This window comes from Thalia democratica, chromosome 1 (genome assembly GCF_965202585.1).
Source record: "Thalia democratica chromosome 1, ktThaDemo2.hap1.1, whole genome shotgun sequence".
In the NCBI taxonomy this organism is placed as follows: Eukaryota; Metazoa; Chordata; class Thaliacea; order Salpida; family Salpidae; genus Thalia; species Thalia democratica.
In genome coordinates, this window is record NC_139165.1 from 10,265,512 (window position 1) to 10,553,869 (window position 288,358).

The 288,358-nt window shown below is 23.3% G+C and overlaps 1 protein-coding gene across 1 annotated transcript; it reads left to right on the forward strand.

The window, feature by feature from the left end:
• Window positions 1–22,714: 22,714 nt before the first annotated feature.
• On the forward strand, window positions 22,715–23,404 carry LOC145849565 (uncharacterized). The gene has a single exon (XM_082954520.1). It carries the CDS (start codon window positions 22,715–22,717, stop codon window positions 23,402–23,404), a length of 690 nt encoding a protein of 229 aa, XP_082810646.1.
• The last annotated feature ends 264,954 nt before the right edge of the window (window positions 23,405–288,358 follow it).

Here is a 288,358-nt window from a genome sequence, read left to right on the forward strand (position 1 = left end):
TTTTGTCGAAACCTAAAATTAAAAAATATATTTATGCGAAGCAAAAAATAAGAAATACTTTTATCGACAATTAAAATTTATCGTAAAAATATTTAAACAACAAAGTTATACTTGTAAGAAAAAAAATGTTTTCAATTAGATTAAACATTATTTAGCTAGAATAATACATGTAATGTTAATATGATACTCAAAAAAACTTCCCAATTTAGAGAAAACTCTTCTAAATGTTTTATTTTAGGCTGCGATGGTTATTAACTACATATTTACTCCTAGAAAGGTACAGATTACAAATTTATTTTGAAACATTGATTTTGTCACAGCTATTTTTTCTTTTAAATTCTTCACTACTTTGCACACTATAATACTTAGTTAACTTTTTTGTTTAAATAGAATATTTATATATTTTCAGAAAGTATAAATTAAATATGTAATAACTAGTTTCAGAGTTTAATACTTCAAAAGTTTATAAATTACCACAATGTTGGTATGGTAAGTCTAAAAACAAACTCTGTTTTATTAAAATAAGTTTGTTAAGGTCCAAAACTGAAAAAGTAATTCATGCTAAGCAAATTCTAGTTAATACTTTATTATAAAATCAAAAATTTTTATCGACTTTAAAGTTTTACCAAAAAAATGAATAAAAGGCTTACTTGACTACAACGATTCAAACAACCTTTTAAAAAAAAAGTTATGTTTATGAATAAAACAAACAGTAACTAATTTTATAAAAAATAGTTTATACATATTGTTCAAACAATCAAACATTATTTGTTTATTTTTTTTTTTTCAATAATTTGATATAACTTTGTAAAAATATTTACGATTTAAAAGGTTCAACTCCCACCAATTTCGTACTTCGATTTTCTTAATTTTTAATTTTTTGATTAATTTGTTATAGAAATAATCTTAAATCTAGCCAATTTAGAAAACAGTTCGTGTAAACATTGATAAAGCTGGTAATAAACTAATTTATTTTAAAAAGCTACAATTTTTACCGTTTTAACATAACTTCATTAATTTGATCTCAGTCTTTTGACCTTTAAAATTTTTATTTTAGGACGTTGCTCGGATTTATTAACAATGCAATACTAAATTACTTAGAATTTAAATCAAAAAACTGTTTATAAAAATAGTGTTGTATAAGAAATAACTTTACAATAAACATCTTAGCATGATATCGGATAGTTGTACTCTGCAAAAACAAAAATCAAAAACAAGAAACTTCTAATAAAAAAATAGCTAAATGAACACTATTTTGTGCTAAAATAGGATCACATAATTTACTCAAATAACTTGTATTAAAAGCAACAGTTTGGTTTTTATTTATAACTTGTTCCAAGTTAAAATAGTACGTCGAGAGAACAACTAAACTTTCATGCAAAACTATTATACTAGGATATACTAAATGATATTAAAAGGTTAAATAAAACTAATTATTTTTTTAAAATAATTAATAAGGTACAACACCCATTCTTACAAGTATTTTTTTGTTTCTTTAGTCACAGTCTTATAACTAAATGAATAAAGTATTAGCAGCGAAGTAAATTAAAAAAAAATTATCAGCTTTAACAAATTTATTATAGATATTTTACACAAAACTAAATTACATTACGTCATAAGTATAAATTTATTGATAATATTTATTTTAGTAAGTTTACATTTGTTAGAGAAACTATAACACTTTTATATTAAAGGAGGATAAAGTTTAACTTTATGTTTATAATCCTAAAATCGGTAAATAACTGTAAAATCTAATGGTTATTTTTTAGCTTTATTTCTGCTATGGAACTAGTTTTTCTCCTTTTAAATGCAGTAAAAGACTTAAGGCATGTCAAGAAGTAAAAAAAAAGATATTCAAATTGTAGTTTTTTTTTTTAATTCGTTAACAAAATCTGTTGTACAAAATCTTTAAAGAATCAAACGTTATTTAGCTCAAGTTTTATTTAAAATATTATAATATTGATAAATATTTAAAATCAAGCCAATTGCTGCTGTTGGAAATTTACATCATTGATTTAGTCACAATTCAGTGACTTACAAATTAAACAATTGCTGGCCAATTTAGCCTTAGATTTTTTACTACATTTAATAGAAAAGTTACATTATTTGCACACGGAAATAAATAAAATTACGTCTTAATATTTTAGTATCTTAAATATCAAACTAAAGTTTATGGTTATTTCAGTTATTTGTGTACATTCTATATCTGAGATATTTGTAAATTGTAAATTTACTATGTTGAAAACAAGTTAGTTATTTAAGTGTAATAACATTTTTGAAACCTAGTGTTTTGAAATGAAACGAAATGCAGTTTTTAATTTAATCAAAGCTTTAAGAAAAATAATCTTTCGCAAAAAACGAAACTTTGAAAAACCTTATTTCCTAAATAACTTAGTTGATGATTGGCTATTCATAAAACTAAACAACTATGTAGTAAGTACCGTATTCAGAAATTATACTCCAACAAATACTATTTTAAAAAATGTAAAAAATAACTTAAAAGACTATAACTTATTAAATTTTAGTTATATATAGACTAACAGGTTATTTCGTAGCAAAGCAGTAGTTATTTTGTTTCAAGGGTTTTTTAACCTTAACCTCATTTTAAATAAACTAAAAAAAAAACTTAAGTTTGCTGTCAGTGGAAATTTATTTTTAAACCGCCCGTGATTATAAATTCCAAAAACTTTTACCATAAAACAAGTATTATGAGCTTTTTAAATATCTTAATCATACAAAAAGATTGATAGTTTCTCTACACGCATAGAAAAAACTTTAATTTTGACTTAAAATTTTACTATAAGAAATCTAAGCCTTAATCTATAGGAGTTGTACAATTCCTGACTCAGATTTTTCCAAGAATGTTTACTGCAATATTAAACTTAGTACGTTTATACAATGCATTAACTGCTGTATATTTACAAAGTTATATTATAGTTATTTTCTTTTTGTAGGTTGCTCCAACTACAATATTGTTTTTACTTAAACTTTAAAAACTATAAACAGTTTTCCTTCTATTTCTTTAGTAACTAAAAAGCTTTTAATTAAGATTACGTAGTAAGTATATACAAAAAGTAAATTTTACCGAAATTTTATCACTCACGTTTTGCAGTTTTAGTCTAGATTTTAATTAATCTATTTTTAAAAGTTAAAAGATATTTATAAATTAAGTTTAAATGCATCAACTAAACTAATTACGTTACAAAAAAATAGCTTCCATTTATTTAAAATGATAATGAATAAATGTGCTTAAACAAAAAGATCCAAAAACAAATTAATTTTACTTAGCTAAAGATAGACATTAACACCTTACTAATTAAACATAAATTACATAAGTAAATATATGACCAATAACTTGATTTGATTATCACATAAAAATGTTAGTTGTTTATCAAAACAGGTAGAAAAAAACTAAGTTAGCAAAACAGTAGAAAAAATAGCCTTTCTTTAAACCTCAAAAGACACAACTTAAATAAAGTAATACTTAGGCTATTTTTTAATTTGTTAAAGTTTAATTGTTTTCTTGTTTTCTTTAACCACAGTTTCGTGGCTTACAAAATATTTATTTTTTGGGTTATCAATATCTGTAATGTTAAGAATTTACTTTACCTAAATCAATACTATTTTTAGTTTTTATACAAAACGGATAACACTACGTCACAATTAAGTTAAGAGGATAAAATATCAAGAATTTGAAAGACAACCAAGTTGCTAATTTTTGAAAGAAATGTACGAAAGTATACTGTTTTATTGAAACAAGTTTATCAAACATTTTATTCTTAAAGCTATGCCTCTTAATACCAGGATTTTGGTTTGTGTTACTTATGATAATTAATAGACTTTAGTAAGAAGAAAATAGTTTAGTAAGTTTTTAAAACTTGGTGAAATTTTTTTAAAAAGTTATGTAAAATATTGTAGTGATGTTCAGCAAATTAGCAAAAATGTTCTGTTTCATTAAATTAAGTCTATCAAATAAACTATATATACTCTTACTATTATATCTTAAGATTTTAGCTGTTTTTATATTAAATAAATCATTTAAAGATACAAATATTTATTGAAAGTAAACTAAGTTACATCAGAAACAAGGCTTATAAAAATTGTTTGCTACATTCGAAAAGGAATTACAATTCGCGAAGCAAAGCCGAAGAAATCGAAGCTTAACTATAAGTAATTTAGCTTTGAATGCTTTGTTTAAAAAACTTCACTAAAAAAATTTTGCAGGGAAATTATTTTTAGAAATAGCTTTGAATGCTCAGACAAGATAGTTTTTTTTTTTCCTAAAACAAAAACAATAACTCTATGTTTTATAATATTTTTGTGAAATTTAAACGGAAAATAAACTACATCAAGATAAACATATTTAAAATATCAAATAAAACAGTAAATATATGAGTATGAATTATTTTTTGAATAATGATACCATATCATTTGCAAAAACATTTATCTAAACAGTTAATTAGGGTGTTGTAAGCTGGTAATTAGCTATCCACAATTAAAATGTTACAATTTACATTAATTTATTTAATCTCTTATTGTTAACAAAATTTCTGATATAATAAGGTATAAATAAATGTTTATCAATTAGTCAAGGAACATAAGTTTACAAAGTTGAAAGATATAGAGAGGTGAGTTAGCTATAAAAAACAAATTAAAAAAAACAATAAACCTAATTTGTGTAATTTAAAAAAAAATTTTTATTTTTAGAAATTTTCAGTATTTTTAAAATGCGTAACTAAACGAGAGTGCGTAACGTCACGAGTGCGTAAACATGCGAGAAGTTAATGTACTTCATAAATTGCATAAGTGTACAAATATTTCAAATATTTCATAATTTAAGAAGATTTTATTGAAAAAATTTATTTTAAAAATTTAGTATATACTTTGTATTTGGATCAAAGGGTATGAGTAGTTATGGTGCCAAAATTTGAAACACCAAATATTCTGGAGTTGATAATAGAGAGCTGAATTTTATTTTTTAAACCTAAGAAGGTCTTAAGCGCATTTAAGGGTAGTTTAAAAGCTAATAACTGATATATTGGGGAAGTCTTAAAAACTTGGAGCCATAAAATGTAAAAGGGGTAGCCACAAAGTTATAATTTGAAACTTAGACTACAAATTCTTGAAACTATGATGAAGAGAAAAAAAAGGTTTTAAGCATGTTTAAAATAAGGGGTTATGGCTCTTTTGATTTCTGTAGGGGATCTTGTGAAAAATTTTAGGGAAACCCTGGTTTAAAAAAGTGTTGTTTATACTTTATTGCCAGAAAACTAAAAAGTAATTCTAGATCGTGTTACACTTATTTATAATTTACAGTAAAACATACTAGAAGAATAAGATAGACCCATTTAAAACATAATACATAACATTCAAGTAGATCATTAAAAATAATTTTTCAAATAATTATATCTTATTTTTTCTACAAAAAGTAAATTGAAAAATCAGTTTACTTCAATATTAAAGAAAAATACGATTAAACTTCTGCTAATAATTTTCAAAGGTCTATAAATTAATTATTTGAGAATTTTAATATAAATTATATATCCAATAGTTTTTAAAAGAAAGAAAACATATAATTTTAAAACAAATAATCGTCAGCAACTAAAATACATGTCATTTATGTCATTAATACTAAACAATTTCTAAAAACTTTAATATAAGTTCTTTTATGACTTAAAATCATCAGCTCTGTAACGCCCTATGCCACATATTTGTTAACAATTACTTTTTCTACAAAAATATCTTTATTTTAAATTAAACTTCATTATATTATTTTAAATAAATTATTTTGCAACTCTTGAGAGCCGCTCAAAATTATAAGATATGAGAAGATAAACTATACCTAGTATTATTAAAAACAGCTTCAACTTTATAATAGTTTTTAATGCTTGTTGTTGCGGGTAAACATAAATGACGTCGGGAGGATGATTAAACTCATATATTTGCAACCGATTTTTATGAGTCGTAGATGTATTAAAAAAAATATTTGGAAAAAAAACATTTCTAATAAAATTATTCATTTAAATTTTTAATTTTTCAAAACTTATCTTAATAGAATTTTGCGTAAAGTGCGTAAGCACTTTTAAGTTTTTGCTTTGATTTTTATTTTTAATAATTCGTTGAATATGATCAAGATGATATTTTCAGTAATGTTAGAGTTTTTTTTAAAGGCGTATAGCACTAATGTTAAGGCTTTTTAATAAGTATTTTGGTTTCTTTTGTAACGGGTTCAAATTTTACATATAAATTTTTTGATAAAGTAGGAAACAACTTATACATATGTTTTTATAATTTAAATTAGGTATTACTTTTTTTTTAAAATTTCTCTTTTATTTTACTAGTATCTATAAATATTGTTAACAAAGTTTGTTAGCTAATTTTTTAAAGATATCTAACTTTCATTTTTATAAATGGTGTTCTATCTCCCGACTTGTTTTGTTAAAAAATTTAATATCATAAATTATAAAAACCTTTAAAACAAATTAGTTTATAAAAGTTTTTAAAACTAAACTAATATGGCCTTTTAGATAGTTAAAGGTAGTAATTTTTAAAGCTGTGTTTTACAACTTGTTAAAATTTCAATCAGTTAAATATCATGCTATCTTGAGAAAAAGTTAAAAATTAGTTATAACACAAAAAAATTCTCATTTTAAAGGTCATTATTATGTTATAAAGGGAAAATTTTTATGGTTAAAATTTTGAATTCTTATTCACCAAAATTTTGTGTGATTACGTCTATACTTTATTATTTAATTTTACACTTATAATAAAACTTATTGGAGTTAAATAACACTATAATATTGTATTACTTTTGTTTAACACAAAATATCAAGTTTAAAGCTACAATAACAATTTTACTTCATAAAAATATTGTTTGTTATAGTGAATTAGTATAAACATTTAATTTTATAATTACAATGTCTAAGTTAGTTAACTTGTTAGAGTTTTTACCCAAAAACTTTTAAAAACAACTATTTAGAATTAAATCCTTACTTCTAATATTGTGACAATAAATATAAATTAACTTAGTCTTCATTTCAATTTATTAGGATTTGAAGAATATATTTTACTAGATAAATTTAGACGCATGACTAAACACATAAGAAGGGTTTATGTATTTAATCAAACGAAATTAATATAACAATTGGATAACAATCATTGTACTTTTTAATAGCTGTTTAGTTTAGTCTACTAAAATATAAAGTAAAGAAATAAGACTGTACTAAAAAATTTACTGAGACAAACTGAATATAATAAAGCAAAACAGTTTCGTACATTTAATACCGTTTTTTTACAATACAAAGGCTCATAGAAATTTTTAATATTGCGTTCTGAAATTGATTGTGACGTAATGCAGTTTCTTTAAACTAAAATTTTATTAAATTTTATTGATAAACTAATGAATTTAAAGTGAACGAAGAATTATTTTTAATGAAATAACTTAACAGTCACAAAGTTGTGACTCTATAAAATTATAATTTATAACAACTGACTATTTAAACTTAATGTTAGTTTGGTTTTCATGATGAACAGAAGTAAAATTTTAAAAAAAAACTTATAAGGCACAATACTTTGATTAAAAACAACCAAAAAATTTAAAGGTAATTCCGCTGAAGCAATATCTTAAAAACATTGTAACACGATATTGCAAATAAATACTATTCTAAAGTTAAATTATTGAATCTAGCAATGTTAAAAAAACACAATAACTAATACAACCATTGCGACAGCTTAATGATGTATTTAAACACTATAAGTTTAATACTAAAAAAAACTTTTATTAAAAAAGGTTAAAAGACCACTGGATAATAAGTAATATTGGAAATATATTGGTTTTGACCAGCTTGTTTTAATAAAACATAACATTTGTCACACTATTTAAACTTAAGTTAACAACATGTAAAGTTCTTTTTTTCTTGTTGTTTAGAAATTTCAAGTTATTAATGACGCATGTAGTTTACTATACGTAATAATTAGAAAATACATTAATTAAATTTATATTGAGTCCATTGTTATGTATTAAAGAACAACTGCAAACACTAGCAACTTTATAAAAACATCATACTTTAGAAAAAGTTTTTATTGTGGTTAAAACTTTTATACAATAATTAAACCAAACCAGAATATACTTTAAGAGTGTATAAAGTAAAATAACATTATACTAATTATAATTTGAATAAAAAAATGCTTATAAAAATAACATAGTTTGAAAATTAACTTAAAAATAAACAACAAATAATAAAAATTTCTAGCTAAATAACATTTTAGCAACAGTAGGATAATGAATACCTCCTCTAACTAAGTAGAGTTTACATATAGCTGTAATATGGGAATGCAAACTAGCATCAGTAAAGCACGTGACCTTGCGATTTTTCTCTTAAACGCTTGGATGAACATTGCTTTAACTCAATATTTTGAAATAAATTTAAATAAATCGCTGTGTAGTTAGATTACAAAAAAGTTATAAGAAATACTTTAGTTTCTAGTGTCGTATAAGCCTAAAAATACAAAGCATTAGTGTGCTAGTTACAAAATAAAAACTTTACGTAGATTTATCTTAATCAAAGTTTTAGTACCAGATTTAGCTAAAAATCGTTTTTAAAATTGGCTATTTGTACAAAATAAATTGTATTGTTATTTTGATATTGTTTCTGTTTATAAATTCAACTATTTTATAACTTATTTTTATATATGTCATATTAATCAGGTTTGTTTATACATTTAAAATTCACAAAATTGTAGAGTTACAGTTTTAATTTATAAAAAATAAAAGAAATAAATTTTAAATGATGCATTCAAAACTAAACTAATTTCTCAAAAAGGTACTATATTAAAGATATATAAAAGAAACTATAAGATACTATTTTAAGAGTATTTTTAATGTACTTTGTAGAGTTGCTTCAATAAGGCAAAACAATTTTGTCTATTTTATATACTACTTTTACGCAATTAAAAAAAAAAGATTTGACTGTGTGAAGTTTTCATAAAATTTGAAACTAATAAAATGAATGGAAACTTAACTTTTTTTATCTTTTTTACACTAAACACTAAAATAAAAAAATTTCTAATTTATGTTGTCAAGTTTGGATCAGTGTCAGATGCTTAAAAAACACATATTTTTACAAATAATCTTGTTTTAAACTTAGATAACAAATTGTATATTGAAACTGTAGCGTTTAAATCAAACAAATTTACAAATTTTAGTAGATAAAACATATTTTTAAACTTTAAGTATTCAAACTATAGCTCTAAATTTAAAAAAATGAAAATATTTACTAAATTATTTAATTTTTATATATTGGTTTAAACAATTTCTTGTAATAAAATAACCAGCTTTGTACGATCTCGATACTAAAATTTTTCAGTAGAAAGCTTATTAAATTTTGAAATTATTGAGAACTACCTAAAATAAAATAAGTAACTAAGAACTTGGTTACATTTTTTAATAAGTATGTATGTAAATAACAATAATAAGTTTAAGCCTGGGCTGTTTACTGATGTCGTAAAGGTCTGTTGTTTTTTGTAGTATGTTGGAAAACAGCAAATAAAAATTTATAAGTGAAAAAACTACATAGTGATTTAAACCATTGAAATACTGGTAAATTATTCCGTATAATATTTACTTTAAAAACATTAATTGATAACATTAAAAATATAATTATTTTTTTAATAAATATTAGTGAAATAAAACTGTTAATAAAATATAATATCTGCTAGAACAGTTTTAAAAACTTGATGCAATTTATTAATATTGTTTAAATACTGCATGAACAGTTTAAAATGCATGACATATTATTAAATTTAATCTATATTTAATTATTAGCTTTAAAATCTCAGTGAGAAATTTTATTTTAAAAAGTTATCTCACTTAACATTAACATTACTAAGATAAAGTTAATATTCGCTTAAGTGTTCAGCCCAAGTTTTAATTAACGGATTCTTCTATTTAAGTTGTAATTTCTGTATAAGAAATAAATTAAGCTTACACTAGCTTTAAACGGTATCATTAGATTTATGTTTAGTTTCGGTAATAGATGGAAAGATAAATTTACCCTTTCTAGTAGTAAAATTATAACAATTATTTCTAATTATTACAACAAATCGTTAATATAAAATCAATTTGACTTTTAACTATGAAATGTTTAAGCTTTTTCTCTAAGTATGTACGTACAAAAAAAAATATAATCAACAAAATTTATATTTTTGTTTTCAAATCTAATTGACTTATTTAAAGTATAAGTGAGATGTAAAGACATTGTTTTCTTTTCAAATATAATAAAATAACTTTTATAAGCAAGGTATAAAACTTTATTTTAATTGAACTTAAGTTATTTTTAGCAAAAATGTATATATTACATATATTTTTTTAATTTGATTAGTTAAAACTAAAATATAAAATCCTAGATAAAATAATAATAACATAATAAGTGTACTTTTCAGTCTTGTTTTAGTGTAACAGAACATTTTTGAACATTATTTAAACTAATGTTTAGCTAGACTTAACTTATAAAGTCTTTTTTAATATGTTAGTTTTGCTAAGTTTTAAATATGTTAAATAAACAGTAAGTAAAAATGGTGTTTATTTTTGTTTTTACTTTTTAACCTTAGCATTTATAGTCAAATAAAGTTGTGCTTATGTTAAACTTTAAGTAGCGTCAGAGACTTGGATAGTACAAATTTACAAAGCGTTCCTTTTTTTAATGTGTTAAAAAATATAATTTATATAAGTTGTTGTGTTTATTTAAAATGAAACTTAGTTTACTTAATAATTTAATTTATTTTTTATAGTTTTCTGCTTGAAATTCTTACAAACTTTTAAACTATTAATTTAAACGAAAAATTATGTTTTTCATTTTAATGTTTTTTACACTAAAGACTAAAAAAGACTTTGCAGCTATTCATGATGTAATGTAGTTTTGCTATCGTGTTAAAAATAATAAGTTTTAAACATAAACAAATAAATTTACACATTTTTTTTATCTAACGTAATGTGAAATTTCAAAGTAATTTATAAGTCACAAGACTGTAACTGAAGTAATATAATAAAATATGAAAATAGTGATTCAAAGTTGTAAATAATTTATTTCTAGGTTTAGCTAACTAATTAAGATTAAATACGTCCTAAAATAGGATTTTTTACAAAATAATTTAATATTATTACAGATGTTCACGTACATTAGTAATTGTGATAACTATTTTGTAGAAAATACAATAGTATATATTTCCAATTAAGCAACATCACATTATTTGTTCATAAAAAGTTATCGCATATGTCTATAATTAAACTTATTTATCTAAAACAACATTACAACTGAAAACGAGTTTTCCATCAAAAACGTTTTGTAGCTAATTTAATACTAGTTGATGATGAAAATCAATAAACTTTTTGTTTTAACTTAAGAATACAAATGATAATCAAAATACTTAAGTTAATAATTTTTTTTGGTTTAAACATCATGGTGATTATAAATAATCAAACAAAAACAAAATGAAGACAGTGCTGCGATTGTTACTATTTAAAAATTTAAAATGATTTCTCCTTGTTCTTTACTTTAGGTTCAATTAAAATTTAAAGGTAATTTTTCGAATATTTGCTGACTTAGCATTTATATCTTTATCCCTAACTCCCCTTACCCAAAAGTGTTAAAAATTTATCAAACAAATAACTTTTGACTAATTGAAAATAGTCAAATATAAAAATTATAAAAAAAAAACTTTTGTAAATTGCTCACTCAGATAATATTAGGGGAATTACCTTTAAATTAAAAAACTAAAGCCTTTACTTTGCAACAATTTTAAAATTTCATTACAAACACGGTTTAATAGGAGGTAACAACTTGTTCTAACATGACTAATAACCATGAAAAACAAAAATAGTTATTTTTTACTGAACAGTTATTTGTTGATCAAAATTGTTAAAACATTACACAAAAAAAACTGAATCCTGAATATTTCATTGTTTTTTCAATCTAAGTCCTCGAGTATTGTTCGGCAAAAGAGGCATCGCCACGATGACAATTATGCTGTGAAGTAAACTAACTAGTTAATTGAATACAATGAATTTAAATTGAATCAACCTAAGCAATTCGATGAATTTTAATTATTTTATTAATCATTCTATGAATATTATTTTTCTAATATTTTATATGTTACCGGTTTAAAATTTTTCTATATGTATTTATTACGGGTTTCGTTTTTGAAACTTTGAGGTTTTCTATAAAGTTATACTGATATGGTATAAAATATTTTCTTAACCTTTATAAAAACATCTGTAAAGTACGTGGTAGTCTTGTTTTAATTAAACTTAAATATTTTACGCATTTGTTAGCTAATTGTTAGCATGTATGTGTGAAAGTTTTATAAAATTTAAAACTAATAAGTTAAACGAAAATTTCACATTTTGACAGCTTTTTTTTTAAATACCTAACAATAGTTGTATTTAACAGAAACTCTTCTAAATTATTCTTATCTATCAAACTTTTATGAGTGTTAGAGTAAGTCAGTTCTCTATTTTGAAATCTAGCCAAGAAATTATGTAAGAAAATCGTTGTGTTTGACCAAAATGGAACTTAAGTTAATTACTGAAATTAAATTTTGTTAACTTTAAATTACGATTGAGAAATAACTTGAATATAGTATTTAGAACAAGTGTGTAAGCTTTAACAAACTTGTTTAAATAAAACAGAGCAATTTCTTATACGCTTTAAACTTAAATATGCAACGTTTTTTAACACGTAAAAATATTTGTATTGTGGAATTTGTGACGTATATAGTTTATTTTCACGTAAAATTTACATATATTTTATTTTTAAGTAATAAGGTTATTAATACTTTATAATATCCGCAAAATAAAAAACTATAAGTCTTTAAACTTTGACTGAATCATTATTAGAAAATTTTAATTGTAGGATGTGAACTTTTCAGCCATATTAAAATAAACTGTCCTTTCAATTGGCTTTTTGTACAAAATATAATATATTCATAATTGATTAACGTAATATTTTGATGTACTTAAATCTTTATATAATAGTTTAAGTAGTGTACCTTATTAATCTACTTGATTTATAGTATAAATTTCAATAAAAAGTTTCAATAACGAAGTATCTAGAAAAAAGTACATAGACTTCGACAAACTATTTTCATAAAAGTAGATCAATTTTTTTACTCTTATTTTACCATTAATTTTCAAAAGAAGAATATATTAAAATTTATCTACAGTTTAATATGAGTATGAAATTTAAATTTGTTTAAAAAAATCATTAATTCTATTTTTAAACTAGTAAGTTAATATAAAATAAATAAGAGTATCTAAAATATTTTTCAAGTCACAACACAGTGGCTGAATGAATCTAATATTATTTATTTTAGCTGAAGTTGTACCTTTTCAACTGTAAAGAACAAACTATAAGATTAGTTTAGCAATATCATGTTTAAAATTTCTGTAACTAAAATCTTTTTGATAATTAAATGTTTTTTTAATATAATATTTTAATAAAAAGTATTGTTTTGTAGTTCAGTTTAAACAAACAATAAAAAACTGTTTAAAAATATCAAAAAGAAAGCTACAGTGCTTTCTCAAATAGATTCCCTTGATTTAGCTTTGCTTCAAAAATGTAGTTGGTTTTCAAATGTAATAAAGCAATAAAGCAGGGGTCGGCAAACTGCGGCCCGTGGGCCAAATGCGGCCCTTTAAGTCAAAATCTGCGGCCCGCGAGCTCCTTTTCAGCAAAAAATATACATTTTAAAAACAATAAAAAATATAATTTTTGTAATATAAGCTTACATTTAGGCTCTTAATTCAATAAATACTCTTATTAATGGTCTAAAATTACTTATATTGTTATATTTATGATCTTAAATAACATAAGTCTACTGATTACTAGAATTTTTTTAGACAAATGCGACCCTAAAAGGTTCTTCTTTTCTTTATAGTGGGGCCCGCGAGAAAGTTTTTCTAAGAAAATTGACCCACGAGTCATATAAGGCTACCTACCCCTGCAATAAAAAATATTTATTATAAAGCAAAGTTTTATATCTAAGATATTATTATTTTTTAAAAGTTTAGTTTAATTTTTTATAAATATATGTATATTCAAACTTAAGATTAATTTGATATAGAAGGAGTTTGAATATAACTAAATATAAAGGAATATAACCAAAAATATATGTAGTGTATTTGATAGACTTGATGAAACAAAACAATTTTTCATTCTAATTTTTAGAAACTAAAAAGTTTATATAACTTTTCTGTAAAACGTTCACAATTAAAACCAATTGAAATAAAACTTTAAATATACTATAAAACTAACAAATTTATTGAAATTTTATGTGGTTACTACTTTTTTTTTAATAATTTTAATTTATATGAAAAACAAAAGCTAATCTTACAATATCAAATGTGAATAAGAGATCAAATAGTTGTATATTTTTGATAGATAAACAACTTTTAATCAAAATATTAAACTTAGAAAAAATCTTTGGCAATGTAGTATCAATTGGTTTTAAGATAAAAATATTTTCACAAATAAAAAAAAGCATTGGTTTAGTTGTCAATACTTAAATACAAAAGTAAAAGTTTTCATTGATTTCAATATGGTATTCTATTAAAGTTCTAGTTTTGATACCCTTTTAATTGAGTAGAAGAGTTAATGCGTGTTAAGAATTTGAAAAAGTATTGTTAGATTAATTAGAAAAAAAAACATCCTTCTTATCAAACATTTATAAAACAAAATTTTGTTAGCTAAAGTATTAGATATAATACTACAATAATAACTTGTAAACACATCTACGATAAAAATATAAAGTTTCTACCGTCTTTTTTTTTTTAATTGATTTGGTCATAATATTGTGACTTATGAAATAGTTAAATTAGTTGAGTGAAGTTAAAATGTTATCTTTACTAGACTAAATAGATATTGTAAAAAAATTTACAACTTTAATAAACTTAATATGTCACAAATACCTTTAGAGCACAAGTGTATCAAAATTTTGTATAAAGTATGAAAAATTTTTCTATTTTATTAAAATATTTTTATTTTCAACAGTCTTTTTAAAAAGACTATATTTAAGTTTTTTTTTTTTAGTTTCAAAGCTTATACTAAACGTTTAAAAATTAAAGTGATTTTGGTTAATTAAAAAGTAAATAAAGCTCCATCTAAAATAATCTTAACTGCTTGTTAAATGATATCTTACCTTTTGTTGAAAATATATTACTCTGTTTATTATACCTCCGACACTAAATAAAGTATAATAGTGTAAAATGAGTTTCTGATAGAATTCAAATAACATTTGATGTTAAAAACAAAAGAAAGTTGTCACAATGCGTAGCTTCCATTTACTTACTAGTTTGAAAACCTGTGAATTTTTTAAATATACATGCTAATTACAAGCATAAAATTGTTCAAGTTGTTCTGTTGTATTTAAAAAGACTATCAAGTAGTTAACATATGTTCTAAGTGCTATATCTTGAGGTTTTAAATAAATTTACAATAAGTAAAGATCGTTTAAAAAGGTTGCTGAAAATAAGTTATATCAGAAACAACTTTACAACAAGCTTATAATTTTTTTTTGGATTAAATTACGTTTTGCGAAGTAAATAAATTCTCAATATCCTTTTTTTTTTCATGCTTTTATGAAACAAATTAGATAAATAAGATAAACTCATTTAAATTTTTAAATAAAACAGTCAAGAATACTTATAAAAATAATATTTTAAGCAAAGATAACATTTTTTTGTAAAACCTTTTTATAAATAGTTAATTTCAATATGTTTAAAGCTTGTAATAAACTATAAAATTCTTACAAATTTATTATACTAATTTAATCATTGTTTGGTGACTTACAAAATTAATGCTTATTTACTTTTAGAAATCATTTAAGTTACTAATTTGTATATATAATTTTATTTGTTTTGTTTGGACGGGAAGTTACTGCATTACGTCACAAAAAGCTTTAAATAATATTCATAAAGCTTAATTTTTAAAAAAATTGTGTAAATTAACTCAAGAAAAGAAGCATTCTTTTGTATTGGTCAATGTTAGTATAAAGTCGTGCAAAAGATTTCTGTTTCATTAAAACAAGTCTACCATATACACTTCACATGTTCTTTAATAAAACTTTAAATTTTTGTCTCGTTTAATATTAATTAAAATTATACATTATCAAATCAGGTTCAGTATCAAAGGTTCTAGTTAGAACTGTGAAAAATATTTTCTTTTGCATTTTAAATAGAATACAATTTGTGAGTTAGTTGCACAGCTAATCTAACTTAATTTACTTTCAGTAAACATGTTTTACTTAAAACTTTAAATTACTTTAGTATAAAAAACCAAAAAAATAAATACAATAGTAATAACATGTGTATTGTATTTTATAAACTTTACTTAATTATTGTCTCAGAACATTTTGTAAATTCTTTATACGAACATTTAGCAACATAAATTTTGTGCGACTTTTATAGTAAATTTTTTTTATCATTTGAACAAGTAAGTTAAACAGAAACGTTTTTTACTTCTAAACTAATCACGCACCCAATTTATGCTTAAACTATTAAAACTTAATTAGTGTCAGAGTATTCGAAAAAATTTCTTTTCAAATACAGATAAGGAATAATGTAGAACTATAGATTTTGCTACAGATAAACGTACAAGTTTAATTTTTTATGTAAAGCTCTAATAACAAAAAAAAATAATAGTGTTTAGGACAAGTATAACCGCTGTGACAAACTTGTTTTAATAAAAGAGAATGATTTCTTACTGTATTTATAAGTACATACACATATTGCAATAATTTTATAACTAAATTTTGAAATATTTGCACTCTGAGTCTATCTATAGACGTGGTATACTATCAAAATCCACCCGCGTTCAAAATCCACCCGATCAAAATCCACCCGCGTTCAAAATCCACCCGATCAAAATCCACCCGGTTCAAAATCCACCCGATCAAAATCCACCCGGGTCAAAATCCACCCGATCAAAATCCACCCGAGTCAAAATCTACCCGATCAAAATCAACCCGAGTCAAAATCCACCCGATCAAAATCAACCCGAGTCAAAATCCATCCGATCAAAATCCACCCGATCAAAATCCACCCGAGTTAAAATCCACCCGATTAAAATCCACCCGGTTCAAAATCCACCCGATCAAAATCAACCCGACTCTAAATCCACCCGTTTCAAAATCCACCCGATCAAAATCCACCCGATCAAAATCTACCCGGTTCAAAATCCACCCGATCGAAATCCACCCGATTCAAAATCCACCCGATCAAAATCAACCCGACTCTAAATCCACCCGTTTCAAAATTTACTCGATCAAAATCCACCCGGTTTAAAATCCACCCGATCAAAATCAACCCGAGTCAAAATCCACCCGATCAAAATCCACCCGAGTCAAAATCCACCCGATCAAAATTCATCCGAGTTAAAATCAACCCGAGTCAAAATCCTACCGACACAAAATCAACCAAAGTCAAAATTCAACCGAATCAAAACAAGCACCTTGTTTATTTATTTCTTTTTAAATCAAGTATCATTTAAACAAATCTCACCACTCTAAAGTACCAATCTTAAACAAGTTTTATTTAAAAAACATTTATAAAATCTTGTATTTCTGTCCCTTATAAATTGACCTAAGAATATAAAAACTGTACTACAGATTGAACTTATTTTGTGAGGTTTTTTGAGTTGTTATTTGGTATTTTTGCTTATTATAAGGAATATTCGACAAAAATATTTTTATTTTTTTGATTACTGAATATAATTTTGAATAGCTACAGCCGGCAAGCAGCTTTTAAAGGAACTGTTGTTTTTGATATAAGTATAACTATAAGAGCTAATAAAAGTTAACAACGTCAGGATAAATAAATTAAAGTTTTACTATACAAATATGACTATGTTAAAACTTTTAGAAAACTAAAGGATGTGCCAGAAAAAATAATCTTGTATTATCTCAATCACAATTACACGACAATCAATTATAATTTACTTTTTCTAGGTATAAAATTTAATAGTTTAGAATTTTTAAGTAATTTTTAAACAAATACGTCACAGGATATAATTTTTATAAAAACTGAGTATTACAAGTGAAAGCTACCATTTATACTACAAATTAATCCATTTAATTTAGGGGTCAGCAAACTGCGGCCCTCGATGTGTAAATATGTGGCCCTCGAGCATGTAAATTTGGTCCGCTAAACAAAACAAAATTTAAATTGAAATTTTCAAAAAAAGAAAAAGAAATTATAATAGTTTGTTTTTAAGTTCCTGAATATCATTTAAAAACCATTTATTATGCTTAAGCCTTAGATGTGAAAAAAGACAGATAGTAAATCTAGAAGTTTTTCTTTTAAGTTTAGACTTTACTTTTCCTTTTAAACAACAAAAATTTACATACTTGGATAAATTACTTATATAATATTGCAAAGTTTTTTTTATTGGCAATTTTACATGTTTTTAACTTTTAAAAACACGGTGACTGGGTTGAAGTAACTGTTGTACTTTTTTTGTTTCAAAAAGTTGCAACCCGAAAAACTTTAGATAGATTATTAAGGTATTTAAGGGGTTTTAAAAGAAAAACTTACACTGTTTAAAATGAAAGTATTAATATTTGTTTATATTTGAATTAGTTTAACAAAATCACTAAAATTTTAAATACGTGATATGCTGTGCATTAAATAAAAAAAGATTTTTTTTAACTACTAAAAAAAAATACAATTAAAATAATAGAAATTGATTATAAAAAGTGTACATAATGATCTACACCTGTTTTTAATGATCTACACCTTGTAAATAATGATAGAAATAATAATATGACACAAGTTTTTTTAAAAAATAGTTTTCGACTTTAGAAAAAATATACATTTTAAATATGCCAGGCCTGATCCCTTTAAGTAGATAAACGTGACTAAAACAGATTAAAAACAAAAATTGAATAAAACAACGCCTGCGGAAAAAATTGAAACATGAAATTTGGCCCGAAATAAACAATTGTCTGCCGACTCTGATTAAATCCAACTGCATCTTCGTTACTTTTAATTACAAAAAAGTAAAAGGCAAACGTTTAAAATTCATTTAGTTTGTGTTTTTTTTAATATAATTTTTTTATGTGAAAGGTCTTAAAAAGATATTTATCTATAATAGTTGTCTTTGTTAAAAAAAGGTCACTAATTTACTTTAGATAGTTACCTTTACTGTATTGCCATTTAAAGATTTTTCAATATTAACTTTAAATTAAATATTTATTAATTTTCGGTTTTATTTGTTAGAAAAAATTTTCACGCTTTTAAAGTTAATTTGTCTACTAAACAATTTGTTATAACAATAGTTGTCTTTACCGTTTAAATTCGTTATAACCAATATAAAATTTTGTTTAATTTTAATATTGTTTCATTTTTAATTAAATTACTTAAAATTTCTTAAGTTTTAACAAATTGACTTTTTTAATATGAAAATTATATTTAAAAAAAATAGTGGTAAATAATAACATTTCCATTTCTATGAATTAAAAAATATCAATTAACAATATAATATTGAACGGTAAATAATAATTTATCTTACTTAATTACAATTTCTATGCAACTTTATATTTATAAAAAAACATAAAACGTTTACAACTAATTAATTAAAAACATGCAGTTATAGCTTTTTACTTAGATATACGGAAATTAATTCAAGAAAATTTATCGCATGTAAATTAAAAGTTTTAGATTAGAAAATTTTAAATTTAAAATTTAAACGTTAACCAAAAGAGATTAAATTTTATTAAACCACTCAATTAATCACTTTCAAAACTTGCCTTAACCTATTAATAAAATTAATAATACGATTGTTTAAGTTGGTACAGTCTGGTACAAAAATTCATAAAAATAACTTATACTTGAATTTAAACTCTCTTGTCTGAAATACTTACTTTTTTTAATGAACATATGTAAAAATAGAACATTTTAATAATAAATTAAAAATGTTATAAGTTTTTTTTCGTAATATTTGTTATAAATATAGTGTCATTTCTAAAAAACTCAACTTATTTGTTTACTACTACAATTCTAAAGTATATAATTTCCCTAGCTCAAGTCTAACTACTAACTTTTTTAGTTGCAATTTACAAGCTATTTGAGCAAACTCAATGAATTGTAGAGTCGATATTTGTTTTATGTAAAGGACTTTAGAATTTATAGAAAAATGTTTAGCTTTATAATTTGTACAATTAGTTAAAAACTAGCAAATTTAAGTTGTTATCTAATTAAAAATAACTTATAACTTTAGTTACTTTAGACGAAACAATTTTTAGTTTTTTAAAAAATAGATGGTTTATAAAAAAAACATTTAATAAAAGAAAATTCAAATAACTTAAACACTTTGAATAAAAGATAATAGCAGCTAAAATTATTGTATAAATTAAAAAAAATAACTAAAAAATATTTGTAACAAAAATTAGATAGAAAACAATAAAATTGTTTTAAAACAGTTATTGGTTTCTTACATATTCCTCATTTATATTTTTAGTAAATTAGTTTTCGTATTTTTATATTAAAATTTATGTTCTGTTTTTAAAAATTACTATAAAAGAAACGTCAATAAATTGTTTACTAAACGACAAATAAAAGCGCTCAAAATATTTGGTCCTAAGTCCTCTTGCACGAACATACCTTAAAGTTATCGAGTCGCACACCAAAAATATCTTTTAACGTCTTTTCCACGTCGAAAACAATAATGTTTAAAATATAATTAATAGGTAATAGTTTTTCCAAATTTAACAAAGGATTTTTATTTTATTATCACGTAGCAATTTTATATAATTATTTATCTATATTTTATTTTTTATAAACACTGTTAGTTGAAATTTTTTATATAATAAAATATTGTATGTAATACTATTTCGAAATGTAAGTAAAGCACAAAACACAAAACTTTTTACATCAAAAAAAAAAGCTCAAAAATTTTAGATTAATATTTTAATTTTCTTTTTGTAACATTTTATTAACATTTTCATAAATTTACATTATTTGGTATTTGATTTTTGTAATTTTCTTTAGTTTAATAAATGTTATTAAAGATTCTTCTAATTTATAAACTTCTATAGTTTTGATATTTTAATTTACTATGAGTTATCCTTAGTAAATATTTTAATTTAATTATGATTGACTTTGGGAAATTAAATTAGAAGGAAGTTTAAATGGATTAAAACTGAGCGTAATTCTTTTTTTATTTTTTTTTAACTTCTTTTTTTAAAAGTAACACCAACACTACTAACATTAATAAATTATAAACATTTTAAATACTTGTAAAGCTACTATGAATTTTTTTTTAATGCTGTTTAATTATATTGTTTAACTTATTTTTTTAATTATTTTATTAAATAAATTAAAATTTCTTTCTTTATAAATACTTACTCTTTTTTATACCAATAGTTGTTTAAACATATAACTTTATTCAATATTACAAAATTCTATTAGAAATTAATTCTTATTTCGAAAAAAAATGAACTCGGGTTGATTTTGATCGGGTGGATTTTGAACCGGGTGGATTTTGAACCAGGTGGACTTTGATCGGGTGGATTTTGACTAGGGTGGATTTTGACTCGGGTTGATTTTGATCGGGTTGATTTTAATCGGGTGGATTTTGAACCGGGTTGATTTTGATCGGGTGGATTTTGAACCGGGTTGATTTTGAACTGGTGGATTTTGACTCGGGTGGATTTTGACTCGGATGGATTTTGATCGGGTGGATTTTGAACCGGGTGGATTTTGATCGGGTGGATTTTGAACCGGGTAGATTTTGATCGGGTGGATTTTGACCCGGGTGGATTTTGATCGGGTGGATTTTGACTCGGGTGGATTTTGATCGGGTGGATTTTGATCGGGTGGATTTTGATCGGGTGGATTTTGATCGCGGGTGGATTTTGATTGCGGGTGGATTTTGAACGTGTCCCCTATGACGTATTTACTTTATTAGTCGTGAAATATTAACACATTGATATATTCAAAGTGATTAGTTCACCCAAATTTATAACTATTTAGCTACTAAAATATTTTGTAAGTCATATAACTGTGACTAAATCATTGTTAGAAAGATTGTACAGGCTGAAGTATAGCTTATCACCTGTTTTATCATTAAAGTTAAAAATCATACTTTGCTAATTTATTGATATAAAGTACCTTTTAAACCGGAAACCTTTATAAAATGTTGTTATAACATTGTGAATATTAACAAAACTAGACAATATTTGATTGATTAAAACTGTTTTTATTTAATTTCCTAAGATAGATTATATTATTAAAAATAATCATTATTTGTCTTGCTATTGAATATAACTAAACTTAATTTTATTTATTTCTTTTAGTCTAAAATAATTTTAATTATAAAATAAAAACTAAAGCTAGTTCTTTAACAAAGTAAAACTATTACATACAAAAAAAAAAAAGAATTGTCTGTATAGAGGGTTAAAGCATCACATTTTACCAAAAAAGATAGATGCAGATAAAATAAAAATATAAATTGAACGGTTAATTAAAAAATGCTTTAATGAAAAAGACAATTTACCACATAAACTAAAATATGAAATTAACGGACTAACAAGAACATTTCTCAATAAAAGTAAACAAATCTGTCAAACAACGAAAAATCAAGAGTTTCACAAAACTTTTTTAAATCTAAGAAATAAAACAAATATTAAAATTGTTAAATATGACAAAGGTAACGGAATTTGCTTAATGTCTAAAGATGATTATCTGAATAAACTCAATTCTATTGTTGAAGATAAAACTAAATTCAAATTAGTAGAAAAGGACAAAAGGAAAAACTCCAGACACCCCCTAATAAGAAGAAAAGAACATATAAGAGAAATGATAAAACAAAACCTTAAACCTTTTATAGACAAAAAGACATATAACAACTTAATTACAGGTGGCAACTCGACGGGCAAGTTATATGGCACTTGTAAAGTCCATAAAACAGATTACCCATTGAGATCTATCGTATCAATGCTAAACACACCGCCATATAAACTAGCTAAATATCTGGATGTAACAATCAAACATCATATCCCAAAACAATATTGTGTGGAAAACAACAAAGAGTTTCTAGAAAAACTTTCTAAATATGAACGTAAAGACGGTGATTATTGCATTAGCTTTGACGTAGTCTCACTATTTACTAATGAACCACTAAATGAAACTCTACAGATGATTGCAAACGGAGTACGTGATAGTACCATACCACAATCAAATATGTTAAATCTTTTAAAGTCTGTTACTGGAGGTTTGATCCAATATAATAAGCAATTATATACACAAATAGATGGTGTATGCATGGGAAACCCACTAGCGCCTACTATAGCAAATTACTTCTCTTTATTTCTCTTTAACACCGAAGATGAAAATAATCCGAAAATAATCGTATAATGATTATACCTTCGATATGTCGACGACATATTCTGTATCTTCCGAAAAGATGTCTCATTCGAAAAATTCCACAAAAAGTTAAATAAACTACATAAGTCTATCAACTTAACATATGAATTAGGTGGAAACGAACTTCCATTTTTGGACATTAATATCAAACAAAGAGAGAAGAAATAACAACAAAGGTACACAAAAAAGAAATTGATACAGATGTCATTTTAAATTTTAGTGCAGTGGCACCAATTAAATGGAAAAGAGCTCTAATACTGTGGTTTGTAAACAGAGCGAGAATTATAGCTTCTACGCATAACATTTACAAACAAGAAATCACAAGCTTAAAAGAAAAATTCTTTAAGAATGGTTATCCAAAGAAATTTGTTGATAACATAATTGAAAGATCTCTTAATATTAATAAAGACTGCACTAAACAAAAACTAAGTAACTCAGACTTCAAAAATGTTGTAAAGGTACCTTATATTGAAAAACCTAGTATCGAGTATAAAAAGAAACTAGAAAAGCTTCTAAACAATTACATCGAAGAATTCAAAGTAATTTTTACCACAACAAAAGTAAGCAAATACTTCAGTAACAAAGATAAGACACCCCATGAATTAAAATCAAACGTGGTCTATGAGTATAAATGCTCTTATGATAAGAGTATCCAATATATTGGATTCACTTCACGACCATTAGTAGAAAGAATTAAAGAACATTTAAAGGGCAAAACATCGGTATCGGACCATATTAGTAATTGTAATGTTTGTAAAAATGAAAAAATAACTGTTAATAGTTTTGGAATTTTGAAAGAATGTAGAAATAAATTTGGGACCCTGATAAGTGAAGCTCTACTAATTAAACGCTATAATCCAATTTTAAATAAACATTTAATTAAACCGGGTATTACCCATACATTAAGAATTTTTGATTAGTTTGATATATATTAGTTTAACAATTTGTTAGTACTTATGTAAAATGTTATTTTATTAGAGTTTATAATCTTAATTTATAAAATTTTTATATAATGTATCACTTAGAATTTTTTTTTTGTATACTTAGTTGTTTATCACTAATTTTATTTATTTTTGCACAGTATTTTGTTAATAATGACTTATTGAAAGTCGAAACGTCGTCATGCGAATAAATTTTAAACGTAGAATGTGTTTCTTATTGAATTGGTATACATACAAGCTTCACATTGTGAATATTTTTGTTTTTGTTGTTATTTTGCAATAAACGTGAAATACTAATTAACATCAAATTACAGATGGTAATATTTATATCCTAAAAATAACTACTTAAAATATATTTCACGTTTTTTTAAATAAAGCCAATTAAACTTCTTCAAGGGTATTATTGTTTTTATGTGATCCAAATATTCTACGGAGATCACTTCAGAAGTTGATAAAAACAATATTTCACTTACAAATAAGCAATCAATTCAAATTTAATTTTACCGACAAAAAACAACAGTAGTGCAGTGTAGTCTTTCACTGTGAGTCAATGCAGTTTGAATTTAATAAACTTATTTACAATTTAAATGTTACATATGAAACAATACTTTAAACATTTTTTCTAAGCTATTTAGCTACTTTTATACAATTTTAAATGAAACAAGTTTTTAAGTTTGCTTAAAGTAAATATGTTTTAGAGTTTTTTTTTTTATATAAATATAAATTTAAATAACAGTGTTGTTTCGAAAAGTCAAATATTTAATGAAAACGAAATTTCAATGTGTAGTACTTATTAGGCAAATTTTTAGAACTATAACAGATAAAATCGGATACTTTTTTAACCTCTTTGTTATACTACATTATATACTTAAAATTCATGCAACTGTTTAATGATGGAAATAACTCCGTTTAAACAGTACAAAAATATTTAAAACATATTTTATAGCAAATGTGTGATAAAAACGAAAGTTTAAACTTTAAACAAAGAATGTTTCAAATCTTATAATTTCATAATACTATTTAAAAATATAAATCTTTAATTTAGTCTCTTTAAAATATACAACTTGTCAAAACATAGCTCAATGTCTAACGTTTATCAAAAATAGTTAATTAAACCTAAAAAATTTAGTATAAAACAATAAGTATAACATGTAAAAGAATTAAAGTATATTGCATCTATAAAACTGTTTTAAAGTTTAACAAAATTTGATCACTTTAAAATTATTTTCTAACAAACTTTCATTGTAATAAATTTGTATAAAGACTTCTGCAGCGAACTGTGAATAAGTATTAATGACGACACTAGAAGAATAAAACTTTTAAAACCTTTATTAGTTATTGTTTCAGTGTTTTTCAACATTGAGTTTTTGCTTCACTTCAACTTTGTTGGTTGCGTTTTTAGTGGTATTAATTTTAGTGGTTGTTGTTATGAAAAACTAGTTTTTTTAACTATATTTGTATTATAAGTTTTTTAACTAAACTAGCATACTCAGTTTTTTGGCTAATGACTCTAGGAGATAAATAATTTTTGTAGTTATCAAATAAAATTTTGGCATTTTGTCAATAATATTAGTTATAATGTAGCCAAAAGTTTATGAAATGCTTTGTTAACCATAAATATGAATAACCTCTCAGTAGTTTTTTTAATTTATTTGTTTAATAACCATAAACTAAATTATATTTTTGGCTATAAGTAGATTGTTACAAACTTTTTCGTATAATAGTGAATACTAATATTTTTTTTTAAATTATTGTTTAGTTTTAAATTGTATTTGAAACAAAAAAAAACATTTTATTAAGATACAACATTAATAAAAAAAAACAATTAGTTTTTCTTACTAATTAAAAACTTTATAAGTTTGTTAAACTAATTAATTTCAATAAATTAAATAAAAAACAGTTAAAATGAAAATTCAACGGTTTTCGACTTTATTTTACTTTACTTAACTTAGAATGAACTTAGAATAGAACTTATAAAACAAGTTTGCAGTTACTTTTTAAACTTTACTTTTACTTTATTGCTGTAATGGAACAGCTTAAAATTACCAAACTGAAAAGAATTTAGACAGGTTTACATTATTATTTAATTTATGTACTTAAAGTTTGGAAAAATTAATTGAACTTTAAATATTACGTCATAAAAAGATTTAATTGCACAAATTTTATTGTTCGAAAAAATTTATTTGAACTTTCTAACTTATTTACTGAAGTTTGTAATACTCTACTTTTTAATATATTACCATTAACTTTTTCCTCTCGTTTTTTCATTAGCAAGCTCATTTGTTCTGAATTTACCTAAGTAGTTACATGTAGATAATCTTTTCATTAGCTTAGCATAAATTTTGCGAAACACAGCTGATAAAAGCAAATTTCCTTGATAAGTTGTTACCTTGTTCAAGCAGAAGTTTGCGAAAACGTTTATAAGTTTTCTAGCAGTAGTAAAAAAAAATTACAAATTATAGAAACTTTTAGTTTTTATGGAACACAGTTTTATAACAAGGTATCGACTTTTCTACCCAATATAGTTATAGTTATTTGAATTAGTGATTAGTTTCTCAAGGTTAAAAAACTTCATTGTTATTAGTAATAAAATAAGTTATAAAGCGTAATAGAAAACTCTTAGACATGTAGAGTTTTAGTTTGACATATAAACTTAATTAACGTTTTAGTGGTTTCAAGTTTGTTCCAAAGCTATAGTTTTGAAATAAACTTAAAATCACTGAATCGTTTATTTGAAGCTTTTTTTTATTGAGAAAAGTTATATTAGGTTATTTTGGTTTTGATTAAAACCATAAATAAAAATATATACGTTAATGTTAAATAAAATTCCATATTAATTAATTAGACTGAAATGTTTTTGTATTTATGACTATGTAAAGTTTTATTTTAAGGACGTTCCCCCCTAGAAGTTCGAAGTTTTTCACTTGAAATTTTATTTAACCAGAGGATTTACATATTTTAAAAGATTTGATTATGCTTTTTTGCAAATTTTTATACGATGTTAAATTTGATGCTGTATATCAAAGTTTTTTTCTAGAACAAAGTTATAAACTGTAAAAGAACTTGTATGATTACGAACGTTTTACGTTTGAGTTAGGTTTCAAACTATTACGTTGGGGCTTCCCTTTTTAGAGTCTGTGTCCCCCAAATTTTCCGAATATTCCTTACTCTATCTGTTATTAGTTTCAAAACTATCCGTAATAGCGCTAAAGAATATTTTTTGTTCTCCATTATTAACTCAAGAATATCTGGTACAAGCTTATGGCCCATTTACTACTTGTGCCTCCCCCCCCCTTTTTGACCCTTTATGTCTCATTTTGTTAAACCTGGTTTAAAACTAAACTACTTTCTAAAAATACTTTTTTTTAGACTGTATAAAGCTCCTTTTTAAACCTTTTTTAAAACTCTATAAGCAGCTATAAAGATTGTTTATAATCGAATTTCGTATACTATAAGAAAGCCGATACATTTTAAATGTTAAAAGAAATAAATTGATATAAAAAAAATAAAAACTCAATATATCAATAAATACATCTGTTGTGTATAAAACAGACTTGTTTTGATGCAGCATTTTTTATCTTATATTTAAAAATACAAAGAAACTAGTACAGTTGTTGTGTGAAAAATTCGCAAACTTAAAACTAGTAAGTTAAATGGAAACTTCGTATTTTTTAAATTTTGCTTTTGTTTTCTAATTTAAAACTGTAAAAATCAACAAAGTATCTGTTATTACAAAATTTGATTTAGTGTATGACGCTTAAGTAAAAAATGTGTAAATTTGTCTTTTTAAAGATTCAACTAAAAAATCATGATGGCAATCTGCTGTCTTTAATTTAAAATTACTTAAAAAAAAACTGTAAGATTTTAATTAAAATTCATGGGATTTTTAGATAAAACTAAAAACTAAATATACTAGAAATTAAAAACTTCAAGTAAAATTAGATCAAAAACTAACATGAAATTTAGAAAAGCTCTAACTATAAACTACTAGCCAGTTTTAGAAGAACATACAAATTTTAATTAGCTTTTGAGATATAAACTTTTTGTAAAAAGTTTTACATACAAACCTATGGACCATTACTTAGAAAGATTATTTATTTTGGGAATTTATATACTTACCAAGAAATATTCTAAACTAAAATGTAATTTTTGTACAATAATAACAATTTGTACATTATTTTTGTTTGGTAAAAGTCTTTTAAGATCAAGTATTTTATCTATTCTTAACCATTGACCGACAAAAACCTATGACAACTGTTTTTGTTTTTAATGGACACACATATATACCTACTTTAGCTTCTATTCTTTCCTTACAGTATCTTTTTTCTTACAATTTCTTTTTTACAGAACTTTTTTTTACAGAGATATAATCTATTAACACACAGACACATATGTCAGTATAATAAAAGAAGTATACTGTATATTTTGTCATTATTATACCGACTAAAATATATCTTCTCCATCGTTTTTCGAGCTAGAGACCTCAAATTTTTAGAAAACATTCATTTTATAGTTAAAAAGACTATTAATGAAATTATTAAATAGTGAAGTCTTACATTTAAAAAAGAACTACGAAAATAGGATTTTTTACTAAAACAATTTGTCTTTTTTAACAAAAAAAAAGTTTTTACCATTATTTGATATAAATATTAATAACAGACTTATTTTTTATAATTTTAAAGAAAGTTTTTGGTAATTTTTTTTTTTCGCATTTTGAGTTTTTTATAAAGAAACTGTTGAGGTCACCAACTTTGATCGATTGTATCTTGAAGGCTAGTTTAAAGTTTGTTAAGCGGTTAAAAATTCCCGGTAGCTTAAATTAACCTATACAAAATTTCATCAAGTTGCAAAAATCAAGTTAAGCTCCCCCTTGCCCTTTACTGTTTATGTCTACAATTAAAATTGCTACCAAAAAAAGTTCAATTCTTTAAGGTAATAAAGCATAACATCTTTGTGTCATATCTTTAAACTTTTTAGTAAATTTGTTTAAACAACAGCTTAGTTTTATGAAATGAGTAATATTTATTTCAATTGAAGTATTCAATTTTGTTAGCAGTTTTACAAACTGCGTTCTATTAGATAATTTTGGAACTTTATTCACAATTTTTTTTCGTTAGTCATGAAAATTAATTTTGATTAAATTCTAAATGTAAAAATTGCTTTTACGAGTATGTTATCTTTTATTAAAACACTATATTATATATTAAAAAATTAAAACATTTCAACTATAAAATGTATGAACATACTGGCGATAATTCACTTATAATTCACAAAAAAAGCTTTGACTATTGAAGCAGGTTCGCTAAAGTGTTTGATTATGAGTATGAACAATTTATATTAATAAAACGGAACAGTTTCTCATATTTTTTTAACTAAAATTCTACAATAAAAAACGTTACTAAATTTTGAACCATTTGTGCTCTAAAGCGTTTTATGACGTATTTGATTTGTTTTGGTGGTAAAATGTATACTTAATCTATTTAATCTAATAAGAGTCTATCTAATCTATAGAAAATTATTAAAAACTAAATTTTACAAGTCACAAAACTGTGACTGAATCAATGTATAAATTAAAGCGGTAGGTATTGTATATATTTTCTTAAAAATTTTTACGAATTGTTACCATTACATTATAAATATAACTTTAGCTAACAAAACTTTTGTTGTTCAAACTTGTTATGAGAAGACGTTTGTTCAAAATTAGTTATTATTCATTTTTCTGATGAATCTAGTATTGCTTTAAATGTTTACTTTAAGTCTTTTCATGCATTAAACTTGTACTGATTTAAAAGGCTATCAAAAATAGTTCTTTAGTAAAACACAACTTTGAAATATATACAAACTTTCACTTTTGTAATTACGTATTTGTTTAAGTTTAGAAAAGTAATAGTTAAAGTTTTTTCAACTTTTAAAATTAAAATATTAATGGTTTTAACAATCCATAATAGATTTATTTCTTTTAACAACGTACAAACATTAATATAACCTGTAGTTTCACTGTACTCTATAATTTGAATATATAACTTTATATAAATATTTTATCATTAAATCAATCACGTGTATTTATTTATTTATTTTAAAACTATTTTTAATTATTTTGCACAGCTTTCAATTTTAAATGACTAATGAAAAGACAAAACCTTGTCACAAGTATTAATATTTATTATGAAATTCACACATAAATTTTATTTTAAAAGTTTAATATTTTATGAACTTATTTTATTAGAATATTATTTTAGAAAATTGCTTAAAATATTTTATTAATTAGTAAAACTATTTTTTGTAAGATTTTAACAAAACGTTAAGTTAACGCACTTTTTGCAATAACTTAAATGCTGCATAAAATGCAACTATTAAATATGTAAGTTAATTTTCTGTAATTTCGGTTTTTAAACACTGCAATTGTTTAAATTGCAAACTAGTTTTATAGTTTTTTGATATTTTATTTTAGATAATTAGAATAGTTATATCATTAGTACAAAAAGATATAAAAATGTCATTTATTAACTAAATTAGCCCTGTGATACTAATAGCTGTTGTTAAAAATCATATGAAATAAAGGATTTGTTTTTTTAGTTTTAGATAATTTTTTACATTTTTAATATTATTTGTATTTTTAAGTACTTATTATACTGAAAATTTTAATATTTAATATTAAACATTTAAATTTTTTCTAGTTAAGTTAATAAAAGTTTTATACGGTATAAATAATGGTTAAATATAACTTTATATGTATAGATAATTAAGATAAATTGAAAACATATATATTGAAATAAACAAATAAACTATTTTTTTTCATATAAAACAACAAACAAACATACTTAATATAAATTTTTTAGGCAGCTCATGTGAGCTGTGTAAAAATTGGTAGCGAAATTACAGGTTTGAAAAAATGAATCAAATTTTATTTATATACAACTTAACGAAGCTTCTTGTTTCAGTTAAGCACTAATGACGTTACCAAGAACATAAAGTTAAGTAATAAACGCTTTACTTTTTTATATTATAAAGCTACTTAACTATTTTTTATTTATTTTGCCTACTTTTCTTATATACATTTTTCATTCAACTTTTACTTTCTTGTAATGTTTATTTAGATAAGCTTAACTTATAATACTTATGTAAAATCTTCGATCAACTTATTTAATATAAACAACAATAAATCATTTTGTAACAAATTTGTATAAACATAAATCAAAAACAACAATTTAAACTAAATTTTAACAACAATTTAAATACACAAGATTAAAAAGCTTTAAGTAAAGTTGTTATCGCAACATTGGTAAAGCAACACTATGAGAAATTATTGTGAATACAACAAATCATTTTAAATTTTGAAAAATTGATCATAAAAGTTTTTGGTAAATCATGATAAAGTTTAGATTACAAAAAAAATAAAATATTTTTTTATATTAGATAAGTTTTGTTACAGCAGGAACCAGCTGTTTTAAATTGAGAAGAAAACTACACTACCGAGGATAATAACTAGCTATTTATATTTTTATATTTATACAAACTTGTGAAGCAATTTGTTACGGGAAAGAAATAGTGACGTAACTAGATGCAAAAATATTTTTTTTTGTTAAATTAATTCGCTTAATTAATAAAAGACTTATAAAGTTAGCTATAATTGCACTAATCATCGTACACTTTTTTTTCGGAATTTTTATTATAATCTAAATTTGTTGATGAAAGCTTTTATAAAAAGTTTTATTGATTTCGTTAAAAGAGAATAAAATGTTATTACATTTTTATAAACATTCTAAATTAAAACTAGTATAAAAACACAATAAAATTCTGTAAAGTTATAACATGTCCAAACATTTAATTACTAAACAAACATTTTTTTGTGTAATCAAATTAATATAAAACAATAAAAACAACAGTTTAAAAGTAATTTATAATAAAATTAAAACAAAACAGTTAATTTTTTCTGTTCTGTAGTTCACAATTATTTATATTAAATTACTGCGAAAGAAAATCTTAACTTCCACAATAACTTTATACAAAAACTTAAAAAACTTAGTATAATAATTTAGAATGAAAATTATTATGTATAATTTTTTACCGGAAAAAGTTTTGCTTATTATAACACTATCAAGTAATAAATATTTAAGATTACAGAAGTTTAATTCTTGGCGCACTAATACAGAGTCATTTTATCAACAAGTTAAAACGTTAATTTTAAACTGGTAGGTATTATTTAAACAACTTATCTTTATAAGAAACACATTTATTTTTTGTGAGCTAAAATTAATATTATATATAATAATTAATAGAAAATAATTACTATTTGATAACAATCTATAACCTTTTGAAGTCAATAAAACTAAAAAATTTAAAAGTATAGTTACATGCAGCTAAAAATTAACGCACTTTTTGCAACAAGTTTAAGCTCTGCATAAGCTTTATGTATAAGTTACTTTGTTTAAACTTTGTTTAAATACTGTAGGTGTTTGCACTTTAAAACTTTTTTTGTTGTTTTTAGAAATAACTAGAGTTGTAAAATTAATAATACAGAAGGTACGAAAATGACATAACATAAGTAAAATATGTTTCTGAGACAGATGGTGTAGTTAAAAACCTTATTAGATAAATCATTAGTTTTTGTAATTTAAAAAATTTATTTAACTTAGTAATATTATATATTTGTATAACAACTTATTTTATTTTAAATTAAAATTCATACTATTAAGCATTTAAATTTTCGTTTTAAGTGTCAAAAAGTCTTAATATCTTTAAAAACTTTTAAATGTTGTGTTCAAAAATGCTAAACGTAGTTTTGTTTATTAAGATGTTTTGTATATTAAGATGACGTTAAAAAAAGTACTTATACTTAAAGTTAAAAATAGATATTAAGCTAGAACTTGATTATAATAAAAACCTTAAATTCTAAGCATACTTAACATAACATTTAAACTTTCCAAAAGTTTTGAAAACAGTTTGTGTGTAAAATATTTTTTTTAAACAATATGTTATAAAAAGCAAACTATAGCGAAGTACTATTTTTAATAGCTCTATTACTAAACTAATTGAGCTTTAAAATAAAATGAAATAATTTATTAATAAACTTTTTATTAGCCTGTAACAGCTGTTTTAAATTCAATCCTTTTTTTTTTCCAATTAAAAATTAATATTTTTTTTTGCTTATATAAAAGTTTATGAATCGTTTATTTGCAACAAAACATTACGTCGCCAGAAGCACAAGTTCACTATTTAAAAATTTTGTTTTATCGACTCTTTTAGTTAGCTAATTGCGCCAACAACATAATATTTCAATGCTATGTTATAATTAAAAATTCCTTCTATGAAATACATTTATTATTAAAAAAAAACTATTTTTACAAAAAGCTTAATAGATTTATAATCTAGTAATGTTGTGTATTCTTGAAAAGTTCAATATGAAAGCATGTATAATTACATATCATGCTACAAAATGATTTTTTAAGCTTCAAATTTAACTTTAATGTTTTATCAAATAACTCTTATAAAAGTAGTCATTCCTAAAAAGAACATCAAGATGTACAGGATATGTGTTTATTTTATTATTTTTTATTGTGTAAATTAAAAAATATTAAACTAAATAATTAAGTTATGTTATAAAATAGTAAATGGTGCTAACTATAAGGCAGCTAAAAGTTTTAAAAATATATTATAAGTTAATATTTATTTATTTATTTTGGAACAATGAACCAGAAAAAGCTTAATTCTGGTAAAAAAAGATTGTATCAATTATATGGTTTAAAAAAAACCACAAATTAATAGTTTAGTAATTTTTCCACACTTTCATTTTCAAATGGTAAACAAACAAAACACACAAGTATTTTCAACAGTTAAAACATCAAAGTAAAATTAAAATACTATTATTAAATAATAGGTTAAAATTCAATTAAAATATTATGAATATAATACATTATGATTTGTCAGTGCTATAAAAAATTGTTGCTTAAATTTCCTTAAGTAACTTAATAATACTTTTCATAAACTAGGCAATACAACCATCTTAGGTTCAATAATAAATAAGAAAAAATATGTGATATAATACTAATTGGAAAAGGGCCATATAACTTTTATATATACACACTTTTATAATTTCTGCCCAAAAGCGTTTATGTCTTTGGAATCCCTATTTAAATTTTATACTCTACTTATTAAAGTATTGTTACTAGCTCATACTGTAATTAAATTTAATATGACTCTATAAGACCAAACAGTTATGCTGAAACTGCAAAAAAAAAAAAACATTTTTTTTGGTATAAAATTAATTATTATTTTCTTTGATCCTGTTCGTAAAAAATGGTATTAAAAAGATTTTTTTGATAAAAAAAAAACTATCAACTTGTTTGTAAAAGTATTTTTTAAATTTTACCTAATCATCTTTAAGAGTATGAAGTTTAAAACCAAACAACTACTATTTAAAGATGTATAAAAGGTGTATTTCATATAATTTATTATTTTTTTAGAGTAAAAATTTAAATAGAATAGTTTTAAACAAAAAAAAAAGTAAAAAAAAAGCAGTCATCTGTGTTTTGGGTTCTGAATAATATCATAAATTTTTAATTGTTTATTTCATAATGACCCATAGTTATAAGTTGTTAAATAAAATGCATGAAATATATAATTAAGGCTTTGCGATATAAGATTTATCTTATAATAAGTTAACTAAACATAACTTTGATATATTAGTTCACAGCTTTTAATAGCTGTTAAAAATAAAGTAAGAGTATGAAGATATAAACTAGTAACATGTTAAAAACAGTTTTTTATTTATAATATTGCTTGAAGCTTGTTTTTGCGGGTAAACCTTAATGACGTCACAAAGATTTTTTTTTTTTGTTAGCGTATATTTTACTTAAAGCGTATATATGTAAGAACTTTTGACATTTTATAATAATATTACAAAGAAGTAATTAAAAAAATGAAACATATCTTTTAAAAGCCATAGATAATGGTTTTAAAATTTAAGTTAAATTCTATAATAACAACTTTAGTTTTAATGATTAAAAATCGATAAATTCAAGAAATTAAGTTTATTATTTTACAACTCTGTGAAATAAAAAAATTTATTTTAGTAAGAGTGTTTTAGGAGAAGTTTTACTTTTGTTTTTGTACTTTTAAATATAACTTATACTAATCGCATAAAATAACTAAAATATATTATATGATGTTTTTTAGTATTTTTAATTATCAGAAAAGGTTAAAATATACAACAGTTAGGTTGTTAAACGATGTTTAAATAAATATTTCACTTGTAAATATTAAAACTTACTAGTTTTAAAGTCGTAAAAACTTAAGTAAAGTAAGTATCAATTTTGTAATAATTATAAGATATTTAAGCAATAATGTTGAAAAACTTTTTGTTGCAAAATTTGTTTAGAACCATTGTTTGTTTTAAAGTTACAGCGAATTTATTTTTTAGATTTATTGAAATAAAATAAAAACTATTACTAACGATTTTACTACCCGTTAATTGAGCATAAAGTAGATGATGAGATAAAACATTGTAATATTTATTATTACGATAATTTCTTACTTTTCAAGTCTTTTTAAAAGAATGTTTTACTTAGCACCAAAACTTGCTAAGTAAAGCTTTGAAATCAATATAGAACTTTGCTTTTTTAATAATGTATTTTCTTAATCTTTACATGAAAAATTGAGTTTTTTATTTGAGGCTATGAAAAAGCTATAAAACAAAACTATTTAAAATCTTAATTCTAGTTTTTGCAATCTGTAAATCCATTAAGTTTTGTAACTTTTGTACTTGTTAAACTTTTTATGACGTGCACAATTTATTTTCGTGTTTAATTAAGGAAATGTTATACTTTAATTATGAAGTTTGCCTAATTTTATTATCTAAAAATACAATTTTTTTAAGTCACTAAATTGTGATTAAAACAATATGATAAGTTCATTTTTATGAAACTATTAGATTTGCTCATTAACTGAAAGTTATGAGATTAGTTTATCAAGATCTTGTTTTCATTTTAGTAACTCAAAAACATCTCACTAGTCGACATTATTTTGTTTAATTAAATCAGAGTAATATAACATTTCATTAATTATTATTAGCATTACTTAGATGGATTACAAACAACTTATTAAAAACACTAAAGTTTGTAGTTGTGTTCAAAATTAAAAGTAATAAAGTGCTTATTCTAAATGTTTCTAAACTAAATTTTATTTAATGTCTAAATGTATTACCGTCAAATTAAAAGTTGCTCTCTTCTTATTTAACCTGTATAACAGCAATTTAAAGCTTTTATTTTCCTAAGTTTTAAAAAAAAAATTTTCAGCTATGTAAGGAAAATATGTAGTCTGTTTGTTTTTTTTTACTGTTGATATATCGCTTTACTTAAAAAAGTTTAAAATTTATACTAGTTTACATATATTAAGATATAAAAATATACTACTAGTTAACCAGTTAATAACTTAAGTTAAGATTTTAACTTAATTTGAATATTTGTTATCAGACATGCCTTTTTTTCTCTAGCTAATTTTAAATAATTGTTGTAATAAAATTAATTAATTATTTTTTTTGTTTAATTTCACATTTAAAAATTTTAATTATTTTAAAATAAACTGAAAAAAAAACAATTAGTTTTTAAACTAGTTTTTAATAACGTTCTTGCTTGTTTTATACACAAGTTTTACAATGGTAAATTTGTAGAGCTAAAAACTTTATCATTCTAATAAAAAGATAACCTTTGTTTTTAAAAACTAATTTTTTTATAGCAATCAAGCCTTGCCAAAAATTTGAGTAAACTTACAAAAGTAATTAGACAACTGTGTTTTATTTCTTGTTTTTATACTCCAAATACTTATAATAAAAATAGATAGCTACAAAGTGATCATAAAACCAACCCTAACTGATTCCTGACAAAAGGCAAGCTTTCTATCAAAAAGAGAACTTTTTCGATAAAATAAATGCTTCACTGTTTTCCAGGTCACAATTAATTAGCCGTGAAATCACAAAACCTCCTAATGGTCTTTCGGGTCATTCAAAGCCGTTGATCAAGTAATAAATTGCTAAAATTAATCTAGCTCGATTAGAAGCTTGCATGGCTTTGTGCTTACCAATAACAAATTTTCAACCATGGTTGTTTAATTATCTTGTTAAATATTTTGACAAATAATTTACTATTCCATATAAGTATTAATTTACTTTATACTTCTTTCGTTTTCTTCGTCTATATAATTTTATAACTTACCCACGCGGTTTTCAGTAACCTGTTGCAAAAAGTTTGTAACAAACTCAATCAAGTTTGTTTTAAAAGTCTTTCCTTGCTTGCACGTATCGCTTAAATATTACAATTCTGCTATATCTCTTATTTCTACAGAGTTTGAAAAGATATAACTAAAAGTATAAACTTTTAGTAAAACTTGTAAAAGTGTTTAATTTTACAGATTGATCAAAATAAAAAGCAACCTAAAACAATAAAGAAATGTTAATAGATGTTCAACAAATGTTAATCTAAAACATTTTTAGTTAAGTTAAAACGTTTCTGCTTAAATTTAATTAAAAAAAAAGATACTTTTATCTAAAAACCTATCGTTTTAAAATTTTAACTGTATTTTTTATCACTAGGTATATTTTTTTTTATTCATCGTACACTAAAGTTAATATGATATTAAATTTTATATATAAAAAATATATAATTGATAATCTAGTATACTGTAAACATACTACTTTTCTTACTTTGGTCAATTTCGTAGAACTCTTTTGTATATTTATAAATAATTGTGCTCACAATGACCTCACTTCTAAAAAGAAAATAGGAAAATTTTAGAATAAGATTCTACTAATAAACGTTTAAAGATTTCGTAACTATGAAATTAAAAACTTTATATAATTATATTATGAAAACAGATTTTAGTTTAAGTGTAAAGCTTAAATGAATTTGCTATATGAAAAAACTCAACAAATTATTTTTATAAAAAAATGCTTATTTGTAATATACTTTTAGTTAGCTAGCTGTACTACTTTAATTAGTTTTGATGTGATTTAACTAATTTAATTTATATTATAATGTACTATTGTAATAATAAAGCTTAAAATAATTATTACTGGTAATTAACTTAGTAAACGTTTGAAAAAACTCTGTGTCTGTTTTTCTATGCAAAAATTAACAAAATTAACTGTTATGTAAAAAAAAGTGTAAACATTTTTTAGATAGTTAATGAAAGTGAAAAGTTTTCAAATTTAAAAACTACAACTTGTTCTAAACTACAACTATATAATTATACAGTAAAGTACGTGCCTCAAAAGCGCTGAAAATAGTTTTAGAAGTTTAATTGCAACAACACTTCATCTACAAACATTATATTTATGTTTTCGATAATATACTTTTTATAGACTTTTAAAAATACTTCATTAATAAACTAGCTAATAAACGTACATAAACACAAATACATACTTTTAAAGTTAAATAAAAGTTCTACCTTCAGAAACTAGCTAGTAAACGTATATAAACACATATATATACTTAAAAAAAGTCGTAAACTAAAAAACAAGCTAATAAGAGTACAAATCATTTTAAAGAACATACTATCTACAGCACGAACTAGCCGTTTTAAGTTATAATTCTTAAATAAAATGCATTGGGATTATGTAGTAAAATTTAGTTTTTACAATGTGTACATTTTGTGATTTAATGTTCTGTTTCACGTTGATGACATAATATGTGCATAAGTTTTTGAAAATTTAGTTTAATTGTTATATCAAATATACTATAATATTTAATAATAATCAATATTTTTAGCTAATAGCAATTTTTTTTGTTACTAATTTTAATTGTCATTTCGTTTGTTTTTAGTTGCATTATTTCTTTTTCCTAACTACCGAAATCAATTATTCTTAAACTAAACAAAACTAAAAAAAAAATAATAGTTAACCAAGGGTAACAAAAGCGAAAAATTCTTATGCACATTAATTAGTTAATTAAACACTACAATAAAATGCATTGTTTTACTTATATGGTAAAAAATATACAAAAATTACGAAACTAAGTTATTGAAAAATTTAAGCTGAGTTTTTGAAAACTAATCGCGATTTCTAAAAAATCAAAAATATAGTTAACATTTTGACAAACTGTAAAAAGTCAAATCACTTAGAAACTTAAATATCATATTTAAGTGAAAAATATAACCATAAATTTGCTTTGAAGTCGAAAATTTATGTAACTTAAGGTTATTATTACGTAATAGCTTGCTTAAAAACGCGGGAAAATGATTTGATGTTCAAAACTTAAAAATACTGTTGCAAAATTTTGTTTAGATTTTTTTTTGCTTAAATTTAAAAGTTTTCTTCTTGTTTATTTTGTGTAAAAGGCTTTATCTATTTTTTATGTTTTATTTGAAATTAATTTATGAGTTTCTTTAAATTATAAACATAATATATTAACAAACAGGCGAACAAGTGTAAAAAAGTGTAAACATAAAAAAATAATTTTCAAAAAAGTATAAAAAGCTCTACATTAAGAAGAAAGTTAATCAACGTAATTAAACACTAAATATATTTCTAAAAACTTTAAAAGGCTCTATACTTAAGAACAAGCTAATAAACGTAAATAAACATAAATGAACACTTTTTAAAAACTTACATAGTTCTACATTAAAAAAAAACCTAAAAAAATAGTATCAAAAGTTTTTAAAAAAATATACATTACTATACTAAAAAACAATTGAATAAAATTTTATAAATTTACTGTAGAACTACATTCTAAATCAAGCTAATAAACGTACTAATAATAGTTGTCAATAAATTGTTATTCTCCAACAGTATGAAACAGCTGTTTTGAACTTCATTTGTTTTGACATAGGAAGCTACGCCTTAATTTTACTTTTTTTTTCAATTATACGTTTGTGTAGTTTCATATTGCTCTTGACTTTTGATGATTTCAATAAGTGCTATAGTTTTTAAGTTTTTTATATTATATCATTTAAATCTAAATAGCTATTTAAACCAAATTTATTTAGAAAATTAAATTGACTGAGTTTTAAATATTGCTTTTAGTTTTTAGTTTTTATTTAAACTTTTTATAATAAGTACGGTTGATATAAAAAGGGATTTAGCTTGTGTTTATATTTAACTATAATAGTTAGCTTTCAATTTTAGATTTTTGAAAAAGAAGAATTTTTAAAAAGCATAAATTAATAACGGTTACTTATATAAACACATATGAATTATCGTTTAATTTTTTTCAATTATAATTAACAACCTTCAATCTTACAATTTTAACTTAAACCACAACTTTATAATTTAAAAAAGTTTGCATAATTCTTGAAGTGACTATGCCTAACCTTAATTTTAATTTACATTATTTGTAGAATAATTAGACTATAGCTCATTTTAGTGTTTATATTTATACTTGTTTTCGTTTCAGATTTTACAATGTCAATAAATTGTTAAACTAAATTTACAAACAGCTATTCTTTATGTAAAATCTTATTCAATATATTTGAAAAAAGTAAAATGGTTGTAGTAAAGTGCCCAATCCGTAGATGTGAGTTCCAGACGCCAGATCTATCCGGTGATGTAGTGAGTAGCCTCAACCTCCACAAAGTGGAGCATCGGCAAGATTCTGGGTTATCCAATAATGGAGTAATGCCAAATGCACCTCAATTGATTCGACCAAGGGTTGACCGGGGGATCAGCCAAGAGACATGGCTTGCTTTCATTCGGAGGTGGGAGACGATCAAGATTGGTTCGAATATAAGCAACCAAAATGCAAGCATACAGCTTTTTCACTGTGCGCTGGACAAGCTTGGCGATCTTATGTTAGCAAGTGATCCTCGACTGGTGGCCAAATCAGAAAGTTACGTTGCTAAACTGATGGAGTCGATTGCAGTCATAAAAATTTCTATTGGTGTTAAGAGAGCTGAACTTATAAACCTACATCAGGACCATGATGAACCGTTTAGAACGTTTGCCACACGTGTACGAAGCAAAGCAGAAACCTGCAATTTCACTACAGACAGTGAGTGTGACTTTGGGAAATGCAATGTGACGAGCTACATAGAAGAAGCAATAAAAGACGTGATGCTCGCTGGCGTTGGGGACGATGACATTAGAAGAGAAGTTCTCAGTACTGAAGATATCTTATCCAGGTCATCATTTGATTTAATTTCGTAAGTAAAGAAATGGAACGCTATGCAACTGAGAATTCGCGGACTATATCTGCAGTCTCTTACTTTCAACGTCAAAAGAAGGGACTTGTCAACATAGGAGATAAGTCCCAACATGTTCATTGCCTGAGCTGTAAAAAGCTTTTCTATCCTTTCAACAAAAAGGTAACCGAAATAAAAAGCCTTTCAGATATTGTGTACCTTGTTGGCGTAGTTGATCAAAAAAGGTCAATGCTGTTCAAATCATAGCTGATCATTCTGATTTTATTCAACATAATACCCAAATAATGTCACTACACGTAAGTAAAACAATCATGTTGGATATCACCATATTCAGCCAGAACTCCTTGCGTAAAGCCAAAGCAACGACTGATCATCCTCGTGCAATAGTCAAGATTGCTAGACATGGCACAAACAAGTTTGCATGGGTAAGTGCTTTAGCTGATACTGGAGCACAGTCGAACCTTTGGGGTGGAAAAACTTTCAGGAGGCTGCTTTTTGTAAGAAGGATTTAATGCCTGTATCACTCACAATTCGGGCTGCCAATAAAATTCCTATGAACATTCTAGGGGCTTTCAAAGCTACTTTTAGCGGAATGTCTCCAAAGAAGGAGGTTATCAGATGTGATGGAATCGTTTATGTAAGCGATTCATTGACTGGATTCTTTCTCTCGTATGAAACCAAGGTTGACCTCCTGATTATTAATAAGCTTTTTCCAACCATTGGATCTCAACTGCCTTATCAGCATTCTGAAGTTGCTGTAAGTTCAAATGAAAATGATCCGAATAGACTGGACTCGCATACAGATGTGACCTGTGATTACCCGTCAAGGAGTAAAGTGCCAGACCGACCAAACAAACTTCCGTTTGAGGCAACAAATACAAACGTGAGCAAAATGCGTGATTGGCTCTTACAAAGGTACGCAGCTACAGCATTTAATGTATGTCCACATAAATTACTCAAGCAAATGAGTGGGCCTCCACTTGAGATACATTTTTAGTATGATGCTAAACCACGTGCTTGTCATACACCAGCTCACGTGCCAATTCATTGGCAGAAACAGGTTGAAGCAGATCTCATTCGAGATGTGAGGTTGGGTGTCTTGGAACGTGTTCTATTTTGTGAACCTGTAAGCTAGTGTCACCGCATGGTGATCACCAGGAAACAGGATGGGTCATCTAGGAGGACAGTAGATCTCTTACCACTTTACAAGTACTGTAAGAGGGAGACGAGCGCTACAGATACTCCGTTAAAAGCTAGCGCACAGAATTCCAAAAGCAACGTCCAAGACTGTAACAGATAAATGGAACGGGTATCATGGAGTTCCACTGAGAGAAAGTGATAAACACCTCACTACATTTATCACTCCGTTTTCGAGGCACCTCAAGGCTTTGTATCATCTGGTGATGGTTACAATCGACGATTTGCAGCTATTTTACCTGATTTTGAAAGAAAGGAGAGATGTGTTGATGACACCAAATTTTTATTCAGAATTAGAGTGACACTGGTGGCAAACAATAGATTTTCTGTCAAAAGTTGGCAATGCAGTCATCATTCTAAATCCCAAGAAGTTCCAGTTTTGTCAAAGGTCCGTTGATTTTGCTGGATTTAGAATTTCTGATGAACGTATAGAACCTTTACTCAAATATCTGGATTCCATTCGCAATTTACCAACCCCAAAGTTTGCCAAGAAAAAGTTAATAATTTTAGCACTGTAAATGAAACACAATAACTAATAGAACCATTGTAACAGCTTATAGCAGTTCAAGTTACTAAAAGTTTAATACTAGAGTAAACTTTTATTAAATAAGGTTTGAAGATTGTTATAATAAAATAGAACATTTATCGTACTCTTTTTAAAAAACATTCGCATTATATGTAAAATTCTCATATTTTTCAACAATTTAAACTCTTAAGCTATTTATGACGCATGTAGTTAACTAAAATTGAATTTACAAAAAATTACTATTTAAAATAGTAAAATTATCTCTTTTGTTATCAGATATGTAGACATAATTTTTAAGTCACGAAAATGCGACTAAACTAATAAAAATTATAACAGTGGATGTTGTACATTTTAATTGTTTTAAGCTTATAACCAGTTTTTTTAGTTAAAACTTGTTTTAAAGATTTTATAAATGCTTAGGTTAGTTACAGTTTTTATTTTTCAAAGAATAATATAAACCAATTTTTGTTTTTTTATTGTAATTTATAACTTAATTTTTTAGTTAAAACTGGTTTTAAAGATTTGAAAATGTTGAGACAGGCATTTAAAGGCACATCAAGTATTTAGAAAATACTTTATTAAAAGTTGTTCTGAAGTGCAGTTAGGTGAGGTTTTTAGTATTATTTCTGAAATTTATCCTTTATTAAATATTAATAAAGTCTGCTAAAGATTGTCTTTTATTTGTAAAAAATTTTGTAACTTCAAGCAAAGAATTCAAATATAAATTAATTTCTGGATTACTGTTACTATCAAATTTCGTTTAGTATATGAGGTTTAAAAATAACAGTTTTACAAAAGGTTTTTTTTACAAATGTAAATATTGCATAATATTTGCATAATGTTTAGATTAAACTATTACTTAATATAATTTTAGTAAGTTTAAATTATAAAAAGTTAATTACTGAATTTAAAAAAAGTGTATCGGCCTTAAAAAGCTTGTTTTAATAAAGCAAAAATATTTCTTATATTCTTTAAATTCTAAGTTGTCCAATAAAATATTTTTTACTTCAAAATATTTCCAATCTGAAGCTATTTGTGATGTAATTTAGTTTATTTAGTGCTAAAAATGCATTTAAAATTTAGTGATTAGTTTTGTAAGTTTAAAAACTGTGACTAAACCACGAAAAACTTTAAATTTAGAAGTTGTACATTTTGAGTTTTAAATATTCTAACGAAACATTAATACAATGTTTAATATAAAACTTAAGCTAAAAAATGGGTCATCGTCAATTTTTCTACGAAATGTTTTATTTACAATAAGTCACAGTTTGTAACTGAAAACAATTATCTTTTAAGTTTTTGTTCAAATTTTAGGTAAACAGTAAAGAATTTTATTCAAGAAGAAGGAAATTAAAATTATCAGAATAAAACTTTGATAGCAATATAAACTTTCGGTTTTTTGATAAATTATTGCCATAAATTTATGTTTTAGGTTCAGGCTTTAACTTGTTTGTTTTAATAAAATATAACAAGATTTAACGCTTATTTTACTAATGTTTTTCAATGCATAAATTTATTAACTTTTTTTTTAACTTTTGTACTCTTTTTATGACGTATGTAATTTATTTTTTGTGAAAATTTTATAAATTTCTATAATGAATTAGGTGAACTTAATGACATTAAGTAATTTTAAACAACAAATTTGTAAGTCACTAAAATGTGACTAAATCTATGTTTTAATACTATAACAGTAAAAGTAAAACTAATTATAGTAAATAGTTCAAGTCCACCTTTAAAAAAGTTGAAATAAACTGCCTTAAGTTAGTTTAAATAAGTTAGTTTTTATTATTAAACCTTAATAAAGCACAATAATACAAAAAATTATAATTCACAAACTTATGTCTAATTAATTTTAAAAACTATAAAAGTTAAAAGTTAATAGAGATGAAAGTTAAAACCTTCTAATCCTAAATATTTAGTTACTTCGAGCTGTATTTAATAAACTGTGATGTTAATAAATGCATTAATGTATTAGAAAACTGTATTGTTTGGTTCAATGAAACTATATTCATTTTGAGTAAACAAAGTTTACTTCAAATTTAATTGTTTAACTTTATTTTCTGATGAAACAAAAATTATAAGAGTAACAATTTCGAAAGATTGTTTTTATATAACATATCTTTTATTTTTTATACCAGAATTTCGCAAACTCATCCAATTAATCTCCCCCTTTTCAGAAATTTAAAAAAAATCGCCCCCACCCATAATTTTAAAAAGTATTTTTTCTTCTTGAGTACGCACTTTTGAGTCAAAAAAATTGTATTAAAAATGTAATTTAGTGTGTTACTTCTTATGCAAGCACTTTTAAGACTGCGTTCATAGTAATTAATAGGGCTTGAAAAAATAATTTAAAGTTATTTTCTTATAAGCCCAGTAAAGTATAGTAAAATACTTAATTATTAAAAAGCCTTGTGTAATCTGTAATCAATTCTGTTTAAATATGAATTGTTTTGAAACTACTGAAACCTTTAAATTAGTTGTGGACAACTTTTGTAGTCACAAGTCATTTTTCTAAAAAATCTTTTCTAGTGTTGACTTAATAAAAAAGTGTATTTGCGGGCTGCATAATTAAAAAAAATATCATATAAAAAAATTAAAAAACCCGAGAAAATTGTAATAAATTGATTTACTATTATTTTGATCTAGGAAGTACTATTGTAAACTAAAAACTAAATTGAAAGCGTAATTCAAAGTATAAAGTATCAAAAAGCTTAATTTTATCTGTTTTTCACAAGTAGTTTTCAAATTGCTTAGCGGGCCGAAATTTGACTATATCTAAATTCTACAATACCAATCTAAAATTTTAACTGAAACCTGACATTATAATAATCTAATATATAACAAATTTCTGACATTTAGAAGTGAATGCTAAGTAGTGATGTACCGTACTCACTATCCGGGTCCGGATCCGGCCGGATATTGCCATTTTTGTCTGATATCCGGATCCGGCCGGATCTTGATATGAAAAAGAAAGTCCGAATCCGGTTCCGGCCTGATTCAAATTTGAAAAAAAAAGTCCGGATCCGGGTCAAGCCGGATCCTAATTTGAAAAAAAAATCCGGATCTTGGTCCGGCCGGACCCGAAATTGTGGGTCCGGTACATCACTAATGCTAAGTAACTTGTTTAAGTCGCACAATATACTTAAATTATTTTATAAATAAGCCTATTTTAAAATTACTCTACCCTAGATTAAAAAATACAATAGAATGAACAGCTTATTTTACACCTAATGAAATAAATATTAAAACATCATTGCTTATCCAATTGTACGAAGTTTGACCGGTTGGTTGATTATCTCAAGTGAAAAGTTGTTTTATTAATAGCTACCGTTATAGCAAAAAAATCATTAAATTTCATTGAAAATATCATTTTTACCACAAAATGGCAAGTTTCGTTATGTTAAAATGCAATAATGTTATGAATAACCGTAAAATCCACTAAAACATGAAATAAACATTCATTAAAAGATATTGATCTATATAAGCTATTAAGTACAATAAAAAATAAATTTGCCCTTTTTTTGGGTAAAAAGTACGAACTCAAGAGGAAATCTAACGTAATTAATATTTTTTGAATTTGATTAATTTTTATTTTATTTGAATGAATAATTTTTAAAGTTGAGGCATGAAGCAAACTTGTTGTAGAATAAATAACTTAATAAAATTTTCGTTATAAAATGACTACTTAAATACAATACAAACCAGCTTAAATAAGAAATTTTAAAAAAATCAACTAAAATTGAAGACCTTACAGAAAATAATGTCTGCAACTGAAGTCTAATCTAATGTGAAGGATGAGCTTTATGACTGCTTGCAGGTTTTTTTTTATATCTGGTTCTAAATCAGTCAAAAAAAACCTCAAGTCGCCTTTTTATAAATATCTAGATTACATCTTTTGCGCAATATGTTGATAACTGAACTAAAAGCTTTCTCAACAAATAGCTAGAAGGGAAAGGTATAAACAACAATCTAACTTCCTCAAAAATGATTGGATACTTTGATCACAAAGTTTAATGAGTCATTTAAACGGACGCTCAAATTTTTTTCAACTAAATGTTGGCGATGTGTATCGCAAAGAATAGTAAATATATCAGGGTTTAACTCTTTGTAATATGTGACTAATTCACGATACTTTCCTATCATAGACGGAGTATCACCAGTTGCAATTTCTACAAGATGTTTTGAAGGTTTTATATTTACTTCAAAATATTTTCTAATTTTTCAAACACAAACCTTCCTGTGCTATGCGTTACAATTAGTTGGGAGAACGATATTTCTTCGTATGTTGTATCATCAACTTTTAAACGCACGCAAACAAGAAGAAGATATTTATTTTCCGGCAAAGTGGACTCGTCAACCTTCATCGAATAAAAATTACTGGACATCATTCGAACTAATTTTTGTTAAACACATTCTTTCACTTCATTGATACGTCTTTTCGAAGTGTTGTTGCTTAAAGGAACAGAACGTAAACCATTACTGGTATTTTTATTTTTCCCCAATTGTGTGAGGCAGTCCTTGTTTAGCAACTATGAGAGACAGAAAATAAGAAGCTAATTTTCCATCTTCAATACTTTGTATAAACTTTTCGAATATTTTTTTGATTTTGCACTGTTTTGTTTTCTCATCTCGACGTTTTCTAAAAAACTCTTTTTCTTATCTACAAGTAATTATGTAGGTAATTATGTACCTATGTTATCGTGTTTAATTTGAATGCTTTAATTGTTTCTTTTAAGATAAAACAGTATGATTTGTAAACAGCTATAATTTTAAATAGTACTGCTATATTTTTTCTAATTGAAAAAAAATGTAGTTAATAGTTTTACAGAGATACATTAAGTTTTTGAATAAAAAAAAAATTAAATATCGTTTTTTAATGAGATTTAAAATTTTTGAAGCTTAGGTGTAAATTAAGTACCCTATTAAAAATATATAGATATAATCTATATATCTGTTATAATAATATAGAGTATATTTAAATGTGTGATATGTTTGATTTAGATTTTTTGTTTGTTTGATTTAAAATAATAGTAAAAATAAAGCATATCATAGATAACTTATGAAATGTGAGACTAATGTTTTATTACAAATGTTATTAATAATTAGTTCTGATTGTTTAAATTTGTTTTTAGAACTTTTTAATTACATTCATATAAAAATAGGTGTTTTACTAAAAGTTAAACTACAATTATTTTAAATTAAAAACTTTTAAAAATCAATAGTAAAAAAAAAATAGAGTTACTAAATTCAATAATGCTAAACGTAATTTTATTTATAATTATTTTTAGATAAATTGAAAAATAAGTTTTGGTAAAAACTAGAATAAACTTTAAACTAAAGTTGAATAAAATATAACCTTGATAATCAAAACATTCAAACTTAAAAAAAGATCCTTTTAATTAAAAGTAATTTTTATAGAAAGTATTCTATAACTAAAGACTATTTTTAATAATTCAACTACTAATGCATCTGAGTTTTAAAACATAATTCAAACACAGAAAAAAAATGCTATTTCAGCTTGTACCAGCTGTCTTAAATTAAATTAGTTATTGGCTCTGGTATACAAATCATATTTTTGTTATGATATATAAAAATTTATAAAGTGTTTATTTGCGGGAAAGCATCATTACGTCACCAGAAGCATAAGTTCACTATAACTACTTTTTAAACTTAATAATTTTGGTTTCATCAATTTCTTTAGTTAGCTAACTGTACTAATTTTATTAGATTATAATGTGGTCTTATTATTTTTAATTTATATTGTAAAATAGAACTCTTGAATAAGAAATAAATATTTACTAATAATAGTTTATTTAGCTATAATTTAGTAGTGTAGTGTACTTTTAAAAGCTTGAAAAGTTCCATATTAGAGCCTGTATTATTATATATCATGTAACAAAGTAAACTATATAAAGGTACAAATCAAGTTCAGGATGTTTTAGTAAACTTTCTTAAAACTAGTCATTTACTAAAAAGAACAAGAACAGCTTACACATTTATCTACTCTTTTTTTAAAAAAAAAATTACAAATAAAATTTAGTTTTATTCATAAAAATATTGGTACTAAAAGTTCAGATTAAAAAGTTTCAAAGGTTTTTGTTAATATATTTTTGATTATCTATTTATAAATCTAAAAACAAGAACAGCTTCCTGTATAAGGATTTATTTCGTTTTAATTATGTTTTGTATTATAGACTTTATCATTCTTGTAATTAGTTTGTGAATAAACTCAACCAAGAAAGATATATTTATTTATGTTAAAGTTAGCTTAACAGAATCAACAATGCCTGTGATTAAATGCCCTCTTGAAAGTTGCACATATGAAACACCAGACGTCGATGCTTCTGTAGTTGACTCTTTGCTCATCATGCACAACAATGTTCCCGTTAATGCAAATTCTTCAAAACCAAAGCTTCCAAAGATGGACCGTCCTCGAATAGGGACAGAGTGCAGTGAAGAGGGTTGGAACATATTTGTACAAAAGTGGACTATTTCAAAGATAGCATAGGGATGACAGATATAGAAAAACATCCCACCGTCAACCGTACCAGTTCTGTGAGAAAGATTTAAGCGATGCTATTCTTAAGGGGACATGAAGATGTAGTAAATTTAAGTGAGCAAGAGCTTTTAAAGATGTTCAAGCAGCTTGCAGTTATTCCTGTTTCAGTTGTTGTACGACGAAATTCTTATGAAGTTAATGAACCTATAAAATTTTTCCTTATGGAGTTTTTCATCAACATGGGTGCGCATTTGCAATTACACACCGAATCAGTATATTGAGTAATAAAATGTACTTTCCTAACTTGTCACTAATTGGTATTCAAAACGGTATTCGTTTAAATTTTTGACTACTAGATAAACATAGGTGAAAAAAGGCAAATTAAGCAGAAAAATAAACTATAAAGGATAAAGATATTACATTCTTTTTTTTTACATTTTTCTTTTTTTGAGTGGCACGCATGCGCCAGTGTCCCTCCCCACGCTACGCCCTTGCTTCATTATGTTTATTACAATTATTTTTAGAATTTTTTGTCATAGTTTCATTTTAGTTGGCAAATTATACTTACTGTATAAATTTATTGCAAATTTATTATTTTAAACAAAAAGATCCAAATATTATTTAAAAAACTTACTAACAATATTTAGCTCAGTTTGAACTATATAAAGATATAATTTAGGAGTTTAAAAGTTTACTATTTAATTTTGAGTTTTTTTTTATAATGCATGTATTGTAAAACAAATCATTTATTAGTTGAAACAACAACATATACATATACTACTATTGTTTTGTATTTTCTATAAAGTAGAAACCATACTATGTACTACATACATACAGAACAAATGAAACAATTTTCGCATTATTTGCACATTTACTTTATTTTGTTTAATGTAAAATTAATATTTCATTTAACAAAATGAGTTGGCAGGTTTAAAAATCTTAGTGGTCATGGTTTAGGTTTCCATATAATATTATTTAAATTCATATGATTAAAATATTTACTTTCATTTAGTTTTTGTAAACATATATAGAAACCTTTACTATTTACGTGATATTCTGCTTGAATGCTTTTTTATAATCTATATTTCTCAGTTAGTAACTTTGTGATTACAGTTTTGCTTAAAACTGTATAAACTTATTACTTTAGAACGAAAAAAATACCAGTTTAATTATTAAACCCCTATTTTATACTAAACCTTAATTCAAATGTTGAGTTTTTATACATTAAAAGGTTTATATCACACTAGGATAAATTCATTAGATTTATGTTACATTTTTTAAAGCTACAAAGACAATTTAACGGTTTTACTATCAAATTTTAAATAACTATTTAGTAATTTGACCACTAAGTTTTACATACCTTTTTTAACTTTGTTCTATTTTAAACCTGAACCTACGAAAATAATAATTTAATAAACATAAATCATGTTTATTATATCAAATCTAACTCATTTTGAGTGATAGATAAAATTAAATATGCTTATATGCAACTTAAATAATATAAATTTTACAAGCAAGTTATAAAACTTTATACTAATGAAACTTAATCTAGTTTAAGTATTTATACATCTTTTAACATTACATGATTTTAAATAACATAACATAAGTTTAAATCTTAAGGTATGAAAAAAAGAATATGTGTAGTGTTATCAATGGACTTGTTTCAATGAATCCTAATAATTTGTGCATTTTTATACTTATATTTACCAATGAAATGTTTTTATCATCTTTGTGTGTAATTTCAAATACTTTTTGATAAGTAATTTAGATTGAAAACACTCTTAAGTTATTTATGACGTATGTAATTTATTCAAGTGTGAAAAATTTATAATTTTTATATTTAATCTAATTAGTTGATAATAAAACATCTAAGAATAAATTAAAAAAATGTTTAAGTTACAAAGCTGTGACTAAATTGATGTAATAAAATTAAACAAGTGAAAACTGAATTTTTAGTCGTAGATATGTTGTTAATTACTAGCTTCGACATTATTAAAATAAAAGTCTTTTTTTTTCTACTTAGTTTGATCTAGGAAATTTTTTTTGTTGATATATTTGACTGTTTTAAAAATTTCTAAATTATCATAAACAAGTAAAAAATAATAGTACAAAAACTTAGTAATGATAAAAAACGTTACAAAAAAAAAAATTAAGCCTAGGAGACTATTAGATTTTGTTACAAATGCTTTTTTTATTAAAAAACATTTTTTATGAATTGATAACATTGTAGACATTTTGCTCTAATATTAATTTGCATAAGTATTCATGATACGTAGATAAAAAACAACATATTAGAAATTTCTATTGAGTTGTTCAGAAGCAGGTGAAAATTTTGAAAGATAACGAATGCCATTTTTCTAAGACGACAATTACGATTTGTTTGCCTTATATATTGAGATGAAGTATAGAAAAATAAAAACCCGAAATTAAGATAAACAATAGTTTAAAGTTTTATTATAAAAGCAACTAATGTAGTAATATAATAAACAACCTAGTTAAACATTATTAACTTTTTTATTTCAATTGAGCTTTTAATCTAAAGTAAATCTTTAATGGTATACAATATTAAGAGAAGAAAATGTTTTCTTCATTTATTACCGGCTGTTTTAAACTCACAACGTCATCATTTATACAGAGCAAATTATCAAATTCATATTTTTATTTGAACAAATTTGTTAAACGTTTAATTGTGGTTAAGCATCAATGACGTCAATAGATGCATGAAATCGCAAAGTTTTAGTTATACAAAATAAACACTTGGTTGTAGTTTCAATATATTTTATTTTATTTTTTTAATTATATCCAAGGTATTTTTTTAGGATTTTTTTAAACATTACTCATTGTATAAGTGATTCAGAACTAAAGATCATAAGATTTTAGTTTAATTAAATTAAGTTGTCGTATTATTATTTGAATTTATTATTATTTTTACTAATCAAAAACTACCGTTTGTTAAATAGAAAAACACATTAAAACATTACTATCATCATCGTTCTTATTTCGTTTATAAAAAAAATATTTCAATAATATATTTAAATTTATAATGTTTTTTAGTTTAACACATTACATTAACTATGCTGTTATGAAAAATCTTAAAAGCAATTAATGTAATTTTATAAGTATTACTTTTTTAATAAACCTAATAATAATAATAATAATAATAATAATAATAATAATAATAATAATAATAATAATAATAATAATAATAATAATAATAATAATAATAATAATAATAATAATAATAATAATAATAATAATAATAATAATAATAATAATAATAATAATAATAATAATAATAATAATAATAATAATAATAATAATAATAATAATAATAATAATAATAATAATAATAATAATAATAATAATAATAATAATAATAATAATAATAATAATAATAATAATAATAATAATAATAATAATAATAATAATAATAATAATAATAATAATAATAATAATAATAATAATAATAATAAACAAAATATGAATAAAACTATTAAAAAAATTTCATTTTAACTCTGCTAAAGCAAAATTTTATAAACATTCTTACAAAATGTTATAAATACTAACCTGTTACTAAATCATTGAATGTAATCTTTTTAATTTAATACAATAATTAGTAGAATCATTGTAACGGTTTAATGCAGTTTTAAAACACTACAAGTTTAATAATACCCTAAACTTTTATTAAATTAAAGCTTGACGACCTGTTTAATAAACGAGTGTATCAACTTTGTCAAGCTTGTTTTAATAAAACAGAACATTTATCACAATCTTTATACTAAAATTTCTAAAAATTTGTTCTTTTTTCTTTATTTTTTCAATATTCTATAAGCAAGTTGTGAAACTTGTTTGTAAGTGATTTTTGTTTATTTTGAAAAAAACGAAGGTTTTACTTTAAAATGACTTTAGTTAAAATAAAATTAATTAAAAACTTTTGATATAACACAAAGAACATGTTTTGTGTTAATGATAGACCTGACTTAGTTATTGAAACAGAGCATTTTTGCACAGTTTTTATATTAAGCAATACAAATTTTGCCATTTTTTTGTGTGAAAATTTCGATAAAAACACGTCAATTAGAATAAAACTTTACATTTATTTATTTTTAATTTATTTATTTTTTTTGCTAAACTTTTAGTGATTAAGAGAAGTAGTTTTTATTTTATTCAAACTTGATTTAGTTTCAAAGCCTTTTATAATAAATAGTTACAAATATTCTCTTTTTTTTAAGGTAAGTAAAAAATTATATTGGCAGTTCAAATTTACTTTCATTAAAAAACTAATCATTTAATAAAAATATCAGGTTTTTATTTGGAAAAAGTTAAACAAAGTAGTTTATAAAAATTTATTGCTTTCTCAAGCTTATTTGAAAAAAACAGAACAAATTCTTATAATCTATATACTAATATTTCGGAGTTTAAAATTTTTAAACTTTAATATTTTGAACTCTTAAACTGCTTATGACGTATTGTAGCTTAATTCTGTGTTAGTAATACAAATAAAATACTTTTAATCTAGTAAGTTAAACAATATTCGTAAACTTTTTTCAATAGTTATTTATAGGTCACAAAAGTGTGACTATTTAAAATTTGTAAATTAATTCCAAGTTTTTTAACTGGTTGTAGTTTAGTAGCAGGATGAAAAATATTAAAAAACTAATTTTTAAGTTGGCTGATTGCACAAAACATAAAATATTGTTGTTCTAGGAACTACTTCAATTGATATATTCATCGTTTTATATAAAGTTACAAATAAGTCTATCATAGAAATCCATTTTGTTTTACATATACATTATACAAAAATGTAATAAGTTGTAGAGTTATTGATATAATTTTGTGATAATAAAGAATAAAAACAGTTCTAATGTTTTTCCGCTGTGCTTTGAATATTTAATTTGTTTTGAATTGTAATAAAGCAAACTTTTATATAAGCAAAGCTTTACAAGTAAGCTGTATATTTTGTTTTGTTAAAATTTAGTTTATTTTAAATTAATATGTATCTTTTAACTTTGATTTAATCTATTATAGAAAGAGTTTAAAACCTTGAATATAAAAGTAAGAACATATGTAGCGTTTTTAGTAGACTTGATTTTTGAAACAGAACAGTCTTGTTAATTTTCCATTCTAACTTTTAGCTACACGAAATTTTGTAAAAAGTTTTTGTAAAACCTTTACCATCTTTAAAACTAACAAAATAAATGGAGTTTTTACATGGTGAAATTTTAATTTGTAAACTAAAATTATATAATTAACAGACGTTAATCCTAATTATCAAGTTTTATAAATTGTCAAAAGTTTAAATAACAAGTATTTACGAAACATCTTTTTCAAATATGGATAAGGGATCAAATAACTGTATTTTTTGCTTTAAATGGAAATTATATTTTCAAGTAATATGTTAATATTCAAGTAATATTCAAGTAAATATAACTTGCGTTCAAGTTTAAACTATGGCTTAAAATTGAAATAAAGCTATAAAATAGTATTTAAAACAAATGTATAGACTTTGACGATTCTAAAAAACCAACTTTATACAACCTTATCACTATAATTTTGCAACATAAAAATTCATTAAATTTTGAAACATTTGTGCTCTCAAGCTATTTATGACTCATGTAGTATATTCTTGGGTTAAAATATCAAACATCTTCTGTTTAAACTGATGAATTAAAATAACATATTTTACCTAACAAAATAAAATATTTTTCAAAGTGACAAGACTGTATGACAAAATAAATATATTAAAATAAAATGGTTGGCTTTGTGCATTAAACCGTAAACATTTATGATTTTATTTTTAATTATTAAAGAGAACCAAAACCAAATAATGATTAATTGTTCAAACTTCTTCTAGGGAATATTTTTAAAAGTAGCTTACTGTTTGTTATTCTAATAAATATTGCTATTTCTATATGGTTGTTTAACTTATTAAAGTGTATTAAGATTTTTATTCATTATTGCTAGTAAAACTTTAAAACCAATATAATTTTTCAATTTATAATGAAGTATTTGCTTTGCATAAATTATTGTTTCAGTTTTAAGCCAAAGTTAAAAAAAATATAAAAAGAAAAAAAAAATACCGACTGAGGGTAAGGGTTAGGGGTAGCAGTGATAGTATAATAAAAATAAAAATATTAAAAAAAAAGTTAATTTTTAATTAATTAATAAACTAAAAGATAAAAGTTAACCCATGCAAAACTTCTTTGTTTAAAATTGTCTGCTCGTGCAGAAGTGACCCTTCGTGCAAAAATGTCTTCTTGAAATCTTGTCTTCGTGCAATTTAGTCGGCTCGTGAAAATTTGACACCTACCCTTAAAATGTAGTTAGTAACAGGGGCGTAGCGTGGGGAAGAACGCTGGCGCATGCGTGCCACCCAAAAAAAAAAAGTAAACAAAAAAAGCAATATCTTTGTCCCTTATTGTTTATTTTTTCTGCTTAATTTGCCTTTTTTCAACTATGTTTTTCTAGTATTCGAAAAGTAAAACCAAATTTCTAATACCAATTAGTGACAAGTTAGGGAAATTACCTAGTATACTGATTCGGTGCGTATTTGCAAATGCGCAACGACGTTGATTAAAAACTCCATAAGGAAAAATTTTATAACATCATTAACTTTATAAAAATTTAGACCCAAACAGTACGCAACTAGTTAGTGCACAACGGCTGACAGTTTATAAGGACAACGGCTGACATTTTGTTAACAAACCATAAAGCTAAACTTGTTTTATAGTGATAATGAATCAAGAATAAACAAATTGTTGTAAAAATTTCAATTAACAACTGATAATAAAATAAAAGTAAATTGATAAAAAAAAATAAAAAAAATTTACAAGATAATTAAAAGAAAAAAAAAAAAAAGAATTAAAATAAATATAAATAAACATTTCATACTGTGATTACAGTTTTAAACTCACTATACAAAAAGTATTGTTTAAATTATCTAAACTTAAAATTTTCATTAAAAGTAGTTTCTTTTCTTAAAAGTAGTTTATTAAGATAACAAACAAATCAAACTTAGTTATTCTATCAGCCATAAAGTTTAAAAAATGTCCAATTTTTGTAGCAAGTTTTTTTACAATTTCTTTAGTCATATCATGAATAAATTTATAGCAACTTGTAAAACAGAAGTTTTACAATCAATTTATAGTCGAAAAGACATAATTTAAAATAAAACATAATAATAATAGAAATCGACAGTAAGAGAATAGACAATATAGAAAATAGAATTACAGAATCACAAAAAAAATTCTTAAAATTTAAGTCTGATTTTTCTGCTAAATTTAACAAGTTTGAAACTAAATTCTCCGAATATGCTGATGTTATGCAGAAAAGTGAACCAACAGAAGTTATCACAAACATTAGTACCAAATTAAATTTAGTAGCAGAAAAAATAGAAGCTGAAAATGAACAAATACTGAAAAAAAAGGCTTTAAATGTAATAATATTTAACATTCCAAAAAGTAAAAATCCTACTCATAGTGCATAAGAAAATTACAAAAATGTTCGAAAAATTATTCAACAAGTATTAGAAGAAAATAAAATGAAAAAAGAAGAGTTTAAGTCACTTTATTGAGTTAGTAAAATTGCAGATAACAAAATCAAACCAGTTATAGTCAAGTTAAGCAATTTAGCATCCAAACACAGACTGTTAAAGCTGAGAGGTTTGAAAATATTTAATGGTGAAATTGAATCAAAAATCTACGTCAACCCTGACAAAACTTTCTTGGAAATTGAAGCTTTCAGAACATTAAGAAAAGAATTTAAAATAAAGCAAGCCATCGCTGATGAGAAAAAATTGAACATAAAATATATTATAAGGACATTTTATACATGTTATCTCACAAATATGTGACTAAATCATTGTCAAAAATTAAAGTTATACCTTACAAAAAGTTTTTGTTCTAGTTTTTTAATAGAAAATTAACGGGGTTATATAAATTGTTTTTCTAGTTAAACATTTTTAAATTAAAACTTTTAAAGCTTTTATACAATAAACAAAAAAGGAAAGTTTTTTTCATACCTTTATAACTTTCTCTAATAATAAATATTCATGATGCCATAAAATAAAATGTAAACTTAAATGTTATGTAAATAATTAAAATAAGATTGTATCTTGTTTTTACAGACATTAAAACGAATTGTAATAACGATTTAAGAAAAAATATTATTAAAAAACAACAAAAACTGTTTGATAAACAACTACAACAAACTTGATAATTGATTATAATAAAAAATAAAATAAAATAAAAATATCTTAAACACTCATTAATTTAGTTTATTTTTTCAATTTAATGAAAAAAGCATGCACTTTATTATCAAAACTAAATTTACAAGATCTTTATAGCAGGGTTGCATAAATTCAAAAAATAAAGAGTCCTGAATACTTAATGAAATTTTTACATAAGTAAAATTTACAATAATAATAAATTTTATTGGCTGAATAATTTTTATAGGCACTTTTAATATAAATCTGGCAACTATGCTTAAGACAAAATAATATTTTTTTATTTTTATACAATAAAATAAAAAAGATTTAAAAGTGTAGCCATCGCTTTATTAAATTACCTAAAGCAATTATAAGAAACACTAGTTTTTAATTCAAAAGTATTTACAAAACTAATTTATTTTTTAAAGTTATATTAGAAATATTCATCTACGAAACTATAATTATACATATTAAAGTTTGTGTATTAATACTTTTTTTAAATTAGTCTAACAAATCTTACAGGTTAGAACCTTAAAAAAAGAACAAAAATTTAAACTTTTACTAACAAAACTTTCGTTAAGTTATATCAATAAAAGCTATATTAAACACTTAAGTCTAAGTATTTTGTAGTTGATATGTTTATTATGTATCTGTACAAATGAATTACACAAAGGACTACATATATCAATCCACAATATTTATAATCTGTTCTTCTGTTGCTTTTCATAACCAAAACATAAAAAATTATGAGCTGTTTTCACATAACAGTGTTTAATAAGTTAATCAATAAGATTAATGAAACCCTTAGTTACATTAAACTTATGATAATCTAACTAAAGTAGAAACTTATTTTCATAGTTTTCTGATATTATATATGGTATAATTAAATTTCTAATACATTCAAACTCTATATGATTTAATTTTCTGTATTTTTCTAGAATGAACTTAGTTTTACAAGGTAAAAACAGTAAATATGCATTTTTCAAAAATCTGAATTTTCTACTGCAATTTCTAGTTCACTTCTTTCTTTTTCTATACTCAGATAACTATAGAGTTTAGTTTGTAAATAATTTTGATTGTAAAGCTGTGTAAAACAGCTGACAAAGTTGAAAGCAACAATTCTGTTGTAATATTAATAACTTAAATTTAATTAAAGTCTTTTTATATTTCTACATGTTATATGAAATTTCTTTTATTGGTTTTGATATATTACATCACAAGAAACTTTAAAACTAAGAAATAAATAAAGTACATAGTGGTTTTATGGTAGACAAAAAAATTATTTAGTTAAAAAGAATATTAAGTTGTGTACTAAAATTAGTTAATCTAGTACTCTTATGTTCTAACTAACTTTAAGCAAACTTTAATTTTATGTTATTGTTGACTGTATTTCTTTTAATAGTTTAACTAAAAGGCAGTATAAAAAACAATACAACGTTAAACATTATTTACTATAAAACAAGAATAGAAAATTCAACCAAAACAATATTCAAGTTGTTAATGTTTAATTAAAAAAAAATATTTAAACCAAAACATTTATGTTTTTACCAATTTAGTATTTTAGGCAACGTTTTACTCTTTAATTAAAACATTGTTATTTGGCTTTAAATTTCAAATTTATCGATAATGTAAACCAAAGGCAATACGCTTTTATAGTATTTTTAAACGCCATTAAAGTTTTATTTAAACTTAATACTTTTAGACAGAAGTAAAAACGTAATCTAGCAAATACTTTGCAATAGGAAATTTTAAGTTTGAAGAACAAACAACTTCTTGTTTTGCATAGCCTGTTGTGACGTAATAGTAACCTTTTAAATGCGAAAACTTTTGCTTAGCTAGTAAAATTGTAAAAAAAGACAATTAAGATAAAGGCCATACAAATATGTATTTATACTAGTTCTTTTATATGTTTTTATATTTTATATTTTGTTAATTATGCAATTTATCATATAACAATTTTGCAAAACTAAAAAATTTTAGACAAATATAAATTTCTAAAGGAAACATTAGTCAAAGAGCATTTTTATAATTTATAGTTTAGTATATATTAAGTTTTTTAAATATTTTTAAAACTTAATTTAAGAAAAACTTTTTTAGATTTATATATGATTATATAAATTTTATAAAATATGAACGAAAAAAAAACTATACGTTTCATAATCTTTCATCTACAGCTGCTTAAGTTCAAATTCGAGTGTTAACATTAATGATTTATTTTAAAAACCAACAAAACAATCAAAAATATTTCAATTGATAATAAACAAAGTCGGCAAAATTTATAAAAACTTTTTAAGTTAACAAATCTTAGTTTAAAGAGTTTTGTAGTTTATTATTTAAAACTTTTAAAAATGTTTAAACTTTAAAGTTAAAATTGGTTACTGAAAAGAGATTAAGATTCATTAAAAACAAGCTTTAAATATGCTTATTAAGTACTTTATTACACTTGAAACTAAAAAATTCTTTGAATGCAAAGCCGATGAAAGCCAAGCTTTTTGAGTAATAATTAGCTTTAGATTCTTTATTTTTCTTTTTTGATATCACAAACAATAATTTTACATCTATTTAATTTTTTGTGAATTTTATATGGGAAAATAACATAAAAACACGCATTCATAAATTTATAATAAACAGTCAAGTATTCCAAAACGTTTTTTTCAAGTAATAATATTTTACACTTTGTACTAATATCAAATTTATTATTGTTCAATTCGTATGAATAAAGGTGGTAATAAATTATTCATAATTAAAAAGTTCAATCAGCATATTTAGATATTTGAGTAATTAACTTAGCCACATACTTGTGGCTTAAAAACAATTTTTATACATCTGTTAAAAACTAAGTAGCTTACTTAAAAATAAACAAAAAATTATATAATTTTTAAGCAAAAAAAGCTTAATACGTCATGAATACCTTTAGACCGCAAATACTTCAAATTAACAAAATACTTTTATTGCGAAATGTTTAGTAAGAAACCGTTTTCTTTTATTGAATTGTTTGTTGAAGTCGCTACACTTACTCAAAAACTATATTTAAGTTATTTTTTACTGTTAAAAAACCAATGCTTAAATTTTTTTATTTTACTCAAAGTAAATTTTTATATCTGTATGTTAAAATGAATATTTATTAATAATTGTTATTAAAACCTCTACTAACCTCTAACTACCTTGAAATTTTCGAACAGAAAAATAAGTTTCGTTAGCTATCAAATGTTTCGAGTAAAATAACCACAACTTGTAGTTAAAATTTAACTTAATATTTTAAAAAGTGTGAAATTCAAACAAAATTGTTATACTAATCTTTGGAGCTTAAAGTAATAGTATAAAAATTTATCTAAAAAACTCTGATTCATTAAATCATGTCAATTGAAAACATTACACTAGTTTTTAGTATTTTATCTTGAGGTTGTAACTTATTTTAAAGTAACTAAAATTATCAAGAATTAATAGATATATTCAAAGTTTTATAAACTTTACTAAAAATAAGGTTATTAATATATATTTAGCTTTTTATTGTTTATTTTTACTAAAATCATTTAGAATTTTAATTAAGAAAGCATACTGAATTAAATTATATTTTTTCAAAAACAAGCTTCACAGCTTGCTTTTAAAAGTCGTATTATCACATAAAAATCATTCTCCAAAAGTTGTTTAACTTTGAATGCGTTACTTCAACGGAAGTTGTTCTTTTATTTCCAAAACACTAAAACAATAAATCTACATGTTGTTCTACTTAGTCAAACTGCATGTAAAAAAAGTAAATTATAAATGCACTTATTTTAATTATCATATCAGATAGTCAATTGTAACAATAAAATGTAATTTATTGTTAATTTAGCCAATTTAAAAAACAGCTCAATATTAAACTTTTCTGAACATGAAAGTATATTTCAAATAAGTTAAGTAAACAAAGCTTTTAAAATGTATTCATACAATATTTTGTATTTTTTCAGCCACCTTAAAATAAAAATTTTTTTGTTAGCATTAACCTGTTATTTTAAAATTTCAATCTCACATTTTTGAATAAAATTATTTTTTTTTTAGCTTTGTGACGTAGTTGGTATTTAAATGCAACATTTAGCTCAGAAATTTTATTTATAAACAAAAAACAATTCAAAGCCTTTATAGTTACAGCATAAGAAGTATGCTTTTATTTTGTAACTATAGTTTAATGTGAAGTAATTTTTTTATTAAGCAATGAATCACTTAAAATATTTTCTAGTAACGTCTAGTAACTATACTAAAACAAATAGCTTTAATCAATATTTTACCGAACTTAGTTTGCAATAAACAAACTAGTAGAAATTTTAACAATAGTCTCTCTTGTTTTTTTTTTCTGTTACTAATTTGCTATCTCGAAATTGCCTTGTTTAGAAAAATTAAATAAGCTTATGAATTAAAATAAAAAATGTTTTAGTTTCATTGAGTAATTGTGTCCAAATGCATTCAAGAATATTATTTTGTTGTTGACATGTAACACTTAATTTTAGCTTTTTTTAAACTAAAAAGTATCTTTACCGTGTGTTGGTTGTATTACATATAAGATAGTTTATCAAATTAGATAGATCTAGTAAGTTTGAAATTATAATAATATGGCAAATTAAGAATGCAGTTAATACGCTAGTAATTTCCGATTAAAACCTTACAAAATGTTAAAAGAAACAAAATTCTTTAAAAATTATACTTGCAGTAATTAAGCGCAACTTTAGATATTTTAACTTCATTAAATAAAATAAAAGTTTAATTGATTGTATTACGTGTAGTATAAATTAATCAGATCATTAGATCTAGTAAGTTTAAAATAAATTCTTAAGTAATATGGTATAATTAAGTATGCAGTTAATTCAGTAATAGTTTTCGATAAAAATGTTAGAAGTAGTTTATAAGGTATTATTCTTCTAAAGTTTGGAAATTTTACCTTTAGTTAATATATGCAGCTTAAATTGTTTAATTTTATTTAATAAAAATAAAAATAGAAGTCTTGTATTTTTTAAAAGCTTTTTTATTTTAGTTTTATTGTAAATTTCTTTCATTTAAGTGATATGTCTTAAATTTTCCGAAAGTAGTTCTCATTATCAGAAACACAAAAACAATTTTATTTTTTGTTTGTTTAAAAACCATATTCAGCTTAAAACTAGTAGAAAAACAATGATTATCTTTTGCTATATTTAAGAAAAATTTTGAAAAAACTAATACGCAAAATACTTAACTATTTAGTTTTAAGTATTATTCCTATAGACAGATATTTTTAAATTACTTTTAATGGTTTTTAAAAACTTTTTACAGCACTTTTAACAATAATGAACATTTTTAAGTAAAAATAAATACAATATTTAAACTTATTTTTATATGTACGAAATTAAAAGTAGTAATACCATCAGTACATGTACACAGTACAATAGTTTATTGAACATACAAAAAAAAACAACAAAATTGCACAATTTTTTTTGTTTAAGGACCTGTAAACACAATAAGACTTCTCATTTTACATGTTGTCCTTTTATAATTAAAATATGATTATTTTTTATTAGATTAAAAAAAAAAAATATTGTTTATATATATTTTTTGTTTCTAATAGGGAGTTTATATGTATTATATTTACAAATTTCCATCTTTTACTCTTATAACTTAAAAAAATTTAACTTTGGTAAATCATAACAAAACTAGTTTTGTTAGTAACTATAAGAACTTTGTAAATTAATCGTACATAACTAAATAAATATAAAATAGTTTCAAATCACGTTAACACCATTCCAAGTAATTTAATTAGCTAACTAAACGTTTGATAACAGAAGAATTCATAGAAACAAAAAAAATAATAATCCATCATAAAACTTAAGTGCAAAGACTATTGGTACTTTAAAACAGCTGTTATGCTGTAACAACTAATTTTAAAACTGATTTATGGTAAACATAAATATTTATTTGATATAGATTTAAAAGAAATGAAAGTTTGCCTTTTTAAACAAAATAAACATTATATGTTTAGATTTTTCATAAAGTAAAAGGGAAAATTTTAGGTTTTACTTAAAATGTTGTTTAAATAAATCTGTTTCCTTAATTTTAGTTTTTCAACCTGAAATTTTAAAACATAATAAATTGTCAGTTGTACTTTTAAGTTCATTAAAAATTAAGCATTTAAAACTGTGTAAAAAACAAAAAGAAATGATTCAATTTATTTAAACAAATCTCAAAGTGTAGCTAGAAACGTTTATTGATAGGATTAATAATAAGTTTTAACTAAGTTTAACTCTTTATAACCGATTGAATTGTAAGTCTATAATTAGAAATATTTGGTAACAAGTATAAATTTTAAGCTTTTTTAAGTACAGCAATATATCGACAGTAAAACAAAGTAAAATAACTACAGTTTATTTTAGTTTACAACGATGAACAATTTAGACGTTTAAGAAACTGTAAAAAGGAAAAGGCTTTAAACTGATATTATACAAACTATATTACGTGTGAAAAACTGTTATCACTTACGGTAAATAAAATGCATCATAACAAATTAACGTTTGATAACATTTACAATTAGCTCTGCATTGCTATATAACTTTAAGTTTACAAAAAACTACAAGCCTAGTTACTTCCAATAGCTATTATGCAATCAAACTAGACAACGATATTTTAAACTATAAATAATTGCGTAAAAAAATGGTTTATACTGTTAAAAGTGCTTTTAGTTCTGAAAAATTAAACAGGGTGTTGCTTAAACCTACCACTTTTAAATTTATAAATATCAACCGTTATAGTTCTTTCATATGGATCTAGTCACATTTTTGTGTTTAATGAAAAGCTGCTGTTCATTAGCAAACTTAATGCTTTATATAGAAACTTTATAAACTTTTTACACCTCAACAAACTACACACGTCATAAAGGGCTTAAAGAGGTAAAAAACTTCTTAATTTAAAATGAATTTGCACATTGCAACATTTAAACAAACGGTCAAAAAAAAACTTTCTGTTCTATTAATTTTCAAAGCCTAAAATTAAAAACTCATTTATGCAAGTTCAAGTTTTATACAATAAATTTGTTCTGAAAGTGCTATTTTTTACTTATTTTAAAGTTTTGTTTAGCAAAGCACTTTTGTTAAACTTTTTCAATTAATGAAAAAACATAACTTATGCCTAGAATTTAATTAAATATTTCAAACATATTTATATGCATTAAGAAAATCAAAAATAACTTATTTTTAATAAAATAAAACATTATCATTTTAAAAACGTGTTTGTTATATTATAACAGTATTTTGTAAATGTTTCAGTTTAGAAAGTATTCTATCTTGATAGGTTATTTCACGCAATTAATACCTTTCACTTTTTTAATTATCTAAAATTATTTGAGCAACAGTTTTGTGACTTATAAAACATTTTGTTTACCATTGTGTAAACTTAAAAAAGAACTATTTACTTAATTAGTTACAGTAATTACTTCAAGTAATTAGTATAAATTAAAATGTTTCCTAGAAAAAGTATAAACGATCAAATAGTATTTATCTTAATTGTTATCAATAAAATTTTAATTATACCGAGTACATTAATTTGTAATTAAAAGATACAACTCCCGGTCTACTCGCTAACATTGATTTAGTCACAGTGTTGTGGCTTACAAAATATTTTTGAAATGCATTTTATATATTGATGTTATGTTATGTATACAAATTATTTTATTTGCTTATAAAACATTACACAAGTCATGAATAGCTTTAGACTGAAATTTTCAACTTTTATAAATTTTTATCCGAAAATTACCAGTTATAAGAAAGTAAAAAAATTCGTTGTTTTTACAAAAACAAGTTTGTTAGAAGTACACGCCTCTTAATATTATATTTACCTTGCTTTCTAAAGAGCTTAAATTAAACGGTTAAAATTTATTTTATAAGTCAAATTTATACAAAAAAGTTATGTTTCTTCTTAAGTAAACTTAACAGTTTCTTAAGTTCTACATCTTATTACATTTTGTGATATTTAAAAGCAAAAAAAAAAAACAGAAGTAGAATAAGATTGTCACATTTAAACTATTTTATACAACTGTCAACTATTTTAACAAAAATAATATCTTAGATTATAATAAATAGAAAAAATTGAATTTTAAAGCACTTTCTTTTAATAATGCCAAGGCTATTGATTAAAATATATATGATTAAAAAGGTCAGTTATTGCTTATTTGTTTTTTACATTAATTTAGTCACAGTATTGTGACTTAGAATATTTCAAAATTTTTGTTTGTTGTTACACTAAACACTAATAGTATTAAATATAAAAATTATAAACTTTTCACACTAAAATAAACTACATACGTCATAAATAACCTAGGCGTGGTTTAAATTTATATTAATTATCGAAAAGGTTGTAAAGTTTCACACAAAATGATAATTTCTTTTTATTAGTAAATATTTGTGTGAAAATCAAAAATTATTCTGATTCATTGAAACAATTCTATTGAATACACTACACATATTCTTCTTTTTATACCTAAAGATTTTATTGTTTTATCTCAACTAATAGTATTTAATATTAAAAGATTTACATATTTACTTAAAGTTAATTGAGTTTCATTTGAAAAATACTTTATAACTTGCTTGTAAAATTTTATTTATTTAAATTGCAAATGAGCATATTTTCTGTTATGTATCATTTAAAATTAGCTAAATTTGACAATATAAACATAGTTTATGTTTATTATATTATTAATTTCGTATGCTCAAATTTACAATAGAACACAATTAAATTAGGTATAAAATAAAACTTTGTGCTCCTATTAGTAAAAAATTGTTTAAAATTTGCTAGTAGAAGCATAAACTTGTCTTTGTAGCTTTTGAAAAAAATAACATAAATCTTTTAGAATTTTAAAATTTTAGAAGATACAAAACAATAGTAGCATCTGTACATGTTGTTGTTTCAACTAATAAATGATTTGTTTTACTATAGATATATAATAAAAAAAACTTAAAATTAAATGATTTAAACTGCTAAACTGTATCTTTATTTAGTTTAAACTGAGCTAAATATTATTAGTATTTTTTTAAATTATAGTTGGACCTTTATATCTAAAATAATGAAATTGCAATAAATCGATACAGTAAGTAAAATTTGCCAACTATAATGAAACTATGACAAAAAATCAAAAAAGTAATTGTAATAAATATTATGAAGTATAAGATATTAAAAATTTTTCTATATTTTGTGCATTTAGTAACGTCTTTGATGCTTTACCGCAACATTCATATATTTTATTCTATATAAAAATAACTCAAAATTTAGTTACCATTGATACTTTTTTTTATATCTAAAACAGCTGGTTCATGCTCTAATAAAACTAGTTTTCTTAATAAATAATGGTTTTTTGTTTTAAGCTCAGATGTTGATAAAATTTTTGGAAATTCATTAAACAGTATTTATTAAAAGATTACTGTTCATATCTTTCAAACATTTCAAATATTTTGAACAACAGAATTTAAAAAATATACGATTAATGATAAATTTTTGTATAAAAACTACTTTTTAAAATTAGTATTATATTAAAGTGTTTATAATTTTAAAATTACAAAAAATATTTCTACATTCAATAACATTTATTTCAACAGCTTCACAGGCTTAAATTACTTCTAGTATGTTCCACTTGGACTTTCTTATTTTTTACATTATTATAATGTATTTTTTAATAAATAATCCAAATGTTGTAAAGTTAGTTTGTAAATGCAAACAGTTATAATATTTAAAAACTAAAATGTACACAAAAATGATTTAATTTTGTCGCAAGTTTAAGAAATACTTAAGTTTTTTTTTTAAATGCCATAATTTTTGTATGTAATTAACTATTCTAAAGATAAAAAATAGTTACAATTACTACGTAAAGCCTTTAAAATACTTATTATTGTATCAATTGTTATAAAAATTTGTTAATTTCGGTTCTTGATAAGTTATATCTAAATTATAAAGAGTTTTATTTTTACCAAGTGCACAAAACATTTAAAAACATTTCTATACAGTAGTTTAAACTCATTTTATCTGAGTCAGCATAAAATGAATAATGTTTCTAAATAAAACAAGTTGTCATAATCATTAACTATTAGTTTAAAGTTTGAATTTGAATTTTTTAATAACTTGAATTTATTACTTTTCTCTTTGTGAAGAAGTTCTTACTTAACAACACTAACTACAAAATTTATAAATAAAATTTAACTTACTTTATTTGAACTTTACAAATACAGTAAGTATAATTGTGCTTTCTTTTTTCAAAGCCTAAAAATCTGTTAAGCTATGTTAACGTTATAATTTTCAAAGTAACTTTATCACTATTATGCAATAACTTTAAATAAAACTTTAGGAACAACTATTTACTATATCAAAATAAAAGTTTAAGCTCTTTTCTAAATTTAACAATCTAAATTTTATAACTAGCATCATGGAAAAATTTTTTAAAGCAATCGCTTAATCATTTTACTACTTAATCATATCATTTTTCGAATGGTTATTAGCTTCCTAGAAAACCTTGATTTAGTTGCTAGGTAAAAAAATCTACATTTAAGTTGCATTAAGTTGTTTAATATATTACGCCATTACCTTCTTTTTAATAAATTCTTATGCTATAAATTAATCTTAATTATTTTCAGAAATTCAAATTATAGTCCTTATTTTTATAAAGTTTTAAAAGTTTACTCAAAAACAATAAATAGGTAATTTAGTATTTATATTATAATTGTTTAAAATTAAATTTTGTACGATTTTTCAATACACCAATAATCATATATAAAATAGAACGTTTATATTGATTTTAAAATTTCACTCTTATAAAGAACTAACTTTAGTCCTTTTTAATTGCATTGCAAGGTTAATGCAAGTCAAGAGGTTAAATAAATATTTGAAACGTAGGTATTTTCATAAATGAAAATTTTTTTAACAACATCTTTTCTAAGAAATATTTTTTAAAGAATCAAACATTATTTGTTTTAAACTTGTATATGTACATTGTTATAATAATGTATCGTATAAATATTTACCTTTAAAAAGGTACAACATACACCTTTTTAGTTTTTTTATTATAAGTTTAGTCACAGTGTTGTGACTTATAAAATAAACTATTTCAACATTTAATATACTTTTGTTATACATACTGGTTTAAATATATAACTTAGGATATCATAGTATGAAAATAAATTACATTACGTCATAACTAGTCTAAAAGTGCTTAAAAATTTATGAGTTTACATATTTTAAATTAACGATATAATACAAACTGATTTTTAAAATTTTTGACAGCAGTAAATCTTATTATATATATATATTTACATATACTAAACAACTTATGAAATGTAGTGGTCGACAAATTGAATTGGAGCTAAATACTTATTTGGTTATATAAAAAAAATCAGTTTAGACAAACATTTCGTATATGAAATATAAAACTCCATATACTCCTCAATTAGCTTTCATTCAAGCTACATAATGAGACACCGTATAATTCTCAATTAGCTTACATTCTAGCTACATTATGAGACACCATATTATCCTCAATTAGCTTTCATTCAAGCTACATAATGAGACACCATCTAGCTGTTCAGGGTTGTTTTTCAGGTAAATTCTACGTTGATAAATTTTGAATGCAAGTACAAATTGCAATTATTATTCATTACAATAAGTTCAAGTCGTAATAAGTGTATTAATCTATTTAACAAAATATTTGAAAACATTAGTGAAACTTGAAGCATTAATAAAATTTAAGTTTTTTTGATGTTACGAAAGAAATCATAGTTTATTCAGAGTCGTTTAAGCTTTAAAAAATTAGAATTTTACTTAAAAACAGCTATAAAAAATCAAAAGCTGATTAGCTTAGTTAATGTTCATTTTTTACAAATTTATTTTGAAAAACTAGCCAAATTATAAAGCAGTTTATGTAGACATTGCTTAAGCTGATAATAAACTAGTTACAGTTAAAAGGCTATAACTTTCACTATTTTAAATACACATATTTTAAACACTGTATTTACCTTTTTTCTATTAAAAGTTACAGTTTAAAATTAAAGGTAAGTTTTATTTACAAAAAGGATACTAAGCTTTAGTTTAATATGCCAATTTGATTCGCTATCTACATTTGTATAGTGACTTTTTGTAAAACTGTCTTAATTAAACCTCATATACTAACCAAAACTTGATAATAAAAGTAAATAAGAAAGTAGTTTAGTTTTTAATTTCTTGCTTGAAGTTACACGTATATTTGTAGCTTAAAATAAAAACTATGCATAGATCTAACAATATTATCATTAAGTTATCTACGCTTTTTATTATACAATTATCAAGTTTTTAAATTAAAAGTTAAGTGTATAAAACAGGTTGAACCATTAAACAGAAGAAAACTTAGTGGTGTGGGATAACCGAAAATCAGTGAGTAAAGAAAAACTTTTCTAAAATCAATTATGACGTAATGTAGTTTATTTCCTGTAAAAAATTCATAAATTTTTTTTTTAAGTTAATTGTTCACAAAGATTATTAATCGCTCTAAAATGGTTAGAATTTTGTAAGTCACGAAACTGTGACTAAATCTTTGTTTTATGTTTAAAAAACTAAGTTATAACAACACTGCAATTAGCGTTGAGCTTAAAAATAAAATGTAAACCATTTTACTTTTTATGTTATAAACAGGCCACAATCAACAGAAGGTTTTCTTAAAAGGTTTAAAAGCATTTGAGAAAAACTGATAACATATAGCAAATAAAACTTTTTAATAAGTGTCCTTAGTTATGGAACTCAAGAAAATAAATTTTTTAGGAAACTGTGTTTTGAGGTCCATTTTATATCTTACCCCATGTAAATTAAATGTTAAATTTTAGGTGTTATTAACACATTTATTTATCCCGCTGGTTCACTAATTTCAACAAATATCAGGCTAGATTGTAAATATTTCCATTAATCTCAAGCTATCTTTTTTAATTTTTTTTTTTCTGTTTTAAGCTAAAAACTAAGTTTTAACTAGATACCTATTTTAATATCTTGGTAAACTTGATTAACAGCAGTTTTTCAGTTTTTGGCTCAAATTAATACTTTTTCTACTTTTTAATAAATTTGTGCTAATTCAGGCTGACTTTTTTGCTTTGAAACTTTGTGTAAACAATATTTTCTTAAAGGAATCTAGCCACTAAATTAAGCAATTATTGAGCGAATACTCGTAGAAACATGAAAATCAAAAGTATTTATAATACAGTTTAACTGCTCGTTTTGATTGGAAGTAGCTTAGTTGGCAAATTATCTAGAAGTTAATAAGTTCAACAACTAATAATAGTTCTTTCATTTACTTTTATGATTATTTTTGTTTACAAATAACATCATAACACCATTTTCAAAGTGTTCTGCTTTAAAGTGTGTAACAGACTGAGTTCATACTTCAAAATTGTTTAATAATATTTTAACTTTATTCTACTGACTGTTTATAAATTAGAAAAAATCAAAAGACTGTTTTCAAAAATCTACAAATTTATTGCATATCACATAAGTTCAAAACAATATGCAATAAGTTTGTATATTGTTTTATTGTAATTATTGTATATTTTTCAAAACTATCTTTTGATTTTATCTAAGAGAAGAAAAATCAAAAGATAAAAAATTGACAGAGTCCTGGAATGATTTAAGTTTTTTAAATATTATAAATCTTGATTGTAAATTAAAAAACAACAATATTAAATGAATCAGATGATTTGTTATTAAATTTTCACAGCTTGTTCGGATTCATTATAATAATGTAAACATGAGTTACAATATCCAAAATGTAAAATTGTAAATATTTGATTAATAAAATTTTTATGAACGCCATGGCGCTCCAACTTCATTAATAAATAAGATATAAATCAAAATACTCTCAGATCTTGATTTTATTAAAAAATATAATAAATATCTTTAATTCAACATTTCTACAGCTTGTTCGAACTCCAAGGTTTTTCTAGTTGTTAAGATACCAAGAAATAGACAGGGAACTACTAACAGTACTTTCCTCTACTTTTTTAATGTAATGAATATTTTTAATATTATTTATCGTTATTTTCAGCTTGTTCGGATTCAAGGTCCACCCGATGGCGCTGCAACTTCAGTACCAGTCGAGCAACCAGAGGCAGGGAAAAAGCAAGAGGCACTAGAAAACAGTTTCGTTGAAGGGAAAACCCCCAAACAAGCACAAGTCCCAATTAGTGTGTGTGTGTGTTCAATACATATATATAGTTTGTTATTATTCGTCTATTCTTTCTATTTTTCGAATTACCCCTACTTTTGAATCTTTTTGCTGTTAACAATTTTTTCTTTTCCTGTTTATTTGAGGGACATTTTCTCGTTTAAAAAAAGTTGAATTTTTACATGAATTTAATTCGGTGCGCTTTTTCCTAAAAAAAAAAATCTAAAAAATCCGAGGAAAATTTTCGCATTTTCGTGTGAAGATTCAAAAAAATTTTCGAGAGATTTTTCTTGTGTATTTATTTCTCTCCTTTTGTTCTCTTCTCTCCTATTTCTCTCTCGTTTAGTTGAGGTGTGTCTTTTGTTTCTTGCTTGTTGTTGAGACATCCAGTTAAAATTGAATTTTTTTTTGAAACGCGAGTTAATGTTGTTTGAGTTGAAAGAAAAAATAAGAAAACACACATTACACTAAAACTTGTATTTTTGTACAAATATATTAGCAGGGTTGCCAAAAAACCTTAAATTTGAGAAATTTTAAATAAAAATCTAAAATTTTGAACTAAAACCACTAAAAACATGAAATTCTAAAGAGTTATCAGATATTAAGTAGTAAATCTTCGATTTGACACAAAAAATCTATCACATAAACAAAATTATTTTGTAATCATCTAAATTTTTTAATCGGAAAACGCATTAAAGTAGGTTTACAATAGCTTTTTATTGTTGTTATGCTATTTAAAACAGTTTTCAGCTTTGAGCTTGTTTTAAAACTAGAAATAGACCACAAAATGGATACTTTCTGAGGTCTGGAAGAAATTCACAGAACCTGGAGCAAGTTTGCAAAAAAAAAAAGGCAAACTTGTAAAAGTTGTTAAATATGGTAATAAATAATAATTATTAAGCACTGCAGTATTTATTGGCGTTTCTGGTTTCTAATTATACCGTTGAGGGTTATCCACTTGAAGTTTAAGGTAACTGATGTAGGAGACTTACTCCAAAGTTACAAAAAAGTTTTTACTATAAGGATCTGCCTTCTAAAATAATGATACATTTTACAGTTAGTATTGTTGCCACAGCTAGAGTTAGTTTTTGATTAGAGCCAATTAATATTTAATAGTATTTATTTATATTTTTAGATTTGAAATTTTTCATGAATTGTTTCAACTTGAAGTTTGAGGTAATTAATGTGCCAGATTAATTTCATATGTTATTTCTACAGATGAAATCTGTTTTCTAAGATAAGGGAACTTTTTTAATAGCGTCATGGTTACCAAAACTAAGTTTTTGTAAATGCTATTGGTTCTTACACCTATCTGATGTTGAAATATTAAGAGTAATACTTATAAGTTTTACAATCACTAGAAGAAGCTTAATTAGCAAAGACCTTCCTTAAAAACTATCTAGTGTTGGAAGCTATTTTAAATAACTTTCATTTAAGTTACATTCAGTGTATCGGTGTTAAAATTATATTTTACTGTAGTGATATAAATACTGTACAAATTTTTACAGTAATGTTTGGGTGGAGTTTTTAAAACAAAACATTTGAGATCGGGCGAAAATAAAAAAGGCAACTATTTCTAACTAGTGAGTTTGGAAAAAATTAGTCTACAAATTTTGAACATTAAAAAGTTAATGAACTCTTTTTAAAAACTCATTTCATGTGATTTCTGAATTTATGTTCAAAATGTACTTAATCCTTACAATACGCAGTTCATATGAATTATTCATTCAAATAGTATACGAGTTAATTATTAAATTATTGAGTAGAGCTAAACTAAAACATAATTTAGTTTTAAAGTATGATTTCAAAATATTTACCAATTGTTATCTTTTAGATATTAACTTTTATTTGAAACAGCTTTGACTAAAAATCATTATTTATCTACTAAATTAACTGCTGATAAGATACAGTAAAATAATAATAAAACATTTGTTTTTCTGCTGCATTTTTGCCATTAAAAGCATAACACACAGCTCAATTAAAATCTGATTTTTTTATGCTGGAAGATAATTTGATTAGATCAAAATTAAGTCTTTATAAATGCAACAACCAAGTATTAGAAAAAGGTTTTTCAGTTAGTGAAAAACTTTGATTTAGTAAAAAAAAATTTGTCAAAATAAAATGCTAAAAAATGTTTCAAACGAGACTAAATGGTCATTAAAGCTTAAAATGAACTAATTAAAGTAAACATTTTTTATTTAATTAATGAGAAACCTCTTATGATAATAATTAAGTAGCTCTGAAATATTTCGATTAAAAACTATGTTAGATAGTTAGGATAGTTATATAACTTGCTAGTTAAGGCAGTTGATTTTTGATAATTTCTCATAATTATAAAATAAGTTGTACAATTATTTAATACACCATGTTACAGTTTGTTTTAAATGTCAGTTTATAAAATGTGTATAAGTATTCTTCTGTAACACAATACGAATTTTAATAAAATCAGTTTTTAAGGTAGCAAGGAAGGTATTATATTTTAACTGATGTTTAAAACAAGTTGAACAAAACTTGTTCAGTAAAATAAAACTATTTCAAAAACATTATCAATAAATGGATCCTTTTAGTTTAGTTTTAATAAATTAAATTTGATATATATTGATTTCCTCATTTAGTTTGGGTAAAAGTATAAAATAGTTGAAGTTGTGATCTTTATAAACAGTGTTTATGCTCTTCAATGTAAAGTAAATTTTAGAATTGAAAACTACTTCAGTAGTTAATGATCTAGCCTTTACTTCATATGATTTTTAACAGTGTTTTAGATATTAGTACAATATACAAACGACCTAAAGTAGTAAATAAATGTGATTTATATAGTAAGTAAAAACTTTAATGTTAGTAAAGTTTAGAACAAAATAACACAAATGTTAAACAAGCATAAAAAAATCCTTGAAAAATGACTTTTGTGCTAAAGTGTTACTTTGTATTAAAGTGATACCATGCTTTTTTATCCGTTCCCAAAAATACATGGTAACAAGATCTTATTAATACTTCTTAATTGACTAATCAATGTATGAAAAGACCTTTTAAGTACAATAATTTCTTATAAAGCAGCTTCATCATAAAGTTATAAATTTTGTTTTTGTAGACTACTTGTTAGTTTGATTACAGTTTTTTAAACTTCCAATTCGTTGTTGTGCCTTTTAATATTTAAGTTGTACATTAAATTCTAAACTCTGCCCTCACAGTAATTAAATATTTAAACATTACTACTTTTAAATTTTATAACACTTTAAGTTCTTTTTAATTTTATTTTATTAATGATTTTTGTTTACTCATACTATGGAAGAACTTTATTGAAATTTTAAACCACACTTCATAGCTGCAGAAATCTTCATATGAGTTTATTACTTTTTGCTCTTTTATGTTTAAGGTTGTTTCTTTAAATGTTATTTGTCTTCTAAGTAGTAAAATTACACTAAGTTTTATACATTTTGAATTTTTCATTTCTTTTTCGTTTTATAACAACGTTCTTATATTGAAAAAGTTTAAAATAACAAAAAATAATAAGAATAAATAAAACAGCTAGTTGCCGAAATACAAAGCTTGGATATTTGTTACACATTATAAACAGCGTTACTTTAACAGCAACCAAGCTTTCAAGATATTCTATTAATGTAAACTACTAAACTTTTAAATACCGACTTATTTGTAAATGTTTAGATGAAATTATCTGAATTAGTTGAAAAAGCTGATTTTAAACAAAAACTGTTTTATTAAATCCAATATTAAGAATTCCACATTAATCTTTACTAAAAGTTTAAGTTAACCATCAAAACTTTTATTTCTTTTCTGTCATGTCTCGAAGTTTTTATGAGTTTTGTGACCAACAAGTACCGCAATTAATGTTTTGTTGTTTTGTAAGTAGTTTAAAAAAATTATTTTGTCACTTTATTTTAAATTTATTCTTCATCATAACTTAACCAAAGCAAAAACTCTACAATTTATTGTTTATTTGTGAAATTTCTACAAAATTAAGCTCGATAATAAAAAAACCAAATTATTAAATTTTTAAATACATCGAAAAGTAAAGTCTTGCAAAATGCAGTGAACAAGTTAGAAAATTTTTCTCAAATTTTGCAAACAAAAATCAAATGTAATCAGAAGCTTGTTGTGACGTATAAAATAAAAACTGTTCCAATTTGTTGAAATTTAATGTATGATTTAAATTCTATATTTTGTTTGATGAGGATGTGTTTAAATATATAAATAGTTTTAAATAATAACATACTTATATTTCATATTTTGTGTGATAATTTCTTAATTCTAATAAAACATTTTTTCCAAAAAAAAAACTTGGTCACCGAAACAGATTTAGAGTTTATTAAATTTCCATGAACTGTTTTCCTGTAACTATTCTTTTTTAACTATTACCACAAATTCAAAATAAAACTATGTCTTGTTACTTTCGTTTTGAAAGTTATCTACTTGTGTAATATAAAAAAAAAACCTTACGAAAACACTAGAAAAAAAATACTATTTGAAATATTTCTAAAAAAAAAGTTTAAAAAGATAAACAGTAAACAAACTCAAAAACTCTTAAAAAAAAACTTAATTTGAAGCTCGTAGTGACGTAATGACTACAATGAGTTCAAGTTTTTTGAAAATTCATGGATATAATGTATTGTAAATAAACGTAATTATCTTTAGCATAATACTTTATACAATTTGCAAGCTGTACAGATACAGCTATAAATAAATACTAAATAAAGTAAAGTAGTTATGCAGTTTCTGTATGCTGATGAAAAGGTAAATATTTTTTAAGATTTCTTGAAAGTTCAAACTTGGCTTTAAACTTTGTCGTAAAGGTCTTATACTGTTTGTAATTTTTTAGATAAAAAATTGCATTCTTAATTGATAGTTTATTTATATAGTAACTGTAATCTATACTAGTAGTAAATACATGTGTATATATATCATATCAAGTTATCTTTAGAACTATCCATTTAAAGCTAATTAACTTTCTAAAAAAAGATTTTTTTTTTGCAATTTTCTAGTATTTCTTCATTTATTTATCTTTATTTAACCCTTTTTTTTTTCAAACAACCGTTACTTATTTTTCACAGCTTAATGTAGCTGTATTTAAGTAACTAAAGCGATAAGTTTAGACTAGCAGGTTAAAAGTTACAAAAAAGAAGCTTTAAAATTAATAATTAAAAATATAATAAACTGTAGCTCTAGTTGGATTTTTATTTACAATTTAAAGTTCTTAAAGGACGCAACTTTTTTTTCACAAATTTAAAAGCTTTAGAAAGCTAAATTTAGCTCTAAAATTTAAAATTAAGAATGGATATAATAAGGCATACAGAAAATATATAAATAAAGATAAAATGAATTGAATGATAATTTTTGAGCATCAAAAATTTGAATAATTTTATAATTAATACACATATTAATGTTTTTTTAACTTAGACATTTTTCGTAATTCATTAAACCACTACTTTTTTTAAAATTTTCATTTTAAAGCTTCTTGTGACGTAATAAATCAAAACCCATAAAAAAATTTTCATGTAGAATGTATAAACACATAAGCATTTCAATGTGGTTTAAGTTATATTAACATAAATATATTTGTTGCCTTCAATTTTGTCAGCTGTTTTAAACAGCTTTACAATCAATTATTTGTAATCTAAACTATATAACTACTTTTTACTAAATTGTTTTGCACTGGTTGAATTTTTTTTTTATTTATTTACTATTTTTTATTAGTTTTCTTTTTTCTATTAATCTTACTCCTAACCCTTGATCGTTAACTGCTTTTCTTCTATTTTGTTTTGTAACAAAATAGAAGATTTTTTTTTCATTGAATTTTGTTCAGCTTTACAATCAAAGCTACTTGTAAAAATAACTCTATAACTATTTAATTAAAGTAAATAGATTAAAAAGTTTGAAATTGCAGTTGTAACTGTTTAATTAACTTAAATATTATTTAGACTTTTGAAAAACAAATTTTTAACGGTTTTTACCCTGTAAAACAAAATTTATTCTAGAAAAATAGAGATTTTTTTTCTAAATTTTACCCTGAAGTAGAATTTAGATCCATTATAACTTTTATTTAATCATGTAATATATTAGAAAACTGTGAACATAAATTTATATTTTATTTAGACTTCATAAGACTATTGTAACGGAAGATCTCATTAATCTTTTTGATTAACATTGTTTTGTGAAAACAACTCATAAATAAATATGTTTTGGTTATGAAACACAACGGATTGTAAATATTATGGATTAATATATGTAGTCCTTGTGAAGTCATTCATATAACTACATAATAAATTATTCAAGTACAAAAAACTCATACTTATGTGCTTAACATAACTTTTTTTTGATATAATTTACTGAAAGTTTGAATAGTACAAGTTTGATTTTTTTTTTAAGAGGTTAACCTTTTAAATTTATTACACTAATTTTAAATTTTATTTCACTAAGCTTCTAAGAAAGAAAATATCTATCAACATACACACATTTTTATGTATAAATATAGTTTTGTAAATAAAAATTTTGATCAATAACTTAAAGCGTTTTTTATTTTGTATTTGTTTATGAATTTAAATTAAGGTTTTTTACAATTGTATTTATTATTTAAAAAAAAAAGCATTATAATTTTTAATCTTTTACATGTTATTGCACAAAATTAAGAAAGATTATTATTTAAAGCATGGTTTTCAGATTGATATTAAAACTGCCCATAAAATTACTAGACGATTGTAATTTTGACTTTAAATATAAAAAAAAACTTTTAATAAGTACTAATAATTCCTTGTTTTTTCAATTTATGCAATCCTGCTCTAGAGAGTTTATTTAATTAAAAAATAAGAAGATACTAAATCAAAGAGAGTTTAAGGTATTTCTCATTTGTTATTTTAATTCTTTTCAAATATTTAGTTTATACAGGTGTACAGATTAAAAATTGTATGAACAAAACATTTACAACTTTTCACTCTGAATATGTTATTAATACATCTAATAAAAGTTTACTTGTTTTTGCGACTTAGGTAATTTTGGTTACAGTAGTAAATTTAAATATTATAAAACTTTGTTTATGTCAGATATGTATTTAGAATTTAGTGTATTGATATAGTTTAGTACTTATTTTATGTATGCAGTTTTTTTTTCTAAGTAGTAATTTGTTTACAGAGAATTTTTTTAAAATGTAAATATTCTATACTAATTCTAATGATTTTAAAGTTTCAATAGTAAACATGTTCTAAATATAGCTAGGCGAAACCACTAGAAACATTTTTTTGAAAGTATTGTTGTTAACGAGCTTATACTTAGCTTGACAGAGTTTTTAGGAATTTAAAAACATGTCCAAACTTTAGACCCAATTATTTACCTTATCTTAATAGCTAGTTAAAAACATTTTTTGTTCTAGAGAACAGTCCTTTGTCTTTAATTAAAAAAAAATCCATTGAATTGGGATTTGACTTTTTTAACCCCTTTAAAAATTTTGAATTTGTTTTTTTATTCTTTTATTTATATAAGCTTTTCTCCGAAAATAATAATAACTTTCTTTAAAACATACTTAATAAAATTAGTTAAAAGATGCTGTTATTTTTTTTCCCAGTTTTTTTTTATACCACAAGCATAAACCTATTTTTCAGAAAAACTCCAATTTTGCAAAATTATTTTTAGGTATACAGCTCTTTATGCAAAAGGAAAATATATTTTTAAGAATTTTTAAGTTATAAATTTATTAATTAAGCTTTTTTATTTTTTTTTCCAAAATTAATATTTTTTTTATATAAAATCTATACAAGTTTTTGCTAAACTCTAACCACTGTAGCAAGAAATCCCTCAAATAGCGTTGCTAGTTTAGGTAAAACTTGTACGGGTCATATATTTTAAAAACAATAATTAATTGGGAAAAAATATAATAACATCATAAAACTTAACTGTAGAAGTCTGTTAAAAGTAAAAATTCTTGAAATAATATTTTTTATTTGCATTAAAAGCTGTACACCTTAAAACCAAAAATCGTGCAAAATTTGAATTTTTCTAAAAATTATATTTGGGCTTATGGTATAAAAATTAGATAAATAAATAGAAAAAAACTCAAAAATTTTAAAGGGCCCCACTCAACAAGTCAGACCCTAATCCAATGGATTTAAAATAAATTAAAAACAAAGGATCGTTCTCTAGTACAAAAAAATAACTAGCTATTAAGATAGGGAAAATAGTTGTGTCTAAGGTTCTGAAATTTTTATAAAGTTCCTAAAAGATCTGTCAAGTTAAGTTCACGCTCGTTTGTTGTTAATGTTGTTGTTAACTTTATTATATTATTATATATAGTTAAATTGATTTTTTTGAAAAAATTTTTGTGAAGTGGAAGATAGAATGAAAGTTAGATTTGAAATATTTAAATTAAATTTTAAAAAAATTAAGAAATAATCATAAAGAATAAAATCTATTAATAATATAGCTGAATAAAAATTAGAACAATTTAAGTTTTAAAAAATAATAATTTAGACTGGAAATGAGTATGTTATAAAGCATTTTTTTTTCAGTGTTTACTCCCTGTGTTTATTATAAACATTTTTACATTATAAATTAATGATAGATACAGTGTGTTTAATATTAATTTAAAACTCTATTGTTTCTAACTCTGTAAAGTTTTGTTTTTAAATCCATTAGGTATCAATACCCCACTATATACCATGGTTCAGTTATTTTTGTTTATGGATATATATTTAATATTTATTAAATTAACTGTATTTTCAACAATAATCTAAGTCTAAATTATTTTTTAACAACAAAAAACTTATTCAAATTATTTTTTCTAAAATTTGTCACTTTTACCATTATTATTTTATACAGATACAATTTATAAATCCGCTCTGCAGTAAAACTTAGTAATCGTTTTTTCGAAAGTAATGAATTATTAGTTGTCAAAAACCGTTAAATCCTTACAAGCAGAACTTGTTATTACCTTAATTTAATTTAAAGTATCTTTTAACTCCGATTCAAACATTTGAAGCTATGGTACTACTTCATGTTTACTGTAAAGTTGACCAAAATTTAAATTGATATAAGAAGTATAAATAAAAAGAGTTGTTAAGGCTTAATTTTATTTTGTAGAATTTTAACTAAACTTTAACTTGTTATAACTGGTCTTTTGAATTTAAACTTTGAGTTGTATGTAAGTTAATGGAAAAGAAAATATTAGATGTTAAAAATATGTTTAAGTGTGAGGTAGGAGTTTTTATGCACAAATTTAAAAAAGATACTTTGCCAGTTAACTTTAAGCCTTACTTTACAAACGTTAATAAAATGCATAATCATCGAACAAGATTTGCCGAAACAAACTATTTTTTCCCAGAGTAAATAGTCTCTTTGGTCTTAAAACATTATCTTACCTTGGTTCTAAACTATGGGAAGAATTACCTAGAAACTTAATAGATCAAATATATCTTGGAGCATTTCAATATGGAATGAGAGAAAACTTACTTAAAAGACAATCAGAAAAATATCAAGCATAATCTTTACCAATAGTTAAATTTATATCTTTGTATTGGTGTTTGTCTTAAACCTTCTTTTTGGGCTGATTGCTGTTGGTCTTATAAACTGGGTGAAGGTAGAGCTGTATTGGTATAGGTTGGTTTTATTATTTTTATTTTTTTATTTATACTTTTTTTATTTGTTTCTTGTACATAAAATTTAATAGTATTGCTTTGTCCTCATTGACAGTGTGATTAAACAAGTAGATGTTTAATTTTTCATTTTTAATTCTATTTTGTACCTTTTTGTTTACTATATATTAATTGTCAATTTGTTTCAGAAGATAGAGATTTTAAATCTAGAAGTAAAAACTTGATATTTTTTAGACATTCTGGTTATTTAATTTTATTTGTTAAAAATTAGTTTTAGGTTAACAAACAGTTTATTTAACTTAATTAAATACTTTTATTATTACTTTTTTTTTTTCAGAGTATTTGTTAAGTTCTATTATTTTGTTTTTTAAATTTAGCTGTTTATTGTTAGGAGTAATTTTATTTTAAGTAGTTTAAACAAATTCTATCAATTATTAGTGCTAGATTTTATTGTTTAAAACTGAATTGTTTACAAATCTTTAAAACAGTTAAACAATCTTTTTTTTTTTTTTTTGCTCTATTTTTATTAACTTACAAACACATATACTAGAAATTTAAAGACACTGTTTTAAAATACATGGTGCTCTATCAGTTTTATGACATTACTAAATATTTTATGTATACTGACATTACTAACTCTCCTTATTTATTCAATTTTGAGATATCTGTTGCATTTTTTGTGGTTGCTCTTGTAGAAAGGGCAACAAGAAAAATGTGAATGTACATGATCGTAAAAATAGAAATCTAGGGGAGGAGACGGTGTGGAGCCCATGGTAGACTATGGTTTCCATGGTCAATATTGGCAGTAATGGGTTAAAAAAGGGTGCTTACCATTTTTAAACTTAAAAAAAAAATGTATATACAGTTACTTTTTAAGTTTTTGTTTTTATTTTTTTCATTATTGTTTTAAAGTTAGCTCAAAGAATTAGTTACAAGTAAATGGTGTGCAGCTCGATGACCGAAAGGTCTTTCTCCACACCAATCCATTGACCTTAGTTGTGAGCGTTCACATTTTTCTTTCTTTCTTTCTTAAAGTTAAAGAGCACACAAACTTTATCATATGAGTAAAGTTAATAATGACCAACTAAAAAAATATTTTATTAATTTCCAATTTCATTTTTTAAAGAAAAAAATTTAAGCTTTATGAAAACCTTAATTACACAACAAATTAAAAGTATACTTAAAAATTTAAAAAAATGTTGTGAGAATAAATAACATAATAGATAATTCTCATACTCCAACTTATATAAACCTAGATGTTAACTCATAAGTTTCATGAATTTATTTTAATTGAAGAATTTTGTTTAATAAGAAGTATATAGAAAAGTTTTTAAACTGTTTTTACTGTTGTTTTATAATATATATTTTTTAAATCGTTACTAAAATTTACTTTTTTATGTCTTTAAATACAAGATACAGTATGATTCTAATTATTTTTATAACATTTAAGTTTACACTTTATCTTATGGCATCACACATTTTAAGTTTTAAAAAAGGTTCTTAAAGTTTGAAAGAATTTTATCTTTTTTTTTTGTCTTTGTTTTAAACTTTTTACTCAGAAAATTTTAACTTAGTAGAAATGATTTTTATAACATCGTTATTTCTCTATCAAAATACTTGAACAATTGTTTTTTTAATAATTTTTCTTAATACTAGTTTGTTAATTGTTATTTATAGTTGTGCAAATATAGAAAAAATATTGGGTTATAATTTTTGTTTAATTATCTATAATTACAAGAAAGAATGATGAAACAAAATGGTATGAGATATTTTTAAATATATATACTTTTTTATTTATTCAAGTTTTAATTAAAAGAATATGTTACATTCATTTTGAAAATTTACTCGGTTTCTTTACATTACCCCTTGATGATTTTATCCTCCTAACAAAAAGACCACGCGACGCATTTCTCACAACAAACAGTTACATTGACCATTTATTAATAAGGTTAATTCTTGACACCATTAAGATTACCAGTCTCACATCGTCAATGAGAAAATTGAAAGCTAAGCAAACTGTCACTTGTATTGAAATTACTTTCGATACGGAAAAAAATATAAAAATATTTTATTATTTTAACCATTATGAATGTGTATGTTTTTGTTTTATTTTATAGTAAGCAACCATATGACTTATTTAAAATTTATGTTTCAATGATTTTTAGCAACAGCAATATAAGTAAGGCAGATTTTTTTAATTTCAGAACTCCTAAAAACATTAAAAAAAGCTATAATTTTTACTTAATGCAGTAAGAAAAATAAGTAAATTTTAATTAAAAAAATTCAATGTTTTTAAAAAGTTAAGCAACAAATAAGTTCCTTTATGAAATATAAATATTTAAATAAAAATTGTTGAACTCTTAGTGACGTCAGCAACATTTTCCTACAACATCAAGCTTTATGCGACTAATTTAAATAATGAACATTTTAAAATTGTAAGCATACTTCTGCTACCACTCTAACAACATTCATATATTTTTAACACGGCTATAATCAGCTGTTCTAAGTTTTAAATTATGCAATTAAAATTATTGTTAAGTTAGTTAATTTCTGCATAAAAGCAGATTTTTTTTCTAATTCTTGATAATTGTTTTTATTCCTAAAACTAAAAAGCTATTTACTTTTAGTTGACAAAACTTGAACTTTTATTCAAACTTCGTTAATTAGTAAACTTAAGTATTTTTGAATCTAATTTGATATTAAAATTGCTGATACATTTCATTAATTAGTTTTAGTGATGATATGCAACTATACTAAGTTGTATTAGAAGTAAAAAAAAAAAATATTTTTTAAACCATTTTTCCAATACAATTTTTAAAATTTTTGCAATCTTAAATAAATGTTTAGTTAACATTTTTTTTTTTTTGTATTAAAGTTGTTGATTTAGCTTGAAACATCAGATTTTAAACAATTTAGAATAAAAGATATGCGTGATTAAAATATTTTCCTACTCTCAAAGTTTTATTAAAACTACTAAATTTTGAATTGACAAATAAAAAAAGGTAATGTCACAAAACTTGCAAAAAAGAGTTTGTCTTCTATTTTAAATATCATATTTCAAAATATTATTCTACGTTTTTAAGCGTGTAGTGAAGTGATAACCTTTAATATGCAATAACTTTTTGATTTATTTAGATGTATTTTTGTTTCACACAAGAACATTATATTTTATTTAAACCAAATTTAAAGTTTTTGCTGATTAAATTATTTTAAACTGATTATATAACTTAATGAAAAAAAAAGTTTAAAGTAGACATATAAAAGACTTAAAATAAATAACAAAGTATTTGTTTATAATATATATAAGTTAAAAATACATTATTTATGTAAGCTATAAACCTGGCTAATTATTTTTAATATCAGATACTTTTAAATACGTTGTAGAAAATATATCACTTTAAAATTATTTTTATTAAAAAGGAAAAACTGTAACAACTGAAAAATTTTTTACATGAATCAGAAACGTTATCTTACAAAATTTTGCCCAATAACTTTCAACCTTGTGAAACAAACTCTTTTCTTATCTTATTTTACCTTTGTGACGTAATTTTGTGACAAAAATTTTCATCAAACTTTTTTCTCATTCGATTATTTGTTTTTTGATGCATTTTTGCGACGAAATCTTTCAACGGTTCTACTATAATCTTATTATTTGCTTTGTTTATTAATTGTGCGACGAAAACTTTTAGCAGTTCTTTTATCGTCTCAAAACTTTCGTTATGTTGTAATACATGCAATAACTCCTTAAAATCGTTATAAACGAAATAAAAGTTTTGACCATAATAAATGTTCAACAAGTTTTGACTGTTTATTTTTGCAAAAAAAAATTTAGTATGTTTCAAGTTCAAGGACTTTGTACAAAAAATTCTATTTTTGTGTTTATAATAAAGATTATGAAGCTGTGTATCACAGAGTGGAATTTTAAACTTAATTTAAATTCCAGTTTTCGTAGATAAAATTATTTTTTTATGTTTTTAAGCGTTTTATGACTTTGCGATGACCTTCAAAATGTGTCTGAATTTAGAATATAAATAAAAGCGTTGCTGGTCTAGTGTGCTACATAATGGTACATACTTAACTGGTCTGGAAATTTCAAGCTACTTACACAGCTATAAAATTAAAAAATATTTAAACTTTTTATAAACTGCAATTGTTTAGTTTTAATTAGTCTAAAACAGGGGTCGGCAGGCAGTTGGTGGTTGCGGGCCAAATTTCAAGCTTACAAAGTCTTCGCGGGCCGCAGTTTTAGTTTTAGTGACATTTGAATAAACTTTTAGTTTAGTCAAACTAGAGAAAAGTTTTTCTTTTATTCACCTTATCATTTTAAATGACTTTTAGCTATACATAGAATGGCTATTTAAATCATAAATATTTATTAGAATAAAACTTTAGCTATACATAGAATGCTTATTTAAATAAATATTTATTAGAATCAACTTTTCTTTGACTAATATACTTAAGTGTTAATAAACTATGTATTTTCATAAGCACTTAATAAGTTAAACTTAATACTTTTCTAATTTTACTTACAACCTAACTCTCTATAAAAACCAAACTAGAAAGACATTTTATGAGTTAATTTTAAATATTTGTTATATTATCAACCCTTTTTTTCATATTTCTAAAATTATTTACTTCAAAAAAAAGTTTTTGCGTGTTAAATAGTTTACATTCATTTTAAAATTTAGTTATTAGTTAACTTAATAAAGTTAATACCTGTTTGTATTCCAGAAAGCTAGAACAAATTCTTTAACAAAATTAATTCTCGAATACTTAAATAAAATATCTTATTAGTAACTAGTCTTTTACATGGTTGCTACTTAAAGCAAAAATTTCTGAGTTGTATCAAACCAGCCTAAATTTATTAAAAGTTGAAAAAGCTAATAAATCGTTTTAATCAAGCTTAAATACCTAGTAAAGATATCATCATCATCAAAAAGTACACTAAGTGTAAGAAAACAAGAAAATAATACAGTAGTGAACTACACTACAGTCATAAAAACTATTCTTGAAATTAAAAGATTTCTTTGAAGTGTTTGAAATAAAATTTTCACACACACCTGAGTTTTCCAGCTTTTAAAATAGCCTGTTTGTGTAGCAACCCAGTTAAAACAAAGTTCACAACATAAAGAAATAACGAAACTTATTAACAGTAAATAAATTACATGCCAAAAAAAGATTGGTCAGCTGGAATGGACAATTAAGTTCCTAAACAATTTTAACAAAAGCATAAAACTTTATTGAGTCATTAGCGAAATATAAAAACTTATTTTTTATTTAGCATTATAGCAATTTTTTATCTGCAATAAGAATATTGCATTTAAAAATAGTAATTGTAAAATATAAGACGAGCTACAAAAATAAAAAAAACGTTAATTAAGACTTATTGCGAGAAACGATAAAAAAACAAATCACCAAAGACAGTTCCAACAAAGCACATGATTATCTTCAGTAACTACAGAATTATCAGAAAAAATTGTTAAGGCAAGTTATAAATTAGCAAAATTTATTATTTAAATGAGATACATTTTTTAAAGAATTTATGTTGTCAGTAATGAAAAACTTTTGTTTATTTCTTCAATGACAACAAAAAGTCATATTTAGGAAATGCATTAAGGTTATAAAGTCGCATAAATCAAATTAGGACTTTAATCAATAAGTTAACATTAAAGCACTGATAGAAAAACTATTGCTTATCTGAGAATTTTTATTAGAGATGTTTTTACTAAGTTTGACATTTTAGTAGAATTTCTTGGTTTAGTTCCAACACGAAGCACACGAAACGGTGAAATTTCACAAGTAAAGGTGCAATGCACCAATACAAAGTTTTTAGAAGTACAATTCTTTCTTTTATTTTTAGTATAAAGTTTAATTAAAGTTTAAAAAGTGTCTTAAAAAATATATCAATATTAAAATACACTGTTAAGCTACTATAATATATTTTTTGATAAAGAAATGTTTATTTGCTAGATTTTTTGTGTCAAATAGAGATTTTATTAATTTACATGTAAACATTGCTTGAAATTTTAGGTTTTTTCAAAAATTCTCAAATTCAAGTTTTTTTACAGAATTTTTAAGCATAAATTTTCAAGTTCAAAGCTTTTCCGGGATTCAATTTTTTTGGCAACACTGGTTGTTCACACTTAAATGTACACAATAATATAAATAATATTTTGAATTATATCTGCTGCAAGACTTAAAATTTTACATATATTATAACTCAAACTAACACTGTGGATTGAGCAAAACTTACATCATAAGTTTAATTTGCCACTCTTTCAAGCAAAAAAGCTAGCCTGAGTCAACAAAAACACTCCTGATATTTTTGTATACAAAATACAATTCTAGCATAAAAATTATAAAAAGACTTAATTGGCCTGAGATTTGAAGTCTTCAAATAGTGATAGTCTGAGTGTGTATCAATTTTTAGTTGTTTATTTGCTTGAATTTGAACTATTTGGATTAACAATGTACAAACTTGATAAATTTACAATCTCTAAACCTAGTTTATATTAAATAGGTAGCTCCAAAAAACAGCAAATGTGTGTATTGATATGCAAGGCATAAAAGTTAACTTAGTTTGACTAGACAATGTTTGAAAAATGAAAATGTATACCTAAAAAATTTCATTAATTTATGTCATATATACTGTTTTAAATGTGTCTGTACAAATTTAGATAATACATGTAAAAACAACAATGTCAGAAAATTATGCATAAACTATACTTAAATTAACTAAAGTATTAAATAAAATGTGGTTTAAAATATGAGCATCTTTTTAAGTTGGTGTGCATATAAATTACTTTAAGTGCAAAGAAAACTTCTATATAATTAAAATGTGTAAAAACAAAAATTAAATAAACCTTATTTCTTTTTACTATATTATTTTATATGCTTTTACACTAAAATATAACATTTACAAATAAAAAATATATAAAAGAAACTTTGGTTTAAAAATGTTGAAAAACAATATCTAGCTATAAAGAAATGACACTTTAGTTAATTACTGTGCATTACTTTTGTAAAAAATGGAAACCATTTTCAATTAGTTTATTTAATAAATAGGTATTATATAACTAACTTATTAAATTCAAGCACTCTTTACACTCTTTTTTCAGATAATTACTTAACTAAAGCAGTAATTTCTTCTAATTATTTTTAAATGTTATACAGAGACTTAAAATGAAACTAATCAAATTAAATCGAATTACGGAAAAAAAATTAACTTGAAATATAAGTTTGCTCAGCGGGCCACATTTACATGCTCGCGGGCCACAAAATTTTCTCTCGCGGGCCACATTCCATTCAAAAAAATAATGTGCTCGCGGGCCGCAGATTTACCCTTCGCGGGCCGTAATTGACCCGCGGGCCGCAGTTTGCCGACCCCTGGTCTAAAAGGTACTTTAACCACACTAATTTTTGTTATTCTATGCTTTTTTTTGGTTTAATAAACTGTGTTTTGATAAATCAAGGATAAAGTATAAACGAAGAAAGTTACTTATACAAATTAATGTTGCACTTTTATATTTTATCTAAAATTTTTTAATTAATAACTCTTATATACACTAGTAAAATATATTTTACTAGCAAATACAGTTAAAAAAATAAAAACTTAAACTTTAACCTAAAACTAATAAACAAAATTATAACTCCAAACAAAAAAACTAAGAAAACCTAGAAAAATAAGAAAAGCTAAAATATAATTATAAACATCTACTTTTGTTAAATATTTATAAAATTACTACTAAATTTACTTGTTCATCTACTGACGTCATTAATGCTTAGCCGCAACAAAGCGCTTCACAAAATTGTATATGAACAAAACAAAAAACTCCATTTCAGTGCAACTACACCAAAATACTGCTTTCCGCAATTTAAAACAGCCGGAACATGCTGTAATGAAACTAATTTTTACGCATAGTTGATTTTTGTTATTAACTCAGATTTTTAACTAAAAATCTATAAAAATAGTACTAAGCTAAAAAACATACTTTTAAAAAATTTTTCTTTATAAAGGATTTAACTAAAATAATATTACACAGAACTTTTTTAAACTTCAAACGTTTCAAATATATAAGCTTAATGGTTAAAGTTTTCTTATATTATTTATTTAACATTAAGTTTAATATTCTTATTTAATTCATAGTGTTACTTTTTCAAAGTTTATCTTAATATTCTGGACATATAAAATAATCGTTTGCATTTCTTAACTATTATTTTTTCTAAGGTTTTAAATTTTTGTTACTGAACTTAAATAGTTTAAATGCTTCAAAATTATATTTTGATTTTTCTTCAAACAAGTACTTTATATAATAACATAAGTACAAAATAAGTATTGGACATGACATTAAACTATTCTGGTTTACTACCCAATAACTAAAATTTTTTTTGTACATAAAGTCTTGGACCTAACTTTTTCAGCGTTGGTACATGCTGTAATGAAACTAAATTTTACGCAAACTTGATTTTTATTACTAACTCAGATGTCTAATTAAAAAACTTTAAAAATAGTACTAATCTAAAAAACATACTTAACTTTAAAAAAACTTTTCATTGTAAAGGATTTGGCTAAAATGATATTACACAGAACTTTTTTTAACTTCAAACGTTTCAAATATTAAAGTTCAATGGTTAAAATTTTATTCTTTAATTTATTTAATTTTCAGTTTAATATTCTTATTTAGTATATAGTATTTCTTTTTTTTTTAATTTATCTTAAAATTCTGTACATATAAAATAACCTTCTGCATTTCTTAACTATTATTTTTTCTAAGGTTTGAAATCTTTTGGTAACTGAACTTAAATAGTTAAATGCTTCAAAATTAATATTTTGATCTACCTTAAAACAAGTGCTTTGTATAACAAAATAAGTACGGTCCTGGATATGACATTAAACTGTTCTGGTTTACGACCGGATAACTAAAAGGTTTTTTCGTACATAAAGTTCTTGGATCTAACTTTTTGAGCATATTTATGTCGTTTAACAAACATTTCTTATACAATAGATACTGTTAAAATTATTTGAAATACTTTAAAATCAAAAAAATTAATCCTTTATTTAATAAAATTTTTACTAAAAATCATCAGTCTCAAAGACTTAATTTACTTCTGGTATATCATTTTTATATTCTGTATTGATTGATTCTATCTTGCATTGTATTACTATTCTATTTAGAGAAAAAAATGTGGAATTGATTTGTTAATGCAACAGTTACAGTGTTTCACAACCGAAACAGAATCAAAGTTAACTTAATTATAAGATAGTCGCATTTTTATGCGGAAATTAAAATCTTGTTGCAACTATGCATTGAATTTTGCTTGCATTAAACTATACTAACATAAAAAAGGTGGTCTAAAAAAGTACATTAGAATTTTTGACACTTTTAATATTAATATTAAATTATTTTTTTTTTTCATTTAACATCGAATAAAAATTTTTCTACAAAAACTAAGTTCTTTAAAATTTAACCATAAGACAAAAATATTTAGTTCTAACTTTCTTTATTTTTTAAGATATCTTAATTAAAAAAGTAAACAAAAACTATTTTTTTAAAAATTGAAGTTAATAGAATAAGTTTAAAGTTTTATTTGAATTGACTTTAAAAATTTGTATATATCTTCATAAAGTTAATAGAAATTATCAAATATAAACTTTCTGATGGTGAATGAAAATGAAAAGACATACTGCAATTAAATAACATAAAGTCATATATTGAACAAAAAAGCACTCAAAAATTTGGTCCAAGGACCTGGTGTACGAAAAAGTCTTTCGGTTATCGAGTCATACACCAGGATACAGTTTAATTTATGCCCAGGAAATATAACTAAAACATGAAAATGTATACTGCGCAGTTTCTTTTTAGGAAAATCTTACCTTACTCTTTAAAAACAAAAAAATTAAAAATTAAATGTTAAGTTTAAACTTATAGTTTAACCTTTTCAAACATTAAATTTTATAGAAAAAATACTTTTTTTAACAATAACTATAACAGAAGTATTTAATTAACTTTTAGTGTCAAAAACATAGCGTAAAAACTTACTTATTATTGCTTTAATTTAAGCAATTATAGCATCAAAACGAATATTATTATTTATTTTGATATATATTGATAACTTGAAACTGAAGTAATAAAAAAACAATTAAATTTAACTTTAAGGACATAATTTATTTTAAGTTCTTTAAGGAATATAAAAGTTACATTAAATTTTTGAAAACGTCACATTACCTACAAGAAACTATCATTAATGTTATGACTACAAACAAAACAGTTTTTCAAAGATCTCGTATAAATAAATTCGTGCTCATCTTTATGTTATATATATATACATATATTTACAAACTAATCATATAAAAAGAAACATCTTTTTGAGTTTTATTTTATGTTTTTGATATATACTTTTATAATAAAATGTAAAATTAGGTTTACGTTAAAAGTTTGTACTTTTAAATTTTAAACAGCATCAAACAGTCTAGTTTGCAAGTTGTCTGATTCTTTATTTTAATACAAAATTTCTTGCAAATGCAACAATTTTTGTTTTAGTCAAAATACTTATGCAATGAATGCTGAGCTAAAGCTCTTAAAAATAATGTGTAAAGTTTTTTGAAACATGTTGTGATTTATTACAAATGTTTTTTTTTAATATACCTTCAACTTATAAAAAAAACTGTTGCACTTATATGCGCATAGTATGTCAACGAAACAAAACCAAAACTAAAAAATCCTTTTATGCGCTTTGTGACGTCATTTATGTTAACCCCCAACAACAAGCTTAAAAAATATTATAATAACAAAACAGTTTTTCAATAATTATTCATCTTTGTCAATAACTAATGTCATGGTATTTTTAACAGCTTTAAATAGCTGTCAATTAAATTATCAGCAATACACTATCACTGAGTTTAACTGTGTAATTGTATGAAAATATTTTTTGTCGCAAAATAAAATTTATAAAAATCTATTGCATTTATACGCGTAAAGTATGTAAACAATTCACAAATAAAAGTGTATAAAACTAAAAATATTTTCATGCGTTTTGTGACGTAATTTATATTAACCTGCAACAACAAGCTTAAAAAATATTATAGTTATAAAACAGTTTTTCATTAAATTATACATTTTGGTCCATTCATTTCATCATGGTATTTTTTAACAGCTTCATCAAGTTGCAATTAAATTATCAGCAACACACTATCCCTGAGATTAACTGATTGTAAAAAAAATAATCTTTGACGAAAAACAGAGTTTTATTACAGCTGATGTTATTACAGAACTAATGCTTATACGTCGTGAACAAATATGCTTGTAAAATTTTAAAAGATTGTTAAGAAAAAAGGTTAAAAACTATGTTCAAAAAGTTAAACAAATTACATAGATACACAAATCTTTGAAAATGATACATTATTTTAATTACAAAATTTAAATACAAGTTCAAACTTTCCTCTTAGACTTTTACTTTTTTTTAAAGAGTTTAGTATACAATCGCGAAAATTAAAAAAAAAACAATTTAAACAAATTATTTTTTTTAATGCGTTTTTATAGATACCATTAACTAATCTGTTAACATTAAAATGTCTACTTTTTTTCGCATTTAAAATGAATTACACAAAAATTTTGGCTTTAGTAAAGTCAATCAATCAAGTTGCAAAAAATGTTTGTAGGAACTAGTAACAATAATTAATTATCAGCTTTATTTAAGGATTTTCGAACAACATTTTAATAATCTTAACTGGGCAGATATCAAATAAATATTAAAAAGTAGTATTGTATTTAGAACAATATTAAAAGTGCTCAAAAAAATTAGTCCTATGACATTTTAGTTATTGAGTCTAACTTAACTTTTTTACACTAACTACACAAAAGTTCTTCAACTAAAGATTTAAACTAGTTTTATATTATTTTATATTCTAATAATTATAAATTAATTTATTTTTGTTTAACAATGTTTATCTTATCTTTTTATTAATTAATAATTGTTTACGACTAAGTGAGCCAAAAAAAATTTTTATTCAAATGGTTTGCATATTAATTAAATAAAAATTAAGGTGATAGTAAAATTAAACTACAAAACGTTATTCTGCAAAAATTAAGAACATTAGTTAATATGCGCAGCGCAAAGTATTCTTTAAGTATTAGAAGAAGTTTTTTAAATTGTATTTAGTCGAAAAACATTAAAAAATTAATTTTCTAAATAAGTTTAATTTACGTTGTTTTATGACATAAAAGTAGAATATTAATTTTAAGTACCGTTTATAACTTAAACTATGTAAAAAAGTGTTTTTTTTTTATTATAAAGAAATTTTTTAAACAATCTTTTTATAGCTGAAATAATTTGTATTTAGCTTGTGGTTAAAAACAAAATAAATTACTAGTGTTTCGTTCATCTTTGTAACTGATCATGCCTTTCGAAAAAGTTCAAAATTATTATTAGCAAATTACGAAAATTTTATAAAATAACTAAAAAATCAATTTTTCTTTCATAGTAAGTAAATCGCAAAAAATGATTGTTGATTTAACACGTAGTATTAAAAATTAAAAGTTTTACATGTAAGAATTTCCAAATTTTTTATCAAGTGTAAATATCATTATAAAAATAATTATTTTTGTATATTTATACTTAGTGAATCCTACCTGCACATCATAATGAATATGTATTAACAATTTATTTAGGTTGTTATGATCAAAATTAAAAATATTTCTTCAGAAAGCAGACAAATTAGAATTATTTTTGTATAACTCAAAAGTCTTAAACTACATATCATATAAAACATTTCCAAATAATAGCCTTTTTAGAACAAAAAAGTCTAACCATTATTTATGAAGATACAGACTATACATTATAAATACTTAAAAATTAAAAACAAATGAATATCAGTACAAAAAAAAAAGAAAGTCTTAGTGACGTCATAATTGTTTGACAACAACAATAAGCTTTATGTAGTTGTTTTTAACAATAAAACTTTAGTTATTCTAATGGTTTTTAAGCACAAACCTGTTTCTGTAGTTTTTAAACAAAACAGTTATTAGTGCGTTTGCACTGGTCGCTAATAGCAACTAGCTTCATCCAACAATTTATAAACATGAAATATTTAGTCTAAAAAAAAAGACTAACTTTTTTGGCCAAGCTCCTCATTATTTTAAACAGTTAGAGAAAGTTGCAACTTTTACAATACAGATGTATGGTAGAGTCAGGTGTTTGGTTTTACTTCGTAAAAAGGTTGTTTAAAGTTTTAATTGTTTTAACGAATTAAGTTTTTTAGTTTTACTTGATTAAAATGATAATTTAAGTAAATTTATACAGTCCATAAAATGTATTTTATAAAATTAAGTTGTTATAGTCAATAAATAAAGAAAATGTAATTGTTAATAAAAAAAAAAATAATAAATGTAAAGTAGGCAGCGTTATCACTTACAAGTAGAAAAAAAAACATAATTTAAATGTAAAATAAAAAGAACTTAAACTTGCTTATTTAGTACTTTAAAAAGGTTTATTAAATAGATGTGATATGAAAACTTACAAATAAAAAATGTACACACATGTACATTTTTTATACCAAAAGCATAGTGCAGTTTCCTAGATGAATTCTATATTGATAGCCGAAAATCTGTTTAGTCATTTTTGCAAACATAATTTTTTACATAAAACATAAACTGCATTAGCTATATTTATTAATAAAATTTATTTTTAGTCATCAGTGAAACTAAAATTCCGAATCAAATATAAGTTTAAGTTACGTTAAGAAATAAATCATCAGTATTAAAACCATTTAACTGTTTTAAACAGTTTAAAGTTTATGCGGAAATATTTTAATATGCTTTCTAATTTGACAATGATCGCACATAATTAAGAACTTGTTTTGATACTAGAATGTTTAAAATCAAATAATATGTTGATTCTTCTACTAACGACTATCAAATAATTGTTTATATCTATAAAAGTTTAAAAAATTCTTTACCTTTTGTTTTATGTTTATTGGATTATTCAAATTGAAGTTGTATCTGCAGTCTAAAATTTTAGACTTTTATCAAAAGCAACAACATTTAAAAACATTTTAATCCCATATCAAAAGCAATTGAAAATAGGAATGTAAGCAATAACTAATGTAATTGAAATTTTCAGAAAAATTTGAGAAATCTTAATATAGAGCAATTAAATGCATTTGTATTTTAAGTTTTAACAAAATTTTTAAACATAAGCAAAACAATAAATGTTATTTTCAACTCAAAAAAATATTGAATAAAACCAGAAAAAAAATCTAACGCAAAACAAAATCTAACAAATTTATTTACGATAAAAACTAAGAACTTTAAATTTGAAGCAAATTATATGCTTCTGGTGACGTCACTTATACTTACTCACAACAGCTAGTTGCACACGTTTTTATAAAATTTTATTTCAATAACCACATAACTGAACGACAAACCTAGTGTTACCAGGTTACGAAAATTTAAAACAGCTTAACAAGCTGTAGAATACTGAAATATTAAAACATCAATTTACATTGTTTAAGCTGGTATAAAAAATGTTGATATTCACTATGTTTAATGGTATAGTTCTTGTCTTACAATACATAAACATAGTTGATTTAATTTTATAGAGTAACATATTATTTTCTAATCTATAACAATCATTTAATCGATATTTTGTAGAAAATAAGCTTGAGTTTTAAGTATAATAATGTTATAAAACATTAAATGGTTAACAACATATATTCGATCACATGAAATAAAGTAATGCTCAAGTTTTATTGAATAAACATATTTAATCACTTTTTTTAATCTGTATAAACATTATCTTTTAAAATGAAAAGACTAACTTAAGACATTTACTTTTAAAATATTTTACTTTTTTAAATAAAAGACTCGGAATTGTACCGTAAGTTTGATATTACAATAACCTTTGAACAATTAAATAGATTTAATTAACTACATTAAACGGAATGTCAAATAAAAGATAAACATGAGAAATATTGATATTAAAATAAATGTTGCCAGCCATACTTTAGTGCTATTGAATAACTTTTAGAAAATATTTATGTAAAAATTATACCATGTGTTTTGAAAACTTTAAATAGTAAAATAAACAATAGTTAAAATTCTTAAATTACAAAAAATACATAAAGTAATATTAGATTTAAAAACTTTTGGCATATTGGTTTTTATATTACAAAATGGAGAAGTGTTAAAGTCTCAATTAAAGTCTTGTTATTTTGTTTAAGTAGTTGTTTTACTAAAAACGTTATTTAAGTATGTATGACCTTTATTATAAACGAGCAAGTAGTTTTTTTTATGTAAATCATTAGAAACTTATTTTAGTTAAAGCAAAATAACAGTTAATATAAGTTTCAGTTTTTTGTTATTTGTATAAACACGTACTTACTTATTAAAACGATAGTAGGTGTACTGGTATAGTCTTTAAAGCACACGATTGTTGTTAAAACATCATAACTTTTTATTATAATAAACATATTAAAGTACAATGATTGTCGTGACGTCAACAATTTTAAATCACAAAGACTAGCTTCACATAATGTTTTATTAACAAAACTAATTTGTTCAAAATCACACATGTAAATAAAAAAACATAGAATGTTAATTTTTTCATGCAGCTAACTAAGTATTACAAACTTCGAATTTCTAAAAGCTATTACAATAAATGCTGAACAAGTTTTTGTTATGTTGTCAATACTTTCATTGCCTACTTACAAAAAATAAACATTTACAGTAATTTATACAATAATAATTAACAAAATTTATTTAGTTAAAGAAATTTTTTAGTTTATTTTCTCGGTTTTTATACCTTACCAACTTTTAGGAGATTTGATTAATTTTACTCAATTAAATTATTGGTTAAATCAACAAGTTTAACACAGTATTTTTTTGAGTTTTTTTGTTTCAATTTTTTATTACAAATTATTTAAAGTGGCTGGTAATATAAACAAATCAAAAAATTTTTTAACTTTTTAAATTTTACTTTAAGTAAATACTTTTACTTGTACTACTCTTCATTTTCATACAAAACACATTATAACAGATACAGATAGACATTTATAGAATGTATTTAGATTTGTGTTATAATATCCTACTTGGTTGCAAAACACAAAACTTTTTCAATTATATTAACAGTTTAAGCGCTTTTGGAAATCACAAATTCCCTCGCTAAAAATATATGTTTTTGATTTTAGAAGAAAATATATTTTTAGAGATGAAACTTTAATCTTTTGTTGTATGCATTTTTTGCAAGCAGTTCAACGCAGCTATAAAGTTTTTTATTTTTCCTTGATAGCAGTTGGGATTAGTCTTAATTTAAGTAGTCAAGCTTAAATTACTTGATTTTAAATATTTCTTTAAATTGTTGACAAAAGTTTTTACCTAATTTTTTAGAGCTTTTAACACTATAATGTGTTTTTTAGGTGCTTTGATTACTTTATTACTGCCTAGCTTTATAGAGCTATATCTACTAGTTAATTATTATGCAGTTTTCTAAATAACTATATAACATTTTGTAAGTAAAGAGAAAAAGATGTTTCATAAGAGTAACTTCATTTAGATTAATTAGTTAGTATTTTGTTCATAAATTAATGATTTACTCATCAATTAATAAAGTTATACACAACAGTTTTTTATAAGTTGTAAATAAATTGAAAGAGAAGTATTTGATAATATCAAAGTACATCCTAAAAAAACGACTTTAAAACATAACTAAAAATGTTTGTGCTTTGTTATTATAAATAAAACTAAAATCATTGCATTTACAAAGTAGTTTTCAAAAAAAAAGTAAACTAGCTAGAAAAATAAGTTTATATAACTTTCAAAACTATGTCAACAAGTTGCTTGATGTATCAAGTTGCTTGTATGTAAATCAGTAAGATATTTTGATCTAGTATATATTATCAAATTATATAACAATAATAAATTTAAAACCGAGAAACTGACGCGTTTTCACTTCACAAAGGTCTTGGTGAGATAAGAAAAGATAAAAAAAAACTGTTAGATAACTATTTTTCTTTTTTCTTTCTAAATATGTTTTGTTGATTGAAACTAGCTTCAAACAGTAATGCTTTTGTATAACAATTTATAACTATTTGATTAAATGCTCAGTAACCATTTTTTTGTAACTTACAAAAGTTTCTTTAAAATAGTTTTAGTCATTAGAATATTAAAAACTCTGAATAACATTTTTACAAATGTTTATCACTAGTTTAACTAGAAGTTTGTCAGTGTTTCATGATTTCAAACTATAACGGCAAAAAACTTTTGGATATCGACTTGCATTTTATTAATAAAAAATACAAAAACAGCGTTTTTAATTTTTTAATACACATTTTAATAAGTACTGTTAATACTTATTATCTAGGAGTCAGAATTAGGTTTTTAAATACTGAAAAAAAAACTTTATTTTAATTATAAGTAGAACAGCTAACTACAAGGTTGATAACTTTAGGTAATATTTTCAATAAACAATCTGAAATCAAGTTCTTGAACAAAATTAACTAGAAAATCACAAAATATTGAAAACTGGATCAGCTCAAACTCATTCAAAATCTAAAAGAAAACTAGCCTGAATTTTTCAAAAAATCTTAAAACAAGCCTGAGGCAGCCTAAGAATTTCAAAAATTCCCAAAAATTTTCAAACTAGCAGTGTTGACACTGTTCAAGTCAAAATAAAATATCTAGCTAGAGTAAGTCAGAATAAAGTCTTTAAAAACTGAAAAAGTTACTTTAATTTAATAATCAGTAGAACAGCTTGCCATAAGCTTGACAATTTGTTAGTAAAGTTTTTGATTTTACAACATAGTTAAAGAGTTGCATTTCTGAAATGTTTATATCATAGTTTAAATAAATGTAAATAAATTGTAAACAAATGTAAATTAGTTAATGTACAAAATGAGCTAATCACGGTAGGTGTTTAATTTTAACTGACGAAAATGACTCTTTTTAATTTACACAGGGTTTGTTTTTGAAAAAATACTTTTCTGTATGCTCTTTTTTTGCTAACTAGATCCAAATTAGCCGGATTTTTGTTAGGATCCGGATCTTTTTTTCATAACAAGATCAGGTCGAAACCGGATATCAGACAGTTTAGTGATGGTTAAAGTTTCTTTTTATGAATTACAAAAGTTTATTTAAATAGTTATACTTACTTAAAATCGTATAAAATCTGAAAAACATTTTTCGAATGTTTATGACTAGTTTAACTAGAAGTTTATCACGTGAATCATGATTTCAAACTATAACGGCAAAAAATTTTTATATATCGACTTGCATTTTAGCAATACAAAATTCAAAAACAGCGTTTTTACCTTTTTATTAATGCTTAAAAAAATTGTTATTAATATTTAATGTCTTGGACAATGGTATTAAACTATATCTAATTAATGTAAGACTCGATAACTGGAATATTCCTTCGTAAAATATTTCTCGTTCTTTTAAATTTATTGTATCAAAGTAAACATTTTGGTGTATTATGTTTAACTACAAGTGTTGTTTAGTTCTAAATTAACTATTTTATATTGATGCTAGAAATTGTCAACAGTGTAAAGTTAGCTTGATTTATTTTCATTATAATAAAGTTGATATTAAGTACTTTGATATTCAAATTAAAATTTTTTTTTCTAATAAAAGTTTTTAAACATCAGGCATTATTTAGCTTAAGTAAGACTTATTATAACTTTCACTTTAATCTTCTACAATAGTGTTTGCTGTTTAATTTGTAGAAACTAAAACCTTAAAACTACATAACACTAATTCAGTCACAACGTTATGACTTACAAACTTGTTGCTTTTATAGTCAATTAAATTTAGTTTAAATAGAAAGTTTGTTAGTTTTTTACACGAAATAAACTACCGTCATAAATAGCTTTAAAGTTAAAACAATTCACATATTGCAAAACATTAGTATAAAGATGGAGTATTGCTGTGTTCGATTAAATCAAGTGTGTTAAAACTGATAACTTGTTCTTAACATAAAATAAAACTCACTTTTTTAATTCTAAATCTTAGATTAAAGTAAAACACTCGAATTAAAAAGTAATTTTCACTTACTAAATTAAATTAAGTTCCCGTTGAAGCAAAAAAATATACGATATCTTATCTACAATTACAAGGACACTGTTTGTAATTTTTTTTTGTTTAAATCTCTGGCACTAAATGAATATTTATTATACAAAAACAACTTTTAATAATAATATTAAAAATCATTTACGTAAAAAAAAGAAACTTTATTGTTTCCATTTTATATAGTGACTTGATATTTTAAAGTTTTCAAAATGAATAAAAGTACATGGAGTTTGCAAGTAAATGTAGTGGTTGTTTAGTGATAATTTCATCATAATTTATCAATTACATTTATGATCAAATTTTGTAAGCTCGATATTGTTTTTATATTTTCACCATTAGATACAATTTTTTTTTGTCGCTTTACTTGTATGGTAAGACAATTTTGTTTTCAGTGAAACTAATTTTAAAACTTAATTTCAGCTTTTTTTTTGATAATATTTATCTTAAGTTATTTATAGAAAGTTATTATTTATCTACTTCTTTAATTTTATATGTTAATTTAAAACTAAAATTATCTATAATATTTTATTTTGTTAGAAATATAAAACTTAAAAACTGTATAAACAAGTAAAGATAAACGCTTGAAATTGACAATCAAATAAAAATGAAGCTAAAATTGGAAAAAAATATATTCTACTAAATTTATAATATAAAAAAAATCAAGTAGTGTATTTTACATATCAAAAAAAATTTTGAAATTTGCTTTTGTGCGTTATGACGTCATTAGTGCTTAGACGCAACAATAAGCTTCATGCAATTGTATATAGTTAAAAGTTAGATTGTACCAGGTGCTTGCAGGTACCATTGGTGCTTGCAGGTCATTGAATGACGGTTTTCATTTTTTTACAGCTCATACGAGTTGCTTAGATATTCACTAAATAATTTCTTATTATCTATCATTTTATTTATTTCGGAGTAAAGTATTTTTTCTAAAAATATAACTTTTTACTTTCTTTCGTATCAAGAATATTGTAGGTTTTATATAATTAACCATTTTGACACTTAAGCTTTAGTTGAAAGTAGCTACTATATTTTGTTAAATAAAATAGACTAATCAAATTTGTGATAGTTTTATAAGTTTTATTTTTGCAAGTAACCTTTTAAGAAAAATGTTGCAGTATTAGTGCATTTAGAAAATTTAATTTAATAAATATAAATAAATTAAAACTACAAAAAATAACTAAAAATGTGTAAAAAAAACTGCTTAGATACATAATAAGATATTTTTCACTTTTAATACAATATTATTAATATATTAATGTTCATAAAATATGTCAAAGCAGTAAGATTTTCAAAGATAGCTAGCTGTAAAACCTACACTAAAACTTTATAGTTTTTTTTTCAATAAAACTCTAATTAAAATATCTTAAAAAAGCTAGTTAAAAAAAAAAAAATTTGAAAATTTTACTAGACTTCTTTATTAGGTGGTAAAGTTTAGAAATTCATAAACAATCACAACACTTTATTACATTAACAAAAATTTACATGTAACTAGTGTGCTTGTTAATCAAAAACTTGAAAATTTTAATCGTAAAAATAAAACAAGTTTAATGTTTGTATTCAAAAATGAAATCGTACTTTTGGTTTTGAAAATCTTTAAAAACGTCACTAATTTTCTTGCTGTATATATTGTATGTTGTCTTATACATTTAATGAATAATTTTTTAAAAACCGAAAAAACACAAAAACATTATAAGAACATTATAAACAGCAATATTAAAAGAAAATTATTCCTTTTTTTAGTAACTTAATAAAAGAATTTGAAATATAGAAAAATTTCAAAATAGTGGAAATTTTAATAGAAAACATAACTTAAAATATAAAATATTAGTCTTTACTTTTATATATTACTACGTAAAAAAACTATGCCAATATAATATTAAAGATATAGTTAAAACTTCTATTAAGATTAGAAAAGATTTACGTTGAATTTTTCATAAGAGCTTATATTTATAAATAGCAACATAAAACTTCACAAACTTAGATATTATAAAACTAAAGTTATATAATTTTAATATAGTACTAATTTTAGTCAAAATGTAAAACAGCTGATTAAGGATGTGATTAATAAAATTAATAATGATTAATTCGTATACACTATTGAGCAAAAGTGTTTAAGAATATATTTCAATTATACTTAAAAGTTGATAAAAAAACTTCTTTTAAACTAAAATAAAATTATTTAGAATTGCACAAAACAAATGAATTTTCTATAGTACTACGTACAAAAAGTTTAATATTATAATTGAACAAATTATAAAATTAAATAATTTATTTAGATTTAAACAGTTTTGCGTTAAACATTTCAGATTGTATACATTTATTGACGTAATCAACTGCAACTAGAATTATAAAACTTCTCAAAAGCAGATATAGTAAAAACCAAATTGCATGATTTAATAACAACTGATAAAATCTAGTATTAAAAAATAATTTATAACAGCTGGTTTACGCTGTAAAATCATATAACGTTTATGTCAATTCTAAATTTAGTACTTATATGGATTTTAAGAAGTATAAAACAAACTTTTAGTAAAGGTATAAGACCGCAATAACTTTTTACTCTTATCATTAGTCAAACAGTCGGCATGTTTTTAATTTAAGCTAAAACTTAATCTAAAAAAAAGTTGCGAAAAGAATTTTTTTAGTTGTCAGCTATAAAATAACTCATTTAAATTATTAAAAAATATAACTTAACATAACTAGTTTGATATTTAAAAACAAATAAACTTTTTAATGTCAGCATAAGTTGATATTGTAAAACTACAAGTAATATTTTTTAAATTCTATGATTTCAAGGTGAGTTATAATAAGTATAGTTAGAAACGTTTTTAAGTCATAATATAAAACTTACATAGAAACTAGTATGCAAACTTAAACTTTGTAAGCAACAATAAAAACGTATTACATTTAACTTTGCATAACGATTTAAAAAGTTAATAATATAGTGCTTGTTGTTTCTGTATTAGACAAGTATTTTTAATATATTTAACGACATTATTTATATCTAATGAGTAAATTGTTATTTCTTTTCATTTATTTTCTAAAAAATCTAAGAATTTCATTTAAGTGTATAAAAAATCAACTGCTTAGTATAGGTTTGTGTTTATACTTTATACTGAAAGAAACTATATTTAAAAGATTTTTTCGTTTTTAATTTAATATTTTTACTTAAACAAGCTTTTAGTATTGTGTACAAAAATGTTTAGACTTAAAAATATAAAACAAAACTAACATTAAAACTAAACTATTTAAACTTTTAAAATTAGAAAACTGTTATTACTGATTTTTCAAATAAAATTTAAAAACTTTCACTATGTATGTTTTATAATGTTATAATTAAAACAAATTTATGATACCTACTTTAAAATATTTATATATTGTTTTATATACAAAGTTGAAGTATAGCTAACCTTTTTTAATAGTTTACAAAAATATAGTAAAGTAATTAATTCAAGTTTCGTGTTTTACAACAAAAAAGTGTTAATTTTATTGAAAAGTCTAACGCGTTTAAAAGTTATTATTATGTAACAGGGCTACAATAGCAGGAAATAGTTTTATTTTCAAAACTGATAGAAATTTTTATCGCAAAAGTTTTGTTACTTTACGTTTTTGCTTAAGTTTGAAAGTTTGCTGTTTGATTTTGTTTATAACTTAAAGTTACATGATTTAGCTGTCTTAGATGTTTAATTGTAATTTTTTTTTTTGAAATTTATAAAACTACTAAATCAATAAACAACCTTATAAACGTATTAATTTAGTTTATGCTTAAAATAGTAGTTTTGAAACAGCATGCATTAGCTGTTTTAAATTTTAATTCTCGTTTTAGTATAAAAATTAAGAATTTTGTTTTTATTATATTAACGTTTTTGCAGTTTTATATCACTGTTTACAATTGATGACGTCAAAAATTGCTTATGATTCGAAATATTTAACGGAAATAGTTACATATATACAGATACATACATACTTTACTATAGACTTTTTTTATGTAGTTGCTGGGAAATAACTTAAATTTTACTTTTTGGTTAACTTAAAACCATTCTATAAAAAATAAAAGTACTCATTTTTTTTTTATCTTTATTTTCTATTGGTTTATTAGATATAGTTACTTTTTTTAAAACTTATAAACAAAAGTTTGTTTTCACATATAATATAATTATAATATATTAAGTTTTATATATATTATTATTTTAATTCATACTGAATAAGGTTTTGAAATATAAAAAAGTAAATATCTGTTGTAGCTGAAATCAAAGCATTAGTTGAGTTCTCCAAAATTGGAAAACTTCACATTAAAAACGAAATTCACAACAAAATCTAAAGCGAATATAGTATTTGCTTTGATAAGATTAGTAATGACAGCTATTTTAAGCTGGTTTAAAAATTGAAGTCAATATCATATTGAATGTGTTTCTTCTAAAATTTAACTTTATTTATAAAGTTTTTTTGTATTTATCCTTTTGCGAGTAATTCTTTATGACGTCACATGAGTATAAAGCATATAATGCGACAGAAATTTGTAATAATTAATTCAACTTATATTTTTGTTTGTTAATAACATTACATCTGTTTTCGTTACTTATTATTTTTAAATAGATGTTGTTTAAATACCAGTAGTTAAAAAGCTTCAAAAAGTTTATATCAACAAGTCTTGTTTTGAACTAAAAAAGAAGGTATAACAGTTTTAATTTAATTTTATTTTTTGTCTTCACAGGTGTATAAAGCAGAAAATGCGATATATATTTGTTTACTTTTGATGTTTCTTGCTTTATCAGTTTTAATGTATCTGAAAACTTGAAATTTAATTGCATAAAAACTTTAAAATATTTTAACTATGAAACTTTTTTAGTTAATTAGACAACCTCCATTATGATTTGATTTGACTATACGAATTTGCAAATAACAAGAGTTATTTTTGGGAGAAGTTTGCAGGAATTCATTTGAGTATAAAGAAATTTATGCGATAAAACTTTGCATAATGCGACAAAATTTTGTTATGTTTAGTTTTAAACAGTTTTTTTACATTTAAGTTATTATTAAATAAATGTTTAAATCCAGTTCTAAGAGCAAATGTATCAGCTTTGACAAGCTTGTTTAAAAAAACAAATTTATTTATTAAACTTTTGATACTTATATTTGCAGTTTAGATTTTAAAATAAATAATTAAATATTTGCACTCTCAAGCTAATTATTACGTGTGTGCTTATCTTTAATGTAAAACTACATAAATTTATATATATATATAAACAAGTAAGTTATCAAAAATATAGATATGTTATAAAAAAAATATTTTGTATGTGACTGAAGTTTAACTAATAAACATGTTAAAACTAAAAAGGTGTAGGTTATATCTTTTAAATAGTAAATTTTTTAACGATATTTATTACAATACTTAATATAAATAACATTTAATTTTTTTACTTTATCTATGAAGTCTTTTGTTTAAAAATAGTTACAGCCTTTATTTCTAATGAGTTTAGCTATATTTTGAATACTTATCTAAATTTTTGACCTGCATTATTTTTATTTAATTATAAAAGAACAGAAGGTAAACAATATTTTTTTAATCATTATGAAAAGCTGACAAATTAAATTGTAACAAGAATATAAAGTCTTTATAAAAACTTTTTTATAAAGAAATATTTATTATCGTGCATAACAAATTACTACTTAATTTAGCCGAAAATCAAACTTTTTGTATTATTTTACCAAAACTGACTAAAGTATAGTTTCCATTAGTAGGCGACATTGTCATCTTAAGAATGACTGTGGTTTTTAGGAGACTATTAATGTAACGAAAGAATAGATTATTATCTACTAAAGTGCTATTATTCTTAAAAATTTCGTCCAACTTGCTAATTATAATAAGAAATTTGGAAATGATAAAGCCTAAACCTTTTCTTGATAGGTATTACTTACTAGTTGATACTAAAACTTTATATATTGTTACTAGTTAATACTGATAAGGCCACTATTAGAGTTTCTTCGTAAAATAAAGTAAAATAGATTATTACTGTTATACTGATGTTTGTTACTGAAAAATCATTAAATAAAGCATTAGTTTTTTTTTTTATTATAATATTCATAGTAAAAGTACTTAGTTTAATAAAAATTATAATATAACTATCAACATTCAGATTAAGATTATTTGAGTTTAGTCACCAAAAAAATATAAACCATATGATTAAGTATTCTTGTTTAATATTGCTAATTAATCGTAATATGTTGAGGATATTAAGATTAATCGAAAAAATAAGTAACACTAAAAATTATAATAAAATATTAAACTAAAGATTGAATATAACAAATAATGAAATTTTAACCATCTAAACATAAAACAAATCCTGTATAATAATATTTTTACCAAACTGGTTACAAAGAAACAAGCTTATAAAAAGTTTGTTTTTTTAATAGCTAAGTACTATTTTTATAGCTTTCTAATTAGACATCTGAGTTTGAAAAAAAAAGTTAATTTTGTGTAAAAATAGTTTTTTTAAAGCATGTACCAGCTGTTTTAAATTACGGAAAGCAGTATTATGGAGTTGTTCAACTGATATTGTCTTTTCTGTTTTGTTTATATACAGTTTTGTGAAGCGCTTTGTTGCGTAAAAGCATTTATGACGTCAGTAGATGCATAAGCTATCTTTTTAGTAATTTTAAAAAAATTTTATAAAAGTAGGAGTATAAAATTACTTTTTTAACTCTTGTTGTTTTTAACCTTTTTGTAAACTTTTTTCTTCCGAGTTTAAAATTGTGTTTTAGAGTTTTAAAGCTAATAAAAATCTTTCTGACAATTCAGTAACCTTTAGCTAGTTTAAATATACATTTTATGTTTTTAATTTTGATTAATAGTTTTTAACAGTTTTATAAAATTTACTAGTGTATATAAAAATTAATAATTTAAAGTTTTTAAATGCAATTAAACTAAAATATGTAACTTTCTTAGTTTTTACTTTTGTTATAGTTTATCATAATAACATTTCAAAACCAATATAAAAAGCACAGAATTACAAAATTCAATAGGTTAAAGTACTATTTTGACAACCTAAAACAAAAAGATTTTACTTTTTGTAAAATTGAAATTTTTTAAAATTAATAGCTGTGTTAAACAGCTGATCAGTTAATTAAGTACTATAACGTGGCACAAGACATCGCTTTTATTTATATAATCAAAAATTAGAAGCGGCTTAAAGGTCATTGCTACATCATGACAATTTTAAAAACATAAGAAAAGAGTGCGCTGTATACAAAGCTTGAATAAAATAATTATTAAAAAATGTAGCTGTGGTAAGCAGCTTGAAAAAATTTTAACTTGTTGTTAGTTTATTCTAAACAATTGAATTAAGGTTTTGTTTATAATAGAAATTTGTTGTATTTTACCAGTTATTGCAAGCAGTATATGTCACAATGAGCTTTTTAAATAAGAAAAGAGTTTGTTGCTCAAAGTTAAAAATCGTTATCGCAAAGTTTTTCTAAGATTACATTTTTGCTTTATTTCAAAAATTTTCTTATTTACATATTTGTTATTTACTACTAAAATATCATTTAAAGGTCATTGCATTTTGACAATATAGTATAAAACTATCTGTTATCAAAATAAAAAATAGTTTTCCTCGATTTAGAAAGAAAATTTAAAATAAAGAAAATGAGTTTATTAAATTTTATCTAGCTTATTGTATAAAACTTATTTACCTTTTAGTTAAATCATTCTATATAGTATTTCACAACCCCTTTTTGAACTTAAATAGAAAATGTACACTTATTTATTATAGTATATTTTAAAATCGATACTCGATATATAACTTATGATAATAATTAAGTGAGAAACTATTGATATTTATCTTATAATAATCATGAGAAAGGAACAAGAAACAGATAAGTACAGAAAATAAAATTATAATTAAATAAGCTCACTATATTTCATAACTCTAAATATGAGCTAAACTTAATTGAATTGACTCGTTCAAACTTTTAAAGTCATAAAAAATTATACAAGGATAACAGTTTTATTGAATAATTGCCAAGCTTTGTTAAATGTATTAATAACTAAAACTATAACTTTAAAACTTAAAAACAATAATTTGCAACTAAAACTTTCGTAAGGCATATGATTACCTACTGTAAATAAAATTCATTTAATGTTTTATGATATTTAAAACTAAAGCTGGGTCAACTACAAATACAAAGAAAACTTTTTTTTTTAATTTTTATTATTAAGAAAATTAGTTTACTACAAGAAAATTAAGTTATAAAATTAATAATTTTCAAATTTTTTTGCATGTGAATAAACTATTGTTTATATGAAAATTTCATTTTAATTTGCTTTTTTACGAACAAAGTTTTTGATTTAAACAACTCAAATCGGACTAAGTACAAAACTGAATCTCAAACAGATGTAGCTAGTTGTTTTTATTTTAGCTAAACAACTAAAAATCATACTAACCATAAACATTAGCAGAATTAAGTGTAAAACGAGTTAAAAAACTGTACAAACAAAATTTGAATATTAATTCAGGCAACACTAGTTAGAAAATACATGTATGAAAATGCATTTTACTGATAAACATTATAATTGAGGCATTTAAATCCGATTTAAACAAAAAATATACAATGTTTATTTCATTAATTTACCTAGTTTTATTTTTGTGCCACAAAATATCACATTATTCCAAAATAGCAAGTTTATATAAACTGCATAACCGGTAATTAAATTTAAACCAGTTATTCTTTTCATGCAAGTAAGTAGTTTATATTATGATTTGTTGTTTTTTTGTGTATTTTCATTTACCTTAAATAATTAAGACTTATTAATTACAAATATTATACAGTTGTATAAGGGAACGGGTCACTTATGCATGAGGGGACACTTTTGCACGAGCGTCATTTTTGCACGAGGGGACACTTTGCACGGCGACTCTTTGCACGAGCGTCACTTTAGCACGAGGGGACACTTTTGCACGAGCGTCACTTTAGCACGATGGGACACTTTTGCACGGAGGGTCACTTTTGCACGAGGGGACACTTTTGCACGGCGACTCTTTTGCACGAGGGGAATCTTTTGCACTCAGGGTCATTTTTGAACAGCGTCACTTTTGAACGGCGACATTTTTACACGTCAAAACTTCTGCTTGACGTTACATTTTCATTGCGACATTTTTGCAAAGCGTCACTTTTGCACGGTGTTATATTTTCACGGATATACTTATGATCTGCGAAAGTTTTGAAAAATCGTCATTTTTGAAAGGAACTTTACTTTTGCACGCTTCTAACTTTTATTATCGCAATTTGAATTAAATAAGTTATTATTTTTTATTTTCAAATTAAATAATATTCGCTTTTAAACGCAAGTCGTTTTGAATGAATAAAATGTGGTAGTTTTTTAATATAATTTTAATGTAAAGTTTTTATGAATTTATTTTTTATAGAATTTATTTTACAAACTAAACTTCAGTCAAAGACCTCGTCATTGTTTAAATAAAGCTCTTAAGTAAAAGGTTTTATTTGAAGTTTTACGTAGAACAATAAATTAACGTACCACAATTCACTAATTCATATTTATAATCTTAATTTAAATAAACTAGATGAATACTCATTTTTAATAAAAAAAAATCAATTTTGAAAATTTTAATTAAAATAATCTGAATCTTGTTAATTTTTAAACATAAAGATAAACTTAATTTAGTAAGGCTTTAAACCATGAATCTTGAGTATTATTTTTACTTATTATCTCTTGGTGTTAAAACTAGCATTATATAGTAGTTAAACAAGTATTCTAATTTTTTTAGATTTTAAATAATTGTTAAATAAAAAAAAATTAGTTAGTTTATATAGTGTAAAGGTAATTCTGATATTACTTGATGCTTATTTTTAGTTTATTGTTTTTAGCGTAATAATAAAAAGAGCAATGAAATAGCGCATTTTTCATGATTTAAACTCGGATTATTTTATTACTATAATGTTGCATGATTATGATAAGCAAATGAGAGAGTAACATTTTTAAGTTTGTACTTATGTTCAAAGAAAATATATTATATTAGTCTTTAACTGTTGCAATACTTCAATAATGAGGCTTGGCAGAATTCTTTTCTTGTTAGTCAGTTGAAATACGGAACAATATTTCATAAGTATTATTTTTTTGTAAAAGTTTTAAAGAACTTCGATTAAAGTTAAAACAGTTTTATCTGAATTACATTTGTGTAAGTAAAAGTAATAAATGTATTTTATCAACCGTTGCTTTAATTTTAAGATTTAGCAAAGTTTGTAGTTCAATTTTATTAGCAGCAGCATTACTCTATTAATAATGAGTTATTTTTCAATGTATTTAATGATTATTCATCTAGCCAGTCTATTGTTATTGCCCTTAGAGGGATAGGTTTATATTTTTGTTCTTAGTCAAAGTATTTAAATATTTGATGTTGATTGTTATACATTAAAGCGTAAATAAGTATAAGTTTGTGGTTAAATTTTGCTTTTCATGTTAAGTTATAAATTTTATATCAAACTATGTTTTTGTCTTTGTTTTAATATATTAAAAATTTGTAGTTTTTTTCTTTATGTGCCTTTTAGTTTAAGTGGTCTAGGTTTTGATGCTTAAGTTCATCATTAGTACAATAAACTTGTTAAAGTAAAGTAAAATATATAAAACGGTTTAGTTGTTGTTTGTTATAAAAAAATTAAAATTAAACTTTAAACAATTTACTTACTTTTAAAGTATTTTTTTATCCTAATTTCTAAATAAATTAAAAACTTTTTGTCCCTAGTATAAATCTTTAATAAATAACTTAATTTTATATTTTCGTTAGTTTGTTTTTATCATTAACTTTAATAGTTTAAATTTTAAACCGTTCATTTTTTGCATTTAATATAGGTGTGTTATAAAATTTTAGTTTTAATTTATTTTAATGTTACAGATTTGGTACTAGCTAAAAAAATTTTAATCTGCCTGCATGCAAAATTGATGTTTCCTGCGAAAAAATCGTAGTGCCAAAGTTTCGCTGTACAAAACTTTCATTGTAAAAATGTGTGTTGTGCAAAATTACTTCGAGAAGGACAATGGAACGTTTTTAGTGACACAATGACAATTTAAACAAAAACTTTAGTTATATGTAAAGTCTAGATTCTATTTTTTTAGTTAATAATTAGTTTATGTTTAAGCGTATTAGAAAAGTTATTTCTATTTATAATCGTACTATTGTAGCATTTAAGTTATCTTAAGTATGACTGTTTTGATAGTTTTATATTTTTTGTGCTGAAACAGTTGTCAAAAGTAAAAGTTTGTTCTACTAAACTGTACTTATAACATTATGTATGTTTAAATTGTTTTATTGAACTAAACATAATCCTCATCAAGGTTTGATTACAAACCATAAATATATAGAACTACTTCTGGTGACTTTTTGTAGTAAATAAATACAGTAAAACATACTATCTACAGTTATTAACATTTTAAATCTAAAATATTTTTTTTTACTTAATAATATTACATGTTACAAACTTTTTTCAAAGTTAATTAATAACTCATCATTCATTCTTGATAAAGTTTTTAAAAATAAGACGAAAAGTTCGAATTAATAGTGGGTAAAACTACGTTACTTTTTAGTTGCAAATGGTATTTATAATGATATAGATATTAAAAATCAAATAAAATCAACACCAAAGAAGTTTTAGTTTGTAAATTTCAAATAGAATATTACTGAAAAGATGTTACAGAAACATAGTTTTAAACAATTATAAATTTACTACTTTTGGTTTCTTTTATGACATCATCTTATATTTGTAAACTCTTTATTTTATTTTAGTTTTGTTATCCGAGACATTATACATTACACTCAAGAGTTATTAGTATACTTTATTGATGTTTTTATAAAATTAACAAAAATATATGCAGTACTGAAAATATATACCTCAAAAATAAAATCACAAACTCACAGTTTATAAAAATCAATAGATAAAATTTTAATGCTGTTTAAACAGGTAGCTGTCAAATTCGCATTAGCGGACAAAATTACACGAAGACACTTTTACTAGAGGGGTTAATTTTGCATGACGACATTTTTGAACGAAGAGTCATTTTTGAACAAGTGACAATTTTGCACGGGTTGAAAGTTAAAAAGAAAAATAAAATCTAATTTAAGTTTTTTTTTTATTAATTTGAATTACACGTTTGTTTTTTTTGAACTATCACTAGTACACTTACCTTCGATCGGTAACATTTTTTTTCTATAACTGTTCAAACTAAGGTTCATACTAGCAGCGAAAATATAGACTAAAGAAAGGAAAGTTTTGTCAATATAAATATAAAAAAGTCATATACTACGAAGTTTTTATTAATATATGTATTAGTTGTTATTAATTTATTATTTTTTTTTATTCTGTATATTCTTTTTATTACTGACATTATCATTTTTAAAATTTTCTCTATATTTTAAACAAATTAATTTCTGATAAAACCTTTGTCACTGAAATTTGTTGTGCAGTTTATTTATATTTGCATTTATAAAGATGATTATAGTTCTTTTCAACCTTTTCTAAAGTACTAGAAAAAATATGTTCTAAACCTTTCTAATTCAAATATGATTTTTTTTGTATAAAAACACCATGTTGAAAAAAAAAACAATAATTGTTCATCTTTATATAATTTAAACTAAAGTATTACAAAAATCAGACAATAAAGTAGAAAATTTGTTCAACAAATTTCTCACAAAAAAAAACGATAATTAGAACCTTGTGTTGACGTAACACATTCAAACTTATCATTTTTGTTGAACTTCAAATAAATATATTAGATTTAGATACTCACTCATTATTTACAACAAGTTAGGAATTTTTTTTTTAAACAACTATAAATCAAAACCATTACAAGTAAAATCACTAGTAATTTTCTTTACACTGGATAGCTAAAAGTTGTTGAAAACCTTAAACTAACTTAGGCTTCTAAGTAATGTTGTAAATGTTTTATGATTTTTGTGAATTGTTATAGAAAATATTTGTTAGGAAAGAATTTATATTCGAAACTAGTGTTCCTTGTATATACGGATTTGTAATTTTAGCTAGTAAAGGATACTTAAGTATTCTTTTCTTTTTCAGTAAAGCAGCATGTTTTGTTATAAAAGTGTTCATATTTATTATATATACTATGTACAACACTTAAAGTTTAAAACTGTAAAACAGCTTATTGTAAATTTAATTACAACGTTTTGTAGCTTATTTTAGTATTTATACATTTCACATTAAGATTTTTACACAGATTAAATTAACAGTGAGAAAAAGTTCTACTAATTTTGTTGTAAGTTTTCAACATCTACTAAAAACATACGAAATTCTTAAATTTAAGTTTAAGCAAAAATTTAAACAAAATTAGTTTCTCAGATAGCTACTTTTTCATGTAAAATTTTAAGATGTTAATTTTAAACAAGGCATTGAAATGTTATTTATTTCTAGGTTAGCCAGTTTTCTTCAGTTTTTCTTTGCAGAACGTGTAAAAAAACTAAAAAAAGTTAAAATTTTTAAAACAGATTTATAATTATTATATATAATATTATTGTTATAAATTATAAACTTATAAACTACTTATTAATATGTTACTAAACCTACAGTAAATCACTAATTTTGCTTTTACTTATCGAAAATAATAAAAACGATTTTGTTTGATAATTAAACAAAAAACACTAATGCATGAATCTGCTAAGATAATTCTAAAACATTAATGTAGATAATGTTTTCAGAAATTTTTTGTTTTTGTAGATAATTAGTTTTTTACTACCTCAAAAAGTAATAAAAATATGTTGCAACTTTATGCTTATAGTATCTAAATAACACAAAAAAGAATAAGTTCACTAATTTAAAAAATAGTTTAATTCTCCTTGTGACATAGTTCATGTTTACCCGAAGCAACAAGCTTTAAAAATTATTATAATAAAAATCAACTAACTAAATTAAAAAGATTAAATTAAAATAAAACTAACTAAATGTCTTTTATTTTCTCTGTTTCTTTTTATTTTGAGCAGCTCTCAAATACAATATTTATAACAATATAATGATATTAAATTAAATTAAAGGAGTTTTGTGGTAAAACTAATTATTTACAAATATGGGAATCAGTTTTAGAATTAATTTGAAATGCAAGCACTTAAAGTGTTTCAAACTAAGATTACAATAAATTTAGCTTAAGTTTAAAGTAGTCGCAGTTTTATGCGGCATTTAATTTTGTTGCAAAAATGCATTAAATTTTGCTTCGAAAAATTTTACAAAACATAAATTTTAGAAGTAAATATTAAATTTACGCATCTAGTGACGTCATTGATGTTTTACCGCATCAAAAAACTTTACGGGAATAAATATAAAAGAAACAAATTTTCATACTGCATCAACTTTTTCCACATCATTGATCTTAATTTAAAACAGCTGTTTCATGCTCTTAAAAAGTTTTTTTTCACTGATTTTTAATTCAAAACTGAAAGCTTAGGTTATCGAACTTGATAACGTACCATTGAGCTTTTTTATTCTAAATAAAGTAATCTGTATTTTAAAATGAACTGTATAAAGAAATATTACATAAAACGAAAAAAAGATAATTCTTGTTACTTGTATTGATATAGAACAAAAGGATTCATTTTGTCTTGTTTATTAACCTGAAAATTTAGCTGCTTAAACTTTTATAATATCTGTTAAAATATAATTTAAAAAGGGCAGTATTTTTGAAACTTTTGCCATTCACAAAAATAAATAACATATTAACTTTTAAGCTATATATTTGTTTGTACTACAAGTTGTTTTCTCTTACAAAAATAAAAAAAAATACATTTAACGTATACTAGTGATTCATAACCTGGGTTAATTTATATCTTACGGTGAATTGCCTAGTTTTAGGGTTTTTTTATTGCTTATTATTTTATTAAAATTTAAGTAACTTAATGTTTATTAGTTGTTTTTTACCTATTAAGTTTACCTAAAGATAAACAAACTCTTTAAGTTTTACAATTTTATATATTTGACAAGCTTAAAGTTCGATTTTTTTTTTCTTAAAATTAATTACTATTTTTTAAGTTTAAAGTAAATTCTTAAATTACCTTCAAAACTAAAGTAACTTTTGTAAAAAACTTGCAAAAAGGGGCAAAACAAGAAAAAAGGTAAATAACTGCTGCTTTAAAATGTTTAAAAAGTATTAAAAATATTTAAATACTATATCAAATTCAAGTTAATAGTTAAAGATAGTACATTAAGCCTATATGATAAAACAAATTCGTAAGAATAAGCTCTTAATGACAGAAAAACTATAATTTAAAGAAAAATAAGTTTTGTGAAAAAAAATTAAGTCATCTTGTAATTTAATTAGTTTATTAAAAAAAAATCATTCAACTTCCAAGACAGCTTAATTAGGTTGTTTTTATTATTTATAATTAAAATAATATGTTGTTACTAAACATTTGGTATTTTGTTAGTGCATCATATTTATTATTTAAATACTTTTAGTTTGTATAATTCTAATAAAACAAATAGTAGTAAGTGTTTTCCTAATCGATTTGTTTTGTAACTCTATTTGTAATTCGAATCGTACAAATATATTTTTGTTGTTCAACAACTCGCTAAAATACTATTTCATACTTTAAGTTATCTAAAGATTAGTTTTAACATAAAAAATATACACCATCTTAAGCATACAATATTAAGCTCAGAAATTACGTAAGAAAACAATATTATTAATTGTTGTTGACTTTTGTGCTTGGAAAGTAAGTTCAAAAATTACCTAAATTTAATTAAAAAAGTTATTGATAGAACTGATACTATAAAAGAGTTCCATAGCTACAAAACCCATATAAAACATAACAAGTAACATGTTTAAATACAAAAGCACTTAAATATTGTTAATGTAATAAAAATCACAGTATAATTTTTACTTTCAATTTAGTCAGCTGTTTCAAACAGCTTTATTTTCAAAATTATTTAACCTAAACTCTATAATTGTCTAAGTATAGACTAGTTTAACGTCACAATAACGTAACTAAATAAATGTCAAAAATTGAAGTTATGCCTTTTAAATCGTAAGTGTTTTATTGTCAGCTTAGTCCATAATGAAAAAAGCTATTTTGTGAATTGGCTATTTGTTCAAAATATAAGACATCATTATTATAGAACTAACTTTTATTGACACACTTGTCTGTTATAAACAATGATTTAAATAGCTGTTTTTAGTTTGTTTTTACTTATAGATCTCACATATATGTAATAAAGCTCAAACTTATCGCTTTAGTTTTGTGGTAACAAAAAAAATATGTCTGATTATAGTATTGAAACTTAACTTTTATAGAAAAATTCGCTTTCTTCGGCTTTATTTCGCAATTTTTTTTTCCAACGCAATGAAAATAATCAAATGAGCAAGTTATAAAGCTTGTTTACTATTTTCATACTACTTTTTTCGAGTAAGCATGTGTATCTTTTAACTTAGAGTGATTCCTATTTAGTATAAAAATAGTTTATAACTTAAGATATATTACTTAGAATATGTGTAAAATACTTGATGCTATTGTATTATTAAAACAAAATAAATTTTAATATTTTTATGATAATACTTACCATGAAAGCTTCACACTGTGAGGATTTTCGTTTTTTAATCATTATACGTAATTTTTAATTTTTTAAACAAATCTTTCTCACATTATTAAATTTTATTTAGTGTCAGAGGCATAGGTAGGAAATATTGATGAAAGTTTCATTTCGGATGTAGATTAGGAATCATATAAGCAATTTGTAATCTTTTAATCAAAATTACTTACAGCATAAAAAAGAAATAACTTTAAGCTATTATTTTATTTTAAAATACATGTAAAGTATAGTTAATGAGAGAAGTGAATCAAGTTTTACAAACTTTTTATACTAAAAATTTGCAATAAAAATTTTTAAAGTTTTCAAATATTAGCACTATGAACTTTTTTTTTACACTCTGAAGCTACTTATGACGTATATAGTTTTTTTTTTTTTTCTTTTAAAAATTTTACAAATTTTTTATTTAAATTTTTAGTTTTCTATACTTTCGCCATTAGAAACGAAAAAGTTTTAATTTCACTATATCGTGACTATATCATTATAAAAAAAAATAAAATTATACTTTTTAAAGCTTAAATATTATATTACAAGCTTTAGCCATAATGATGTAAACTTTTTAAGTTGGCTATTCGTACAAAATATAATACATCATTATAAGAATCGTAATATTTATTGACATACTTGTGTGTTTTATACACTCATTTAAACAGCTGTATATAGTTTGCATTTACTTTTTCACAATTTTAACCAAAACGAAAGAAAATATAAAATTATAAATATAGTTTTGTGAAAAAAAGCAACTTTTGTTCAAACATAGCATTTAAATCTTATTTACTTTTTTGGAAACCTTTGCTTTCCCTAGCTTAGCTTCGAAAAATCTTAAAATTTTACAACGCAAAAAAAAAGAGTTAAATAAACAAATTGTAAACGTTGTTTCTTATAGAACTTTACTTTTTTCAGTAAGTGTGTATCTTTGAACTTCAAGTGATTTTTGTTTAGTGTAAAATGAGTTAATAATTTAAAATGGGACACCTTTGAAACCCACTCGATCAAATACTACTCGTAGAATTCGAAAAACGCTTACCGATTTAGTGTAATGATTAAGGGTAACAATGATATTAAAAAATAAACAAAAAATAAATAACTAAAATTCGAAAATATATAAAACTGGTTAATAAATAAAAAAATAAATAAGAAATTGAGTGGATTTTGAATGCAGGTAAATTTTGATCAGGTAAATTTTGAACGCAGGTGGATTTTGATAGTATACCTTTAAGATATTATACTAGGAACATGTGTAATATATTTGAAAGTCTTTGTCAATGGAAGAGAACTATTTTAACATTTCTATACTAATATTTAGCATGTATGTTAAAAGATTTTACAAATTTTCAAATTAGTAAGTTAAATGAAACTTAACATTGTGAAGACTTTCGTATTTTTAAACACTATATATTATTTTGAGTTTTTGAAATATTTTTTTTTTATTATAAAAATTTACTTAGTATCAGAGTTTAAATAAGACATATTTACAAAAATTCTGTTTTTAAATGTCGATAAGGAACCATGTAGAAAAACTGTAATGTTTTTTTTTATAGAATTTAATTTAATTCTCTTGAAAAAAAATTACTTTGTAGACCTTGAAGCATCAAATTATTAAAAAAAAAAAATAAATAAAAAGTTTTCAAAAAGATTTTAGTTTGGAAAAAATTCGTAAAACACTCTGAAATTTTTTTAAAAATCTTTATACTTAACGTCTGCAAAAAATATGCAACTAAGTTTTGAAACATTCGTGGTTTATCGCTACTTATCACGTATATAAATTGTTCTTGTGATATTAAATCAAAGTTAATTTAATATAACAAGGATAGCAATGTGTATGAAACTAGATTAAAAATTTATTTTATAAGTCACAAAAATTTGATTAAATCATTTTATAAAAATATAGTGGTTGATATTGTATACTTTGATCGTAAATGTTTTTACGAGTTATCGTTATAACATTATAAATAATACTCAAGCTAACAAATATTAGTTGTTTGAAAATATTAATTTAGAGTTAATACTTTTTTATTTTTAAAACGAATCTTACAATATTTTAGTCGTTATTTAAATTCTTTATATGTATTAAGTCTTGTATTTATTTATAAGGATATTAAAATTAGTTCTTTAGCAAACACTACTTTGTAATCATTGAAAGCTTTCAATTTTACAACTTATTTTTGGCCTAAATATTATGAATACACACATTTAAACTTTACTTAATTTTTAAATGATAATAATAAAAAAATATGTTTTAGTATCAATTCTAGTTTAGTAACAAAAATTTTAATGAGATACATGGACAAATACATTCATTTAAAGTTTAAAAAATTCATATTGAGTTCAAGTTGTAACGGTACTTTCTAATGAAATTTAGTTTAAATTAACATGTATATCTTTAAAATATAAGTTATTTTAGTATATATTTAAACAGTTAAAAAGATATATATAATTCTAGTAACATTTGTAGTGCATTTAATAGTCTTAACCTATAATTAGAAACGGAAAGTTTTTGCACATTTTGCAGTGACATTTTAAATTACATAAACTAGTAAAATTCATGTCTTAAAATTTCACAATCTTTTAAACTAGTAGGTTAAATGGAGACTTCACATTGTAATTATTTTTGATTTCGTTTTTACACTTAATGTTTAATAATTAAAAAAGTTATTTTTATACTATCAAATTTCGTTTAGTTTTAGAGGCTTGACAATAAGTATATTGATAAAAACTTAGTTGTAGATAAAAAGTTATAAGGGAGAACTTATATGTCTGATAAAACTTGACTTTCAGTAAAAATCAAAATCATTTGATCTAAAGATCAGGTTTAAAAAAAAAACATTAAACTTAGTACTTTGAAAAAGTGTATCGGTTTCTCAAGCCTATTAAGAAAAAACAGAACACTTTCTTATAATGTATATACTTATATTTCGGATTAAAAAAATTTTAGATTTAATTTTGTGAACTCTTAAACTGCTTTTGACGTAATGTAGTTTATTTTTGTGAAAAGATACAAACAAAATATGTATCAATTTGTAAATTAATCAAGCATGGCAAATTTGTTTCCATGTTTATTTATAGGTCACAAAATTGTGACCATTTTGCATTTAAATAAATTTTGCAAAATAGTTCCAAGTTTAACCATTTAAATATAATTTAATAGCAGGTTTGACAATATTAAAAAACTACACTGTAAGTTGGCTGTTTGTACAAAATAAAAAACATCGTTGTTCTAGAAAATGCTACTATTAATATACTTATTGTGTTATATAAAAAGTTACAAATTTTTGTATCATAATAATCCAGTATGTTTTACATATACATTTCACAAAAACTTTAAAAGTTGTAGAATTATTGATTTAATTTTATGATATTAAAGAAAAAAATTGTTTAAAAAGACCATTAAAATTTCATTATTTTTTCAAACAGATTTGCTTTATTCGGATTAGCTTCAAAAACGTAGTTTGTCATCAAATGCAATAATGTTAACTTTAATATAAATCTAAGCTTTATAATTTGTTATTTTTAATGTTTAGTTTACTTTCTACATATATATGTATTTTAAACTTCAATTTAATTTACTATAGAAAGAGATTAAAAGTTTAAAGATAACAATAACAACTTGAGTAAAATTTAATAAAACAGAGCATTCAACTGTTTAAAAATAATACTTAAAACAAGTGTACTTAACAGAATTGACTAAACAATACATAGCAGCTTTGCTTATTTCAACTACTAACGCTAAGCTAAGCAATATTTTGTATAAAATTGTGTAAAACCTTCACAAATTTTTCTTACACTAAAATATTTTTAAAAAACAGAAGTTATTCTTATATTATTAAGTTTTAACACTGTCAAAAGTTTAAATAAGGATTAATTACAAAACGCCTCTATTCAAATAAAGATAAAAACCAAATAACCTTTTTTTTATAAATGTAACTTAACTTACTTAAATAAACAGAAATTACTTTCAATTTTACGCCTTTTACTTTAAACTCCAACTTTAAATTGAAATAATTTTAAACTCAATATTTAGAACAAGTGTTTAGAACAACAATACTTTGACAAGCTCTATAGAAGTCTTTTACAATCTATTATAAACTGATTTAATGGTAAAATAATTTTTTATTAACTAGTAAAATTTCGAAAGTCCGTTAATAGTTTTTATAATTCAAACATATAACATTTAAAAAAAAAACGATTTGAGTTTTTTAACAAATATAAGCAATGTTATAAGATAAACTTTTTTAAGAATTATCATTTAAAGAGCTAATACTTAAAAATAAAATTATAAGTAAAAGTAAAGAGAGTTGAAAAAAAACGTTATGCAGCTTGTGACGTCATAAAATTTTATTCGCAACGACTAGGTTCACATTTTAGTATATAAACAAAACACAATATATATTACTGTAGATGTGTTCACGCACTCCTGATAAAATTTGGTAAATTTTATAGCAGTTTATAAAACTGTAAACAAATTTAAATTTTAGTTAAATTAAACTTATAACAGCAAAATCCTTTATAAAATTTCATTAGTTTTATACAATGATTATAACTAAAAGCTGACAAAAACAACTAATTGTAACTTTCTAAAAGTAAAAAGAATGTTTATAATATTTTTAAACTAGATATTCTAAACTAATATTAACAAAAAACTTTATGAACAGTTTAGTTATTTTTACATAAAAATTATAAGTTTTCAAAAATAAAAGTATATTAAGTTTTTTTTACTGTCAGAATATAAACTAACACATAAAATAAAGTTGTAGTTTTTAATTGCATTAATTTTGATATAAATCATTAAATATATCAACATAAAACAACAAAAATTATTTTTTAGTTTTTTTAATATCAATATGACTATAACAACTGCGGTTTTTATTATTTCATACTAAAATGCCTTAATCATCTTGCAAAATGTTTTGTAACGTAACAACAACTTTAAAATGCTTTAAGTTTTAGCTTATATCAAAACAAAACTTTTTAAAAACTGGCATAAATTCAGTTGATTAGCATTATTCCAAGCTGTTTAAACAGCTATAACAATTAATGATTTTATTCATTTGCTACAAGGCTCAATTACTTTGGTTGAAAATAGTATGATTTTAAGAATGTTTAGCTTTCACAGTTTAACTGATTTTAAAACCATATCATACATGAATAACATAATCTCACAACCTATTTTACAGGTTATATAAGCAAACTAACAAATTTCACTAAAATAACTATTACTTGTGGTTATAAAACAGTTTAAAATTTTTTTTTGTAAAATTTGTGTACTTTCTGTATTACTTTAGATTGAAAAAAAAAAATTTTAAATATAATGAAAAAATTACTTTTATAATTATTTTTAACGTTCTTCAACATGATATTTATAATAAACTAAAAATGCATACTCAAAACTTAAAGATAAAAAATAATTTTTTTTATTTGCATTTGATTGTTTTATTTTCGTGTGAGTAATCAAATGACAAAAAAATCTTAAAAACAATACGGTAAACAACTAGCTGTAAACATTACTTATTTTCATAAAAAAATCCTCATACTAAAAATTCAGTTTAATGTAATTTATATTAAGAAAAAAAGAATATACTTTATAAATAATGATTTTAATTACTAATTAAAAACTTGTAAAAATCATAAACATACATGCTAAGTATTACTATATAAATGTTTAAAATTTTTCTGTTTTATTTAAACAAGATCATTAAGTGTTATACACATGTTCTTAGTAATACATCTCTAATTATTAACCTTTTTCATACTAAATATAAAACACTTTAAGTTCAAAAATACACATGCTTACTGAAAGAAGTTAAGTTTTATAAGAAATAAGCTCTAAAACTTGCTTATCTAGTTTCTTTTTATGCGTTGGAAATTAAATTAAATTTTGAAAAGCAAAGCCGAGGAAAGCAAAGATTTCTAAAAATGTAAGTTAGATTTCAATTCTATGGTCAAACAGATTTGTTTTATATTCATAATACTTAATCATTGATTTTGAACTTTACTGCATCTTAATATATTTGTCAGGTTTGTATGTAAAATAAACTATTTAAAATATTTTAAATAACAAAATTATCTCAAAAACTATTTAAAACTGTCTACTATATCATTACAAAAAATACTTTTTTTATTATATTTATTACAAATAGCTAATTCATGAAGCAGTCTTTTTCTATATGGCTAAACGAATTAGAGATACATCTTTAACCTTTTCAATCTTTCTCACGTTGATTTAGTCACGGTTTATGACTTACAAAATATTTTGCTTGGAACTCAGTTAGTAAACTTTAGTTAATTTACCCTTTAGAATATAAAAGTATTTTAGTATTTCACAGTGAAAAAAGTACAAACGTCATAGATAGATTCAGATTGCAAATACTTTTAAGTTTAGTGAAAAATTAATGCAAAATATTAGTATGTACATACAAGGACAGTGATAAATCTTTCTGTTTTATTAAGACGAGTTTGTCAAAGCTGTTACATTTTTTCTAAATACTATAAATATTTTTTTGTTTTTGAGCTCAAAATTGAAAGTAAATTTAGATTACTGAACATTTTCATCTGAAGCAAAGATTACAGTTCTACAAGGTCTTTATCTATATTCGAAAATATTTTGTTTCTGATACTAAATAAAAAGTTTACTTTCTGTTTTAAATTTATAGCGGAAAAAAGTTATAGAAAAATGAGAACAATATTTAGTTTTTATTAACTTACTTGTTTGAATAATTTTGCAATTTTCACAAAAAAATGTGCAAACTCTGTGTTGCTTAGTATAATATAGAACTTTTTTTTTAACTACAATTGTTCTTAGTATTATATTTAAAGTATTTGAACTTTTAGTACTATAGTCATTTTAAACTTAAAGAGACATATTTTTACTAAAAAATAAATTTTAGACAATCTGTAGAACTAACTCATAAATTGTCTTTTATTTCTATTAAAATCTAAATGTTTTGCGTTGCATCTGTCTTAAACTTCTTATAATTAACTAAACTTGATAGTATATATTTTATTTCTGTTCATTATGTCTTACTTTGTCTGTTCATTTTTGATGATAATTATAAAACTTGTTATTTTATAGTCGGATAAGTGTAGGTGTGTATTTTTATAAACTGAAACCAACAATAAATTTTGATTTAAAAGTTGCAATACGCTAAAGAACTAAGCTACCTTTATAATTAGTTCTTTATGCCACTAAGAGTTTAAAAAAATGTTTCATACATAGGCTTACTTAATTTTAACAATCACAGACTATTTAGCTTAAGTATTATTTGTTTTAATATTTTGTAAAAAACTTAACGATTAAAATATTTCCAGGTCTAAAATAAATGTTTCATAATATTAATTTAGTTGCAGTCTTGTGACTTAGAAAATATTTCGCTTGAATAGCAAGTAAAACTTATTTAATTAAAAATTTAATTTCTTTTAAATTTCTAATTAAATAAACTACATGCATCATAAAGCAATACAGAGTGCAATCATTTCAAAGCTTTATAAAATACTCTATCAAAGTTATTGTATAAAGTTTGTAAGAAATTGCATTTTATTAAAAAAAAATGTTAAAGCCGATAAACTTTTTCAAAACATCATGTTTAGTAATTTTAAACTAGAATTTTAAATTAACGATTTAAATTAAAAGTAATTCTTATTTACTTAACTTAATTTAAGTTCCATTTTTATCAAAAAATAACAGTTTGGCTGTATAATACATTATCTACATTTGAAAAAAGACTATATACAGTACATTGAACAACAAAAAAGCTCAAAATACTTGTTTTTAGGACTTGGTGTACAGTAAAACTTTTCGGTTATCGAGTCGTACACCTTGTTGGATACCTTTTAACGTCTATAAGCAAATATTTATTTTTAAAACCTCTAAATTTAAATAAAATTTATATGACAATACTTTCGTGACTATAAATTTCAAAACTAAAATACAAAATAATAACAATGAAAAGTCTAAATATAAATTCGGAGTTCAAATGCTTATGATTTTTTTTTTTACAATAGAGTTATATAATTTTTTCAATGGTCGAAAGTTAGTTTACCAATAAAATATTTACAATTAAAAAGATATACCGTTTTAACTTTAAACATTAGTTAAATCACAGTATTGTGACTTCAAAAATGTATTGATTTTGAATTTCTGTTATAAGTATAAACTGACTTAATATTTAGAACAATAAATCAACAACAATCTTAATTATTTCCAATAATTTGTCTGTAATCAAACTACAAAGCGGTCGTTTTAAACATATCATATTCTCTTAACAAACTATCAAAATGCTTTTTAGATACAGAAAATTTAATCATGTCCTTGCTAGACTAGTCTCATAACATTAATTTTACTATTAAAATAGAGAGCTATTTATGTTATAAATTTATATCATTGACGTAGTTACCGTAATGTAATCTATAAGTTTATGTAAAAGATTTTATAACAAGTTATGCTTCTACTTTTCTGCAAACTCAAGAGATAGATATGAAAATTTTAAAGGTTTTAATTTATAAGATCGTGTTAAATCTATTTTATATATAACAAATTAAAAGATAAAACACCTACTAACACAATAATAAATATGTATAACTATAAAAGTTTGTAAATAAACATACTACTGTCTAAAATACTTATTTCAGGTCGAAAATTTAAATAAATGTTTAAATTGAAATTATACACATCACAAAATAAATTAGCAACTGTATTAATTAAGCAATCAAATATCACCTAGCATAGGTGTTGTTATGATTATTTTAGTTATATATTGTAAAATACTTGAGATAAAATGGTAAGGCTTTCATCCTTTCAGATAAAATATACTAATTTGTCACAGGAATGCGACTTAAAAAATATGCTTCTTGTTACAGTTTATGTTGGTAATTTACTTGTTTAAGAATAAAAGTGTATGTATTTTATACACGGAAAAGACTACATACGTCATAAGTTGTTTAAAAGTTTGAATATTTCAAAGTTTTATTAATCTACATAGTGGCAAACTAAACTATAAAAAGTAAAAGTAAATGTTTTCTTTTATTTAAAAGTCGATAATCTTGTTGTAAAATTAATCATCTTATTTTTAATCAGAGCTTAAAACTAAACTTTTTTTTCATAAGTTAAGCAATATGAATACCACCTGGCATAAACATAACAGTTTTCCTGAATAATTCCTTAACTAATTTTAAAAAGAGACTAAATTGTATGTATACCTTATTTAAACATCTGGTTTCAACAAAATGTAATCATAAAAAAACAACTTCTGTTAGTTAAAAACCTTGGTATAAAGAAAAGTATTGCAATGTTTAGTTTTCACTTAATTTAGTGAATCAAAAAATTTGTGAGTTTATTGCTGAAAACTTGTATAGAAATGTGCACCAGTGTTAAGTTTTAATAAAATAAGTCTATCAAATACACTTCGCAAGTTCTTTGTATTATATCTTAAGTTTATATCTATGTTTATAGTAACTAAGTACATGAAAAATTTAAAGATACACAAGCTTAGTGAAGTAAATGAAGTTTTACTTTTAAATTTTTTTATTACCGTTGATAAGAAGTAATGCAGAAGAAAGTGAATCTTTTTGAAAAAAAAAACTTTTAAAGCTCTGAGGTAATGTTTTTTTTTATTGTCACAAAAAAGAAACAATAATTTTAAGTTTTTTTTACTTTAAAAAAGTAAATTATATGTCTAACAAACTAAAATAACAAAATAACCTATTTTAAACATTATATCAAACACTTCAATATATCAATAAAATAAATTTTAAATAATGATATCTTAGATTATGTACAGCTTGTCAATTTAAAAAGCAATTTGTTTCAATATTACTAAAGCTGGTAGTGAACTAATAACGATTAAATTAGTTTTAACTTCCACTGTAAGAATTTAATCACATTAATTTAGTCAACATTTTTAACGATTATTTTAACATATTTAACGATAGCATATATTTTAATTCTAGTATAACAGTTATCAAACGAAAAAAAGACTACATGACGTAATAAGTAGCTTCAGATTGCAAATAATTCAAAAAGTTTAATAAACTTTCATACTGTGATTTAAAAAATTTAAAACAATGTTCTGTTTTATTTATCTTTCAAAGCCTGAAATTGAAAATAAAATTTATGCGAATAATAACTTTAGGCAATACTTCAATACAAAATCTAAAGTTTATATCGAACAGACTCTGCTAGTTTTCGTACCCTTTCAAATGACAACATTTAAATATATATATAAAATACATTTATACTTATTAGAAAAACTAACATTAACTATTTTTGACTAAAATACTTCCAGATTAAATTAAAAAAAAAACAGTTTTTAATTAGCTATTGTATTTTTATTAATATTGTAAGTATATTTTGCTAAAAAATTTAAAATTAAAATTTAAAACTTCTACCCTTTAAGTTTTTATTTATTGATTAGTCACAGTTTTGTGACTTAAAAAATAGTATTGTCATTGCAATAGTATGTTACTGAAAACTTTCTTATTTATGTGTACAAGTTCATGTATTTTTTGAACTTTAAAAATCTACATACGTCATAAATAACTGAAAAATGCAAACATTTTATAATTTATTTAAGTTTTATATTTTAAAGTAATAGTTTAAAGAGTGTAAGATATCGTTCTGTTCTAATACAACAAGATTGTCAAAGCCAATACACTTGTTCCTGATAGAATATTCTTTATAAAACATTACTATTAACATTAATATATTTAACATAATTATCTAAACATTAAACACTTGAATTACTTGAATTTGAAAGTAAGTTAATTTTTATTCATTTAAACGTTACAGCTTACCTAAACAAAACCTTATGTACAATCGAAAAATGTTATATTGAAGTTTGTGTTTCTTAGTATTCAGGTATTAAGTAAAACTTGATAATATGGCCAAGAAGTTAAAAGGTATCCGTATTGTGCAAACTAATTACCGAAAAGTACTTTGCTAACCAGGTCCTATTACGAGCTATTTTGAGCGCTTTTTTTGTCGATCAATAAAATATGTTGATATAAGCATAACTTAAATTGATTGATAAACGTTAAATGAAAAAAAAGACAAAAATAAAGATTAACAAGTAAAAGTATTTCCTTAGCCGACCTTTTAAAAAGCTATCTTATCATAAACATAAGAAGTTATACCATAAGTAATTGAGAAAACACTCAAAAACAACCATTCAATGAAATGGTGACTTAACGAGCACTTGTTTGTTTTTAAAATGTAATTAACGTCGAAATTTAAATTATTTTTTTGTAAAAGAGCACAGTTAGGTTTGTCTGATACTTCTTCGTTTTTCTGCAAAATTGAAAAATACATCGAGAGTAAGCAAAAATTTTTCTGTAAACTTTTAGTTACTAATGAGAACAAATGTAAAAATTTTTATACTTATGTTTAAAACTGAATTATTTTCTAACATGGCTTAAGCTAGTAAAGAAAAAAATTTTAACAAATTTACGTTTGATGACATTTACAAAAAGCATAACAATGCTGCATACTTTTAGGTTTAGACTAAACTACAAATTTAGTACTTTAAATTGACTATGACTATAAGTTTATTAAGTTAACTTTACAATATAAAGATGTACTTAACAAAAGAATGTTAACTATCTAGATGTTAAAATAAATTATTAGATATTAGTTAAAGAAAATTAAAATAAAATTTTGTACAAGTAATCCCATAGTAATTTGTTCTAGAGATAAAAGCTATAACTTAAACTATTATCAATTTTATCATACTTATTTTTTCACAGTTATATAACTTCAAATTTTATTAAATCAAAAGTTTAAACTTATTTTAAAGTTTTACGCTGCTAGTTTATTGCCTTTCTCTTTAAACATAAAACATATTACATATCGAGAATTTTAGAAAGAACACCTAATGTAAAGTTATATGTATTAGAAAATCAAACGGTAGCTAGTTATAATATAATAAAATCTAGAAAAGGTTTACACAATTAAATGGTATTAAGCTTAAATAATGCTTTTGTAATTGTAGTTGAATTAAGTAAAAATATTTACGACTAACATATATAATTTTCGCTCTCTTAAGTTTATAAAATTGGTTCAGTCACAGTGTTGTAACTTTAAAAATAGTTTTCCAATATATTGAATGTTGTTAACTAACTTGTTTATGTTTATAAACTTGACTATTTTGTAAACAAGCAAACAAAAAACTTAATACGCCATAAAAAGCTTTGAAGTGCAAATATTTCTCATTGCTCAAACTTCTAATAGTTCAAAAAATTGTTTAGGAATTTAAAAACTATTTATGTTTTATTGAAAAATAATTTTGTCAAATCATTGATATTTCAGTTTATGATTTTAAGGTTTTTAAATTAGAGTTAATGAAAGAAAATAACATGCTTGTTCAAACTTAAAGATTTAAATTTATACAAAATCAAAAATATTGTATTAAAAAGTATAGTTTTATTTTAAGAACGCAATTGTTCAATAAAATTGCTTTAATAAAACTTAAAAGTTTCGTCAATTTCTTACAATAAATTCTTGATATATTTTCTTTACAACTGAATTGTGACGTAGTGTAGATTATTTTGCATGAAAATTAAAAATATCATTGTATTTAGTTTCAGCATTTTTAATAAAGCTTTATAAATTGCACAACAAAATCATATTTTATAAGCCACAAAACTGTGGTTAAACGAGAAAAAAATAAAGCTCATTAAATTAAAAGTAGCTAAAGTATTACTTTGTTACAGTTGTCTCGTATAAGTGATAAAGATGGGCAACTTTCGTTTTTATTTTAGATCTATTAATATAAACTAATACATTTTCTGTGACTTATAAGATTAGGTTCTTAGTCATATAGATAACTTAAGCGATTAATTGCTGATTGGTAAGATATTTATATCCAACTGTAACTGAACAGAACTAATAGATTTGGGTTTTTTGTGAATGCATTTTTATTAGTTACTTTTTTATAAATATGGAGGCTAACTTTTATAACTTAGTAAGTTTTTTTACGCGTTTAGACTTACTTTGATCATTATCAAAAAACTTGAAATTTAACAAAAAAAATTAAATAATATCAAGACTAAAACTGCAAAACATTTAAAATAAAATTTTAGTAATCATTTTTCGTTAGTAAATATAAAAAGAAAGCTTGTTAACTACCGAAGAAACAGAATCTATACTTTTAAAAGTTTTTAATAGTTTAAGTAAACTGATATTATAGTTGGAGCGCCCTTCTCAAAGATAAAATCCATCTTATTGACTCCATAGATGTAGAGCAGTTAATGCATTGTATAAACGTATTAAGGTTAATATTGCAGTAGACTTTCTTAAAAAAACTGAGTCAGAAGTTTTACAACTCCTATAGATTATTACTTAGAATTCCTAATAGTGTAATTTTAAGTTAAAATAAAAGTTTATTTCATTCTATGCGTGTAAAGATACTATCAATCTCTTTGTATGATTAAAATTCATACAAAATTCTGTCTGATAAAAACTGTTTTATAGAAAAACCATTCATAAGAAAATTATGCACTTTATCACGGGCGGTTTAAAAAAAAAATCACCAAAGTTTTTTTTTTAGTTTAAAATTTGGTTAAGGTTAAAAAGTCCTTGAAACTAAATATTTACTGCTTTGATACGAAACAACTTGTTAATATATATATATATAACTATATTAAAAAATAGTCAACTCATAAATTCTTTTAGCAAAATAGGTTTTACACAGTCCCGTTTTTAACGTAAAAATATTTTTCTTACAGCATGAATTAAATTAAAAACTACTTAGACTTTCATTTTAAAGCAGTGGATATGAAAAAAATTGTTTATAGGAAAATTTTAAACACATATCTAAAATCATGATCAACAAAATTGTTAGGTATAGAATGCACAGAAAAAATTGTAATAACTAAAAACCTTAGTTTTATATTTATTTTCAAGAGAACTGTTAAATTTAGCGTACAGAACTTTAATATTAAAAACAAAGATATTGCGTTGTAAACAAACTTTAAACTTAAGTAACTAAACAGATAAAACGGAACAACACTTTTACAATATAATTTTTAGCAATACTAAAGTTGTTTCATTACTGCGTGCAATTTTACAAATTTGTTACTTGTAAGTTAAATGTAAGCTTCTCTAAAGCTTTTGATGACGTATGTAGCTTATTTCGTGTAATAAATTCATCAATTATCTACTTATATAAGTTACCTCAACAACTTTATTAGTTATGCTAACTGATAACAGTTTTATAAGTTACAAAACTGTGGCTGAATAATTTCTATTATAAATTTCCGTTTAATGTAGAAACCAACTAATTTCAATAGCAACAAAAAGTAATACAAAAAAGCTACACTGATAGCCCTTAAATAGCTGTCAAATGAAACAATAACCAGAACACTTTAGTTGCAAAGCTTTCGTCCTTTATTAGACATTTTCAATGCAAAAATACGGCTGTAAAAACAAAAATTAAAACACAAAATATATATATAAAAAAATGTTTTTAATTGAAAAAATGACATCTATTAACAGCAAACAAAACACTTTATATAAAAAAAGTTCTATTTAAATAAAAAACACATTTACTTTATTCCGATAACATTAAAAAGAGTTTTGCTCCACAAAATTACATATGCAATTAATATATAAATGTATGTTATGAACTACTAAATAACACAAAGAAATACAAAAAAATATACAAAACAGATGCATCTAGCAATATGTACTTTAGCTACTCTACCCCTATAAATCACTGTATTGTATTTTAGCTAAATTAATATTTGATTTGAGTTTGTTTATCCAAAAATATTCTTTAAAGTCAAGGTTCTTAAAATTTGGTTCTTCCAAAAAAAATAAATTACAAGGTTATATTTCATTAATTACAAAAGCCCTAGATGAAAACTACGTGGAACTGCCTTACAATGAGAAAGAAATTTTAATAAAAATGACAAAATTAAAAGAAAATATTAGTCAAATTTTAGTTTATATGTGGAAAAAGAATTATTTAGACGATAACCTGCCATTTATCACAACTGGTATGAAAAAAACTAAAACTGGTATTTTAAGAAAAGTCGCTGGACCATCTGCGAAATACTTTACTAATAATAACTGCGGGTATATATACCCTTTATGGAAAACCCATAAGTTAAATCCAGATATTCTTAAAACTTGCAGTATTAAAAATATACCAACTAGAATAGTCCAAGCCGCTGGTAATACATATCTAAGTAGGTTGACAGCTGTACTCAACCTAATATTGGAACCGATTAAAGTTATTTATTGCGAAAAGGGAATAAATGAATATTGTAAAGATTCAAAAAGTTATTTAGAAGACTTGGAAACTTGGAAAAAGTCATATGATGATAAAAATCGTATTATAAGTACAATTGATGTCGTATATTTGTACCCATCATTATCAATAGATTTAGTGAACAAAGCTCTTGTGGAAGCATTAGAATTGTGCTCAGATTTTGAGACACCGATGATCAAATACTTAGTAATGCTATCAGAAATAGCTTTACGCAACAACTTTATAGTATTCCAGGAAAAAAATTTTAAACAGAAGAAAGGTATTATTACAGGTGACAACAACTCCGTTGTCATAGCTAATATTTCTTTACATTATATAATGACGAAAGCTTCTAAATTAAATAAATCACTATTTGTTAGACGTTACATTGACGATATATTTTTAATATCAGAGAATATTTCAGTATCAAAAGAAATAATAAAAGATCTCAGGAAAACATTTAAAGAGTACGATCTAGATTTGACATTAACAATAATGTCGGGAGAAAATGAGGTAGATAAGTTACCTTTCCTAGATATTGAGCACATTCTTACTAGAGTAAACGAAAAAAGTTTTTTCTATACCAGAAATTTTACAAAAACTACCGCTGTAAATTCTACTATTTTGAACGGAAAATCTTTCCACCCACTGAACATCTTTAAGGGTATAATTACAGGCGAAAAAGAAAATGAAAGAAAAGAAGATTATTATGAAAGTTTGAAAAAACTTAAAACTAAATGTTTAGCATCCAATTTCAATCCCAAACTAGTAGAAGACCAATTTAAGAAAATTTATTGCAAAAATGAGAATAAGAACGTTCCAATTGAACAAAAAGACATAACTAAAAACGAAAATGTATATTGGTCTACTCAATTTAAGAAGCTTCTAAGTTTCACTAAAGATCAAACTAAACTTTTTCCTTCAGGTAAAATATCCTTTACAAAACCAGCGAGCCTGAGAAAACTTTTAAACAGTTTTAGTCAAATTGCAAAACAAAAACAAACGAGTACTAAACTAAGCAAAAAATGTGAAAAATGCGCACTATGTGGTAATCATGGCAAACATAAAAACATGGTATTTGATAAAGAAATTTTAAACATTCAGGGTAAGACAATAAAATTGAAACCGAATCTGAACTGCAAGAGTTATGGAATTTACGCAGCTATATGCACAAAATGTTATAGCAACTATGTAGGACAAACTAAAAACAGCTTCAGTACAAGATGGACAGAACATATATATAGTTGGAAAAGATCAAAATCAAGTTTTAACCCAAACGATATAACAGATGAAAATAACTTATATAGACACTACTATGTTAAACACAAGAACGATCTACAGAAAGAGTGTTGTTTTGATGACGCGTATGAAGTTGTTTTTTGGAAGAACCAAATTTCAAGAACCTTGACTATAAAGAATATTTTTGGATAAATAAACTCAAATCAAATATTAATTTAGCTAAAACACAATACAGTGATTTATAGGGGTAGAGTAGTTAAAGTACATATTGTTAGATGCATCTGTTTTGTATATTTTTTTGTATTTCTTTGTGTTATTTAGTAGTTCTTAACATACATTTATATATTAATTGCATATGTAATTTTGTGGAGCAAAACTCTTTTTAATGTTATAGGAATAAAGTAAATGTGCTTTTTATTTAAATAGAATTTTTTTTGAATAAAGTGTTTTGTTTGCTGTTAATAGATGTCATTTTTTCAATTAAAAACATTTTTATATATATATATACTTTATGTTTTAATTTTTGTTTTTACAGCCGTATTTTTGCATTGAAAATGTCTAATAAAGGACGAAAGCTTTACAAAAAAAGTGTTCTGGTTATTGTTTCATTAGACAGCTATTTAAGGGCTATTAGTTTAGCTTTTTCGTATTTGAATTTAAGTATAGCTTTGTCTGAAACAATAATTAATTGGAGTTGTTTTTTGACCCCGGATTACGGCTTACCTGTTTTCTCAATATAAAGTAAAGTATAAACAAATCAAATTACCAAACCGTAACTAAATGTACATAATAAAAGGTATTATAACTGAAGTTTAATCGTAGATAGTTTTGAAATATTGAAATAAACTGCTTTTTTAATTGACTTTTTGTACAAAATGAAAGATATAATTATTTGAGATATTATTTTTATTGAACTACTAGACTGTTGTATAAATTGTTTTTATATGTGTATCTTATCATTATAGTTTGTTTTTCAAAAAAAAACCACTAAAATATAACATAATGTAGATTTTTTTTAGTTTCTGGTAATAAAGTAGAATAAAGCCTCTGTTTATAGCAGGAATTTAATTTTTTTTTCGTATGGTCCCTTTAGGATATAGAAAAAGCTGTAGTCCCCTAACTTTAAATATGCTTAAAACTGTTTTTATCTTCATTGTCAGTTCCAGTTAATCTAGCGTAAGATTTCAATTATTGCTTTTTGGATCTCCCTTTAACAGTTTAACGCCCCAAATTTTCAAAAATTTTCCCATCATAACTATAACAAGTTTCAAACTACCCTTAAATGCACTTAATCACAGTTTCTTACAATCTTTATATTTGTATTTTGCAAAATGAAAACTATTTAAATTTTGAAGTTGTTTTAAACTCAAAAGCTATTTATGACATATGTAGTATATTTTGGAACAAAACTAATATAAACTTCTATACATAAATAAATAGGTTAGCTAACACAGTCATATAAACCAAAGTCATATTAAAGCGTATAAGTCACAAGACTGTGACTAAGTTAGTTTTTAGAGATATGACAGAAGTTGTATCTTTATAATTGTGATTACACTCAACTCACAGAAACTCGAAACTTACACTAAATGTTTTTGGGTGTGTTAGTAAAGAATGAAGCTGTGGCCGGCCAATATCTTTGTTATTGAAATTAAGCCCGCAAGCATCAAGTTTCTGCCGACCTCTGGCTTTTATCATTGTTTAGTTTTTGCATAAGCTAATAATATTTAGTATTTAATATATGTATGTTTTAACAAACAAACATTTTCAAAGCTGTTCGTTTTCGCTTCAGAATTGTTTCTATAAAAAAAAATATTTCATCTTCACCTCAATAAATTAATGCTAGGATTTGATTTGTTTTAGTTTTACAGAAAACTTAAAGCAAAAGACTAAAAAACAATCAAAAAATAACTTATCTATACAATCAAAACTAATTGAGATAACAACGACAAAGCAACTGTACCTCTTTTTAAAGTACACAAAATCAAAAGTAATTGTTAAACTTTTTTTAAATAAACAATTACGATATGGCGTTTTTAATAAAATATAACTTTGGTATACTTAATTGATCTATAAATTTAAGATAATTTTAGTTATTAAAAGAAAAGTTTAACGCATAAGTACATTAATAGTAATTGTAGAAAACTATATTTTATATATTTTATATTTCTTGATTTAATTAAAATTGTACTGTTGTTTAGTTCCACCATCGCAAGCAACAAAAAAACTAATCTACTTATGTATGACTAATTTTCTAATACTTTTTTTAAACCTTTTTTGAAGATAAAACAGTTTGAAATATATGAAACTAAGTTGAAAAATGTAAAATATAGTATTTAAATCGAGTGTAACAAATTTGAATAATTGTTTTAATAAATTATAGCAGTTTTTCACACTCTTTATATTAATATTTTGCAATGTTTAAATTTTGTTAAATTTTGAATCATTTTGAACTCATAAGCTATTTATAAAGTTTGTAGTTTTTTTGTAAGAAAGTTTTATACATATTTATTCAAATAAGTAAACTATTCAAATCTTTTAACCAATAAAAACTTATATTAACAAGTCCCAAAAATTTTATTGAATCAATGAAATATGACTTAAAGAGTAGAGTTTTTACCTTTATAATTAGAAATAAATAGATATGAGATAAGTTAAGAAAAATCTTGTTTTAACAATCTGTAACTGAAAAACTTCTTAACAGTTTGCATCATTCTTTAAGTACATATTTGTTAATTAGAACTTATCGTTGTATCGTTTGATTACAGACAAATTGTTAGAGTTACTTAATTTTGTAAATGTGTGTAAATTGAAAGTTAATAGCAATGATGTGCTATTTGTAAAAATTACTTAAGCTAAATTTATTTTAGTGCCAACATTTTATAACCAGCTTTAACTATATTGAAATAAACTGCTTATGAGAAAAAACATAAAGTATTAAAGTATTTGATGAAATATTGATATTGATACACTTTACTGTTTTATAAATTTTTTTAAATAGGTATTTTTTTGTTAGTTTAGTTCGTTTTAAATATAAGATTCTCAAAAATTTACTAAGGTAAACAACTATTGTTTAAGTTTTATGATGAAAAAGGAAAAGATAAACTTTTCAGTAAATTAAGCATCTTAAGCTAAACTACTTTTGCAAAACATTATTTCTTTCCAAATGCAACATAACAAACTTCATAAGCAAGCTGTAAAGTAAGTTTTTAGTAAAATATAATTTACTTTCAGTAAGCATGTATACCATTAAAACTTCAATGGTTTTGTTTACTATACAAAGAGTTTAAAATTAAATACTTCAGATTTTAATTACTATGAGCTTGTGTAATGTATTTGATAATCTTGTTGTAAGAAAACAGTTTGGAATATTTTATACGAGTATTTAGCAATTTACTTAATAAACTTTTGAGCTAGTAAGTTGAATGGAAAGCCAACAATGTTATTATTATTGGTCTAGTTATTTGATACTAAACGCTAGTAATTAACTGGATTAATATCGTTTTTAGTTAGTATCAGATATTTTTTAAACATTACAACAAACAATCCTTTTTCTAATGTATATAACGATAAGTTTAGTAAAACTATAGTGTTATCTTCATATGGAAGTTAACTTATTCGTACTTAATATAATTTTTTAAACTTGAGCTTTAAATTAACTTTAAGTCTATTTAAAAACAAATGTACCGGCTTTAAAAAACTTGTTTTAATAACACAGAACAACTTCAACACTTATTATACTAAAATTTTGCAATATGCAAGTTACTTAATTCTTTTAAGTTTTTTGCACTCAAATTACTTTTGACGTATTCAATTAATTTTTAGAGAAACTACATAATGTTTTCATTTAAATTAGTAAGCTAACTATCTTTCAATGATTGTAGAATAACCAAATAACTTTTAAGTCACGAAATCGTGACTAAATCAATGTAATAAATTTTAAAAGCAATGGGTTTACCATTTTAACCCTAAAAATGTAATTAATTTTAGCTATATAAAAAATAAACTGTAACGTTAGTTAATGTATAAACATAAATGTATAAACAATTCGTCTTGATTGATTCAGACAGGAGCTCATTTACTTTAAGTAAATAAAGTTTTACTTTCAACTTTATTGTTTAACTTTAAGCTCAGTTAAAATAAAAGTAAAATGTTGTATAGAGAATAAGTCTAACGGCTCAGACAATTTTTTTAATAAAACACAGAACAGTTTCTTTCACAATTTATATTGTTACTTTGCAACTAATATTTATTAAAATTTTAAGTATTTTCACTCTGAATCTATCTATGACGTATGTAGTTTATTCGTCTTTTAAAAATTAAAACGAATTCATACTTAATTTGGTAATTTAATTAAATTAGTAATAATGCCAAGTAATAAATAATTTTATAAGTCATAAAAGTGTGACTAAGCCAACGTGAGAAATATAAAAGTGTTGTAGTTCTAACTTTTTATTCTCGAATTTTTTAAGACGTATTTAAATAATATGCTTTTTATATTGACTATTTCTACAAAGTATAAGATAGAAATATTGAGAAACCTTTAAATATAGATTAATTTGTATCAAGACTAAAACTGCAAAACGTAGTGAATAAATTTTGGTGAAATTTAAAGTTTGTTGTTATTTACTCAGAAACTTAAACAAAAGCTTGTTAGTTACTAAAGAAATAAAATGATAATGTTTATAGTTTCTAAATATTAAGTAAAAATAATATTGTAGTTGCAGCAATCTATTTTAAAATAAATACTAAACTATTAACTATGTACATATAGAGCAGTTAAACAAACTAAGGTTAATATTGCACCAAACTTTCTTAGAAAAAACTGAGTCAGTAGTTTTACAACTCCTATAGATTATGCCTTGGATTTCCTAATTGTATAATTTTGAGCTAAAATAAAAGTTTTTTTGTTCTATGCGTGTAAAGATACAATTAATTTTCTTGTATGACTAATGATCATACAAAGTTCTGCCTGATAATATCTGTAACATATATAAAATGTTCAAAATAAATTTAAATAAAATAAATCACGGACGGTTTTAAAAAATAAATTTGCACTGAAAGTAAACTGAAGATTTTTTTTAGTCTAAAATGTGGTTTAAGTTACAACATCCTTGAAACAAAATAACTACTACTTCGCTACGAAACAACCTGGTAGTCTATATATAATTATAATTTAGTACGTAATAGTCGTTTGAATTGGTTCTTTAAACTTTTTGAATATAAACACTTCATATTGTACTATTTAAATAGTTTACTATGTTTAGTTGTTTGAACAGCTAATTACCAACTACGTTTAATAGCAAATAAAATTTTTCAAGATTGCGTTTTTTGCGAATCGTTCTTAATGAAAGCTTTAACCAAATTAAAACTGCATTTAACTTTAATTTCAAAGCACTGGGTTTAAAAATATTGTTAGATTAAAATGAACAACTTGTTTTCGACATAAATAACGTTACAATTAACTAAAATTTCAGGTAAATAATGTACACAAAAAACTAAAATAACCAGAAACGTTAGTTATATATTTATTCAAACAAAACTGTTTAACTTAGCGCATAGAATTTAAAACAGTAAAAAGTAAATATATTGGGTTGTAAACAAATTTTAAATTCAACAAGGTAAAACAGATAAAAGCAGAAGAAAACTCGTACACTTTTATATTAAGCAATACTTAAATTGTTTCATTTCTGCGTGTAGTTTTTACAAATTTGTTAAACGTAAGTTAATCATAAACTTCTCAGAAGTTACTTATGACGTATATAGTTAATTTCGCGTAAAATATTAATAAATTCTAAATTAATAAATTAAATCAAAATAGTTATTTTATGTTTTTCTCAAGAGTACAACTATTTCTTAAAAACTTATTTTAACTATCCAAGTATTATACTATTGATAACTAAAATGGCACCAAAATTAGCAGAGTATAAATATATAAGTCTTTGAAATCATAATAAAACATTTCATAAAGGTATTAGTCGCATAAAGTGTTTTTTTTTATTTTAGGCTTTAAAAATACATTAAAGCAAATCTTTTTTTACTTTCATTTTACTAAAATTTCGCTATGTTTAAACGTATTAAGTTTTAAAATATAATAATTCTTAAGCTATTTATGATGTAAGTAGTATTTTTCGTTAAGAAGTTTCATAATCTTTTTATTTGTTCAAATAATATAACTAAATAATGATATATTATATTAAAGTTGCTACTCTTTAAAACACTTTTTTTATTTAACTAAACATTGAACGTAGAAATTGTTAATAAAGTTTGACAGAGTTGTAACCTTTTTAGTCAAAACTTTTCTGATTGATTATAAACTATCTTGAATAATTTTGAACTGTAGTCATCGAAGATTTTTTGAATACTTTGTTTTTTAATCTAAATTTTTTAAAGGCAAGAAAAACCAAGCTCTTAATTAACCAAGTTTATAAATCTAAATTAGGTAAAATGTTTGTTTTTATATTCATTTTTTTTGGATCTACTTTTACATACAATATACATTATTTTTTAATTATATTCAGCAAAATGCTTTAAACCTTTGGATTAGTCAGTTAAAGTAAAGCTTAACATTGTGATTGTTTTGGTTTTTATTTTTTAACACTAAGATAAAAAAAAAGCTTGATATAGTATCATTATTTTAAATAAGACATATTTACAAATAGTCCCTTTTGAAATGCTCATACAGAATTAAATCACAGCTATGTTTAATTCTATTGGATACTAGTTTAGATTCAATAAAAGGAAAAACTTTTTATTTTAAGCTCTGTTTCTAATAAAAAGTAAACAAATATAGTATTTAGAACAAAAGTATCGGTTATGCAATATTTTTTTTATAAAACTGAGTAATTTCGAACACTCTTAACACCATTATTTCACAACATAACCATTTGTTAATAGTTATTTATAATATTTGAAATTTTTAAGCTATTTATGATGTATTTAATTTATAGTTTTATAAAAATTTCATTAATTCTCTAATTAAACTAGTGTATCACAAAATTTAACAACAGTGAAAATAATATCATTTTATTGACCACAACATAGTGATTAAATCAATCTAATAAATTTATTATAGGACGAATTTTATCTTTTTAATTGTAGATAGTAAACTATGAGATCTAATTAGTAAGATCTTGCTTTAATGTTTATGTGAATTAAAAATATTTTGATAATTTTAATAAACTTTGAGCATAATGAACTCTACCAATATTTAAACATGACGTGACGAAGCGTGTTTCAATAAAACAGCTGTTTTTGTTTGCAAAAACAGCTTTTGCTTTGCTTTGGCTTTGAAACTTATTTTATTAAACAATACATTTTTCCATACTGTTTATACTAAATTTTCGAAAAATTATATCTTACTAATTTTGAAACATTTTAGCTTTAAACTTGTTTATGACGTATTAAATTTATTACGGTGGTAAAAATTAACATGATATCTTCAAAAACTAATAAGGATAACATATGTAGCAACTTTTAACCAGTAAATTATTTTAAAGTCACTGACTGATGACTAAATCAATGTATAAAAACTATAACGGAAGAAATTGTATAGTTTGATGGTTAAAGTTTTACAAACTATTATTCTAACATTATAGATAGTACTAAATGTAAAAAAATAAAAGTTTAAGTTCTTAGCATTCTTTAACTTTTCTACTCAATTAAAAGGGTATTAAAACTAGGTTTTAGCAGAATGCCAGTTTGAAATCGATGCAAACTTTCACTTTTGTAATTAAGTACTGGCTTAAATTCATACATATACACAACTAATTTATTAAAATTTCATAAAAAAATCTTCTAAAAATAGAAAGTACAAAAAGAGACATAATCGACAGAAACTGTGTTTATATTGTTGATTCTATTTCAGTATCAAAAACTTTTGTAAGAAAAAATAAGAAATTTTTTCATTTCAAATTCAATAAATGGTTATTGTTTTCAAGTTGTAGAGGCTGATTCTAATATATTTTGGTTTATTCTAGTTGACATGTATATCTACAAAATAAAATAACTTTGGCTTATATAAAAACAATATCAAAATTTTGGATATACTACTAAAAATATTTGTAGTGTAATCAAACACTTGAATTTTAAAACAGTATAATTTTTTACAAATTTCTTCTAATATTTTAAATACAAAAATTTGTATAATTTCTGTGTTACAGTTTTATAATGTTTGAACTATTAAGTTAAATGGAAATGTAACATTGTAATTGTTTTCGATTTCTTTTAAATCACTAAGTGTTGAATAATTAGTAGAATTTATTTTTATTTTATCAAAGTTAATTTATTGTTAGAGGCTTAATTAGGTACATTTACAAACAGTCTTATTTAAGATGTAGGTAAAGAATTATATAGCAAATTGTAATATATGTTTAAAATTTACTTTTATTGAAAAAGTACTTTTATTGATAATTATTTAACTTTATTTGAATAATTATACTTTTAGCGGTAAATTTCAATTGAAAAAATAATGTAGTTAGAATACGTATATCAGCTTTGACAAGCTTATTTTAAAAAACAAAGCAATTTTTAATACTTATTAAACTCGTATATTGCAGTTTGTAAATTTTAAAATATTTAAAATCCGAAGCTATTCATGACAAGAACGGGTCTAAATTGGTCGAATGCCAGATTTATAAATGGGATAAAATTACACGAAGACAAACATGCACCAAAGGGTAAATTTTGCACGAGTTACAATTTTGAACGAGAGTGAAAAAAAAGTAAAAAAATAAAAAACACTAAAAGATAAATTGATAAAAAAACAAAAAGAAAACAAGCTATCCTGCAATTTTATCCTTTCGTGCAAAAGTATCTTCATGCAGTTTTGTGCCCTCGTGCGATTTTGTATGCTCGTTCATATTTGTCAGCTACCCGTTCATAACGTATGTATTCAATATTTCTTTAGAGATGCACAAATAATTGTTTATTCATATCAGTAAATTATTAAAATATTAACACTAAGGGCATTCAAATTTTAAAATAGATAAATCTGTGAGTAAACGATTTTAACTAAATTGATGCTTGAAGTGGTAGTTTTTTTTCGTAAATATCTTTATACCAGCTTAAACCGAAATTAAATAAAATATATCTAAAATAGGTATTTCATAAAACGTAAAATATGATTTTCTAAGATATTGTTTATATTAGTATCCTTGACTATTTTATATACAACCTTTTAAATGGGTGTATTAAATTGACCTAGTTTCTTTGAGAAATAAATTACACAAAACTGTTACTAGATGTATAATTTTCGTTTTAGTTTTGTAAAAATAAATAAAAAAAAACTTTTAAACTAAGCATCAAAGGCTAAACTACTCTCGCTAATGTATATCTTTTTAACTGTAATAAAAAAAATTTTAAATGTATTCAATATACATTTACTTATAGTAAAAATTAGTATCTTTAAACTTCAAAGATTTTTTAGATTTTTTTACGTAGTTGAAATCTCAATATACAACTATAAAAACATGTGATGTGTAATTCATAGACTTGTTTCAATGAAACAAAACATTTAGTACATTTCCCACTAACTTTTAGTACTTTACAAATTACATAAGTTTGCATCTTTATTGTTTGAAGTTAAATTTCTAAACTCTAAACTTCTCTTTTCATGACGTATTGCAGTTTATTCTCGAAAAAAAAAACATTAATGTTTTATTTAAACTAATTAGTTTTAAAAATGTTGGTAGTAATATTAAAAAGCTATTTATAAGTCACAAGTATGTGACTAAATTAATATAAACATATTTTTATAAATGTACTGTTTAAATCGTAAGTAGTTTATTACCATACATGTTGAATTAAACTACTTAGTAAACTCACGAGATATAAATATCTCTTTTGACAAATTATTTTCTAGTTTGTTCTACATATAAGTTTCAGAAAATTGTTTTAAGATGTAAAACTGATATTTGAGTTTAGATGTAATTAAGAAATAAGAATTTCTGTTGAGACTAAATATAAATTGTTTTCTTATAAATCTTCGTTTTCTTCGCATTGCTTCCAAAATATATCTTATTACCAAATCAACCAAAACAAATTTTGTAAGAATGTTGTTTCTATTGAATCTTAACTAACTTTTAGTAACATGTTTATACGTCTTATAACTTTAAACTATTTTAATTAAAGTATATAAAAATAAAATACTTAATACACGTTACTAAAAATGTGTTGTGTAATCTATTTGATAGACTTAAATTTATAAAACTGAAAAATTATTTTATACCTATGTTTAGCAAAACTCTTCAAACTTTTGGATTAGTAAACTAAACTAAAACTTAACATTGTGGTTATTTTGTTTTCCTTTGTTACGCTAAAGTTAAAAAATCAACAAAGTTTGGGATGGTATTAGCAAGGTTGATAACTTTTTATGACTTATGTAGTATATATTTGTATAAAAATTACATTAATTATCATTTTAATTAGTAGATGACAAAATAAACAGCACGGCATTTTTTTATTTCACGACATAATCAAGTGACTAAATCAATCTAATAATACAATTAAGGCACAAGTCATATCTTTATAATCGTATAAAAAAAAATTATAAGATTAGTTAAGTAAGTTCTTGTTTTAAAGTATGTGTATTTAAAAAAAAAGGAAAATTTTTTTAAAACTTGTAATTTAATAAGTTTAAAGCGATTTAAACACACATCCTGACAGAGCGTGTTGCTATAAAAATGCTGGTAAAATATTTTCATGACGTATGTGATTATTTCCTTTTATAAGATACATATAAATTTTACTAATAGTTTTAAGAATCTTAGTCATTTACATTGAAAGCAATTAAACTATTTTAATGTCACAAATCTGTAACCAAATCAACGTTTAAAAATTTTTATGTTGAAAAATGTATTTTTTATTGTAAATACTCTAATATCAGCTCCAGACGTATTGAAAAACATGTGTGTTTCTAGAAAATATAGCATGCATTTTTTTAGATATTATTAATATTGTTGTACATGACTATTTAATATATCATTTTAAATGGTATATCTCATTTATTTAAAATTATCTACTTATAAAACTCACAAAAATGTTTCTAGTCGTATAAATATTGTTTTAGTTTTATCTTAATGGACTAAAAAACATTTATTAAATTATTCAATGCTTAACTACTTTCGGAAAAATCAAAAATTAAATAAAAAATCAGTAGGCTACTATCCAATAATATTTTTTTCTTTATTAAAAAAATTGCAAGTTGATATTTTTAAAAAGTTAAACTGTTTATTATGATTTTTAAAACAAGCTTTCATCGTTATATACATATATACAAATATGTAGAATCAATATTGTTATTTTTACAATAATTTTGTTGTTACGAATTGTAGTACACAGACAAATCATATATAAAAAATACAAGTTTTATATTTACGTAAATAAGCTGCGCCCAAATACTCACTTCAGTATAAAAAGTTAAAATGTTACTTGGTTATTGGTTATTGGTATTCTACTGATAAATTGGCTGCTTTATTATTTCTACTTCCTAATTTTCACATTAACATCACGTTTTCAACAAACTCATTTCATTAAAGAAATTATAAATATTAAGTTTATTACATACTTATTAATTACTAAGTTAAACCTAATGAGTAAGGTAAATTCAGTAAAAACCTTAAAAGCTAAATGCGCTAAGCGTTTAGCACAAAAAAAGGGGACTTCCCCCAATTAAAGGTAGTTCCTACCTCAGGCCGCGGAGGACTACACCAGCTGTTTTAGATTGCGGGAAACAATATTTCAGTGTTGTTGCACTGATGTAGATTTTTTTGTTTTGTTCATATATAGTTTTGTGAAGCGCTTTGTTGCGGGTAGGCATTAATGACGTCAGTAGATGCACAAGTTTATTTTTTAGTAATTTTTATATAAACTATATAAAAGTAGATGTTTAAAATTTTATTTAAGCTTTTCTTATTTTTCCAGGTTTTCTGAATTTTTTTTTGGAGTTATAATTTTGTTTATTAGTTTTAGGTTCAAGTTAAATTTTTTTATTTTTTTAAACTGTTTTTGCTAGTAAATTATATTTTACTATTGCATATAAGAGTTATTAATTAAAAATTTTAATTAAAATATAATGTGTAACATGAATTTGTATATGTAATTTTCTTCGTTTATACTTTATCCGTAAATTATCATAATAAAATTTATTAAACCAAAAAAAAAAGCATATAATTGCAAAAATTAGTGTGGTTGAAATATCTTTTAGACTAACTAAAACGTAACAATTGCAGTTTCTAAAAATTTTAATAACTTTTTAAATTTTATAGCTGTGTAAATAGCTGGAAATATCCAGACAAGTTAAGTATGTACCATTATGTAGCACATATTCACGCTTTTATTTATGTTCTAAAATCAGACGCATTTTGAAGGTCATCGCAACGTCTTAATACGCTTAAAAGCATAAGAAAATAAACTTATCAATGAAAAAACAGAAATTCAAATAATGTTTAAAATTCGTAGTTTAATACACAGCTTGATAAACTTTAGTATAAACACAAAAATTGATTTGTTGTGCAAAGTCCTTGAATTTAAGTCATATTATTTTTTTTTTACAAATATAAACAGTCAAAACTTGTTGAACGTTTATTATGGTCAAAACTATAATTTTGTTATAACGAGCTTTTGAAGTTATTGTATTTATCACAACATAAATAACGTTTTGAGACGCTAAAAGAATTGTTGAAAGTTTTTTTGTCGCAGAATTACTACACAAAGCGAATAATAAGATGATAATAGAACCGTTGAAATATTTCGTCTCAAAAATACATCAAAAAACAAATAAAAAAATGAGAAAAAATTTTAATGAAAATCTTGTCGCAAAATTACGTCACAGAGCAAAAAAAAAAGATAAGAAAACAGTTTGTTTCACAAGGTTGAAAGTTATTACGCAAAATTTTGTAAGGTTACGTTTCTGCTTTGCTAGAAATTTTTCAGTTGTCATACTTTTTCATTTTTGAAAAAAATAGTTTTAAAGTGATATATTTTCTTCAAAGTATTTTATATCTGATATTAAAAATAATTAGCCAGGTTTATAGCTTACACATAAAAAATATATTTTAACTTATATATATTATAAACAAATACTTCGTTATTTATTATAATTCTTTTATATGTCTACTTTAAACTTATTTGTTTTTCATTAAGCTTAGTAAACATTTTATAATAATATTAATCGGTAAAAACTTTAAATTTCGTTTGAATAAAATAAAAAATTTTCGTGTGAAACAAAAAATTATCTTTTTGAATCAAAAAGTTATTGTATATTAAAGGTTATCGCTTCACTACACGCTTAAAAACATAGAACAAAATTTTGAAGTATGATATTTAAAACAGAAAACAAATTCTTATCGCAAATTTGATGACATAACCTTTTTTACAATTTGTCAATTCAAAATTTAGCAGTTTTAATAAAACTTTGTGAGTAGGAAATACTTTAACCACGCACATCTTTTATTTTAAATTGTTTAAGTCTGATATTTAAAGCTGCAACAATAACTTTAATACAAATTAAAATAACTAAATGTTAACTAAACATTTATTTAAGATAACGAAAATTTTAAAAATTGATTTTGAAAAAGGGTTTTAAAAAATTATAAACTTTTTTTTACTTCTAATACAACTTAGAATAGTAGCATATCATAATTTAAATTATTCAATGAAATGTATCAGCATTTATATTATCAAACAATTATTAGGTTAAAACAAACTTTAGTTCAGGAAATAAATGAAGTTTAAATTAAAGTTTAAGTTTTGAGAACTAAAAGTAAACAGCTTTTAAGTCGTAAAAATTAATAAGTTATATTTTCTGCTATTTATACAGAAATTAACTATTTTTACAATAATTTTAATCATATAATTTAAAAAGAACAACTGGTTATAGCCGAGTTAAAAATACCTGAATGATGTGAGAGTAGTAGTAGAAGTATGCTTGAAATTTAAAAATCTTTATTATTTATAAATAGTCGCATCAAGCTAGTTGTTGTGAATAAATGTTGCTGACGTCATTAAAATGTTTTACATTTATTTTTCTTAAAGAATTTAAGACTCTACATTTATTTTGCTTATTTTTAAAAGAATCATTAAATATTTAAGTTATTATTTAATTTTTCTTACTCTATTAAGTTAAAACTAAAACTATTCTAACTTTTTTTAGATAAAAATAAATTGACTTACTTATATTGGTGTTGCAAAAATTCATTGAAACTTAAATTTTAGCTAAGTTGCTTGCTATAACATAAAACAAAAACATACATATTCTTTTTGCTTAAAATCTCAAAATTTTATTGTATTTTTATTGTATTCAAAAGTAATTTTGATAGAAGCAATAGTTTGCTCAGCTACTTTAAACTTACATATTCTTTTTGCTAAAAATCTCAAAATTTTATTGTATTTTTATTGTATTCAAAAGTAATTTTGATAGAAGCGATAGTTTGCTCAGCTACTTTAAACTTTCTTATTGACGATGTACGAATGGTAACGTTGACGTCACTAAGTACTTAAAAATTTTCTAAACTAAAATAAAGTTTAAAAGTAAAGTATTTTTAATACTCTATGAAAGTGAAATAAATGCAATTTGTATGTATTAAGAATGTTTGAATAAAATTACTTGATTATTGTTATTATTAGTTTTACAAAACGCCAATTAAACGAAAGTAAATTATTTAAGTCATTGGTTGCTTGACATAGCTATGACTAAAAATTTGTATACAAACATAACTTCTAATAGTAAAACCTAATTCATTTTTTCTTAACTTTTCTAAAAATAGTTAAAATATTTTTTACAGCTTGTTTAACTGTTTTAAAGTATTTATTGACGATAACATAGTTATTACACAATAAAAAATGTTGCTTTTAGTTAATTTTCGGCACACACTGATTGCTGACGTCACCTTATCATTTGTTTTATTAATTGACTGACTCTATAGGTTTAGATTCATTTTTAATAAGACATGTAATATGAAGTTAATATTTTATACCCTTAATGTGCAAAGTCTTAGTTGATAAATTAACTTGATAGCTAAACTATACTCTTTTAAGTTTGCTTACAAATTATTCAGCTGTTGTTTAGTCGCAAATATCTTTGATATTATTAAGAAAATAAAGTTTAATATTAAAAAATGTTCAAGCATATGTTTTTCAAATACAAATATCTATCTATTTAAATATGAATACAAAATTGTAATAAAGTGTTAGTTTTGTAATACTATAAAAAAAGTCTAAATATTTATAGTAAATAATGAAAAGAAGAAACAAAATTAAATACTTTGTTTTATAAAATGTCTCTTAATAAGTTTAAAGTTATTGTCTAGTACACAATTAACCAGTAACATGTTTTAATTTTTCACATTGCTGTTTAATGTTAAATTTTTAACATGGCTGTTTAATGCTAAATGCAGTATGTTGTTAATACTACTTATAAAATTTAGGCTTGTATAAAAGTTTCTCTGTAAGCTTTATGCTATCACTTAAAAGTTTATCTATCAAAACTTATTCTTATTCAACTTGAAAATCCGGAATTGAAAAATTTAACTAGTTTAATTTTTACAGTATCAACTTTTTAAGACATAAAAAAACGATATAAGTACAATATAATGAATAATATACTAGAAAAAAAATTAATTTGTGCTAAGATCTGACATTTTTAGTTTTAAGGACACACGACTAAATACTTACAATATCTTATGTATAGAGTCAAAAAGAATTAAGATAATATATCAAATATTCTACTTTAAAACTAAAATAATTATAAAGATTAGTTTTATATTTGTTAAACAAACCTGTTTAGTTTAGCGTTGTGGTATTAAAGATAAAGAATAAAGGTATGGTGTAAGAAAGAAAAAAATAAAGTATAATCAAATTAAACAAGTTAAAGCACAAAAAGTTTTGTACATTTTTATACTAATTTTTTAGAATAAATAAAACTATTACATTTTTTTATCATTTCGTTCGAAATATTTTTATGACGTAATGTAGTTTGTTTTAACTATAAGTTTGTAAACATTTTATTTATAAACTATTGAATTGAAAGTAAACCACCACTTCTAGAAATTAAACAATTTAACATTCATTTTTATCCTGCTATATTAAAGATTTTTAAAGTCATGAAAACGCTACCAAACCAAAATTTAAAAAAAAATTACAGTGTAAGTTGTACATTTTAATCATAAATAGCTTATTACCAGTTTTAGCCATAACAAATTCGAATGAATTTTAAATAAATATTATTGCAAAAAATATGGTACCATTAATCAAAAATAGTTACACTTTAACATTTGATTGTTTTATTTAATAATTTAAATAAGTTTATCTTGAATGATTTGATTTTAATTAAAATTTCGAATAAATTTATAAGATAGAAAATTATATCTTTAGTTCTGTGCTAATAAAATGAAAAAGTGCTTAAATAGTGCATAAACATCTTTTTTTTTTAAATATTTCTTTGCAAAACTTCTGTAATGATTTTTTTTTAATAAAGCACTCAAAGCTAAATTACTATCGATTTTATTCTACAGTATTGCCAAAATTATTCATTCGCAAAACTAGTTTTATAGTTTGATGCTTAAAAACAGAAACTTTTTTACACTTTCTTTACTAAAATTTCATAATGTAAAAGTTTTTATTTTTTACACCTTGAAGCTACTTATGACGTAATGTTGTCTTCTTTTCGTTTGCAAATTTAATAATTTTCTATTTAAACTAGTAAGTTTATTATATAGTATTATTATGCTTGAATGTAAAACATTTTTCAGTCACATGAATATGACAAAATTAAAGATTTAATACTGCAATACTGGTAGTTATTAAAGCGTAAAAAATTAATTACAAGTTTTTGCAAGGTATAAAGTAATTTTAAAACTGGAAATTTTTATAAAACAATGTTGTAAAACCATAAATTCAACTACGCTAGAGAGTTTCTAATTATTTAAATTGTTTTAAAGTTTTTGTGATAACAATAATACTAAAATTAATTTTACTTGTTTTTCTACTGAATATAAGTAATTCTAAATATGAAGTTAAGTTTGAACTTTAAGTTTTATATTTAAAAGACCACTAAAAATTTTTATTTTACAAAGTAAACTATTTAACAAAAATTTCACATTGTAATTTTATTTTTATGTTTTTATTTACTAAACGTTTAATAACCGGTTCGTACTCATAGTATCAAACTGATTAAATTGTCAGAATCAAAATATATATATACGGCTAGTCTCTATTTAATCATTTTCTCCTATAGGCAACTTCAAATGTAACATATTTAGTATCAGTTAATAATACTAATTTTAACTTATACGTTTAAATTCAAGCTCTGACTGAAAAAACGTAAACAAAAAGTAAATACAGTAATTAGAACAAATGCACTTTTTTCAAAATTTTATTGACATTTTTCACTACCTATATTAACATTTCTAAACATGTAAATTTGTCAAGTTTTGGAATATTTTCATTACAAAGCCATATTAGACGTAATGTAGTTTATGTCGATAAAAACTACACAATATTTTAATTCAAATTAGTAAGTTAACTATGTTGTAATATCTAAAGCAGTACGAAATAGTTTTTGAGTCACAAAAGTATGACTATGTAAATAAATGTAATAAATTACAACATAATTGGTTTAACCTTGTTAATCGTAAATATGTAGTTTTGTAGAAAATATTAATTATGTTGAAATAAACTGAATTTAATATGCATAAACTTTAATGTATAAATAAGCAAAGTGTATTGTTTGATTTAAATAAAACTTAATAAAGATGATATTTAATTTTGTTTTGAAATGTTAAACTTCAAGCTCTGATTAAAAAAAGTAACTAAATTATTAAAAACAAAGGTATCGGTTTGAAGAAGTTGTTTCAGTAAATTATAACAATTTCTTACACTCTACATAGTTATTTTTTGAAATATGTTAATTAATAAAATTTATAAGTATTTACACTTTTAAGTTTTACATGTACTATGTATTTAATGTTATGTTGAAATTTGACACAGACTTAAAATAAAAATAATAATTTAGCTTACGTTTATTAATTATGTACAGAACTAAATTATTTAGTAAGTCATAAAATAATGACTAAATCAAAGTAAAAAAAGTTAAAAGATGTTGTATATTTGTTTTAATCGTAAATAATTCTGTCATAGCAAAGTTAACTGTTTTTGTATTCTTATTGCCAAAAATTTTGTTTTATTTCATTTTTGCTTTATTTCAAAATTTTGCAGCTTTAACAAAACTTTATTGGAGTTGAAAAATACTATAAAACCGTATTGCTTTTATTAAACATAAAATATGATGTTTAAAGCCACAATAATAATTTGAATACTAAAAATCAACGTTGCCTAAAAATATAAATATGTATAAACATTAAACTCAATCATCAAGTTTTGTTTAAATTACTTTACTGATTTTTAGCAAATAAGCTTTAACAAACACGTTGTTTTTGTGGTGAAACCTTTCTTCACAAAATGAGATAATTAAATTTAGTATTCTTTTCACTTTAAACCTAGGTTCTTAAATAGTTTATTTTTACGGAAAAATTTAGACGAACGACTAACAACATAAAATTTGAACAGTTTACAGTCAAAAGTAAATAAGATAACAATGGTATAGCGAATATTCTACTTAAATAATTAAATAATTAATAAGATCCCTTTTATAATTGTTTAAACAAAGCTGTTTAGTTAAGCGGACTTAATTTATAGATAAAATTAAAGGTATGGTGTTAGAAAAAAAACTACAAACTAAACAAAATTAAGCTAAACAATTTCGTAAATTTTAATAACTATTTATTACAAAACAAAAGTTTATTAATTGTTTGAAATTTGCTCTCTAAAAGTTCTTTGCGACGTATAGTAGTTTAATTTAGTTAAATTAATACAAAAATTTATTTATAATTTATTGTATTGTAATTAACCAAGATTTTTTTGAGAAAATAGTTTAACTGTCATTAACTTGTGACTTTAAAACATTTTCAATATTAAAAACGACTGTTACAACATAATATTAGTTTGACTTTCATGATGAACACAAAGTAGTAAAGTTGTAATAAAAGTTATAAGTTACATATCTTTGACTAAAACTAATAAAAGTTTTTTGATATTTGAAACTCATAAATATTTTTAGAATATTTAAGATTGTTTTTTAAATCCGTTTAAATTTCAACTCAAGTATAACTTAAAACTAACTTAAAAAAAATAAGGTTTTTGAAACTTTCGTTTTGTTATTGTTTTGTTAATACTTGGTTTAAAATTCGAATTTCAGATAGCTCTTAATTCCATTTACATAAATTTCAAAGTATAAGTAACAAAAATATTTATGCTCAAGGTATAAATGTAATACGGTCTTAATTAAGAAAATTTTTTTGACTTGTTTTATTAATTAAAACAGTTTGTTATATAACTAGTACTATGTTTACCTAATTATTCACTGATAAGCTTGAATTTATGAATATGTAACATTTTATTTTTTGTTTGACTTTTAATGTATGAATAATTTTAAAAATAACAGTGTGGATAACCAACAATGTTATGTGCAGTTTACTATTTATTTTACTTGAAGTGGCTGCAATTTTGTGTCAACGTAACCTGGATGTAAGTGAAATATTTAATTTGCACATCTTTATTTAAGTTTATTCCACTAAATTAGAGTAATTTTCTATAAATATTGTTTAATATATTATAAATAAATACTAATCTGTAATTAAATTTTTAAATCTAATGCTGTTAGTTTAACACAATAACTATTGTAACAGCTTAATGTAGTTTGTAAACACTAAAAGTTAAAACCTAAAGTAAACGTCTATATAATAAATCTTGAAGACCAATAGTAAAATTAACAAGTATAATGGCTTTGACGAGCTTGTAATAACAAAACAGAACATTTATCACACTTTTTATAAGAAATTTTGCAAAATGTAAAATTCTTAATTTTTTCAGTATTATGAACTCTTAAGCTACTTATGACGCATGTTGTTTACTTCGTGTAACAATTTCATAAGTTTACTATTTAAACTATTGATTTAGGCCTTTTTGTTATCTTCTGTTTTCATCATACATTTTTAAGTCACGAAAACGCGAAAAAATCACTTCTTAAAAATTATAACAATGTAAGTTGTTCATTTTAAATCGTTGTTAGCCTATCACCTGTTTAAGCCAAAATGAAATCAACTGCTTTTTAAAATACTATTTTGGCAAAATATATGGTATCTATCTTGAAAAAAAAAAAGTTATACTAAAATACTTGACTGTTTTTTTTTTTTGATATTTTAAATAATTTTATCTTGATCTAGTTCTAACTTAAATTTCACAAAAGTTTTTAAATATATATATAGAGTTATTGTTTTATTTTTGTTTTAATAAAAATAAAAGAATAACTGTTTAAATCGAGTATTTAAAGCAATTTCTTAATAAAATACATATTTGCAAAACTTTTGGTGTGAATTTTTATATAAAGCCTTTAAAGTTGAATTACTATCACTTTTAAATCTTTGCTTTCGTTAGCCTATTTTAGAGTTTGTTTCTGGTGTAATTTAATCTATTTTCTATAAACATGCGTATGTTTAAACTTTAAATGGTTTAGCTAGTGTAAAATAATTAAAAACTTAATTAATAACTTAATAATAATAATAGTTAATTAAGTTTTTATAAATTTTTGTGAAAAATTAATAACTTTTAAACAACTTGTTTTATTTTTATACTCTAAACATTGTATACTTTTTGATGGTATAAATTGAAAAAGTTCCTATGGCATAGATTTTGTAAGATTATATTTTAGCTGAAGTTCAAAAAATGCTGATTTTTTAGTTGAATATTGACAGTAAAAAGCTTTAGATATTTTTTTATGTTTAACACATATTAATTACATCCTTAACCAACTGTTTTAAAGTCAGGTTAGTTGGATGTTGGTACTGATTTTGGTTATAAGTTATTTTTATTATATATACATATGTGAAATTTTATGTTGCTGTTAGCTTTAAATGACGTTAAATTACTTATAAGTTTTGCTTATATAGGTGCCTATAACTTTTGAATTTTTTTTAGTCGCAATATTATATCAACTATATAATAGTTTTGTTTGCTAATTAACATTGTTTTTTTTTAATACAGATACAAATTATGCATATCATTTGTTGTGATATACTTTTAACTTTAATGCGTTACATAATATATTGTATTTCCTAATTTATTAAACCCAAGTTTATAAAAACGTAACAAAATTGTTTTATTTTGCGATTGATTTTTTTTTTTGATATTAATAAACTAGTACTTTTATTTTATTTATCTTAATTATTAAGTCGTTATGTTGGTCAATAAAACCTTATACAAACAAATAATATCGGAAACATTTATTTGTCAACAAACGAAATTGCTTTAAAAAGCTATTAATAGCTTCAGTTTAGACTACAAACGAGAATTTTTAAAAAATCTAAAATTTGAATTTTTGAACTTATATTACCGTTTAATTTTTTTTTATTAACATCGAATAATACAATAAAACTATTAAGTCTTTATATTGGCCAATAAAACCATATACAAACAAATGATATCGCAAACAACTGTTTATTAACAAACAAAGTTGTAAAAAAAAGCTATCAAAAGCTTCACTTTAGACTACAAACGATAGTTTTTAATAAATATAAAACTTGAATTTTTGAACTTATATTACCATTTAATTTAGTTTTGAATATAAAGTAGCTTAAAATTAGTTTAAAAGTAAGTAATATTCATCTTTATATCTGCAAGCTTTGTTTTTATATTTATTTCGTTACCTACTTATAGTATTTAATTATAAAGTGTGATAAAAAGTTAAGTTTTAACAAAACATAATTAATTTTAGATTTTTTTTTAATTTTTAATCGTCAAAAAGTAAAAGTTAAAACTTTAAATTTGTTTTTATATAGAAAAATAATAAACTGAAAAAGTATCAGGCGATGCACAGTTGGACAAAAAAGTTATTTTTCAAAACTTGTAAGGAGAAAGCCAAAATATTGTTTCAAGCTAAACTAAAAAAAATAATGTTTAAAGTGTATACTTTTAAAATTTTAGTATGAAGGGTTCTGAAGTATTTTAAATTTTTATGTTATCAAAAAACTGGAAACCAAGGGTTAAATTTAAAACAAAATTAAAAACTTCTTTGTCATTAAACAATTTTATTACATTCAGAAAACTTGAAGATGTTTTATAAAGAAAAAATCATTTATTTTAAAATATATTCTTTTTTTAAATAAAATTAACTTTATACTGAATTTTTAGTATAAGGGTTTTATAATAAAAAAAAGTAATGTTCACAGCTAGTTGTTTATCGTATTTTTTTCAAGATTTAACATTTTTTTTTATTTGCCAATTCATTACTCACCCAAAAATAAAACTAGCAAATGCAAATAATGAATATTAGTTTTTATCTTTAAGTTTTGAGTATGCAAAAAAGTGTATTATAAATATTATGTTGAAGAACGTTAAAATAATTATAAAAGTACTTTTTTTCATTAGATTTTAAGATTTTTTTATATCTAAAGTAATACAGAAAGTATACAACTCTATCAATGAAGAACATTGTAAACTGTTTAAAAACCACAAGTAATAGTTATTTAAGTGAAATTTGATAGTTTGCTTATATAACCTGTAAAATAGGTTGTGAGGCTATATTGTTCATGGTTCTAAAAACAGTTAAGCTATAAAAACTAAATATTGCTAAAATCATACTACTTTTAACCAGAGTAATTTAGCCTGGTAGCAAATTAATAAAATCATTAAATATTTTAGCTGTTTTAACAGCTTGGAATAATACTAATCAAGTGAATTTATACCTGTTTTTTAAAAGTTTTCTTTTAATATGTATGTAGTATTTTTAAGTTGTTATTACGTTACAAAGAGTTTTGCAAGATGATTAAGGCATTTCAGTATAATATAAAAAAATTCGCAGTTTTTTTTTGTCATATTAAAATTAAAAAACTAAAAAATAATTTTTGTTGTTTTATGTTGATATATTTAATGATTAAAATCAAAATTATTTCAGTTAAAAACTATAACTTTAGTTTATATTCTTACAGTAAAAACAATATAACATATGTCTTCTTTCTTAAAACTTATAATTTTTGTGTAAAAATAACTAAACTGTACATAAAGTTTTTTGTTAATATTAGTTTAGAATATCTAGTCTGAAAATACTATTAACATTCTTTTTACTTTTAGAAAATTACAATTAGCCAAATTTTTGTCAGTTTTTAGTTATAATCATTGTATAAAATAAATAAATTATATAATAGATTAATTTTTATTTTGTCTTTCCACAAGTTATATACTTTTTTGCTGTTATAACAACTAAAATTTAAGTTTTGTTTACAATTTTATAAACTGCTTTAAAGTTTACCAAATTTTATCAAGAGTGTGTGAACTCATCTACAGTAATAAATATTGTGTTTTGTTTATCTACTAAATTGTGAACCTAGATGTTGCGAGTAAAATTTTATGACGTCACAAGCTGCATAATACTTATTTTTTCAACTCTTTTTACCACTACTTATACTTTTATCTTAAAGTACTAGCTCTTTAAATGATAATTCTTAACAAAGTTTATCTTATAACATTGCTTATATTTGTTAAAAAACTTAAATCTTTTTTTTAAATATTATATGCTTGAAATATAAAAATTATGAACGGACTTTCGAATTTTTACTAATTAATAAAAAATTATTTTACCATTAAATTACTTTATAATAGATTGCATAAGACTTGTATAGACTGGCGATACAAGTTTAATGTTCGAAATTATCAGATGCCACAAAATACTAATAATAAGTTAGTTAGTTTTATAGTGGTTTTATAAAATTAACTCAATTAATAAAATGTTTTTTCCTACTTTGAACTAAAAAGGCTTATGTAAAATATTTGTTTAAAATATTAATATTATTTTTTTTAATATATTAGATACTTATCTTTTAATAACAGCTTCATTTTTGTAAAACGAGTTAACTACTATTTGCTTATAATAGCAACTTAAACTTAATTTGTTGTTCGCAGTTTTAAAAAGTGTGTTAAAATTAAAACACGTACAGTTAGATGCAAGAAATATTACACAGTTAATGGAAACATATTTGTTTATAAACATAGTTAAAAATTTCGTTGTTGCGAGTAAAAATTCATGACTTTACTGGCTGTATTAAAATCGAAACAAATTAATTGCATAAATTTTGTACTTCTTATCCTGATATGTATTTTCAATACTTTTAATCTTATGGTTTATTCTTTTTAAACTAGTTACTTTTATCAGCAATAACTTTTATCAAAGAAATTTGATTCTGTATTCCAACATCTTTTAAGAATCAATTGATATAATATCAAATACTATTAGTTAATATGAAAAAAAAAACATTTAATGTAGGTTTATAGAGGTTTAATATAACAATTCTGAATACACTTAAAATATTAAAAAAAAAATACTATCTTCAACTAGCTTATTGCTACTACATATAATACAAACAACTAATTTTTTTTTCGTTAGTTTACCTTACTGATAATGATAGCTGATACTCTATAGAATATATTAGTGAACTTTTTGAACAAAACCATTAATACATACAATTTTTACTTTAGAAAAAAAATTAAACTGTTCTTTATTACAAAATAAAAACTATTTTTTTTATAAAACCATTTTAAGACATAGTAATGTATATTACGCAGCAATTTAAGCAGTGCAAAATTTTGAAAAAAGTTTTAAGGAAAATCTTAAAAAAACATAAAAGTATAAATAAAGCCACACAAAGTTTCTGGATTAGGTGAAGCCCTAATGACGTCATTATATCGTTTATTGAACGACAAAAGAAAAGCTCTCAAAAAATTTGGTCCTAGGAACATGTGTATGAAAAACCACTCAGTCATTAAGTCGTACACCACTATTGGTACAATTTATAGTACAATTGCTCAACTTATTACCAACGACAACAATGATTCAAAGCCTTATTTTTCTACCCGTGAGTATTTAAAATTACGGACAAACGTGTTAAAATATTTTTATTTTGAAACATAATTTAGTAAAAAATATCACTAAACTACTTAAATTTCCTAAAAAATAGTTCTAGACGCCTTAAAAAATACTTGTTTTAAATATTTTGCTGACATATTTTACTCCCTGATAAATTCATTAAAAACCTATCGTTGGCAATAAAATGTCACTTTAAAATTAATATTAAACTTTATCAGTTACATAGCGTAAACTAACTTTAAAACGATAGAAAAAGGTATTACCAAATTTGATTTAGTGTCAGAAGCTTAAATAAGTGTTATTTCGAGTGTAGATAATGAATCATATAGGTAAACTGTTGTGTTTAGTTCTAATAAAACTTAATTTATTTTCGGTAAAAAATAATATTTAATTTGAAGCATATGACTTTTAGCTCTTATTAAAAAAAATCAAATATAGTATTTAAAGAAATGTATATACTTTGACAATTGGTTTTTACAAAACAAAACTATTTCTAGTATACCTTATACTAGTAATTCTGAGTATAAAAATCTTTCATTAAATATTAACATTTTGAATTTGGAATCTGTTTATGACGTAATGTAGTTTCTTTCTGTGTTAAAGTACATAAAATTTATTTTAAATTAGTAAGTTATATAATACTGGTGAATTATTAAATTAGTAGTTACAGTTTACAAAAACGTGACTAAATAAGTTTAAAAACTTATATCAAAGTTCTATCTTTTTGTCTGTATATAGTTGAGTACCAGCTTTAGCAATATTAAAATAAACTGCTAACTAAATTGACTGTTTTCAAAAAATATAAAGTATTTTTGTCTTAGAAACTATTTATATTTTTATACTTTGCCAATTTATATAACGTTAAATATGGGTTTTTGTTAATAAAATAGTTTATTTTTCATAAAAATTTTTGAAAAATATATATAAGAATGTGATGAGATTAGTTTAGCAAGATCTTAGTTTATTTTTTTGTAACTGAAAAACGTCTTAATAGTTTGTTTGCTTTTTTGAAGTACATATTTTATTTGAAAATTGTAGCTGTGTAGAGAGAAATTATTAGAAATAATTAAAATTGTAGTTTAATGAAAATTTAAAACTAAATAGTTGTGTCAACTATAAATGTACCTTAACGTAAAATTATTAAGATGTCCAAGTATTTATACAATTTTCAGTCAAATATAAATAAAATTCTTTATAAATTTGCTTTTATTACAAAATATAAAATATCCTTATTTAAGAAATTGTATGTTAAAGTACTAAACTGTTTTATGAAATACTTAAAATTGATTTAACTTATTCTATTTTTTCTGACATATATTTGTACAATTGTTTATTAAAGTACAATTATTTTTTAGTGTTTTTTTTTTTGTAATAAAAGAAAAAGAAAATTATGCAATTAAAACTAAACTACTTTCTTCGACTTTGCTTCACACAATGTAACTTTTTTTTCAAATAATACTTAAATAATTTCATTAAATTAATAAAACATACTAAATAAGTTACATCCGTTCAATTTTAAATAAAATGTTATATAATTGCTTAACAAGATCATATTTTGACTTTTAGTGACTGAAAAACTTCTTTATACTTCGCATCCTTTTGTTATGCACATATTTTTGTTTTAAAGTTATCGCTGTATGGTTTGATTATAGACAAGTTAAATAGAAGTAAATAAGTTTGTAGTTGCATATATCATCGAAGTGCTAATTTTAAATATTACTAAAGCCTTTTATTTTGATGCTAAGATATGAGAAAGTTATATGAGTAAATAACTAAGTTTCCGACTCTTTATTTAAAAAGAAGTTTTCAGAAGTTAATAATTTTTTTTACAATATTAATAAAATTTTAAAGTATACACTTAATTTATTTTCATCTTGGAACACTTTTTTAAATTATTAAAACTGATTTTATTACAAAAACTATTTTAGATGGCTATAATTTTAGGATTTTCGGCACAAACTAGTGTTTTTAAATCATTGTTTCTTTCAAAGCTTGCATTTTGTTTTTTTTAATATTTACGGTATAAGTTTCCAATATGATGCTGAGACATTTTTAAACATTCTTGATCCGCAAATTTTATAAATATTTTATTAAATACAAATTTTATTAAATAATTTTTATAAAATTAATGAGATGCTAATTCATGATGAAGACAAATTCATGTATTAATGTATAATTTCTATGTGCTAACTATAAAATTAATATCAACTTTTTAAATTTTAACTAGTAAAAAATCAGCATAAAATGCAGTAAAAAAAATATATTTTTTTTTTAAGAAAAACATTAACGTTTTAGAGATATTTAATTCAGCAGCTAAAACTAAATTGTAATAAAAATATATTCAATGCAATAAAACTATATAAAGTTACAGAAAAAAAAAATGTTGTAGACAAGTTTACCATCTTAACCAAAAATTAATTTATTAAACTTGATAAACACCTTTACAAGTTGCTTTGTACAAAAACAAATGTCTACGTAACTTTTAAACAAAAAAAAAACAGCTTAGAATTTAACACAAAATAAAACTAACGGCATATCAACTGAATTACAGAACTTTAATTTATACTTAATTACCAAAAAAAAACAAATTTAAAAGTCCGATTTAAAAAACCGTAAATATTGATAATTAATAAAAAAAACTATGATTTTTATTTTCTATTACTTGTGTATTGACATCACTACAAATTCTTTGATCAAGTAAAAATTATTAGATTACCTTATATAATTTGTAACAGCTAGTTGGCTACTTAAGAGTTCTTATATCATTATTTACATTTATGATGTTAGCATTTGTTTTCTATTTAAGAAAATAAAAAAAAGCTAGTTGTTGTGGTTAAGAACTACTGACGTCGCAAAAGACATTATACTGATATTTATATTATGGTTACATGACAATTCTAATTCAGAAAACTCAAATTCTTACAATTCAAATTCTTAAAAAAATATTTAAAATACTATACCTCAATAATTATTATAAATTTAAGAAAAATAGAAAAAAAAACATATAAAGATCTTATTAATATAAACAAACCACTGTTTCATTTTTCAAAATCTAAAGTTCTTTTAAGGATATTTTAAAATTACTAAAAATAACTATGTTTTTTTACTTTATTCAAGCTATATCTTAGGAAAAATTTAACTTTTCGCAAAAAGAAAAAAATGGCTTGTAGTTATAAATATGACCTACATACGTAATTTTTATATTACTTTTGACAAACATATACTACTTTTTTATTTGTTGCTGTTTTAATTTTTTTTGAGAAATTTAAATTGTCGGAACTTTAATTGTCCGAATTTGAGTAGTCGTGCACTCATACTGATTTATTAATTATAAATTAAAAATGGAAAGTTGTTTCAACAATCATATATAATGTTTATCGAACGATAAGAAAAGGTCGTAAAAAGTTTGGTCTAAGACATGGTGAACGAAAAACCTTTCTGTTATCGAGTCGTACACTACATGCTTTTACAATTTCTTACGACCTAAAAATTCAAGTATTTAAAACTAAAGTTTTAAACCTTTCAAGTTAAAACTTTCAATAAAATGAAAGAATAAATAAGAGATTCAAACGAAAGTTAACTAAGTTATGTGTTTCCGTAAGAAAGTTTTATTCATAATGTAGTCATAAGCTTGACTAGTAACATAAACTTGAAATTACATCATTTTATTTTAAGCAAAATGTTCAATTTCTAACTTTAACTTTAGAGACGAAAAGTAGTAAAACCAATATATTATGTTTTAAATTATACTACACTGTACTAAATCAAAAAAAAAAATTAAAGAAACCAACAACTAATTATAAACTTACAAGTTATATATTTCACTGAATTTAAAATAAACATAATATATTTAATTTATAAAAAGTAAACAAAATTTTATCCTTTACTGCTGTGTTTTCTGTAAAGAAAACCAATAAAAAATCAAAATTTACAAAATAAAAGCAAAGTTGTATAACATTGAAATAGCTTTCAAAGTTTCGGATGTTATTTTTTTAATGGTCATGAATTAGTTTTAGTGGCTTTAAACATCTCTTTAATGTAGGTGATTAAAAAACGAAGTTTTCTAGGTACGCACTCCTGATTGGGTACGTTTTTTTCGTCAATTTCAATGTGTGTACCAGGTTACTGTATAACAAGTTTATCGATTTTTACAACCAACTTTATAAAACAAACAACTTTTTGCCTTCTTTATACCAATATTTCGCAAATAAACAATTTATTAAGTCTAAAAATTTAGTTTTTAGGGTATATATGACGTATGTAGTTCATTTTTTTATGAAAAGTGAATAAATTTTATATATAAATAAGTAAGCTGATAAATTTTTGGTATATTTGTGATCAATTCTTTAGTTAATTGATAGTGGTTGGCTGGATGCGGGCAAAGATGGCTTGGTTTTTTTAAATTTTTGATTTAGTCTTACTGTTTTGTCTCAATTTACTATGTGGCTAAAAATAGTTTTTCTTAGTTTTTATTTTATTTAACTACATTCAAATATCAATTCATGAGTTAGATGAATAGATTTTTATTTACTTGTTAAATTCAATATTGTATATAGCTTTCTCTAATAATTTGAAATTTATTTACTTATTATATTATAAATATTTTTATTTAGAAAAAAAACAGCCGATTTGTCCACTATACAGTTAATAAAAGTTTTCAAGTATCTACAATATTATTTGATAGCGTATTCAGTTTTTTTTTATTGTGATTTATTATTTTGTTTTTTTAACTTTACAAAATAAATATTTTACTTGATCTATGATCAAATTTACTATATAATTAGTTTTATTGTAACTTGTTTTAAATCAAACAATTCAAAGTTCTCGACTTAAATGTATTTAAAGAGAATTTTATAATATGTTTGATTTAACGGTTTGTTGCTAACAAGTCAATGCTTAACTCTTGTGTGCAAATGTGGGAGTGAGGCATTTTTTTAAAATAAAAGTGAGGATCTCCTATATGCAAATATGGGAGTGAAAGATTGTTTTGTTAGTGATGAAATGTTGTAAAGGGCGGTGTATATAATTTAGATTCTACTTTTAAACTTAGTTTTACATAAAGTTTATTAGATATTCGTTAAGTTTTCTTCAGAGTATATTTGTAAATTAAAAAAGTATAATTTCTTTCTAGGTGGATATTTACATTGGTTTTTATAACAATTATAGTTGTGAAAATAAAGAATCATGATTGAGCAATAACATATGTTAAAAGTACTTATATTTTATTCATTTTTATTTTTTAAATAAATTTAAGCACAAACTAAGAAAATTTTAAGCTACTATTAAAGTAAGGTATGGTTTACAGTTTTTGCTTTAGACTTTTTTTTTTTATAATTTTATATTTAAAGATGAGATATATGTTTTTTTTTTCTAGTCATTACTAAAACTTCTCCCTTTTTATGTTATTATGAAAATTTATATTGCATTTTTCGTGGTTGTTCTTGTAAAGAGAGCAACAAGAAAAAAGTTAACGTACATGATCGCAAAAATTTGAGAAGAGATGCTGTGATGCCAATGGTAGACTATGGTTTCCATAGTCATTATTGGCAAAATTAACTATAAAAAAAAATGCACACCAATTTCTTCATTTAAAAAAAATTTTGTTTAGAGTTGATTTAATTTTGTTAAAATTAAGTTTATTTTATAAAATTTTAATTAAAACTGTTGAAAAAATAGTTATAAGATGTTTTGTACGAGGCTTGATAACCGAAAGGTCTTTCTCAACACCAATTACTAATTGACCGTAGTTGTGAGCGTTCACGTGTTTCTTTCTTTCTAAATAACTTTTTACGAAAAATATTAAAAACTTTAAGTGCAAGAAATTATTGTTTCAACAAAAACTAGTAGCTTGTTTTTTTTGTCGATCTTTTACAGTAAACTAAAATTGTAAGTAAACTCGGTAACAATACACATAAAGCAAAATGTGATAGCCTATAATTAATCATAGGCATTGCAGACATTAAATTACAGGCTGTTGTATTGTCTTGTTACCTAGAGCTTTTCTACATCGTAAGAATTTCTTCACTAAGAAAACTTATAACATTAATAATTTTCTTAGTACTTATTATACAGTATCTTACCTACAATGAAGTATTTCTTAATCACTATAATTAAAAAAAAATCGTTTTCAACTTAAGACTTTTATTAGAACGCAAACTTCGACAAAATATAATCAAAGGTGTTACAAAATATAATCAAAACAAATTGGGTTGTCAACAAAATTGTAATAATTTGATTCACAAAGAGTTTTTGAATTTTTATTGATACATAAACAAATGTAAATTTATATTTTGGGTACTTTTTGTAATGTGGAATCAGAACGGAGCGTCAAGTAATCTTTGCACAAAACATCACCTTTTGTGACCCATTCGTTTCTAATAACGTCGTATACTACGGTTTTTTGTGTCAATTTGCACCCTGTATTAGTGAAAACAACTAACTTATCACCAATAGTTAATGCTCTTGTGTCAAGTTTGTTAAATATTTTCATTCGTAGTTTTGCAGTCAAAAGCACAAATCTTCTAGAAATGTTGTCATATACCTCAGCACTACAATATTGACGTATTGTACCAATTACAAACATTTTATTTCCCATACTAACTGCAGAAATGTTTTCTTTTGCTTCTGTAATTACAGATAAAATGTTCCATTTGTTCTCATGATGATCAAAAGACTCTACTGACTTTAGCATTTTTCCAGAATAACCTCCAATAACAAAAATTTTGCCTTCAAGTATGGTACAAGCTGACGAACGTCTTTCTGTGTTCAATTTAGCTACTTTAACCCAGGTGTTTAGTGATTTGTTATACTTGTAACAGTTGTTTTCAAAACTGTCACTCTTTTCGGAACCACCAATTATATAAACACTTTTCATGAATGAACACACACTAAAGTATTTTAATGGTTTAGGGAGTTTTAATTCTTTCCAGCCTTTGGTCTTTGCAGAATAAACTTCAAAAGAACAAGTATCGTCAGTGTCACCACCAAATACATACAAATCTGAACCAACTACGGCTGTATTAATGAATACATCTCTTGGTTTTACCATTGGAGTCATCTCAGAAAATTTTTGAAAATCAGGACCTTTAATTTCTCTAACCTCATTTGTAACATCCCAATTTTCATCTTTTCCTCCGCATACGACAATATTGAACTCATCCTGACTGCAGTAACGATTTTCATACAATACTGGAGATCTTACTTTGTGAAAAGGAGAACTCATTTCTGCTTTTAACATTGAGTGTTTTATTTAAAGCCTCTTAATTATTTTAAATTTAGAACAAACTTAATTAGTTAAACTTAATATATGAATTAGTTAAGAAATTTATTTTTATAGTTTAATTTGAAAATAACTTATATTTAAACATAACTAAATAATATTTTTACGTAAAATGTATCACATTTGTATTACAAGTTTTAAGCTTACCAACAATATAAACAAGACTTTGCTAAAGCTTTAAGTAAAAACACTTTACTAATCGATAAATATAATTAATAGTTTATCATTTTTCAACATTAAAGAACTTTGTTGTAAATTAATCAACAATAATTACAAACCTAAATTAGTTTTTTTAATTGATTTAGAGTCGTATAAATGTCTTACATAATATTAAAACGAAAATTAACTTTTAGTAAAGAAATAAAAAGTCTGAGTTTAATGAGTTAAAAAAGCTAAAATGTATGAACTTTTAAATAAAGAGATTTATAAATAACCAATAAATAAAACTAGAAATTAACGTTGTCATCTTACTGAAGTATGTGAAATATAGTTTTGTTTTTTAACTCTAGGATATAAGAAAACACCATATATATAAAGTTAATTAATCTGTTAAAAAGCAAGATATTTTTTTGTTTATTTTCTAAATTTTTACAAATAAGTTAGCTTTAATTTGGTTTTTATAAAACCAAAATAAAAGAAAGCTACTATCTTTTAGTTTAACAGTAAATTTGGCAATGTACTAAAGTTTATAGATAGGAAAAATATAAACTAATTTTTATTTATTTGTATAATTTATATAACTAAACTTTTTTGATACTTTATTTATTTAGTTAGCTAGTACTTTACGGTTAAAAAGTTTTAGTCATTAACAGATCTTATTATATGTCACTTGCTTAAATGTATTTTAAACAGATATTTAATACATTTTAACTAGAATAACCTAAAACGAAAAAAGATTGTTTAACGTTTTATTGTTTTTGTTTTATTAAGACAGTTACAATATTATTAATATTATGTTATTATATATTTACAACTAAAAATTTAATTATTATTTTTTATGTGAATATCTTTAATATTACTTTTTTGTTTTTATTTCACAAATACTTAAACTTTAAAAAGGATATTTATTTGAAAGTCTATCCTAATCATGTACGAATTAAGCTAATAGTTTATTTAAAATTTTACCGTAGCAACTAACCTTATAGTTCTTAAAAATATTCAATAGCCTGAAATTTTTGAATATTTATAAAAACCAAGTTTGTTAATTTCGTTTAGTAAAACTATAAGACACAAGTTTTTAAAACAAAGTAAACTAATAATTTAACTTTAATAACCGTTAGCTTAAAAAGTACAAGTCATTTATTTTGTTATTTTTTAACTTCTTTAAGTAAGTTTCTATATCAAAATTAATATTACTTATAATCATCAGTTCTGTAACTCCCATACCATCTTAGTGATAAAATTTATTTTTTCTGCATATATCTATTTATTAATAATTTAATCATATATATATATTTTATGATAATTTAGTAGACAACTGTCCATAGCCGAATAATAAAGAAACAAAGGAGATAAAAATCGAATTTATAATATTAAACAGTTTTGTATTTATAATGTTTTTTGAAGCTTGTTTTTGCGAATAAAAACAAAACTATTATTTAAACAATTTTTATTATTTTATTATTGCTTTGCAAGATGAGAAAAACGATTTTTTCTAGAAACCTAAATATTTTAATGCGAAGTTTGTGTTAGTTTATTGCTTTAATTAAAAAGTTTGCGAAGTTTTGTAAAATTTCCTACTGAGTTGAAGAACATCTTCAAAAGTTTTAAGCTTTTGTTTAACATAAATAAAATTCAAGTTTAATGTACAGTAACAGTTTTAATTCAATAAAAAAATTTATTCGAGAAGTAAACTAAGACAACTTTTCTTTTTAATAGTAAAACTTAGTAAATTTGGACTTATCTTAGTCTTAGTTTAATTATTACATGTTTCTTTATTTGTTCTTTAAAACTCTGTCTTAAAATGTGTCTTTAAAAATAAAACAACAATTTTATTCATTTAAATAAAAATTGTCAATCAAGTTTTTCAGACTATTTATAATTATAATTTATACCATAAACAATAATTTTTTTAAGACTTATACAAGTTTCAGTTAAGTTGTTGTAAATAATATTTTACTTGCCACTTTTTAGTTTCAATACAAAATATACATTTTGGTATCTTTTTATTATATTAATATATATTATTGGAAAATCGGAAATATCACTTTCTGATAATAATACTCAACCAAAAATTATGTGACATCGAACAAAAGTGCACTGAAACTTGCTAAGTAATCCTTTGAAATCATTACAAACATCCGATTTTATATTAATGTATCACCTTAAGCTTTTACTTGCACAATAAGTTTTTAAGTTCAGGTTTTGAAAAGACATAAAAAAATTAACTTCAAATCTCTTCATCTTGATGTATTGCATTATGTAAAACTATTAAATTTTGCAATTATTGAATTTTTAAAGCTATTTATGACGTGTGTAGTTTATTTTGGTGTGAATAATTTTTCTTTTTAAACTATTAAGTTAGCTAAGATTAACAACAGTACAGTTGATCAAGTTTTGTAAGTCAGAAAACTGTGACTATACAAATATAATAAATCTAAATACAAAAAGTTTAGTTTTTGTTCGTAAATTGAATATTAAAAGAATAGTTTTGCAAGTTCATGTATTAACATTTTTTACTGAAAATAAAACTTGATAGTTTGAACCTTCTTGTTAAGTAAGTATTTCTAATTAAAAATATCGCTGTATAGTTTGTTTAGAGAAAAGTTATTGCAAGTAATTAAGTTATTAATTAACTGTAAGCTAAAACGTATATGACATTAAAGTGCAAATCGTATATGTTACTAACCTAAAACTAATGTCTAACGTTACTAACGTAAACTCGATTCGAAAAAAAATTACCGTAAGATATAAAAGTTGATCAATACAAATTAACCTGTATATGTTAAGTATAGTATTTTGAAATAATATATCGGTTTTTCAAGCTTATATAAACAAAACAGGATAATTTCTTACAATCTATATACTAATATTTCAAAGTTTAAATTTTTGATTAATTTTAACATTTTAAACTCTTAAACTGTTTATGACGTGATGTAGATTGCTTTTGTGTTACATAAAATTTATTTTTAAGCTAGGAAATTACTCAATAATGGTTAGTTTTGTTTTTGAAACTATTTATAGGTCACAAAACTGTGACTAAATTAATTTATTAATCATTAAGTCAAATTGTGTCCTAAACAATTATATATAATTTTATACCACCTTTAGCAATAATTGATTAAACTACATTATAAGTTGGTTATTGTACAAAATATTTAATACCATTGTTTTAGAAACTACTTCTATTGATGTATTTTACTGTTTTATATAATGTTACAAACGGAACTAGCATACTAACCTAGTTTATTTTTTATAGAAATTTTACAAAAATGTATTAAGTTGTAGAAAAAGTTTTTTCAATTTTATAAAAGTAAAAAAAACGGATTAAACAAAGCAATAAAATCTACATTTAATCTCAAACAGATTCGTTTTATTCGACTTTATTTCAAAAATGAAGTGTAATAAAGGGTTGATCATACGATCATCAGACCACAAATTTCGATATACCGGTCACGTCCTTCCTTCAAGGCTTGTGGTCTGATGGTTGAATTAGTATGATTAACCCTTTTGTTAAACCTTAGCTTTGTCTCAGAGCAAACAAAATTACAGCCTTCTGCTTTGCATACTTTCGCTGATTTTTTCGTTGAAAATGTAGTTTGTTTTTAAATGAAATAAAGTAAACTTAATGTAATACAAAAAAATTTATCCAAGCTGTTTTTTTATTTAATTTCTAGTTTAGTTTCTATAAATGAATGTATCTTTAAACTTCCTTTTTATTTAATTCACAAATATTTAAAAAAATTAAGTATAATGATAGGAACATGTGTAGTGTATCTAATAGACTTGAGTAAATGAAACAGAACAAGTTAACTAATTTTCTTTCTTTTATTCAGCAACTAAAAAGTTTGAGTATTTTTTGTTGTAAAACATTCACAGACTTTAAAACAATTAAAATAATAGAAAATTATACGTGGTTATTATTTTTTCATTTATCTTAAACTAAAATATATATAAATAAGAATGATAATCTTACACTATTAATTTTAAATCAGTGTCAAAAGTTTATATAACAATTACTTATAAAACGTCTCTTATCAAGTGTGATTAAGAAATCAAATAACTGTATATTTTTGCTTTATTGGAACTTAACTTACTTCAGTAAATAAAACTCAATTTTAACTTCAATCAACTTTAAGCGTTTAACTTTAAATTCCGATTTAAAATTAAAAAAACTTAAATATAGTATATAAAACAACTGTATAAATTTTTACGAGCTTGTTTTCATAAAAGAAAACAACTTCTTATAATCTATCACTAACATCTTGAAACATATTAAAAATATTAAATTTTGAAGTATTTGTACTCTGAAGCTTTTTATGATGTATGTATTTTATTTTAGAGTGGGATGAAAAAAAAAAAAAAACTAGTAAATTAATTTAACATGTAGGAGAAAATTAAAGCGAAATATTTGTTAAGTCACAGGACTGTGTGAATAAATTAAAGTAGCAAAACTAAAACAGTGGAAGTTGACGGGAGAATTATAAATATCTTAATAAATATTATAAACTTAAAAAAAAAGTAGTCTAAATAACGTTTAGTTGTTTAAGTTATTTCTAGGAAACTTTTTTTTTTTGAAATTAATTACTGTTTGTATTTCTAAGGAATATAACTATCTTTAAATGGTTTTTTAATATCTTTAAGTCTTTTACTCTTTTGTTAGTAAAGCTTTGAAATCAACCTCGACTCTATAACAAAATATTGTTTTAAAATTTGCTTCCCATAAAGTTGTTTTTAGTTTTAGAATTTTTTAAACTTCTTTTAGTTAAATGGATCGCAGTTGTATACTCTTTTTTTTTTGTAATGTATTAACTTAAAATTTTCAGAAATATTTGAACGCTTAAACTAGTTATGACATATGTAGTTTGTTTTTTGTGTGAAAAATTTTTAAATTAGCGATTGATACTAAGACGTTAAGTAAGTATTATAACATTTAAAGTAATAAAGTATTACAAAAAAACTGTGATAAAATCAATGTTTTAAAATAATAAGTAAAAGGTTGTAACTTTTTAATTGTAAATATATAGCTAATAATCAGCGCAGCCTAAGATAAAATAATGAGATAAAATAATTTCTAAACTAAATGTGATAAATAACTATTAAGATAAAATTTCAAGTAATAATCTACCTAAATAGTCTTTGATAAAAATTTTAATTTGTTATCGTTTGTTTTTCTAATGTGTAGGGTTATATTTTTAATGTACACCTTAATTCTTTAAATAAATAAATCTTTTATTCAAGTTTTAGGACACTAAAACTTTTGAAGTAAAACTAGGCAAGTATTACAAACTTTTGATTTTAAAATAAAGTATTGACTAAATTTTTTTCCGAAAAAATATCTTTTGAGTGAACATGCTCTTAAAATTTCCTATAACTAAACATGACAGTTTTTTTACGCTCTTTATACAAATTTTTCCGAATAAGTAAATTAACTAATTTTTAAAAACATTAAATCTATTTAAGTTTTGACTCCATAAGCTATTTATGATGTATGAAGTTTATTTGATCGTAAAAATTTAATAACTTATATTTTAAATTATTAAGTTTGCAAATTTTGTTAACTTAAACGTTTACATTATTTTCTAAGTCACAATACGTTTACTTGGTCGTAATATAATGTTGATAGTGAAAGCGGTACATTTAAATGTAAATATTATTTTATTATCACATTAACCGACATTATGTTAAGCTACTTTCTAAATTACTATATTTTACAAACTAATAAGATTGCAGCATAAGTAATGAAAAAAGTAAATAATTTTTGATTTTAACGTTATTTGTAGCTACTTGATGTGTAATTTTATTTAAAAATATCTGTTATTTGTTTTTATAATAGTTAAAATTTTGTTTAAAAACTTTTTTTAATTAATAACAGGTTTTCTGTACCATATTATTAAACATTAAAAATAGTTCTTTATCAGAAAGAAACTCAGAAATTAATTTTGGAAAAGTAAGCATTACAATAACTTGTGTAATTTTGCGTAAAAATTATAAAAAAAAGAAAACTTTGAACTAGTAAACCTAAAGAAAACATCACATTTCGACTGTTATTGTATTCTTTTTTTTTCTAGACTTCAAATAATTAACAAAAGTTGTTTTTAGATTATTAAGTTTTATTTAGTTTCACAGCTTTAAATAAATAAAATGTAAAAAATAAGCGTTTTCTATCTGTTGATAAGTAATCATGTAATTTAGTTTTGCTAAAAATGGAGCTTATTATACAGCAACTTACTGGAGTAAATAAAACTTACTTGTACATTGAGCGTTTATCTCTGAATACAGATTTATAAATGTAAAAGGTAAAATATAGAACTTAAACCGAGTGTAACAATATTGACATAGCGATTTCTCAAACTCTTTAAACCTATATTTTGCAATTTGTAAGTTTTGTTAGAATTTGAAACAGAAGCTATCTATGAAGTATGTAGCTTACTTTTGCGAGAAAGTTTTATACAGATTTATATAAATTACTAAATTAGTTAATTCTTTTCTATTTTTAATTAATGTGGCATTGCAACGCGAAGTGTTACTTCGTTTTAAGAGTAATAAAAAACTAAAGTAAAAGCTGTAGAACTAGTACTAATGAAGTGTAAATTACTTCCAGTAAGCATGTGTAAGTAATTTAAACGATTTTAATAATTATAAAAAAATATATAAAGATATAGTACTATGAACTTGTGTAATGTGTTCGATAACATTGTTGTAAGAGAAAAATTTTAAATGTTTTTTTACACTCAATTCACCAATTAACATAACAAACATTTGAACTAGATAGTTAAATAGAAAGTCATTTTTATATTTTAAAATAAAATGTTAGTAATTAAGTGAAGTTGTATTTTTATTTTTAAATTTAGTTAGTATAAAGGTTTTATTAAAACGGTTTAACAAATAGTCTTTTTTCTAATGCATAAGAAAACTCATTAGGTCAAAGTATATTGTTTGCTTAAAAGGGAGGAAAACTTAGTTTTACTTAATATAACTTATGTTTAACTCTAAATATTAAAACTAACTTTAAATGTATTAAAAACAAATGTATCGGCTTTGACAAAGACATTTTGATAATAAAGAAGAATTTTTAAAACTCTTTTTACTAAAGTTTGTAATATGCAAAATAATAAAACTTTTGAAGTTTTTGCACTTAGAAGTATTTTTGACGTATTTATTTAGTTTTTAGAGAAACTACATAATGTTTTCATTTAAATTAGTAAAATTTAAATTTAACTTTATTTCAATAATTACTGAAGAACCAAATAATTTTATAAGTCACGAGACTGTGACTAAATCTATGTAACAAATTTAAATGAACTGTAATGTTATTTATTGTTTAAATATTAATGTATAAGCAAACTGTATTGTTTAATTTGAATATAACTTTGTTTACTTGTAGTAAATAAAATTTACTTTAACTTTACTATTAGTTTAAAGCAATGCAAAAAAAAGGATTTAGTTCAAGTCTAAGGGGTTTGACAAGTTTGTTTTAATAAAACACTGACAACTTCTTTCACATTTCTTATTTATATTTTGAAAAAAGTTTTTAATTAAGTTTTGAAATATTTGAACTCTAAATCAATTTATGAAGTATGTAGTTCATTTTTCGTGTATAATTATAACAATCTTATGCTAAGATTGGTAAGTTGACCAAAACTTATTATCTACATGATGTTCCTGAATATTTTACAAGTCATAAAACTGTGACTAAATCAACATGGATTATAAAAAACTATAATTGTAATATCTTCATCGTAAATTTGTTTAGCCATACGAATTAAACTGCTTTTTTAGACGGCTATTTGTACAAAATAAAACATAAAAATAATTGAACAATATTTCTATTGGTGTAATTGACTATCTTATATATTATTAAAAATAGATGTATATTATTTGTTTAGTTTTTTCTACATAAAACTCCAAAAAATTAAAATAACATCAAATATCATTATATTAGCTTTGTGGTAATAGAGGAATAAAAACGCCGTTTGAACAAAGTATTCAAAGCTTAATTACTTTTGTAAAATTTATTTCTTTCGGAATAAAATTAAATAACATAATAATGTTTTACTTTTAAACTTTATCTTGCTTAAATGAGTTTTTTAATTACAAGATGTGAAAAAGTAATATTATAAAACTATTCGAACTCTTTATTCTAATGTTTTGCAATGTTTAAATTTATTAAGTTTTGTACTTGTTGAACGCTTCAAGTTATATATGACGTGTGTTGTTTTTTTCATGTGAAAATAAAAAATATATATATTTAAATTTTTAAGTTAACCTAAGGTTACTAACTGATATATCTAAAATATTTTTATAGGTCATAAAACTGTGACCAAAAGAATAAGATTAAATTATAAAAGCAGAAGTTGTAGGTTTTTATTCGTAAATTGAGTTTTATGAGATTAATTTAGCAAGGTCATGTTTTAACTTTTTTTACTGGAAAATATCTTGATAGTTTAAAACCTTTTGTTATGTAAATGTTTATAATTAAAAACATCGCTTTCTAGTTTTTTTAATTAAAACTTATTGGTTAGGCTTTAAGTTAGTAGTTTTGTGTAAACTTAAATTTATAGAGCATTGTAGTTTTACTGCTAATGATATTACCGAAATGATATTTACTTGAAATACCTATTTACTTACTTTAACATTTTTCAAGTTTGAAAAATTTTAGTATCCACTAAATTCCACTAGATATTATTAAAGAACATCCGAATGACATTTTCTTAACAATATAATCAAAACTTTTTGTTTAGCCCATAAATACTTGCTAAAACTACAGTAAAGCACTAAAAATAATTAAAACAGTTACAAACTATTTCAGATACTTATATCAAATTTAAAGTTATATAATTAAAAGTTTTGCCGACAAAATGGACAGGTATTGTTGTAAGGGAACTTGCATAAAATAAAATGCTTCCATAACAATGAAGACATCTAATATTTTTATATAGATAACTATTTTAATTTTCTACACTTAATATGGTACTAACTTAATTAGAAAGTAAATTAAACTTTTTGAATCGTGCAAATACTTTTTCCTAGAAATCATGAAGCTGCGAATTAATCAATTTTTAAAATTGATTAAGTCAAAATTTATAGAGGTGTTCGTTGTACCTTTTTTATCGTAAATAGTGGAACATCAGCTTTAGACTTAAATAATAACTGCCTTTAAAGTTAGCTATTTAAAAAAGTATAGGAAATCATCCTTTTGAAAATTTATTTTATTGATATTTTGATAAACTGACTTTTTTATATTATTTTTGAACGGATGTTTTATACTAGTTTGTTTTTAATTTAAATTTCAAAGAAATGTATTCAGATGTAGAATTACTGTTTTAGTTTTGTGAGAATAAAGATAAAACATACTGTTTAAACATTGCATTAAAATACAAACTATTTTTTATAAAATGTAGTCAAACATTAAATTTTTAACATTTTGAAATATTTGCATTTTAAAATTATTTATGACGTATGAAACTTATTTTTGTAGCAAAATTTTTACTTAAACAAACAAAGAATTTGAATTTTTGTAGTTACAACTGACAAAGTATTTTTAAGTTACAAAAGTGTGACTAAGCCTATGTGAAAAAAAAATCTAAAAGTTCAAGTTGTACCTTATTAATAAATGAAAATTAGCTATGAAATTAGTTTAGCAAGATCGTGTTTTAATTTTCTATTACTGAAAAAAAAACTTAATATTTCCTAATGATACGTACTTCTTTTAATCTAAGTTTTTGCTGTATAGTGTTATTGCAAAAAGTTATGGAAGTAGTTACGTTTGCTGTTAAGTGTAAACATAAGAGTATTTAACATAAGTTTGATAACTGTAAATTTCGTAAAACATAAATTTATTTCGAATGCCACAATTTATTTCATTACAGTCAGCTATACAAGTTGCTCAGTTGTAGTTTAACCTGTATGACTAACTAGAGTTTAAAATCGAAATTCTTAGATGTTTTTACTTGTTCAGCTATGTGAAGAAATTGCGCAGTAAATTTTTGACTTAAAGTAGCTTTAAACTTTAATAGCTTATAGTTTTGACATGTAGAATTTTACAGTTTAATTAATTTAATATAATGCAACTTAATTGAACATTTATATTAGACACATCATTAAACTTTTACATTTAAATACTTGTTTGATTAAACTTAGAATATTTCTTTCTTTTTTCTTACACATTTTAATTTTTTATTTTTGAATAAATTGTAAAACATAACAACAATTTTTTTTAAAGCTAATATCAAATTTAAACAAAGTATGATTTTATTATTAAGCTTGCTTGGTTTCTATACAAAGTTTACAATGCACAATACTTACTAAAAATAGTCTTTTAATTTCGTAAAATTGAAGAGATAAAAGCTTATAAGCTTTTATCTCTTTAATTTTACGAACTTATAAGACTCTTTTATACTGATTAATTAATATTAATCAACACGTAACTAAAAGACTTATATTATAAGCGAATAGTTTCTTAGCTTGTTATTTAACAGTATTAGTGAGAACTAACTTAAAATTTTTATTATATTTACTTTATTTTAATTGGTCAAATTTAAACAATTTGAAACTACAAATTTAGAATTTTCTTGATCTATACGTAATAAGGTAATTTATTATTAGTAAAAGCAAATGTTTATATAGTAAATAAGCCTTACTATAACTACAGCAAACTATTGAAAAATTGTTGTTGTAACAAAAATATTTGATATAAATATAAACTTTCTGTGAATCTTATGTTTAGTTAACAACATTCAGAATACATTTCTGCACAGAGGGCATGTGTAGTGGTCATCAAATCTTCTTTTAATACAGTTCTGACAAAAAGCATGTTGACCATTGCAAATGAGGTGTCTCATTCTTCTACTGAAATCATTCACACAAGTGCTGTTTTATTAAATGTGATCGATCAGCTGTGAAAATACAAGATTTCCTTGAAGATACTACTTCAGGGTCAATCTTCGATGTTGATCTACTTGATATTTTAAATTGCTTAAAAATAATCTAGTTCACTTAGAGACTTGTTTAGCTTTTGTGATCAACTTTACAAGCTTCGAACCACGGTTTCTTTCTCTCGTGAAATATTTTCACAAATGATTGTCTCATCCATAGCATTATCTTTAACTCTTTGTGATTTTTTTTTTTTTTTTCTTATTTCGACGTAACAATTTTTCCACAATATTATTATTTTCAGTTATATTTTTTTAAAGTTAGTTTCAAGTTCTACAAATAAATATAATTTGTTATTTGATTCATCCCTTCGCTGTACTACGCTTTCTTGCATTTGCTGCTTAAAAACTACGAATTCTACTGCATCTTTGATATTTTTTAGGTCTTTTGCTCAATAATGAAATAGTTTGAGAAGATCTCTTTTTATTTATAAGATATTCTTCTAAATATATTATTATGTGTTTACAAAAGTAGTAAGCAAGCTGTGGTGTCAAACAAAAACAAATAAAAATTGCAAATAAACATTTATAAAACCTTTTGACTATGTTAAATTTTTTTTATTAAGTTTTATGACAAAAGATGTTTAACTAAAAACATATCGTTTTGAAAACTAAACTGTATTGTTTTTAACTTGACATAACGTTTTAAAAGAAAAAGTTAGAAAATACTCAATTTAACAAACTAACTGTAAACATACTACAAGTCTACCTACTTCTTATAACTATTTTATTTAATAACATTTGTTGTGCTTACAAAAGCTTTACTTGTGAAATATACTGATGAAAAAAACTTAATAATTTTTTTCAATAACTGTTAAGAGATGTCTTAAGCATGTTTTTGAACACCATAAAATAAAAATAATAAGTTTAAAAACAATTATAAACAAATAAGACCGCAAGAGCTGTATGGTAAACATAAACTTTGTAGTAAAGTTTCCAAATGAGCTAAATAATACTAAAACCGCTGGTTTTAGTAGCAAAAACTTTTTAGTGAGATAAGATAAATCCACGTAAACTTTCAGATAAAACAATCAAGAATATTTATAAAAACAATATCTTATGCAAAGATAATTTATATTTTGTAAAAATACTTTAAAGGTAGTTTATTTCACTATGTTCAAAGCTGGTAAAAAACTACTAAAAAGCTACAGCCTCAACCCTTACAAACTTTATATACTGGTTTAGTCACTGTTTAGTGACTTAAAAAATTTGACACTTTCTTATTTACAGAAATCATTTAAGTTACTAATTTATAAATAGAAGTTTATTTGTATTTTTAAGCGGTAAGATACTACAATACGTCACAAAAAGCTTAAAAGAAATATCAATTTAACTTACTACTTAAAAAAATGCTTTTTCAACTTAAAATAGATGCAAACTTTTGCATTAGGTAAATATTAGTATAAAGTCGTGCAATTATTTTCTGATTCATTTAAACAAGTCTACCACAAAAACTACACATATTCTTAAAATAATCTTAAGATTTTAACTCGTTTATATTAATTAAAATCAAATCAGGTTCAGCATCAGAAGATTTAGTTAGAACTGTTACAAAAAAATTATTTTGTATTTTAAATAAAATATAGTTTCAGAATTTTAGTTCTCTACTATTTAAACACTAAACTAATACCGAACACAATTTGTGCTAAAATTATTTAAACTTAATTATTATCAGAGTATTCAAAAAAATAATTTTTTAAATGCACATAAGAAATTATGTAGACCTGTAGTTTCTGCTACAGACAAACGTACACATTTAATTTCGTACTTTCACCTTATTTACTTAAAAAATTAAAGTTTTTAGGACAAGTACAACCGCTTTGACAAACTTTTTTTAATAAAACAGAAGGATTTCTTACTCATCTTATAAGTACATACACATATTTCGCAATAATTTTTAACTAGATTATAAAATATCTGCACTCAGAGTCTAACTATGACGTATTTACTTTATTCGTCGTGAAATATTAGAACAATTTTATATTCAAAAAGGTTAGTTCATTAAAATTGTAACTAGCTAGCTACTAAAATATTTTGTAGGTTATATAACTGTGACTAAATCATTGTTAGAAAGGTTGTACAGGCTGTAGTACAGCTTATTGCCTGTTTATTCGTTAAAGTTAAAAACCATATTTTGCTAATTTATTGGTATAAAGTACATTTTAAACCAGAAACCTTTTTAAAATTTTGTTATAAGATCGTGAATATTAACTAAACTAGTCAATATTTGATTGATTAAAACTGTTTTAAAAATTTCCCAAGAAGAATAAGTTGAAAATTAATCATTATTTGTTTTGCTATTGAATACAACTATAACTTAATATTATTTATTTTTATTTAGTCTAACAAAATTTGAACTAATAATATGGAATCTAAAACTACTTCTTTAACAAAGTAAAATTATAACATACAAGCTTCACATTGTGAATATTTTTGTTTTTGTTGTTATTTTGCAATAAACGTGAAATACTAATTAACATCAAACTACAGTTGGTAATATTTATATCCTAAAAATAACTACCTAAAATATATAGCACGTTTTTTAATGAAGTCAATTAAACCTGTTTAAGAGTATCATTGTTTTTATGTGATCCAAATATTCTACAGAGATCACTTCTGAAGTTGATAAAAATAAGATTTCACTTACACATCAGCAATTAGTTAAAATTTAATGTTACCGACAAAAAGCAACAGTAGTGCAGTGTAGTCGTTGCACTGTGAGTCAATGCATTTTGAATTAAATAAACTTGTTTACAATTTTAATGTTACAAATGCAACAATACTTAAAACATTTTTTCTAAGCTATTTAGCTACTTGTTTACATTTTTAAATCAAAAAAGTTTTTAAGCTTGCTTAAAGTAAATATGTTTTAGAGCTTTTTTTAAGTATAAATGTAAATTTAAAAGACAGTATTAGTTCGAAAAGTCAAATATTTAACCAAAACAAAATTTCAACGTGGTGTACTTATAAGGCAAATTTTTAGAACTATAACAGATAAAATCGGATACTTTTTTAACCTCTATGTTATACTACATTATATACTTAAAATCCATGCAACTGCTAAAGATGGAAATAACTCCGTTTAAACAGTACAAAAATATTTAAAACATATTTTATAGCAAATGTGTGATCGAAACGAAAGTTTAAACTTTAAACAAATAATGTTTCAAATATTATAATTTCATAATACTATTTAAAAATACGAATCTTTAATTTAGTCTCTTTAAAACATATTACTAGTCAAAACATAGCTCAATGTCTAACGTTTATTAAAAATAGTTAATTAAACCTAAAATATTTAGTATAAAACAATAAGTATAACATGTAAAAATGTTAAAGTATATTGCATCTATAAAGCTGTTTTAAAGTTTAACAAAATTTGATCACTTTAAAATTATTTTTTAACAAACTTTCATTGTAATAAATTTTTATAAAGACTTCTGCAGCGAACTACTGTGAATCAGTATTAATGACATCACTAGCAGAATAAAACTTTTAAAACCTTTATTAGTTATTGTTTCATTGTTTTTCAACATTGAGTTTTTGCTTCACTTCAATTTTGTTTGTTGCGTTTTTAGTGGTATTAATTTTAGTGGTTGTTGTTATGAAAAGCTAGTTTTTTTAACTATATTTGTATTATAAGTTTTTTAACTAAACTAGCATACTCAGTTTTTTGGCTAATGACTCTAGGAGATAAATAATTTTTGTAGTTATCAAATAAAATTTTGGCATTTTGTAAATAATATTAGTTTTAATGAAGCCAAAAGTTTATGAAATGCTTTGTTAACCATAAATATGAATAACCTCTCAGTGGTTTTTTTAATTTATTTGTTTAATAACCATAAACTAAATTATATTTTTGGCTATAAGTAGATTGTTACAAACTTTTTCGTATAATAGTGAATACTAATAATTTTTTTTCTTTTTTTAATTATTGTTTAGTTTTAAATTGTATTTGAAACAAAAAAACATTTTATTAAGATACAACATTAATAAAAAAAACAATTAGTTTTTCATACTAATTAAAAACTTTATAAGTTTATTAAACTAATTATTTTAAATAAATTAAATAAAAAACCTTAAAATGAAAATTCAACAGTTTTTGACTTTATTTTACTTTACTTAACTTAGAATGAACTTAGAATAGAACTTATAAAACAAGTTTGCAGTTACTTTTTAAACTTTACTTTTACTTTATTGCTGTAATGGAACAGCTTAAAATTACCAAACTGAAAAGAATTTAGACAGGTTTACATTATTTTTAATTTATGTACTTAAAGTTTGGAAAAATTAATTGGACGTTAAATATTACGTCATAAAAAGATTTAATTGCACAAATTTAATTGTTCGAAAAAAATTATTTGAACTTTCTAACTTATTTACTAAAGTTTGTAATACTCTACTTTTTAATATATTACCATTAACTTTTTCCTCTCGTTTTTTCATTAGCAAGCTTATTTGTTCTGAATTTACACCAATAAGTAAATTTCACATAAGTAGTTACATGTAGATAATCTTTTCATTAGCTTAGCATAAATTTTGCGAAACACAGCTGATAAAAGCAAATTTCCTGGATAATTTGTTACCTTGTTCAAGCAGAAGTTTGCGAAAACGTTTATAAGTTTTCTAGCAGTAGTAAAAATAAAAATTAGAACTTATAGAAACTTTTAATTTTTATGGAACACAGTTTTATAACAAGGTATCGACTTTTCTACCCAATATAGTTATAGTTATTTGCATTAGTGATTAGTTTCTCAAGGTTAAAAAACTTCATTGTTATTTAAGTAAGTAATAAAATAAGTTATAAAGCGTAATAGAAAACTCTTAGACATGTAGAGTTTTAGTTTGACATATAAACTTAATTAACGTTTTAGTGGTTTCAAGTTTGTTCCAAAGCTATAATTTTGAAATAAACTTAAAATCACTGAATCGTTTATTTGAAGCTCTTTTTTATTGAGAAAAGTTATATTAGGTTATTTTGGTTTTTATTATAACCATAAATAAAAATATATACGTTAATGTTAAATAAAACATTCCATATTACTTAATTAGACTGAAATGTTTTTGTATTTATGACTATGTAAAGTTTTAATTTAAGGACGTTCCCCCCCTAGAAGTTCGAAGTTTTTCACTTGAAACTTTATTTAATCAGAGGATTTACATATTTTAAAAGATTTGATTATGCTTTTTTGCAAATTTTTATACGATGTTAAATTTGATGCCGTATATCAAAGTTTTTTTCTAGAACAAAGTTATAAACTGTAAAAAAACTTATATGATTACGAACGTTTTACTTTTGAGTTAGGTTTCAAACTATTACATTGGGGCTTCCCTTTTTAGAGTCTGTGTCCCCCAAATTTTCCGAATATACCTTACTCTATCTGTTATTAGTTTCAAAACTATCCGTAATAGCGCTAAAGAATATTTTTTGTTCTCCATTATTAACTCAAGAATATCTGGTACAAGCTTATGGCCCCTTTACTCTTTGTGCCTCCCCCCCCCCTTTTGACCCTTTATGTCTCATTTTGTTAAACCTGGTTTAAAACTAAACTACTTTCTAAGAATAATTTTTTTTAGACTGTATAAAGCTCCTTTTTAAATCTTTTTTAAAACTCTATAAGCAGCTATAAAGATTGTTTATAATCGAATTTCGTATACTATAAGAAAGCCGACACATTTTAAATGTTAAAAGAAATAAATTAATATAAAAAAAATAAAAAACTCAACATATCAATAAATACATCTGTTGTGTATTAAACAGACTTGTTTTGATGTAGCATTTTTTATCTTATATTTACAAATACAAAGAAACTAGTACAGTTGTTGTGTGAAAAATTCGCAAACTTAAAACTAGTAAGTTAAATGGAAACTTCGTATTTTTTAAATTTTGCTTTTGTTTTTTAATTTAAAACTGTAAAAATCAACAAAGTATCTGTTATTACAAAATTTGATTTAGTGTATGACGCTTAAGTAAAAAATGTGTATATTTGTCTTTTTAAAGATCAACTAAAAATTCATGATGGCAATCTGCTGTTTTTAATTTAAAATTACTTAAAAAAAAACTGTAAGATTTTAATTACAATTCATGGGATTTTTAGATAAAACTAAAAACTAAATATACTAGAAATTAAAAACTTCAAGTAAAATTAGATCAAAAACTAACATGAAATTTAGAAAAGCTCTAACTATAAACTACTAGCCAGTTTTAGAAGAACATACAAATTTTAATTAGCTTTTGAGATATAAACTTTTTGTAAAAAATTTTTCATACAAACCTATGGACCATTACTTAGAAAGATTATTTATTTCGGGAATTTATATACTCACCAAGAAATATTCTAAACTAAAATGTAATTTTTGTACAATAATAACAATTTGTACAGTATTTTTGTTTGGTAAAAGTCTTTTAAGATCAATATTTTATGTATTCTTAACCCCTGACCGACAAAAACCTATGACAACTGTTTTTGTTTTTAATGGACACACATATATACCTACTTTAGCTTCTATTCTTTCCTTACAGTATTTATTTTTATTTTACAGAACTTTTTTTTAAAAGATTTAATCTATTAACACACAGACACATATGTCAGTATAATAAAAGAAGTATACTGTATATTTTGTCATTATTATACCGACTAAAATATATCTTCTCCATCGTTTTTCGAGCTAGAGACCTCAAATTTTTAGAAAAAATTCATTTTATAGTTAAAGAGACTATTTATGAAATTATTAAATAATGAAGTCTTACATTTAAAAAAGAACTACGAAAGTTAGGATTTTTTACTAAAACAAGTTTTCTTTTTTAACAAAAAAAGCTTTTGCAATTATTTGATATAAATATTAATAACAGACTTATTTTGTAATTTTAAAGAAAGTTTTTGGTAATTTTTTTTTTTTTGAACTTTGAGTTTTTTATAAAGAAACTGTTGAGGTCACTAACTTTGATCGGTTGTATCTTGAAGGCTAGTTTAAATTTTGTTAAGCGGTTAAAAATTCCCGATAGCTTAAATTAACCTATACAAAATTTCATCAAGTTGCAAAACTCAAGTTAAGCTCCCCCTTGCCCTTTACTGTTTATGTCTACAATTAAAATTGCAATTGAACTATCAATAAAAGTTCAATTCTTTAAGGTAATAAAGCATAACATTTTTGTGTCATATCTTTAAACTTTTTAGTAAATTTGTTTAAACAACAACTTAGTTTTATGAAATGAGTAATATTTATTTCAATTGAAGTATTCAATTTTGTTAGCAGTTTTACAAACTGCGTTCTATTAGATAATTTTGGAACTTTATTCACAAATTTTTTTTCGTTAGTCATGAAAATTAATTTTGATTAAATTCTAAATGTAAACATTGCTTTTACGAGTATGTTATCTTTTATTAAAACACTATATTATATATTAAAAAATTAAAACATTTCAACTATAAAATGTATGAAAATACTGGCGATAATTCACTTATAATTCACAAAAAAAGCTTTGACTATTGAAGCAGGTTCGCTAAAGTGTTTGATTATGAGTATGAACAATTTATATTAATAAAACGGAACAGTTTCTCATATTTTTTTAACTAAAATTCTGCAATAAAAAACGTTACTAAATTTTGAACCATTTGTGCTCTAAAGCGTTTTATGACGTATTTGATTTGTTTTGGTGGTAAAATGTATACTTAATCTATTTAATCTAATAAGAGTCTATCTAATCTATAGAAAATTATTAAAAACTAAATTTTACAAGTCACAAAACTGTGACTTAATCAATGTATAAATTAAAGCGGTAGGTATTGTATATATTTTCTTAAACATTTTTACGAATTGTTACAATTACATTATAAATATAACTTTAGCTAACAAAACTTTTGTTGTTCAAACTTGTTATGAGAAGACGTTTGTTCAAAATTAGTTATTATTCATTTTTCTGATGAATCTAGTATTGCTTTAAATGTTTACATTAAGTCTTTTCATGCATTAAACTTGTACTGATTTAAAAGGCTATCAAAAATAGTTTTTTAGTAAAACACAACTTTGAAATATATACAAACTTTCACTTTTGTAATTACGTATTTGTTTAAGTTTAGAAAAGTAATAGTTAAAGTTTTTTCAACTTTTAAAATTAAAATATTAATGGTTTTAAGAATCCATAATAAATTTATTTCTTTTAACAACGTATAAACATTAATATAACCTATAGTTTTACTCTACTCTATAATTTGAATATATAACTTTATATAAATATTTTATCATTTAATCAATCACGTGTATTTATTTATCTATTTTAAAACTATTTTTAATTATTTTGCACAGCTTTCAATTTAAAATGACTAATGAAAAGTCGAAACCTTGTCACAAGTATTAATACTTATTAAGAAATTCACACAAAAACTTTATTTTAAAAGTTTAATATTTTATGAACTTATTTTTTTAGAATGTTATTTTAGAAAATTGCTTAAAATATTATATTAATTAGTAAAACTATTTTTTGTAAGATTTTAACAAAACGAAAGTTAACGCACTTTTTGCAATAACTTAAATGCTGCATAAAATGCAACTATTAAATATGTAAGTTAATTTTCTGTAATTTCGGTTTTTAAACACTGCAATTGTTTAAATTGCAAACTAGTTTTATAATTTTTTGATATTTTATTTTAGATAAATAGAATAGTTATATCATTAGTACAAAAAGATATAAAAATGTCAATTATGAACTAAATTAGCCCTGTGATACTAATAGCTGTTATTAAAAATCATATGAAATAAAGGATTTGTTTTTTTAGTTTTAGATAATTTTTTACATTTTTAATAATATTTGTATTTCTAAGTACTTATTATACTGAAAATTTTAATATTTTATATTAAACATTTAAAACTTTTCTAGTTAAGTTAATAAAAGTTTTATACGGTATAAATAATGGTTAAATATAACTTTATATGTATAGATAATTAAGATAAATTGAAAACATATATATTGATATAAACAAATAAACTAATTTTTTTCATATAGAACAACAAACAAACATACTTAATATAAATTTTTTAGGCAGCTCATGTTAGCTGTGTAAAAATTGGTAGCATTATTGCGAAAACTACCGGTTTGAAATAATGAATCAAATTTTAGTTATATAAAACTTAACGAAGCTTCTTGTTTCAGTTAAGCACTAATGACGTTACCAAGAACATAAAGTTAAGTAATAAACGCTTTACTTTTTTATATTACAAAGCTACTTAACTATTTTTTATTTATTTTGCCTACTTTTCTTATATACATTTTTCATTCAACTTTTACTTTCTTGTATTGTTTATTTAGATAAGCTTAACTTATAATACTTATGTAAAATCTTCGTTCATTTTATATAATATAAACAACATTAAATCATTTTGTAATAAATTTGTATAAACACAAATCAAAAACAACAATTTAAACTAAATTTTAACAACAATTTAAGTACACAAGATTAATAAGCTTTAAGTAAAGTTGTTATCGCAACATTGGTAAAGCAACAATATGGGAACTTATTGTGAATACAACAAATCATTTTAAATTTTGAAAAATTCATCATAAAAGTTTTTGGTAAACCATGATAAAGTTTAGATTACAAAAAAATAAAATATTTTTTTATATTAGATAAGTTATGTTACAGCAGGAACCAGCTGTTTTAAATTGAGAAGAAAACTACACTACCGAGGATAATAACTAGCTATTTATAGTTTTATATTCATACAAACTTGTGAAGCGATTTGTTACGGGTAAGAAATAGTTACGTAACTAGATGCAAAAATAGTTTTTTTTGTTAAATTAATTCGCTTAACTAATAAAAGACTTATAAAGTTAGCTATAATTGCACTAATCATCGTAAACTTTTTTTTTTTGGAATTTTTATTATAATCTAAATTTGTTGATGAAAGCTTTTATAAATAGTTTTATTGATTTCGTTAAAAGAGAATAAAATGTTATTACATTTTTATATTCATTCTAAATTAAAACTAGTATAAAAACACAAAAAAAATCTGTAAAGTTATAACATGTCCAAACATTTAATTACTAAACAAACATTTTTTTGTGATATGAAATAAATATAAAACAATAAAAACAACAGTTTAAAAGTAACTTATAATAAAATCAAAACAAAACAGTTTTTAAATAGTGTTTTTAATTTTTTCTGTTCTGTAGTTCACAATTATTTATATTAAATTACTGCGAAAGAAAATCTTAACTTCCACAATAACTTTATACAAAAACTTAAAAAACTTAGTATAATAATTTACAATGAAAATTATTATGTATAATTTTTTACCGGAAAAAGTTTTGCTTATTATATCACTATCAAGTAATAAATATTTGTGATTACAGAAGTTTAATTCTTGGCGCACTTATACAGAGTCATTTTATCAACAAGTTAAAACGTTAATTTTAAACTGGTAGGTATTATTTAAACAACTTATCTTTATAAGAAACACATTTATTTTTTGTGAGCTAAAATTAATATTATATATACTAATTAATAGAAAAAAATTACTATATGATAACAAACCTTTTGAAGTTAATAAAACTAAAGAATTTAAAAGTATAGTTACATGCAGCTAAAAATTAACGCATTTTTTGTAACAATTTTAAGCTCTGCATAAGCTTTATGTATAAGTTACTTTGTTTAAACTTTGTTTAAACTTTAAAACTTTTTTTGTTGTTTTTAGAAATAACTAGAGTTGTAAAATTAATAATACAGAAGGTACGAAAATGACATAACATAAGTAAAATATGTTTCTGAGACAGACGGTGTAGTTGAAAACCTTATTAGATAAATGATTAGTTTTTGTAAATTAAAAAAATTATTTAACTTTGTAATATTATATATTTGTATAATAACTTTTTTTATTTTAAATTAAAATTCATACTATTAAGCATTTAAATTTTCTTTTTCAGTGTCAAAAAGTATTAATATCTTTAAAAACTTTTAAATGTTGTGTTCAAAAATGGTAAACGTAGTTTTGTTTGTATAGGATATTAAGATGACGTTAAAAAAAGTACTTATACTTAAAGTTAAAAATAGATATTAAGCTAGAACTTGATTATAATAAAAACCTAAAATTCTAAGCATACTTAACATAATATTTAAACTTTCCAAAAGTTTTGAAAACAGTTTGTGTGTAAAATATTTTATTTAAACAATATGTTATAAAAAGCAAACTATAGCGAAGTGATATTTTTAATAGCTCTATTACTAAACTATCTGAGCTTTAAAATAAAATGAAATAATTTATTATTAAACTTTATATCAGCCTGTAACAGCTGTTTTAAATTAAATCCTTTTTTTCCTATTAAAAATTAACATTTTTTTTGCTTATATAAAAGTTTATGAATCGTTTATTTGCAATAAAACGTTACGTCACCAGAAGCACAAGTTCACTATTTAAAAATTTTGTTTTATCGACTCTTTTAGTTAGCTAATTGCGCCACCAACATAATATTTCAATGCTATGTTATAATTTAAAATTCCTAAATGAAATACATTTATTAAAAAAAAAAAACTATTTTTACAAAAAGCTTAATAGATTATTATCTAGTAATGTTGTGTATTCTTGAAAAGTTCTATAAAAGCATGTATAATTACATATCATGCTACAAAATGATTTGTTAAGCTTCAAATTTAACTTTAATGTTTTATCAAATATCTCTTATAAAAGTAGTCATTCCTAAAAATAACATCAAGATGTACAGGATATGTGTTTATTTTATTATTTTTTATTGTGTAAATTAAAAAATATTAAACTAAATAATTAAGTTATGTTATAGAATAGTAAATGGTGCTAACTATAAGGCAGCCAAAAGTTTTTAAAATATATTATAAGTCAATATTTATTTATTTTTGAACAATGAACCAGAAAAAGCTTAATTTTGGTAAAAAAAGATTGTATCAATTATACGGTTTAAAAATAACCACAAATTAATAGTTTAGTAATTTTTCCACACTTTCATTTTCAAATGGTAAACAAACAAAACACACAAGTATTTTCAACAGATAAAACATCAAAGTAAGATTAAAATACTATAAGTAAATATTAAGTTAAAATTAAATTAAAATATTATGAATATAATACATTATGATTTGTCAGTGCTTAAAAAATTGTTGCTTAAATTTCCTAAAGTAACTTAATAATACTTTTCATAAACTAGGCAATACAACCATCTTAGGTTCAATAATAAATAAGAAAAAATATGTAATATAATATTAATTGGAAAAGGGCCATATAACTTTTATATATACACACTATGGTCGTTTTTTCGCTGGACAAAATCCGACTGGACAAAATTTTCAGCTTGATATTCGGCTAAAAACACAGTGAGTTCAAACAAACTAAACTGGACAATTTTGAGGAGGACAAAAAACTCACTGGACAATTTTGAAAAGGACGAAAAATCTCACTGGACAATTTTAAAATAAAAAAGATAAATAAAGAAACATTATAAAAATTAAATAATTTTTTTTTACATCGTAAATTAATAAAAATAAGAAAAAAAAAAAGAGTTTTTTTACTTCATAAATTAATATAACTGAAATAAAAGTATTATATTTTTTACTTCGTAAATTAATAAATATGAAATAAAAATAATATTTTTTTTTTCTATTTATTTAATTAATAAAAATAAAACAAAACAAAAATAACTAATGAAAATAAAAGAGAAATAAATTACAAACAAAAAAGAAGTTCTAAATCAAAAACAAATTAAGACCTTATAAAGTTTATAATTCTGTAAACAAAAAATACAAATAAATAAAAATAGTAAAAACAGATTATTAAATTTGTATGAACGCGATAACGCAATAACATAAAAGTGTTCTAAAAAAATACTAAACCATTGAATAAAATATAATAAAAAAAAAAAACAGTAAAAATTTTTACATAATTTTTGTAAAAATTTTATAATATAGAAATTAATAAAAGTACACAATAGTGCTTAAATGTTATAAAACAATATTAAAGTTTTTCTTAATAAAAAATAAATCTTTTTATACTTCGTGATTGTGATTTTAACATACAAGAACTCGGAATATTACACTATAACACTAGGATAATCGCTTTTTGGTATAAAAGCATTTCCTAAAGCAGTTCTTAAATGAAAAATACTCAACTAAACTTTTTCAAACTTTGTATTTGTGTTTCTTAAGTGTTTGTCAATGCTTGATTTTTATTAAATTAACTCAAACTTATTTATTTTTTAAAATACAAACACTTACATTATTACACAATAAAACTAGCATAGTCGCTTTTCGGTTTAAAAGCATTTCCTAATACACTTCTTAAATAAAAAGTACTCAACTAAAAGTTTTTAAACTTTGTATTTGTGTTGTCCAAGTGTTTGTTTATGCTTAATTTTTATTAAATTAACTCAAACTTGTTTATTTTTTTAATTACAATTACTTACATTATTACACAATAAAACTAGCATAGTCGCTTTTTGGTATAAAAGCATTTCCTAAAGCAGTTCTTAAATGAATAATACTCAACTAAACTTTTTCAAACTTTGTATTTGTGTTTCTTAAGTGTTTGTCTATGCTTGATTTTTATTAAATTAACTCAAACTTATTTATTTTTAAAAATACAAACACTTACATTATTACACAATAAAACTAGCATAGTCGCTTTTTGGTATAAAAGCATTTTCTAAAGCAGTTCTTAAATGAAAAATACTCAACTAAACTTTTTCAAACTTTGTATTTGTGTTTCTTAAGTGTTTGTCAATGCTTGATTTTTATTAAATTAACTAAAACTTATTTATTTTTTAAAATTACAAACACTTACATTATTACACAATAAAACAAGCATAGTCACTTTTTGGTATAAAAGCATTTCCTAAAGCAGTTCTTAAATGAAAAATTCTCAACTAAACTTTTTCAAACTTTGTATTTGTGTTTCTTAAGTGTTTGTCTATGCTTGATTTTTATTAAATAAACTCAAACTTGTTTATTTTTTTAATTACAATTACTTACATTATTACACAATAAAACAAGTATAGTCGCTTTTCGGTTTAAAAGCATTTCCTAATACACTTCTTGAATAAAAAGTATTCAACTAAAAGTTTTTAAACTTTGTATTTGTGTTTTCCAAGTGTTTGTCAATGCTTGATTTTTATTAAATTAACTCAAACTTGTTTATTTTTTAAAATACAAACACTTACATTATTGCACAATAAAGCTAGCATAGTCGCTTTTTGGTATAAAAGCATTTCCTAAAGCAGTTCTTAAATGAAAAATACTCAACTAAACTTTTTCAAACTTTGTATTTGTGTTTCTTAAGTGTTTGTCAATGCTTGATTTTTATTAAATTAACTCAAACTTATTTATTTTTTAAAATACAAACACTTACATTATTACACAATAAAACTAGCATAGTCGCTTTTTGGTATAAAAGCATTTCCTAAAGCAGTTCTTAAATGAAAAATACTCAACTAAACTTTTTCAAACTTTGTATTTGTGTTTCTAAAGTGTTTGTCAATGCTTGATTTTTATTAAATTAACTCAAACTTATTTATTTTTTAAAATACAAACACTTACATTATTACACAATAAAGCTAGCATAGTCGCTTTTTGGTATAAAAGCATTTCCTAAAGCAGTTCTTAAATGAAAAATACTCAACTAAACTTTTTCAAACTTTGTATTTGTGTTTCTTAAGTGTTTGTCTATGCTTGATTTTTATTAAATTAACTCAAACTTATTTATTTTTAAAAATACAAACACTTACATTATTACACAATAAAGCTAGCATAGTCGTTTTTTGGTATAAAAGCATTTCCTAAAGCAGTTCTTAAATGAAAAATACTCAACTAAAAGTTTTCAAACTTTGTATTTGTGTTTCTTAAGTGTTTGTCTATGCCTAATTTTTATTAAATTAACTCAAACTTGTTTATTTTTAAAAATACAAACACTTACATTATTGCACAATAAAGCTAGCATAGTCGCTTTTTGGTATAAAAACATTACCTAAAGCAGTTCTTAAATGAAAAATACTCAACTAAACTTTTTCAAACTTTGTATTTGTGTTTCTTAAGTGTTTGTCTATGCTTGATTTTCATTAAATTAACTCAAACTTTTTTTTTTTTAAATACAAACACTTACATTATTACACAATAAAACAAGCTTAGTCGCTTTTCGGTTTAAAAGCATTTCCTAATACACTTCTTTAATAAGAAGTACTCAACTAAAAGTTTTTAAACTTTGTATTTGTGTTGTCCAAGTGTTTGTTTATGCTTAATTTTTATTAAATTAACTCAAACTTGTTTAATTTTTAAATTACAATTACTTACATTATTACACAATAAAACTAGCATAGTCGCTTTTTGGTATAAAAGCATTTCCTAAAGCAGTTCTTAAATGAATAATACTCAACTAAACTTTTTCAAACTTTGTATTTGTGTTTCTTAAGTGTTTGTCTATGCTTGATTTTTATTAAATTAACTCAAACTTATTTATTTTTTAAAATACAAACACTTACATTATTACACAATAAAACTAGCATAGTCGCTTTTCGGTTTAAAAGCATTTCCTAAAGCAGTTCTTAAATGAAAAATTCTCAACTAAACTTTTTCAAACTTTGTATTTGTGTTTCTTAAGTGTTTGTCTATGCTTGATTTTTATTAAATAAACTCAAACTTGTTTATTTTTTTAATTACAATTACTTACATTATTACACAATAAAACAAGCATAGTCGCTTTTCGGTTTAAAAGCATTTCCTAATACACTTCTTGAATAAAAAGTATTTAACTAAAAGTTTTTAAACTTTGTATTTGTGTTTTCCAAGTGTTTGTCAATGCTTGATTTTTATTAAATTAACTCAAACTTGTTTATTTTTTAAAATACAAACACTTACATTATTGCACAATAAAGCTAGCATAGTCGCTTTTTGGTATAAAAGCATTTCCTAAAGCAGTTCTTAAATGAAAAATACTCAACTAAACTTTTTCAAACTTTGTATTTGTGTTTCTTAAGTGTTTGTCAATGCTTGATTTTTATTAAATTAACTCAAACTTATTTATTTTTTAAAATACAAACACTTACATTATTACACAATAAAACTAGCATAGTCGCTTTTTGGTATAAAAGCATTTCCTAAAGCAGTTCTTAAATGAAAAATACTCAACTAAACTTTTTCAAACTTTGTATTTGTGTTTCTTAAGTGTTTGTCAATGCTTGATTTTTATTAAATTAACTCAAACTTATTTATGTTTTTAAATACAAACACTTACATTATTACACTATAAAGCTAGCATAGTCGCTTTTTGGTATAAAAGCATTTCCTAAAGCAGTTCTTAAATGAAAAATAATCAACTAAAAGTTTTCAAATTTTGTATTTGTGTTTCTTAAGTGTTTGTCAATGCTTGATTTTTATTAAATTAACTCAAACTTATTTATTTTTTAAAATTACAAACACTTACATTATTACACAATAAAACAAGCATAGTCACTTTTTGGTATAAAAGCATTTCCTAAAGCAGTTCTTAAATGAAAAATTCTCATCTAAACTTTTTCAAACTTTGTATTTGTGTTTCTTAAGTGTTTGTCTATGCTTGATTTTTATTAAATTAACTCAAACTTGATTATTTTTTTTAATTACAATTACTTACATTATTACACAATAAAACAAGCATAGTCGCTTTTCGGTTTAAAAGCATTTACTAATACACTTCTTGAATAAAAAGTATTCAACTAAAAGTTTTTAAACTTTGTATTTGTGTTTTCCAAGTGTTTGTCAATGCTTGATTTTTATTAAATTAACTCAAACTTATTTATTTTTTAAGTTAAAAACATTTACAATGCTACAAAATAAAACTAGCATTGTCGCTTTTTGGTATAATAGCATTTCCTAATACACTTCTTAAATGAAAAATACTCAACTAAAAGTTTTTAAACTTTGTATTTGTGTTTTCCAAGTGTTTGTCCGTGCTTGATTTTTATTAAATTAACTCAAACTTATTTATTTTTTTAATTACAAACACTTACATTATTAAACAAATTAAAAAAAGAATTGGTTTTACTTGGAAACGAAGATGACGAAACAACTAGAAAAAAAAATTAGAAACCAAGATTTGTAAGTTTTCTGAGAAGAGAGGAATCTAAGAAAAACGGTACAAGTGTCACAGTCTAAAAAATGATGAAGAATCTTTTTTAAACGTAATTAAGGTATTTTTTGTTTATAAATATTTAAGAATATACTAAGTTTCACAAAGTTTACCAAAGAGTTTAGTATACATTAAAAGTTATTGAAAACATATTTTCAGTATGCAATTGACTACTTTACAAAAGAAAATGATGAATTCACGAAAGTTAATAAAGAAGATTACAATAACTTGAAACTTCAAATGGCTGAAGATATTTTAAAAAAAGGAGGTAAGCGAAGTTACACAATGTAAGATTTTTATAAAATAATTTAACTATTATTGTATACTTATTGGACCTAGGGATTATAGTGCAAATGAATCAAAACTATCAGACTTTTGTTTCTCGTGTGGCACGGATGAATATGATATTTCAAAGTCAATAAACTCAACAGTAGAAATCGAATGGGTAAGTATAATATATGTTTTTACAGAATTTTAACTTAATTTTATAAAAAAACAATAATTTTTTAGCATGGTTGTGGAAAATGCGAAAGATATTTTCATCTTCCCTGCTTGAAGAATTACACTCAAGGTGAAAATTATGATTGTGGATTATGTACTTAAACGTGTACAAGTGGATTATAGGACTTATATTACTATAAGTGACACTCCACTATAAAAAAAAGTCAACCCAGTACAAGATGCTGGCCTCAACGTGGCGTACTGGTCGAGTAGCCGTACTAACGGTGAAACCAACAGCATCAGATTAAGCAATTATTAAAGGGCATAGGGAGGGGTAGAATCACCTTTTTCACATTTTGGACATATCTAATTCAGTTTTAACTAAACTACAAGTTGCTTGTAACAAATATTAAAATAACAAATATAATTTTGAAAACGTTTAGTTAAGTTTTTGTTTGTTTTTTTTTCAAATGTTTGTATTTTAAGAAATAAATGAGTTTAAGTTTATTTAATAAAAATCAAGCATTGACAAACACTTGGAAAACACAAATACTAAGTATGAAAACGTTTAGTTGAATACTTTTTATTCAAGAAGTGTATTAGGAAATGCTTTTAAACCGAAAAGCGACTATGCTTGTTTTATTGTGTAATAATGTAAGTGTTTGTATTTTAAAAAATAAACAAGTTTGAGTTTATTTAATAAAAATCAAGCATAAACAAACACTTGGACAACACAAATACAAAGTTTGAAAAAGTTTAGATGAGAATTTTTTATTTAAGAACTGCTTTAGGAAATGCTTTTATACCAAAAAGTGACTATGCTTGTTTTATTGTGTAATAATGTAAGTGTTTGTAATTTAAGAAATAAAAAAGTTTGAGTTAATTTAATAAAAATCAAGCATTGACAAACACTTGGACAACACAAATACAAAGTTTAAAAACTTTTAGTTGAGTATTTTTCATTTAAGAACTGCTTTAGGAAATGCTTTTATACCAAAAAGCGATTATCCTAGTGTTATAGTGTAATATAGTGCTTGTATGTTAAAATCACAATCACGAAGTATAAAAAGATTTATTTTTTATTAAGAAAAACTTTAATATTGTTTTATAACATTTAAGCACTATTGTGTACTTTTATTAATTTCTATATTATAAAATTTTAACAAAAATTTTGTAAAAATTTTTACTGTTTTTTTTTATTATATTTTACTCAATGGTTTAGTATTTTTTTAGAACACTTTTATGTTATTGCATTATCGCGTTCATACAAATTTAATAATCTGTTTTTACTATTTTTATTTATTTGTATTTTTTGTTTACAGAATTATAAACTTTACAAGGTCTTAATTTTTTTTTGATTTAGAACTTCTTTTTTGTTTGTAATTTATTTCTCTTTCATTTTCATTAGTTGTTTTTGTTTTGTTTTATTTTTATTAATTAAAGAAATAGAAAAAAAAATTATTATTTTTATTTCATATTTATTAATTTACGAAGTAAAAAATATAATACTTTTATTTCAGTTATATTAATTTATGAAGTAAAAAAACTCTTTTTTTTTTCTTATTTTTATTAATTTACGATGTAAAATAAAATTATTTAATTTTTATAATATTTCTTTATTTATCTTTTTTATTTTAAAATTGTCCAGTTAGATTTTTCGTCCTTTTCAAAATTGTCCAGTGAGTTTTTTGTCCTCCTCAAAATTGTCCAGTTTAGTTTGTTTGAACTCACTGTGTTTTTAGCCGAATATCAAGCTGAAAATTTTGTCCAGTCGGATTTTGTCCAGCGAAAAAACGACCATTATACACACTTTTCTAATTTCTGCCCAAAAGCGATAATGTCTTTGGAATCCCTATTTAAATGTTATACTCTACTTATTAAAGTATTGTTACTAGCTCATACTGTAATTAGATTTAATATGACTTCTTGAGACCAAACAGTTTTGCTGAAACTGCAAAAAAAAAATCATTTAAATTAACATAAAATTAAATATAATTTTCTTTGATACTGTTCATAAAAAAATGGTATTAAATAGATTTTTTTGATAAGAAAAAACTATAAACTTGTTTGTAAAAGTATTTGTAAATTTTACCTGATTATCTTTAAGAGTATTAAGTTTAAAACCAAACAACTACTATTTAAAGATGTATAAAAGGTGTATTTCATATGATTTATTTATTTTTCAGAGAAAAATTTAAATACAATAGTTTTTAAACAAAAAAAAAGTCAAAAAAAGCATTTATCTGTGTTTTGAGTTCTAAATAATATTATACATTTTTAAATTGTTTATCACATAATGACCCATAATTATAAGTTGTTAAATAACATGCATAAAATATATAACTAAGGCTTTGCGATATAAGATTTATCTTATAATAAGTTAAACTAAACATAACTTTGATATAATAGTTCACAGCTTTTAATAGCTGTTTAAAAATTAAGAAAGAGTATGAAGATATAAACTAGTAACATGTTAAAAACAGTTTTGTATTTATAATATTGCTTGAAGCTTGTTTTTGCGGGTAAACTTTAATGACGTCACAAAGATTTTTTTTTGTTGTTAGCGTAAATTTAACTCAGAGCGTATATCTGTAACAACTTTTTACAATATATTACAAAGAAGTAATTAAAAAATGAAACATATCTTTCAAAGCCATAGATAATGGTTTAAAATTTAAGTTAAAATTTATAATAACAACTTTAGTTCTAATGATTAAAAATCGATAAATTCAAGAAATTAAGTTTATTATTTTACACTACTGTGAAATAAAAAACTATTTTTTAGTAAGAGTGTTTAGGAGAAATTTTACTTTTGTTTTTGTACTTTTTAAAAGAATTATACTAGTCGCATAAAATAACTAAAATATATTATATGATGTTTTTTTGTATTTTTAACCATAGAAAAGGTTAAAATGTACAACAGTTAGGTTGTTAAGTGATTTTTAAATAAATATTTCACTTATATATATTAAAACTTATCAGCTTTAAAGTCGTAAAAACTTAACTAAAATAAGTATTAATTTTGTAATAATTATAGATATTTAAGCAATAATTTTGAGAAACTTTTTGTTACAAAAATTGTTTAGAACCATTGTTTGTTTTAATGTTAGAGTTATAAATATAAAATATAAAAGTAGCTCTCTTTAATTTAACCTGTATAACATCAATTTAAAGCTTTTATTCCCCACAGTTTCTAATCTTTTTTTGTTCAGCAATGTAAGGAAAATATGTAGTCTCTTTATTTTGTTTTACTGTTGATATATCGCTTTACTGAAAAAGTTTTAAAATTTATACTAGTTTACAAATGTTAAGATATAAAAATATACAACTAGTTAATTAGTTAATAAGATTTTAACTTAAGTTGAATATTTGTAATCAGACATGCCATTATTTTTTTTTCTAGCTACTTTTAAATACTTTATTTTATTAAATTAATTAATTTTTGTTTTGTTTATATTCATAGCTTAAAATTTTTATTAATTTAGAAAATAAACTGAAAAAAAAAAAAACAATTTTATTACAAACTAGTTTTGATAACGTTCTTGCTTGTTTTATACACAAATTTCACTATGGTAAATTTGTAGAGCTAAAAACTTCATCAATCTAATAAAACGATAACCTTTGTTTTTTAAAAGCTAAATTTTTCATAGCAATCAAGCCTTGCCAAAAATTTGAGTAAACTTACAAAAGTAACTTAGACAACTGTAATTTATCTCTTGTTTTTATACTTTATATACTTATAATTAAAATAGATAGCTGCAAAGTGGTCAACAAACCAACTTTAACACATTACTGACAAAAGGCAGGCTTTCTATCAAAAAGAGAACTTATTCGATAAAATAAATGCTTCACTGTTCTCCAGGTCACAATTAATCAGCCGTGAAATTACGAAACCTCCTAATGGTCGTTCGGGTCATTCCAAGCCGTTGATCAAGTAATAAATTGCTAAAATTAATCTTGCTCGATAAGAAGCTTTCATGGCTTTGTGCTTACCAATAACAAATTTTCAACCACGGGTGTTTAATTATCTTTTTAAACATTTTAACAAATAATTTTCTATTCCTTATCAGTATTAACTTACTTTATATTTCTTTCGTTTTCTTCGTCTATATAATTTTATAACTTACTTACGTGGCTTTCAGTAATCTCTTGTAAAAAGTTTGTTACAAACTCAATCAAGTTTGTTTTAAAAGTCTTCCCTTGCTTGCACGTATCGCTTAAATATTACAATTCTGCTATATCTCTTATTTCTATAGTTCTATAGTATTTTCTATATTTCTTTTAGTAAAACTTGTGAGAGTGTTTAATTTTACAAATTCATCAAAATAAAAAGCCAGCTAAATCAATAAAGAAATGTTTATAGATGTTCAACAAATGTTAATCTTAAACATTTTTGGTTGAGTTAAAACGTTTTCGCTTAAATTTAATAAAAAAAAGATACTTTTTACTAAAAACCTATCATTTTAAAATTTTAACTGTCTTTTTTATCACTTTAGATATCTTTTATATTCATCGTACACTAAAGTTAATATGATATCCAATTTTATATAAAAAAAATTAACATGAACATAAAATGACAATTTAAAATTATCTAAAAAGTGATAATAGTTTTTTTTTGGTAAAAAAAGATAAACTGAACACTAAAAGTTTATCTACATAATAAGCAATTCTGTATAATTTCTTTTTTTTTTCAAAATCTGAGAAAAATTAGTAATTAACTAAATTATTTTTTTTTAATCACTATTCTTTTTCAAAGCTAAAGCAATTTTAGTAACTAAACATAACAAACAACAAAGTAAAGTTGATTTAATACTCAATAAAACTTATTTTGTAAACTTCACGAAGTTTTTTACATTTACATTATTGGATTCACATGGTGATATTTGGTACAAAATGTTATAGTTATATTTAACATACCATTTAAACAAGGTTGAAAAACTTTAAACTAAATGAAACAAGAATATCAATTTTTATTTTTATTTTGTATTACAATCAATTCAAAGTTATACAGATTTAATTTGTTTTGCAATTTTTTATTTCACTTTGTACACTAATCATAAGTCAAGTGAACAAATACAATTTATTATTTCATAACTTATATATAACTGATTCTTGAACTGACGAAAGCAAATAGACTAAACAAACTAAATCATAATAAAAAAATTACAGAAAAGTAAATATATACTCATTTTATGTGAAATAAATTATTAATATTTAATATTAATATTAGTTACTATTAATAACGTCATATATATAAATAAGTATCAAGTTAAGTTATTATTATCAGTAAAGTTATAAATTAAGTGAAGTTATTTACTATAAATAAAATCAATAGGAAATATATTGTTTTACTTTAATTTATTTACTAAAAATACAAAGATAATTCTAATTATTTTCATAGAAAAAAATTTATACAGTCTTATTTTAAGAATGTCAGCATTGATATATGAACTTTTTAAAAGATAATAGATGATATTAGTCTTTATGAGGAGACACTTGTTCATAATTTTAAACCTTAGTCTAAAAAATCAAAAATATTGAAACGTTGAACAATTTTTACTTGTGATAGCTTATTGTAATTCAAATGTAATAAATGTAAGTTTAAATACATTTTAGCAATGATATATAAAAAGACTTATTTATAAATAAAATTTTAAGACCGTTTAGTAGTAGCTAAATAAAGAATTAAAGTATTATAAAAAGTTTAGCTTTTTTCAAACTTATACAATATATTTTAAAAAAAGTATAAACTTTTTATTGTTTTATAAACTTTAGAACATTGTCAAATTTAATTTAAAACTAGAAGATAAAAGTTTTATTTTATTTTTTTATAGAAAAAAAATCAAACTTAGGAGTAAAAACTCAGAAAATAAACAAAAATAATAACTTTTTTCCAAGATACATTTATATATTAATATTAGATAGTTGTATTTTTTACATATAAGGTCATTTCTTATATCCTACAGTTAAAAAAAAACTATAATACATACTATTACTTTAGTGAAATAGAAAAATTATTTTTTGATTTTAATTATTAAATCTTTTTATTGCATCTTGTTGTGACATCTTATTTTTTAAAGTCATTAAAAACTATTTATTTATTCATTTATTTATAATTAGTGTAAAAAATTATATTATAAACCACATGTAAACAACTCTAAAGCAAATAAAATTGAAAGCTAAAGTTTAAATATATTCTTAATTAGCATACAACAAATTTTTGTAAATTGAAAAATACTAAGTTATTAACTAGATATTTTAATTAGTAAAATGTTGTTATGTTAAATCTTCACATAAGTCTTATTAATATTGCTGATTAGTTTAAGACTTGTACTATCAATGTAATACATTTTTTGTAAAGATCTTATTGAGTTGTATTTTAATATAAGTTATTTATAAATCAACTTAAAAAACTAAAGTAATTAACTATTGAGTCTTATTTTGAATGAAACTAATTAAGTTAGTTTTTGTTATATATACTAATTAAACAGGCTTAAAATTAAACGCTTAATGTTAAAAGCAGAAATGAGTTCTCCTTTTTACAAAGTAAGATCTTCAGTTTTGTATGAAAATCGTTACTGCAGTCAGGATGAATTCAATATTGTCGTTTGCGGAGGAAAAGATAAAAATTGGGATGTTACAAATGAAATTATTGAAATTAAAGGTCCTGATTTTCAAAAATTTTCTGAGATTACTCCAATGGTAAAACCAAGAAATATATTCATTAATACAGCCGTAGTTGCTTCAGATTTGTCTGTATTTAGTGGTGACCATTACGATACTTGTTCATTTGAAATTTATTCTGCAAAGACTAAAGGCTGGAAGAAAAATAAACCCCCTAAACTATCAAAATACTATAGTGTATGTTCATTCATAAAAAGTGTTTATATAATTGGTGGTTCCGAAAAAGATAATAGTTTTGAAAACAACTGTTACAAATATAACAAATCACTAAACACCTGGGTTAAAGTAGCTAAATTGAACATAAAAAGACAATCGTCGGCTTGCACCGTATTTGAAGGCAAAATTATCGTATTGGAGGTTATTCTAGAAAAACTCTCAAGTCAGTAGAGTCATTTGATCATCATGAGAACAAATAGAATACTTTATCTGGCATTACAGAAGCAAAACAAAAAATTTCTGCAGTTAGTATGGGAAATAAAATGTTTGTAATTGGTACAATAGCTCAAGAATGTAGTGCTGAGGTGTATGACAAAATTTCTAGAAAATTTGTTCTTTTGACTGCACGACTACGAATGAAAATTTATTACGGTCATTACACAAGAACTCTAACTATTGGTGACAAGTTGGATGTGTTCACTAATACAGGGAACAGATACACACAAAAACCCGTAGTATACGACGTAATTAGAAATTAATCGGTCAAAAAAGGTGATGCTTTGTGCAAAGATTACTTGATTATCCGTTATGATTCCACATTACAAAAAGTACCCAAAACTTAAATCTAATTTTCTATATGTTTAAATAAAGTCTCTAAAACTCTTTCTTAAACTAACTATCACTATTTTGTTGACAACCCGATTTGTTTCGTTTATATTTTGCAAAAACTTTGATTTTTTTGTCAAAATTTGCTTTCTAATAAAACTGTTAAGTTGAGATTGATATATATAGAATATTAATTATTAAAAGATAATACTTCATTGTTTGTCAAAGTATTGTAATATAATTACTAAAGTAACTAGTAATATAATTTTTTCGGTGAAAAATTTATAACGATATAGAAAAGCTCTAGGTATAAAGAAAATGCAGCAGCCTGTAATTTCATGTTTGCAATGCTCTTGAATAATTATACGCTGTACTATTTTGCTTAACATGTACTTTTACCCAGTTTACTTACAAAGTTAGTTTTTTGTGTGAATTTGACTTTGTAAAAATGTTTATATGAATAGTATTTTTTTTAAAATAATAACACGCAATATTTAACATATAAAACTTTTATAGTTCAGCAGTCTTTTTTAATTTCTTACATTAAAGTACTAAATATTGCTGTTCGAAAATACCAAGCTTTTAAGATATTAATGAGGTTAGAAAATTAAATTAATTATAAATAGAACAAAAAACTAAACTAAAGTTCGAGTTTAATACAACTTTAATATTCTAAGCAAACAAAAGATGTTACAAAAAACGTATCAAGTAATAAAATTTTTTTTTGTATTAAAACAAATCTTTAAAAAATGTGTTATAGAACTAAATACTTTTTTTTAAAGCTCCATTACTAAATCATCAGAGCTAAAACAAAAGGCAATAAGGTAAAAATGTAGCTTCATTAAAGCATGTACCAGCTGTTTTAAATTGAATTTTATGTTGGTGAAATCTTTAAAATAAAATTTATGTTTTAAATGCATAAAAATTTAAGAAACACTTGTTTCCTGGAAAGCATCCGTTACGTCATTAAACGCATAAGTTTACTATAACTAATATTAAAACATTTAGAAAAATGAATGTAGTAAAAGTTTATACTGTTCTACAACTCTTCAAAGCTGCTTTAAAATCGTACAGGTTAGAATATTTTAACATATGTTAATATTTTAGATTTTAATTTATTTACATAATATTTTTTTGGAGCTAGATATTGCAGGTAAGCCCTTATGACAACATGACGGTCTTTTATATTATATGATATTATATCTCATCAATTACTAAATAAAAATAAAACAACTCTTTGGTATTTTATGATTAATGTTAATACAGGAGTTTTTCTTTCTGTTTTTATGTGCTTTTCTTAAATAACTTTTATAAAGTCAAACATATACATAACAAATAATTGTTACACCAATAAAAAAAATTCAAAAGTTTTTAGACCTCGAAAACCGTTTAGAATATCAACAATATGATTTTAACCCAAGTTTGTTAATTACTACAAAGAAAAGTTCAAAGTCATAAAAAAATATTTCAACTATTACTAAACCTATCAATTAGTTTATTAGGTTATTCGAAGTAACAATTAAAAGTATGTACACTAAAATATCTTTAGATACTCTTTATTTTAAAACAAACTTATAAGCTCATAATTTTGACGACTTACCTTATACACTTTCACAGGGGTTGACAACTCCTCGTGGGAAAAGCATTAAGTTTTAAACTGCAGCAGTTCAATATTAGTCGTTTTATGTTTTTACTTAAATTTAATTTAGTAACTTACAGTTACACGTAAATGGCATCTTTAAAATGTACATAACATTTATAGTCTAAAACTATCTTGTCCCCATAAACCCTCTACTATTATATTGTACCTTTTTTTAAATAAAACAAAAACTATTTTTATGTTAATTACTTAACTTTGAAAAACAAAAATGATAAATTCATCTATCATTCTAAATATACTTTTTTATTTTAAAAATATGTACAAGATACTCAAAAGTAACAAATAGAAACACAGTGATGCTACAAAATACTTTACAAAATTAAAATTTGATTTTTTTATCTTCTTCTACCTCTAGGTTCATTGAGTTTTTTTTTTCTTTCAGTTTTTTGCATATTATAAATCACCAATTTACGTTGTAAATTCAAAACGACTCCGACTTATCATTGATAGTTTGCAAAAACAACTTAACTATTTAAAACGTTTTTTTCGTCATTTTTAACATTTTTATTTAATCAATTTTTTTTTTAATATTCATATTAAAAAAATAATCTAAAATTTCTTATAAGAATATTAGTTTTGTATCTTTACTGTTCCGTTTTATATCACTTTTTGACATTACAAAATCTTATTGATTTTTTTTAGCATTGCGTTCTGAAGTTATTTGTGACGTAATGTAATTTAATTTCACTAAAAGTATTTCAATGTTATTTATAAATTATTGAGTTGCAATTGGTACTAGGTATTTGATAGATTTTACTTTTTTTTACAGAATATGTTTTAACTTTTATTAAGAACATTAAAAAAAAAAGCAATAGCAACATAAAAGTATATTTTTGCATAAGATGTTATCTACACACGTTTAAAAGTTTTATCTAGTAAAAGAATTATAAAAAAGGTTAAACTAATTCAAACTGTTTCTTGTAGTTTCTTAAGATGCATTGTTTTTATGGATTATATTTTAAAAAAGTAATTAACTAATTAATCCGTTAGCTTTTAAAAATTCTATAAATAACTATATGACCTTAAGTCTTTAATAAAAGTAATTAAACTTTGAGAGTTAAAAACTATTTTACATAATTATAAAAAAGTAAACTTTTACTATTTAGTAAATAAAAACATTACATATTTAAATTAATTTATGCTCTTATACAATGGCTTACAAATTTATAATTTAGTCATGTCATTAGTTATACTTCAAAAAAATTTAAAACCTAATAATTTTAAACGTTTAAAGATGTAATGAAATTTATAACGTTGAAATCGTGCTTGTTTTATTCTTTGCTTTATATTGTAACAGCTTTTTAATAATTTTTAAATATTACACGTTTTTTGCATTATTTACTTATAAATTAGCTGAAATTTATGTATTCACACTTTAAATTAGTTGCTGCGACTAAAAAAATTGGAATTTTAAAGACTTTACTAATAGCATAGTTTTATTTGCTTAGAAATTACGTATTTAGCGTATTAAAAGAAAAAAAAAACTATATCACCTTTGTTGTTAATACTTAACATAGTTTATAAGTCAGTTCCAATTCAATTTAACTAGAAAAAAATTCATTTTGCAAATGATTTTAAAAGCAATATGTACTACATTTTTAAATTGATATGTAGCTGTTTGAAACTCAAAAAAAAATTTAGATAGATTTAAAATTTTTAATAAGTCATTTTTTTTTACTTTACTTAATTTATTTTTATTAATTTTTTTAGAGCAGATAGCTATTTTAAAGTTTTATGAAATAATAAAATGTTAATTTGTTAAAAACTAATTAATTAACATAAAAAGTTTAAAGTTAGTATTTATAAGGCGTGTATGTCAAAATTGTAAGACACTTAGTTGTTATCACATTTGTAATTAAGTATAAAAAAACATTTTTAATAACTCGATAATATTATAGACAATTTGTATAAACATTAATTTGCATAAGTACTTTTTATACACAAATTAAATACCAAATTAAATTTAAACTATTATAAATGAGTTGTTCAGAAACAAAAAAAAAATTTTAATGTTAACAAAACAATAGTTATATTTTGTTTTTTTTTATATTATATTTTTCTATTATATTTTTTTAAGTAAAAAAGTTACGTGAAATTTAAACAAACAATAATAAAAAACAGCTAATGTAGTAACATATTAAACAACTTAATTTAAAATTACTATTTTTATATTCATTTGAGAAACTTGTTTAAAGCTTCTTCTTATTGCAAAACAATATTTTAAACAAAAATTCCGTAAAATATTTTATTTTCGTTACAGCATGTACCGGCTGTTTTAAATTCAGAAAGCGATTATCTATACGGAGCAGGTATTATCATTCGTAATATTTTTCTTAAAATGCAAGTTTGTGAAATGTTTTGTTGTGGTAAAGCATAAATGTCATCATTAGGTTCATTAATACGCAAATATTAACTAATATGAAAGTTGCTTGTAGTTTCAAAACATTTTTTGTTATTTAGTATTTAACACAAATGAAACGGCATTGACAAAACTATTTAAATGAAACACAACAACTTATTACATACTTTATGCTTGTATTTTGCAAAATAAAAGTTTATTAAGTTTAATAATTATTTTTAACTTAAATCTATCTATGACGTATGTAGTTTATTTCAGAGTAAAACTATCACAAATTTCTATTCATAAACAAGTAACTAGGCCAACCATTATCAGGCACAGCATAAAATTATTTCATATGTCACAACACTGTTAATAATTTAGTCTTGTAAATTGTGACATTGGAAATTGTAACTTTCTAATTGTGAATAGATAATTACCAGCTTTCAACATATTACAATAAAAATAACCCTTGCAAAATGGCTACCGTAATATAGTTGAACTGTAGCTCATTTTTCTATATATCAATGTTTATATTAAATACGTTAATTCATATTGATTTGAAAGAAGGATAATGGTAAAAAAATATTCAACTCATGTATGCGACTAAGAAGATTAACGATGCGATATAGTCTAACCTGCACCAATTGGAAGAATTCTGGGTCATCAAATGTTGTGATAGTGCCACCTTAACTGATAGTTTAGTCGACAGCTCCTAAAGGCTGAACAAAATATAAAAAGAACACAAACATAAGAAACAAACAATAATAAAAAATGCTGTGTATTTATAATATTATTTGAAGCTTTGTTGTTGCGGGTATGTATGAATGACGTCAAAAAGCGTATAAAGTACGTATTTAGCTTTATATATTGTTTTTATAGTTATGTTTATATACTGTAAGCATAAAATTTTGATAGGTTTGTGGGATATCAAGATATATTAAAAAGAAAAGTATTAAACAAAAACATGTCGTCGAATAAACCATACATATAAGTTTTATAAACTAAATTCAAAATTTTATGCATTTGAGTTAAAAATAAATCCATTGCATTTGCAAAATATTTTGCTAAATAATGGATAAAACGACCTAAAAACTAGCTTGCAAAATTATAAAATTTAACATACTTGTAAGGTAAAGTTATTTTTATGCATCAACAAAAAAAATGTATGTTTTATAAATATAAAACTTAACATAGCTGTTTTGTGCTTAAATGATGAATATAACAACATAATAAAGGTTATGACGAATTTTTGTAAGCATTATGTTAAATAATGTATTCTTAAATATACGACATTAATGAATTTAAAAAGTAAAGTTTATTAATATTATTTTAATGTTAAAGTTAACATATCATGAACATTGTAATCATATTCAAAGTTATGTTTGCTTTGAAATTCAAATATCATAAGTAGTAGATATTTTTATTTTCTAAAAATACAACACAATGCACTGTACAATGACATGATAAAAGAATTTATTTTATTTACTTTTATTATTGAGTAAAAATGTCTTTGCTAATTTCAAAAAATTATATGTAATTAATAAACAGTTAAAGTCGTACATACATAACATGACACATATACAAAATTGTGTGTGAAAAAATTATGTCTGAAAAGCTGTGTTAAACTATCATTATAATAAAGGATTTGCTTATTTCTTAAAATAACAGTTTAAAAACTTACTATTCAAACTAGGATAAATGTTACCTGAAATAAAACTATTTTTTATGTTTTTTATTATTTTAAATTTTTTATGAACCATAATCATTAGTTTTTAAATAACGTAAATGAGAAATTAACAAAAAAGTATTTGGCAATCGAAACTTTATTTTATAAACTTAGCTGACGCATTAAATAATTTAGTAACTAAAAAAATATTGGTTAACGAGTTTGGTACTACAATACTGCTTGAACGTTATTTGCAGGTATTACGAATGACGTCAAGAGAATAATTAAAAATGTTTTAAATTTATGTTTTTTTCTGTTTTGTTGACATAATATAAGCGCATAACTGCGATAGTGTTTTGTGAATCGTAAATAGGTTAAAAATAAAGATAATTTACAATCCAATAAGTTAGTTATATAAGTAAAAAATTTTAAATTGCTTACATAAAATGTAATTTAGGATATGTGTAAAGTTTACACGTTTAGTATATAAGATGGCTTTAAAAGCATAGTATTGCGAAAACTAAACATGGTAAAAGTCCGACTACTTTATACCAATATGATCGAGCCGAGACAAGATAAATGATAATTTTAGTTTTTTTTTTCCACTTTATGATTAGAAATAAACAAAAGCTGTTTTAATATTTTGGAACTTTATTAAGTATCGTAAGTTTAAGTAAGACATATTTACAAAAAGTCTTTTTTGTATTCTATTGGAACTAAAAAATACCACTTCAATATTTGATTCAAATAAAATTTAATTTAATTTCAGTAAATACAATTAAATTTTTTCCAGTGATCTTTAAAATTAAAGAGAATATTTTTGTTAAAATATAGTATTTAGAACAAGTGTATTGGCTTTAATAATCTTGTGAAAATAAAATAAAACTAATTCTTTCTTTAATTACACTTGTATTTTGCAGTAAAAAAAATTAATAGTTTATTAAATATTTACACTATGAAGCTATTTATAAAGTGTTTAGGTTTTTTGGGCAAAAATACATAAATTTATATACAAACAATTTAATTACTAACGTTAAACACATCCTACAAAGATATTATTTTGGAAATCTCGAAACTGTGACTAATAGAAATTTAAATATAAACTTAAAAGGTAGGAGTTGTATATTTTACGCATATATATTTTTATAAAGCATAATTAAAATATTACAAACAATACAAAACTAAATGAAAATTAATTATCTAAACTTTTCTTAGGAAATATTTCTAGAGTAGTTAATGTTTGTTTTTCAAATGAGTACAGCTACATTTTAAAAGTTTTTTTTTTAAATTTTTGACATTCACTAGTCTTTTATTAAATTGAAAGTGCACCAAAACTAGCAAAGTGAAGTTTTGAAATTGACAAAAATATAAATTAAAAGTTAAGTATTGCCTTAAGGTTTTCTCCCCATAAATAATCTTTTTAATTTCAGGTTTTGACAAAAATAAAACAGAACATCTTTTACACTCTCTTTATCGAAAGTTAGCGATGTGTAGATTTTTAAATATTTTAATACTTGAACTGTGAAACTACTTATGACGTATGTAGTTTATTCCCGTTTAAAGTTTCATAAGTTTTTTATATGAATTAGTAAGTCTACTAAAAATTAATAATTGTTAATTGAAGTAAAATATTCTTAAGTTTCAAGACTGTGACTAAATTAGTACTTTGATTTATAATATTGAAAGTATTTAAATGTAAATTTTTAATTACCAGATTTCGCTAAATACTTTTTAAACTAGTAATTTTGATAGATACTACTATAACGTTCTAAATAAATTTATTTATTTATACTCTTAACACAAGTTTGCTAAAATAGATAAATTTTTCCTAGTGATAGTAAAAATTTTAAGCATACTCCTATTGTACTTACCTTATAACACATTGCTAAAACAAATAAAACTATACTTTTTAACATCAATTATTTTAATTAGGTTTCCAGCACACATAAGTGCTAGTTATATTATTATTTTATTGAAACCTTATTTCTTCGTTCTTCTTGAACACTTACGATCTAACCTTCTAAAATCATGCTAAGAAATTTTTTAACATGCTCGATCCGCAAACTAATTGCTCTAATAAACAACTGTAAAAGTTTCTGTAACTTTAACCAAGAAATTAAAAACTAAAATTATTTATTAATTACTGTTATTATCAATTTTTGTTAAGTAGATAAGATTTATGTAAACAATTTTACATACTTTTTTATTTATTATAACCTTATATCATTTTAGTAAATAAAACTTACTTTTAACTTTAAGCTTTACTTAAATAGAAAAAGGTAAAAATACTATTTAGAACAAGTATATCGGCTTTGAATAGCTTGTTTTAATAAAAAAAAAATGTTTCTTTAATTTTTTAGACCAAAATTTGTCTATAAGAAATTGTTAATATTTTTAAAATTTTTCCATTCTAACGCTATTTATGACGTAATGTAATTTATTCGGTGCTAAAACTACTTACATTTTCTATTTAAATAAGTAAAAGACTTAAATATTATTTAAACAACTAAATAAAAAATTTATAGGTTTTAAGACTGTGACCAAATCGATATAGTTATAACAAAACATTGAAAGCTGAAGCTTTTTAACAGTAATAACTTTATAAACATGTTTAGTTATGTTTACATAAACTCTTTCTAAATTAGCTACTTTTACAAAATATTTTTATATCATTATAAACAATAACTAAGCTAAACAGTGTTTGATTGTTGATAAATATTTTTAAGTTTTCTTTTAAAAGATTTTATTTAAAACACTAAACGTTATTTGCTTTTTCATTTGGTAAGTATGCTTTAGTATTTGTTAAAATTCTTAACATGCATTAAATATTTTATTCTAAAGAATATCTAACAATTTTTATAGTTATATTTTGTTTATATTGCTTGCTTACAAAAATTATTTCAAAAATTAAGCAAACTTATAAAACTATCAATTATAGTTTTGCAGTATTGAAGAATTAAACTGTATAACTAAAAAATTTAACACAAAATTAATTTGTCAAAAATATTTGGCTTTTCGTCGCAAAATAAAGTTTATTTTAAAACATAATTTAAAAAATATATTAGTAAACATAAACGAAAACTATGAGAGTGCAACTTTTGAAGCAATATAAACCTTATATTTAAAATTTAAGTATTGCATAAAATTTGCCTCGCATATATGAGCTTTTTAGTTTTATGCTTTGAAAAAAAAAACTGAACTTTTTTTACACTTTTACTTTCCACTGATTTAAGTTATTAAATTTTTAGATAACTTACACTTGTAGTCATATTTGACGTAGTTCGTTTATTTTGGTGTTAAAATCACAAAAAATTCCTATTTAAAGCTGGTAAAGTAATAACATATTACAACGTGTTATACTAAATAAGTTTTTAAGTTACTAAACAGTGACTAAATCAATGTTATGTATAGGTATTACGACAGGCTTTGTAAATTGGCTACTTTTACAAAATGTTGTCATAACATAGTACTGATTAATACAATTAAATAAAGTTAATTAGTACGTTAACTCAAATGATTTAATACTAATAACTTATAATTTAAAATTGTTAGTTATAAGTTCCAAGAATGTTCTTTAAGAACTTTACAAATAACATAACATTGGAAGTTGTATCATTCAAAAAAAGTTTGATTATAGATTAGTTTAACAAGATCGTACTTTATTGTAGTTATATGTAAACTTAGTATCAACGTGAATTTATGTCAATACCAAAATTTTATAACTAGCTTTAGCTGTATCAATATAAACAGCTTTCTAAATTAGATGTTTTCAAAAAAACATAAGATGTCATTATTTGAGAAAACATTTTACTTTTATTGATAATTGTTATACTTTAAAGAAAAATAGTTATTATTGTCTTAACAAATGTAGGAACAGAATTTTGTTAAATTTTATTATATTTCGTTAAAATAAAGTTTAAGTTTATTTAAGTGAACAAAATTTACTTTTAGCCTTAACCGTTTTACTGAAAATTAAAATTAAAAAACTATAGATAACAATTGTATCGGCTTTGACAAACTTGTTTTAATAAAACATAACAAATTCTTATACTCTTTTTACAGTATTAATTCGCAATATTTATATTTATTAAACTTTATTTACCAGCTATTAATGACGTATGTAGTTTATTTAAACTAAAATCATTGATATTTTATATTTCAATAAGTAAGTTTAACAATCTTAACTAACTACTTGGTCAAAAAATTTATAAGTCACAAAACTATGACTAAATCAATAAGATAAATTAATTTCAATTAAAAGTTCATAGAAGTGGAAATTGTAACCTTTTATTCGTAAATATGTACTTAATTTATGCTATATTCAAATAAATTGTAACTTATTGTAAATGCATCTTTGATAATGTGGATTTTTTCTTAATATAAAAATGAAACTGAATCTACAATAACTAACCAACAAACGTACTCATTGCAAGTCATATTAAATTATATACAAAAATTATTTTTGTTGATATAATTTTAGTTGAAGTAACTCATTGATAACTGATTTTCAGCCAAACTTAATAATTTTGTGCCATAAGTTTGGATAATTGATTTTGAGAAGTTGTTTTTCAATCAATTCATTAATAACGATTTTCAGCCAAACTTACTGTTTGTTTATTTAAAAGTTTGCATAATCGGTTTTGAGTAGTGACTTTGGAATTCAATTCATTGATAACTTTTTTGCAGCCAAGAATTTGTTTTGTCGTCCCTTAAATTGGACTATAGCAAAATATTTTAACTGTTTTTAACTAAATTTAACAAACTAATTTTAGTTGTTGCACTGCTAAGTTTAATGTTTGATTAATTGCCAATTTTCAAAAGTTTGTATTAACTTATAATTATTTTTTTAACCGAATAAAAACATTGCTTGCTTGTCTTGATTTAATTCAAGTAGTTGAATTTACTTTAAACTTCAAGCGAAATTTAAAATATAAACCCTAACTATAAACTCCACTCCAACCTAAATTAAAGCCTTCACCCCGTTTTTAATTAAAACTTATGTGACTACCAATCCGGGACATCCCCAAATAATTTCAATGTCAATAAAAAAATTAACATTAATGTACAAGCAAACTGTTTTGTTTGATAATAATAGAATGTTTACTTTCAGCCTTAATTGCTTAGTTTAGGGTTTTTTTTTACAAAAAAAAAATTAAAATAAAGTATTTAGAACATTTTTAATGGTTTTGACAAGCTTGTTTTAAAAAATCACAGAACAATTTCTTTTTTTTTATTAATACTTTGCAACAATTTTTTATTATGTTTATTAAGTTTCATAATTTATGCACTTTTTTTATTTTTTTATGATGTATGTACTCTATCTGTAGTTATATATTTTAAAAATTTTATGTTCAAATTAGTAAGTTAAAAAAAGTTTATTAACCTTATACAGTGCTAAATTACTGTGTAATTTATAAAACTGAGGCTAAATCAGTATGAGAAATTTTTTAAAGGTTAGATTTAATGTTGTATCTAAAATTTGTTTAGCTATATAGAAATAAGCTGCTTTAAGAATTAGTTAATTGTACAAAAAACAATAATTCAAGAAAAAAAAAAGAAATAGTAGACAGTTTTTTAAAATGTTTAAAATAGTTTTGTCATTTTAAAGTAATTAGTTTTACAAAAAAATTTTAAAAAATATATTAATATGTAGAATAAATATTTTACTTTTGGAGTTAAAATTAATTTCAATTTTCTATTTTTCTTTCTATTTTAAATTACTCTCCTAATTTGGAAAAGCATTCAAAGTTAAATAGCTTAACAATAATAAATAGCTTTAAAGTCTGGTTTTTAATGCATTATAGTTTATTTTCAGTGAACATAACCATCTGTAATGAATACGTGCATTATTCATTATTCAAAGTTGAGCTCAGAGAATATTTTGAGTTTGACACGCTTCATTGCACTAGCCAATGAGAATCATCTGACGTGTTTCAAACTAATTCTGATGCAACTAAATATCAGAAAATGACAGTCAGTGTATTTGTAAGCAGTTGGTGAGTTGGTGTGCAGCGGGAACTACCTTGTATTGATTTATGATTGTGTATTGTAAGTATTGTTTTGTGTTAAAAGTAAATATTTTAACTGGTATTTAATTGTTTTAATATTTAAGCCAGGTTTAAAGTTAATAGTTTATTCTTTTACAGTTTCTTCTTTACTAAAAGTTTTATTAAATTTTTAGTTTATTGTTTAAAGTCTTTTAAAGAGATTTAAATAGATTGTAGTTTCTAAAAAGTTTGTCATAGTAATTTATAGTTTTGTATATGCTATTATTTCTTGTTTTGTTTTATATAAAGAGTCATCACTTAAAACTGTCTGTCTGATTTATATAAAATAGTCTAGAGTAGCTTTAAGTGTTTTATATATATTTTCCACTGATAATTACAAATTAGCACTTATAAATAAGTTATAGTACTATGTCCCACTTAGAGAATATCAATGATAAGTTGCCTGCAGCGGGTCCTGAAAATAAGCCTGTTAGAAAGTCACCCCGCTTGCAGGAAAAGTCTGAACAAAAAGGTCAGGTTGACTATCTGCCCACAGTAAGTCACCCTGACCAAACTGAGGCTTTAGATGTTGGGCCACCAACATCGGTAGCCCACAATGGCGTCCTTTTTAGTAGTGAGAACTACCAATCTTTGAGCCAACAGTTAAATAAGTCAGAATTTGAAAAAAATAATCAACATTCTTATATGGGTAATTACAGTCAGCACACTATACATGAAAATGTGCAGGCCAATAGACAGAACCGGTCTTTAGATTATGAAAGTTCACTAGAGGTGGAAAACTTGGATATAGAGGAGCTTACAAAACTAGCAGCCCAAGCTAGAATTTTAGAAAAAAAGGCCACTTTAAAAAGGGAATTGATTTCAATTTACAATAGATTAGATAAAGGTCAAAATAAATCACAAAGTAAGATAAGCTACAGTGGTAATAGTCCTGTATATAATTCTTCCCACACTGTAGGGGCTACATATAACAGCAGTTTGAAACAAAGGACTTTAGAAAATTGCAAACTTTTTTCCCAGATTGAGGCCATAGGGGACCCTGTCATTGAATTAAGATTTTTTGAGGATAGGTGTAGTACTTATGGCATTACTGATGATACTGAGAAGTTTGAAATACTTCAAAGAATCTGGCCACGTCCTGATATAATAGATTTTTTTGAAGCTTATGATGAGGACAGAACATACTTTAATCTTTTCAAATTTTTAGAAGGCAAAGGCAGTAAATTGCCAAAAATCTTAGGAGCCTATCCAACATGGAAAGGGCCAGTAAAATTCCAAAATTTATACTTGTCAGCAAAAAAGTGGGCAAAATCAAATGAGCAAGATAGAATAAAGTATTTCATGTATGTTCATGCTCCTGATAAATTAAAAAAGAAAATTAAGGAAAATTTTGGGTTAAGGTATGAGGAATTTTTAAGGCACACAGAATCAATATGTGAGATAGAAGAACAGAGAGTTGTAAAGCAAGCCAAACATGTTTCATATGAACCTCACAAACCATACTATGGTACGAACAGAAGCAAAAGACACAATAATGTAGGTTGGCAGGAAAACCAAAATCTGTTTCATAATAACCACAGTAGTAACCAGCCTAATCAAAATTACTGTAGGCTAGAAGGTACAAATAATGGCAGAGTCCACTATAACTACAAAACCCAAGACAATAACCGTAATGTAAATGATTATCATCCAAACCATAATATTTCTAAAGTAAATGGAGAAAATGATAGAACAGTAAAACACTGTAATTTTGCAACCACAAAAACTCCTTCAGTTCATTCAACCAGAAAGGCACAAAAATTGAAACCTAAAGCTCCAAGAAAAATTATAACATATGGAGTAACAGGCCGAGTTGTGTGGTTTAATGTTAAAAAGGGCTATGGATTCATTCATTGTGATAATAAGGACAGTGATGTTTTTGTTCATCACACTGAAATTACCAAAAACAACCCTAATAAGTTTTTAAGGTCACTTGCTGAAGGTGAGGCTGTTCAGTTTGATGTTTTAATGAGTGAAAGAAATTTATCACAGGCTGTGAACGTAACAGGTCCTAATAAAAAACCAGTTAAAGGTTCCAAATATGCTTGAGACAGGTGGCTAAGCTATAACCAGAGGGTTAACAGGCAACAGAGGCCTCATCAAAAATGTTATTTTGTCAATGACTATTATAAAGTGAGTGAGAAACAGCAAAGAGAAGAGCAAAACTGTTATGAGATAAAACACAACCATCAATTAACCCACCAGGGTCAAGCAACTGATGATAGACAATTTGCAAAAGAAAGCACCCACACTAATTCTCCAAATGATTCATTAAAAATTAGCTCAACAGGCTATCAACCTATTAGCAATGAACAAGAACAGGTTGAACCTCAGAGTGAAATTCTAAAATTAATTTCAGAAAAAGATGAGTTAATTAAAGAAGGCTTAAAAATTGAAGAAAATGTTGAAAGTATTAAACTTAAAATTGACAAATTAAGAAATAAAGTATTAGATAGGTTGACTTTAAATTCTTTGTATTCTAGGGTTAACTTAGGCATGACAGTTAAGTGATGTATCTGTATGACTAAACAAATGTTTTATTTTTTTTTGTGAACATATTTTGATCTTAAAACCCATTAATACTATATTGCCAAAGTCTTTTTTCTGAGTTTAAAATTTTAATCAAAAGTTGCTTATCATTAAAAAGCAATAATAGTATTTGGAAATGTAACCAGAATTGTATTGATATTTCATTTTATTTATTATGCAATTACTATAATGTTAAAACCAATTTCTTTTACCATGTTGTCTAAGATTTTTGCTAAGTTAATTATTTTGATAAAACTTATGTTCTTATATAAATATTAATAAATTTTGTTTGATATGTGAAAGCCAAATACTTAATTTTTTCTCTCTCTTATTAATATTCTACTTCAATTTGATTTTTAAATTAGTTCATGACTATTTTTAATTTATTTGTTCTTTACTTTGTTCCTTTTATTTTGTTTTTTGCTGTTTACCAATTAGATTTAGGTGAACATCACCTTAGAATTCTTCTAGCAGGAGGCAAGCAGAGGATAGAGTGATAATCCTCTTCAAAAAAAGGACTACAGAAGATAGTGTAATGAATACGTGCATTATTCATTATTCAAAGTTGAGCTCAGAGAATATTTTGAGTTTGACACGCTTCATTGCACTAGCCAATGAGAATCATCTGACGTGTTTCAAACTAATTCTGATGCAACTAAATATCAGAAAATGACAGTCAGTGTATTTGTAAGCAGTTGGTGAGTTGGTGTGCAGCGGGAACTACCTTGTATTGATTTGTGATTGTGTATTGTAAGTATTGTTTTGTGTTAAAAGTAAATATTTTAACTGGTATTTAATTGTTTTAATATTTAAGCCAGGTTTAAAGTTAATAGTTTATTCTTTTACAGTTTCTTCTTTACTAAAAGTTTTATTAAATTTTTAGTTTATTGTTTAAAGTCTTTTAAAGAGATTTAAATAGATTGTAGTTTCTAAAAAGTTTGTCATAGTAATTTATAGTTTTGTATATGCTATTATTTCTTGTTTTGTTTTATATAAAGAGTCATCACTTAAAACTGTCTGTCTGATTTATATAAAATAGTCTAGAGTAGCTTTAAGTGTTTTATATATATTTTCCACTGATAATTACAAATTAGCACTTATAAATAAGTTATAGTACTATGCCCCACTTAGAGAATATCAATGATAAGTTGCCTGCAGCGGGTCCTGAAAATAAGCCTGTTAGAAGGTCACCCCGCTTGCAGGAAAAGTCTGAACAAAAAGGTCAGGTTGACTATCTGCCCACAGTAAGTCACCCTGACCAAACTGAGGCTTTAGATGTTGGGCCACCAACATCGGTAGCCCACACATCTTTAAACTTTAAATGATTTTACTTACTTTAAATTTAGTTAAAACCTAAAATACCATGCTGAAAATTTTAGATGAAAATTATATAAATTGTTTTTTTTGTATTTGTTAGTTTACACTGAATGTTTAACAACCAACAAAAATTGGTTTTAGACTATAAAATTTTGATTCAGTTTTGTAAGTTTGAATTAGACATACTTACAAAAAGTCTCTTTTCTATCATAGATAAGAAATTGTTTAATTCAAATGAAACATGATTTATTTTTAGTAAACATCACTTTATTTTAACTTTAAGTTGTGGCTTAAGATAGAATTAAAAAATATTAATATTAAGATTCAGTACTTAGAACAAGTTTATTGGCATCGATAAACTTTATTAAATAAAACAATACAATTTTGTACACTCTTTACTCTTGTATTTCGGAATATAAAATTTATCATTAGTTATCAAATATTTGCACTCTTGAGCTAATTATGACGTATTTTATTTTTATAAAAATACATAAGTTTATATGCTTAAAAATTTGGTGAACAACCGTATACATAATTCTATAACAAAATTATTTCGTTTGTTACAAGACTGTGACTAAATCGATATATTAAAATTTAATGGGTAGGTGTTTCACTAAATTTTTGTAAATATTATTACAACAATTTTTACAATTAAAAACAACACTTAAGCTTAACAATAATTGATTGTTTAAAGACTTTTTAGAAAGAGCTTTTTTTAAACTACTTACTGTTTATTTTTCAAAATACTATAACTATCTTTCAATTGTTAACTTATTTCTTTGAACTTTATTATTTTTATTTAATTTATAGAAAACCAAAACTTGCAAAGTAAAACTTTGAAGTCAACATAAACTTTCAATACTTCAAATGAGTATTGCCTCTTTGTACTAAAATTTCAGAATATTTAAATTAGTTTAGTCTTAAAACATAAGTATTCTAAAACTATTTTATTTTTGTTATGTGTCATAAAACTAAATCAACATAACAAAGTTATGACACTAATGATCTTGTACCTTTTAAATGTAAATGTTTTATCCCCAGTTATAGCCATGTTGAGTTAAACTGCTTTCTTAATTACTTTTTTTACAAAATTTTATCATAACATTATAAATAATAAATGTGTTAAACAATAGTTTATTATTTTTAATTCTATTAAAAACATTTTAGAAAATGTTTTATTTGAAACAAATTAAAATTTGTTTATCTAATCCAAATGAATTTAACAATGTTTTAAATATTCTTACAAAAAAAATTTGTTTAAAACTAACGATTCTTATTTGCTTAAAACGGCACAAAAACTAGTTTAGTATATAAATTGACGTTATGAAATATTTTTTCGTACATTTTTTCAACTAGAAATTAACTTTTATATTAAAATTATTTAAGAAATTTTAGTAATAAAAAATTAAACCTATTTAAGTGAAAATTTAGCAAATTTTGAAACTAGTAAATTATATGGAAACTTCATAATTTGATTATTTTTGTTTTAGTTTATTTTGACTAAACCGTTTTTGATTAACATATTTTTTTTTTTTTTAATTTTATTATTAAGTTTGATTAAGTGTCAGATGTTTAAAAAAACATATTTAAAGTTCATTTTAAAATATAGATAAAAATCATAAAACTCTAACGTTTAATTAAATTTAAACGTAGTTTAAGTTCAGTTAACAAAGGTTAATATTAGTTTTATACTCTTTATAATAAAACTATAAGTTTCCACTAAATTTTAAATAGTTGTGCTCTGAACCTATTTATGACTTATGTTGTTTATTAATGTTAATTAGTTTTTTAACGTTTATAAATTTAATAACTTTTTTTAATGTTTGTTAAAAAATAGAAATTTAAAAACCTCAATAAACTGAAACTTGTATGCAAACTGTTTGATATTTGATACGGTTTCAGTTCAGTTCTTAAAAATAAATTTATTCAAAGAAATTATGTTATTATTTATTATTATTGTTATTGTTTTAAAATGCTAAATATAAACTTACTTTAAAAGAATTTTTATAGGTAATTGAACAAAAAAAAATTGTATAAAATATAATTTAACAAACTAAAGTCTTGATATTTTAAGCAAAGGAAAAAAGATAATTAAAACATTTAAAATATAAATTTTTTTTTGTGTAATATTAATTTAGTAAAGTCTAATCTAAAGACAATTTTTTTTAGAATTATATCTTAACTACTTAGTTTTTTTATGTAATAAATAAGTTTAGTTACAGCAGGAACTGAGAAGTTGAATTGAGAAGAAAGTCACACTACCGAGGAAGACAACACGTTATCTTTAAATTTTACTATGTACATACTTTCGAAGCAACTTGTTACGGGAAAGCATTGATGACGTCACTAGATGCAAAAATAAATATTGTATTCTATAAAACAAATTAGCTTAATAAGTAAAAGATTTATTTAGTTAGCTATAACTGCACTGTTCATTGTATATTTGATTTTAATATTATTTTTGTGTTGAACTCTACATTTATTGATGAAAGTTTATAATAATTACTAGTATTAATTCTATTAAAAAATATATAAACATACTATATTTCTATACTCTCTCTTAATTAAAAGTAGTGAAAAAAAAAACTCTGTTAAGCTATAACAAGTACAAAAAATTAGTTTTTAAACCTGTTGTTCTGATTAAAAGATTATAAAAAACTATATAAACAACAAATCAAAATTAACTTATAATAAAATTAAAACAAAACAGTTTTCAAATATAGATAGTAAGTTTTACTGTTCAGTGGTTTACAATATTTGAAATTATGTTTATTAACTGCAAAAGAAGTTTTTAACTTTCGGAATAACATTACACAGAAACTTGAAAAACTTGGTGTAATAATTATAATGAAATTTATTATGTTCCTAGCTTTTGATAACTTTTGCTAACTAATTTTCTGACTTATTTATTTTTCCATTTTTAGTACTTAATTATTATAAAAAGCAGTAGAATATACTACAAAGAAGAGACTATATATTCAGTTAAGTTTAAAAAGTTGAGTTAATGGATGTTTTCATACGTCTAAATAAAAACATGCAATGCAAAAATTGTCTAAAAACAAGATAATTTATTTACATCATGAGTTTTATGCTGCCAATAAGGCAGAAAAAGTTTAATATTTTAAAAAATGTTAATGATCATTTAATTATAAAATGATAGAAATAAAACTTAGAAATAAAACGCGAAGTTGAAGGTTAAGTTTGTGGATTAAAACAAATTTAGCTTTTATATTGTTACTTGAAGCTTGTTGTTGCAACAAATGACGTCACATAGAGAATATAAATATTTTTTAAATCAGAAACTATTTTTGTTGTGTTGTGAGCGTGTAACTGCAATAGGTTTTTGTGAGTTGAATATACGTTAAAACATAGTCTTTAGAATTTTTTTATACTCATTTATATTAGTTGGTAGAATAAAATATTACAAATTGCTTATACAAACTGTAATATAAGATATGTGTAAAGTTTCGACTTTTTTATATTTAAAATGGCTTTAAAAAGCAAAGTTTTGCAAAAACATACTTTGTTAAAGTCCGACTACTTTAAACCAGAATAGTCGAAGTTTGTAGAAATTTAAAATCTAGTTAACTTATTTTAAATAAAACTAGTAACAACAGTTGTTTAAACAGTTTAAAAAATGCAAATCACTGTTATTGAAAAAAAATTCACTATTTCTATAAAAATGTCAGATTGACAAAGTTTAACAATATTGTTGTTGGTTTATGTCAATAAGTAATACAATTTAAATGTAAATTAATGCCGTTTTAAACTATAACTTTATTTTATATTTTAGTTTATATTTCTACAGTAAAAAATATGAAATACTTCTTCTTATTTTATTACTTATAGTTTTAATATACAACTTTTATCAAAATCAATACAATAAATTAAATTATTTTTTATCAACAACGTTTTCTGTTAATAAAATGTTTATGATTTTGGTATTTTAAAATTGATAGTTGTTTCAAAGGCGATTCCGATCATTTTCGAATAAAGTTATTAATTTACATATTATTTTACAGTATTCACATATTTCAAAAATCTTTAAAAACATAACTATAAAAAATTTCAAGATTTGTAAAAGCAAAATTCTAAATATTTTAATATTATTTTAATATTACGTATTTAAACCAAATGAAACTTAAAATTTTAATTAAGAGTTCGTCAGCTATTAAATTGCATTTAATTTATGCTATTAGTTCTAAACAGTATCTTAAAACTTTAGTAGTTTATTTCTTTGTGACATGACACTATGACAAATTACTTTTGACATTACAGTTGTTTAATATCAGCTAATAAACTATAACAAGTATCTTTATAATCAGTCAAACTAAGCAATTGCCTTTTCTTGAGTCGACAGCTTCTAAAATCTGCTATGAATTGTAAAAAAACCAGGCGTTAAAAAGAATTCAAAACGTAAAAAAAATATATATTTATTAATAAAATATAGTTTTATTAATTTATATTCTTGATGACTTAGTTCACAGCTTTTAATAGCTGTTTAAAAGTTAAAAAGGTAAAAAAGGAAAACCTAGAGTTAAAAGTTTGATATTTGCATCAAAACAAGTTTAGCTTTTATATTGTTGCTTGAAGCTAGTTGTTGCAGTTAATACAAATGACGTCACGAAAAGAATATAAATATTTTATAAATCAGAAACTTTTATTTGTTGTGATATGAGCGTGTAACTGCAATAGGTTTTTTTGTGTTGAAAATACATTAAAATTGGTATTTAGATTTTTTTATATTTCATTTATAATAGTTGGTAAAGTAAAATATTACAAATTGCTCATACAAACTGTAATATAAGATATGTGTAAAGATTTGACTTTTTTATATATAACATGGTTTTAAAAAACATATTATTGCATAAACTTAACATAGTTATAGTCCGACTACTTCAAGCCAGAAAAATCGAGAATTGTAGATAATTAAAAATAGTTAATAACTATTGCTGTTTAAAGAGTTAAAAAAAGGTAAACTATTTAATACTCACTATTTCTTAAATATGTGGTTTTATTTTTAATAAAACAATTATCAAATTTTTAAAGTTATTTAATATTATTTTTTAAAACTCTTCACAATATGAGAAAATGCTTTTCATTAAAAAAATTAAAAACATTTTGTCAGATTAACATTACTAAAAGTTTAACAACATTTCTGTTGGTTTATATTGATAAATTTTAAGATTTAAATGTAAAATAATGCCGTTGAAAACTACAACTTTATTTAATGTTTTAGTTTATATTTTTACAGTGAAATATATGAAATACTTCTTCTTTTTTATTACTTGTAGTTTTAATATATAACTTTTATAAAAATACATACAAAAAACTAAATTTAATTTGATATATTAATTAAACTTAGTTTATAATAACTAGTTAAAATTTCTCTTAACTAAAATTTTAATTTTACAAAGTTAAACTTTGCTAATTTTTAAACAATTTCTTATTATAAAGACTGTAAAAAATCAATAAAAAATGTTAATCTCTTCGTAAGTTATTTAGTATTAGAATGTTTTAAGAAAAATAATTTAAAGTTTTGTTTACAGTTTTATAAACTTTAAAATATAGTAAATTTTGTCAAACGTGGTGTGTAAACACTTCTATGGTAATCTTATTTGTGTTTTTGTTATAAAGTAGATTGTTAAGCTAGTAGATTTTCTTACGTCTCTAGTTGCACAACGTTTGTAATTTTTATTTTCTGTTAACACTTCATACACACTGTTTTAAATACTACCATAACTAAGTGATATTTTTTTAAACGTTTCTTATAGCATTGCTTGTATTTATTAAAAAACTTAAAAAAAAATTAAAATATTGAGATTTTTATTTATTAAAAAGTTAACGGTCTTTAAAAAATTTACTACTTAATTAAAAATATTTTACGACGAAAATAGTTATGACGTATGTTGTTTGTTTTGTGTATAAACTCAATAATTTTTCTATATAAACTTGTAAGTTATCAATATTTCAGCCATTCACTAGGGTAAAAATTTAAATGTCACAATAGCGTGACTAAATCAATTTAAAAACTGAAGTTATAACTTTTTAAATCGTAAATAGTTAATTATCAGCTTTAGGCATTTCGAAATAAACTAATTTAAAAATCGGCTATTTGTTCAACATTTAAGATATTATTACTATAGAAGTATTTTTTATTAACATACTTGTCTATTTTATACTACGATTTAAATAGCTGTAATTACTTTGTTTTTACTTCAAAATTTCGCAAAAATGTAATGAAATGTAAAACTATTGCTCTTGTTTTGTGGTAGTACAAAACTTTTTTGTTCAAATATAGCATTGAAACATTATTTATATTTTTAGATATCTTCGCTTTCCTTGACTTCGCTTCAAATTTTTTTTTTTTTCAACGCAATAAAAAGAATTAAATAACCAAGTTTGAAAGCTTGTTTATTACAGCACCCATCATTTTTTTAGTAAGCAACTGTGTCTTTAAACTTAAATAGAATTTTATTTAGTATTAAAATATTTATTACTTAAGATATATTACTAAAACCATGTGTTAAATACTTGATAGTTTTGTTTTGATATAACAGGACATTTTTAAATACTTTTCTCTTTTTAAGAAAATTAAATTTTAACATAGTATTAAAACCTTATAAAACATATTGTTATTATATAAAAAACGTCTCTTTTTAAATATGGATACGGGATCAAATAACTGTATATTTTGCTTTCAATGAAACTTAATTTAATGAAGTAAATAAAAATTACATTCAACTTTAAACGTTTTAAATTGAAACAAAGTTAAATTCAATATTTCTAACAAGTGACAAGCTTGTTTTAATAAAAGAAAACTTCTTACAATCTTATCATTAACATTTCGCAACATGAAAAATATACATTTCAGAAATATTTGTGCTTTTAAGCTATATGTAACGTATATAGATTATTTTAGTGGGAAAATAACATAAATTCATTATTTAAGCTAGTAAATTGTATCAACACCTAAGTGTCAACAGCGAGAAAAACTTTATAAGTCACAAGACTGTGTGGCTAAATTATTTTTCAATATATTATAGCCCAAATGGTTGGAGTTGTGTCTTTCAACCGTAATATTTTCACAAAATTTTATCGAAGTATTTTAAAAAAACTCAAACTAAATAGTGTTTAACAATATCTTATAACTAATTTATTTAAAACTAGTTACTCTTTGTTTTACTCATGAATATAACATTTTTAAATGGTTGTTTAAATTGTTATAGTGAATTAAGTATTTAATTCATTAATGTTATTTAAACTTAAACATCAAATTAAACTTTAAATTTTATGACGATTTATTGCCTAACATTTGCACGAATTTACTTTTGGTTTTAGTCTTTGACAAACTTTCAATAATATGAATTCTGAAACATTCGAATTTTGAAATAAGTCATGAAATATGTAGTTTATTCTCGTGTGAAAAATTTATAAATTAGCACAAAAACTAAAACAAAAACTAATTACTATAGTATGTTGAGTAGTAAAGTATTAAAAAAAACAAAACTGTGATAAAATAAATGTTTTGAAATAAAAACAGTGAAAATTGTAACTTTTTTAATTCTAAGTGTATAGTTAATAGCCAGCACACCCTAAGATAAAAATTTTAGATAAAATGCTTTTTAAAATAGTAATTATAAAGACTATTATAATTACTATACAAGTAAAATTCTACCTAAATAATATTTTATCGATTTTAAAAGTTTGTTTGTATTTCTAACGAGTATAATTAAATTTTTACATTTACTTCAATTCTTACTTTAATCAAATCTTTAAATCAATTATTAGGAAAAGGGTTGATCATGCCAATTCGATCATCAGACCACAAGTTTCGTGGTCTGATGATCACGAAACTTGTGGTCTGATGATCGAATTGGCATGATCAACCCTTTTGTTAAATTTGAGCTTGTCTCACGGCAAACGAAAGTCCGGACTTGTTCTGCAGACTTTCGCCGATTTTGTCAATTATTAGGACATTGAAACCTTTAAAAAAAAACTTTGAAATGAGTGCAAACTTTTGATTTTGAAAATAAGTATTGTGTAAAGTTTGTTTTGCAAAAACTGTTTTTTAGTTTTAGGTTCTGAAAAACTATTTTTCAAACAAAACGTTATTTACCCTCTTTATAAAAATATTTCACAAAAAGTATATCAACAAAACTTTTTAAACATTGAACTTTTAAAGCTATTTATGACGTATGTAGGTTATTTACGTGTGAAATATTGATGGTATTTTATTTTAATCATTAAGTTAGCAAAAAGTGATAGCTAAAAAGTTCACTATATTTTAGGATTCACAGGACCTTAACTGAATCGACGTAAGATAGTATTAATAGTTGAAGTTTTACTTTTAAATGTTAATATTCTTAAAAAACTATGTAGGGTGCTTAATAGACTTGATCTAATGAAAATGAAAAGTTTTGCTAATTTCCCATTTTAATATTTAGCAAGACAAAAATTTATTTAAATTTTTTCAAAACCTTCAAAAACTTTTAAAATAACAAAATAAATTGAAATTTTACATTGTGACTATTTACATGGTGACTATAACTAAAAGTTATACAATTAACAGAAGTTTGTATTATTATTGATTGTCAAAATTTTAAATTACTTATACTTACAAAACGTTTCTTTTCAAATATGAATAAATTAACTGTATTTTATGCTTTAAATGGAAGCTAACTTACTTAGATAATTCTAAATTACTTTTAACTTAAAGCGTTTACTTTTAAACCTCGAATTAAAATTGAAGTAGAGTAAAATATATAATATAGAACAAGTTTAGAGACTTTGACAAGCTTGTTTATTAAATTGTCTTTTAAAAATATTATTGCTAAATTTTACCAACATGAAAAAAATGCTAAACTTTGAAATATTTGTGTTTAGAAGCTATTTATTTCAGTGTGAAAATATCATAGTTTTTCTATTTAAAATAGTAAATCAAAATAACACTTAAATGTCATTAAAGTGAAATAGTTTGTAAGTCACTAGACTATGTGACTAAGTTGATGTATACAAACTAAAAGGGTTGAGGTTGTATCTAAAAGCTTAGTTTAGACTTAGTAAATATAGTTTATAAATTATGTGCCATAAATTTTACCCTCTAGTACTGAAGTAAAAATAACTTGAGTCTGTTTTTTTTAATTTTTTTTCAAAAATTATAATTGTTCTAGTTTATCTAGCTTCTATAAAATAGTTACTTTTAGGAGCTAAAACATGTTTTTTCACTTCATGAAAAAATGTATAAGATTTAGTCACTATGCGTTTAAATAAACTGATAGAAAGTTAAAATATTTATGTTAGTATTGTTGTGTTGATTAACTTACTTAGATTCATAAATACAAAACAAACAAATATATTGAGTATCTAAATGTTTTTTTGACAAGCTTTTTTAGTTCGAGTTTTTTAGCTGTCATAAAGTTGGTATAAAGCACACTTTTAGATAATAAAATTTCAAATAAACCTATTTTTACTATTTAACTACAGATAATTTAAACTAGAATTTGCTATTGATTTAAAACTTTATAAAAATTGCTTAACTATGGTACAAAGATTCAGCAACCTTTTTTTATTAAACTTAAAGTAGGTGTTTTATGTTTAGTAAACTATGAATTTTAAGATAGTTATTCTTATCTTAACCTATAAAACACTTGATAGGTAGCTACAAATTATCCAACATCTATTGGTAGCTGATTTCGTTATAAGAGCAAAAAAATTACTAATTTCAAAGTTATTAGAAAATCAACTGATTGTATATCAATGAAAAACAACTTAAGTTTTATATTACTTGGTTTTTTGATCTTAAAGTAAGTTATAGATTTGTTTTTTGTAATCAACTTTTCTTATTTTAGATTTAATTAATTTTTGTAAGTATACTGTTGTGTACAACTAGTTTATCATTTATCTTATGTTATTATCATGAAAACAGCTTACTTAACTGAGTCAAAACTCTTAAATGATTGTATGACTAAAATGTATAAGAAATATATTATTTGTTTTACATAAAATTATTGTAAATTTAGGTCTTTTGTTTAGCACTTAAACACTAACAACTTATTTGACTTTTATCGAGTCAAAAACATAATCAATTTAAGATGAAATAAAAGTTATAAGTTGTAATCCATACACTATCTTTCTTTTACTCATAAACTTGTAATCACATTCGCCAAACTGTTTTAATAATCAGAATACTTTTTAGGAAATAAATTAATGCAAGGTATGTTTATGAATAAATAAAGAGTTTTATAAAGTTTCCGTTGCTTTTAAAATTTAATGATGTCACGAAGAGTACAAAAATATAATTAAAGTTTGTATTGAAATGTTATGTAAATATACTCAGAACTACAATTTATTTTGATAAACTTTAATAAAATACAATAACAGTTATGCTAAATTTCTTACCAGAATATTTATAGTTAGTTATGTTAAATCTAGTTTTTTTAACTCAATATTGTTAAATATTTATACTTTACAGTAACCTCTCGGATCTTTACGCACTCGTGACGTTACGCACTCTCGTTTAGTTACGCATTTCAGAATTCTATAAAATTCAGAAAATAAAAATTTTATTTTTTTTGATATTGCACAAATTAGGTTTAATGTATATTTTTTAATTGAAATGTGTTTTTGAATGCTAAAACACCTCTCTATATCTTTAGACTTTGTAAATTTATGTTTCTTGACTAATTGATAAATATTTAGTTATACCTCTGTATATCAGAAATTTTGTTAACAATAAGAGATTAAATCAAAATTCTGAAATAAACATGACTGTGTTTAATAATGAAAGTGTAATAAAATAATGAGAGTTTAAAACACAAAGAATAAATACAGCAGTCTTGCCCTATATATTAATAAACACCATTATGTAATTTTAAAAAAATGCTTAATTGTAAATTGAATTTGCTAAGTAGAATAGAATATAAATGTCACATATATATAAAGATAATTTCTACTTGTTGTTAAAATAGTAAAATTATTTCTACTCGTATTATTATTATTTTATAGAAATTCAAATCCTTTTTTCAATATATGTATAGCTTTATCTGTTGTTTTCATATTTATAAAAGAAGTAAAAAAATAGTTAAAAGTTGGAAAGTGCCCAGTCTGCTTTTAACTAGAAGCAATATTAAAAAAACAGCCATTATAGTGAGTATATTTGGTACCTCTCGTTTTTTTACGATCTCTCATATCTTTACGCACTTTTTCTGTGGACACAATGTGCGTAAATAAGCGAAAGGTTACTGTACTCTAATAAATTGAAACTAATTTTTTTATAAAAAAACATTGTTTTAGTCTTAATAACTGATCATCAGTTCTACCATGTTTACTAAACATTTTTGAACTAAATTGTCTAGTCATAAAATTTTAGTAAAACAAATAAAATACTTTGCTAAGAATAGAATCTAATGTTTGATAAGTTAATGACTACTACTTCAACATTATTTTTGTTTTCAAAGTCAAAATATCTCAGATCATTATGTGTCCTAATTAGAATAACATTACTTTAAATTCTAAATGAAAAACATAATGGTAGTAATATATCAAACAGCTAAAGTTTAATTTTTATAGTCAGTGTTTTATTATAAAATACTCCTTATGCTAATTAATAATAAAGTACAATTCAAACTTATTTATATAAATTTATTAACAATAATTTATATTACAGCATAACCAGCTGTTTTAAATTCAGAAGGATGCGATCAAAAGACCGTTGTTGACAATACATCAGAAATTTTTTTGTTTATATACAAGTTTGTCAAACGTATTGTTGTGGTAAAGCATTAATGACGTCAATAGATGCATTAAATTGGAATTTTTTAGTTTTATTATATAAGTACTTGCTTTTAAACTCAAAAAAAAATGTTCTAGTTATAGTAGTTATTATTGAGTTTGTTTTTATATTAATTTACCATTTATTTAAATTTCACTCACTAAATAAGGTTTTCAGAACTAAAAACTACTGTTGTTATAGTTTAATAAACTACATTTTAATAACTTCAAAACAATCTGTGTTTGAAACTTGAACTAATAGTATTTAAATCAAAAGAAAAACAACAGTTTGTTAATTAAAACAATAAGTAGACACACTATTGTTACTATTTTTAGTTTCGTACAAAAAAAATATTTAAATGTTATAATTAAACTAATTATTTCAATCAAAGCTGTTTAATTTAGCGCGCACAATTTTACAACAAAGAACTAAGATAAAGCGTTATAAAGAAATTTTGAATTCGACAAGCTAAACAGAAAAATTGCAGAACAAAACTCGTACTTTTAATTTAGCAAAACAAATTAGCAAGCAAAATTTGTTTAATTTATGCGTTAAATTTTTACAAAATATTGAATTGTTTATTTTTAATAATGTCTTAAGATTTTGTGCTAAGAAAATATTTGTAACGTTTTTAATCTATTTTTGGCAAGAAAGGTAAAAACTTTTGTTAACACAAAACATTCAAAGAAAAATTAATTTCTCAGAAAACTTCTTTTATTTTTTTGTTCTCAAAATGCAATTTATTTTTAAATGTAGCAAAAAAACTTTCTAAGCAAGCTTTAAAGCATTTTTTTAGAGAACTTAATTTAATTTCACTAAACAAGTGTATCTTTAAATTTTAAACAAATTTAAGTTAATTCTAAAATAATTTAAAACTTAATGTATAATACTAAAAAAATGTTTAGTATGTATTGTATTTGGTAGACTTTTTAATGAATCAGGTCAGTTTTGCATGTTATTATACTAAGATTTATTTTAGCGCGCACAATCTTACAACAAAGAACTAAGATAAGCAAAATTTTATAAATTTTTGGACTAGTAAGTTAAATTGAAGCTTCACAATATTGCTACTTATTTTTTCCCTTTACTTAAAAAGTTAAAAAAATTGTGTTTATATTAAGAAATTTGATATGGCATCAGAGGCTTAAATAAGGTGTATTTAGAAACAGTTTTCTTTTTAATGGATTTATATAGAACTATACAACTGTTTGATTCTATTGAAACTTAATTTACTTTCAGTAAATAAAACTACTTTTAATAGAAAGCTCTGCTTCTAATAATAGAAAATAGTAACCTAATATAATATTTAAAACAAGTGTATCGGTTATGACAAACTTTATTAAATAAACCAAATTAATTTTATCACTATTTTTCCCATTATTTCGCAAAATAAAAATTTGACAACTTGTTTCCGAATATTTGAATTAAGCAGCTATTAATGACGTATGTAATTAAAGTTCGTATAAAAAGTTTATTAATTCTATATTTAAACTATTAAGTTTTCAACGATAATTAAAAGTTTTGATTTGATTTAGTTTATAAGTCACACACAGTGACGAAGTCAATTAAATAACAATATAATGGAGGTGATTATACCATTATAATTGTAAATCAAAATTATAAGATTAGTTTAACAAGATCTTGTTTTGACTTTCAGTAACTAAATAATGTATAAACAAATTACATCCCTTCGTTAAGTTTTTAAATCAATATTGGCACTGTACAGTTTGATTGCAGACATATTATTAGAAATGATATGATTGTAAAAAGGACAAACAAATACTCAAGTGATAAAGAATTATTCGATTTATCAAAGTACGTATACAGTAGCAATAAAAAAAAATGGACACAGCAAAGAGATTAAATACATCGATAAAAATAATATTGATATCATAACAGGTAAAAATATAAAACGAAAATGATTGTAGTTAAACCCTCTATATCAGTGGTCGGCACGCTACTTCGAATCCGTGAACCCTAAATCACAAAATATAAATTCTGTGCACCCAAATTTGCATAAAGTTTATTTTTTTTACAATCAGTTAATCTCAGGAATAGTGTGTTGCTGATTATTTAATTGACAGCTTTATGAAGCTGTTAAAAAATACCATGATGAAATAAATGGACCAAAATGTATAATTAAATGAAAAACTGTTTTATAACTATAGGATTTTTTAAGCTTGTTGTTGCAGGTTAATATAAATGACGTCACATAGCGCATGAAAATATTCTTAGTTTTATACGCTTTTATTTTTGAATTGTTTACATACTTTGCGCGTATAAATGCAACAGATTTTTATAAATTTTGTTTGGCGACAAAAAATATTTTCATACAATTACACAGTTAAACTCAGTGATAGTGTATTGCTGATAATTTAGTTGACAGCTATTTAAAGCTGTTAAAAATACCATGACATTTGTTATTGACAAATATGTATAATTAATTATAAAACTGTTTTGTTATTATAATATTTTTTAAGCTTGTTGTTTCGGGTCAACATAAATGACGTCACAAGGCGCATAAAAATATTTTTTAGTTTTGTTTTTGTTTCGTTGACATACTGTGCGCGTATAAGTGCAACGGTTTTTTATAAGTTGTAGGTATATTAAAAAATAAACTTTTGTAATAAATCACAAAATATTTCAAAAAACTTTACACATTGTTTTTAATAACTTTAGCTCAACATTCATTGCATAAGTATTTTGACTAAAACAAAAATTGTCGCATTTGCAAGAAATTTTGCATTAAAATAAAGAATCAGACAACTTGCAAACTAAACTGTTTGATGCTGTGTAAAATTTAATAGTACAAACTTTTAACGTAAACCTAATTTTAAATTTTATTTTAAAAGTATATATCAAAAACATAAAATAAAACTCAAAAAGGTGTTTCTTTTTATATGATTAGTTTCTAAATATATGTATATAACATAAAGATGAGCACGAATTTATTTAGACGAGATCTTTGAAAACTTGTTTTGTTTGTAGTCATAACATTTGTCGATATATTCTCGTAGGTAATGTGACGTTCTCAAAAATTTAATGTAACGTTTATACTTTTTAAAGAATTTAAAATAAATTATGACCTTAAAGTTAAATTTAATTGTTTTTTTTTACTTCAGTTTAAAGCTATCATTATATATCAAAATAAATAATCAGATTTGTTTTAATGCCATAATTGCTTAAATTAAACGTTACATAACCTTTTTTTAACAATTTTGTTACTTAAAGCAATAATAAGTAAGTTTTTACGCTAAGTTTTTGACACTAAAAGTTATTTAAGTACTTCTGTTATTGTTAAACAAAAGTATTTTTTCTATAAATTTTAATGCTTGAAAAGATTAAACTACAAGTTTTAACTTAACAAAATATTTTTAATATTTTTGTTTTTCAAGAGTAAGGTAAGATTTTCGTAAAAAGAAACTGCACAGTATACATTTTTATGCTTTAGTTATATTTCCTGAACATAAATTAAACTGTATCCTGGTGTATGACTCGATAACCGAAAGACTTTTTCGTACACCAGGTCCTTGGACCAAATATTTTAGTGCTTTTTTGTTCAATATTTGACTTTATGTTATCTAATAACAGTATGTCTTTTCATTTTTGTTCACCATCAAAAAGATTATATTTGATAATTTCTATTAACTTTATGAAGAATTATACAAATTTTTAAAGTCAATTAAAATCAAACTTCAAACTTATTCTATTAACTTTAATTATTTTAAAAATAGTTTATGAATACTGTTTTAATTAAGATATCTTAAAAAATGAAGAAAGTCGGGAATTAAATATTTTTGTAGTATGGTTAAATTTTTTAAGAACTTGGCTTTTGTAGAAATTTTTTTTTCAATTTTGATTGAAAAAAAAAGATTTATTTAATATAAATATTAAAAAATGTTAAAAATTCTTATGTACTTAATTAGACCAACTTTTTTTTATGTTAATATAGTTTAATGCAGGAAAAATTCAACGCATAGTTGCAACAAGTGTTTAATTTCCACATAAAAATGCGACTATTTTGTATTTCAGTTATTTTTGAGTATAATTTGATTTTGAAACACTGTAACTGTTGCATTTTTAAATCAATTCTACATTCTGTTTTTAAAGTAGAACGATAATACAATCAATACAAAAAAGTATAAAAAATTATATATCAGAAGTAAATTAAGTCTGTGAGACTGATGATTTTTAGCAAAAATTTTATTGAATAAAGATATAACTTTTATGATTTTACAGTAATTTAAAGATTTTTTAATAGTATCTATTGTATAAAAAGTGTTTGTTGAACAGCTAAAAATACACTCAAAAAGTTAGGTCAAAGGATTCTATGTACGAACAAACTTTTAAGTTATTGGGTCGTAAGCCAGTACAGTTTAATGTCATATTCAGGACAGTACTTATTGTTGATATATAAGTACTTGTCTTAAAGAAATTCAAAATATAAATTTTGACGCATCTAAACTATTTAAGTTCAGTTACAAAACATTTAAAACCTTAGAATAAATAATAGTTAAGAAAATCTAAAGAATATTTTATATGTACAAAATTTTTAAAAGTATGTTTTTTAGCTTAGTACTATTTTTATAGATTTTTAATTAAACATCTGAGTTAATAACAATAATCATGTTTCTATAAAAATTAGTTTCATTACAGCATGTACCAGCTGTTTTAAATTGCGGGAAACAATTCTTTAGTGCAACTGATAATGAGTTTTTTGTTTTGATCATATACAGTTTTGTGAAGCGCTTTGTTGCGGGTAAGCAACAATGACGTCAGTAGATGCACAAGTTCATTTTTAGTAATTTTATAAAGATTATATAAAAGTAGATGTTAAAAAATTATATTTTAGTTTTTCTTGTACTTCCCGATTTTCTTAAAAATCTTTATTTGGAGTTTTAATTGCTTTTATTAACTTTAAAGCTAAGTTTAAATTTTAACCGTTGAAAGTTTTTGTCGCAAAATTGCGTCACAAAGCAAATAGCAAGAAGAGAAAAGAGTTTATTCACAAAGTTGAAAGTTCTTGCACAAATATTTTGTAAGGTTAAGTTTCTGCTTCAATTGAAGATATTTTAAGTTATCATAGTTTTTTGTTTTTAATAAAAATAGTTTTAAAGATTATATCTTTTCTTCTACGTATTCTAATAGTTATTGATGTCAAAAATACTCAGCCAGGTTTATAATTTGCATATATAAAATATCTTTCAACTTATACATATTTTAAACAAATACTTCGTTATATATTTATAGTTTTATAAATACTTACTTCAAACTTTAAATTAAATTCTGGGCTGGAAATAATTAAAATACTAATTTTTAGCTGATTTAAAATTAATCTGTAAAAAAAAAAATTAACAAAAATATTTTATTGATTTTTTTGTACATGGTCAAAGTTATGTTTTTAAGTTTGAAAACTAATAAACAAATTTTCTGATATAGCAGTTACATATAGCTTACTCAATTTGTTTTGCAATTTTTAAAGGTGTTATTGAATTACTGTTTTAGTTATTATGTACTTTTATAATGTATAAAGAAATATTTTTAGGTTTTTTTCTTTGAGTAGAACTTAAAACTTTATTTTTTTCTATCTATTAGTTTTCATTGTTAAAATAGTATGTTTATCAATGTTAAGTGAATTATATTTGATCCATTATTTTGAAAAAAAATAAAGTTTTACTTATAAAAACATTTGAATGCTATTATAAAACTAATATGAAAAAGTTGAAACTGTAAAAGTTGATTACTGTTTTATTTATTTCAGTTTAAGAAACTCAACATATGAAAACTTTTAAATAATAAACATAAAACAAGTTTGAACATGAAAACATTTAAGTAAGTACAATATAGTTTTTGTGAAACCAAATTTATAGTTTTAATCAAAATTTTAGTTTCGTTTAAATAAACGTTTTGACTAACGTGTTTTTATTATATTAAAACTCTCATTTTTTGTTTTTTTTTTAACTTGTATTTTGTGTTGTTCTTTTCCAAGTATTTAACAATGTACCATTTATAGAAACAAAACAACATATAATTATCAACTACTCTAAGAATAAGTTTTATCTAGTTTTAGAAAAAAAATCCCAGTTTTGAATAAAAAAATAATACATCTTACATACAAAAGTGTCAAATGCTAATGAAAAAAGTAGTTTAACTTGTTTATATACGGTTAGAAAAACTTAACTAAAATTAAAAATATACAATTATATTAAATTTATCAACATTTTATTTAGTAAATATCAAATAAATGATAAAGCAACTTTTTAAATTCGAAACATAAGAGCATATTAACTATTGAAACTTTGAAAACATATTTATATTTTATAAAAATTCTCTGTAAATAAATTACTACTTAGAGAAAAAACTGCACAAATAAAATAAGTACTAAACTCTATCAACACATTAAATTCTAAATACATATCTGAAATATACAAAATTTTATAATATTTCAATTCACTACTGTAAACCAAAACTACCTAAGTCGCAAAAACAAGTAAATATTTATTACATGTATTAATAACATATTCAGAGTTAAAAAATTGTAAATGTTTTGTTTATACAATTTTTAATCTATATACCTGTATAAACTAAATATTTGAAAAGAATTGAAATAACGAATGAGAAATATCTTAAACTCTCATTGATTTAGTATGTTCTTATTTTTTAATTTTTCATTTAAATAAACTCTTTAGAGCAGGGTCGCATAAAATCCAAAAATAAAGAATTCTGAGTACTTATTAAAAGTTTTTTTTTTCTATTTAAGTCAAAATTATAATAGTCGAGTAATTTTATGGACAGTTTTAATTTAAATCTGAAAACTATGCTTTAAAACAGGGTTTCCGAAAGTGGGCAATATCGCCCCCCTGGGGGCGATTTTAGTAAGTCGGGGGGCGATAATTAGTAAGGGGGCGAAAGGGTGGACGATAACTAGTAAGGGGGCGAAAAGGGGGCGATTTTAAAATTTTGGGCTGTCATAAAATGTTTACTTTTTATCTTGCTATAAAACTTATTTTAGCTTGCTATCAAATATTTGATCCTGAGATAAAACTTAAACAAAAAAATTTATTTTGTTCATGTAAAATATAGAGAAAAAAATTAAGTATACTTATGACTTCTACTTTCAAGTAAATTACATGTTTTCATTTATATGTTTTCTTATTTAACAATTACATAGATCATAGACGATCGGTGTCGCTCACCCAGGATTTTACTTATACACTTTTATTGGCCTGGTTTATAACGCAACGTGCGATCTAACTTGTATAGTAGATGCCCCCAAGATAACGGTTAAATTATAGTTGACTTAAATAAACTAATATGACTTACTTACTATTTACTAAAGGTTTAATAAATCAGTTACTTATACTAAGTTAAACTTAGTTCGAATCTGTGATAATGATTATACTTACAATGAATTTGCAAAACGAAAAGATGATATAATACTGCTCAACATTACACTAATTAATCAAGTTATCAGTTCTTTTAAAAGACAACAATACTCGAATCAAAGAAACTAAAAACTAATTGTTTAAACCAAACTCAAAAAGTGTTCTAAAATCGAAATCAACTCGACAACAAGATTGAAACCATTAAAACTTAAGTGCAGCGAAAAGCTGCACTGACTTCAGTCTGCTGCCACGCAGTAGAAACTAAAAGTCTAAATCACGCGCGATATTCTTAATTTATACTCGCTTGAGAGAAAAGAAGAAAATAAAAAAGAGACAATTACCGCGTAAGCGGCACATCGGAATCCCTCTCACCATTTTATAACCTGAAATGTATGTTATTTGGGATCATAAATGGTATGTAAAAATCTATGTTATCTAATATCAATTATCACCTCATAATATTTTTAATTGTTTTTTGAAAAGTCACTAAGTTAGACTAAAAAATAAAACTATACAGAGTTGCCAATCTTAGAAACCTGGAAAAACCTGGAATTTGAAAATTTAGGTAAAAAAAAAACTAAAAAACCTGGAATTTTTAACAATTTCAACATATTATATAGTAACATTTTGATTTGACACAAAAAAGCTATCATATAGATAAAAATATAGACCCCTTCGAGGCAGATCTTTTTGAAGTAAACGACTTACAGGAAACTTTCTCAGACTTACAAACTGACCTTGAACTTAAAGTAAATTTTTTCAAAGAACGATTTGAAAGCTATTTGACTCAACAAAAAATAAAGCAAAAGTATCCAATCATTTGAGAGGAATTTAGATTGTTGTTTATAGTTTTTCCTTCTAGCTATGTTGTTGAAAAAACTTTCAATTCATTATTAACATCTTGGGCAAAAGATCTAATCTAGATACTTGTAAAGGAGGCTTTATTTTACTGATTAAGAATCAGATTAGAAAACTTGCAAGCAGTCATGAACCTCATCCTTAACATTATATTAGACTTCAGTAGCAGACATTATTTTATGAAAGTTTTTTTTATATTAATTGATCTTTTAAAATACCTCTTATTTAACTTGGTTTGTATTGTATTTAAGTAGTCTTTTGATAATAATAAATGTATTAAGTTATTTAATCTACAACAGGTTTGCATAATGCCTAATAAATATTAATTACGGTAGACTTCCTCTTGAGTTCGCACTTTTTACCCAAAAAAAGTGCAAATTTATATTTTTTTAACTTTAAATTAAATAAAGTCTTTTACTAACTTAGTATTAATAATAAAAAATACATATTATTTAATATTTTATATAAATATATATTTTTTAATGAATATTTGTTTTATGTTTTAGTTGATTTCATGTTTATTCATAACGTTATTGCATATAACATATTTGAATTTATCATTTTGTAAAAAAAATTGTAATAATTTTTGAGTTTGCACTTTTTGAATTTGTTCAAAGTGCGATTTCAAGCGGAAGTCTACTGTATTTATTAAATGGTTTATGTTTTAAATCTGTTAATAGTCTTATTTTAACCTGGTAAATTTTGTAGTTTATATTTGTCGTTTTACATTACACTAAAAGTTTATATAGCGTAGTGATTAAAGTATTTGTTTGAATGAAATTTATTTGACATATTTTTGTTATTACTTGTTTAATCAGTATAAATGAAAAAGTCTTTATAACCATTAAATTTTTTATTTCAATTTTTTTTTTGTTTTAAAAGAGTATAGATTTGAAGCCTCTATTTGAAATGACTTCAAATTTTTCATTTAAAAGATTCAAAAACTCAATTTTATTTTCTAACTTGATTTATTATTGTTAAAAATCTATATATTAAGGAATTTTAAACTATTGATACAACTGTTTTTTGTTTTATCTAAATAAATTGTTTTATTAAAACTTAATTTTCAATATATTAAGAAATTAAAATGTGTTGTTTAATTTAATAGTTCAACACTAGCTTTTAGTTTTTCACCACTCTGGTAAATTATTTTAGGCTAATAACTAATAGCTTAATTAAGCTACTTACTATTAACTTCTAAATGTCCAAATTCGTTATATAAGAGATTATTAAAATGTCAGGTTTAGTTAAGATTTCGAATGGATAACGTACCGTTAAGATCCAGTCTAATTTAGACCTGCTATAAAACTTGAAAACTACTTGTGCAAATTAAACAAAATTTAGTTTTTTGACACTTAATCTTTTAAAATGCACTTCCAATTTGGTTTTCAGTTCACAATAGTATTTCGTAGATCACAATGTAACTAAATCATTATATTACAAATTTGCTCGAGTGTTTTAATTTTCTTATATGTTATTTTATTAAATTATGCAGCCCGCAATTACATTTTTTTACGAGTTAAAACTATAAAAGATTTTTTAGTAAATATGAACTGCTGATTACAAAAGTTGTTTACCACTACCCTAAAAGTTATATTAGTTTCAAAACACTTCATATTTAAACAGGATTGATTACAGATTACACAAGATTAAGTATTTCAATACACTTAACTGGGCTTATAAGAAAACAACTGTAACTTATTTTCTCAAGCCCTGTAAACTACTTTGAACACATCCCAAAAGTGCGTGCATAAGAAATACCAGACTAAATTACATTTCAAACATTTCAATTAACACTTTTTTGTCTCAAAAGTTTGTACTCAAGAGAAAAACTACTATGTAAAATCGTAGGGGGGCGATTATTTTTAAAATTTCTGAAAAGGGGGCAATTTAGTAAATGAGTTTGGGAAACCCTGCTTTAAAATAATAATCTTTCTTATTTTTGTACAAAAAAATGTAAAAGATTAAAAATTGTAATGCTTGTTTAATGAAATAATAACAACTATTGTAAGAAACACTAGTTTTTTATTCATAAACAAATACAGAATAAAAACCGTTTCAAGTTTTTGATCAAAATATTAATTTACAAAACTATAATTATACATACAAATATGTTTGTGTTGATAGATGTTTCTTTTTAAAAGCTTAGTTAAATAAAATTTAAAACTAACGTAATAAATTTTACAGGTTAAAACCTTAAAAAACAACAAAAGTTCAAACTTGTACTTTTAAAACTTTCAGTTAATTATATCAAAAAAATAATGTTAAGCTCATAAGTATGAATCTTTTGTACTCGAATAATTTTTTATGCAGTTATATAAATAAATACATAAAAGACTTTATATATTAATCCATAATAATTACAATCCGTTGTGTTTCATAACCAAAGCATATTTATTTATGAATTGTTTTCACAAAATAATCTTAATCAATATGATTAATGAGATCTTCCGTTACAATAGTCTGATGAAGTTTAAATAAATTCTAAATTTATTTTCACAGCTTTCTTATAGATTATATGGTAAAATTAAAGTTATAATGGATCTAAATTTTATGTCATTTAAGTTTCTGTTCTAGAATAAACTTTGTTTTATAGGGTAAAAAACGTTAAATATGTATTTTTCAAAAGTCTGAATAATATTTAAGTTAATTAAACAGTGACAACTGCAATTTCAAATTTTTTAATCTTTTTTCTATACATTGATAATTACAAGTCTTACAATTCGTTGGATTACATAAAAAAAACTCATTTGTTCATGTATTGTTTTCACAAACAAATATTTTATTAGTTAATCAATATAATCAATGAGATCCTCAGTTACAATAAACTCATGAAAATATAAAAAAAAAATAGAAACTTATATTTATAATTTTCTTATACTATATGTGGTAACATTAAAGTTCTAAAACGGTAAATATGTATTTTTAAACGATCTTAATTTTATTTAACAATTTATGTTTATATATAAATTATATTTAATTTTAACAGTTACAACTGCAATTTAAAGTTCACTTTTTTATTTTCCAATACATAGAAAATCGTAGAGTTTAGTTTATAGATAGTCTTCATTGTGAAGCTGTTTAAAACAGCTGGCAAAATTGAAGTAAACAAATATATAAATGTATATATAACTTATAACATATTGAAATGCTTTTGTATATATACATAATTCTTGACACGTTTTACATGAGTTTTGATATATTACGTCACAAAAAGCTTTAAAATTAAAATAAAAAAAAGTGGTATAATGAATTACCAAAAATCTTTTATGTTAAAAAAACATTAAGTTGTGTATGAATTTTAAAATTGTTTAATTTTTTTATGCTTTAAATAACCTTTACCTAATATCATCTTATCTTTATTTAATTACTATATGTATAGCTCTATTATATCCATTCTTAAATTTAAATTTTAGAGCTAAATTATATATTTCAAATTTGCTTTCGAAAGCTATTAAATTTGAAAAAACCAAATGTTGCCTCCTTTAAAAAAATTAAAATCTAAACAAAAATCCAACTAAAGCTACAGTTTATTATTTTTTAAGTGTTTAATTTTTATTTTTTTCCTTTTGTAACTTTATACCTACTTATCTAATCTTATCCTTTTAGTTTAAGTTAGTTAATTACAGCGATATTGAGCAATAAAGATAAAAAAATGAAGAACTACTAAAAGTTTGCAAAAAAAAATCACTTTCTTAGAAAGTTATTTAGCTTTAAATGGATAGTTCTAAAGATAACTTAATCTGATATAAATACACATATACTTACTACAAGCTAAGGTTACAGTTACTATATACAGCAACTTCCAATTACGACTGTAAATTTTTCACTACTAGATACTTATGTATAATAAATTACAAATGGTATAAGACCTTTACGACATAAATTTAAAGCCAAATTTAAATTTTAAAAAGATATTAAAAAATGTTAATCTTTTCGTCAGCAAAAAGAAATTATATAATTACTTTATTTAGTATATGTTCATGGCTGTATCTGTACAGCTTACAAATTATATAAAATACTATGCTGAAGATAATTACGTTAATTTACGATACATAATATTCATTAATTTTGAAATAATTTGAAGCTTTTTTGTAGTCATACGTCACTACGACCTTCTAATTAAGTTAAGAATTTTTTCAAAGAATTTTCGAGCTTGTTACTTAAATTTACTGTTTAGTTTTATTTTATTTTTCAGAAATATTTTAAATAGATTATTTTTCAATATATTTTCTTATAAAAACTCTTTTTAACTTTTAAAATTTTTCACAAATAGATAACTTTCACAGTAAAAGTAACGAAAAATAATTTGTGGTAATAGTAAAAAAAGCATAAATACAGGAAAACAATTCTTAAAAATTTTCATTGACGAAAGTATAAAAATAAACTGCAAGACCGTTTCGATGACAAAGTTTTTTTTTAATATGTTTTATTAGAACTATGGAATTATCACACAAAATATGATATATAAGAATATTATTATTAAAAATTAACTTTTATAAAGCCTTTATTATTTCAATTGACCGTTTAGTTTACTCGAAAGCATAATTATCATTTTGGCGATGTATGTATTGCCAAAATCATATTTATGCTGTATTGAATACATTATACATTATGTATAATGTATATAATACATTGTATTGGTTAGGTTGGTTCTAACTAAATTCATTCCATTCAATTGAATGGTTAGTTTATTCCACAGTATTATTTAGTATTGTGGCGATGTATGTATTGCCAAAAACTACTCGAGCACATAAATTTATAAAACGATGAAACATATAGGATTCAGTTTTTATTGCTAATAATGTTTTAACTATTCTGATCAACATATAACTGTTCAGTTAATAAAAATTAATTTTGTTTTTCATCGTTGTTATTCATATTTGCTTTTGTTGTTACCTTCAAACCGTGTTTGTAATAAAGTTTTTTTTGTAAGTTGTAAAGCTGTATTTCAACGTAAAGAACAACAATAAATCAATTTTATTTTAAAACAGCAGCATTGACTTCCTTTTGTTTTCGTTTGGTTATTTATAATCACCATTACGTTTAAACCGAATGTTTTCATTAGTTAAAGTATTTTGATTAGTAACTGTATTCTTAAGTTAAAATAAAAAGTTTACTATTGTTTAATATAATTGAGTATCAAGTTTAGCTACAAAACGTTCTGGATGGAAAAGTATTTTATAATTATAAAGCTTATTTTCGATATATAAGTTCAATTATAAATACATACGACAACTTTTTATAATTAAGTCATGCTATATTGCTTAGTTAAAAATAAATTCTTACGTATTTACTAAAAAAATAATATCACAATCACTAATATACATAAACTATTAATTTCAACTGTAAATATTTTTCTAAGAATATTTTATGCGCAATAAATTACAAAAAAAAATTTGCGATTTTCTTAGTGATAACTTAAAACTGTATCTTTTTTTGCATTTTAACAAAATCAATGTTTATGTTTAAAGCATTTGGTGGGTGTCAGAATAACACAGCGTAACTTTAGCACGGTGCGTCAATATTGCATGGCGTCTTTTGAGCACAAAAAGCAAAATAAAATGTTTAAAAAAAACGCTCCAAGCAACTACAAAAGAAAAAAATGGTGCAAAAGTGACCCACTGTGCTAAAGTGACCCACTGTGCTAAAGTGACCCTATGTGCTAAAGTGACCTGCCGAGTAAAAGTGACCCTCCGTACAATACTGACGTCATGCGATTCTGGCCCGCTCCCTAAAATATCACCCGAATTTTTTAAATAATTTTTTTTTTACTTAAAATCAATTTTTATGACATAATGCTGATTAATACGGTTCTAACCATAACAACTAAAATTGTATCAATATATGTTAAATTTGTTTGTATGTAATATAATTTCCATAACTTTTAATTAAACTTCATTCATATACTTGTATTTCTATACAATAACCTAATTAATTAACCGTTGTACAATGTTTGAATTTATACAAAATGTTTTTTCCTATAATCTAACTACAATTCTACCAATATTTCATTAATTTATCTTCCCTACCCTATTTTGAACTTTAAGGTTATTAAAAACGTATACTTAAGTCTTAAAAGATGAAGTTAATAGACTTTGCAGTAACTTTGTTTTAGTTTTGATTTTTATCTGTATTAAAACAGCTTAAAATTGATGATTTAATCAACTTAAACACTTCCTCATAAGACTGGATTTAAGATTTAATTTATACATTAAATTTCAACAAACTTAAATAATTCTTATTATACACGTCATAACAAGCTTTTAATTACATTTGATCGTTTGAAACATTTTAGAAGAAAATTCTAACTTTTGCTTTTTAGTAAGGCTTTACTTTTCGATATTTTTGAAAAAAAGTATTAATTTTCTTGTTATCGAGCTATACTTGTATAAATTTCACCAAAAACAACAAGAGTCGTTGCTTTGTTGAAGTTATAATAAAGAAAAAAAAATAAAATACAGCCACAAAATAAAATTTTTGAACTATTTACAAAACAAAATAAAGCATAAATAAATTGCGGTAATTGTTAGTTGTGTCACAAATTTCAGTAAAAATTTTTCATAAAAACTTTGAGACATGACAGGAAAAATATAAGTTTTAATTTTCTAATTTTTTAGTAAAGATTAATGTAAAATTGTTAAACTTTAATTTAACATAACAGATTTTATTTCAAATCAGCTTTTTGAACTAATTCAGACAGTCTTATCCAAACAAAGCTTTACTAAATCACAAGCAGTTGGTATTAAAGCTTTAAGTAGTTTACATTAATAGAATATCTTAAAAGCTTGGTAGCTGTAAAATTAAGACTGATTATAATGTTTAATAAACATCCAAGCTGTTATATTGCTTGATTGGTTTGTTATTTGCTGTTTTTTTTGTCATATTTTATTATTCCAAACCTGTGCAAATCAAAAACGTTGTTATAAAACAATAATAAAATAAAAACCCAAAAAATATAAAACCTAATGTAATTATACTACTTAGAAGTCAAAAAACATTTTAAAAAACAAACTTAAACATAAAACAGCTAGAAATAAATAAACTTGGTGAAGATTTCTGCAGCTATAATTTCAATAAATTTTTTCCGTTGTATGAGGAGACAAAATTTATTAATAAAATTAAATTTATGACTACTTAAAGTATCATAAAATTATAAAGAGTACTGTCTAAATGTTGAATTACTTTGAGGCCAGAGTTTTGCATTTAATGTACAACTTAAGTATTTAAAGGCACAACAGCAAATTGGAAGTTTGAAAACTGCAGTCAAGCTAACAAGTAATCTACAAAAACAAAATTTATAACTTAATAATGAAGCTGCTTTATAAAAAATTATTGTACTTGATAAGTCTTTTCATACATTCATTATTCAATAAAGAAGTATTCATAAGATTTTCACTTTCTAAAGATGTTGTTTCTATGTATTTTTGGGAGCGGTAAGAAAAGCACGGTATCACTTAAATACTAACTAACACTTTATCACAGAAGTCTTTTTGCAAGGATTTTTTTATGCTTGTTTAACATTTGTGCGATTTTGTTCCAGACTTAACTAATATTTAAGTGTTTTTACTGACACATTAACTTACTACTTTAGTTCGTTTGTATATTGTACTAATATCTAAAAACTGTTTAAACTTTATGAAGTTGAAGCTACATCATTAACTACCTAAGTTAGTTTTCAATTCTGGAATTTACTTTACATTAAAGAGCATAAACACTGTCTATAAAAATCACAACTTTAATTATTTTATACTTTTACCCAAACTAAATGAGGAAATCAATATATATCAAATTTAATTTATTAAAACTAAATTAAAAGGATCCAATTTATTGATAATGTTTTTGAAGTAGTTTTATTCTACTGAACAAGTTTTGTTCAACTTGTTTTAAACATCAGTTGAATATAATAGCTTCTATATTATCTTAAAAACTGATTTTATTGAAGTTCGGATTGTGTGACAGAAGAATACTTCTATACATATTATAAACTGACATTTAAAACAAACTGCAGCATGGTGTATTAAATAATTGAACAACTTATATTATAATTATGAGAAATTATCAAAAATCAACTGACTCAACTAGCAAGTTATATAAAAATCCTAATTATCTAACATAGTTTTTAATCGAAATACTTCAGTGCTACTTAATTATTATCATAAGAGGTTTCTCATTTATAAAATAAAAAAATATTTACTTCAAATAATTCATTTTAAGCTTTAGTGACCATTTAGTCTCATTTAAAACATTTTTTAGCATTTTATTTTGACAAATTTTGTTACTAAATCAAAGTTTTTCACAAACTGAAATACCTTTTTCTAATAATTGGTTGTTGCATTTATAAAGACTTAATTTTGATCTAATCAAATTATCTAATTAGCATAAAAAATCAGATTTTAATTGAGTTGTGTGTTATGCTTTTTAATAGCAAAAATTCAGCAGAAAAACAAGTGTTTTATTATTATTATTTTACTGTATCTTATCAGCAGCTAATTTAATAGGTAATTAATGATTTTTAGTAAAAGCTGTTTTAAATAAAATTTAATATCTAAAAGACAACAATTGGTAAATATTTTATGTATTTTGAAATCATACTTTGAAACTAAATTATTGTTTAGTTTAGCTCTACTCAATAATTTAATTATTAACTCGTTTACTACTTAAATGAATAATTTATATGAACATGCGTATTGTAAGGATTAAGTACATTTTGAACATAAATTCAGAAAATCACATGAAATGAGTTTTTAAAAAGAGTTTCTCAACTTTTCAATGTTCAAAATATTGTAGACAAATTTTCTTTCAAACTCACTAGTTAGAAATAGTTGCCTTTTTTATTCTCACCCGATCTTAAATGTTTTATTTCAAAAACTCCACCCAAACATTACTGTAAAAATTTGTATAATAGTATTTATATCACTACAGTAAAATATAATTATAACACCAATACACTGAATGTAACTTAAATAAAAGTTATTTAAAATAGCTTCCAACAATAGATAGTTTTTAAGGAGGGTCTTTGTTAATTAAGCTTCTTCTAGTGATTGTAAAACTTATTAATATTAGTCTTAATATTTTAACATCAGATAGGTATTATAACCAATAGCATTTACAAAAACCAAGTTTTGGCAACCATGACGCTAACAAAAAAAGTTTCCTTATCTTGGAAAACAGAACAAAAATAATTTTATTACAAAGTTTAATAGGTCATTTAAACGGACAGTCAATTTTTTTGCAGTTAACTGTTGGCGATGTATAAGGCAATGATTTTTACATACATCAGGGTTTGACTTTTCGCAATATGTGATTAATCCACGTTACTTTCCTATCATAGATTGAGCACCATCTGTTGCAATCCCTATAATATATTTTGAAGGTATTTTATTCACTTCAAAATATTTTCTTATTTTTTCAAACACAAGCCTTCCTGTGCTATGCGTTACCATTAGTTGGGAGAACGCTAGTTCTTCGTATGTTGTATCATCAACTATAAAACGCACTCAAACATGAAAAAGACACTTGTTTTCTGGCAAAGTGGACTCGTCAACCTACGTCGAAAAAGAATTATTGTAATTCGTTCGAACTAACTTTTGTTCAACACATTCTGAAATTCATCTACACGTCTTTTCACAGTGTTGTTGCTTAAAGGAATAGAACGTAAAACATTACTGGTGTTTTTATAATAAATTCATTTTTCCAGAACTTTTTTAAGGCAAGAAAAAAAAAATTTCCCCAATGGTGTAAGGCAGTCCTTGTTTAGGAACTAAGAGAGACAGATAATAAGAAGCTAATTGTCAACCTTCAATACTCTGTGTAGATTTCTCAAAAATGTTTGAGATTTTACACTGTTTTGTTTTCTCATCTCGACGTTTTCTGAAAAACTCTACATTCTTATCTACATGTTCTTAATTAAATCTATATTTTACGTAAACAAAATATACTTTTTTTGTTTCAGTTTTACCTAAGGGTCAAACAATTTAAGGCAGGCTAAAAATAATAAAATAGTAAGATAGAAAGTTAAAATTTTATCACTATCCTAAATTCTAAAATTCCCCCCATTCGCCCTCTTACTAGTTATCGCAACCCTTTCGCCCCTTTTCTAAAATTCGCCCCGACTTACTAAAAATTTCCCAAAGTGGGAGTTATCGCCCACTTTGGGAAACCCTGCTTTAGACTTTACTGTAACGTATATACTTCATTAATATTAAAAGTAATTTTTATTTTCAAGATAGAAAACTAAAAAAGTTAGTTAATTTATAATATTCAATAATTTTTCGGTATAATTTCTTTTAGAAGAAATTGGTTTTAGATAAAATACGTAACCTAGCTTCTAAATTTAATATTAACTAAATTTATAAGTAAACAATAAGTCTAGTAGTGAATTATGATATAACTATTTCTGTTACTCATAATAATACCACAATATTAAGTTCTCAAATCGTCTTCTTTACTCAACGTGAGCACTCTACAACTAATAGTCATCTAATGAGTGCTCAGAAAGAAAACTACAGTAAAGCGTTTAATATATCTGAGGCAACTCTAAATTATATGGTACTTATAATTTATCTTTTTAATTAATAATAATTAAAAAAAATCCTGCATATACGGCTTGTGTTGTGGTTAGCAAACCATTCTTCAAAACAGTTCTGACGTAATAGCTGGTTTCCATCAAAACTAACCCTCAGACGTTTGCATCTTCCTTGTAATTGAAAGTTGCTTCTTAGCTCTCCTGATTAATTAGCCGTGGAAACGCATCGTTGTGATGATCGTCAATCATTGCTGTTGATCTAGTTAAAAATTATCAAAACAAATCTAGCTCGATTATAGACTTTAATATTACTTTAATAGCTTTCGTTCTCAACATTAACAAATTTAACAAATGATTTGTTTTGTGAAATACTTTAAATTTAACACTGTCGACGTGTGATTTATTTAATAATTAAATGTTAAAAATGCTAGTTATAAATATTACTAAACGTATTTCATTGCAAAGCCTTAGTACCAGATTTATTTATATTGAAAAAAAAAAACAGTTTTTAAGTCGGCTGTTTGTACAAAGTTTCATATGCTATCTTTTAAGAATTTATTTTTATTATTATACTTGACTGTTTTAATAATATTTCAAATGAATGTATCTTATTACTCAATCTTGTTTATACATTTATATTTCTCAAAAATGTAAAAAATGTACAGTTTAAGTTTTAGTATATTAATAAAAGAAAGGAAAAAAAAAAGTTAAACAATGAATTTAAAACTAAACTATTTTCCCAAAAAACTTTACTTTTTGTTTCGCATAATGTAAATTGTTTTCAATTTCAATAAAACATACAGTAAATATAAAAATACTCAATAAAAAAACTGTACAATGAATTTTATAAGAAAGCTTTACAGCTTGTTTTTTATATACTACAGTTTAATTTATAAGCATGTTTATCTTTAAATTTTAAATGATTTTAATTAGAATGAGTTAAAGTCTAAATGTATAATAATAAGATAAGTGTACTTTATATATTTGTTTTAATAAACAGAACATTTTTAAAGGTTTTTAACACTAACATATTTTAGTATAGTTTTATTGTGAAAACTTTATAATATGAGCATCTTCAATTTTATTTTAAGCATTACACTTTATTTATTTTTTCCAAGTATTTACAACTTAATATTTAGTAATTATTGATACTTATCTTATAAAGTTAGTTTTTATTTAGAACTAGAAGCTTAAATAAAACATATTTACAGCCTTTTTTCAAAAGTAGATAAAGAATCATAAGGCAAACTGTAATGTTTGATTCAAAGTTACTTTCAATAAAAAGAATAATTTTAAGCTCTAATTTTAATTTGTTAAAAAAGTTAAGTATAGTTAATAAAAGAAGTTAGTAAGGTTTAACAAACTTTTTATACTAAAAATACGCAAAATAAAAAACTTAACATTTTGAAATATTTGCACTTTGAAACTATAGATGACGTATTGTAGTTTTTTATTGTGTAAAAATTTTATAAATTTTATATTTAAACTTGTAATTTATTTATGTTTCAGCTGTACACTTAAGAAAATATTTTAATGTCACAATAACGTGACCAAATAATTCTCAAAAAAATTAAGTTACATCTTTTAGATCGTAAATATTACCTGCTTTAGCCATAATAAAATAAACTACTTTATAAATAAGCTATTTGTAAAAAAAAACCGTACCATTATTAGAGAATAAAATTTTATTGACATACTTGTCTCTTTGATACAATAATCTTAATACCTGTATTTAGTTTGTTATTACTCATAAATTTCACAAAAATATAATAAAAAGTAAAATTTTTACTTTAGGTTTGAAAAAGTAAAAAAGAAAAAAAAAAACTTCTGTTTAAACTTAAAATTGAAATCTAATTTGTTTTTTAGAAATATTTGTTCTTTTCGGCTTTGCTTTAGAAAACATAATTTATTCTACAACGCAGTAAAACGAATTAAATAAGCAAGTTGTAAAGCTTATTTCTTATGGAACTTATTTTTCTTTTATTAAGGATGTGTATCTATGAACCTAAGGTGGTTTTTAGTCAGTATAAAATGAGTTAATAACTTTAGATATATTACTAAGAACATGTTTAATATATTTGAAGGTTTTGTTCAAACAAAGCAGAACTATTTTAACTATTTTTATACTAGTACTTAGCATGTATATTTTTAATTTTACAAACTTTTAAATTAGTAAGTTGAATGAAAGCTTCACATTGTGAAGATCTTTATTTTTTCAAACATTAAACGTTAATAAAAACTTTAAGAGAAATTTGCTTTACATTATTTAGTGTCAGTCTCTTAAACAAGACATTTTTACAAAAAGTTTCTTTTCAAGTGTAAATATAAATCATATATGCAAACTGTATTGTTTGTTTCAGATGGAACCTAGTTTCATAATTTTAACCAAGTTTTCTTTGACCTTTAAGCGTTTAATTCAACTTTAAAGTTTACATAAGATAATACATAGTTTATAAAGAATTTATCGACTTTAAAAAACTTATTTTAATAAAACAATGCATTTTTCATACTCTTTATCCAATATTCCCGTGTTAAAAAAAATATTTTTTTTTACAAAAAAATCTACAAATTTATAATTACTCGTTATACTGCCTAAATTACTTTTAAAATTTCTTCTTCAGTAGGCAATAGAACTAAACTCAGTTATATTGCCTACTGAAGAAGAAATTTTGAAAGTACTTTAGGAAATATAACGAGTAATTATAAATTTGTAGATTTTTTTATGAAATAAAAAAGACTTTTTTGTTTAAAACAATTTTGATAATGACAAAAAAATCACGAAGAACAACTCACAACCAAGAAAAGATTTGAGATACTTAAAACTATAATATTCTTATTGTACTAATTTCCCGAAAAATTATGTTACTTATTTAATTTTTTTTTTGCTTTAAACCTATTTATGACATTTTTTAATTTTTCCCGGTTGTAAAGTTAAACACATTATCTTGTAGAATTATAAAGGATAACATATTTAATAACTTTATGAGTAAGATTATTTAAGGTCACTGAATGATGACTAATTAAATATATTAAAAATTATAACAGAAGAAATTGTATGTTTTAATGATAAAAGCTTTCAAAAATTACTATTCTAACATTATAAAAAGTACTTACTAAAAAAAAATAAAAGTTTTAGTTCTGACATTCTTTAATTTTTCTACTTAGTTAAAAAGGTACCAAAACTAGATTTTAAACATAATGAAAGTCTGAACAAACTTTCACTTTTGTAATTAAATGTTTGCTTAAACTCATACTTATACACAATTAATTTATTCGAATTAAAAAATAAAAAGTTTTTTTTCTCAATATGAACGTACGAAAAGCGACATAATCAACAGAAATTGTGTATATATTATTAAATATATTTTAATATTAAAATCTTACGTGAAAAAATAAAAAATGTCTTCTTTATAAACTCAATAAACTATTCTTGTTTTTAAGTTGTAGAGGCCATTTCTAATTGATTTTAGTTTACTTTAAATTGACATATGTATCTACTAAACTTTTGTAAAAATTCATTCGTAAAAAGTTCGATACATTCTCTATTTAAACTAGTATATGAAGAAAATAAACAACCGTAAAACTAGATTTTATTTTATAAGTCACACCATAGTGACTAAATCAATCTAAAAGTATATTAAAAAAATGAGGTTGAGTCGACTTATTAATTTCATTAATATAAATTTGATAAAATGATTATAGATTTCTTTATATACTGGTTTTAAAGATTGCCGACAAGAGGTTTTTAACCTATATAAAATTTTATATAACAAATTAAAAAGTTTTTTTAATCTTAAAATTTTCGGTATGCTTATCATTTATTAAAGCCCTCTTTTGTAAGTTAACTTAGTATGTAGTTACTATGGTTTAAGTTTATGCTAGTCTCAAACTTAAAACTAAAGTTTGTTTTCAAGATGGTTATATGTCTATCACAGCGTTTTTATTTTATCTTCTTAAAGTAGTTTACATTAAACAAAACTGCAATGACTAAAATGAACGTCATTTTTAAGTTCTTAAAATATAAGATGTTTAGTGAATGTATAGCTAGTAGCTGTTTTATCATTAACATCTCGCAACATAAAAAATATTAAATTTAGAAATATTTGTGCTCCAAAGCTATTTATGACGTATATACATATGTACCTAAGTGTCATCAGTGAGAAAAATTTTATAAGTCACAAGATGGCGTGGCTAAATTATTTTTCAATATATTAAAACCCAAATGGTTTGAGTTGTTTCTTTTAAAATAATACTTTTACAAAATTTTATCGAAGTATTTAAAAAATAACTTAAACTAAATAGTGTTTGAGCAATATCTTGGAACTAATTTATTTAAAATAAGTTACTGTTTGTTTTACTAATGGATATAACATTTTTAAATGGTTGCTTAAATTCTTAAAGTGAATTAAGTCTTTAACTAACTATTCTTATTTAAACCTAAATATCAAATAAAAATTTTGATTTATTGCCTAAAATTTGCTTTGCACAAATCTACTTTTAGTTTCAGTCTTTTACAAACTTCTATATTATAGTATGTAAAGTAGAAAAGTATTAAAAAATCAAAGCTGTGATAAAATTAATGTTTTTAAAAACGAACAGTGAAAATTTTAATTTTTAATTGTAATTATGTAGTTAATAATCAGCACAGCCTAAAATAAAATGTTTAGGTAGAATAATTTTTAAACTAGTAATTATAAAAACTATTAAAATAACACTACAAGTAATACTCTATCTAAATAATGCTTTATCTATTTTAGAAGTTATTAAAGTTTTTTTTTCTAACGAGTATAATTAAGTTTTTAATTTTTACTTCAATTCTTACTTTAATCAGATCTGTAATTCAATTATAAGGACTAAGGACATTAAAACCTTATGAGAAAAAAATTCGAAATAAGTACAAATTTTTGATTTTAAAAATAAGTATTATCAAAAATTTGCGTCGCAAAATTTTTTTTTTAGTTTCAGGTTCTGAAAAACTTTTTTTTTTCAAACAAAACGTTTTTTTACACTCTTTATACAAATATTTGACAATCAGTAAATCAACAAAACTTTTTAAACATTGAACTTTTTAAGCTATTTATGACGTATGTAGATTATTTACTTGTTAAATATTGATAGTTTTTTATTTTAATTATTATGTTTGCAAAACGTGATAACTTATAAATTCACATTTTATTAGAAGTCGCATGACCTTAACTGAATTAACGTAAAATTGTATTAATAATAGAAGTTTTACTTTTAAATGTAAATATTCTTAAAGAACTATGTAGTGTACTTAATAGACTGGATTTAATGGAAAAGAAAAGTTTTGCTAATTTCCCATTCTTATATTTAGCAACACAAAAGTTTATTTATTTTTGTGCAAAACTTTCACAATCTTTTAGAATAACACAATAAACTGCAATTTTACGTTATGATTATTTAAATGATGAGTATAACTAAAAGTTTTACAATTTATAGAAGTTAGTATTATATTATCAAACTTTATTCGTTGTCAAAAGTTTAAATTACTTATACTTACAAAACATCTCTTTTTAAACATGAGTCAAATAACTGTTTATTTTGCTTGAAATGGAAATAACTTACATAGATAAATCTAAATAACTTTTAACTTAAGCGTTTACTTTTATACCTCGATTTAAAATTGAAGTAAAGCAGAATATATAATTTAGAGCAAGTTTATAAACTTTAACAAGCTTGTTTATTACAAAATCTCCTAAAAATCTTTTTGCTAAAAACATTTATAATAAAAGGACATACTAAAAGTAGATTAAGCCTAATTTAATTTTTGTACGAAAATTTAAAAATCTTAACATATGTTAAACTATTTAGTTTATTCATTCAAAAAAAGTAAAACATTAAAAAATAATAATGTTGTTGTTGAAAAACTATAAACAAAAAATTTTTCTACATAATATAGTACGATGAATTTTTATAAAAAAAAATTAAAATAAGTTCTTTGAACTATAAAATGAATAAACTATAACCTATCAATTTAAACAAAGCTTAGCAACCTAAATAATTTATAAGAAGTTAATTAATACTAAAGTGGTATTACTTTAACCAAATCCTTATTAAAAAAAAAGTGTTAAAGAAAAGCGAAATATAACTAAATGACAAGTTTTTAAGTTACATAATAATAAAAACCCCAGCTTAAAAATGGAGGAACAAAAAATTTTTTATAGCATGAACCAGCTGTTTTAAATAAAAATGACAAGATTGCTGTAGTGATGTATGGTTCATATTTCCTTTTGTTTATAAAAAAGTTCCTTAAGCGTTTTTTGTTGCGGTAAAGCATCAATTACATCACTAGGTGAATAAACGTAGATGCGAGCATTTTAAAAGTTATTTTTTCATAGTTTAATTGAAGTTTTTATTTAGCCAATTGCACTGATTGTACTAGATATTAATGTAATTTGTTTGTTTTAAATATTGAGGTCTAATTATTTTTAACAAATAAATACTAATAATTTATATTTTAGTTAATTTTAATATAACTATATTTTAACAAATTTAAGAAATTTTCTTTTAAACTTAACTTAGTTATTTTATATCTTTCACAATACTACTTTCAATTAAAACAACAGAATTTGCAGATATCAATGATACTTTTTTTTATTTAAAGAAAATTATTATACAATTTTATTTAATTAATTCTTTTTTTAAATGGAACGCTTTCAAAATGCTTTCAAAAAAAGTAAAACAAAAATTCAATTATTAAGTTTGTACTAATACTTAGCATATAAATTATGTACTTTTTAAGTTATTTAGCAAAAACACTTATTCTTAGTTGCTGATACTTTAAAAAAAAACATTCAAAGTTCACTTCTTATACTTAGTGCTATCGAAAAATGTAAAATGTTTTCTATAACGTCGAAGTACTTGGATATAAATAAAAATACTTACAGTAAATTTGTTATATAGCTGCATTCATGCCTACAAATTATATTGACTAATTGCAGTTTAGAAACTTTTTTATACTAGTTTTTAAGAATAAAAGACTTGATAATTTTTTTTTATACTTGCGCTCTGAAGTTATTCGTGACGTAATGTAATTTTTTTATTTAAATTATCTTAAACTTTATTTATAAACTAGTGAATTGATGGCAACAAAACTAGTTATTCAACAAAAGATAATTTTATAGTTTGCAGGACTGTGACTTTTGATATCCATTTGTATAACCTATGTCTTATTAAACTCAAACGTTGCTTAATTTAGCGATGGGCATGTAGTAAAACTATAAAAAAGATTGAAAAACACAAAATTTTTGTTCAAAGTAGTTTAGTGTTTGCAATTAAACCGCATTATATCTTAACTTATAATACTTGTTGGATAAATAAACGCAACGTTAATATTATTATTTAAAGTTACACTACAACTCCAAAACGAGCTGTTGTAATGGCTATAACTGTTTATAAATAGTAATAGTTTAATACTAAGGTATTTTTGTGTATTAAAGAAGCTAAAATTAATTATTAATTTCTTATCTCTGTGACTCTAGTTTTTTTTTAATTTTTACTAAACTTTAGAATCAGACCAGTACCTGCTCAGTTATTTAATTCCCATTTCATACACTAGATAAATTTATGATGTAAATACTGACTCGATATATAGGAAAAATAGTTTCTATTATATAAAGCTTGTATCATAATATGAAGAAAGTTTGTAGCTTGTATGTTATAAAAGCAACAAAAATAATTTTAAGTATTTTAGTAACATATCTTAAAAAATAATTTCCTAATTACACGTTAGTTTTTGTTGTTGAAATAATTTTTTTTTTTTACTTTTTTTTATTAAATATTATAGATTTTCTTTTAAACTATAACGATATTTTCTTTAAAATTAATCACAAAATCATTTATTATCAACTCTAATTCAGTATCAAAAGTTCAATTAAGATAGAGTGACAAATATTTTTATTTCAAGTATAATAAAATTATATCAAAAGCAAGTTGTAAAGTTTTTATTTTACGAAAACTTCCAGCAAACATGTGTACTTTTAAACTACATATAACTTCAGTAAATATAAAAAGAATTGAAAACCTTAGATATGATAAAAAAGATAATTAAAATACTTAATAGTTTCGTTTCAATAAATCACAGATTAGTTTTGAACATTGTATGTTAGTTTTTAGCTTAAATTTATTTTTATAGTAATATAGTACACAACTTTTTTTTAATATTTTTTATTTAGATGTTTAAATATTTATAGAAGTTATTCTTGTTCTATAAAATTTGTATATACAAAAAGTATTTTTCATGGTAGATTAGGAACTATATAGGCAAACTGGTGTGCTTTATTCTAATTTACTTAATTAGCTTTTTTAACTTTAAGCTGTAGGTGAAAAAATCTAATATAAACCTTAAATAAAGTATGTATACTATGTGTACTGGATTTGATAAGGCACTTTGACAATCTTGATTAAAAAAACGGAATTATTTCGCACATTTTATATACTTTATTTTGTTTATACAACTTTTTTTTTCAATTTCAAAATATTTGCATTTTGAAGCGACTTATGACGTTTTTATTTTATTTATGTTATAAAATAACAAATGTTTTCTATTTAATCTAGTAACTTTTTTACTATGAAACAAATGTTATAGCAAAGAAAATTTTAAGTCACAAACATGTGACTAAATCAATGTGATATAAATTAGAAAAGTGGAAGTTGTACCTTTATTATTTTAAGTAGTTTAAAATCAGTTTTAGCAGTAATGAAATAAGCTAACTTTTAAATTTGCTAAATACTATTGTTTGAAAAAATAATTTTATTGGTATAAATAAAGAGAAATAAATTTACAAAAAAAATAATTTCAATTTAAATATAATAAATTCTTTAAGCAAGTTGTAAAGCACTTATCTAATGGAACTTTTTTTAGTATTAGTAAACATGCGTATTTTTAAAGATTAATTCTTGATTATTATGTCCCTTTTTGTATGTTCATATTTAGAAAAGAATTTATAATACGTTTTATAGAAAAGTCGAATAAATTAGTTGTTTATGTTTATAAATTTATCTCAATACCTTATTACAAAAGAAAAAAGCTTTTATATATTTCAAAGTTGCTTTCTGCTAAAGAACTAGATTTGACAACTTTTTAGTTAATTAAAAGAGTTAATGCACAGTAAAAAATTTAAAAACTCTAGCATAAAGCATTATTAGAATCATTACAATAAAAAGTTAAATAAAGTTTATCTCATAAAATTTCAACAACTTAAATTTTCTTAGCCTAAGTATTTCCTATAAGATTATATTTATAATATGTAAAAACATTTACGATCAAAATATAAAAATTCTACCGCTTTATTTTTTCATACTTATTCAGTCACTTTTGTGTGATTTATAAAACAGTTTAAATTTTTAAGTTACATTAAAGTTGTAATCTTTATTAAATTAAACTGATAATGTATAAAAATGTACCACTACCACCGAAATAAGCTAAATATTTGATAAACAGCTTTATAGCACAAAAGTTTTGTAATTTTTTGGCGGAAATTTAGTATAAAAAGTATTAAATATAGTTCTGTTCTATTAAAATTAATTTTATAAAGCCAATAGTAGTTTTGTAAAAATACTATATTTAACTTTCCTTTTATAGTCTCAGACTTATACTAAACAATTAAAGCTTAGTATAAATTTTATATATTTAAATTAAATTCAGCTCCATCTGAAATAAACTTAAGTGTTTGTTATTTGATATCTTACGTGTATTTGAAGAAAAAAACTCTCTTTATTATACTTCTGCCATTAAACTAAGTTTTGCAATATAATAACCATTTCTGTTAAAAATTAAAACAACATTTAATGTTAAAAAAACGAAAATTATCGCAATGAAAAGCTTACATTTATTTACTAGTTTTTTAATTTTCCAATATCTTAATTTAAATGCCAATTACTAGTTTACTTATTGTTCTCTGTTATTGACACAAGACTATCAAGTACTTTACACATGTTTTTAGTATGAAATATTTAGCTACTAAAAACTTTTATATATTACTTAAATCTTTTAAGACTTAAAGATGCAAATATTTACTGAAAAAGTTATGTTAAAATAAAATTTAAAACTTGCTTATAAAATTATTTTGTAAACTTCTATAAGAATACTCATGACGTATTTTAGTTTATGGTACATTTATAATTTACCAAGTTAATAAAATATGAAGTAATACTGTTTATAGGGCACAAAGCTATGACTATATAAAAACTAATTTACAAATCGTAACTTAATTTTCTTTTATTAAAAAAAATATACTTTCAAACAAGCCCTGTTTGAATAAAAAAACTAAATATATTTTTTACTTCTACAAGCTTGTTTTAATAAAATAGATCTATTTCTTTTTATTAAAACATTAATGATATATATAACATTTTTTTTATTTTATATAATACTTTATAACTCTGAAGCTACACATGACGTAATGTAGATTATTTTTATCTAAGAAAATTTTAAGTTTTCTATTTAAACTAGTAACTTATAAAAATTTAGCTTATTTACAGCGTTAAGTATTCAAGCCACAGTAATATGACTAATTCAATTAAAAAAATTTAAGTAAAATCTTTCAAATTGTATATATTTTATTCCCAGCTATAGCCATAATTAAATACACTTCTTTGTTAATTGGCTGTTTGTACAAAATATAAAATATCATTATGAGTGAAATAATTTTTGTTAACATACTTGTCTGTTTTATACAATGATTTAAATATCTGTATATAGTTTGTTTTAACCTAAAAACAAATGGAGTAAAGTGTCAAGTTATTGCTTTAGTTTTGAGATAATAAAGAAAAACCTCATCTTAAACAAATTACTAATCTATCTAAATTAGAATTTTAGAAATCTTCGCTTTCCTCGGCTTTGCTTCGCCAATTAATTCTCAAACACAATAAAAATAAATAAATAAACAAGTTGTAAAGCTAATGAGTTTTACTTTTCTTCAGTAAACATTTGTACCTATAAAATTAAAAACGCTTTTATTTAGTATAAAAAGAGTTAATAACTTGAGATGTATTATAAAGAACATAGGTCAAATACTTAACTGTCTTGTTTCAATAAAACATAACAATTTTAGACATGTATTATACTAATATTAACCATATATATTTTAAGACTTTGGTCTTATTTATTAGTTGTTAAACTTAATTTACTTTCGACAAACATGTATTTCTTTAAATTTTAAAATATTTTAGTCAATATGAAAAGAATTAAAAACACTAATAACATGTGTAGTCTAATTGACAAATTTTAAATGAACTAAACAATTTTGTAAATTTATATTTGAAATTTGGCAAGATAAAATTTTGTATTTTATTACGTGATTTAAAATTTGAATAAATTAGTGAAATTGAAACTTCTCTGACTTATTTATGAGTTATTGTAGTTTATTTAGACGTAACTTACTCATAAACTTTCTATATAGAATAGAAAGCCATGAATTGTATATGGTCTTAAAACATACAAGTTTTTGTAAATCACAAAACTGTGGCTAAATCAATGATAAAATTAAAACTTTGGAAGTTGTACCTTTTTAATTTTAGATAATTTATTACAAATCTAGTTCAATAGTACTGTTTAAATACACTTTTTTGATTTAAAACTATAGCTGACTGTCTAATATTATTACGTAAAAGTTATTGGATATATTAAAATTGCAGTTATCCGTTGAAGTATAAACTCAAAAGGATATGTGATTTACCTTCTAACTGTAAATATATCTTAACGTAAACCTTATTTTAATTTTAAAATTTTTATACCATGTTTAGCCATATTTTAAAACGTTTTTTAAATTGTCTATATAAAGAAAATCAAAAATATCATTAATTAATTTTTGTTTTCAATAAAATATTATTTACCTTTAGTAAAAAACAAATCTAAAAACATTAAACGATTTTAATTAAAGTAAAAAAAAACTTTAGTTAAAATACCAATAACATGTATAGTGTATTCGACAGTTATGTTTTAATAAACCAAAATAATAAATTTTTGAACTATAAAATTAAATAGAAACTTCAAACTGTGATTAGTTTTGTTTTCGTTTAGGTACACCAAACAGTTAATTATTAACGTTAGGTGTTTTTATTTTATCAAGTTCTGTTTAGTATCAGAGGCTTAAGGTAAGACATACTTAAAGAAATTGTATTTTTTGTAAGAGATCACAATACTGTATGGTTTAATTCAAATGGAACTAAGTTTACTCTTAGCTATTTTTACTTTTAGCGTTTAACTTTATGTGTTACTTAAAATATATAAATATATATAGTTTTTAAAATAAGTACATCAATTTCGATTAACTTTTTTCAATAAACCCAAGCAATTTTTACGATCTTTATACTTTAGTTTTAAAATATTTTTGTTATTAATGCTGCTAATAATATTGTTATTATTAATGTATGTAATATGTAAACAAGTTAAATGTTTGCACTATTTGTGACGCTTGTCTTTGCTTTTAGTGTAATAAACAACATAAACTTTCAATAACTACTAGTAAGTTTAATAAAAACTTACTAGTTGGTAAAAAATAATATTTTTAAGTCATAAGCTATGAATAAACATTGATTAAAAATAATTATAATAGTGGAAGTTGTATTATTTTAATTGAGAAATGTTTGATACCAGCAGTATCCATATTGAAATTAAGTGTTTCTAAACTGGCGATTTTTACAAAATTTAAGATACAAATGTTTTAAAACCTATTTCAATTAATATATTTAACTTAATTTATATTATGTTTAAAATGGACATGTCTCGATATTTTAGTTTATTTTACATAAAAGTTTCATAAAAACATAACATAATGCATATTCATTCTTTTATTTTTAAAGGAAAAAGAAGTTCCGTTTTATGAAAGCATTCAAAGCTTAAGTACTTTGACAATTTTTTTTTGAATGTAATAATTTATACACTCAGTGCAAACCTCATAGCTTGTTTTTAATAAAACACATTTTGATTTCAGTAAGCATGTATATCTTTGAACTTAAATGATTTGAGTCAATTTAAAATAAATTAAAATCTTAAGGTACATAGTTAAATTCATGTTTAAGAGTTAGTGATAGACTTGTTTCAATAAAAAAGAAGATTTTTGCACATGTAAAAAACAAACACTTATCACTACAAATTGTGTGTAATTTTTTGTTAAGATTTAAAAAACTTAAGTAGTTATTAAAATTCATATTGGAATTATTTGATTTTCTGTTTTTTATAATAAACCTTTAAAAATCAACAGAAGTTGTTCTATTATTAGAAAATTTACTAATGTAATAGATGATAAGTACTAAGATGATATCTAACATATTTAAATTCTCATTTAAAGGTAGATAAGAAACCATCAATATGTTTTGTTAAATAAAATACATTTTACTAATATAAATTTACTTTAACCTTTAGAGGTTAGCTTAAGCTCTGTGAGCTGCTGTATCTGCCCTGGTATCCATTTTCTTCTTATTGGAGCGCGTGGTGATTTGTTGTAAAGACAACGGTTTATAATTATCCTTATTCTTATTATGATGTTTCGACATATACGATTTTAATAAAGTAGGTTTAAGCTAAAATATATTTCTTTTTTAGTTGTGAAATTTATTTACAAAATTATAAGAGAAATAAGTGCATGCAAAAACTACAACACGATTAAAAAATAATACAATAGTTACAAGACTAACAGTTTCTTCGAATGTATACTAACTATCACCCAACAATCGTAGTGAATTTCCGAACTCTTAGTCCCTTATGCGTCGATAGCAACTATTGATTTAATATCTTGAGTGAATAGATTCTCTACGACGTTACTTCCCACAGTTTAACAATGTTTAGTGACCGATGGTTTTTAGAACTCATTCTTTTAAGAAAACGCGCTGATTTTATATTCATTCAAAGGAAGTTTTTCTCCTTATATAAAAAATGTTTGTTTTTTTATAAAAATATGTTTGTTTTTTTAATACTGGGAGCACGTCACAAAGTCTGCGTAAAACAGTTTACAACCTCCACTTTAAAATACGAAAATGAGATGTTAATATCATTACATTGTCTTTATTTTACTAAAAAAAAATGACGTTTTTGGTGTAACTTTTTAATAAATACAGATCAGTTCTTTTCCCACCTAGTTAAACAAAAAAAAAATTTTTCACTACGGTTTTTTACAAAATAATCAGTACTTATTCGAGAAACTGTAAAATTAAAACAATATACAATTAACAAAAACAAAAAAAACACACTACTGTAATAATTCACACACCCTATTTACAAAAAAAAAGTGTTCAGTCTACTTCCAAAACTTTTTACAGATGTCAATTATTCCTGACAAAAAAAGGAACGCTGTGTACGTCCGTGATATGACCTGGTAAGCTGCCTCGGCGCCATCAATCAATGTTCTGTAGTCCACTCTTCTTCTTCTATAATCCGGAAAATCGTCAACAGAAGTATGATGTCTTCTAATGTGTCTGGAACCTCTCGGACTTCTAGAGCGAGTCCTCGGTTCACGTGTGGGTGTAAGTCCGTTGTACATTTTGAAATATCAATACAATAAATTTCCAATGGCTGCTCGCATTATATAACGGAAAGGAAAAAATTTGGAGTCGTTTTTTATGCAAGATAAATACCAATAAAAATTAACGATGTCAAAAACGAAATAAAACTGTCGTAAAATTCATTTTAAAAAAAATAAAATTTTTATTATTGCATTTAAAAATTCGTTTGAACAAACCGTTGTGAAAACAAAATCAAGGAGTTATTTGTCAAAACGTTCCATTTAAGTTATTGTTTAAAATTATATTGAAATTCGACAAAAATAATACTCGCATAGACAACTTTCAAAACCGTTTTAAGATCATTTATATAGTTCGAAAAATATACAAACAATCTCGAGAACAATTTAGAAATCGGTATAGTTTGTTATTATAAGGTATATTCGTTGAAAAATTAAATGAATTTAAAATTTGAAAGTTTTGTTAAATAAAACGACATCTACATAAATTTGGTTAATATTACAACTGTAATTTTAAAATCTAATTCTAATTACAATTCAGTAAAAATTTGTATAATATTTGATATTGAAGAATTCAATTAAAATACTGTAGCAATAGAATTTTAGATTATATATCTAGTATAAATTATTAAAAATACTTCTACATACACAAGTTCAACTTATTGTTCAATGTTTTTGGTCTAAGTTTCTGGTTGAACCATTCTTTCCTTTCTACAAGCTTTTGAAACACATTCTCTGACGGTTTGGATTATTACGATCACTAATAACAAGGTTATACCAATTGTGTACACTTTAGTCAGAAAATCTAGAACGTTCTCAGTTTTTCCCCAAATTCCGGAACTAATTGATTTGAAAATATCTGTAATAAACGATGAATCGAACTTCCGACCTTTAACTAAATAAGGTTCTATATCAATGCCATTGGCCTCATATGTCTTTTTTGTGAGGTAGATTAGGTTGTTTAACTGCTGCTTTGTATTTTCTTCTTCGGAATTCGCTATACGTTCGAAGTCGTCCGCCATTTCTGCTTCGTCTAAGCTGAACAATTTTTCGTTCAAGTTTAGGTCTTTGATGGTTATGCGATGAATTGAAGGTTGTTCATCTACTAAAGTTTCATTTTCGAAAAACAGGACATTTTCTCCGAATTCATAAGATTTTTTGTTTGTAGTAAATACAGTATTAGTAATACGTTTTGATAAGAATCGGCCTTGGCGTAAACTAGCGGTAATTGTTTCCAAGCCAACATAAACCTTAAATAAGGGTCGATCAGAAATACGACCCTTATGTTTCAAGGTAGGCTGCAAGTATGCTTCCACCATAGTGCACTTCAACTTTTTAAGGATTCCAGCTGAATACACAGCGTTTACATTGTCATTCAGTAGGAAACTCAGAGATTTGGAAGGATTTAGTTGTTGAGACCCCATTAGGGAAATCAAGCTGGCGCGTGCGTTTTCACATAATGCGTTTTCGAAAACACGTTGGAGTAATTGAATATTTAAGAGATTTGCATTCGCTACAGTCGTTATTGCAGCGTAGATTTGTTTAAACTTTGCAGAAGTGTTCATGAGCCCTGAAGCTTTTGTTAAAGAAACATTCGCATTTTCTTTAACCTTCAACACATGCCCACTCAGGGTACAAAGGAATTTCTCCCCCTCTTTTTTTGAAATGCACTTCGTAGCTTTTTCCTCACATTTAGCCAGAACAGTGCTTATTAAATTCGTCCCTTTTACTTGATAAATAACTCCATTTGCAGTCGTATGCAAAATAAGGCTAGCGTTTGATTTCTTAGGAATATTGTGACAAGTTTTCACTTTCTCCTCCTCATAAAAGATAGACCAATTATCAGATGAGCATATATTTTCTTTGGAATCGCACTGAAGGTCACCCAAGGTAACATGAGAAAATTTATTTGTGAATAAATCTTTTTTGATCGAGAGATATGCTAAAACAAAATTCTCATTTTTGATTGTGTTAGTATACCACCAATTAAACACTGGTTAAAGGATATTCCTAGTAGAAAGTTTGTGTACATCCTCCGGAAATAAAATTCCTTGTTGTGTATATCTATTTCTATGGGCTCTTTTGCACGAGTCAGTATCCACTGACTTATAGATAACATTCGACAGTATGCAACTTTCAGCAAAAAAGAAAGACAACTTGCATTTGTGAACTTCAATCTTAATTCGACATGCTGTAGCTTTGATATCTATCGTGTTGTCCATTGGCTTATACACATCAATTGGGAATATAGTCCTTGTTGAGTTTTCTGATTTGCACGGGCCTGGGTCTCTCAGCATATACAATTTCACTGGAACGTTTTCGCACAATGGCAAAACATGTTTGCGGATAACTTCGTCCGCTTCAACGAAATTTAAAGCGAATAGAGCAGTTAATACTGTCAGCATTTTTAGGTGAATGCGTTGCTTCTAAACGATTCTAATTATATACCGAAACGGTAAAACAAAAAGAAAAAAAAATTGCCATAAACTCATTAATATTTATTTTGTCTTATGACAAAAGGAGTTTGCTTTAAACTAGACTAAACATTAAATTTTAAAGTTAGTTAATTCTTATTACTGCAGGTGTTTCCGCTGTTTCATTTAATAAAAAAAAACGTAAATCGAATAGCAGTTTAAGTTTTAAAAGTCGTTATTGTTTTACAACACATGTGAACTTCATAAAAGAAGTTTATAACTAAAGAATTGTAAAAAACCATTTATTTATAATGTGTCGTAAAATAAATTTTGACTAAAATTTAACATGCACTCAAAAAAAAAACTTATCAAAGTGTAACAGAAAAAGAGAAAAATAAGCTGTTGTCATGTGCACGTGGCGAAAGCAATTACTTAAGGGAGTAATAAGTGCTTTATTTTTATCCGTAATAAAACGTCAAGTATAAACTTGAACTTGAATTTGAATACGTGAATAGAGTTTGATAACTGTATTATTATAAGAGAAAAATTTAAATAATAATAAAAAATGAAATTTAATTGAAACCTGTCACAACAAAACTCTGTTTAAGACATTAACTTTGTTTCAATAAGCGTCATTATTTAAAATATTTCAATATGTATTGATAAGTTGCTACATAACAACAGTATTTATAGAAAAATTTAGAAAGAAAAAAAGTATTTCACAACCAAAAAAGTTATTGAACCTGTGTTCACTGATAAGTAATTCTTTTAAAGTTTAAAATTTGTGTTTCCCAAAAAATTGAAGTTCATAATTAAAATTACTTTTATTTGCAATTTTAGCCTAGACATTATGTTTCGTCATCGGACGAACTTTCTGCATAATTAATTTTGTTTTTGCGTTCCCTTAAGTTATATGCCATGCTTTTACCTACTTTTTCGCCTTTTTCGTTAAGGTTTTCCCTGGGAATATAAGCTTTAATGTTTCTTATGCTTACTTTCAAAAGTTTTGAATTTTTATCAATAATCGCCGAGTGTTCGCTAAACGAATGCACGGGGTAAGGTCCTTGGTACAAAGAACTGAGCTTTTTTCTACTTTTCCGTTTTAACCAAACCTGTTCGCTGTTAAACAGTCCCGGTTCATAATAAACGGATTTCTGTTTGTAATTTTTTTGTACTTTCTTAACCTTTGACATTGTATGTAGAAAAATTCTAGATTCAAAAACATCATTTTCCGATGCGATATCGCTTACTTCGTTTAACATCACACGACCACTGACATTCACACACGTTCCCAACGCATATTGTGATGGTGTAAAAGGTGAACCTTCCATGAAAGAGTTGTTTATGCTTATAGTAATCAATGGCAAATGTAGGGGCCAGTTTGTTTTGTCAGGAAGTGCTCGAAGTGCTACATTTATTGGATTATGTACCCTCTCGATGAATCCATTAGTTTGAGGACTGTAAGGAGGTGAAAATCTATGATCAATACCAAGTTCCTCGAAAGTGCGAGTTAGAATCGAGTTTGAAAATTCACGTCCATTATCAGTCATTATGACTTGCGGAATGCCATAGTGACCACACCAGTTTTGTATAAAAGCTTCTCTGACTGTTTCTGCTTTCTTATCCACAATCGGAACAGTGGCTAGAAAGCCAGTTGATCTGTCTCTCATTGTAAGAATATAGTTATAATTTTCCGATTCCTTTTCAATCGGACCTACGAGGTCTAGGTGTACGAATTGAAAACGCTCGATATTGGCGGGGTATAGCCCAATTTTTGGGCGGTTATGCCTAGTTGTTCTCGTGGCTTGACAGGTATAGCATGACTGAACCCAGTACTCTACATCTTTTCTTAAAGTTGGCCACCAATAGTCTTTTGCAGTTGCTAACACTGATTTCTCTTTCCCTAGATGTAAATAACCATGTGCTATTTCGTAAGCAGATAATCTTAAAGCAAAATGTAGGATGATTCTTTGCTGTTCATTTTCAACTATTACTGCCAGATTTTCTGGTTTTAAATATTTGACTGTTTTTTTTTTGCTCATATGCTGTTTTTATCAAATCAGGCTCTTTACTTTGTAGCTTAGCTATTTCTTCCTTGTTTAAAGATTCTGAAGTAATAACTTCTTCTTCGCTTTCAGATGACTGATAGTCAGACAAACTATCTTCGGTATCTTCTTCAGATGTATAAATGTAATCCGAATCATCATGTGACGCTTTTACGTACATAGCTGTTACTAAAGGTGGTCGACTTAATGTATCGGCTACTTTATTTTCATCTCCTGTAATATGCATAACTGTTGGATTAAATTCTTTTATTGCGGCAATGTAGCGCTGTTCTATTGGAGATTGGTTCCCAATAGGATTATTAATAGCTTTTGCCACGGACAGACTGTCAGTCTTAACAAACAGTTGTCGTCCTATAATACGACTTTGAAAATGTTTTAAACTTAAGTATAATGCACGCAATTCTTTAAAAAATGTCGATTTGACAGCTTTCAAGGCTGGCAGTTTTTTAGAAAAAAATGCGAGGGGACGTTTTTCACCATTCTTACCCTCTTGTTCCAGCACTGCTCCGACATGACTGTCGGATGCATCTGAATAAACAATTAATGGTTTTTCATGGTCTTCAGAAGCGAGAATCGCTGCTTTTGATAAGGTAGCCAACGTGTCGTTGTAGGATTTAAATTGAGTTTCGTTTAGATGTAAAGGTCTCCTATTTGTAGATTTAGGGCCCCCTGATATTTCGTTAAGTGGAGCAGTTGTTTCGGCTAGCTTTGGGATGTGCCTATGGTAATAGTTACATAACCCAAGAAATCGTTTTAGCTCTTTGCGGTTCGTAGGTTTGGGAAGTTCCCTAATTGCTTTTATTTTGGTTTGTAAAACATCAACCCCGTCAATCCCTACCGAGTGACCGAGGAAGTCAAGTCTATGTTGAGCAAAAACGCATTTCTTCATATTAAGGTATAACCCATTTTTGTGTAAAGTTTGAAAAATTTTTCTGAGGTGATTTAAATGGTCCATTTTGGACTTACTAAAAATTAGAATATCATCTAGATAAATAAACGTAAATTCATAACAACCCGCTAATATGCTTTGCATCATGGACTGAAACGCCATAGGGGCATTTTTCAGCCCGAATGACGTGCGTTTGGGTATGAATACCCCGTGGTGAGCAATGATTGCGGCATATTTTTGAGAGCTGGGTTTTATAGGTAATGAGTAGTAAGCTTCTTTAAGGTCTAGACAAGAAAAATACTGTGTTCCTTCAGGTATAATTTCTGCAAGTTCATCAATCCTAGGCAAGGGGTAAGACATTGGGCGTGTGTGTGCATTAAGAACTGTATAATCTATACATACCCTAATACTATTGTCTTTTTTTGGAACAATAGTAATGGGTGAAGCACACATGTCTGACGTACCACGTGACATTGCTCCCCTATTTATAAGATCATCGAACGTTTGTTCAACCATTTTGCGTCTTATACCATTACATCTACGCGCTTTAACTAATTTAGGATTAAAATTTTCAACTATGATTTCTAAAGAATGCCCGTGTTTTACCGGTCGAGTATAATCAGGTGTTTCTGTAAGCTCTGGAAATTCATTAAGTAGATCCCTACATTTATTTTGAAAGTCTGAAGTAATTTCACTATTAACTATTTCTAGATTGTGCGAAGAAACTACTACCGATTTAGGCAATTCGTCAGCTGTATATAATTTGACTACACGTTTGGTTTTGTATTGATACAACCTCAGTTCTTCTAAAGAAATAGAGAGTTTATGAGTTTTTAAGAAATCTAACCCAATTATTCCATAATCCCTATATTCTTGTGTGACCCAAAAATTATGTTTAACAGCTTTTAAATTACCAAACTCTAATATAACATCAACACTCCCTATAGGATGTATAGGAGTGTTACCTATTCCTTTAATTGTTTTACTTTGTGGTTTAAAATAGTGATTAATGCCATTTGTAAGATTTTTGGGAAGGATGGAAATCTCACATCCGGTATCCACCAAAAATAAAACATTAGAATTATTATCTATGGTGAATAGTAAGTTTTGTGGTAGTTTATAAAAATTAACAGGTGAAGCCTTTTTAATTTTGAAGTTCCAGATATTATTACATTTTGAACTATTAGTATTAAGGTTATTGTTAGTTATTAGTTTAGTATTTGAGAGTGAATTTTTTGGACTATTTAGAGTTAATTCAGGTTTGTTATTGGAATTTTTAAAATAATTTAATTTAGGATTTCGCATATCGTTGGTTTTATTATTTGTAAGTTGGTTATGGTTTGTACGATGGGATATATTAACTCTTCTAACAGCGTTACTAAGATATCTATTAAGAGGCTTATTTCTGCACCCATCGTCTCTTCCTCTTATTGTCGGGACGACGGGGAATCGTTTCCCTGTTGTCGATTTTGATTGTTTGTATGAGCATAAGGACGTGAATATGAATTTGAATAATTGTAGTCTCTCCTTTCATTATCTCGGTATCTTTGAAAAGATTGGTTCGAGTTGTAGTTGTTTCTATTTTGTTGTTGATGACCAAGGTTGTTGTTTGTATTATTATTTCTAGGATAAGACTCTTGTTGAGGGTTAGAACGCATCCTTCTTTGATAATTATTTTTTTTGGTATAATGATCAGGTCTGTGATATCTATTGTAATTCACTTGATTCGACTGTAATGCGCTTTCCTTATGAGCGTTCCATATAGCTTGACTTTTACGTCTAAAGACGTCCAGTTCCGCATCGTAATACTCTTTAATTTTACTTTTTATTGAGGATGGCATTAAATACGCTAGAAAAAACTTTATTCTGTCTTCTTCCGGGCACTTCGCCCATTTCGTGGCGGTGGAAAAGATTTGATTAAAAGTTGTTTTAGTTTCCCAGATAGGAATTTTATCTAAAATTTCAGTTAATTCGTTGTCGCGGTTTAAACAAAAATTTTTTAGTGAACTATAATTTCTTTTATTTCTTTCAGACATCTTATAGTAATCAGAAATGTCGACCCTTGGCCAAAACCCTATTAAATAATTGTATTTTTCTAAATCGTTTACAATACCTTCACCATGTAGTTCTTCTTCAAAGTAGTTAATAGTATCTCGAGGATTTTTTACAACGTCTAATCTCTTAAACTTTTTACTTAATCTTTGTGCTCTGAATGTATCGTTAAAATTATTATTTATATAACTTTGATTTTCGTAATTTTCAAAAAAAGGGTCGCGTTTTAGTGGCATTTCGCGCTCGTAAGGCTCTGGTATTTGTTCTACCTTATTATAGCCTAATCTAATATCTAACTTACTAATTTCGTTTCGCAATTTAACTAGTTCTTCCTGCTCTTCTAATTTTTGGACCGCTGCTAGCTTTTAGTTGTACATTTCTCGTGCTAGCGTAAGATCGTCTAGGCCGCGGTTTTGAGAAGCTAAATTAATATTTCCCTGACTTTCTTGGGGGTTAATTGACGGAAAAGAATTTTCCCCCTCGCGTATAACGTTATCTAAATCGGGAGCATTTGGATTAAAGGTAGACTTTGCGCGATTTTCTTCTGTTATTTTTTTTGTAACCGTATGTTTCGAAGATTCCGGGTTATTATCGGACGCTGTGTGATCTCCACTGTGAGCTGCTGTATCTGCCCTGGTATCCATTTTCTTCTTATTGGAGCGCGTGGTGATTTGTTGTAAAGACAACGGTTTATAATTATCCTTATTCTTATTATGATGTTTCGACATATACGATTTTAATAAAGTAGGTTTAAGCTAAAATATATTTCTTTTTTAGTTGTGAAATTTATTTACAAAATTATAAGAGAAATAAGTGCATGCAAAAACTACAACACGATTAAAAAATAATACAATAGTTACAAGACTAACAGTTTCTTCGAATGTATACTAACTATCACCCAACAATCGTAGTGAATTTCCGAACTCTTAGTCCCTTATGCGTCGATAGCAACTATTGATTTAATATCTTGAGTGAATAGATTCTCTACGACGTTACTTCCCACAGTTTAACAATGTTTAGTGACCGATGGTTTTTAGAACTAATTCTTTTAAGAAAACGCGCTGATTTTATATTCATTCAAAGGAAGTTTTTCTCCTTATATAAAAAAATGTTTGTTTTTTTATAAAAATATGTTTGTTCTTTTAATACTGGAAGCACGTCACAAAGTCTGCGTAAAACAGTTTACAACCTCCACTTTAAAATACGAAAATGAGATGTTAATATCATTACAGCTCTTATACTTTCAAAAGTTGTTAATAATAGTATTTAAAGAACCTAGATTTTGAAAACCTTTTTTTAATAAAACATAGGAGTTTCTAACATTATTTATACTAAAGTTGTAACATAAAAATTTTTGTCAAATTATCTGAGAACTAGTTTTAGTACTAAGTTACAAAAGGATAAGTTATAGATTAGGGTTTCAGAAAATTATTTTTTTTTAATGTTTTCCAGACAGGAATATAAAAAGTAACTATTACTCTAGTAATTATTGCCCTAATTCGATTTAATTTTCTTGTTTGGTTTTCATTCCCTTTATCACTGCAATCTGGGTGGCAAAAATGCCTAGTTTATAAAAAAGTTGTTTAGTTTTTTATATTTTTGTTATAAAAGTTTACACACATAAAATTTTATTTATTAATGATAGAAAATATACTAAAAAGTTTATAAGTACAAAACAGAAATATTTTGCTTTAGCATGTAAAGTTTAATAATAGATTTTATATTTTAAAGTAGGAACGAGCTTTTAATTTTTAAGTTAATCTTAGGAAGGTTAAAAAAGTCTTATTATAAGTTTTATGGCAGCTAACATAAACATTTTACTTGCATCAATAGTTTATACAAACCCTATACAACTAGTTGTGCGGTAATTTTATTTTTATTAAGTATTAAATGTTTAAAAGTGCGTTCAATTTTGTTTTAATTAAAAAAAATTATATCTTATAATTTAAAGTTTCTTAATAAATACTAGCTTCACTATAAGAACATTTAAAAACAACTAGTACTTAGTTTTATTAGTGCATATTTATTGTTTTTTAAAACAGTGTATATGTAATGTTGAAATAAAGTAAAAAAATTCGAACGTTGTGCAACTAGTGACGTAAGAGAAATTTTCTCGCAGCAACTAGGTTCACCATCTAGTTTATGAACAAAACTGAAGACAATTTAACATAGATGTGTTTATAAAATTCAAATGGAATTTACTAAATTTTAAAGTTTATAAAACTGTAAACAGAACATATATTTTATTTAATGGAACAGTATTATAGTAAATAGCTTATGGTGAGATTAAAATTTTTTTGCATTCTATATAATAAAAAATTAGCAATGTTCACTTTTCAAAAGTAAAATGAATGTTATTAAGAATTTTAAACTAAATATTATGATTTAAATTCAATGAATATATCGAATTAAATTTAATTTTTTGTGTAGAGTTTGATTAATTTGGTGTATAATATTATATGTAATAAAAAGAAGAAGTATTTTACTATTTTGCTGTAGGAATATAAACTAAAATATAGAATAACGTTATAGTTTTCAACTGCATTTATTTATAAAAGGTTGCAATGCTTTTAAGATATTAAAGAATGTAAAAGACTCCTTCCTATCTATGTGTATTAATACATACATTTTATATAATAATGATTTCAAAACTTCTTTTTAATCGTTATATTGTTATTATTTTAATCATATAAAGTATAAATTATCTTTTTTAAGTTGTTTGTTGTTAGAATAATCTTTTGTCAGAATAACGGATGATTATTACTTTATTTTATAAATTTAATTTGTTAAATTTTAATACTTTGCTAGCTAGTTTTGAGGTAATCTTTTTTTTCTGTTGCGATTTTTTTTGCAATATCAATAAATATAATTTTATTTAAAACGAAAAAAATATTGAGTATAGGTTTTAAAACTTATGGGTATGGTTTTTTAGACGATATTTGACTATTTTACATATGTTGATTCTCAAAAAATTTTAAAACTTTATGCTTACATTATATAAACATAACGAAAAAATATATACAAAACTAAAAAGTTTTTTTAAACGCTTTGTGACGTCATTCATAAATACCAGCAAAAACAAGCATCAAGTAGTATTTTATATACACAGCTCTTTTCTATTATATTTTTTTTATACTTGTGTTCTTTTTATTTTTTGAATAGCTCTTAGGTGCTCTTAACTAAATTGTTAGTTGAGCATTAATGATATTGCAACAATGATGACCCAATGTCAAAATGACCTTTTGTGTAACTTTTGTAAAACTATGTTGATCTAGCTCCTAGTAGTCGCATTCAAGAATTGGATTTTTTATACAACTGTCCTCATTTCAAAGTTATTTTTTTGTTCTTTATTAACAATAATAAATCTGAAACAAATTAAGTATAAATATGAATTCACATATTTTATACAAACATTGGTATATAGAAAAATGAGCTACAATTCAATTATTCTACAGTAGCCAATTTGCAAAGGTTATTTTTATTTTAAATGTTGACAACTGTTAATTGGCTATTCACAATTGAAAAGATACAATTTTCACTGTCACGTCTTATCAAAACTAATTTAGTCACAGTGCTGTGACTTATAAAATATTATTATATAGTGGTTAGTAAAGGTTGGCTGAAATTCACAATTATGTATAAAAATATATGTTAGTTTTACCCTAAAATAAACTACATACGTCATAGATAGCTTCTGAGTCAAAAAGATCTATAAAACTTAATAAACTTTTACTTTGCAAAATACAAGTATAAAGATTTTCTTTACAAACAACTTGTGTGAATAGAGAATTTATACCTTTTTTACATAAAATTAGATTATGTTACATTATGTGTAGCTTCAGAGTTCTCAAAAGTTTCAAGAATTTACAAATTTCTATTTTGAAAAATTTTGGTAAAAAGAAACATATCTGTTTACTAAAACAATGTTTTGAAAGAAGATACTATATTAAGCTTATTTTCTTAAAAAGGGCTTAGAGTTGAAAGTAAATTAAGTTCCAATTTATTAAAACATATCAGTTTACAATTATAATTTCGTAACTACAACTAAAAAGAAACTTTTTTAAGATAAACTTTTTAGACTAGAAAGATATCTAATATAAACTTAGTTTTTGTTTATTATTTTAGTTTATTGTAAAATACAAAAAACTAAAGTAATCAAAATACTAAGTTTCCATTTAACTTGCTAGTTTCAAGTTGTTTGAAATTTCACAAAAAAGTTACACAAACTTTTGTATTTCTGAATATTAGAATTATTAATGGATCTAATTTAATGAATAAATTTCATTAAAGGACCTTTTGTACGAAAAAAAAAATTTATCATTGAGTCGTACGCCACAGCCGGCACAATACAATTACTCAAGTGGTTACAAACAATAACAATATTTCAAAGCCTAAAATGTCACCATGACTAATAGTAGTTATTTGTTCATTATTCAGTAATTTAAATTACGGACAAACGTGTTAAAAAACTTTTCATTTAAAATTTATTTTGTTTTAAATAACTAAACTGCTTAAATTTGTTAACAGTTACAAAAACAGTTTTAGACGCTTCTAAAATTATTTCCTTTAAAGTTTTAGCTGACATTTTTTAATCCTTGATAAGTTCATTAAAAACCTAACGTTAACAATAAAATAACAATTTTAATGAAATATCTAAAAAAATATCAGTTACATAGCGTAAACTAATTTTAAAACAATAGAAAAAGGTATTACCAAATTTGAATTAGTGTCTGAAGCTTAAATAAGACATGTTTAATGAAAGTGGTTTTACAAAAGTAGATAATGAATCATATAGACAAACTGTTCTGTTTGGTTCTAATAAAACTTAATTTAATATTAGTTTCATAAAATACTTATTTAAATTAAGGATATACAAAACAAACCACTTTAAAAAAACAAAAAAATTAAGTATAGTATTTGAAGAAATGTATGTACTTTGACAACTGTTTTTAATAAAACAAAACTATTTCTAATATTCTTTATACTAGTAATTCTGAGTAAAAAAGTTTGTTTTAAATATTATTATTTTGAATTATGAAACTGCTTATGACGTAATGTAATTTATATCTGTGTTAAAATTATAAAAAAAAATATTTTTAAACTAGTAATTTAAGTCGATAATGTTAATTTTTTCACAAGTATTTTAAGGTCACAAAACTGTGACTAGACAAATTTTTAAACTTAAGTCAATGTTATACCTTTTCAATTGTATATAGTCCAATACCAGTTTTAGAAATATTGAAATAAAATACAGTCTTGTGTTTGATACAAAATATAAAATATAATACATTTCTAATGATATACTTTACTGTTTTGTTCAGTGATACAAATGGATGTGTGTAATAATGTAATTAGTTTTTAATAAAGATTTCACGAAAATGTAATAATAGTGTAATCAGGTTAGTTTAGCAATATCTTGTTTTAAATTGTTCTAACTTAAAAACTCTTTAAAAGTTTGGTTGCTTTTAATAAGTCCCAATTTTAATTTAAATTTGTAGCTATGTACACACAAGTTAGCACAAATAAATAATTTTTTTAAAAGAGGGAAACATTAAAATTAAGTAGCGTTGTTGTGTTAAGTATAAATGTTACTTAATGTAAATTTATTTTAATGCCGAAATACTATTGTATTAGATTTAGTGATATAAAAAAAAAATTTAAAAATTATTTTTTTTACAAAATATGAAATACTATCATTTAAAGATTTTGTTTATTAAATTACTAAACTGTAGTATAAAGTATTCTAAATGGGTTTATCTTAGCATAATTTGTTTCACAAATCAATTTCACAAAAGTTAATTAAAGTAGAGAACTTTTGTTAATTTTTTTTTCTGGTAGTAAAGTAAAAAAAAAAAATAAATAAAGTAGTTTGCGCTGAGTTACTTTGTTTGGCTTTGCTTCCAAAAATGTAATTTCCTTCATATGTTATTTAAAGTTATTTTTTGTGATAGATGTTTATTATTTTTTAAATTGTGAAATTTTGCACAATTTTCATAATTTACATAAGTTTGTATAGTTTTAAAAAAAATTAAAAGCAACACATATTTTGATTGTTTTTGTTTTAACTAAGTTACATTAAAAGTTTTACAACCAACAAAAACAAATTTCATATTTTCAAACTTAATATAGTTACATTAATCGTCCTTAAAGTAATCATTTTATAGTCATAGATAAGAAACAATATAATCAAACTTTTATGTTTAGTTAAAATTAAATTTAAATTAATTTGAGTAAATAGAACTTATTCTTAAATTTAAGTATTTACCTTTAAGCTCTGAATTTAATTGATTTTTTTTTAATATTATTTAGAACAAGTGTATTGTCATTGAAAAGCTTGTTTAAATGAACTGAAAAACTTTGTAAACTCTTTATACTAATTATTAACAATAACGTTTTTTTAATTAGAATTATATACACTATGAAGCTTTTTATGACGTGTGTAGTTTATTTTAGTGTAAAAATTATTAACGATTATACATATAAACTAGTAAATTCATCAAATTTTTTAACTTAATAACTAATAGTTTATTTTGATAAGTCATAAGACTTTGACAAAACTGATATAACAAAACTATAATATGTATGTTGCATCCTATCTTTTGTAAATAAAGTGATTTATGATTAGCTTATTACATTAGATTGTACTTGTTTTAATTTTTTGTAACCAAAAAATATAATAAAACTTTAGCATCCTTTGTTAAGTAAAGATTTTTAATTTAAATTTATTGCTGCATGGTTCGATTAAAGACAACTTGTTAAAAGTATATAAGTTTGTAAATGCGTGTAAAAGCGTATAACATTAAAATGCTAAATGTAAATGATGCTACAGATAATTTATTTTAATTCTAGAATATTGTTACCATATAAAGCCACATAAAAATTACTTTAATTTTCAATTGTTTGTTGAAACAGAAGTCCACCAAAATTCATAATGTTTTCCAAGTATTAGTTAAAATCTAAAATATACTTTTAGTGTACTTTTTACTTTAGAACACATTATTTTGGGTAAAAATGATTTTTTTACTACAATTGCTTTAGTTGGCTATAATAGTCAGATTTTGCACAAACTAGTGTTTGTTAAATAATTGTTTCATTGAAAGCTGACCTTTTTTTTACTTAAACATTCTAAAGTCATTCTAAGATATTTTTCAAGATGCTCGATCCGCCCAATTAATTTTTCTTGTAAACATTCTCTGTCAGCTTTAAAAGTTGCTGTAACAGGCAAGAGATTGAATACTAAACCAATTTCTTAAATGCTTTTATTATTAAATTTTGGTTAACATTTCAGGTTTAAGTAAGACAACTTTACCAATGTAGATAGCGATTCATGTTAGCAAAATATTTTATCTAACTATAACTTGATATCCTTTTAAAAATTAAAAATTACATTTGAGTTCAAACTTTAGTATTGAATAAAAAAAAGATTAAAATAGTGTACATGAATAGTGTATCGGCTTTGACAAACTTGTTTCAATGAAACAGAACAAATTCTTTAAAGCTTTAGACTGTAATTAATCTTTAAATGTTTGTTAGTTTTTTCTAGATATCTCACTCTAAATCTGTTTATGACGTAAAGTAGTGTATTTTCGTATTAAAAATACATATAATTTCTATTTAAAACAGTAAAATATGTAATTATTATTCCATCTATTTGACAGAAATTTTTAGGTCACAAGAATGTGGCCAAATCAATGGAAGTAAACTACAACGGTGAAAATTTTAGCTTTTTAGTTTGAATTAATTTATTATCAGTATTAGCCATGTTAACATAAAGTGTTTTCTAAATTGGCTATTTTTAAAATCATTTTTATAACATTATAACAAAAACTAAGCTAAACAGTGTTTAAGCTTTTTTAGGAAAGATTCAATTTAAAACCAAATACTGTTTGCTTTTCTCATAAGATATGTATGTTTAAAGTCTTGACATACACTAAAAACATATATTTTTTTAAATCCAAACTAGTTTTTTAGAAAATAAATACTTAAAAATCAATATAACTTTTCGTTTTTATAAAAAAATGTTGCTTTAAATTTTCCTTCGAATAATTTTGTTTTTAGTTTCACGCTTTAAAAAACTTCTTTATACTAGTTTTCAGCAATTTAAAAGTTTATTATGTTTTAAAGTGTTTACATTTCATAGCTATTTATAACGTGTCGTTGTTTATCACAACAACCTTCTAAGTTTTCTATTTTATCTAGTTAGTTGATAGCAGTTTAATAAGTACAGTAAAATTAAATTTATAAACACAACGCTGAGACTAAATTAATTTTAAGAAATATAAAAAGAAAGTTTTATTATTTTAATCGAAGGTTATTACCAGACTAAGCCATATTGAAATAAATAACCTTCTGAATTTGCTGTTTGTACTATAAAATATCACTGTTTAAGAAATTGTTTTATTGATATACTTCAATATTCTATATAATGATTAGAATACGTATATTTTGTTTATCTGTTATGTTTAAAAAAATTATTAAAAAAGTAAGAAAATTCAGAATATTATTATGCACAGTTTTGTAGTATTAAAAAATAAATAATACTTAACTAAAACATTTAACACTAAATTAATTTCCCACAAAATATCACGTTTTTTCGGCTATGTTTCGCAAAATGAAGTTTATTTTATTTGAAATAAAAAATTATAGTCAACTTGTTTTGAATGAATATTAATTTACTTTCAATAAGTAGTATTTTTATTTTTAAACTTTAGGTAAGATTTTAAAATATAATGATAAGAACATATGTTGTGTAGTTATAGACTTGTTTCAATGAAACAGAACATTTTTGTACATTTTTCAACTTTACACAGTTTAATAGTATAATGTATTTTTTCTTTTTAGGGATTCCTTTTTGTGTCCGATGATGTATTATTATTTAAAAATTTTTTAATAATAGTACAAACTATAAACTAAATGCTACAATAGTACGATTAAAAATAGAAACATCTTTTTCAATACCGTTAAACAAAAACTAATAACTAACTAAGCAAATAGAATTTATACTTTGCATATAATTAAAGTTTTTCAAAAAACTGTCATCGGTCACCAACAAAGTTCCAGTGTCCTTCTAAAAGTAATAAGCCACATTCTTGACTCAATAAATATAGAGCAGCTGTAACAATTAATGTATTATTTACATATTTACAACTAACTGTTTAGTGTCGCTTTAAACTTTTATTAAACGCAATGAGTTGACAGCTAGTTAACTCAGAGTTAATAGAAGCTACTTTATAATTCAGTTATCCTTAGTCAGTAGATTTAAAATCTTTGTGAATAAACTTTTTGATTTTATTTATAAAACGCTATGAACTCAAAACTTTAGAACAAATTTAATACCCGTATTATTACTTTACCCCCGTTTAAAACGGAATTTTATATTCAAAGACTGAGTTGTTATATATTAAAAGACTTATATTACATTAAAGTAAAAACATTAGACTTTTTAGAATTTTTTTAAAGCTGCAAAAATAAGTTTAAGTTTTTTAGTACACATTTTAACAAAATTTTATTTATTAGAGCGCTAAGTTCTTATTACATACACAGTTTAATTTTAATCCATTTAAAGTATGAAGTGTTACAGCTCTTATTAAATTGATGAGAGGTTTAATAAAAACAAATTTTAACTATATTATAATATATAGGTCAGTTTAAGAGAGATATAATGAGTTTTTTTTGCAGTTTAAGTATAATAAGTTTTATAAATTCTTTTTAAACCTTTCTTTTTCCGTTAAAATTTATTTTACTTTGTATAAACGTGTGTATCTTTAAACTTTCATTCCTATTTTCTATTTTCTCCTTTTATGCGTTCATAATTAAAAGGGAGTTCATTATATATTTTTTTGAAAAGCTGAATAACGTTTAACTGCGTATAAATTTAAACCAGTACTTTAATACAAATGTGAAAGTTTTTAATCATTTCAAAGTGGCAATCTGCTAAAGAATTAATTTTGATACTCTTTTAATTGAGTAGAAGAGCTAATGCATGTAAAAATGTTGAATAATTATACAAAGTTTTGTTAGATTCATTGGAAAAAAAATCCTTCTTATCAAAAATTCATAAAACAAAATTTTGTTAGCTTAAGTATTAAATATAAAACTACAATAACAATTTGTAAAAATATCTGCGATTAAATACAAAATTTTGACCGCTTTTATTTTTTATAAGTTTATTTAGTCACTGTATTGTGACTTGTAAACTAGTTAAACTATATTAGTTACATTAAAATTTCAATCTTTCTAGATTATATCGATATTGTATAAAATTTTACCACTTAAATAAATAAAACGTCATAAGTTGCTTTTGAGCCCAATTGTTACGAAATTTAGTATAAAAGAAATAAAAAATTGTTCAATTATATTAATAAAAGACTTTTTTTAAATATTCTTGTTAAAAATGGTATATTAATTTACTTTTTGAATTTTTAAAGCTTATATTAAACTCTTAAAAAATAAAGTAAAATATTGTTTATTAAAAGTAAAATAAGCTACATCTTAAACAAAATTAATTTTCCTTGTTAAATGATATCTTACTTTTATTTGGATATATATTACTCTGTTTATTATACCTCTGACACAGAATAAAGTATAATATTGTAAAAACCATTTTTGATAAAAGTTAAAATAACATTAAGTTGTCACAATGTGTAGCTTACATTTACTTACTAGTTTTCAAACTTGTCAAATTTTTAGATATACATGCTAGGTACTAGTATAAAAATGTTTAAATTGTTCTGTTATGTTGAAATAAAATATCAAGTACTTTACATATTTTCTTAGTTCTATATCTTGAGCTTTTACATAAATTTGCAATTAATTAAAATCGTTTAAAAAATTTTACTGAACTAAGTTTACATAAGAAACAACTTTACAACAGATCAACAGAGTTATTTATTTATTTCGAAATAAATTACGTTTTGCAAAGTAAAACAATTATGTATATATTTTTACTTTTTTGTGAACCTTTTATGAAAAGAAATTAGATTAATAAGATAAACCCATTTAAATTTTAAAATAAAACAGTCAAGAATATTTTAAAAAACAATATCTTATGCAAAGATACGTTAAGTTTTGTAATAAACTGTAAAAGTAGTTTATTTCATTATGTTAAAAGCTGGTAATAAACTATTAAAAAGCTAAAACTTCAACCCTTACAAAATTATTATACTTATTTAGTCACTGTTTGGTGACTTTAAAAAATTAGGTGTTTATTTAATTATTGAAATACTTATTTAGAATAAGAAGTTACTAATTTATATATAGAAGTTTATGTGTTTTCTTTAGGCGGGTAGATACTACATTACGTCACAAAACGCTTGAAAGAAATTTCAATTCAACTTACTAATTAAATAAAACTGTGTAACTTAACTCAAAAAAATTGCAAACTTTTGTATTGATAAATATTAGTAAAAATCGTGCAATATGTTTTATTAAAACAAGTATACCACATACACTACACATGTTGTTAAATAAAATCTTATAATTTTAACTCGTTTTATACTAATTTTAATCGTACACTACCAATCAGTTCAATATCTGAAGTTTTAGTTAAAACGGTGACAAATATTTTCTTTTGCATTTTAAATAAAATACAATTTAAGAGTTTGTTGCACAGCTAGTCTAATTTAATTTACTTTTAATAAACATGTTTATCTTTAAACTTTTAATTACTTTAGTATAAAAAATCAAAAAATTAAACAAAATACTAATAAAATGTGTAATGTATTTTATTTTCGAAACAGCACAATTTAACAAATTCTTTATACAAAAACTTAACAACATAAATGATATACAACTTTTATAGTGATATTTTTCACTTATTTAGACGAGAAAGTTAAACAGAAACTTACCTTTGTTATCATTTTTCTTTTAGTTCTTTACTACTAAACTAATAACGAACGCCACTTATGCTAAAACTATTAAAAATTAAATATTGTAACAATAATCAAAAAAGTAATTAATCAAATACAGAAAACGAATAATGTTGTATAATGTAGTAATGTCTTTTAAGCTCTAAATATAAAAAAATATAGTGTTTAGGACAATTATAACCACGTTCACAATTTGTTTAAAAAAAAAACAGAAGGATTTTTTACTGTTCTTATAAGTAAATACACATATTTTGCAATAGTTTTTTAACTAGATTTTGAAATATTTGAACTCTGAGTCTATCTATGACGTATTTACTTTATTATCGTGAAATATTAAAACATTTTTATATTCAAAATGGTTAGTTCATCTAAATTATTTCAAAGTAATTACTAAAATATTTTGTAAGTCATAAAACTGTGACTAAATCATTGCTAGAAAAGTTGTACAGACTGAAGTTGTATCTTTTAAATAGTAAATCTGTTCAGCCTTATTGAAATAAAGTGTTTTTCAATTAGCTACTTGTGCAAATTATTAACTATATTAACTTAGTTCAAAATGAAATATTTTGTAAGTCATAAAACTGTAATTAAATCAATGTTAGAAAGGTTGTACAGGCTGAAGTTGTATCTTTTTAATAGCAAATTTGTTTAGCCATATTGAAATAAAGTACTTTTTTAAATACATTAAACATAACAATTTCACAAAAATGTAACAACATATATAGTACTGTTTTAGTTTTGTTATAATAGAGAAGACAAATCCGTTTAAGCAAAACGTTCAAGGCTAAACTACTATCGAAAAATGTAATATAAATAACTTAGTAAGCATGCTGCATAGCTTGTTTTGAACAAAAAAACAGATTTCGTTCAGTAAACATGTGTAAATTTTACTTTCAAGTTATTTTAGTTACAATAAATATAGTTCAAAACCTAAGTAATAGTACTAGAGTCATGTGTAGTGAATGTGATAGACTTAACTCAGCAAAATAAAACTGTTTTGGATATTCTTTACACTTTTTTTTAGCAGTACAAAAACTAGTATTAGTTTATTTGTGAAAGTTTCACAAAATTTTAAAATCAGTCAATTAAATTGAAACTTCAAATTTTTGTATATTTTTGCACTAAACTTTAAATAACAAAACAGTTTTATCTTTATTTTATAAAATTTGAATCACTGTCAGTTGCTTAAACAAGACATCTTTTTACAAACAACCTTTTTTCAAATTTTAGATATGAAACGGTTTCATCAAACTGTAATGATTGATTCAAATGAAACTAAATTGAATTACAATTAATTAGATCTACTTTCAATTTTATGAAATCAACTTCATGCTCTGATTCGAATGATAAAATAAAAACAAAATTTAAAACATTTCAATCGGGTTTGGTTAGCTTATTTTAATAGAATAGCATTATATTATTTTTATATTAAATTTCACAGTAAAAGACTCATTAAATATTAAAATAATTTAGGACTCTGAAGCTATAGTAATGTAGTTTATTTTTGTGTAAAAACATCGTAATTTTCTATATAAACAAGTAAATTATGTAAACATTTATATCTAAAGCAATATTAAATAATTTATAAGTCACAAGACTGTGACTGAATAAAACTTGATATGAAATAGTCTTAATATTACAATTTGAAAAATAAGATGTATTAACTAAAAATATTTTGAAGCAAGTAGTTCTAGAATTACAATATAAAGAATATATTACAATACAAAAGTTTTAAATAACCATCGATCTAAAAAGATAAATATGTTTAAATGTTCTGACGGTAGAAAATTTCAATGCTATCTAGTTTTATATCATTTTTAGCTAAAAATTTAGGATTAATTACTTTCTAAAAAGGAAGTTTTTTAAAAAACTTATTATAACACTAAAAATAATACTTTGCCTAACCAATAAATGAATTAATGTGTAATTTGTTATTAAATACTTTGTAATGTATACAACTATGTTTTAATTTTTTTTTTAATTCTAGACATTGATATGTCTGTTTAATTAAAAGTGCACCAAAAATTTTATCCAGCTTACATTTTTATATATAAGTTTTATAATACACAATAATAATTAGAATTAATGTTTTAGTTGTAAAGTTAAGGGGTTAAAGCTTTATAAACTACCTATTTTATGACTTATAAAAAACTGTAAATGTTACTAAAAAAATAGATAATTATAGTCATTAATGATTTTAAGTTTATTATTAAATTTTCAAGTTCAAATTATGTGTAGCTATAACTTTAAAATATTCTTAAGCAGTATATAAAAAATAGTTTAATGTAGTTGAAAACAGAGTTTGTTCATAAGTTAAGCCTCACTAAATACTATTAGTTTTTATCTAAAACGTTTAAATTAAAAATAAAGTTTAAACTAAGTATTTGTAGTAGAATTAATGTAACGTTACTAAATGATGTAAAAATATACTTTATTCTCTATAAAAATTATAACTACCTTCGAAGAATAATTAACGTAGTAGCTAAGTAAAACTGTAAATTATCTAATGTTATGTTCAATATGTTTGAAATAGCTATAATGCTACAATTTAAAATAATAAGATTGTGTAAATTAAGAGCTTCTACAACTGAGCAGTTCTAGAAAATCAATATAAGTCTGAATTCTAAAATAAAATTATGAAAAAAATGTTAAGCGAAAAAGCTTTACAGTCTAAAACTATCATACAAAGTAATAAGATAATAAAAATAAATTTTGAAGTTTTGAAATGGATATAATATGTTGAAACAAATAAATACGTCATTAGTATTATACACAACAAAGTTGAGCTAATATTGTGTAATAATTATGTTCTAAAGTAAGACAATTCTTATAAATTAAAACGAAAACTTAAGCACTCAAAAATATCGCAAAGTTGACAAACTCTGTTTTTTTTTAAAATTATTTTAAAGCTCATTGTGACGTCATGTATGAATATCCAAGTAAATTGCGTCAAATTTTATATAAACACGTTTGTATTTTGTTCTAATATAGGGGTCGGCAGCATTTCGTGACTCGCGACCCAATTTTCTTAGAAAAATTTGCTCGCGGGCCGCATTATTTAGAAAAAAACGTTCGAGCGCCTCTTTTATTTAGAATAATTCTAGTAGTTAGTAGAGAAATATTATTAAGATTAAAAATATAACAAATTAAGTAATATTAGACCATTGATAAAGAGTTATTATTGAATCATGAGCCTAAATGTAAGTTTTTATCACAACAAATTTAAATTTTATTGTTTTTAAAATGTATATTTTTTGCTGAAAAGGAGCTCACGGGCCGCAGATTTTGACTTAAAGGGCCGCATTTGGCACGCGGGCCGCAGTTTGCCGACCCCTGTTCTAATAAGCTATTTTTGATTTAGCTGTACTGATTCGATCATAGAAGTTTTATTTTAAGATCATGGTTGTAGAAAAAATTAAAAACAAATGAAGCTTTATTAAACTTAGTTTTCGATTCTGACTTTTTATCTTACTTTAATCACAAACATAATTCACGAAAAAAATGCTGTTTTTCGTGAAATATCTTAATGCTTTCACTCATACATATAAAACTAAATTTTGCAACCTAAACCTATGACGCAAATTTTTATTGTATAACTTGTGAATGTGTTTATTTTAAATATTAACTTCACGAAATAATCTTAATTTAAGTTAACACTAAAATCAAACAAAACAAACACAGAATAAAACACAGAATAAAACTTAAAGTTTTTATTTTTCTTACAAATCCATTATAGGTTATCTAAAGTTACAGTTGTAGACTTTGATGACTATTTTGTTTTTCAAAGAAAAATAACTTAATTTTTCATATAAAAAGAATAATTTATTTTTTAGTATTTCTAAATGGAACTGTTACCTATAAAAACTCATCTTTTCACATAAGTATATCATAGTATTTATGTTTTGTTTCTAGTCACTTTTAAATTTGCTTATTTTAAAAAGTTTTAAAAATTTGGTTAAATACTGCCTTTTATTAACATAGCAACTTAAATTTGTTACTTTGATTGGAGTTTTATAAACCGCATTAAAATAAAGAAAAAAAATCTACATTATATGAGAATAGTTTTGCAATGTGTTAAAAAATGTATTTTTTATTATAATTAAATGTAAACCCGGTTCTTCCGAGTGAAATTTAATGATACCTGTAGAATTGAATCATGTTTTTAAGATGCATAAACATTTTACCTCTTATGGTTTTTTTTAACTTCAAGTATTTTTTACGACAATTCTTAATTTTCAATACTATATTTTATTAAAGTATTAAATTTAAAATCAAAGAAATTAGATTTCAACTCAAAAATAAAAATACTATCAAAATTTAGATAATTATTAATGAAATTGGTAGCTTATACTATTTTATCAGGTTGATTTAGAATTTGTAAATCTCTCAATACACTTAAAACATAAATTTAGTAGTTTTATAAGTTTTAATTAGTTTATAAGTGCTACAGAAATATAAAAAAAAAAGCTATTTTTATTCTAATTAGCTAATTTTGTTATAATAAGTTAATGTTTTAAGTTAATGTTAATAAGCACGTTATGTAAAACAAGTAAAATTAAACTTTTATAAATAATATTTAATATATAATGTTTAAATACGATGTAATTACAAAGGGGTCCCTTTTAAAGAAAACTCTTATTTAAAGGAATCATAACAGTAAAGTTACTTCAGCTTGTTTTTAAATCACTTACTTGAAAAGTATAATTCTTTATACTTTAAGTAAGTAACTTTACGCTCTGATTTGATAAGTTAAAATTTAACTTTATAACAAGTATAACGACTATTACAAACTTGTTTTAACGAAAAAGAAAAATTTGCACTTTTTATACTGAAAATTTTCAAAGGGAAAACTTGTTAATAATTTGAAACGTTTGAACTCTTAAGCTACTTATGACGTAATGTTGTACATATACACTTGCTCTAAAAAAAAATATCTTTTAAGACTCTAAACTGTGACTAGATTAATGTACTAAAACTTAAAAAGTGGAAATTGTATATTTTTATCATTAAACAAAACTTTATCGCAGATTAAAAATAGTTCTTAAGCTGAATAATATTTTATCGTTTAAATTTTTATAGGGACCATTTGATTTGAAATTAATTGCTGTTTGTTTCTTATTGAATATAACTATTTTTAAGTTTTTGTTTAAACTATTGATATGTATTAAGTTTCTCATTAACTAATACCTTTAAAACTTTTGATTCAATATACACTTCAAATTTATAATAAACTACTTCCTGAAATTAACTTCATATAAGTTTATTCTTAATTCTTAGAAGAAGTTGAAAAGGTTGTTTGGATAAAACACAAAATTTTAATACTTTTTTTATGTATATTTTTTTAAATATTAATATTTAAATTTTTTAACATTTCCACTCTGAAGCCATTGATAACGTATATATTTGATTTAATTGTGAAAAATTCAAACTTTTAATCTATTATTTTAAAACAATTTTATTAACTATGTATTATGTATAGCTAAAATTATCTGTTTAGTCAGAAAGCTGTAAAAATCAATGTGAGAATCAATGTTTTTTTATTCAAAATTTTTTAAGCCATATCGAAAAAAACTTTTATTTCATTTAACTATTTCAACAAAATAAAAAATATGGTTTTTTGATAAATGTTAATTATTGATATTCAAACTGTTTAATAAAATAATTCAAATAGGAGTAAATTTATTATTAAATTTTTTTACATGTAACTTTCACAAAAAAATAGAAAAAAATGGAGACAATTATTTTAGTTTTGTGGTTATAGAGAAAAATAACTTCAAGTTAAAACAAAGCAGTTAACCTAAAATACTTTTTGATACTTCGTTTAAATGTAAAATGTTTCATTAGCAAGCTTTAAAGCTAATTTTTAGTGAAAATAATTTACTTCCAGTAATCATTTATATTTTCAAAGATTAGATGGATTAAATAAATATAAAAAGAAAGTGATAATACTAAGAACATAAGTAGTGTGTTTGATCGGTTTTTTCAATAAAAAAGAGCAGTTTTGATAACTTATTTTATTAATTTAAAGAAAATATTTGAACTAGTTAGCTAATGTAAACTGCTTTATTTACTCTAAAAGTTTACTTTTAAACAACACTTTTGCATATATTTTCAACTTTGTTTTAGTTTCAAAAGCTTAGAGTATTTTTTCAAATGTACATTAATGGAGTTTTTGCTTCAAAATTTACTTTTAACTTTTTAAGTTTCAGAATTAAAGTCTAAGTTTAAGTTTAAGATATTTAATTTTATAATTATTATTATTCTTAAGTTTACAATAACATTAAAAAAGTGTTTAGAGCAAGTGTATCGGCTTTGACAAGCTTAAGTTTATAATAGTTTTTTTA

What these genes read in the sequence shown, in the direction of transcription:
- LOC145849565 (XM_082954520.1), top strand. Translation starts at nt 22,715, where the DNA reads ATGTCTAAAGATGATTATCTGAATAAACTCAATTCTATTGTTGAAGAT.